Raw genomic sequence first — 288,358 nt, 5'->3', positions numbered from 1 at the left:
CAACCGCACACACATCCAAACACATGAACAACTGCGTCGTACATCAGCTCTTACTCAACCATGTTTCCTCTTAAAGTCGCCTCACCTCTAGAGCTCTCTCGGTACTCTCCTGAAGTAGCCAGTCCCCCTGAAGCCTCTCCAGAATAACCATATCTGCACCTTTACAGTACAGCTTCAACCGTCCTCCAGGGTCCCGCACTACACACACACCCACCCATACAGTTAAGCCCAAAGTATACTTTGATTTTTATGCGTACGCTAGGGTATGTGTACAGCGCGCATAATGTAAATTTCGTCATCAGCGCGGATCGTCATCCACCCGTACTCTACGCTCAGCTCGCATATGTGCCGTGAATTTTTTTGCCGCAAATGAGTTTGTCCACACACTCTCATGGAAATTCGTAACCTTTTTACGTTTTTGCAAATTCATACAACCTCATTGGTATGCTTTCGTATGATCCGCAATCACACCACTGATGGTTAGGTTTAGGAGTGGATCTTCATTCTCGAGTGAATCTTCATTCTCATATGGATCACATCGTACAAATTCAAACGAAATTGCCAACTCGTAAAATAGTTGTGTTCTCATGAAGTTTAGCTAACAGCAACAATATACCCTTGCATTAAGGAGCACTAGAGTGAGGGGGTTAAGAAAAACATACAACTCCAGCTTAAAGGGTCATGAAACCCCAAACCAAATTTTCTGAGATTTTTACAGAGGTATGTGTGTTGAACACCATTGAAGACAATGTTAGCATCAGTTAGATTTAATAGTAGGGTTAAGATGGTTAAATTTGAGTTTTTTTCCGCTTTTTTCGTCTTCCGGGTTTAAAATCTTCATCGTGTCCACGTCACAGGCTGTGACGTGGCAGTGCACTGTGAGTGCGTTGATGACTCATCGGTGTCTCATAATTATTAATGAGACTGAGTTTTCATATCCTATGAGAAGACACTGTCTCTTAATTATTCATGACACCGCGTGGATCTTTCCAATGACAGACATGTCAAACTGTGATATCGCGCAGTAGATGAGAGAGGCAATCACGGGACGCACGCAAGTTTTTGTTTTCGTGGTGCAAAAGTCCAATTGGGTTGAATATGTTTCCCCGCGATGCTGCCCGGGCTAGACTCTGGCTCCGGGCGGTTGGTTTTCCATCAACCACGGACACATCTAAACGTGTGTGCCGCAAAAAAAAATTCTCGAGAGAGCTTCGAGAATTGTGGACTTCGCCTTGTTGACAACCAATGCAGGTTGCGTCTTGCGAGTGATGCGGTACCAAGTCCCGAGGACTTTTCTATCCCATCAGAGGTGTGTGTGTGTGTGTGCCTAAAATGAGAAGTCATCCACCTCCACAGAGCCATCTTTATTATGGGGGTTCAGGGGGCGCGTAGATCTAGGCTATGCACGGAACGTTTTTTTTAAGCGGCAAATTAATAATTTTCAAATATATGTATTTATAGTGTCTATAAACAACTATATATTTTATAATGACATTATAATTATACATGTAGCCTACATGAATATGTTCTCAATAGAATTACTGTAGGCTAATATAGCAGGGCATTCAGTTACTTTTGAAAGGACAATAATAAAGTGTCGTATTTCATAAGACTTTAACTTTGCCAGCTATAAAAAAAAAATCTAGCATTTCCTCACGTTTTACCACTGCTTTTAGTGACAGTCGATATGCATGGGATACTGGCGATGACAGTGATGGCCTTACCACACCCCTTCTCACAGCCATCCACGCCCATTTAAGTTGCATTTTTCAAAAAGATTGTGAGCTAGACTTGAGCTGAAAGAGGGGGGTTTCATGACCCTTTAAACTAGTACAAAAACAAGTTTATCGCTAATACCCTCTGGAGAGAAATAGCTCAGACACTGGACACGAATGAATCTTTCTAGTGCGCATGTGTTCAGCGGACGCCATCAAATGGACAATGCTTTTGAAGCATCAAAGTGTCAGTTGCGTAGTTGTCTACGGAGGGACAGAAAGCTCTCAGATTTCATTAAAAACATCTTCATTTATGTTCCGAAGACGAACGATAGTCTTACGGGTTTGGAACGACATGAGGGAGGGTAAATGATGACAGAATTTGAATTTTTGGGTGAACTATCCCTTTAAGAGCAGTTGTTGAAACTCACCCAGCACTGACATGCGTCTCCTCTTGCTGGTGAAGTCCAGGATGGCCAGGAGCTGATAGTTTCGCGTGAGGCCCATCTCGCTGATGGTGAGAGTCTCACGTGTGCGCGACAGAAACACCCAGCCGAGCTCCCGCGCTGCACAGACCAGAGCTTCCTCATCTGGAGAGGCAGCCTGGTAATGAGGTAACCCTGTATATTTATAAAACACAATTTGCTTTTTACACGTCTTTCTATTTTATGATTGTTTCAGTGCAATATTCCATCTGGCATCTGTTCATTGGGGTTAAAGCATCAAAAAGGTGTAGGCACCTATTGTATTTGTTCACTTTATTCTTATTCTGACTGGTTTAAGGTAAAAAAGGAAGGTCTGAACTTCAGTATGAGCAGTTTTGAAGTTCGTAAATCCTCTCAAACCCTCTAGCGCCACGACAGCTTAAAAGTTACACTACTGCTCAAAAGTTTGGGGTCAGTAAGATTTGTTTTTTAAGAAATTAATACTTTTATTCAACAAGGACACATTAAGTTGATTAAAAGTGACAGTAAAGACGTTTTTAATGTTACAAAACATTTCTATTTTAAATACATGCTGTTCTTTTGAACTTTCTTTTCATCAAAAAATCCTGAAAAAAGGGCATTACGGTTTCCAGAAAAATATTAAATCGTTTTCAACATTGATAATAATCAGAAATGTTTCTTGAGCAGCAAATCAGCATATTAAGAGTGATTTCTAAAGGATCGTGCGACACTGAAGAGTAATGATGCTGTAAATTTAGCTTTCGCGTCACAGGAATAAATTACATTTTCAAATATATTCAGTTATTTTAAATTGTAATAATATTTCACAATATTACTGTTTTTACTGTATTTTTAAATGCCGTCTTGATTAGCATAAGGGATTTCATTTAAAAAATGGCACTGACCCCAAACGTTCAAACAGTAATCTATGTTTTTGCTGATAATCTTCATGGTCAATAACCAATTCTTTAGACCAAACAGGAAAAGGGGGGTTTTGAACATGTGATTCTGCTGCACTGGGAGTAATGTCCTGTTGATCAATGTTAACTTTGGGGCCCCCTGGTGGCCAATAGTCGTATATTCTAATAAAATCTATTGTATTGCTGCCCCTGTAATTATATCTTGCAACCATATTTTAATCCTTTCATCTTCATTACCTCTAGCAAATACAATGTTGTGATAAATTGTGATAATGGCAGAATAAATGGCATTTCTACCAACCATCCCTCCACTCGCTCATGACAGTGTGACAAAGGGCCAGAGCGGTGAAGAACTCTTGGCACTCAGGGCTGCTCCGTTCACGCAGCTTGTCCACCAAACGCTGGTCGGAAAACTTCATTCCACCACAGGAAAACCGGTTCCAGCTTAAGTCTAGTGGCTTGATATAGAAATAAAATAGCTTTAGAAATAAAAGTGTGATGTGTTCTTTTAGTCTGGGTCAGTAGATTTAAACATTTAAACCTCTTAAATCATACCTTGAATTCCCCTGCCATGTCACCTGAACAAACAGACAGATGTCCTTATTGACAATTTTAATATACAGAAGGCTGAAAAGAGTGTCAAAGAAATTGACGGACCGTAAATGTGTCCGGCGATGAAGCACTGACGAAAGAGCAGCCGGTTTTGCGTGAGAGTGCCGGTTTTGTCGCTGAGCAGGTGGCCCACCTGACCCAATTCCTCATTCAGGGTGGTTGTACGGGCCTGAGCGGGGCTGTCATTGTCCTCCCAGTACATCTCAACATCCCGGCTAATCAGATAACAGTGCACCATGTGGATCACATCAAATCTGGTGTGGGACAATGAATCAGTGAGCAAAATATTCAGAGATAAAAGGATCTAAATCTCAAAGGAAGGCATCATAAGAATATGGAGAGCCATTGTTACGTTATATAGAGAGACATGGGCATAGAAGGACTAAGCAAAATGATGTAGCCCCAGAAGGAGAGGAAGCCCAGGTAGGCAGGCGAGGAGTCACGCTGCAAGACAGACACAACGTCGTACTGAGGGGAAACCCTGTACTCAAATATCCCCGCGCCCACAGCGAGGAGGAGAGCCGTCATCAGCATGAAGAGCAGAATCTGAAACATGAGATATAGTGATTTAGGCAGGGAACAGATCCATTTATAATATCTAAATAATATTAGTTTGTCAACCTCAGGTGAGCAATACTAAACACATACCGTACATGAAATACAAATTTGCATTCTTGTTATCAACAGTTGAGACGTGTAACTCCTAAATTATGTTTTTATTTTATTTCTAGAAATAAACATTTAATAATATTTATACTGTATATATAAACAGTCCAGAATGGGTAACAACATTGCTAATCTAAATTAGAAAATGGAATTGAGATTATTTAATTGTCTTCCCACTTATATTTTTGGTAAATTTGGTTAAGTATTTCTTACTACAATTAATCTAATAACTGATTATGAACACATATGATATGATATTTAATTGTTCTATATAGTCAAGAAGGTCAAGCAAGCTACTACTGTTCATGCTAGGTCAATTTTATGTTAGATAATAGTAGATATAGTATCTCAACTAAGAGTTACGTATGAAGTTTCTTCCTCTCTCTTACCACCAACACCGTTTTGTTTAGTAATATTTCCACCCGTGTTTTCTTCAGTTTCAGACGGCCACAGTTTTGCAGAATTTTACTATCCGAGCCTGTTGAGGTCAAAGAAATCCATTTAATTTTTCATTTGTCTCAGGCCATTTCTACAGAATCCCTCAAGGGACAGTGATTGGAGCAAAAAATATATTTCATTGCTTTTGCTTTCCCCCAAAACCTTTGCATTTTTGCAAGTTTCTCAGGCCAATGGAAAATATTGGCGAGAGAATGCAAAAGCATTGACATTTTGACACATTTTCCCTCCCTTCCCATATTTTTTTCCATCAACATGTCCATTTAGGGGCTCCAAAATTTCCATCCAGCTGTCAGCATTCACCTTAATAGCACAGATTTGACTTACCTGTGTATATGGCCAGTCCATAGGCTGTGTCTGTGTTTCGCAGTACAGTTCCTCGGAGGAGCAGGTGGTCTGTGTCCAGAAGGTGGCGCTCCCCTTTCCAATGTAACTCACCTTTGAAAGAATGCAGGTTACCATTTGGTTCCTCACACCACACAATACCTAAGTTGAAAAGAGAGAGAGCGAAAGCTCCAAAGGTAAAAGAAATGAATAGAAAGCTTATCTTTTGGTCACTACGAATGAATGGCTCCAATGTTTGCCCAAAGAGTCCATACAAACCATCAAAAGACCCCAGGTTTTGCTTAGCTGAATCTCCATTCAGCTCAGCATGGGTTACATTCAGAGCCTGGCGAAACTTCAAGTTGGTTTCTCTGCAAACAGCCGAATAATACAGTGAAAACATGCTACATTAGCATTAGAGCTAATTTTCCACAACACCATAATAATCAAGTTCATAAAAAAAAAACAAGTTTATTGAACTGCTTTGAATATCACAGTGACCATTTATTTATCATTTTTGTGTGTGATGTCATTCTGAGTAGTTTAGCCCAAACAGCAGAATTAATACCATGAAAAAAATGCTAGTTAGCATTTGCGCTAATTTTCCACAACTTGTATATTATTACATGATATATTTGAGGGTTTATTTCACCATAATAATCAAGTTCATAAAAAAACAAGTTTATAGAACTGCTTTGAATATCACAGTGACCATTTGTTTATCTTGTTTGTGTGTGATATCATTCTGAGTAGTTTAGCAGTTAGCTTTAAGCTGGCGTGAGAAGTTATGGCATCTGTCCAGGGTGAGATGCGCTTCTTACCCATCAATGTCTGCCGTTTCTACATAGCAAAGGCTGTGTGGCTCAGTGCTGCACAAGAGCAGCAGATCTGCCTGAAATCAACAACAGGAGAAACTTTATGGGCGTCAAACATAGCTAAACATGTCTGTAGTTAACCTAAAGGTAGGAAATGACTTGATCTATCCACTACAAATCAATTTGAGACAAAAAAATGGTTTGGAATTTGACACTATTTAAGTGTCCAGATTCTTTTTTGGGCTGCTGTAGCTGGGTTAGGAACACAAATGCACACACTCACAGGTATGACCTTGTCCTTATGAATCCGGAGAATGTCACCAACACGTACATCTTTCCACTTAACAGTTTCGAAGCTGGAAATGAGATATTCAAGAGTGGAAGACTTTTGAATTGAAAGATTCTCTGTAAATCTAAACTCAGATGATGATGTGTTTGTTTTGCTTCTGAGGAGCTTTGGTCTCAACTATCTCCAGGCCAGTATTATACTTACCCCTCAGGAGTGAGAATGTCACAGGGGCGCTGGTTAATTTGCGCATCACTGCGTCGGCGGCCCTGAGAGGCGTAGGAGCAGAGGGAACATTATGCATAGATGTGGAAGTAATGGGGAAATGGCTGAATACTGAGATACTACTGGCCTTCAAACTTCTATATTAGTGAAAGTAGTTTAAAAGTATCGGTTGAGAGAATGTCAAGAATGATAGACTCACCACGTCGGTAGCCAGATCTTTAAATCCACGCACAAGCAAAACAAACAGCAAAGGAACCATTGTGCTGTACCAAGGGATGGTTGCAATTATAGGAACACACTGTAAATGAAACCAAAGATGTACAAAACAGCTTCAATTTTCACTTAAATTAGGAAACTTGTTGAAAAGTATGTATTTATATGTAATTATATACAATGTATTGTTATTAGATGTTTACATGTATACATATATATGGCCGGTAACTTAAACATTTAGAAGCCGTGAGTGAAAAAGTTAATTTCAAACCCTGTGTGTGTATATGTATATATATATATATATATATATATAATACTGTATACATAGCCTATATATACACAGGATCACATGGCTTACAAAAATGAAGTTCATCCATCATGCCAGTTCAAATAGAGACTCAAATAGGGTCAAGAATAAAGGATATTATAGCCAAGTTGTCAAGTACTCCAGGATTTATGAATTGAAACTCAAATATTTACTCTGATCTTTTTATGCTTTCTCATTTATCCAATTTATTTTAAGAAAGGGTGACTGCCATTTTCAGCCATGACTATGTAATTTTGTCTTTTTCAAACAGCAGGTGTTTTACTATTTGCCAAAGAGCATGTGTCATTCATCATTTCATCATGAACTCGAGCGGCCACCTTGAACTATAGTATTCTATAGTATTCATTTGGGAAAAAATGTGCTAGTCAAATATTCCTCATGGGCTTGGTATTTAAACTTAAATTAGCTGCATGAATCTTTGTATCACAGAAAAACTCCACAAACCTGCAAAACCACAATAAGTAGGAAGAAAAGATTCGCCGCTCGTTGGAACTGTTCATACAGGTTAAGGGGCAAAAAGGTCAGAGGGGTGTATTTGTAGCTCCGCACCACATTGTCCTGGCAACAAAACCCATTAGGAACATGTCAAGTAATGAATAAAACTTAGCACTTGCTTTCAAACCAGCTGAAAACATCAACATATGAAGCAGAAGGCAGCCCAAAGGTATAAAATGTTGTTTAACGCTTCCATAACTACTTCTCCCTAGCCAATATGAATCAAAAAGGTTTCTCACATACAGCGTAACGCCCCCAGCGGAAACAGAGGAAAGATTTTCGGCGACAGGACTGATGAAAATGACGGCCGTTGGGCCGCACCTCCCAACTGACTCCTGAGGGGTTAAAGTAAAGAAAAGATGATTGAACATCACATCATCCAAAACATTCAATGTTAGAAAGGAATCACCTTAATTGGACATTTTTTTTTACACTAAAATGTGGGTAATATAAAATGCATGCATTTAATACATAATTTCCTGAAGTGGTTTACTGATTGTGATTTCTGTTATAATTATTGCAGTATGCAATGTGTGAATTATAGACACTGTAGACTCAAATTTTCTTGTTTTATTCGCTTTTTACATTTCATAACAGTAACATTCATAAAGACAAATGCAAAGATATTTTAAGGGGAAAACACATGGGAATCATTTTAAAAAAAAACATGCTTCTCACCTCCATCAGAGGTATTAAATATCATTTAATTATACTTCCAAGCTGAAAAAAATAAAGTCTTCCCACAACATATTCTGAGGTTTGTAGAAACGCTCAGATGTTGGTCTTTTTTTTTTTTAACTCTTGACATTTGGCAAGATAAACCTAAAATAAAATTTTGAATGTGGAGGATATTTATACCATTATATTTTATAGAATAACTCATCCTAGTTTTCTGTTCATTTTGGACAAGTTGAATAACAGCATATGAAAGCTCATGAATGTACTGAACTGAATAATTACATTAGCTGTTTGAAAGATAAATAAAATGTCAGTAATAACCAACCTCTTTCGGTCTTGCTACCAGTCATGATGGAGTAATACACAGAGATTGAGACTGTTGTGGAAAAGAAGGATGAAAACCATATTAACAGAGGTCAGTATGACAGTGGCCAGTCTCGCAGGCACTTGCATAAAATCTGTTATTCATTAGACTGTTTCCATGCTTACCTGGGACAAATAGACAGTAAGAGTCATCAAACAACTAGCATGTTATATATAATATAAATAAATGTTATAATATATAATTTAGTAGTATTTCATTTTATTTAATAATATATATATATATATATATATATATATATATATGTTATAATATAAATGTTTAAAAGTTATCATATACTTATAATATACTAATAAATTAAATAAATAAAGGAATACATGTATGTGTATTGTTAATGTTACAATATGTAGGCCTAATTAAAAATAAAATATACTAACAAATATTAGTAAAATATATATTTGTTTATAAATATAAATTAAAATAATATGTCAAATGTATTATATAATCAAATGGCATACTACATAATTTAAACAAATGTGTACAATATATATATATATATATATATATATATATATACTGTATATACAGTACTATTTCATACCTGGTACATAAAATAATACTGGATTATATGATAAATGCACACATGATGAAATATGAACAGATTCAGAAGCATGTGAACACTGAGGAATATAACATTTAGCATCACCTGTCCCATTCCTGTCTTTGGGAACGGGAGTAGCCTACATTCCATCCAGAAATAGAGACACAGTAACACTCATATGATCTGATTAGTCAAACTAAGTGCTAAACTGTGAACACTGGGGAGTTTCACCCACAAAACACCTCACCTGCTTACTGTTTTTTGTTCCTTGATCACAGATCCCAAAGGGCTCACTTTCCGCGCTCTTCTCCCCAGCGTCTCATCCAGGTCGCCTAAATCACAGATCCAGGTGTTCCTCGCCCCAACAAACCCCTGAGTCTCATGCATATGTTAGCGCATTTGTTGAATCATGTCTTTTTCGCTCTTCTGTTTATCTCCAGTGTTGTATTTGGAAATAAACTCCTCTCAAATCTCCTTCTCTCCTGCTCTATCTCCTCCCTCTCCATATCTCCTCCCTCTCAAATGCACGACTGGGGAATTTGTGCAAATGTGCTCCACCAGGTAAAGGAGGGGGCTGGAACTCGATATGCACTATCCAGCAGCACAGGTGGGAAAAGAAGCGGAGAGAATAAAAGACGGGAATAATGTAGGCCTAACATGAAAAGTTGGGAAAGGAATAGAAAAAGCAATAAAACTTAAGTTCGTATTTCGTAAAACAAATTGTAAAACTACCGCCGAAACTTTTTACGCTCCCAATAGATCCCTTGGGATTTTATTGCCGCTGCCGCAAGTTGTAAATATTGCGTTTTGGGGGAGACAAAACCCCGACGCGGTAGCCTACTCATCAAATACATTTATACGTAGACGCTAAAGTTATCATTTTAGTCTTTCTTGGAGTGAACAGGCCTTGTCAATAACGATAATGATATAGTATTAAAAATAGTTCTAAATGCAACAAGAGTCCACTAACTATACTGCATTAAAGAACGATATCGTTGGAATCACTTGAACGATAAAAACATTGACGGCCAATCAGAATCCACCTGACTTTAGCTCGAGTATTTAAAGCAGCAGACAACATAACTGTGCGTGTGCAGCGAGTAGACTACAGAACAATAACGCTATGGTGTGGACGCTATAGTTATCATTATCATTATTGGTGTGAACAGGATTTTATACGAGTGACTTAGCACCGGTTTGAGGTAGGCTGATAATGAAATGCAGCGCTGCAATGGTCGACAGCAAATATCTGACTTGATGACAGGTCTAATGACATATGACATAAAAACAGCAGACATTTATGACATTTATGCTTTTTTCATCAAAACATTGTACCATGGTTGAGTCATTTGTTGTCAAAACAGCATAAAGGTTGTGATTTCATTGAATCAGAGGGATGTACTATAATTCATGGAAAAAGCATGAGGATATGTGTTCAGAATAGCATATTTCACTTTATATTGCCATGCAGTGTGTATACTGTGCACAGTATGTAAATGTTCTGCATGAATGGACTACATTTGCCTAAATATGTATAGAACAAACACTGTAAGGAATACTATATTCCACAATGCAACATGCACGACTTGACCTTTTGCATTGGTCAAGCTGTAGGTAAGTTTGCACACTGCCATAAAATAATTGTTTTTAAATGGTCAGTAGCCAACCACTCACATTTGGTAGATTTCGAATAAATGTGTTAATCTGTCTGGTCAGAGTTCTCCTAAATATATATTTTGAAGTGGCTTTGCTGTTGTTTGGTAAGTCTGATATTGACACAGTATTTAATATGATATATAATATAACAATAACATTGTAGAAAAAAAAGGCTTTCGTGCCATTTAACCACCATTCATTTCTCTTTGTGTACCTGTGGAGATTCTTTCTTTAAATGGCCAGCTAAAGGCCCATTCATACAAAGAATGATTACTATAAAGATAATGATAACTACCGGTATATTAGCATCCATAGCCAATGATATCGTTCTGCTTATTCTAAGCACTAGCTTTGGTTTTGTCGTCTGCCACTTAAAATACTCAAGCTCTTAAACAATAATGGTTTCCGATTGGCTGTCAATGTTTTTATCATTCATAATCTGGAAAAAAAAAAATCTGAAAATTATTCCAACAATATCGTTTCTTTGTGCCATTATCGATATAATCGTGGTGTAGACTCTGGTATTCTTTTATATTCAGAATGATTTATTGAACTATATCGTTTTTGTTAAAGTTATCGTCTTCGTTGTGAATGGGCCATAACTCTCCTGTCCTGTGGGGGCGCTGCAGATGGAAGCCCAACTTTTGTGATTAACTTTCTAAAACTTTCCCTTCAGCGAGAGGATTAACAATGCTGAAAGATATCTCTACAAAAAACACAACTGCAACTCAATTCGTTGATCTGTGGATGGTAAGTAGACTAGAAACATTAGAATAATACCTAAAAAAGGCTTTGTGGGAGGAAAACTGACTATTGATGTTTTCACAAATGCTCCTGCCAAAGTAACCAGTAGAGGTAGAGAAATGTGTTCATCAAAAGGATGACCACAGTGACGATTTTGAGGAAACAAATAGATGAGAGAGTATGACAGAAAGAACAACACTAAATTAATGATGATTGCTATGATGCTAAAAATGTTCCCATGGGATGCAAAAATGGTCCAGTATGTACGATAACCTAGAACAGACAGAAAAAGAAAAAGAAAAAACAGAAACAAATTTCCACACAGGGATGATACTCTTGAATCAGTTTTTGCATAGGTGCTGCATGTCACCTAATGTAAATACTGTGGCCATCAATCATGCTCAGCCTCAGCAAAGTAGGCTATGCAATCAAATAGGTTTGTGAATCAAGTTACCTCAACAGTGGAAATCACCTGGGACATGGGCAAATATATATATGCTGTTGTGTAGAGGCATGTAAACCATCTCTCATATATACAGTCATGTGAAAAAGAAAGTACACCCTTTTGAATTCTATGGTTTTACGTGGACATAATAAAAAATTATCTGGTCTTTAGCAGGTCTTAAAATTAGGTAAATACAACCTCAGATGAACAGCAACACATAATATTGTATTACATTGTGTAATTATTTATTTAACAAAGATGAAGCCAAAATGGAGAAGTCTTGTGTGGCAAACTAAGTACACCCTATGATTTAATTGTGTTTAGAGCCACTTCAGCAATACGTTTAAGTAATCATTTTGTATATGACTTAATTAGTCTCTCACATAGTGGAGGAATTTTCCACTCTTCTTTACAATGTTGCTTCGGTTCATTGAGGTTTGTGGGCATTTGTTTATGCACAGTTCTTTAAAGGTCCCACCACAGCCTTTCGGTCGGGTTGAGGTCTGGACATTGACTGGGCAAGTGCAACACATTGATTCTTCTCTTTTTCAGACATTCTGTTGTAGATTTGCTGGTGTGCTTGTGATCATTGTCCTGTTGCATGACCCAATATCAGCCAAGCTTTAGCTGTCAGACAGATGGCCTCACAGAGGAGTTCATGGTCGACTCAATGACTGCAAGGTGCCTGCCCGGGGTCCTGTGGCTGCAAAAAAAAAAAGCCCAACTCATCAACCCTCCACCAGCGTGCTTGGCCGTTGGTATGAGGTGTTTGTGATGATATGCTGTGATTGGGTTTGGCCAAATGTGGCTCTGTGCATTATAGCCAAACATCTACACTTTGGTCTCATGTCTCATCTGTCCAAAGGACATTGTTCCAGAAGTGGTTTGTTCAGATGCAACTTTGCAAACCTAAGGCCCTGTTCACACCTGGTATTAAGATGTGTTTTGGTCAATCGGATCACAAGTAGACGAGGGAGACACATACCCGTTTATGCGCTTTAATCTGTCTCTTTTGTCCACTTTCTACCACATCTGTCCTTATTTCTTTTAGTGGAGGGTCTATGGGCGGGTAAATGTATGGGCTTTCATAAGATCTTTCGATCTACTGGACGAAATGGATGGTCTATGCTTGCGCAATTTACATATAATCACGCCCCGAGATGATGGAAAAACACACGGAAAGCTGACGCTTTCTTTTCTTTTCGAATGCATTTGATCACATGAGCGTCTAACACCATGAAAGCAATCCACTCTGAAAGTGATCGAAGTGGACAAGCTCAAAACATTTGTTTACATCTGTATTTAGTGTCGTCCACTTGTGATACGATTAACCATAATGCATCTTAATACCAAGAGAAGAAGCTTTCTCCTGGCAACCCTTCCAAACAAGCCATACTTTTTCATAATTGTCTTTTTATAATTGTACTGCCTTGAACTTTAACATTTAACGTAGAGTCTGAGGTGTAGTTCTTGGGTGTTTTGCGATTACTCTGAGAATTGCACTGTCTGACCTTGGGGTGAATTTGCTGGGACAGTCCACTCCTGGGAAGATTGGCAACTGTCTTGAATGTTTACTTGTGAATAATCTTCCTTACTGCAGATAGAATGATGGACTTTAAATTGTTTGGAAATGGCCAAATAACCCTTCCCAGATTGATGATGGCAACAATTGCTTCTCTAAGATCATTGCTGATGTCTTTCCTTCTTGTCATTGTGTTAACAAAATTTCTGCTTTTATTGAGGTGATCAAATTTGCTGATGATCAGTTAATCAAAGACATTTGATTAGCAGTAGCTGACTGCTACTTACCCTCTTCATTTCTAAGGTAGCAGTAAGTGTACTTGGTTTGTCACCCATGGCTTTTCCCTTTTGACATAGTTTTTGTTACATAAACTATGACATGGTGTAATATGTCATGTGTTGTTGTTCATCTGAGGTTGTATTTCAAGGGATACTCCACCCAAAAATGAACATTCTGTCATCATTTACTCACCCTCAAGTTGTTGCAAACCTGTATGAGTTTCTTTCTTCTGCTGAACAAAAAGAAAGATATTTTGAAGAACGATTGGAACTTTGGCACCATTGACTTCCATAGTATTTTTTTTCTACTATGGAAGTCAATGGTGTCTAACAACTGTTTGGTTCCAATCGTTCTTCAAAATATCTTCCTTTGTGTTCAGCAGAAGAAAGAAACTCATACAGGTTTGCAACAACTTGAGGGTGAGTAAATGATGACAGAATTTTCATTTTTGGGTGGAGTATCCCTTTAACTAATTTTAAGACCTGCCAAGTACCAGATCTTTTTTTATTTGATTATATCCCAATACGTCACCACAGAATTCAAAAGGGTGTACTTTTTTTTCACATGACTAGAGGGGGGAAAAACAAAAGGACCAAAAATGTGTCAGATGGTTTTATGTTCAAACCTAAGAACACTTACTGACAATTATCAGGGTCAATGACATATAAAACTGTCCACGTCCAAACCACATGTGCTAAGTTCTTAGATATGTACTCTTTGTATTGTATTGATGTTGGCTTTATATCGTTTTTATACCAAGAAAAGTTTCAAATTAATTAAATAAAATGGTGTAATCTTCAAGTTAAAAGCAGATTTTTAGATATTTACACTACACATTGAATTAACTACTTAAGTTTCTCTTTTCGAGTTTTTTGTTTTTAATGAATAATAACTAAAAATAACTAAATAACCCAAAATAAATAAATAAACAAATCCATTTTAATACAGAAATCAAAAACATGCTTTTTATAGAAGAGTATATATTTTGCATTCTGTGTATAAATTGCAGTTTTTAATGTACTTTTTAAATAAATTAATCGTAATAATAGTATAGTATAAGTATTAGTTGATATCATGTCATTGGATCTCTACAACTCACGAAATGAAATCATCTTTATGTCCACAAACCTTACAATTAGACACATTTTCTTAAGACAGACATTTTTGCATTCAACTTATCCTGACCGAGTTGTCACACTTCGCTGATTCTTAACTTCTTTTACATCTCAAACAGATCTCAGTTTGACTGTAATAGCAGATATTTTCACAGTGCGGTTGGGGTTGGTGGGTGTAAAGTGGATTAAGTGACCTAGTTGCTCTATACCTGAGCGCTGAAGCCATTGTAGAAACTGTACCAGGCGTGAACTAGAGCAATAGCAGTGGTTTTGTAGAGGAAATGGCGCAGAAGGATGCAGGCATGGTAGTAGGACCAGTGTGCACCAGCAGCAGCCTGTGGAGGAAGCTGAGATCTGCATTGTGGAAATATGAATTTAGAAATTTGAGAATTTTAGATTAGTCTTTACTTACCCATGTTTCTCGGTTTGATCTCCATTCAGCTCAGTATAAGCCTTACGGAACTTGGTGTCTCTGCAATCGGAAGAATAATAACGTTGTTGAGAGATTTAGACAATTATCATCATAGACATTTAGACAATAATCTCTCCACAGACTGATATATTTTAAAACGTTGTTTTTTTCTCTGTAATGACTAATATGATCCTTTCAAGGAAATATAAAAAAGCTTAGTTTTTAAAACTGCAAAATATCTTCTTGGTATTTTTTTGTCTCTGTAAAATATCTAAACATCCATGAAATAAGATCAATTTAGCTAACACTTTATTTCCAACAGTCTACTTTAGACATTCTACTGACTATGACTTTGCAAGTATGTCAACTTGTTCTACTAACCCAAAACGTAACCAAACAGTCGACTAGTACACATGTAGTTGCAAAGTTAATTATCGTTAGTAAATTGTCTAAAGTGGACCATCGAAATAAAGTGCAACTCAAATTTATTTTATTTATATTAACTACTTGCATTAAAAGTTTACTTTTGGGTACATGACACTTTACGTGTGTATGTATTTTATTTAAAAAATGCCACTAGCATTTAAAAAAAAATGTTTTACCAAAAAAAAAAAGTTGAAATTTTCCTTCTCAATTAAATGTATCTTTTACGGCTGTTTAGATATTTTACTGAAAAAATACCTGTTTTCTGCAGTGTTATTTTAAGATTACTTAAACTCTGTGTGAAGGATCAGTCAGTTGAAGTCAATCAGTGCTGGTGTTTGGCCAGAGGGAGATGCTCTTACCCATCAATGTTTCTACATATAGCAAAGAGTGTGTGGTTCAGAGAGTACAATATTGCATCTTTTATAATATGTGAAAACAGTGTTGGCTGAGATTGTGACGAAATGCCTTTTAATTCAACTCTCTGTATCAGCAGCCAGATCTCTGCACCCACACGCAAACAGAATCCATGGGTGGCACAATTGTGATAAACCAAGGCATATAAAGGAACACAGTGAATGAAGATGCACAAACCAGCATATTTTACACCCCTAAGCAACCGTACTCTAACCACTAGGCAATACCAAGATGATTCATAAGGACAAACTTGGTTTTAATTTGCCATTATGGTGGCATGCCGTGCCACGGAGGTTGTGTGGATAGAAAGTACTGACTTAAAATTTCCATTGATTTTCGTATCAATGGCTAGTGAAGCCAAAACATATTTAAATGTAATCAATTGTTTTAATAATTGTATATTTGTTGCCAGCTTTTGGGGTGTTCCTTTAAACAAGGTATTTATTTATTTTTCTCTTGTATGTGTATGCATTGACAAGCAACCTAACAGTCAAATTGACTAAATTAAACGAGTTCATTTTACTCAAATATTACTAAAAGTTCATTGTAGCCTACTTAAAAGAAAAAAGTTATGTAATAACAGTATACTAACAGTATAAATGACAGTTTTTTTTTTTACAGGTAAAATAACTGGAAGCGAATGACACCGACACACCGACAAAGTTACAAACGACGACCGCACCCGCTCTTTCGTGGAGGGTGGACGTCGTACGAGAATTTAAACAGCCATTACGAAAACAACATAGGAAACATACCCTCATATTTCTCATTTAGACATGTTTAAGCATTAGCTGTGTAAAACTTTCTATCACAGTGAGGGAAACCCACAAACCTGCATGACCACAACAAGAAGGAAGAAGGTAGCAATTTGCCGCTCAGTGGAACAGTTAACAAGTTATGGGGAACAAACAAAGGTCAGGTCAGGGGGTGTAGCCTATATTTGTAACTCTGCACCTCGTTGCTCTGGCAACAGCCCATTTGGAACGTGTTAAGAAATTAATATTATTCGTTAAATATTATTCAGCGCTTCCATGACTACTTTCTCAAGTCATGATTTTTTTATTATAAAAAATAAAATAAAATAAAAGAAATAAAAAAAACGGTTACTAACCGCACAAATAACGGCTCTGGTGGAAACATGGGAAAGATTTGCAGCAACGACTCGTGAAAACGGCCGTTGACTTTTACCTCCCAACTGATATCAAAAAGGTTTAAAGAGATGGTTTAACCACATGCAAGTTTCATTTTTCATATATATGATTCATGTTTTGGCCGGTAGTTGATAATGAAGAATCTCATATGCTGTTTGTGAACGGAAATTTTATCGCTGAATGATTTAGATGTTAAATATTTATAATTAGATGTGTTAAATTTTTTAAATTTTCTAAATGTATTATTGAATTACACTCACTTAAAGGATTATTAGGAACACCATACTAATACTGTGTTTGACCCCCTTTCGCCTTCAGAACTGCCTTAATTCTACGTGGCATTGATTCAACAAGGTGCTGAAAGCATTCTTTAGAAATGTTGGCCCATATTGATAGGATAGCATCTTGCAGTTGATGGAGATTTGTGGGATGCACATCCAGGGCACGAAGCCCCAGTTCCACCACATCCCAAAGATGCTCTATTGGGTTGAGATCTGGTGACTGTGGGGGCCATTTTAGTACAGTGAACTCATTGTCATGTTCAAGAAACCAATTTGAAATGATTCGACCTTTGTGACATGGTGCATTATCCTGCTGGAAGTAGCCATCAGAGGATGGGTACATGGGGGCCATACATGGTCAGAAACAATGCTCAGGTAGGCTGTGGCATTTAAACGATGCCCAATTGGCACTAAGGGGCCTAAAGTGTGCCAAGAAAACATCCCCCACACCATTACACCACCACCACCAGCCTGCACAGTGGTAACAAGGCATGATGGATCCATGTTCTCATTCTGTTTACGCCAAATTCTGACTCTACCATCTGAATGTCTCAACAGAAATCGAGACTCATCAGACCAGGCAACATTTTTCCAGTCTTCAACTGTCCAATTTTGGTGAGCTCTTGCAAATTGTAGCCTCTTTTTCCTATTTGTAGTGGAGATGAGTGGTACCCGGTGGGGTCTTCTGCTGTTGTAGCCCATCCACCTCAAGGTTGTGCGTGTTGTGGCTTCACAAACGCTTTGCTGCATACCTCGGTTGTAACGAGTGGTTATTTCAGTCAAAGCTGCTCTTCTATCAGCTTGAATCAGTCGGCCCATTCTCCTCTGACCTCTAGCATCAACAAGGCATTTTCGCCCACAGGACTGCCCCATACTGGATGTTTTTCCCTTTTCACACCATTCTTTGTAAACCCTAGAAATGGTTGTGCATGAAAATCCCAGTAATTGAGCAGATTGTGAAATACTCAGACCGGCCCGTCTGGCACCAACAACCATGCCACGCTCAAAATTGTTTAAATCACATTTCTTTCCCATTCTGACATTCAGTTTGGAGTTCAGGAGATTGTCTTGACCAGGACTACACCCCTAAATGCATTGAAGCAACTGCCATGTGATTGGTTGATTAGATAATTGCATTAATGAGAAATTGAACAGGTGTTCCTAATAATCCTTTAGGTGAGTGTAGGTAGGCTATTCAATTGTCTTTGTGCAACTGCCTGCTTCATCCATATATTCTAACAAAATTTGTATCCGTCTTTATGACTCTATTTGTCCAAACTATCAGATGCCACAAAATGCCACATTAAATAGCTACTTGTTATATAGCTACATTGACAAATCTAGAGTTCAATTGTGATTAATAATAGCCCACTGAAGTGCCTTGAAATGCCCAGAATTATTCAATGCATGCCCCTTTTTAAAAATAGCCAATAGCATTTCGTTTATATCACAGCTCGGCCAGAGCTGTTGAGCTCGGTAAAGCCGCAGTTTCCTCCTAATCTTCTCCATATCACTTTAAAATATAGCATCCTGTGCAGAATTCAAAGGATCCGATACATTTTCTGGTCTGCGCTTATCGTAGACTTATCGTATTATCGTGTCTCTGGACTGTGCGTGTGGTGGCGGTTCGCGTGACACTAACGCAAAACCAGACTTCATTCGCTCCAATGGGATAATTACACTGTCTGAATTGTTCCCTATCCCCTATATAGCGCATTATGTGGCATTCACCATGTAGAAAATAGTAAATGTTTGAACAAATGACCGATTTTAGCCGCAGCTTCAGCGTCTATTTATATTGTAGGGGATGGGACGCATTTACCATTTACTTTCTAGAAAGCATTTGAATGAACAGAAAATCTGAAGAGAAGCTGAAATGCAGAGGATGTCATCAAAATAATTTATCCATATTAGAGGAAATGAGAGACTGGAAGTTTTGAACGCTTATATCTTCTAAATGTGAATTTTGTCATTGTTTTGCAGCATGCTAGCTTAAAGATAACATTAAACTATCATTTTCATACTAAAAGCCAAAAAACGTAAATTTTGATTTCATGGGGAATTTAGACTACTTTTTTAATTGACTTGCTCGCCTATATTGAAAATGAAAATCCCAAATTATTTATTTTATGTCTCATGTCAGGTTGTTGTGGCACTACATATATAGGACACACTGGACACGAACATTTGAATTATCATGTCACTTTCTGGTCTTTAGTACAGACCTTATGTAGCTCCGCCCCTTTTCAGCACTTTGTCTTCTGTCTTCCAGTTTGTATTTCCACAGCATGAATGTAAGATCTTACGGATTTATGAATGAACCGCTCATTTTAAAATCCCCCCCGGTGTTATGACATTTGTTATGACATCCGCTTCAAACATTACAACTGTAACAGATTTAATTCTGAGTTAAAGTTTAAGCTGAAGCTCGGTTCCTCAATGCACATGATAACTTTCGGTAACTCTACAATAAGTAAATCCACTTCGTCCACTAATTAATCTTTGACAGCGACACCATAGAAGCATCTAAAGATGGTTGCGTGCCTGTTTCTCTGGCGCATAAGGTCTATGGTACAATTTAGAAATGAGACACAATAACTTTTAATGTCTGATCAGTTGAATTAAGTGTTTAAGTTTGACAGAAGAAAATGAGGAAGACGGGACAAATTTAAATATTCAAGTGTCATTTCCCAAATAAAAAGGTCATTTTGAATTAAAATTTTGGTCGATGGTAAATAGTTGATATTGTTTTACGATTTGTCACTTTGCAAATGAAAGGTCAAGTTGAGTGTATATTCCATCCTTTAGACTTCAGTTCTGACTCAGCTTGCTTTTCTATCCAAACAGATTTTTTGCTTATAGTGGATCGTTAAAAATCCCCCAAATCCCCCCCAAAATTTCAGACTGTAACTCCATTTTATTAACCATATTAAAGAGCTGGGAATCCACAGCCAAGCCCTGCACCAGACCATCAAAGAGACAGCAACTACTGCAGAACACTGCAGTCAGGCTTTGGTAAATACCCAAGTTGGACTCCAAGATGATGGGGACACACACCCGGGCCTGATCAGCCTGGGCCTGCCTTTGCAAAGGGTGTATTGTGTTTAAAAGGCCGAAACACATTAAACATTAAAAAGAGAGATACAGAAAGCTATTGTTGTTAGTTAGATTACTCTTTTGTGTCGTAGATATTACATCTCAAGTCAGATGTCTGAAAAAAAGAGTAAATAAATCCATCATATTCTTTTTTTTTTTAACGGTATAGGCTATGCTGTATGTATATTCAAAATATTGTCCTCAGGTATTTGTATTTCCTATACAGTCTGATAGCTTGTATTTTCATAAAGAAGACTGAAAAAATAAGCAGAGATCAGTGTTTTATTATGCCTTAATCTTGTTGTCATTGTTGTCATCTAACATTTTCACTTCTGCTTTTTGTTTCATGGAAACAGATATAACTTTACACATTAGTGATATGCCACAACAATCTAACCTAAGCCAGGAAGTTTACAAGCACTAAAAGTGTCTGAGAACAGCATTAGGTGTGAAGAAGACTGGTGCGTTAGCATTTATACGGTGCAACGGAAGACATATTTCTCAGATAACTGCAGTGAGGACATTTGTGCTATCTAATGTTTAAGTATTTTCTGATAAATACTCGAAACTTGCATGGTTAACGGAAATAATAGCGCTCGGTTTCAGGCCGACTCAATACTCTTCACCTAGCGCTCCATCTAGTGGCCGCCAGAGACACTGCAGCTAAATTAGAATCCATTCACCTGCTGCAAGACCATATAAAGGGCCCAAATGAAGATGATCATCTTCCTCATTTCATATTATGACCCATCTCATCTCAAATCAAAAGATTTCCCTCACAGTGGCCCCTGTATGCGTGCTATCAAAGCTCGGTGGGCAGCTCTGCAGGCGTGTAGGAGGTTTGACAGCACGTACGTGTGTGTGCGTGAGATAACACGTCTCAAGTCCTATCAAGCTCATCTATTTTTACATGTGGCCCCTCTCAGATGCAGAGTGGTTTGCGAGATGAGAAGAGAGCCAGACCTGCAGAGCCGTTGTGACCAGTTGACCAGGTTGCTATTGGCAATGCTCCATTACAGTTTAACTGTTGGCCCATGCCTGTCAAACCGCAGCAAGCGCTCATATCTCGCTCTCAAAGCCTCACCGCATGCGGTTCCACAGGTGCTGATGGAGGCCTACTAAAGGGTCTGTCGAACCCCATTATCAAGCGGTGAATATGATCTCAATATCAATCAGAACAAAGTGAATTTATTTGTATTGTAAATACATGACATTATACAGTATGGCCTTGAAATCATGAGAGAAGAAAATGGTATTGTAGGCCTATAGTTGTGTGTTATATTTATATATGGGTACAGTAGTTTAAAGCTCATTTATGTATTAATTCTCAACATTAATGGTTAGGAACAATGAAATATCTTCAAAATATCTTATTTTGAGAATTACGTACTCTATTAGCCTAAAGTCTGGATATATTTGACTGAATTTGTTTTTTGTGATGTTCTTAAGGCTTATTCTTGAAATTAAACAGGCTATATCAATTTCTTTATAGAACTGCAATGCAAGTGCAGAGGTGAAATCTATAGAAAGGCTGGCAACTTCAAAAAAGTTATATATAGGCCTATATGCAACTTTTATTTGACCTTTTAAGCATTTTGTTTGATAGATGCTCAGAGAAGAGTTTAAAGCATCTCAATCAATCCTAGAGGTCAAAGGTTAGAAGGAATCGTTCAAAAGTTTGGGGTTGGTACAAAAGGGTTTTTGAAATAAGTCTTGCCATGGCTGCATTTATTTGGTCCAAAATACGGTAAAAACAGTAATACTGTGAAATATTATTGCAATTTAAAATAACTGTTATTTTTATATTTAAAATATTTTTAATTATTCCTGTGATGGCAAAGCTGAATTTTCTGCATCATTAATCCAGTCTTCAGTGTCACATGATCCTTCAGAAATCATTCTAATATGCTTGTTTGAAACTCAAGGAAACATGTCTTATTATTATCAATGTTAAAAACAGTTGTGCTTCATATTGAGAAACCGTGATGAATTTCTTTAAGGATTCTTTGATGAATAAAAGTTCAAAAGAACTGCATTTTTTGAAAACAGAATATTTTGTAACATTATAAATGTCTTTACTGTGACTTGAAAAATGTTACTGACCCCAAACTTTTAAATGTAGGCTATTATAGGCCTATATGCCAGGCTTTATACAAATCTGGATCAGGCTCAGCTCTTTTCCAAATTTCAGACATTACTTTGCATGGAATCCATCACACTTATGAAAAGAGTTTTATCATAATGGATGCCTTTGTTGCGAAATGCCTCAGATTTTACTTAATTGAAGTCTCAGCATAACCATTTTCTGGGCCTTTCTGGCCATTTGCCTATTGAAGTTTGGACTGTTTACGCTAAAAGCGCACAGAAAACGTCAAGACATCAGCACTCCAAAAGGCCTAAAATGTAATGTAAAATATCAGCAAGATGATTTGTTTTCTGGGAAGTGAGTAGGTGGCTGTGAATGAGGTTTGTGGGGTATACCCCAGTCTACAGCTCTGCAGTCGCTGCTTTGGTTTCTGTTCCGACGAACGAGTCGAAAACGGGAGAGGGGCTAGTTAAAATGAGGTCGTTGCGAGGAGAAAACACTGACGACTCAGAGGCAGGAAGTGGTTTGAATTCATATGAGAAAGAAACACATGGGGTGATTGAAGTTACTGTACAGACAAGCAAGGCAGCTGAACTGTATGCAAAAGGTGAGAGAGGACTGACAGGACAAAGTTCGTCTCGCGTCGGCGACGGCAAGCGTCCATCCTCATTCACACGCGCGCTTGCAACAGGCCTACCTGAAAATGTGCTATTTTATGTAGCCTACATTTTCCATAAAGCTATCGATTACCTGGTTAAACTGGAACGCGTGCGCGCATGTGAATATGCGCGCACCTCATGAGGGGGCTGCGTGCGGTAAACAAAACAGTACATCTGAACTACAGGTTATGTCCCACGTTAAAGCATTTGAGTTCTGTGGAGCTTTGAGGTGGCGTTATGAGTCACCAGGTATAAGAAGAAGAAAAAAAAAAAGAAAAAAAAATCACAGATAGAAATCCAATAGCTATTCGATGAGTCACCGGTAAACAACACAGGTATGTCACTCCACCAACGCCATTCGCGACCACTGCGACCCCAAGCCCCAGATATGATCCAACACCTGTTGAACACTCCAGCAACATCTTGCGCTGTAGTCAATTGTGTTATCTTGAAGACTCAAATGTCAAGTATGGCTCATTCCTCAAACCAGAGTCTTGTAACCACAAGTGATGCATAACTCAACATAAGTTAAGTAAAGGCAAAATATCCATAAATATTGCATTCAACAGATGATTTTTTTCTCCCCTTGCATAATGCATTTAATATTTAAGAATTTTTTTGCAGCTATAACTGTGGTTGGCAGTGGAGCTGCGGCAATTCAAACTCCAGTAAGTTGCTGTAACCCTGCGGCACAAGCTTCAAACCTGCATTGTTTCACACCGACAGATTTAGTCATAATCTAGAACACAAAAACATTTTCTGCGGAAATTTGGAAGGACAGTCCCAGATGACAACCGTAAACTCAGCAAAAACCTCTATTTTTTTTCATGCAAGTCATTCTCAGTAATCTGTTCTTTTTAACCACAAGAAACATTTTTACATGATCTTACTATCAGGAGTTTCGGTCTTTAGTGAGCTTCAGCTTCTTATAATCGGTCGACTGACATTATAACTCTTTCTGAAGAATTTGGTTTGCTATGATGAATACTTGCGCATCGAGCTGAATAAATAACACGTAACAATGCACATATGCCTATATGCTATTTGAATTGTGAAGTTAGGCCTCAAAATTAATATTGGTCTTCATCCAGACTGACAGGCTACAGCAATAGAGTAATTAATGTGCCATCTTTGGAGCATCTCTTATAGAGCATCCAAGACATTAAAAATACATTTAAATAAAATGTAAAGTAAAATGCATGACTTTAAAAATGAATTTAAAAAAAAATCTGTTATGAGTAGATAATGGTGCATGAGATATGTAATTCAATAAACAAATTTTGGTTTATTTGGTTTAGTTCTAAACGGAGAGAACTAAACTTAATGAATAAAAACTGGGAGAAATGCAAAACGTAAACAGAGAAATGTAAATTGTAAACAAAACATTAAGATGATGAGTGCGCCAGCATAAATTTCTTTTATTAATTCTTTAAAAAGTAGAACAAACAAAAGAGTGAGTCATAACTCAAACCACTGGTTTGAGATACTTGTTTGCAAGTCTCCGCCTCCTGAGGAAGGAAGATGTGGTCCTCACCTACTACTTTCATACAATATGCATGTCTGTGCATATTACATGTGCCACCTTGTCTGTTGGTTGCTGAGTCTTCGTATGTTTCCAGCCAAAGAGTTTTACTTTTAAGCTGATGTCCTTTAATTCATTTACACTTGCTAGCATCATTCCTGTGGCAGCAGCGTAAGGTAAGGTAAAGCGACTTTCTTTCGCCAGTTCTTTTCAGTTAAGATTTTGGAGACTCGTGTTTACACTTAGTATTGCAGACTTAAAAATCCTGAATTCTTTAAATAAATGAAATGTCAATCATGAAATGTCAATCATGTAGTAATTTAATTCTAGATTCTTGCAAGAAGTGAGGCAGTTTTCATATTCACCAAGTACAAAATGAACAGCCGCCATTTGATGTTGTTAATTCTGCAGATATGCAGTGGTTTCAAATAACCTACAAACAATCTTGCTTTTAGCAAAAGGAAAAATTATGATCTTTATCTATGGCCAACCTCACCAAAATGGATCTTATCAAGGTTGCATGCATCAGATCCAATCAATCATCCTTGTTAATTTCTCACAAACTATATCATTATTTTTCTACATTTAAAATCATTAATTGCCCAGTATGTTTCCTTGGTAGGCTAACACACTTCTCATGTCTATATTTACCCTTTTTTCTCACAGGAAACTGCAGTATGTACACTAATAAGTGATCATGAATTTAAGTTGCATTGTATAATGAAGCCGTATTCTTACACAGAAGTGGACAGATTGTGAGCTTTTGCATCGTTCTTATTCAAAAACGAATCTAAACAAACAAAAGAATTATACGTTTTGCCAAAGTATTGGTTTGAAACCACTGATCATCGAACTCTTTGTCTTTCCAGAACAATGAGTAGGCCTACCATAAGAAGTCCAGAGCATCCGGCAGACGCTTGTCTTCCCTCCTCCACGGGCGAGAGCTCGACAAGCGAAGATGAACCTGGAAGTTTAAGCAGGCTTCTGCCACTCACCGGCTCATCCGTACTGGCACGACGACTGTTCCACCTCCAGTCATATCGCAACCCACTTGTACCGAGTAGACGACGTAAGCGCGAGATGACCCCTGCTGAGAAAAAAGATGCATCGTATTGGGTCAAGCGGCAGAAGAATAACGAGGCTGCCAAGCGTTCCCGTGAGAAGCGACGACTCAACGACTTCGTGCTGGAGGGACAGCTTCTGGCGCTGAGCGAGGAGAACGCCCAACTCAGGGCCGAGGTGCTGAGTCTGCAGTATCACATGGGAATTGGGCGAGGTCTAGACGTCAATCATCCCATGATTCCATTCCACTATCCTGTTGCGTCCCATCTCAAGCCGTCCCTGTGGGGTTTGGCTAGCGGGACTGCTGCTCTTTCAGCAGACGGTCCAGAACTCTACCACTCTTGGCCACGGCATAACTCATCTCAATTCATCTCGCCCTTGAGGGTGCCTCCTAAAAGTGCCCAGCCACCATCACAGGTTAGCTACTTAGACAACAATGCTGACCCAGTTGAGTCGGACCCAGCATCTCACCCACAGGTCTCTTCCAGCAACGACCCACCAACCCACCCACAACTGTTTCCAGCTAAGAGAACACCTGCACCCTCAACGCCCCCTCCTCAGTTGCTGCCTGGGTTGAGCCACTCCGCCACCCAGCACAACAACCAGGTGTTACCTTGGGGCTCGTCCTCTTTGCCTCCATCTCCCCTTCATCCCAACTGGCCGTTGTCCTTTCCTCTGTCGCTACGAGACCCAGACGGATCTCGCAATGGAGGAAGGTCCCTCTGGAACTTCAACAGCAGGTACAGCATGCTGTCCGCTGAGATATCAGGACAGCTCAGGAGAATATTTTGCCCGGAGAACTCTTAATCAGCAATAGCGCTTTCTGAACAGTATTTTTATTGTGAAAATAAACTGCTTAAAGGGACCGTTCACCCAAAAATTAATATTCTGCCAACATTTACTCATCCTCATGTCATTCCAAACCTGTATAGCTCTCTTTCATCTGTAGGACAGAAATATTTTGAAAATGGTCTCAGTGTTCAAATGTTGTTGTTTTTTTTTGGACCCCATTGACTTTCATTGTATAGAAAAAGTCCTTCAAATATTTTCTTTTGTGTCCCTCAGAAGAAAGAAAGGCATACAGGTTGAGAATGACATGGGTGAACTATCCCTTTAAGGCATTAGCTGTGCTTAATGTAGTGATGCGCAAGCCAACTCCTTACGGCCTGGCAAACGATAGATAAAACATAAACTTGAAATGTTTATTCTGCTAATATGTGGATTGCAATTAAAAGTAATTAATCCTCTTACCCTCATCTCGCTTATTTGCTTATTGCATATAAATCTGATTCATGTTTGGGAATCTACACACAGCCACATCATTGATTGTTTGATAGAAATTATTATTAGTGTTCACCTTCACTCTTAAAATGTTTTGGTGTGAAGTTCGGGGGACCACTTTTGGTTCCCCAAAGTACCACTCAGTTATCAGTTCTTAAAAGAACCATGTTTTTCTTAGTGTTCAGAACATTTTAATAATCTAAAGTATCTTTGTTCAATATAAAGAACCCTTCGTGGGATGGAACGGTTCCTCGATGCAAATAAAGAACCTTTATTTTTAAGAGTGTTGCTTGCGTGAAATACTGGTTCCAGCTGATTACGACATTGAAAGCAACCTTTCACTGAAGCCGTTATGCATTAGTGATGTTTCACGTAAGGGAAAAACAAAAGAATGAGAAAAAAATTACGTGGCTGCCGAAACAAACAGTAACAGCAAAACTAAAAATGGTTTCATTTGCTGCTGGTCACTGAACTCCAACTGCTTTATATTAATTTGTACATGGAATGTGTAATGAGAACAGTTATGCTAGTCGTCGTGTAGTTAGGTTTCTTGAATTTATTCTCTAATAATAAATATGGGGTATAAATTAAATTATTAAAGTGATCATGATTAAATATGATACATGGTCACAATAAAGATGGTTTCAGACTGGGGTAAATTTGTCTGATATCTGATTGAACTTATAGGCTAGTAAAACCGCATGTTCACACTTCTGGTGTGTGGATGTACATGTACTCAAGTGTGTGAAGTAGAATAAAGACTAATTTAAAGGTGTAAATAGACCAGTTCAACTCAACAGTACAATAGACTATTTTATTTAAAGTACTTTTGGTGTATCTTATCTTATTTTCCTTGCCTGTGGTGTGAAAGTATTTTTTTAGAATGGAACTGACTTCAACATTTTTAATATATTGAACACTTGTTAGACTGTAAAAACTGTAAATTATTGAGGTACCATTTGGGGTTACTCAGATCAACACATTGGCCGAAAGCAAGCATAATTTTTAATGTGCCTCTATATCCTACGGTGTAATCAAGGAACTTCAATAGGATATAATTGCCTAAAACACATAAATTCACCCAAAAATGCAAATTTTGTCATCATTTACTCACTCTCACATTGTTCCAAACCTGTATGAGTTTCTTTCTGTTGAACACAAAAGATATTTTGAAGAATGTTGGTAGGCTCAAAACAGTTCACAGCACCCATTGACCATATATTTATTTATTTTTTCCCTATGGAAGTCAATGGCTACTTTCAACTGTTTGGTTACTGACATTCTTCAAAATATCTTCTTATGTGTTCGGCATTAGACAGAAACTCATACATGTTTGGAAGAACTTGAGGGTGAGTAAGTAGGCTAATGACAAAATTACATTTTCTGGGTGAACTATCCCTTTAAATTAACGTATGGGTTTCAGCAATTGTTATTTCTTGCGAACAGGCCTTTTTGAAATGATGCCTATAGATGTGTCTGTGACGATATGAGGAAATTGTGCTTTAGGCCTACTTAAAAATCAGAACCAGTAACCGAGGAATCGTGTCGCGTATGTAAGTTAACAGAGAACAGTCAAACATGTTAGCATTAAAATAACTAGCATTAAAAAGCATCGCAACTGTCTTATTAACACTGAGGTGCAATTAATATAGGCCTAAGTTACAAAGAAAACAGAAAACTTCACGTAATTTCACTATACCATTCATCAGGATCACGTTAGATAAACGCAGTTAACAAAATAAAACAACAAAAATTCTCACACAAACACAGTAAACACGACCGTCGATGTGTAGCCTAACTGTCTGTGCGTAGCGTCGGTAAAAAAAAAAGAATAATGTTCCTAAAGCCTACACTCACTCATAAATAATTTATTTATAATAAGTGTAGGCCTATATAATATTTCATAAAGATTAAGCTTCATAGAAAATTGTATTTTTCTAGCTGCGTTAGGCCTATTTACAACTGCACGTTCTAATTAGATAATTAGATACGTACCTTCTATAACAAGTCACATGAATGATATGTGAACAGCTATTAAGATAACCAGTAGGGGGCGCGCTGTCCTTGACAATAGGCCTACACATGAATTGCACACTAGCCACCAGTCTTCTGTGGTGGTCATCTGACAACAGCTATTGTGTTATGTTCTTCTAATTATTAGAAAAAGAAGTTGTTGTTGTGTGTGGTAACATCACAAACATAGAGCAAAACAGACTTTTCAAAACAACATAGTTATTTATCTAAAAGGAGGAATTAGCAATATTGCGACAAAGTAATCCTCCAGTATTCTCATCCAACATTAACAACAATATTAAATTAATATGCATTATTTTTTCAATGATTCTTAAATTCCTTGAAAAACAATGCATATTATTTTACTATTATTGTTAATGTTGGAGGAGAATATGGTGGTTGCAGCCTTGGGAATGAGAATAAGTGCCTTATTTTGAAGGTGGACGAGTATTTTAGGCCTTTCCAAAACAGTACAGACTTCTGCAATTCCTTAATCTTCAATTTAGAGCCTTCATATCTTTAGTTAATGACTGAAGAGGAAGTTGAACAGCAAGGACCTGGTCAAGAGTGAGAGAAGACAAGTATCTGGCCATCAGAAAAGCTAACTGGAAGAATAATTAAGAGTGGTTTTCCATAGCTGACCCTTTTTCTTTTCATAAATACAGACACCCACCCACTGGTGCACGTATGTGAGGGACATGTGGGCCATGGTGTAAACCCATCAGCTTTGTGTTAAAAGAGTAGACACAGACAGGGGCTTGTGGGCTGATCTCATAAAGCAGCGAACAGGCAGCCTCTAACTTTTAATCACACTTCACACCAAAGAGAAGCCACGAGTCAGAGAGGAGAGCGTTTAATCAACACTGCACAGCAGGTGAGACACTCAGGTCACACACAGACGAGACAAGGGTTTGATGTGCGGAGAGTCGACTGGTTCCAGTAATGAGGAGCATCCTCAGTGATGTCAACGCTGGGTGAGCCTTCGGGAACTGTCAGAAGCTGTGTGAAGGTAAGAAACGGGGGCTTTTGTCTGTCCATCAGTGGTCAACTTTGAACATACTTATGACAGTGTAATGTAATGACCAAAAAAAAAAAAAGTCAACGTCCTTTGACTTACAACAGAATCTGAGGTGTCACCATCAAGCAAAACAAAAAAACATGGCGTTGGCCTTACTTCTACAAACATCTCGCTATCTTAAAAGCTTTTTTGCATTAAAATAATGCAATTAAAAGGAGAACTACAAGATAAGACGCATTAGATACGCAGACTTTAGTAGTTTGAGATGAAAATGCTTCATGTCGCTTGAAAGCCGTAGATGATGAGCAAAACTATACGTAACAAACTCATTTCAGATGAACCTTTGGTTTACTTCCAAGCATCAGATTTCCCAATCTCAGAATGAAAAGAGTATATTATATAAATCAGTACACAAATTAAGCTGTCCAACATTTGGTTAATGTGGTGAATTTAACCTTTTGAATGTCTTAGTATTGTAGAATTTTTAACCCTTTAAATAGTGTTGAATATTCATATTATAATATCTCATGTTACATTAAATAATTAATGCAACCATATTTGGCCGCAATGTCATACAAAAGTGTATGGATTTGAGTTTTTTATTTGTAAATGTAAATTTCTTTGTAGACCTTCCAAATATTGAGTTTCAGTCTTTAAAAGCTTCAAAAGTGAGTGATGGATCTTGTGAGGCTGGTAAATGTGGGTCATTTTGAAAGAGTGTGTGGTGTGGCATCTTGATCATTTTATCTAAACGATTTCAAGGGAAGATTAGAAAAGACAATTGCAATAATGGTATCTCTGATGTAACTGCAGCTTGAATGATGTACCTTTCTCTATCGGTGGAAACAATGCGAAAGATATTTGATTGCAATTCCAATTAAAATTATAATGGGGTGCAAAAGTCCCCAGTGCACTTTTTATGACAAAATTTGAATACAAAATATTTCATTGCAAATTATATTACCAGCGTAACGATGCATGAGCTCCAGTATTATGTTTAAAACGTTATGATCATGTTCTCCAGCATGATTTGAGATCATCTTGAGCTTCAATGGAAACTTCTGACCATCCGTACAAAGGAGTTTCTCGTGATCAATCCCACAAATGTACTTATATGAATAGAAATAATGTAGCATCATACATATTTATTATTCATTTTATGTCAAAATGACATTTTGAAATCCAAAAACTTTTACAGGTTTAAATTTGATTTTGAACCCCAGATTTTCAACACAGAATTGACTGATACGAAATAAAATTGATAACACTTTAATAAATTAGCAGCACTGAACATCTGCAATGCAACAATACACTTTCAAGGGGGGAAAAAAATATTTAAAATCTTTTTACAGCCAGACGTTATTGTTTATGAAGACTTCCGTGCCGCTCATTTAAAAACAACTGAGGGGGGGGGGTGAACATAAAGCATAAGAAACCATAGTCCAGGAAACAAAGATGTACAGAGAAGCAGGTGGTGAGGGTAAAAAGCAACAGATAGGTTGCCAAAAAGGAGAAGTTTAAGAGTTTGTTGCTGAAAAGCACCATCTAAACTTAGCGCCAGGTGCAGAAATGTGGCCTGAGGCCCCTGGGGGCCTCAAGGCCACTAAGTCATCGAAAGCTGTATTTTATGCCTATTAAACAAATACTACTGGCTACAAAAATGACATTGAACAGTTATTTCACTGAAAAAAACAAAAAATTCACCAAATTAAATTAGGGGATAGAAAAACAGGGTGATGATTTAATTGTGAACGCTGCACGTTTCAAAGTAAAAACTTGACGCTGTTGCTCGTTGCAGTTCATAATTAAGGAATACCGATTCATTACGCAAAGCAATTGCTTATGATCTACTGTTAATGAATTATGACAATGTTTACATTATGGTGTTTACATCATACCAGCAGACTCGTTGCATAAACGCCACCTACTGTCAGAGAATGACATTGCGTTTTCATTTTGTCGGTGAATCGAAAAAAGAGGCTAATGTGCATTCTATAAATCTATACACTTAGGATAATAAGATAATCACATTTTTAAAGAATAAGATAAACATATTTTTTAAATGAATATAAATATAACAGCCTAATTTATGGTTTGACTCTTCCCTTTACTTGGTTTAAAGGCTGACATGTGAGGTTTATCATTTTATAAAACCTTTTGTTTTTGTCAAACCTTGCATTATATAAACTTGACTTGTACAGCTTGTATTGCTTTACCCGCCCATATGGTATTCATTTTATTGTTATACTTTATTTTAAGATGACGTGGTTAAATTGCACTTGCGCAAATAAGTACTGAGTATTATTAATAAACTACATGTACATACGAGAGTTACGGTTAGGGTTAGGGTTTGGTTTGGGGTTAGTTACGTGTAATAATGCATAATTTACTGTTATTACTATAGAATCACTATGTCCTTGAAATAAAGTGTTACCAATTTTATTTGTGCAGGTCTTAAAGGGGTCTTAAATTTGTGTGTGATGTAATGACAAAAAAAGCACACTTCCTTTGACTTACTACAGAATCTGAGGTGTCACACCATCAAGCAAAACAAAAAGCATGGTGTTGGCCTTACTTCAACAAACATCTCGCACAAGCTTTTTCACATTAAAATAATGCAATTAAAAGGAGAACTACAAGATAAGACCCATCAGATATCCAGACTTTCGTAGTTTGAACTGAAAATGCTTCTATTCGTTTGAAAGCTGTAGCTGATGTGCAAAACTATACGTAACTAAAACTCATTTTTAGACGTAACTTTTGGTTTGCTCTGTAGATAACCTGGATAACATAGCCATAAATTCATACTATTTTGGGGTAAGTCAATGTCACCATTGAATGGTCTGTGATGGGAGAGAGAGAGAGAGAGAGAGAGAGAGAGAGAGAGAGAGAGAGAGAGAGAGAGAGAGAGAGAGAGAGAGAGAGAGAGAGAGAGAGAGAGAGAGAGAGAGAGAGAGAGAGAGAGAGAGAGAGAGAAATAGAGAGAGAGAGAAATAGAGAGTGAGAAAAGATTCTTATGTTTTTATGTTTATGCATGCTACACTGCAAGGCATATTTCAAGAGCTTTTCTAGTTTTTCTGACTAACTTCTATTCATTGTATACTCAACACAGGAAGGGGGAAAGCATGTGAACAATCTCTTTTGACTTTCTCTTTGTGAATGCATGTGTGTGTATGTCTGTGGCACAGCGACAAAGCAGGCAGAGTGTATATTTAGCTCCACAGCGTTTGTCACCATCACCGCACCTAAACTGTTAGCATATCCTATGAGCGCATGTCCGCATTAGCAGGCTGGCAGACATCTCACAATCAGCTAGCAAATCCTATCACAAATTTACATTTCCCCAGAGGATGGTTTTCAAAATCTGTTCGACATTTTGCAACAAAGAGATTTTGCCGAAACTGTTTGCGAGGACCCAAGTTAGCAACTTATGTAAAATGCATGACAGTTTCACGTTCCAGTAACTAATCAGGGTGGTATTACTGGCTATAAACAGATGTCTTGGATGTACAGCTATAGTGATGAAACCAAAAATGAAATATCGGAAACTCAAGGTGAGATTTCTGCAACTATGTCTTTACAAGGGAGCAGCAAAGCTGTCAATGTGGAAAGGCTCATGTAAGCGACACAAATTGCACCGCTAAAAACCCACCACCAGCCCTTCAACACATTGACACCTAAACATCCTTTATTTTGACACACCACTTAGTAACGTTGACTGATAAAGAGAATTAGGTTAGTCTTGGAGTAGAACCGCATGTCACATGTCACTGTGGTTAGCATACCACTGTTGCCCACACGATTATTAAAAGAAGGCCTGTTTGCAAACTAATCCTGGTTAGGGTGTTAGATGCAAGAATTTTATTGTTGGAAAAAGTCATTTGGTTGCGGTCTAAAATTGAGTTTACATATCCAGGGTCTAAATCTACAAGATTATGTAGCATTCTAATGCATAATATGATATGTATAAACAATGTTTAGCATTCAAAATCTAACTGACAATGATGACAATTATTAAAAATAATATTTGCATACTGAAAAGTAATGGGCAATCTTTCTGTCTATAGAGCGCCGACATATTTTTGTAGGCTAACCTCAGAAGTTAGGTTCCCTAAAAACAAAAAACAAAACAAAAACAATAGGATTTTTCCATTGGCTTTTGGATTACTGAATAAGCGACCCAATTCCAATTTTTTCTTCCCATGTGGCACAGATCGGATATGACCCGCAAATGTGTAAGTCGGTAAAAAGCACATGGTTTCCAATATTCTAAGATTGGTTTCAGGCTTCATTCATACGTGGAAATAAATCTGATATGAATTGGATATGTGCATTTGCATCTGCCATGTAAGCATACAGATCAAATATTCCCCTGCCAATGCGAGTCATAAGTCATTGAAAAAGCGACGTGGCGAATGACGTCAACTCAGGTGGACACCAACCGTGATCACATGACTCTTTTCAATGGCGCAATGTAGAACGAAGCCTCAACCTAATGTTTTGCTGACCTTCAAAGATGGTGCGGAAAAGCAAAAGCTTGTATTATCATTTCGTCTCGTCTCCCCATTGCAAATCGCATCAAGTTTTTCCGAGTCAGTATCTACTTTGGGGTGTTTCGCCAAGTAGTGTAAACGCAGATATCGGATATGGGTCACAGATGTAAGCTGGTCATCAAAAAAGAAAATTGGACACAATTTTCAGAACAAATCAGAATTGGGCATCAAGATCTGCAGTGTAAATTCGGCCTTCAAGTCTTTATTTATTAAACTTTTCCCTGAAAGTTAGAGTTATAATAGGTTATAGATTATAAACACAACGAGGCTGTGAAAGCGAACTAGTGAGGAGATGAGTTTACCTGTTCGGCTGATGACATTTAATGTCCCCGAAAACCTCTATAGACGCCTTGTACACAAGGGGGTATTAATGCTGTAAGCGCCATCTTCTGGTCAGACTCGGGAATTCATTCGCCATGACCGTCACAGTGCATTAGGGGTATTCTCTAGCTGTTGAGCGAACATCGGTTGTACAATCATTATTGCAGTGCATTAAGGGATTGAATAAGTGCATTCGATGAAGTCCACTATGGTTTTGGACACCATTACAAATGGCTGTCCCCTCAAATAGTGCCCTAATATGTGACCCCCTGTCGCCGATTCGTCATGTAATGTGCGCACAACAGCAACTAAATGGAACCCCAGACAGTCATGTAGTAACCTATGAGAAGAACAGCGATCCGACGACTTTGAAAATCGTGCAATGTGTTTCTGGCATTAATTGTTGTACACTGCCAAAAACATAACATGCATGAATGTAATGACAATGACAAAGTGGTTCTGGTTCTTCATCAAATCTTAAAACCAAACTTATAAAAGCATTATTCCTTTTTTTTTTCCTATTCCTTCTGGAAATGCAAATCTTGTCTATCGTTTTCAAATCTGATGAGCTGATTAGAGTGAAGCTGAATCACTATGCACAACTTGCAGCACAAGCACACACGCCAATACTGGTCAGCGTAGCACCTCATTGCAGGCTCGGTCTCACAGCTGTGGTTTGAGCGAGCGTCCACAAACCATCCCCTTCACTGTGTTCAACAAACACACAATGTTTCATTAGCTCGTGGCTTGGCCTAACAGTCTGTTTGTTTTACTCTGTGGTAAACGTACACGCACCTCGCTGTCACGCTCTGAGCCCAGATTCCAAGCTCATAAAAAGGCAGAGCAGATGAAAGAAAGGGATGAACAGGATGTGGTTAGCCTACATGAAAACTCACACACTCTTTTAACTTGGAGAAAGGTTCTGAGGAGAGAAAAAAGAAACCACAATGAGCGTGGGGTTAGTTGTACAAAACGCAAGGTGCGCTAGACTGCACATACTCTCATGCTACTGTTGAGATTTTAATGATATGCATTCTGTGGATCCAAAATTATTTAAAGGGTAACTAAACCCTAAAACAACTTTTTTTAGTTAATGATCTGTAAGACTGGGGCTTTATTAATGCTGTTCATTGATTCAAGTAATTTTTTTGACATTTGGGTATAAAGTGTTTTAATTCTACAATATATGGTGTAAAAACCTCTTGAGTGCTGCCTTCTTCAGGTTGAACGGTGGCTACTGCAGTTTAATTTTCCTATTGGAAGTTGTGGTGCCCTGTGATGTAAGCAGGCACCAGCTCACCATGCCCTTGCCTACAGAGAGACACAGATACCCAAAGGGTATCTAAACCCCTGGTCAGAGCCTGACTCCACTCACTGGCAATATTTGAAAAATGCTGGGAAAGTGGGCAGCAGAGATAGAGTGGACGAAGCGAGGGCGGGGCTGAGCGGGGGGTCGTGCACCTGAGACCCGCAGTGACGGATTATTTGACAGCTGCTGTTAGACTCGCTAAAATTCTATATATATATATATAAAAAGATATTCAGCAAAACGCGCCGGCGCGTTTGTCGACACCAGACCAGAGGGTTAACATTAGCCTAATAGGAAGGAACATAAATTGTGATTAAAAATAGCTATATGCTCACTCACATCATGACGCCGCTGCGGTGGTGGAGTCCATGCGTTTGGCACTGCGTCGCTTTTCAGCGCGAGCTGTGTGGAGAAGCCCGTTCCCACCTCTATTGCGTTGGAGAAGCAATCGCGCGTAAAATGCAGTCTTTACAGGCCAAGTGCATGCAAACACTGGCGCCTAATTTCCAAGTCTAGTGGAAAGCTATGCAGTCCAGCAGTGCTGTTGCAACCAGCAACACTACACCTACGTACCATCCTGACCACTGTACTAAATACAGATAAATCTACGCTAACTTGAAGCTATCCTAACTGATGCAATACGATGCTACTAACAACTAACTATGCTTCTAACAATACTACACTAACAACTATGCTAATTAACTACCTAGGCTACACGAAATAATCTAAATAACTAAATGCTATGCTAAATAGATGCTAAAATATCGATAATCCTGATCGTTTTCAATACTCGCAATTCCAACTCCCGACTCGCTACAGTGGTTTTGACGAAACAAGATGGTTTTTATACTGCCAAGTACGGTGGCCCAGTAGTGCACAACACAACGAAATTTAAAAAGCAAACATAAGTTCACAACACAACGAAATGAAGCCACAACACAACGGAAATAAGCCACAACACAACGGAAAATGTACAACACAACGAAATAAAGCCGCAACACAACGGAAATTAGCCACAACACAACGAAAAATGTACAACACAACGGAAATAAGCCACAACACAACGGAAAATGTACAACACAACGAAATAAAGCCGCAACACAACGGAAATGCTCCTCACCAGAGGGCTCTCGGAGCGCGATAAAGTTAGTTTTCTTTGCCATTGTTATAGAGTTAGCAGTCTTAATATATCAATACCGTGATTAGTTTTAACAGTAACCATTGTAAATCGACATAAAATATACTTCAAAATCACCTACACAAGCGTCTCAGAGAATGCTTTGACGCGCTACCACGGCGCATGATCCCTAAGGGAACGTCTGGCAATTCCACCAAGTGGTTAAAACGTATAATTTATTATAATAAAATTTGATGAATAAAAATATAAAACATTTGGTGAATTGCAGAATTACAGGAAGGCATTGGCACAATTTCACCAGTAATAAGTCAGTCAGGTCACTAGGAACCTAACACAAGCTTTGGGACATTACAGTAGGCCTAATGTTTCTATAAAAAACAAATTGTGTACTGTGCATGCAGGGAGCTATTGACAAAATTTCACCTGTTTTAAGGTTAATAGGAACTACAACCTTTGAAACCTGATAAAAAAAAAAAAAACTTTTACAGAAATTTCCTAAAAAAATATTTGTTTACTGTAGGCTATATACATAAGGGAGGTATTGGACAAACAGTCAGCTGTAGTAAGTCAGTCTACTACCAATACAATCAAGCTTTGGATTTTGAACATGTATGTTTTTGAATGTTAAAAGTAATTTTAATTCATACAAATTATACGTTTAAACAACTTGAAGGAATTGGCAGATGTTCCCTTATGGGTTACGCTGTGGTAGCGCGTCAAAGCATTAGATTGTAAATATGCAGCTATAATGCACGTAGGTGATTTTGAATTAATAAATGTAGTTACAATGTTTAGCTATACTGTTCAAACTAATCGTGGTGTTGATATTTTTTAGACTGCTGAATGAGTGCTGACTCTATAGAACAGTGGCAAGGAAAACTAACTTTATCGCGCTCCGAGAACCCAGTGGTTGGGAGCATTTCCGTTGTGTTGCGGCTTTATTTCGTTGTGTTGTACATTTTCCGTTGTGTTGTAGCTTATTTCCGTTGTGTTGTACATTTTCCGTTGTGTTGTGGCTTAATTTCGTTGTGTTGTGAACTTATGTTTGCTTTTTAAATTTCGTTGTGTTGTGCACTACTGGGCCACCGTAGGCCAAGGGCGTGGTAGCTCCTACCAAGGGCGCGGTGAGCTGGAACCTGCTTACGTCAAACATCCAATAGGAAAATTCAACTGCAGTAGCCACCGTTCAACCTGAAGAGGGCAGCACTCAGACGTTTTTACTTTTTACACCATATATTGTAGAATTAAAACACTTTATACCCAAATGTCAAAAAAGTTACTCGAATCAATGAACAGCACTAATAAAGCCCCATTCCTACAGATCATTAACTAAAAAAAAGTTGGTTTAGTTACCCTTTAACGAGTTTGTTTGGCCATAAAATCTTTAAGATATTAGGTTAAACTTATTTGGCTTGCTGTCCACTGGAGAGGGGCTCGATGAAGCAGCTTCAACTCGAGCTCTGAAAAAACTGAAATAAAATGCAAAAAAAATAAATAAATACCTGCAAAGGCAACATTTCTCATTTTCATGTAGTTTAACTTGATGTAGGCTACTAAAATAACTAAAAATGAAATAAAAATTAATAAAAGCTATAGAGACAAAGCTACATATAAATCTAATAAAAAGGAAAATAAATGAATGGAAAAACTAAAAAAAACGAACTATTAATAAAAACTACAATAGCATCTCAATTATACTTAAATGTTTTAATTTAAACTACTCAAAAAAACATTTTAGGTCTTAAGTTGTTAAATTATCAGTTCACTAATTAAAGTTCACATTTCGGGGTTTCTGTTTTGAAAAATAATAATAAACAAAAATAAATGATAGAAAAACTAATACAATCATCCAAGATTGTGATTTAATACATCCACAAAGCATGAAAAATGTATTTTGTTTGCACATGACACATGCTTTGATATTGAGTTATCTATTGCAATGACATTTAGACATTTAAAAATGTGACTACAAGTGGGATTTAGAAAACTAATAGGAGACCCATATGATTAAGTGAAAGGAAATATGTATCTGACCTTTTGTCTGGAAAAGAAGGTATGGCCTGTATAAGTAGCCAAAGAGACAATACAATGTGTCAATGACATCAGAGGGGAAGTAGGTCTGTACAGTTGTGAGCATAGCGTTTAGTCTCACTAGATCTCTCCGTTTCTCACAATAATTCATTCTTCCACTGGTTACCCACAAAATGATGGTCCATCAGACTGTGCGGGGGTTCTTTGAACCCCAAGTGTGAAGATTCCCAGCATGTCTGAATCACACCAGTGGTCGCACTCATGTCCTTCATGCTGCACGCAACCCCCCCCCCCCCCCCCCCCCCCCCCCCAACACTTCTTAGTCACTTCATTATCAGGCTATTGTTATTAGCATTGCTCAAGCATTTTTGAACTATCAATGGTATTTGATATTGCTAATAGGTAGAGCTGAAACTTAGAGCTGAAACAAAGTCCTTGACATAGACTTTGATTTTTCTAGCGGTATTAGTAATAATCTGCAACAATTGTTAATACTTACATTTTAAGTTAGCAAGATGTGCAGCTGTTTAACTGACTAGCACAACTGCAACAACAACAAAAGCAACAACAACACAGTCACCACAAGGGGAATTTTTTGTCTTATTACCTCATCTACAGCCCCAATGACAGGAACATTATAGAGTTTTAGGTTCAGCTGTGTGGCACCTGTAACCAAACTGGTCTCTAGCAGGTAAAGGTCAAGAATTTCAACAGAAATTGCTTTGCGATGACACTCATATCCTCTTGCAGATCTGACTGTAATCTGACACACAAATGAACCAACAAGACCACCTGCAAAGGAAATAACTCTGCTCTTTCATTATAGGTAAAGCTCCTGTTGACAGCATGACTGAGAAGTGGGACTAACATCTGACTAACTCCAGACACCACACAGAGAGAGAGAGCAGGTGCATCTTGCGTGAAACCAATCAGAAAAGTCATACCCTGTGAAAATGGAGTCCGCATTCTCACGGATGAGATGGGAAACTGATGGAGAGGCCGAAGAGATCTCCTTGAGAGGTCTGGGATTGCGTCGCAAACGGGAGTTCATACCCGAGGACAGGAAAGACGCGACTTACTGGGAGAAACGCCGCAAGAACAACGAAGCGGCGAAGCGCTCGCGAGAGAAACGAAGGGTCAATGACTATGTATTGGAGACTCGTTTGGTTTCATTGAGCGAGGAAAATGCTCGTCTACGATCTGAGCTGCTGGCTCTAAAGCTTCGGTACGGTTTGCTCAACTCTGGAGCCACCTACTCCTCGTCTCAAAGAGCTCTATCTCATCTTCACTCTTTGGCCCCGCAACCTCTGGTTTCTTACCCAGACAAAGATCTCTACTGGGGAAGAAGGCAAGACAGAGAGGCTTCCAATCTATCTGGGAACCAACAAGCACCCATCTGTCTGGGTACCCACCCCGGGTCGGCATTCCTTCCCACGCAGCCTATGGCCATGCGAAGAAATCACCCATACTTCCTAGACTTCCCCACCCTCCATTCCCCTTCAGCCACACCTTTACTCTTTCCACCACACCTCGCCTCAGCAACAGCACCTTGGGCAGGACGGCCCCTGCTCCAACCAGGGAGTCAGAGGATCTTGTCGGATGACGAGGGTGAGCAGCAAGTGCCGGCGGATTCCAGCACTGCCCTTCCCCATAAACTAAGACTGAAGTCTCAAAACTCACAGCGCAAAGACAATAGAGCTAAATCTGCATCTCCTATTCCAGCATACATGTCAGATTGAAACCAAACTCTAGGCTAAAATGGCTCAGTAGTTATGAATCATCCTACACATTTGTGTTAAACAACCTTGGCTATATTCCAGTAAGTTTGTTGTTAACCATTTGATAAAAAAAACTTCTTTGATCAAAAGGTCACACATACTGATATAGTTTCCGAAATATATTTTGAAGAGTCAATATTTCCATCATTGAGGTGGAAAGTGGCAAACTTGAATTGGGATAATGACCTTTTTTTTCTTCTTTTTTTTGGTGCTTGAAATGTTCACCCTTTTTTTTACTTTTTAGTACAGACAGGAAAGTAGAGAAGAGAAGGAGAATATGACCAAGATTTGACCTAGGTCAGACTTAAACAGGAGTCCTTTTGAGCCTACAGCTCTGATGTCATTTTCAACATTTTCGCATTTGGCAGATTTTTTAAGTTACTTACATTGCATTAAAAATATGCATTTTATCATTTCATGCACTCCCTGGGAATCGCACTAATGAACTTTGCATTGCTTGCTAGTGCATTCTACTGTTTGAGCTACAGAAACTTTGTAATGTTTATTTTTGAGGCCCTTAAAGCAGCACTTAACACTGCATGGGGGAAAACCAGAAAAACAAATTGGTCATCTGTGACCAAAACAATTGTTAGCTTGCTACTCAAATTTAAAGCTGTCAACACACAATATGTAGCCTGTATTTTTGTTAAACATATATATTTTTTAACGTGTTCTTTTTGAAGTTTAAAGGAGACCTATTATGCCACTTTTTACAAGATGAAATATAAGTCTCAGTTGTCCCCATGCAAAATGTGTCTGTAAAGTTTCAGCTCAAAATACCCCACATATTATTTATTATATCATAAATTTTACCATATTGCAAAAACTTGCAGTTTTCGTTTATGTATCTTTAAAGTCCCCATGAATTCAAAATTGACCATACTTTGTTTGCCTAAATTGATCGTTTTGTGGTGAACAATTCATCCATGCAAGTCAATCCACACAAAAAAATCTTTTTGGCTTCGTAATCTTTAATCAAAATCTGAAATTTCACCTACCCTCTGCGTTGGAGGACCTTCCCTGATGACGTAGGTTTCACGGTTTGGGTGTCTGCTTAACATCCGTAACCACGCCCCTCCAACTGACAGTAGACAGGCTGAATGAAAACACCTACTTTTCTAGATCCAATCAGGTGCTAGTTGGGAAAAAAGCCACGCCCACTATTTTGCCTCATTTAGTATTCCGTTTCTCTCGGAAATACGTCACAACACTGGAGAAAAGTCGTTTGCAACTTCCGGTTCACGGGGACTTTAAATACAAATGAGCTGCTGCTCCCTGCCCCCCTATCCAGAAGAGGGCGGAGCCTTTTCAGCTCGTGCATCCAATACTCTGCCAAAAAGTAACGAAACATCTGTTTGGTTTTGATTGTCATCTCTTTCGCGCTCATGTTCATGTGACATTGCAGTTCTTCGTCATCATGAAAGTTATTATTTGGATGCGTTTTAAAGCCATATCCGTTTAAACTTCTGATATATGGTTTTCTGACCGCACACATCCACAGAAAGCTGGCTGTCAGACGGCGCGTCGTGTGAGTATTAAATTAAGTTCTCTTTTATGTCTTATTGCGCTTAAACTGTCAAATACACACAAGGATAAATTAAAAACACACAAAGTTCACATGAATAGTGGTTATGTCTGAGTTGCCTACTTAAACAGCTGGGAAAGAAATCGCATGTGTATATTACATCTTTGTATTAAAGTGACAGCAGCGTAATATACAGTACCTACTGCTGTATATGCTGTTAATATGAATCAAACAACAAAAGAAAAACAGAAAATCCTTCACTGCTCTTGAATGAAAAACTTTAGTAGCTTTAATAAGAATACATTTCTTACTTGAATGCTACTGTTAAATGCTCTGAGGAGAATAAACATGGCGGACTGTGTACAGCTCACTCAAGGGGAGGAGCTAAGCTAATAGGGCAGATAATATTTCAGTTGTGGCCTATACTAATGTGACGTCACATTGGAGCACATTCCTGAACGGCTCATTTTGAGACACTGTTTCTGCTTTAAGGGGAAATAACAAATGGAGTGGATGGATTTTCCCCTCCCCCCCACAATAGGGTGGTTTTGTACACACACTGCAGACATATTATGTTCAAAAACAATATCAAAGTGAATTTTGCATAATAGGGTCCCATTCAAACTGCATATTAATCAGTGTTATACATGAACATAAAGTGCCTTTTCACCTTCTGTAGACTAGCCTTAATTAATTTAATTTAATGTAATTTTTATTGCATAAAACATTATCTATAGTTTTTGAAAGACTTGGAACTACAGCCCTGATCTTTGATAATGCTGTAACTCTTTTGTTCAATTTATAGAATATAATTTCAGACTAATGCATGATCAATGTCATCTTTTAGAGACAAATGTCTCAATTATGGACTGACTGACCAACTTCCACATCTCAGACATTTTGTTTCTGTGAACTTTGGGCAAAATGGCTTCTTATTCCATACTTTTAAAATTGGTTTCTTCCTGCCTCCACATACCTCCAGTTTGTACAGTTTGACAAAAGTGTGCCTATGTTAACTGCATTAGCAATGTTAGCAACAACAGTGGATGACAAACCATTAGCTGTGATGCTAATTAACAAGGAGGATATCTAAAACTTCTCGAAAGCTCATTTTCATTTAGAAATACAGTTTCTGAATGTAAAACACTTTTGCTTGCCTATCATTTTAGGTTCCCAACTCAATAATGAAATATTGAATGTATAAACAAAGATGTACAGTAAAAATAATGATTTGCCTTTAACATCAGGTCATTGATATTTTTTCACAATCTTAACGGATTACTACAGGCAAAATTTACAAGTAGTGATAAAAAAAAACACCTTGAAGTTATTTACATTTGCATTCCTGCATTTAGCATACAGTTTATATCCACAATTTACATTCAAGGTACACTGTTTGCCAGTATAATAATTTTTCATTGAACCCCTGCTGTTGTAGCCTATGCTAAAGTGAGGTATAGTTAAAATATTTTTAACACATTTTTACAAAGATTAATTTATATATTATACATTTTGTCATGTTGCATTAAGCTGTACGATCTTCAGTTTTTTCCCCTTTTTTACAATAAAGTTCAAATGAAAATCTCAGCTTGTTGACCATTTATTTAATATAAGCATCATAGCAGAGTTCACTCATTGCACTGAACAGAGAATAATTGATCATAATACAGAGTGAGAATGACTCTCTTTTTTTCCTCATGCTCTTACGACTGCGAGTTGTGCTGCTTGCTTCTGGTGACAGGCTGAAGGACTCCACATGGGCTGCTGCGGTTTATGAGTGTGAAAGGGGGGCTGAAAACTAAGTTTCAGTGGCATGTAAGGGTGGGAAAGGTGGAGAGGGGGTTTCTCAGCACTAATGAGTCACCTTTAATGATCAATCGTGATGTCTACAGAATATACACCGCAAACACACTGCACAAGGCGAGGAGAGCGAGCAACAGTCCACGACTTACCACTAAAGCAAACTAGTGATTCAGTGACTTGCATAACAAGCCTGGCACAAAGTAATCTGACATAACTATGACCTTTTTTTAATAAACCAACGTAGTTTTTATAAACTGGATTAGCATAGGCCTACATTTGGCTCTGTCTTCACAGTTAAATGTTTTTCATTTGTTCTTTTTTTCCGCTGTAACCACCTGAGAGATGAAGGGCGAGAAGTACAATGAAGAAATAGGAAGTTAAAAGTATATTGTCTTTTACATCTGTAAACCACATCATCCTCTAGTGAAAATTAACTCAAGTGTTGCAAGAGTACAAGATCTAGTTGTTTTTGTGTATTTATCATTGTTGAAAATCTATTTTAGACAGATCTTTGACCCAATAGTAGCATACCTCCTACAAATGGTGCTAGCATAAGCTACAAGCTAGACTCGCTAATCTTAACAAACTACATGGGACAGCTTTATAGTTTTGAATTTTGACCAGATCTACTCTATCATCTCTTTTCTGTCATTCACCAAAGACATAAAAAAAAACACATTGTCATTGTCATATTTTAAATTTGAGTCACATAAGCACACTCTTTGTGCAATGACATCATAGGTCACATCAAATGTATTGCATATGAATATTCCAGACACAACTACTAGACATTTTGTAGGCATAATAATGATTCGGTGATTCCATAACAAATCCATCAATAGCACAATACAAATGTGCAGGACACTCGATGAATATAAAAAACTGAACCACAATGGAAGAAGACCCGAATTATCTGTTTTTTGTACAGAGTGCTAATCTCTATAATGGGTAAATGCATATTAATATTGCATTGACAGTACTTGATCTTTGGTGTGAAAGTGAAACATGACACTTCTCTTTTTTTCAATTTATTCATAGACTGTCAAGTACAAAATTCCTGGCCACACACAACTAAATCTACGACATCATCAAGACATCAATCACTCTCATTTTGTATTAGGTTTACATTTCTTTACTTTAGATATAAAATAAGAGGGTTGTCGTGTGAGAATCCCAACCAGTGTGATATTAATACATTTTTTTAAAGGTCAAATGGTCATACCTTTTACTTATGTTTTGAATGTTTTTTTTATATTATTATTTGCTTTCATGTCTGTGCTTTTTTAAATCCTGCAGTAAACAACTTTGTTTTGTGTAGTTTTGTTTTAGATAGCAGATGGTACAGTAGGAAAGTGTCATGACAAGAAAATAACTGACATTTTCTTGTGCACACATGAGATGACTATGCCAGATGCTTATTTATGCACTGTAAAAAAAATTCCAGTGCTCACTTGTCTTTTCATTTCATTCAAAGTTTGTAGGACCGAATGGAAGTATGCTGACAAGCGGCTGTCCTTGTTGAAACTTTCTAGGCAAAATAGTCACTTTTTAGAGAATCAGGGCTGATGGTTTGTAAGCTGGTTCTTACTGATATAAACCTGAAGACAAATAATGTTAAACTGACATTATTTGGCCCAATTGCATGGCTATTCCCCTCTGATTGGGTTTTATTGTCCTGTTTTTAAAAATAAAAGCATCAAACATTAGTTTAGCCTATGTTGGTTTTATCAAAAGTGCCGTGAAATGTTTATTTTGAACCTCCTCTTCGCATCTGAAAAAATATAAATAAGTTGAGTCCTTTGTAAAAAAAAAAAAGAAAAAAAAAGAAGAAAGATTGATTTATAGCCTTGCTTATGAAATAGTAGACATGAAGAATCAGAAAAAGAAGAAATTACAACACACGGACTTAGATACATGCTTTTATAAACAGCATATTTCTTATTAGTACAATATAAGAACAATATTCTTAACATATTTAAGAATAAAAACATTTAGAACATAAAAATGTTGTGGATCCCCATTTATTTTACATTAAAACAAAACTGTAAAATGACTTTTTTTACAAAAAATATTTAAAAAAGCTTAGTTTAATAAGTTTTACAGTAGTTGATGACAAATTATGGCGGTTTTGCAATGTACAATGCTGCTTAAAATAAGACAGAGCGTATTTGATCTGCTCAAACAGATCTGATGATCGAATTCTTCTAAGCTTAGATTGACCAATAGAAGGCAATAAGGTTGAGCCTGATACCCTGTGTTCTTTAAACGGACATAATTTAACATTAGGGGGCAGCAGAACAGCTTTGTAAAGTGCCTTCCTGTTTCATTTTAAGCGGCAGCACTTGAGCAGGGAAAATGTTGTGTCCAACGCCTCAAAAATACCATTTATAAACAGACAATATAAGCATAAGAACTCCATGATGGATCAAAGGATCAGTGACTTATACAGAAAAAGCTATCTTTGATTGTATTGTTTCCCACTTTGTACTCATGCAAAATAACATGAAACAATTCATGAGATTGACATTCCCTTTTACACACTTTACATAGAAGAGGCATATAGACAACGTATATCGTCACCACCAGTAATAAAATGCTCAGATTTCTTTTAAAGAGTTTTTCACACATCATCTTTGATTCATTTAAGAACATGTTATATTGAATAAAAGTATTTCACATTAATTTGACAATGAAAACAGGGCACCAAAATGTACACACAAAACATCAATATATACAATAAGATACAAAATGTCTTCAACCCAGTGTAGATACTGAGGCTATTGGTGTTTAGCTGATAAATATGTAATGCTTTATAAATACAATGTGCTTTTTATTTTGTAACTACAGTACCTTTGTATGTGTGTGTGCGCGTGTTTAACTTTATGCGGCATGACTCAGAAGTAGGTGGCAGTGTAATATAGAAGCAGTCGTTATCAGGCCTCATTATCCAGAGCAAATAAAATCAACTAAGTAAGATTTAATTAAACCGTTTTAATTCTTTAAACAGTCTTCTAGCAACCCTGTGGTTAACAGGTTAAGATTTGAAGCTATTTCAACAACAAATCCTTGTTTCATTGGCAGTGTGAAATATATGCTCATGCCTACAGACCATTGGACACTTAAATTGAATTGCTTAGGCAAAATGCAATAATGTACCTTTTTTTTGTAACTTTGGAGGGACTTGGCAATTTCTTGGCAAGCAGAAAGCACCCATTTAATAATCATAACTATTACTAAATTAAAAATATTACTAAATCCCACAATAACCTCCGAAATATTAAGAGCACACAAACTCTCTTTTCATTCTGTAGGAAATACATTTTTTTTAATAGTCATTACACATTACTACAAGCTTGGCCTTCTCACATGAAAAAAGTTCAAAATGAGTCCTAATGCCAGCCAACCCCACACAGATGCAATTCATCATAAATGTCTTAATAATTGTGTAAAATGTCCCAAGACCCCAAAAGTAATGTTAGATTATAAATAACTCCTGATGGAAAGTACCTCTCAGTAATTACATTACTCCCATTAAAACCCTCTGTGTCTTCAAATCTGGACTTATAGCTATACGCAGGACTGGTATTAGAAATATATTCCAGTTTGAAATAACAATAATGTGCGCTTTACCCCTTCAAACTGTGTCCAATTTATATCATCTTCATGTTAAACTTTCGTGCTCCTCCTTGACCCCCACTGGCAGCAGGACCATCTACCTTTCTGAATGAATACTCTACTGAGAAATTGTTCTTGTGTTGACCTCGTCCTCGGCTCCACACAAACAAGAGAATGAAACAGAAAAGCACAACACCCAAAAACATAATACAACCCATTGCTGTGGACACCAGGATGGTCTTGAGATCCAATGTGAACTTCAGGAAGACACGTGTGTCATTTAAGTTAGTGTCATTGAGATCACCCACGTAGTAGGTGCGATTCGCTGCCAGAGAACCATCCAGTGGCAATCCACTGACTGTCAGGGTGGCAAAGTAGGTATCGTTGCCACCAGCATTGCTTGCTATGCAGATGTAAGTGCCGCTGTCTGTTACCTGGGCGTAACGGATCTCCAACGTACCTTCAGGCAGGACAATGATTCTCCCAGTACTCTTGGTGGTGATACGTCGGCGCTGAGGTGAAATCCAAAAGATGACTGGAGTTGGGTCTCCATCTGCTCTACATACAAACGATACTACCTGGCCTTCACGTGCCGTCATCTGTTGCAGCTTGCGGTTACGAATTTTGGGCCGCTGACAAGTGAAATGGTCAAAGAGTGCAGAGTCCGAAAAGATACTAAGTGCTTTTCCTCGCACTTCCAAGGGTGTAGCGCAAACGGGCGACTTTCCATTGAAGTTGAGGGTCTTACGGCGCTGCAGGATCCACAGTAGGCGGCAGTCACAGGACAAAGGGTTCCCATCTACACGTAACGTCTCCAGTGTATTGACTGAGTGGAAGGATCCCTCCTCCAAGGTCACCAACCCATTGTTCGACAAGTTGAGCAACCGTATCTGTTGCAGGCCTCCAAGACCATAGGGCTGCACTGATATCAAGTTGGTACCAACTAGGTGCAGTTCTTTCAAGCGGACAAGGTCCCTCAAGGCCCAGGACTCGAGAACCGAGATGGGGTTGTAAGACAGATTGAGGCTAGCCAAGTGAATTAGGTTGCGAAGAGCACCCGTAGGCACGGTGGAAATGTTGGTATTGGTAATCGAGAGCCAAGACAGGTTGAGACCTTGGAAGCTGTGCGGAGAGATGTACTCAAGGAAGGGCCAATGGTCAATCTCAAGAGCCCGCAGTCCACCCAGTTTGCGAAAGTTCTGCTCTTCCAGGGAAGAGATACTGAGGTAGCGTAATCGAAGAGTCACCAAGCCTCGAAGGTAGGAAAGAGATTGTCCAGTTATAGAAGTCAGATTGCACCTCTCGATGGTTAGCTCCCGGAGTCCCACCAATCCCAGGAAAGCCTTGTTTGAAATGTACACCAGGTCATTATCACCAACTTCTAAATTGCGGAGGTTCCTCAAATCCTGGAAGGTGAAGTCTAACAGAATGACCAGTTTATTCCCACTTAGGTCCAGAGTGGTGAGGTTGGTGAGACGTGAAAAGGCACCCATGGGCACGAGTTTAAGCTGGTTGGCTCGCAGACGCAACACTCTAAGATTAAGCAAGCTGGAGAAGGCATTAGGCTCCAATACGCTGATGAGATTCTCACTCAAGTCTAGCTCCTCAAGTCTCGAGAGAGTCGCCAATTCATTGTATTCCACCCAGCGTAAACTGTTGCAGCTCAGATCCAGGAGCTGTGTGTCAGCCGGGATGCCCCCAGGAATAGATCCCAGGCGCTTGTTCTGGCACATCACAGCTCTCTGATGAGAGATGCAGTCACAGCGCTGTGGGCAGCTCTGACCATGTGTTATGGATGCAGCGGTCAGGAGCACAAGCAGCCCCGGTAAGCTCAGGCATGGACAACCCGCCATGCCCCTTCCCTACCTTACAGGGGCTGAATCACTGCACCTCACACCTAGAGACAAAAACACAAAAAAACAGGTATTGATGAATCATGATTTTTGCAACTCTCAACTATAACCACTTCTGAGGTAGCGTAAAAAAAAAAGTCTACCCATTACTCACCAACATTTATGTACGAGCATATATAACTATTTCTAAAGTTGTTTTAAAAAACATAGGCCATAAAAAAGTTTGCAACACATTTTCAGACAATTTCTTGCAGTCTTTACAAGCAGTAAAACTGCTATTTTAATTAATTGAAACTCCAAACAAAACACAAATAAGGCTCAGCACTACTTTGTGTATTTCTGCTTTTCTATAACCACCACTGTCAGGAAGTGAATTTGCATTTTCATTGTGTTCATCATCTAACATTGTGTTTGCATATTTCTGAACAGACAAGTTGATGATGATATTGCACCAAATTTCATGGCCAACTTTGTCTTGGTGAGAACAGGCCTTTAAACTGTAAGATTAAGCCACTGAAACGTCAAGTGGTTGAGTTTAAATGCAATATGAAACAGAAACTTGATAGACATTTTCAGTGAAAATCGTTATGGTAAAAATAAAAGGAGAACAAGTATGTCATGAGCACTTTACACATGAACATTAAATCTCAGATGGCTTAACCCCCTCTTTAAGATCATGACTTATTTTTTCATCTTTATAAGCCACAAAATAAATGTACTGAATGGCTTCAAAGTCACTATGATTATGCCGATTTCTGTTTGTTAGCATTTCAATAAAAATACATAAAAGATAAATATTTTAATGTCAACTTGATAATCTCAATCGAAGACATCCCAGTCAGTGCATTTTTAATCAAATCTTGAACATTTAGACCCACACTGGTGCTAAAGCTTAACATAATGAGACTCACCTTGGGTTCAGAAGTGTATTAGTCCAATCTCTCAGTACCAGGATATTATTGAACATTTAACCGTGGTATTTCAAGATGTTCCCCTGCACAACTCTTCTTCTCCCTCCCCCATCATCTCTGGTAACCCAAACACATGAACAGCCCCTGGTTCAAACCCATATCAGTTGACACTAAAAAGCTGTCCAATCAGCATAGACAACTGCTTCAAACAATCAGCAGTAACGTGAGTGAGGTGAATAGAAAACTACACCTGACTATGACTCAGGTTTCATGGGTCAGTATATCAGAAAATCATGAATACTAATATTATAGGCAACGATTAACACCCTGCCACTTTTCTTTCCACCCCCAACGTCTCTCTCCCCCTCAGAGATGTCAACAAACCATATTTCAACAGCTTATTAAATTTAATTGTCTTCAGGAAAGTGCTCCCATATGAATTCATATGTCATGCTGACGTGAATTAACTCCAGATTGCTGGAAGAAAGGTACTCCAACTATATCATTGCATAGTTTTAAAACATATATTTAAAAATATATTGCCCCCTGAAAGGATCTTTTAACCCTTCATGTTATGTTCGGGTCATTTTGATTTTCTTTTTCCCGAAAATACTAGTTAATGTTATCGCATTGGACTCAAACTTAGTGACTTTGTTTGCAAAGAGTCAACTACTGCTCAAATGTTTTTTGACAATTTGCGTACTTTTTAAGGGGGGGGGGGGGGGTCTTGTCACCTTGTTACCGGTAAAAAATGACTGGTTTTATATTTCTATTTGCATCTGATTCATCGTAGCCCTCATTTATCTGAGTGTAGGCATCTACATTTTTGAGTTAAAAAAACATTATTTTTTAATAATTTTGGAAATATTAAATAAAATATGAAGAAAATTGGCACTGTTGATCACACTAGTCTACTTTAATTTTTCATCAGGAAGTTTGTTTTGAAAAACTTTTATTTTGTACAAAATGGCACAGTCACACTTGTGGTGTTCCCGGTCAAAAATGACCAGCCTAAAAAAATAGCTAATAAATCACTTGTTATTCTATTTTATCACCCAATATTTCATTCAATCTTTTTGTCAACTTGTTCTCTTTCAATTAGGACTGGTTTTGTATTTCTTTTGACTGGGAACATCAAAAGTGTTATAGGGTTTTGAACACCACACAAGGGTTAAACCAAAATAAATCTTTTACACCAAAATGTACATTCGGTCAACATTTACTCACTCTCATGTCATTCCAAACCTGTATGACTTTATTTTCTTCTGGAGAACACAAAAGATGATATTTTTGAAGAAAGTTTCTTGTCCATACAATCAACATTAATAGAGCCCAAAACCAACATTGGACCCCATTGACTTTCATTGTATGGACAAAAAAAAAAACAGAAGTCAGTCGTACAGGTTTAGAATGACATGAGGGGGAGTAAAAATGAATCTGTAATGATTTTGAAATACATTTTAGTTCCAATTTCAGCTTCATCTGCAATGGAATTTAAATGGATCTGGCCTCGACCTGATATTGTCAGGAGTAAATGAGAGACATTGCTACCTCTTTGCTCTGTTGTTCACCTCAGCAAGGTAGCATGTCACCTGAGAATTACATAACAGCTGTTAGTCGATACGTGAAGGGCAAATCAAGCAATTAGTGTTTTTCCCCATAACAGCTGTTGAGAGGCTAGTTAATACATAAAATATCGATACAAGAGAACATCAATTTCTAACTAAAAATAAAACTATTAAAAAAAATGTGTTAATTGAAATAAAGCTGAAATAAAATATAAATATTAGACAAGAAACTATTCAAATGAAAACTGATCAAATAAAACAAAAGCTAATTAAAAATATTAAAAATACTATAATAGTAAATAAATAATGCTAAAATAACACTAGTTTGATATTTTGTTATCAAATGCAATGATAAATTAAGTCTCTTTATGCAACCATAAGAATCCTTAAATTAACGCATTGTGTGGAACCATACTATTTAGAGCAAGACGAAGTGAAAAGGAAATGAAAAACTTCTGAATTTTTGAAGGAGTCCTTGTTTTTTAGTGGGAAAAGCATGTAACTAGGTGGTGCTTGATGTTCCTGTTGAATTCAGGATATAAACAAGACCAGGTTTAATGATGAGAAAGAAAAAATAGCAGCATAAGCGCAGGCTGAAATCGCACAAACATCAGAGACAAAAGTCTATCTGGGATGGGGGAAAAAACTATTAAACAGATGATACGGACCGGGAGCAATTAAGGCAACCTAGTACCTTAATTAGAGAGAAAGCACATAAAAAGGAATAATGAACGCACACACTGGAAGGGGGAAAAAAACTCTGGGGAGGTGCGAGAACTCATGGAGGGGCCGTAAGCTGAGGGGAAGTGTGTGGAGGCGTCAACTTTCCCATATATCACCACTGGGTCTGCACTAGTTTAGTGCTGCTGATGGCACTCTTCAACTCACATCGATTTCAAATGCTGCCCACACATCTCTTTACATAACCGTACATATCCTCCTCATTCTGTCTCTCGCTGATCCGCAAGCCCATCTATCATCTGCAGCTCGGGGGAAACCTTACAGTGGCCAGTGAGGAGACAGTCAGTCGAGATGAAGCGGAGCGAGGATGAGGAAGGGGCAAATGACAGATGCTCAGGGTGAATGTGGACTCCCTGGAGGGGCCGTCTCAAGGGGAAGACGTACTTCAAAGAGGCAACTGTACCCTTGGCCAAACAAAAGCTGACAACGGCATCAGTGTGTTAGCTGGAGAAAAGAAGCCAACTGAGACCAGGGATGTTAGTGGATTCAGCAGCCGTTTGGGAGTTCAAGGAGATGACAAACTAGGAAAAGCGTGTGAAAAGCAAACAATTACGGCTTTAATCATTTTGAGCACAAAATGACTCGTCATTCCAAACCTGAACAACTTTGGTTCTTCTGTGGAACACAGAAGATGATATTTTGAAAAATGTTTTTTTTTTGTTCATTCAATGAAAGTCAATGGGGACCAAATGTTGTTGTTATTTTGGACCCCGTTGACTTATATTGTGTCGACAAAAACATTATTCAAATGATCTTTTATGTTCCACAGAAGAAATAGCCATACAGGTTTGGAAAGACAAGAGTATTAGTTAATTATAAAGATACAGATCAGAAAGTAATCGAAAATTTAACAGCAGTTGAAAATGAAAGACTTTATGGGTCACGTTTCAACACGGCCCTGGAAACCGATCCCGACACTGAAAAAAAGTCAGTACCACCCAAAAATCCCAACTCAGTTGAGGCTGATGTTTGGAAAGCATGTTTAAACCAAATTTACGCTCTAAAACTACAAATAGTTTAGTTGTAAATAAAACCGAAATCACGATATGACTGGCTGTTGTTAAAATAAATAAATATATGCACTGCATGTTTCAGTTTGAACAAGATTATGAACATGAATAAAATCATATCACCTTTAACAAAGGAAGGTTAAAAGCATTCATGAAACTTCACCTGATCTGGTTCATGAACAGACATGCTAATCAGCTAAAAGCTAATGAGCGATGACAAGCTATTGTAGAAGCAGCGCAGAACAATCACACACACAACTCTAGAGGGGATAGAATATCAATTGTGTTTCAGGGAAGAAAGACAATGGTTCACCGCAAACTGGGAACATGACTTGTTTAACATGCATATTTAATCCAGGTGAGAATAGAAAGGCCACAATGCTACCATTGATTGGCATTGCTCAGTTTCCTGATGGGATGAATTATTTAGATTATCATGGTCTATGAACATGACCTACCAGAACAAAGACTCTGACTACGGCTCCTTGATGGATCTCCTCCAACAAGAATAGTGAGGTAAAGACTTGAACATGCGCTCTTTTATTGGCTCACAATCCTGTGAATAAATTGATGTATGCTCTACCTGACAGCTGCTTGGCAAGGCGCTTAATGCTGGTTTTATCTTGGCTCATTGAAGTCGGGTTAGATGACCTGATCCTTGGCTCCAGCTAAGATGTAGGAGCTAGATAATTAGGTCAAACAATTGGATGAAATGTGGGAATCAAGACAGCAGAGCGTAAACGGACAATCATTGCTGGCATCATCTTCATAGTGTTGTTTTCAGTGAGCAAAACATTCTGAAAGTGTTAGCGTAAATATGTGACGAAGGCCAAAAGGTCTAGACCTTGAGAGAATATACAGTTCTCGATTAAGAAAAGAGCCATTTGGTTTCAGTACCAGATGAACAAACGCTATTTACAGCCACTTTCCTTCGACATATGGAGGGCACAGTTTCTCTACAGGATGTTGATAATGACATTGAAAACAATGGCTGTTGACCAAAACGTCACATGTATGTGAAAAATGGAGAGAAACCAATGACGCAAGTCTTGCCATCCTCACAGTTTTGTCTGACTCACAGCCTTCAGGCCACATCTGACTCATTTACACCATTATAATGGAAAGTCTTCAATATACACCAGTATTAAAGCGCAACTTTGAGATGCACTCTAATGATTTTGTCATTAAAGTTCCATTTGCCTTTCCTGAACAATGATCACATGAGCCTTTATCACAAACTGAAAGCCTATTTATTTTGGCACTCATATTAAAATGTTAGGCCATTCACACTACGCATAAGCATGTTAGCATTTTTTAAGTATAATATTTAGTTCTGGTCCTTGACTATGATTAGCCGTGCGATGAGCAAATATTGTTGATATTCACTCCAACAGCACTGGGATTAGCAGGTGGGAATTTAGCAATTCTTTCTGCAAATTACGTTGCTAATATAGATGGTGGCGACAAGTGATATGTCTTTATGAACAAGTCAATGACTTATTTACCATTGATTTGTTCAAAAACAAATTCATTTAAAAATTAAACAAGATTGTTTATTATTAGTAAGTCACTGAATCATTCACTGAAATCATTTGTTAAAAAAAGAAAAACACCACAGAACGTTCCCATATGCCATATGGTTCACATTTGGTTATTTTTCGGGAACCAAATAAGAACTAACCTTCCCGGAACATTGCAGTGAGTTTTTTTTTTTTTGCTTTCTAATAACTTATAGATAAAGATTAGTTGTTGTTTTTATAACCATAAAATATTCTTTCCAGAACGTTGCAGGAAGGTTTTTTCGAATAACCCACGGAGAACCAATTTAGAATGTTCACTGCTGGTTATTTTTAGCTTATATTTTTGCAAACCTAAAAAAGAACGTTCTATTTCCGTGAAGAAAACTTTCCTGGCCAACCAAAAAGGAATCTTAAAAATGCATTTTTTGGAACATTCCCGGAAACAAAACTAACATTCTCAGAATGTTCTGGGAACGAAACATTGTTAGCTGGATGTTTTTATGAGTGAGTCAGTGAATCATTTTCTGTAACCAATCATTTAAAACACTGATTCATTTAGGCAAGTAATCAAGTCTTTAATACTGAGTAATTGAATCATTCAGTGTGTCATTGAAAAACACACTAGCATTCATTTGATTCAGAAATGAATCATCACTACTGGTTGATTTTTCTGTGGTTCTTTCTGAGCTATTTCCATTTTAAATTCAAATAGTAACTGGAAATATTTTATCTAAAATGTAAGTTACTCATTATTAACATCTTGTTTTTTTGTTTTTCAACATTCACAAGTCACTGGAGTGTGTTCAGTGAAGTAGCTCAGATTACAATGATGGTGAATGTCATACACCATTATGGCATGACTCATCAGATTTAACTCAGCACAACACGTCCAAGAGAGCCCAAATCCTGAAACATCTCCAAATTTATTCTCTCAAGCAAAAAAATGAATTCGTGCCTATGGTATCATCTTCAAAATGTCAAAACGCACACCTCACAATATTTTCCACCATATATAAATGACCTTCCGCCTCTGTATATCACAAGTTCGGTTCTCCTTGTAGTTACGCAGCGGCTAATGAGTTCCACTGGGTAGTCCAGATCCTAGCAGCACTGCAGTCAGCATGCATGTGGACAGCGAGTAAAGTAGGTCAGCCATGTATGACACCCCTGGCATTTGGGCACAGCCAACAGTACCGGTAAATTAACATCCTCTCTGTAAGCCCCTCCAAATTGAGACACGGCACTGACATGAGTGCTGGCGGTCACTGGATGTGTTAGGGATGCTCAAAGCTGAGGAAATAAATTAAGAGGATTACAGCAGTGGTATAAAGATTGTGATTACACACGAGTGTGGTGTCATAAACTTAAAGGATTAGTTCACCTCAAAATGAAAATGTCCTGATAATTTACTCGCCCCAATGCCATCCAACAGGCTTGTGCACAATTCAGAATTGAATTGAGAATGACTCCTGAATTCCAATTCAGTTCTTGAATGTGAATTGATGTCAAAAACAGGATCTAGAATTACAATTCGAATTTGAATTAAAGGAAGCAGAATTGCAATTCAATAAAAATTCAAAGTGTTTAACAATGAAGCTTTACAGTATACACTCACCGGCCACTTTATTAGGTACCCCATGCTAGTAACGGGTTGGACCCCCTTTTGCCTTCAGAACTGCCTCAATTCTTCGTGGCATAGATTCAACAAGGTGCTGGAAGCATTCCTCAGGGAGTTTGGTCCATATTGACATGATGGCATCACACAGTTGCCGCAGATTTGTCGGCTGCACATCCATGATGCGAATCTCCCGTTCCACCACATCCCAAAGATGCTCTATTGGGTTGAGATCTGGTGACTGTGGAGGCCATTTTAGTACAGTGAACTCATTGTCATGTTCAAGAAACCAATTTGAAATGATTAGAGCTTTGTGACATGGTGGAAGTAGACATCAGAGGATGGGTACATGGTGGCCATAAAGGGATGGACATGGTCAGAAACAATGCTCAGGTAGGCCGTGGCATTTAAACGATGCCCAATTGGCACTAAGGGGCCTAAAGTGTGCCAGGAAAACCTCCCCCACACCATTACACCACCACCACCAGCCTGCACAGTGGTAACAAGGCATGATGGTTCCATGTTCTCATTCTGTTTACGCCAAATTCTGACTCTAACATCTGAATGTCTCAACAGAAATCGAGACTCATCAGACCAGGCAACATTTTTCCAGTCTTCAACTGTTCAATTTTGGTGAGCTCTTGCAAATTGTAGCCTCTTTTTCCTATTTGTAGTGGAGATGAGTGGTACCCGGTGGAGTCTTCTGCTGTTGTAGCCCATCCGCCTCAAGGTTGTGCGTGTTGTGGCTTCACAAATGCTTTGCTGCATACCTCGGTTGTAACGAGTGGTTATTTCAGTCACTGTTGCCCTTCTATCAGCTCGAACCAGTCTGGCCATTCTCCTCTGACCTCTGGCATCAACAAGGCATTTCCGCCCACAGAACTGCCGCTCACTGGATGTTTTTTCTTTTTCGGACCATTCTCTGTAAACCCTAGAGATGGTTGTGCGTGAAAATCCCAGTAGATTAGCAGTTTCTGAAATACTCAGACCAGCCCTTCTGGCACCAACAATCATGCCACGTTCAAAGTCACTCAAATCACCTTTCTTCCCCATACTGATGCTCGGTTTGAACTGCAGGAGATTGTCTTGACCATGTCTACATGCCTAAATGCACTGAGTTGCCGCCATGTGATTGGCTGCTTAGAAATTAAGTGTTAACGAGCAGTTGGACAGGTGTACCTAATAAAGTGGCCGGTGAGTGTATGTCAGATATGATAGCATTACATATTCTATAAATGATATTAGTTTGAACTACTTGTACAGATTACATTAACAGGAAATGTTTTCCCCCAGCAATGAATGTTAAAAGCTATAGTCACAGAAAAAATAATTAAGTTTGATTTATTGTAGGCTCCATTTCCCAGAATTACTTTAGTAAATCTTTAGGAAAAAAAAAAAACAATTTGAGGTGGACATTTGTTTATATACACACACACATATATATATATATATATATTAGAACAAAATATATGCAGGGTTGAGGAGTGACTAGTTACATGTAATGGAATTATGTTATTTAATTACAAAATTAATGTAATTGTATTTAGTTGTATTACTTTAATCAAATTAAAAGGAAATTGCTTTACATTGATAAAGTAATCCAAACCACATTTATAATGGGTAACTTATAACAGTAAGCAATTACATTTCCAAAGTAACCTTCCTAACACTGATAGTATGTGAGATTCAACACATTCTTTCTGTTGTGAGACTGTGTGGAATTTCTTGGAATTGCCATGAATTTAATTCCACTTCCTGTCATTCCTAGCCTGGTTAAAACCAGACCATTCTCAGTTGTAACTGAGCTATGGTTTGGCAAAGCGTCATAGACAAATAATTTCCAGAGGGGCGTCACCAACGGCCGTCGCGGATAGACCTAAAACCAATCAGAGCGATGAAGGAGATGACGTATGCAGAGCGGCGGAGAAACATCTCCGAGTGTTGTTCTTTGCTCGGTTTTTAACAAAAAGGAAACGTTCAAATCGCTTAAAACAGACGCGATAGCTGATTCGAACGAGTGATGTTCGACGGCGGCATCCATCTTTGTAATGTAGGCTACAAAATCTGCTTCAAAATCCCAGCGCTGTCGTCATCGTGTAAAGCCCGCCCCAACGTTTCTGATTGGTGCCGCGATTTCGGCGGATTGGAAATGGGCTTGAATGAGCTCTTTGCCAGACAAACTTTCAGAGCAAATCTAAATTTGCCGGAAGTTGTCTGGGTTTTCCCAGGCTATGTCCTTCCAATTCAAATTCAACTTCCTGTGGGGTGGAGTCAATTTAATTCAAATTCAAATTCATGAATTGAGTGGAGGCCAATTCTGAAATTCTGAATTTTGCACAAGCCTGCCATCCAAGATGTTCATGTCTTTCTTTCTTCAGTGGAAAATAAATTTAATTTTTTGAGGAAAACATTTCAGGATTTTTCTCCACACAATGGACTTCAACGGTAACCAAATTGTTGGTGCGACGCACCAGGCATTAGCCGCATTACGTAATCACGTTGGAAAGGTCACGCTGGACGTAGGCTGAAGTACCGCCCCATTGTTTACAAGCGTGGAGAAGGAGGATCGTTCAAATTTTATTGTATGTTGAATGACATATTTATGTCTTTGTGTCAGTTTATTGTTTAAAATGGTCTTTTCATGTACGTATCCTGGATGTTTAAAACAATGGGGCGGTACTTCCGCCTACGTCCAGCGTGACCTTTCCAACGTGATTATGTAATGCCTAGCGCGTGGCAGACCAGCACAAGATGAACAATTGTGGTTAAAAAGTATATAAATGTTTATTTTTTTCAGAAAATGACCGATCGTTTCGCTAGATAAGACCCTATTCCTCAGCTGGGATCGTGCAGAGCCGTTTGAAGCACTTCATAGCCCTTTGAAACTGCATTGATTTGGACTTCAACAATTTGGTTACCGTTGAAGTCCATTGTGTGGAGAAAAATCCTGAAATGTTTTCCTCAAAAAACTTGATTTCTTTTCCCCTGAAGAAAGAAAGACATGAACATCTTGGATGGAATTGGGGTGAGTAAATTATCAGGAAATTTTCATTTTGAGGTGAACTAATCCTTTAAAGTATTTATTACCATGACTCGATGTTATAAATTTGACCGCTGGCATGAAACACCATCAACTTGTGAGTATGTAATAAAATCATATAAAACTAAGCGGAATATGGACACATATTCCAAAGTAACTAGTTAAGTGTGCCATAATAAACCCTACAGTAATGAAGCATTACTGGTTGAATCAGTGTTTTTGAACGAAATCACTTAAATGATTCAATGACAAATACATTTTTTAACAGTCACTTGTCGCCACCTACTGGTGTAACAATGAACAACCTTTATTTGAGGCATCAAGTTACTTTCAAAAGGTGATTTACACTATTTTGATTGCTACCGTAGACATCAGTGTTTATATCCAAACTATAAACTTTTATATAGATTAAAATATTACAAAATAAATTTAATATATAAACAAAAGAGATATCCTTACCAGACTACCCAGAGATTAATTATCATATGTGCAGTCTTCTTGAAAGTCTTAAAAGTCTAGATTTTTTAAAAGTCAAGGGAAAAATGTCAAGAACAAATGAAAGCGTTAAAAGTAAAAACCATACTCATGCAAGAAAGGACACATCTAATTAAGATGCTTTCCACCATGAACCTCTCGAGATACTTATCCTAACTGCCAATTCATTGGCACAATTGACTCTTGGGGCCAATTACACGTAAACACAGGGCAATAAAATTACAACGCAATCCATTAGGGGGCGAATATAACACTGAAGTTGCATAAGCTTTTAATTAGAAAGACGCGAGAGCTGAAGAAGCATGAAGCCTGGTATTGCATGAGAAATGTCTTTGGGCAGTGTCAGAAAAGGCCATGGCCTAGCTAGGTCACAATGAGGAGGTTGGACGCTGTCCTGTGGTCGTCTCTTTGGCTTGAATGGATTAGAAGACACCCTTCACTGGCTGGCATTCTAACCCTGTCAAAACGAATCACTTCAGACTTCCTGGCCAAGGTTAGCTTAGCCTTCCATGAGAGTGGATTTGGATTTATAGCATGTGATTTTGGAAACAAAATTTACACAATCCGATAGAGAAATAGTTTTACTTCCCCTGATTCTTTTAAAGAATAACTTTAGTCCTGTTTAATAACCTTTTTAGAAGGCCAGGACACATCAGGACTGATTAGCATTAATGCTACAAATGCAAATAGCTACAAATAGATTCACATTTACACTTGTTGGATCGTCTGAAATGCATCTTACTTGCACAGGATCTTAGTGCAGCACTGAGCTAATGGGCTAATAGATAAGCTAGATGTTCATTCAGTCAAAGCGTGACATTTGGTTGAGATTTGCCATACTTTACTGCAAGTTGCAGCAGCTGCAAGGACAATCAGACCCTCCGGCTGTTGGCAAACCCTGTGCATGACTTTTAATTCGCCTTTAATCAATGTTCTCGCAGCTTACAAATCAGCAAGAGCAATTAGACACTATTAGCTGGAGTTATCAAGCACCAGTGAAAACCGCTTCTTATTCTCCTGCTGCGTGAAAGCTGATGTTCAGTCTTTATCTCAGTAATTTACCCCGTTCCTCACAATTATCAGAAGCCTTTGGCAAAACCCCACAAATTTACCTCTGACATAGTGGCTCCATTTAAAAAACTAGAAAGCTGCCTTGCTGTCTACATAGGCAGCATCCTAGGCATTATGGAACTTCATATGTGACCAATTCAGAGCCCACTACATAGGCAGCAACTCACAAAATAGCACTTCTCACAGGAGAATGCGACTCAGTTAGCATGTTGCTAAGCTAACAGCATGCTACTCTAATAAGAACATTCTTTACAGAATGTACATTCTTTTCCCCAGTGAGGGATTAATAAAGTTAATCAAATCAAATCAGAATGAAATGCAACTTATTACCAACATTTCCTCGTCCACCATCTAACTTATTTTTTACTGAAATTAAGTGCAAGCCATTAGCTTAAAACAAGTTATCTTAAAAAACAGAGTAATTAAGTTGCCTACCTTCATGTCGAAAGTATGGCTGTGATCCCTTAAAATACTGCCTCTTTAGGCAGCTCACTAGGCTTTAGAATAGACATGTATGGGAGATGGAAACCTAAAAAGGCTAGAAATCCATAAACTGGCAGTGAGAATATAATGGCATCTATAAAATTGCAGTTTAAGTGTCACTGTCCCACTAACAGGACATTTGGCGCTCTTTTTATTTCCTTTTTTTCCTAGCACATATTTTAGTAATCATCATAAATTAGGTATCATGCGAAAGCTTAACTCAAAATTCATCTGTTTTGAAATCAGACATTGCGTTACCATGGAAACTGTGCTTTTAATCTGATTTCAAAGCGGGCTCCTACCGCTGAAAAAATCGGGATTTTTTTTCTAATCTTGACAGCGCATATCGTCTGAAAGGTCTGAGACTCAAGGTTTCATATTTGGCAACTATTTTGTGCTAAAAGTGATGTGACAAAAATGTATTAATTTGTAACAGGAATGCTGTTACTGCTGATACTGTTGATTTACAGTAAACTTAAACTTCTATACTTTTTTACAATTTCAGTTTTTGAAGTGCTTTCAGTTCTGCTGAGTGCCTTTTTAAAAAAGAGACCAACCTTAGGTCTGTATTCCAAAGCCTTCATGAATCACAACCATTTAAGTTTGGATAGTGCATTTTCACATCTTCGCTCAAAAAGGGAGGGGGGGGGGGGGGGGGGGGGACAGTTAAGGGGTTAAGGCTAAGCACTGAGGTTTCGCTGTTGAAATGAATGTCAAAGAAAAAAACTGCTTTTAAAGTGTCTCAAAATCAATGGTTGCTCTAATCTCTGTCTGAGTAGAGTTCAACTGCCTTGAGAAGTTGGAACTCGACTGAATGGCAAAGATGAAGCCTGGCAAATTCACACTGATCAAATCAAACACTCACACTCTTGGCTCACTTTAGTGAATTAAAAAGATAGGTTGTAACTTCTTAGCTTTTGATAGAACATTTACAATGCATACTAGAACATGACTCCATACATTTATCACTGCATTCAGTCGACCAGTATAAATTTGAGAACACAGTGACAACCATTTGACACCAGCAGCTGTTGCAGGATAATGAGCCTGAGGTTAAGTTTGGAGTCAAACTTTGTTTCTAGAAAATACAGGTCTATATAAGCTATATATGCTTCAGCTTGAGTTACAGACAAAACATGTGACACACATTATGACACACAAGCGGAAAAAGCCCTCATTGAAAAGGGATTTAGCCAGGCTTTTGATTGGTGCCGATAGAAGTCAGTTTTCGCCTCAAAGTAAAAAAACTGGAGATATTGCAACTAGACACATTTTGAGATATGTAGTCCCAATATTTAGAAAAAGTTGCAATTGTGAGATATAAAGTTGCAATTACAGAAGTCACAATTTTGAGAATGTCACACTGTGAGATATAAAAGTCCCAGTTATGAGGAAAAAGCTGTAATTAAGATATAGTCGCAATTGTCAGAAATAGTCACATAGTGAGATGTAGTGGTAATCTCGAGAAAAAAAGTAATAATTTTTCAATATAATTTTTTTTTCTATTATGAGAAAAAAGTTACAATTGTGAAAAATAATGTCAATAACATTATATTTTTCTTTTAAACAGGCTTCATTAGAGAAAAGTGTGCAGAGCCTTCAACAAATAGGCATCAAGAAATAAGTGCTTGATTTTAATAATCAAGAGAGAGGAGGTCATTCAAACCTTGAATGAGTTTCCTCAAACTTGCTGGAAAATAAGCTTCTCGTATCTCATTGTAAGACTGATTACCAGCAATGAAGAAAACGCAAAAACACCAGCAGCATCTAAAAGTAATGCTGTTTAACACCCACTCTGTATCAAACTAGAATTATGAACAACCTTAAATGAAATGAAAGCCATGGACTATATTTTTGTCAGAACGGCAGCATAACACAATGTCCAACCTAGACAGAAATATGACAGGCACGTGCCGGTGTAAAATAGAAGGATTAACCGTTATTACACGGCCGATGTTCTGGGACAGTGGCCCCCGTATTTTTGTTCTGGATGAGAGCCTGGCCTACTTCAGCGTCTTCCTTAATCCTGTGGCACACTGCCTGCTTTTGCGGTTTCCAATAACCAGCTCTAATCTCTGCACTGGCTAGACAACAGTGGCCTAGCGGTGACAGCTGGCAGACTTACACTGTCTCTAGGAAAGAGACCACACGACAGCAGGCTAACCAGAAGCAGAGGATGTCCCGTGTAAAACTTGCTGCAAGGCGAACGTTTTCGCGCTTTGTGGGATTAATCCACTGATCTATATAAATGACTGGATTACTCATTGCGTTCTAAACTGCCAGCAGGCCGTGAAGCCACCGGAAGTGTTCGAGTGGCCATCGTACTATTCCCTACCGACAAAGGACCTCATTGACTTACAGCCAAAACATTGACCTTAAGTCACCCGATCTTCAGCATATCAGTCACACATGAAAAGTTTTTAGGATATATGTATGGACATTTCGGGCAGGATAAGCGATATATAGAAATCGTTAAGATGGGCGTGTCTACGGCACACTGACGACACCGGTAACTGAACTAACACAAAATAGATTTCTGCATGAACGTAATTATGCAGGACATATTAAGCATGAACATATATCTGGGATTATTTACAAAAATATACATTTGAATATTACAATACTTACAATCCCCCATTACTAAATTGCACTACATTATATTAAACATCTTTTTTAAAGATTTAAAGGTTTTCATGTCTTTAAATCCATACGCGTTATAAGTTGTGAAATGTGTATATTATTTCCTGATGTCTTTCTGTTGACCAACACCCACTTCAGACTCTTGGAGATCTAAGAAACCATTCAAAAGACACAGGTCAGCTCAAATTCTATGGCTTTTTAGTTTGCGGACAACAACGTTGTCAAAACGATCCCCGTTGCAAAAATGACTAAAAACGCTTTATTCTGCTGCCAGGCCAGTAGGTGGCGATGTTACTTTGTAAATAAAAACTATGCACCCATAGACTGAATGGTAACGCTTCCTTTTACAGTACAGTACTTACAGTGTACTTACAGTGTACTTACCTAGAAAGTACTGGCTAATATAAGGTAAGTACATGGAACAGGGGTAGGTTTAAGGGTAGGTTCAGGGTAAGTACTAGTTATTACCCAGTAATTGTAGTTACTAAAATAAGTACATTGTATTTACATGGGTAACTGTACTGTAAAAGCAAGCGTTACCGACTGAACATGTACGTCACCGTTTTCGCAAATTCACATTTTTGTGGTTTACACTGAGGCAATAACGGAATAGGTTTCAAAATTTTTTTTCAAAATTTTGCATTTCAAGCCACCAAAAACGACATTGTCGTGTAAACGAACGGCCAAAACGCATACAGTTTTCCGGTTTTAGTTGAAAACGGTGTCGTGTAAACGGCCCCTTAGTTCAACAAACACCATTTACCTTACCTTATTTTATCACAATACTAGTAATGAATATTTTTGGGAAACTACTCTCAGGGCAATTATTAATGACAGAACCAGGTTTGGGGAAAGATGGGAAGATAGAGGGGATTGGGGGAGCATTTGACTCAATAGGAACTTGCTGGGTGCTCCCTTTTTACTCCCCCAAGAGCTCAAGCTTCCCTTTTTCACTGTCACCATATAAATCCAGTGGGTGGGAGCACCGTCAATGCCCCGGCGTTCGTGGGGAATTAACGCTGAGCCACTGCAAATGACTGACAATCCTAAGGCCTCTTTGAGAACAGGCTTAAGAGGGGAGAGAGGAAGGAGGATGAAATGAGATATGAAGAACGAAGAAAGTACTGAGAAAATCCAGCGCTCTGTACTTTTTTCAGCAACCTCTGCAAATTCAGAGGAACTGCAGATCTTTTTTCACTATTTCTAAGTATGACACTTATTGTAAGGACATTATCTAATCTAAATTTGTCAAATGCTGAATAATTTAAATAATTAAATAATTATGGCTGTTACACATCAAATCGCATACAAAAGTAGTTGTGAAGAGTGTACAAGATACAATAAACACTGCTTGAATACAATGCAAATCATTTTTTTGTTCCACACAGATTTTATTTTCAATTATATTACTAGTTATTCATTTCCGATTCAAGTTTTTAGAGCTAATTAAGTTTATAACTTCACATTAGCTCCATATTTGAGTACACTCATCTCTGAGACTTTCTGCAAAGGAGCTAATCCTTCAGTAGCTAGGCCTAGAATAAAATACAAGTAAATAATATATAATATTGGATAACAGAATAAAAAAAGAAAGAGAAACTCAATACCTGTGTATTTCGTTCCCATTGTATATATCATGGGAATATATAAGTCCTGCTTAATTTCTCATCTCAGTAACCTGTTGCAAAAAAAAAAAAAAAAGATGTAAATGATACAATTATTATAAAATTATTATAAATCATTATTAAAATATAAATATTATAATTGCATCATAACATTTTACCATGGTCAACAAGGTTTAACTTAAGCAGGAATTTGGGCAAAAATAAAAAAATATTTAGCTATATAAGTGTACTTATTATATTTTCAGTATTACAGTAATGAGACATTCTATTGATAATTCGGGGTGAAAATGTGCTTTAATAGTAATAAAAATAATAACATTGCAAATTATATTAATATTCCAGAAAAAGCTGATTATAATAATAAATAATGTCCTGTTTTCTCTTTGAATTTATTAGATTAACACAATGGATTTCCTTGATCAAACAGATCTCCCAATTAAAAATAAATGTATTTAACATACATTTTTCATTCTTCTCTTTCAGTAAAAGCAGTCAGCAAACTGCACAGCTGACCTTACCTGAGAAATGATGTGACAAAAAAAGATGGATTACCCAATTACAATATTGTTTCCTTTCATGCGTGACAGTTTTGAGCTTTGACAGTGGCGCAATTTTACATTACCCCTGATCGAAGACAGACAGTGAAGAACCTGATTGTGTCCTTGACAAATGTCCTTTCAGACAAACTCCAAAATGACAGTGTGAAACCAGTCACATCAAAAACACTAGTCAAAGATCGACACAACAATAAAGCCAAGCTAGTGTGAGAGGAAAACATCTAAACATTCAAATAAACACAATAAATTAACACTGAGGATAAATTAGCAATATTTTGTAAAATAAGGTTGAATTGGGAATAAATTAGCAATATTTTTTTAATACAGGTAAAATTGAGAATAGTTCTATTTTAAGAAGAGTCAAAATAATGAAAATAAGGAGTAATATTTTGATAAAAGTAGTAATAAATTATGAAAATAAAGTAGTAAAGTGAAAAATATGAGAATAAAAGAGCAATATTTTGAAAAAAGCAGTATTTTGTAATAGTAATATTTTGTGATTAGTAATATTTTGTGAACAAAATTCTAAATTATGAAAATAAAATAGCAATATTTGGAGAATAAAGTGAAAATTATGAGAATGAAGGAGTAATATTTGGAGAATAGAAATATATTTGAAGAAAAATCAAAATTATGAAAATAAAGTAGTAATATTTTGAGAATAAAGTGAAAATTATGAGAAAAGGAGTAATATTTTGAGAATAGAAATATTTTGTAAACAAAAGTCAAAATGATAAAATATTAATGTTTTGAGAATAAAGAGAACAATTATGAAAATACAGTAATATTTTGAGAATAAAGTAAAAATGATTGACAGCACTATTGAGAATAGTCACAATTATGCAAGTTATTTTAAAAAAAGATCTAAATTATGAGAACAAAGATGAAGAATTACGAGATTAATTTAGTCAAATCAAACGAATGAACCGTCTACCACATTTCAATGTTACATAAAGAAAATCGAAACATTAAAAGAAAGAAACAGACGGAGACCTGAACAAAGTGAGAATTTTTAGTTGCAAGAATTTGCTGCCACATGTGGCTTTATGATTTTTCCATTATAGCTGAATAATTCATCAATGCCTGGCAACAAGCTTGAGATGTTCAAGCTTGCCTGTACTTTCTATTTTAAGTCACATGAGAAATTCATGGCAGGTCCTCTGAAGTCTCATCAGCACTGTCTATTCAGACTTTGGCCTTGGCTAGATGGATGCATTGACATGGGGGTCATTATATTGACCCTCGAGCACCCGGACGACACGCAGACGCAGGAAGTTAAGGGTACGGAGGGTGTCGCACCGAAAAGATAAGCTCCGCCCACCTTGGATGCTGTTGCTCGGGTCAGACAAGCTTTACAGAGCATCCAATAGGAATGAACCGGAGCGCTGCAGGCATCCCGTCCATCACCGACAAACAAAATCATTACCTTCAGTCGTTCTTTCTACATCATTCATCCATTTGACAACTAGTAAAACGATATCTTGCAAACTCTCTACAGAGCGGATCCATTTCCACAAGAGAATGTTTTTTGGACGCCGCCCCAGTGCCGCTTGCTGAACGCCAGCATGAAGACACCTCGATACGCTGTGTAAACAAACTCTCTTGCTGATTCCACTTTACTGTGTAGAATTGGAGCGTCATTACAAAATCTATCTGATGAAATGATCCAGGTCTTTCTGACAGCTACCGCAGGGGACGGGAAGCAAAAGAGTGTGGGGTTTAAACCGATCTCTCTCTCACCATCTGTCGCCATACTGTCAAGGACGATCCAATGAAGGAACGTGAACAATTAAACCATCCTTGGGGAACCGGCTGTTTTGCTCACGATCGACATCAAAGCCTCTTCAAGTCCCAAAGTTTCTGGAACAACTATGGCACAGTTTCGTCTACAGAAGAAATCGAAAAGATCAACCAGGGCTTGTTTGCACAGAGGAGACAGGCAGTAAATCTTCAAAAAAACAGAAAAACTGGGACGAAAAAATATGAAACACTACTAAATAATTGATGAAACTGTGCAAACTGTTCATGCTTCTAAAGTACACTGTCTAAAGTGATCAGTTGAATTGACTTAAAGGGTTAGTTCACCCAAAAAATGAAAATTCTGTCAGCATTTACTCACCCTAATGTTGTTCCAACCCCGTAAGACCTTCGTTCATCTTCGGAACACGAATTAAGATATTTTTGATGAAATCTGAGAGCTGGATCACTCCTCCATACTAGTCCATAGGCTTCTTCAGGGATTGAACTTGCCGGCCTCGAAAAGTTATTAAAGACATCGTTAAAATAGTCCAAGTGACTACAGTGGCTCAAATTTTAAGTATATCAAGCGACAAGAATACTTTTTGTGCGCAAAAAACAAACAAAAATAACGACTTTATTTCAACTATTCATTTCCTTCTCTTTGGGCCTCGAGTCAGTTAACGTAGTGTGATTCCGTAGAGCTACGTCACACGTAGGCTCACTATTGGCCGACGCTGGTCATGTGCGTGATGCGTGTGACGTACAACAACAGAAGCTTACGCTATTACACTAGTGAACTGACTCGAGGCCCAAGGAGATGGACATGAGTAGTTGAAATAAAGTCGTTATTTTTGTTTGTTTTTGCACACAAAAAGTATTCTCGTCGCTTGATAAACTTAAGATTGAGCCACTGTAGTCACTTGGACTATTTTAACGATGTCTTTAATAACTTTTCGAGGCCGGCAAGTTCAATCCCTGAAGAAGCCTATGGACTAGAATGGAGGAGTGATCCAGCTCTCAGATTTCATCAAAAATATCTTAATTCGTGTTCCGAAGATGAACGAAGGTCTTACGGGGTTGGAACAACATGGGGTGAGTAAATACTGACAGAATTTTCATTTTTGGGTGAACTAACCCTTTAAAGTGAGAAAACAGGTTGCCTTAAAATGAAGTAGTAAACTTCATGCGTAATTGAAAAATTTAAGTTATGTGAACTTGACAAAAAATGTTTTGCTTAATTTTAAGGCAACAGGTCTCCTCGCTTTATTTAAGTCAAGTCAACTGATCACTTTTTACAGTGTAGAATTGTCCAACAGCTAAACCAGCAGAAAAGTTTCAGAGAGGCAGCTTTTTGATAAAATAAAATTGTAATAAAAAACTAACCCTCCCACCACGCAACCGTTACGAGAGAAAAAAAAGGTGTAACGTTGTTGAGAATAAAATCTCAATATTTTGAGAAAAAAACATCAATGTTTGGAGAACAAAGTAATAAATGACAATATTTTGTGAATAAAGTTGAAATTGAGATAATACTTTTTAATATTTTGAGAATAATCAAAATAGAATAAAGTGGAAATGACGAGTCATATTTGGAGAATAGTAATATTTTGGAAATAAAGTGAATGTTATGAGAATAAAAGAGTAATATTTTGAGAATAAAGTGAAAATTATGGGATTGACAGCAATATTTTGAGAAAACAAAGTCAAAATTAGGAAAAACTAGCCATACATTAACAATATTCAAAATTATGTACCGTAAATAAAGTAGTTATTTTGAGAAAGATCAAAATGGAGAATAAAGACGTAGCATTACAATAGTTAGTAACCACTTAATTCCCGATTAAATGTCTAATTTAACCTCACAATGCTACGACTTCATTCTTGAAACTGTCATAAACGTCTTGCCGTTTCATTTGCTTTCAACTCAGAAACCATGTAAGAGTAAAAAAATAAATAAACCTTCTACCAAACTTCCAATGTTACACAAAAAGAAAAAGAAAAAAGAAAACGAAGGCACTACAAATTCACTCCCTGTCATTATCGCACTCATTCCTCCAGCGAATGGATATGAATTATGTTGAAGGCAGCGACAGCAGGCTAAATGGCTTTCTCTGCTTCCGTCTCAGCCAGTAAAAGTGGCTGATGAAATGAGTCACGACTTTAATGCAGAACAGAGGGGAGATAGAAGTCTTTAAATTGATACTATGAGTCTCATGCGTGAAAATGAGCGGAATACAGTTATTAGACTCTACACATCATTACCCTTCATGACACCGAGCTCCGGGTTGTCTGGCAGAAACTTTGAGGCGCCGCGTTCAAAACGTGGCCTTAATATGTCATCGCTCGGGATTTATCAGATACGGCCAATTGTAGAGCGAAATGAATAATTGATTAAACGTCAACATCGAAGCGGTCAGGAAACATCTATTAATGCCATCTAGCGTGAGATATCAGCCTCTTGTGTAACCTGTGGGTGGACTTCCAAACCAGAGGGGCTATTTTGGGGAATAACATTTTAAAAATTAATCAACCTCCATCTGCCAGCAACCGATGAGTGGAAATTAAGAGGACGGCTTATCGAATACCGTCCCATCAAATCAATCTCATCTTGATAGAAGAGGACAAACAGCTTTAGGGCTTGTTTGACGCGTAGGTTGTTAATTCAATTACATAATTAAAGAGCTGGCTGAAATAAAAGGCCCAATGCAGGGCGACACCGAAGACATGCAACCCGAGCCTCACCCCGAACATTAGAAAGTAGCCAAGGACGGTGAAAAGGTAATTCTAGTTCAATCAAGACTGAGTAGAAGAAAAGCGCTACACGCCGTCCTCCGAACCCTGTGGAAGAAAGTCGGATGTCAAGGGGTTGGAAGAATCAGTCATGTTAAAAGCGAAGATATCGGGCAAAGCACTATGTGAGTCACATTTCCCCACATTGCGATTAAGCGGCATAGGCTGACCTGCCTCAAGCAATAACAGCAACAAAAAAGGGACAATTACAGTTAGTGCTGCCAGTACAAAGTGACCCAGGGACTATATTCTTGTGTACCATGTAAATACCATAACACATGAATTTAGCACTATAGTACGTTCTTCTGTGGAACACAAAAGGAGATATTTAAAGAACTGAACTGGCTGCACTTTTCAATGCAGTTACAAATAGTACGGTACATTAGAATAATGCTCTATATTCAAAGCCTTCAGAAGCCATATAACTCATTTTTTGTTAATCTTGACATCCTCCCTCGCTTTCCTCCGCGCATCTTGCACAAATCAGACAATGTTACTGTCATTTAGTCCACACTAAAAAAACGCTGGATTTTTTCAACTCATGTTTGGGTCAAATATGGACAAACACAACCAGTGGTTTAAATTAACGGTTATTTTAAACCAACCGTTGGGTTTGTCCATATTTGACCCAAACATGGGTTGAAAGTTGACAACCCAGCATTTTTTTTTAGTGTGGACTAAATGACAGTTAGCCTGGTTAAAACCAGACCATTCTCAGTTGTAACTGAGTTATGGTCTGGCAAAGCGTCACAGACAAATCATTTCCAGAGGGGCGTCACCAACGGACGTCGCGGATAGACCTAAAACCAATCAGAGCGATGAAGGAGATGACGTATGCAGAGCGGCGGAGAAACATCTCCGAGTGTTGTTCTTTGCTCGGTTTTTAACAAAAGGGAAACGTTCAAATCGGTTAAAACAGACGCGATAGCTGATTCGAACGAGTGATGTTCGACGGCGGCATCCATCTTTGTAATGTAGGCTACAAAATCTGCTTCAAAATCCCAGCGCTGTCGTCATCGTGTAAAGCCCGCCCCAACGTTTCTGATTGGTGCCGCGATTTTCGACGGATTGGAAATGGGCTTGAATGAGCTCTTTGCCAGACTAACTTTCAGAGCAAATCTAAATTTGCCGGAAGTTGTCTGGGTTTTCCCAGGCTAAATGACAGTCGTAACATTGTCTGATTTGTGAACAAATCGTTCTGAGTCAGATTTTTTTTTTAACAACTTCAGTTAAGCTGTTCACAAAGCCGGTCTAAATGATTAATTTACGAATCAGACTGATTTGGTTCTCGAATTATGAAAGTGTGTAAACCTTTTGAAAAAATTCTAATCAGTTTAAAAATTACAAAATTGAGAATAAGGTGTAATATAAAAGTTTTTATATTAAAAATAAAAGGTTTACTGTTTTGAGCATAAAGTTGCAATGTTTTGTGAATAAAGTCAGCATTTAATAAAGTAGCAATATTTTTGAAAAAAAGATCAAATTAAGAAAGTAGTAATAAAGTTAAAATTGTGGGCTTGATATCAATATTTTGAGGAAAAATATTAAGACATTGAGAATAAATAAAAAATTATGAAAATAAAAACAAAACAAATTAAATAAAATAAAATATTATATTAAACAAATCATTAAAATATATACTCAACAATTCTGTTGTACACGGCAAGAAAAATCCTTTAATTTTTAATATTTTGCCTTATTTTCCAATAAAAAATATCTTTGCAATATAGCGGTTAACAGCTCACTGGAGAGGTGAATGATCAATTAATAGCAACTTAAAATGGGTCTGTTCTTCACACAAAGCTATCATATAATTCAGAAAACTTGGAATGCAGTGCATGGACTACTTTTATGGTGCTTTGTGTCCTTCTTGATTTTTAAAAGCATTAATCCCATTCACTGCAACTGCATTGAAAAGAGCAACCACAACATTCTTCAAAACATTTTCTTTTGTGCTCCTCAGAAAGTCATACGTATTTGGAACAACATGAGGATGAGTAACTGAGTGGAAAATGGTGACCTAATCTTTTAATCAGGACACTGAGTTTAAAAAGCCTCACATGCAGTGATCTTTGAACAGAAATTTATATGCAAACCATAACATACTCATGTGCGCTGCATGTAAAATCTCGTTTTGTTGTACTCCATCGGGAGCCTCAGATATGCAAAATAAAGCCTTGTTCCAAAGCAATGAATAAAACATCAACGATTGACTCAAAACTGCTTTGTCCCCTTTTCATGATTTTTTAAAGTGTCCAATTACTGTACTTTGGCTTGAAGGAGGCCCAGTCCTGCGATGATACAGAGGGATCTCGAGCTCATTAAATGTGATACCAAAGAAACTCAGCAGCAGTTTACACGGGCTCAATAGAGAACACAAGGACTGGAAAAATAACATGAATCCGGACTTAAGTAAAGGAGTATGTGCAGTATTAAAGTCCCCATGAAATCAAAATGGACCCCTCTTACTTTATTACGGAATAATGCAGTATTTATTTTTAAAGATTTATCCGTGCACATCATTTTTTTTAAACTCGTGTGCCCCCGTAATTTTTAATCCAAATAACTTTTTGCAGTAACATCTCTTCTCTTAAGACGTGTTTACTGGTGTGAGGGCGCCCTACATTTTTTCTTGTTCGAGAAGCCGTTTCACTCGGATATACGTCACAACAGAGAAGAAAAAACGATTGTAACTTGGACAGGAAGGTGATTATTCCTTCCCAGCTGCAAGCCTGATCTTTATTGTCGGAACTGATCCGAACAGCCGCGATGTCTTTTCCTCCTCCTCCTCCTCCACTGCCCACACACAGAGTAATCCTCTCTGCTCATCATGCTTTCATCAGCAGCTCTGCATATCTGTTGTCATAAAGGCAACAATAAAACCTTATGCTGCTGATCCAGTAAAGACCGAGTTTGTCACTTACAGTAAGAGGGGGCTGAATAACCCAGGTTCAATAATGCCCTCAACACCAGCGATGCCAAAATGAAATTACCTCACACATTTTATTGCCATCAAAGTTTGTGTTCAATATGGTTTTGATGTTTAAGCTTTGAGCAGGGACACTATAATGGAAATATGATGCCTGAATAGTGATATTCCAACAGACGAGTTCTCAAGATGAGAATAAAATCACTTGGTACTTTCAAGTCATGTGGTAAAGATGGCATTTACTAGCTGCATGCACACGAACAGCACCGCAATGTCGTAATTACGAGTGGGATTTTATTTAAGCCAAGAGCTTCCCAGTTGGGGACATGCAGTGAGAAAAAAAATGGAGGATGCTATGGATGCAAAGTTGATGGTAAGTTTGTTGAAATGTATGAAATTATTACTTTTCCCCCCCCAATATGTGATAGTATAGTACAATTACAATAGAATATATAACGATTCAGTTTACAGAACCTTCCTAAAATGAATAAAGCACCTGATGCGCAATCTTTATTTGTCATTTAAAAAGTCTTGCTGGATTTGAACGCAGGGTCAATAAGGTCAAAGTACCACGAGAGCGATTTGAAAGTATACATCATATGCATGATATATCGGCCACCCTTATAGGTATCAGCCGATATATGTAAAATTTTTATGTTATTATTATCGGCCCGATAAGAAAATTTGGCCGATATATTAAAGCTGATAAATAATGGATTATTTAGTGTCAGCTGAGACACTTCAGATGTACTCTGTTCACCATGATGGTTTTGAATTGCTTGAAATATGATTGAAATCACTTCAAAAGAGGAAAATACAGTTAAGTCTGTAATATGGGCTACATAAAATGATAATTAGAACATTATAATTGTGTGCTTAGGATGTGGCTTTTAAATGGTGAGACTTTTGTATTTGTAATCAGGCTCTCAAAAATTATATAAAAATTTGGATTAAGATTGATCGGCCTATATATCGGTTATCGGCTTTCGAATATAAAGAATTATCGGTTATCGGTATCGGCCAAAATGTTCATATCGGTGAATCCCTAATACAGAGCTTTATTTGCGGTAATTAGGACATGGCGTGAACGCAGCAATAATCATGACGTCCTAACTCGTACATGTGAACTTCCCAGGAGTACTTGAACACACCAACTGTTAATGATGCAAGCTCATGTTACATTTGTAGTACAAAAGAATTAAAGTTAATAATGGAAAAACTCACACAAAAATGAAAATTGACATTATTTACTTGCGCTCTAGTTGTTCCAAATTCGTATACTGGAAAATTTTCGCGCAAAAATTCATGCATCTTTCTATACGAGTGTTTATACTAACCACGAGACCCAAAATTGTTCACTTGACTCATGAACTACATTTTGAGTCTTTTGAAGTCATACGACAGGTTTATACGAGGAACATATGCAAATTTATGAGACTATTCACTGATATTGGTGGGATTTTTGGTTGCGACACATGAGAACCAGTAAGGTTTGCCGTCAATGATGACAAATCTTGCACGATGCCTTGGTGTGCTATTCTTTAATCTAACAACATTTGAAGTTTTTAGTAAATAACAAATTAAATTTCCGTCTGTTCCTCACATAAAGCTATCACAGAATGCGTTTTTGCATTTCACCATGCAACAATCAATGATGGACATCTTTGAGCATTGCGCTCACGTGTCGTGCTCAAGTTAATTTAGTTCAACTTTTAAAAAAAGCATCAAGACTTCTTTTTTCTTTTTCTTTTCATTTCACTGCCCTGCGTCTCACGCATCTTTGAATCAACCCTTGAGGTGTTTTTTGTCGTCTTGGACAGATGTGGCCACTATAACCTTAATGCTCAAGTTAAACTTAGATCAACCTTTAAAAAATAAAGGAATCCAGCAGTATTGGTTTTTTCTTCTCATTTCGCTGCACTGTGACTCACGTTTTTAAATGCAAAAACACGTTCTGTGTGAATCAGCTCTTGTGGTGTTTTCTGTCTTTTTTGGACATAAGTGATCACTATAAATGGAAAAGTACTACATACCAACTCTTTAAGATGTCTTCTGTTAAACCGTTCCACAGAAGAATGCAACATGAGTTTGAGTAAATTTCATTTTTGGATGAACTACCCCTTTAAAACCACCTTGAAGAGGACGTCCAAAGAAGACAGAGCAGGTGTATTTAAATGATGAGGCTTGTTATTTGCATGCACGAACACCACAGAGGTAATTAAGCTGGACGCAGGCTGAATTGTTTCATTAGACATAAATGGTTATGAAGCGCCTGAAGCATAGCAACTGATTTAAATGAAAAATACGGCATCCGCCGGGTCCTTGTCAACCCAATCGCAAAGATGACAAGTTACAGGTCTGACTTCCCCAACCAGCCCCCTATATTTAACCCCTAATAACAGGTGGGACACTGCCAATTTGCCACACTAAACGGCCCCTTTCATGGAGAAGATGAAAGTGCTCACCCAGAACTTGACAGGTTGTAGGTCCACATCAGCCAGCCCTGTCAGCTCGGCGTACGCGTCTATCCTTGGTTTCGGCTGTCCCTCTCAGCTTCGGCGTGTGTGCTGTGCACAGCTGCACGGGTTGAGTCGCACAATTAAGCTTGCAGATGCTCCTGACTGCAGCATCAGATTCCAAGATCCCAACCGGATCGTCCCTCTTCTCTCCACTGGATCGTTCTTTTGTCTTCTACTGTTGCCAGCCGGTAGTCATGAGGTTCTCCGTACACATTGCTCCAGTGACAGGAGGGATGATGTGTGGCTTTCTGCACAAGTGTGTGAGGGAAAAGAGAGAGTGTGTGTGAGTGTATAAGGCAGGATGAGTCGTACTCTGTGAAACGGTGGTATGTGAGAGAGCCTGCCTCTTTCTACTCTCCACTACGGCTGTGTGGCTTCAAAACTCACACTGCCAGCAAACTGATGACTAAGGGACCGTCTCGAAAGTGCAGACTAACTGAAAACAATCAAGAGCAATTCAATAGAAACAGATCCACTTGGCGTCCACTGGGTGATACCTTAAGGACTCAGTGGCTCTTGCAAAAAGTTCACAGTGAATTGAATCTTCTGTACTGGCTTGTTGTGTTTGTAATATTTTCATACTCACCCTTGACTTCACAACTCAGTCCCTCACCGAAAGCTCCCCATGTCCACGAGGGCTTGAATACTCAAGCAAAGACAAGCAGCTGGAATCATATAATTTTAGCAGACATGTGACCCTCTTAATGCGCAATCCTTTCATCCTTTTATCTATCTCATGTTTTGAGTTTTTTTCATCTGTTTACCTCCGGAGACCCCTCAGAGCAGGAGGTTAGTGAATGCTGAGAGAGAAACGAACAAAAAAATAGAGAGAGAGAGAGATGGTATTTTTTCATTGTTAAGGAGTAGCTTATGGAAAAATAAATCATGCTTTGGTAACTATTTTTTTTCTTCAAATTTTCAAAATTACGAAATACAACAATATCATTTTGAGATAAGTCAAAATTATGAAAGTCAAAATTGAGAATTTATACGTCATAAGTCATAATTATGCCAGTCATAACTACAATTAAACAATAATTGTTATGTCATAAATGACCTCTTGATCGGTCATAACTGACTTCTCATAATTCATGATCAATTATGTCAAGTCAAAATCGAGACAGTCATAATTATGACAAGTTCTTTAGTTATAGTTATGACTGTCGTAATTATTACTTTTTCAATTTCAACTTGTCATATTTATTCGATAAAAAGCCATGCTTAAAAGATAGTAAATTATGAGATACGTCGAAATTGAGATACTCCATATAATTATGAGATTAGCAAAGTTTTTAATAGTTATGACTATTACCATAATTGTGACTTAATCAAATTATGATGTTGTATCATATTTTTTATGTTTATCTCAATTTTGACTCATAATTATGACTTTTATCTCTTAAAGACAACTTTTTAATCTCATAATTTTGGCTTTTTTATATTATTATAAGGATATACCAAGGCATTTTTTATATGGTGGAAATGGGCGCTCACAGTAGCTAGCTACAAGTAGCTACACAGCTAAAGATATTTTCGCCACTGGGCTAAAACTCGCACCACCGCAGCTGCTCAAAATATTTTTATTGGTGAAGGAGCTAGGCATGCACTGGACTATAACTGTGAGAGGCCCTTCATCCCTGTTCTCTTCCTAGCTGTCCTAAATAGAATAAGAGAATAAATAAGAGATAACAATTAGAGCATTCAAAATAATAGCATGCTGAAAATACACCAAAAGCAGGAGTACGTTTTTTTAACGACAGATATGTGCATCCATGCAAATGTAAAAACTAACAACTTTTAAATGTAAATAATCCAACTTAAAATACATTTTTGGATAGATTATTTTAAAGTTGTACACAACTATTTAAAGGTTTTAGGGATGCCTGATATATCGGCCACGGCCACCATATCGGTATCGGCCGATATACACTCACCTAAAGGATCATTAGAAACACCTGTTCAATTTCTCATTAATGCAATTATCTAATCAACCAATCACATGGCAGTTGCTTCAATGCATTTAGGGGTGTGGTCCTGGTCAAGACAATCTCCTGAACTCCAAACTGAATCTCAGAATGGGAAAAAAGGTGATTTAAGCAATTTTGAGCGTGGCATGCTTGTTGGTGCCAGACGGGCCGGTCTGAGTATTTCACAATCTGCATTTGTGAAGCCACAACACGCACAACCTTGAGGCGGATGGGCTACAACAGCAGAAGACCCCACCGGGTACCACTCATCTCCACTACAAATAGGAAAAAGAGGCTACAATTTGCAAGAGCTCACCAAAATTGGACAGTTGAAGACTGGAAAAATGTTGCCTGGTCTGATGAGTCTCGATTTCTGTTGAGTCATTCAGATGGTAGAGTCAGAATTTGGCGTAAACAGAATGAGAACATGGATCCATCATGCCTTGTTACCACTGTGCAGGCTGGTGGTGGTGGTGTAATGGTGTTGGGGATGTTTTCTTGGCACACTTTAGGCCCCTTAGTGCCAATTGGGTATTGTTTAAATGCCACGGCCTACCTGAGCATTGTTTCTGACCATGTCCATCCCTTTATGGCCACCATGTACCCATCCTCTGATGGCTACTTCCAGCAGGATAATGCACCATGTCACAAAGCTCGAATCATTTCAAATTGGTTTCTTGAACATGACAATGAGTTCACTGTACTAAAATGGCCCCCACAGTCACCAGATCTCAACCCAATAGAGCATCTTTGGGATGTGGTGGAACGGGAGCTTCGTGCCCTGGATGTGCATCCCACAAATCTCCATCAACTGCAAGATGCTATCCTATCAATATGGGCCAACATTTCTAAAGAATGCTTTCAGCACCTTGTTGAATCAATGCCACGTAGAATTAAGGCAGTTCTGAAGGCGAAAGGGGGTCAAACACAGTATTAGTAAGGTGTTCCTAATAATCCTTTAGGTGAGTGTATGTTCTTTTTTAATGTTATCATTATCGGCCTGATAAGAAAATTTGGCCGATAAATAATGGATTATTTCCATCAGATGAGACACTAGACGCGCACTGTTTGCCATGATGGTTTTGAATTGCTTGAAATATGATTGAAATCACTTCAAAAAGGAAAATCCGCTCAAGTGCAACAGTTAAGTCTGTCATGTAGGCTACATACAATTATAATGAGAACACTTATAATGAGACTTGTTTTTGTAATCAGGCTCTCAAAAATTATTTGGATTTAGATTTATCTGTCAATATATCAGTTTTTGGCTTTCAAATCCAAAGAATTATAGGTATCGGCCAAAAATTTCATATTGGTGCCTCCCTAAAAAGTTTTGTCAGTACTTCGTTTTTTAAATAAATTAATACTTTTATTAAGCAAGGATGCATTAAACTGATTAAGTGTTATAATGTTACAAAAGAGCTCTATTTCAACTATATGCTGTTTTTATTGGAATTTTTATCAAATAAATGAAGACCTGGTTAGCATAAGTGACTTCTTTCAAAAACATTTTCCAAAACACCTTACTGACCCTTGACTACATAACTAAATCATAATCAGAGTCTATCCAGAATGCTGAATTGAGACACCTTGGAATGTTGAATCCAAAGAATTTGCCACCTTCTCTAAAAAACACCAAGATAACAATCCAAACATTGCAATACTGTCTCTGCTCCTAATGGCCTCAGCCAGCCTTAGATGTGGGTGTTTGAAACGCACTTCAACACCCTCACACAACTCTGCTTGAGCTTTAAACCTTTAAGATGGCTTTGTTTGAGTGGCAGCTGTGAAAAATGGTTAGAGAGCGGTGAAGAGACAGGGGAATTCTGGGGGAGCAGAAGAAAAACATCCTTTGTCTTCTTTTTCAAGCAAAAAAAAAGACTGACTGACCTTTCCGAGATCTTGAAGTGCCTGAGTGTGTCACACTTTATTTGAAGCAACAAACCCTGGTGGAAGCGGTCAAAAGGCCACCTGAAGGTGTTTGAGCTTCGTCCGGTGAGACCATCTGCATTACTGAGAACAGTCAGAACAGCCCGCAAGCAATATAAACTTATGATAGGGACACTGATGAGGCGAAGGCAAGGGTCTTCCCATGGCACTTGAAGGAGGTCACCTTGACGCGTGTGTTTTCCCTCCGGGTGCTAAACCCTGTTAAAATGCTTTCAAGGTGACCACAGAACATTGCGAAGCTGAGTAACATTAGCACGTTTTTCCAGCCTGTCAGGATGCTAATCGTCTGCAATGCTAGATGGCTTGTTGCATATGGTGGCCATTGTGTTGGGTAATCTGAGTCACTAGGGAGCTAACTGTGTTAATTAACCTTAATTATAAAGAGAAAATGTTGATCCAGTCAGAAGTCATCCAGTAAGTATCTGTTTAAAAAAAAAAAAAAACCTTTAGCTACAAAAAAATTTGTAAAAGAGTTAGCTTGTTAGCATAGCTTGTTACTGTATGAGGCTATGGGCTACCATTTTGCAGGTTTAATTTCGTTAAGTTGGTAAAATCACTGCCTATTTCTAGTAAGCTAAACTGATTCAACTAGTTGGAGGCTAACTAGCCAGTTTTCTAGTACCACAGGAAGTTATGCAAAAAATATATATTTTGTTACCAGAAGAGCAATGTGAAATGGCATGCCATTGAAAAATGTGTAGCAAAACTACTTGGCAAAACAGTTTCCAGTAAAGTTGGAAGGCTAACTAACCTGTTTGCTACTACCACAAGTAATTGTGAAACAATACATATTGCAATTACTAAGTTAGGCCTATATTGTGCTTAATTAAATTTACAGTAGAACTGCAAATAAATATTTAGGACTCGGTAAACATAGAGGCTAACTAGCCAGTTCCTGTGGTACTACTACTAAAGGAAGTTGTCTAGCATTTCATGTTTTAACATGCCATATTTAGGCAGAGATGCGTTACACAATAATACAAAGTGACATGCTGCCGTGAAATCACCATGAAGCAGAGAGGCAGAAGTGACTCAAATTTTCGATGTCACTCAGACATTTGAATGCCTCAAGTTGACCACGCTGAACTTAGGGCATTCTTCTCTAGAAGTAAATGACATTGCCAGAGTAGGACCTAATTTGCAACCTTTGTTTGTGTGTGTGTGTGTGTGTGTGTGTGTGTGTGTGTGTGTGTGTGTGTGTGTGTGTGTGTGTGTGTGTGTGTGTGTGTGTGTGTGTGTGTGTGTGTGTGTGTGTGTGTGTGTGTGTGTGTGTGTGTGTGTGAGAGAGAGAGAGGAGTTTGCATGAGACAGACCAGTCCAAGCCGCAGCCGCCTCCAGAGGCAGTCGTGATTGAAGTCATGCAGAGCATAGCTGAAGTCTCACCGGGTCCAAATGGGTCCCTACAGAGAGAGAGGGGGGGCAGAGAAAGCCAGAAAGGCAGAGGGCAATCCAATGAGAAAGAACAACCAATGCCATTTCCAGAATTCATGCCAACCAAACAATGAAATATGCATTAAATTCTTTTTTTTTTTTTTGTAATTTCAAAACACTGGTTATTAATATAAGTTTTCTACCACAAAATTGTTTTAGAATTTAAAAAACACTCAATTTAATTCTGACTGACACCCAGACTGATAAGCATTCACTGTTTTTGCCCAAAAATATTTGCATTTACCTCATTTAATATTTACAGAGGGCTCTTGCATGAGGGGTTCAATGATGTCCACAAAGCCACGTGTATGTCTTTCATATCCAATATGCAAGGCTGCGGCGTTCTTGTTTACCCTTAACAAAGCACACATCATCCACCCTTCTGAGAGCACAAGGATTTGGAAACCATCCATTTATGCAACTACACATATTTATATTTAAAAAATTCCCTTGAATATTCGGATTGGAGGAATTATAGATGCTGATTTATCATTCTAAAGGAGGTCAAGGACCAGGAAACTTGAGCTCATGAATTTCATGAGTGGGGAAATGAAGCCATGGTCATCCTTTTTTTTTTCTCCTCAAAATCCAATAAGCAACAAGTCATTGCAATTCTGGACTCAGCTGCTTTCTTATACAGCAGAAGACATTGAGATGGTCTGTCGGGTTCATGCAAGAGCATGTCCTCATGTGGTAACATAACTCGAAAAAAGACATCATACACAATCCTGACACACTTTACTAATGCTGTGAAGTGGAAATAAGCTGACGGTGCAGATAAAAGCAGTGTTGGGAATCAGTCACGCACACCTGCGCTGATACCGCTGATGCAGCCAAACAACAGAAGACGAGAAAGCGCTCAGAGAGCAACGGTAGCAAAATGTGTATGCGATGATCTGTTTAAAATGAAGGAAGCACAGTACAGCGACGCTTCCTTAGAGGTTAATGCAGGCTCTGAGTCGCTACTTTCAAACAATGAATGCTATTTTCAGCTGGCACACAGAACTCCAGCCCCAGTGTTAACGAATATAAATAGACAACCAGCTTCTTCTGAAGTATGACATCACCTTTTGTTCCTCTGGACAGATCTAAGACAACACAGCCATTTATATTCATTAGCCAAGTATCTGGTCCTGTACATACAAACTGCATGCTATAAGCTAAAAAATGCATGCTATGGGCTACAAGAGGACTATCCAGGGACATGGTACATTTATAGGGAAGAGTAGTACTTGGGAACTTGGGAATTTTGAAAGCCTACAAAATATGAATTATTAGATATTTGCCAATGCTACAGTTTTGGAGCCAGAAACAGGAACTACAGCTGCCTTTATCCAAATGCATAGCAAGGCTGAATGAAAACCTTAAAGGTTAAGTGTATTTTCAACATCTAAATATGTTCTCATAATTGTATCCCAGTTTGATGCACAGAAACAACTATTAAGTCATTCATAGCAAGTAGGTTAGTTCTTACAAAAAGTGTAAGAAAAGTACCATACTGACCTGCTCGAAGCCACAGTATTGGCTCAACCAATGGCGTGAATTTGGGAGCATGACTGTCCATTAATGCGACCAATTGCTGATGAGTATGGGGATACCTGCATAGAAATACTAGGAATTTTTACAATTTGGTGAAGCTAGCACTGATCATTAAGTTAGGAACAACACAAACAAAATTCTGTCCATATTTCAAAATACACTTTAGGGAAATAAACACATGTTTACATTTATTGTAGCCTTAATAGGTTGTCTTCATCTGAAAAGGACCTGGCTGACGTTGCCCTATGATTATTTGGTACCACAGCTAACATTCAGCATGATGCTGGGACTTCACGTTCTTTGGTTTCTTTTAACAGCACATCATTAAAGCCTTACACATCCTGGGGTTTCCAGAGTACACGACATGCCATCTCTCGGCAGTCAAGATGAATTAATATCCTCTTGTTCACGCTCAAAAACAACCAAGCCATTCCACTGCAGAGACAGGACTTCTGGTTAATTCGGAGACTCACTTTGATGCCTTTTTGCAACACATTTTATTCATATGGATGAATACATTAACCTAAATAAATGCTGATTTATAGACTAAGTGAGTACATTGTGGATATATGTCATCTGGACTGTCATATTTATTTAAAGTTGCTACATGCACACCTGAGATAGGAAATGTAATGACGTTCACCTGCAAAGATCGTGATCTAAATGGTATTCATCAGGTGATGCAAAGCATGTTCTCAAAAATAACAGCTTTTTTGGTTCTTCAGGAGCTGGAAACCAAAACCACAACAACAAGCACCACCATCAATTATGACTAGCACTAAGAGTCAGAAAATTATACTTGAGATGGTCAAATAAGCAGTTAAATATACAGTACACGCCCTGCGAACTAGGTATGACTCTAGTTGTCTGCCTTCTCAATAATTAGTTAACTTGTTTACGTAGATTTCCTCTTATATATTTTCCTTTAGTTTTGATATTTCTAGTAGCAGTGCGCTAATTAGTGTGCTGTGTGTTAGCCGTTAGCTGAGCAATACTTTTTTGATCCCATACGGAGGGGAGGCATGGATTGACCTAGAACAGCTAGCCATTATATATAACATCCTTGACTGATCAAAGACATAGCGTGATATCATCAAATATTTGTGGTAATAAAAACAGCTATTTTTAATTTGCACTATGCGACAGTAAGTTTTTATGATAAGCCATTAGCTTGCTAATGGAAGGTCAACTGAAAACACAAATGTTTGAGCATTAGCAGCTTCAGTAATATAACAGATATTTTTTTTAATGGTGGTGTTTCAGTTTGTTGAGCTTTAGCAGTTAAGCACAGCTCCTGAGTCATTCCCTTTTAAAAGCACAGCCGCTATGTTAAATGAGTAGGCAAGCACTGTTTTTTGAGCTAATCAAAAGAGCTATCAACCAATTAGCACTATGCTAGGTTTGTATGGTAAGCCATTAGCTTAGCTGGGGGGGGGGGGGGGGGGGGGGGGGGGGGGGGGGGGGGGTTACACATTAGCAGCTTCGGTAACACAACTGATAATTGTTTAATTAGCATGCTGCACTTTAAACATTAGCACAATAAACCCTGAAAAAATGAAAATGAATCAGTTACTACAACTTGTTACAAAACACTTTTGAACATGTCTCAAGAAACCTGCTATGCCAAGTCTAGCTGGTTTTGAATGCAAGAATGCATAAATTTAAATGCCTAGTCCCTAGTCCCTAACAATACGTCCGATGTATTATCAAGTGAATCCAAAACTAGTCTAGTTGTACAACTCTTCCTTCCTTCCTTAAGTAAAAATAAGCAGTTTTGCAGATTCCTACTCCCAACACACTGAATGAATGGCTTGCTATCAGCAAGTGAATCGTAGGACTGCATACTAGCTGAAAGAGAAATGCGAACGGTCACCGTGCATTGTGTGTGTGTGTGTGTGGGGGGGGGACTCCCTGCTGTCGGCTGCGTCTGTCTTTGTTTGTATCTTTGGGTTGGCCTGTGTTCGCCTCTGGGAATGTAATGAGCAATTCAGAACACAGCCAAGCATTCTGCCCCGTGATACATGCCAGAGTAACGCTGGGAGAGTAGCCAGAAAAAACGAAGCCATCGGTATTACAGCATCCAGACTACGGCAACAAGGTGCCATCGGCCAAAAGCGCCATGTGTTCCGCAAGGGGCCGTCTGTCTGCTTCACGACTGGCTCATATTCTGTAATCAAGCTTTCAAGATGCTCTCGGTCCAACGACGTGACAACACAAAATCCAGCTGTCTCATAAAAGAGTCCCTTGGGTGTGAGGAAATTGCAGTCTGCATTGCAGTGTGTACCTTAACTGTGGTTCTTTTGTGCTGTTGTCTTCAGAGAGCATCTAACAAGGAAACTAATCTCTTAATCATGTTCCCAGTGGCACCGTGAGTGGTGTCGCATCGGTTCAAACCAAGACACACTGTGTAATATTTACAGAGGAGCTTGATGCTATCAGGGCAGGGAGGAATTGCCTGGCAAAAGTAAACATTATGAAAGAGGCCCAATTTCTTACCGTTTTTTCCCCTCAGTATCACAACGGAATGAGTCGGCGCTGATGTCAATGGTTTTGTTGAACCTTTTAAAATTTGAGTTGCAAGCAAAAGCACTTTCGGACAAGGCCTAGGGATTGTAAACGGGGTCAAACCGTGCCACTGCATTTACACAGAACTTGATTACGCAGTCGGAGTGAACAGCAAAAGCTCGGGTAGACGGGAGTCTATACCTGTTGTGGTCATGGACCCCAATTTCTAGGCTGTCACAAATAAATAAATGCCGCTCTGGTGAAAAGCAGATAAGGCGGATGCATAGCTGCCAACTCTCACGCATTGGCCGTGAGACACCCGCATTTGATTGGTTTCACACGCTCACACGCCACACTCCCGATTTCTCACGCTGAAGTGTCAACCCGGGCGGTCAAATGCCTGGAAGATGAGTTTATCTATATATCTACCTGTTGAGCCACTCGTGATCGACTAGTTATACCGCAAATTCCTTAAAAATCTCCCGTTATCTAGAGCGAGCGTGCATGCGAGACAGAGATTGTGCTCCAAACCGCGTAGAGCGAGCGAGAGACCTTGCGCGAGCGAGACCGCCCCCCCGCCCCCCCGTCAACAAATCTCACTCGTCTCTACCACCCATCCCCCCCCCCGTCAACAAATCTCACGCCGAGCAAAACTCAAAAGTTGGCAGGTATGCGGATGTGGTACGCTGAACAACAACACTGGGAAATGAGATGAAAACCAGTGGTACAAAAGGAAACCCTAACTTACTTCTTAACAAGAGGACCATCTCAGCTGCCTAATAAACTGCAAAAGATGGTAAATGGTAAATGGACTGCATTTATATAGCGCTTTCACAGACCCAATGGCCACCAAAGCGCTTTACATATTGCCTCGCATTCACCCATTCACTCACTCATTCATTCATACACCGACGGTGGTGTCAGTCATGCAAGGCGCCATCCAGCCATCCGTCGGGAGCAGCTGGGGTTAGGTGTCTTGCTCAGGGACACTTCGACACTTGGTCAGGTGGAACCGGGGATTGAACCACCAACCTTCCAGTTTGTAGACAATCTACATGAACCACTGAGCCACTGCCGAATAAAAGATAGTATGGAAAAAGCAGCAAAGCAGGTTTAAAAAGTACACAAATAACACCAGGGTGGGCCAACCGCATCTGAGATTCTCAAGTGCGCAACCAGCAGACACTCTGCAATCCCATAAAGCCACAGGAGCTAAGGAGATGAAAAAAGGGAGGAAAACTGTGAAACACCGCTGTGCAAGACCCAATCCTCCTTCCTCAAGGCAAGATCAAAAACGTTGCAATATCTTGTTCTAGCTAATCAAAAGTGTTTATTTGCATCCCTAATTATATATTATACAACACATACTCTGCCATCTTGTGTATGAATTTTAGAAGGGTAGAGTCTCAAATTAAACACTTCAAGTGTTCATTTTAGACTAGTTCATTTTAGACTAAGTGTGCCCCAATTAACATACTTGTGTTTTATTTTATGGCATTTTGAAGTAAAAAATATTGTGAGTTGTGTGCTCACAGTGAACATTCCAAAAATGCACTTTAAATACCCAGATGATGCACTCAATTAACCATAAAAACGAAGTGTGGAATATTTATATGGAATGTGCAACTTTAATTACATAGCGGAGAGGGAGGGGCTAACAGACCCCGACAAATCTGGATGACAAAATAACCTTTTAAAATTCAAACACTAGACAGTTGAGTACATAGTGCATCATATATAGTGTGTAATTTCAGACACCACTGTTATTATTGCTAGCTAGCAGGCTAAGCTAACAAGGCATCAAACATGTGCATCTATCAAATTCAGCACATACTACGAAAGGACTACGAAAGTCCACGTGTGACAATCAGGCTAAGCGGCATAGCCCAGAGAGTTATTGGATCTTAAAAACAAATCCATCAAAAAAAAAAAAATGGCAGTGTGAAATTCACCATTCTTGAGTCAATAAGCAACACATTTATTTGGCTGTTGGAGCCCAGCAGGAGTGTAATGAGATGGGAGGTTTTTGAAAAAGGACCTGAGCAATTTCCTTCGCCTCCGTCCCTCATGATCCAGCAACATCAACAGGCCATCTCCCAATGTTTACTTACTGAATGATGATGATACACAATTGCAGTGAGCGCTGAAAGCAATCAGAGGGAACAATTGCCGTGGAGGAGTGTAATATCAGCTTATATAAAGAATGATACACCACAGCCTGTCCAAGAATAGCAATGGATTTATTGTTCTCCATATACTCATATAGCACAGGCTTGAGGCACAAGCCTCCTGAAAGCTCAGACACAAAAAAACGAGCTGTTTAATACCATATACCCAGGAATTTTTTTTAAATCTAATATAAGTATACAGTATATAAATGCATTGTATTGGACTGGATTATTTAAGTTGCACATACTGGAGATTCATTCATGCTCATTGTGCAAAAGGGCTGTATAAAAGCTTTAAAAAAACGAGAAAATCCGAGTCACTCAGAGTCGAAACGTTCCGATTTCATTAACATAAACAAGACAGTGTTAGAGTACACATTTCTCGATGAAAGCTATTCTGCATCTGCCATACAGCTGTTCATTTTTATGCAGATGGAAAGGGCAGCGGTGAGTCTAATGTGGCTATTTACGTGGACTGAAGAGAGGCCACACAATAGCCTCCTACGCTGTATGCAGATTCAGACAGAGAAGAGCCTGCCGTGGGTGGCTTAATGGCATGAGCATGTTCAGAACGATTGAAATGCATGGTTAGGCATGTATGATTCTATAACACGTTTTCTACAAGAGTTTTGTTCAGACTGACACTACATCTCTTGCAGACCAACGTTCAAGTAAACGCTATATATAACAAAAATTAAATATAAAGTTACAAAAATAAGCAAGGCTATTTTTTAAAGCCTCCAGCCTACAATTATTTTATTTCATTTCTTTTTTTTACCTCAGGCTCATGTACTGCTTCCGCCGTCCTGCTGGGAGGATCCAGCCCACGGCACTTACATAAGGCGGTCGCTGGAGTCAGGACACGGTATGATTCATGGACACAATGTGACTGGCGGAACCACGAACCGACTGCCGAGACAAAGGGTTATTATGTTTATTTTAAGGAACAGTTCATCCAAAAATGAGAATGTTATTATTTACTCACTCTCACGTTGTTCCAAACTGACTTGTATCCATGAAATACAAAAGGAGAATTTTTGCAGAATGTCAAGGCTGCTCTTTTCCAGGCTTTTAAGCTTCAAAAAAGGATGCAAAAGTAAACTTCTGGGTGAACTATTCTTTAAAAGAACAGTTCAAAATCATTTTTTATCACCATATTGTTGTTCCAAACATTCATTACTTTCTTTATTCTACGGAACACATTTTGATGTTTCAGCTGTTTTTGTCCATTCAATGAAAGTCAATTGATTGCATGGAACAAATAAAATATTGTCAAAATATCTTCTTTTGTATTCTCCAGAATATTCATTTTAATGCAGGTTTGTAAAATTACAGAACTTTTTTTTTTTTTTTTTTAGGTAAACTATCCCTTTAAATCTTCCACACAGGTTAAAAAAAAAGAAAAAAAAAAGTTGCCACCCAGCGCAAACATTTTTGATAATTTTCACAAAACATTCAATGGCCTCCAGAATATTTCGTTATATGAATATCGCAACATACAATATATTAAAAGAAATAACAAAGCCTCTGCTTTTAAACAGACAAACAAAACATTTATTCTAGCTGAGAAAATCACGTTTTTATCAAAGATTAAATCCGGAAAAAATAGATGGAGATTGAGTACATCAACACCCCCAAAGCTTCACTGTCCTACCTCGTCCTGGGCCGACATTCCATTCGGTAACGTTAGGCAGTTCAGATTTATATGCTGTTTAATGTTGATGATCGCGTTATTTAACATGTGGGCAGAGAATAGGCTTGTTTGAGATGCGCCTTGCCTCGCCTGAAATGTAGTCGAGAGTAGGCGGCTGCAGTGAGAGGAGGAGTGAAAAAAGCTCAGGCAAGCCGGACAGATCGCTCTTCTCGCAGTGGATCTGACACCTGTGAGATCAAAGGCGGATATCGCGGGATTCACACTCGTGCACGGTGTTGCTAATAAACTGGATGTATTTTAAGTTTTGTTGCTTGAATATGAAAATAAATATAATGAACAAGACACTCAAAGTACTTATTCAATTCCATTTTAAATAGGCCTATATGTTTATGAATCATTTTTTTTCTTTACAGATATGTGTTTTTATTTTTAATTTAAAAAAAAATTACATCAAATAGATCGCACTGTCTGAGAGTTTGGGGATATCCACACATAATCTATACACATAAAACATGATATCAGAGTTTTAAAATCAAACATTTTAAAAGAGAACAATACATCACGGTTGTTTAAACCAATGAGCATTAAGCTGTGGGAGAACCAAGGGGGTAATCCATCGACCGGAAGTTGAAGCCGGCCGGGTGCCGCCATGTTGTAGCAGAACTTCACTTGCGTTAGCATTTCCATTGACTCCCATTCATTTTTGCGTCACTTTGACAGCGAATAACTTTACATCTGAGGCGTTTAAAGACTCCATTTGTCCATTATTTATTTCTAAAGAAACACGACAATGTATAAAAGGCTCCATTACCTTCTATGTTACACTATGGCCCCGTAAAAACAGATTTAGTAAAAATAGGCTAACGATTGCGTCATAACCACTCGACTCTCTGTCGCGCTGTACAGAAATGACCGTACAGACAGGAGGAGAAGCTCGCAGGCAATCGGGGGGACGTCCCGTCAAGGGAGAAGCCCATAGATAATGAGTCCATAAAAGCAACGGAATTCTTACTCCTGCTCACTCACACCAAAGAACTCTTTGCTCAAGTTCCCCGTCTCTGCAAGATTAACGTTGGCAGTTTGCACGCACAGCTACTAGAAGATTAACGTCTGTCAGACAGGTTGCTCACGTCATCAAGCTTAGTTTGAGTCGGTCTGAGTCTGCGCGTCAGGAACGGAAGTTCTCAAAAATCGCTAAAAGTGGGCTTCAACTGTCTCAACTGAGTTCCAATAAGATCGCTCTGTCCATTTCTTTTACTGTCTATGGGGAGAACTCCCACTCACATTAAACTTCCGGGTTCTGAACTGGTTGCAGTTCCACTCTAGGTCCATATGAGGGCGCTCACAGGCGGAGTGCAGAATGAAAGGAGGTCTATGGAGCAATACCCCTAAAAATCCACTTTTCTCAGGATATAATTTTTTGTCTAGTAATTTGAATGTTGTATTCGAAAGAAGATGCAACAAAAGTACACATTACTGGGTGTTAGATTTTTTAGAGTCACTTATTTGCTTTAAAAAGTCTTTTAAAATGTCAATGACGTCATACACATCGTACGACCAGAAACCTGCTTTACGGCAATCCTTCATTCACTGGTGCTTTCCCTATGGTGCTTTCGCGCATAGACAGACTAGAGAAGCCGCGAAATTTAAAAATACTACTGTTATTGTGTCACGAAATGTAGTTTTAATAGTTTTTCAGTCGACAATGTAGTTGTTTAAAGCTTAAATCTGTGGTTTATTTATAAAGATAGCGCCTATTTAAAAGTTTGATCTGACGTTTTCGGAGTTGTGAGGACCAGTCTTTCACCGGGTCTCAGCGCTCTGCACCCCGCCTGGAACAGCCTTTCCTCGGCTAGTGCTTGTGACGTTCGCCGCCGACTCTGATGTCTCTCTCTAGTAGTGGTTAAACATGAGATATAATTCGTCTTGTGTATATCTTGATCTCTTGGTATCTGAATGGTTTACTTTATTTATTGTCTTGTATAACTTCTTATACCTTTTAGGCTACTTATACTGTTATAATGTCTCTTACTGATCAATAAAACTGAAATTTAACAAAAATAGACAGGGTTGTGTCATTTTATTTTATATAGCCTATATTTTTATATAGCCTTTTCATTACTATTTCATTTGCTGTATACTGTTTGTTTATTTTATTGACTAAACTATTTACTATTACTCACTGTATCTTATATTTACTATTTGCACTGCATTGTAGTTGTACCATATCGTATGCCACGATGCCATCAAGCGGTGTCTCTGGTCGTAATCAGTCCTTCACTGACCAATCAGCGTCCATTAGCAAAATGCTAGCGTGTTATGGGCAACAACAACTCAACCTGTAAGAAATCGAAAGGACAAAAGCACTCGTTCATTCAACTTTCGACCTATAACCCATGTTGAACTTGCAGAACCTACATTCAAATCTGAGATTTCTCAATGACAATCGGGTAAAAGAGACAAATTTAGCCGTCTAGCCCCATTGACTCCCATTCATTTTGCACTCGGACGATCGCCCCCAGTGGAACTCTGGTGGAACTACAACCAAAATTCGGTACAATAGGACTTAATAGGGAGTGGCCAGGCTTTCCGTAGACGGGCTTTGATGTGGGTAAACAATGCTTCTATCACTTGTTTCTGCTTCTTCGCCTCTGTTTTGATCCAGAGATGCAGTACTCTTTCAGAAGATGCATAATAGCGCCCCCTACTGTATAACAGTGAAAACATGGATTGCCGGAAAATTCTGTCAATGGCTGGGAAAGAGATGGCTATCAAGCATTCCATGTTAATAATGCTTTTTATTTAAACAAAAAAGCTAGAATATCTCATCTATAATGCAAATCAGATCATTTCAGTCTTATTAAAACGTTCACCCTGTTAACAGTCCAGTGGTTTTAGATATAACTGTAATTAGTTTCCAAAACAAATTCCAACTTTCCATCCACAAGGGATACATACACTGACTCCTAATTAAGAAATACGCAGGAATTCACAGTGATTCTGTCAAAAAGGGTTGGCCTGCTGCAAGTCATTTAGGGAGCCAACGGTGCCTTTATTAATTTGTCAAAACACTGTCAGCATGAAAGGAATTGGGTAGAGAACACTACGGTCCCTTGACGGGAACAGCGAGAACCTTTTTCAGTTGAACACTATCAGAGGTTCTGGTAGTAAAAAATTAAGGGTTTATTTGGGAATTCCTACTCTAGATTGAAATGGTTGATTGTATTTTTTTCTTTGACAGGTGCGTTACGAAAGGGATGCCAAATTACTTCTTCAAATTGAACTTTTCAACTTGGTTATGCAACTGCCTTTGCATGTGCAAGCAATTTTATGCTCTAATAAAGTGAGATAATATTACCGTCAGTCAGTGCAGACACTGCTGCATGGCTTGAAAACCAGAAAATGTGGCCTAAAGTGAACCAAGCAGACTAAAGACTATTGCATTGCAGCTTTTCCAAGATAAAACGGCCTGATTAACTTAATGGAATATTTGACCAAAATTTGCAATAATTTGTCCGAAACGGTCCACAAAATCTTTCAAATGTTTTGGAAAATGCGCTTCAGAGATGTTCCATATATAAAAAAATTGTAAAAAGCACCTGTATATGTTTTGACAGATAGTTCAAAAGATTTACATTCTAGAAGACAACTAAGCTTTTAGGCCTGTTCATTTTAAAACCCTGAAGGTTTTGTGTGAAAGAGATTGGACATATTAAGCACTGTTTTACTTCATTAGAAATGCCTTGTGCTGAATGGACACTGATTTGAGGTGACAGCTTTGTGCTGTTTTGATTAATAAATCTTGAAGATTGACAGATCTGATTAGGACAAGCACACGGAGCAGAGGGACAAGACAGAAATTAATTATTGATTATTTTGAAGAATTCGAACGCTACAGGGAGAAAAAGGCCGAGAAATACTCTCGGAAAAAAATACTATTATTTTGGGGGGTGGACATGTTCTTTTTCCAGTATAATACAGCAAAATAAATAAAGAGAGAGAATGTATTATAGTGATTTTAAAACACATTAGGCAGCTTAAAATGCCCTTAAACATTGCAAAATCATTATAATGTACAGCTCTATGGTTTACAAAACGATTGCAAAAGCAAAACTGAAAGACACAGATGTTCAATTAAATACATTAATTATTGGAATAAATAATTCTTCCACTAAGTAATAGTTCATTAGCCTTATTATAGCAACATATTAGACTGCCTAGTCACGAAATATAGGCCAAACACTCACAAAGCAGCTGTTTAGTCCATCAATAAATATCTTTGTGGTGTAGTATCTTTGTTCAACAGAAAGATCCTCTCATGTTGTGCGGTAGCAGCGAGAGGCTCTTTAATTAATTCTTCAGTCTGAATACTAAAAACTCTGGCACGGCATCTTCTGTCCCTGAGCTCAAACCAATCGATTGAACAATTTGCCATAGAATTGCAGAGTACTCTCTGTGGTGCTCATATGAGGTAATTACCTCTGGGATGTGAAGGGAAAAACGCCTGTGAGAGTGATGCTGGAAAAACGAAGTGCCACGGTATCATCAAACAGCAGGGGTTAGACGGCGCTGCATAGATTAAAGAAGAATGATGTGACAGCCGCGGCGTCTGCAGCTAAATCTTCTGCTGCGATATGTTAAACAATGCAGCAGTTTGAAAGCCCATTGTGAATGTGCTCAATTTAACTGGAGAAACGCTTGTCTGGATGTAAAGTAACAGCTGTAATGTTCGAGGGATAGTTAAGGTATTTGATCTGATAAAATACCAAGAAAACTATATACAGTACAAACTCATGCAACTACAACTTAGCATAGAGACTTTGGATGGCACACAAGAAGACAGAGGAACCTCAAGACCCCACTTTTGACTCTTTAAAACATCCTTGTACCCTAAGACGCTGATGAACAGCAACACTGAATGTGTCAATCTTTTTTTCATATTATGGCAAATAACCAATAAATGGGTATTTAAAATGTACAGGTCCTTCTCAAAAAATTAGCATATTGTGATAAAGTTCATTATTTTCCATAATGTAATGATAAAAATTAAACTTTCATATATTTTAGATTCATTGCACACCAACTGAAATATTTCAGGTCTTTTATTGTTTTAATACTGATGATTTTGGCATACAGCTCATGAAAACCCAAAATTCCTGTCTCAAAAAATTAGCATATCATGAAAAGGGTCTCTAAACGAGCTATTAACCTAATCATCTGAATCAACTAATTAACTCTAAATACCTGCAAAAGATTCCTGAGGCTTTTAAAAACTCCCAGCCTGTTTCATTACTCAAAACCGCAATCATGGGTGAGACTGCCGACCTGACTGCTGTCCAGAAGGCCATCATTGACACCCTCAAGCAAGAGGGTAAGACAGAAAGAAATTTCTGAACAAATAGGCTGTTCCCAGAGTGCTGTATCAAGGCACCTCAGTGGGAAGTCTGTGGGAAGGAAAAAGTGTGGCAAAAAACGCTGCACAACGAGAAGAGTTGACCGGACCCTGAGGAAGATTGTGGAGAAGGACCGATTCCAGAGCTTGGGGGACCTGCGGAAGCAGTGGACTGAGTCTGGAGTAGAAACATCCAGAGCCACCGTGCACAGGCGTGTGCAGGAAATGGGCTACAGGTGCCGCATTCCCCAGGTCAAGCCACTTTTGAACCAGAAACAGCGGCAGAAGCGCCTGACCTGCCTGAATCTAAAATATATGAAAGTTTAATTTTTATCATTACATTATGGAAAATAATGAACTTTATCACAATATGCTAATTTTTTTAGAAGGACCTGTATAGTACAAAAGGAAAAAATAAATAAAACAAAAAACAATACTTTACAATGCTACTAAAGGATGAAACATCAAATTATATATGATCTTTAATATTTCAAATGTTTTAATTACACACACACACACACACACACACACTCAAGTCAGGATAGCCCTATGTTAAATTCCCATAGAGGCAGGCAGATTTTTATTTTTAAAGGCCAGTTATTTCATGGATCCAGGATACTATGCATCCTGATAAAGTTCCCTTGGCCTTTGGAAATAAAATAGCCCCACATCATCACATACCCTTCACCTAGAGATTGGCATGGGGTACTTTCCATAAGACCATCTCTCAATGCAAATCAAACCAGCTATTAGGCTAACTGAAATAAACCATGCCAATCTCTAGGTATGGTGAAGGGTGTGTGATGATGTGGGGCTATTTTAGTTCCAAAGGCCAAGGGAACTTTATCAGGATGCATAGTATCCTGGATCCATGAAATAACTGGCCTTTAAAAATAAAAATCTGCCTGGGAATTTAACATAGGGCTGTCCTGACTTATGCACCCTGTATTTTAAGAAAGAACATTTATTTATTTACGATGCATTATTCACTCACAAAGAAAACTGGTGTCCTTAAAGGTGGGATTTTTCCTCATTTTTTTAATTAAGGCATTAAGATCAATTTCCAAAAGATGATTTTGTATTCCTCTTTTTAGTCAACTTTAGCATGGGTGTGTTCACTTATGCTAAGCACTGTATAATTAATTCAATTAAAATGCACTGATAGCCCTATATCAAATAAATGGAATCGCATTACAAGCAAAGGGAGTGTAAGATAATCTAGCTGTTTAATAGCATTCAGGTCGGACAATGTGCTCTTGCCGACACTCGTTGTCATTCAAGAAAGGTGACAATGAGCCGGTGTCAGAATCTGCCGAGGGAAGTGGTTTTGTGTGCCAAATTGCAGCAGGACGTCTATGTACCTCAACACCTCGCCTGAGGTTACCCCGAGGACAAGAATGGAAACCGAAGGCATGAAAGGGACACAATATCACCATAAAATTGCATCCACAGACAATAAGTCAGCATCTAAGCATAGCTTAAGGAAGTGAATCGAGAATAAGGCATCGCACCCCACAGAAGACCGTATCGCGGCGGCTTCGAACTCACACACAGCAACATCTACATTAAAGGAAAAAAGGAGAAAAGGGGGATAAGAAGAGCTCCTGGTGCACAAGCGCTATTTCAGGCACACTAAAAACACGATTCTCCCAAGACTCATCCGTCTCCTCTTCAAAAAAACGCCCGACAGCTAAGAAATCCCAGCAGGCCATAGATCTGATGTATACTTTGAAGGCTTTTCCCCGTTCTTACCCCCTCAGAATCTCTGTTCTTCTCAAAGCCTCCAAGAACAATCACATTACGTTTTTCCTTCACCGCCTGTTTACAGCTGTCAGAAAACAACGAGAAAAACTCCTAGCTAGGTCAACAAACAAGAACCGGTTTGATGGTTGGCCCGATTCGCTCTGTTCTTTCGCATGGATATGTGCGCACTTCCGCACCACTTCATTACTGAATTAAATGTGCTCATTTGAGAACTTGGGGAGGGTGTGCGTTTCCTCTGCCATATGCAGCTTGAAAATGATCTTCTTGGTGTGCAAAGGGCCGTGAAGAGTCCTTGGCAACAATCCACCCCCTCTTCTCGAGGAGCAAGAAAGGCGCTCACCTTCGGCTAAAAGCGCACCAGTGTAGGTGGTAGTGCCTTCAGGAGCCAGCGCTCGCGTTCACATCAGCCTCAAGGGGTTGTAAGTTTGCTTTCCCAACTTCACCAATGACGAAATGTTAATAAATGGTAGGTGGAGTCTGGAGTAATCAATGGGTGCTTCCCAACACTCAAACTGATGCTTCCTCGTTTCCTCACTCCTCCGTCCTCCAGCCAGTGACCCGGAAACTGATCAAGGAAAGCCATCTTGAAGGACATCTCAATACTCTAACTGCACCACGAGGAACGAGGAGTAAGGAAGCTTCCAGAGGAGCCATGAGTGAGGATCCACAGGTGTATCCTATGTGGAAGTCTTTCTTGTCGAAAAACCTGATGCCAATATGAAATCATTTTAATTTATGCTTTACCTTCACAATCTACTGAATCCATACATCTCATATTTCAACAGGGCATCGTGCTTTAGTATTAGTTATTAAATAACCAGAATTTTACAACATAAGGGCAGATCCCTTGAGCGCAGCTGATGACGCTTTGAAGTGACACTCGAGTGATCAAGAATATTCCAATATACAAATTTCCTTTGATTCCCTCGTCCTCATTTTCTTCCCTCGCATCCGAAGTGGAGTGGTGCTGAGACGAGACGTGAGAAGGCAAAGAAAGAAAATGAGGACGAACAAATAAGAAATGAGCAGCACCCTTTAAAATACTTCTTTTTTTTAACCTATCAGGTCAATACACAAAATTGCTTTCTTCTGGGAAACCAGGTGTCTTTCAGAACTGAAAAATGTTGAGCAAAATGAAAAAAAAAGCTTTCATATTGCACATATTGCAATCATGTTGCACATTCAATTCAACAAATGGTGTCCAGTTATCTTTGAAATATATTTTTGCAAAAAAACATTTTTGTGCAGTTTAATGCCAAAACATTCAGACAGCCCGTATTCTGGCTGTGCATATCATTTTAAATGAGATACTATATTATAATATCTCACATTATATATATATATATTTTTTTTTTAACCTTTAACAAGAAAAGCTCAGAGATTAAAAATCTTTCACAGGAGTGTCCTGGCCAAAATGTGCAGCAAATATATTTATATATAACTGCTATATATATACACACACTGCATATTCTATATACACAGAATATATATATATATATATATATGTGTGTGCATACATCAATTTATATTTTAATTTTTGGCATGGAACATGAGCATATAAAAATTGCATTTTATATATACACGCATACATTGTGTATGCATGTGCGTGTAAATATTTTACATTTATTTTTGGTAAGGAATATTTTTGCCTGTGTAAATAATTTAAAAGTAATTTTTATATTGGGTATATACACAAAGACCACAAATGCATACACTAAAAAAAAAAAAAAAAAAAAAAAGTGTACACAGAATTCAAAGTAAGTGCTTTCAGTATTCATAAACTACAAAGTTCTATCATACCATTGCATATTTTATTTTAACTTTCACAAAATAACGTGTTGGTGTATCTATCAAGTTAAGTGAGCATCTGCCACCCACTGGCCAACTGTGTAGGACACTTAACCAAATTAGACGTAGTACTACAAACACTTTTATTTGACAGTTTAACACTGAAAAGACACAAATTTACAAAATGAACTAAACAAGCAGCAAAATGGGAAGCCATTAAATGAGCATGTAAAAAAGAAAAAAAAAAGACAAAGCCAGAGAACAAACAAATGAACACATTCAGCAACTGTTGAAATATTCTTGATTTGCATACTAGTATTAGTACATACTGCCATCACTAGGCCTCAGGAGGAACTACCTGAAACAAGAAACACAGGTGACTTGGATAAAGATGTCAGAATAATTAAAAACAGCAAAAAGGTGGTGATAAGTGAGGAGAACTGTACCGTCTCCAAGTCTTTGATTACCACGACACCCTTCTCTATTTCCAAGTCACTCTCAGTGTCATTGTGTGACCGGTATTCCTCACTGTCCGTCTCAACTCCACTGGGCTGCAGGAGAAGATTAGTAGCCCGAAATTTGGCAGTGACAGAAAGAAAAAAGAAAAGCGCAAACCTCATAATCTGGATCAACTACATGGTCTTCCTCGGCCAGTTCCTGAGTGAGCGCCTCCACCCAGGACTGCTGATCTAAGTCCTCTTCCTCATCCAGGTCATCCTGCTTTCTCTTGCTGCCTTTGCCACAAGGCTTGGCAGGGGAGCAACTCACCTCTAAAGCAGAAACACCAGCTGCACTTCAAGTCTCATATCTGAAAGTGGCATTTCATCTGAAGTAGAGGGATGAGCTTACCCGGGGACACAGCACAGCCAATGCTGGTGCAGACCGGATAACCCAGAGCTCTCTGGATGCGGCGGGGCAGGATGGTCAACAGCAGCCGTGTGACCCTGTGGAGACGCTTCCGGACCGTTCGGCACGGTCTTTCTTTAGGGGATCCGCCTTTTTCCTCACCAGCTGGAGAGATGGCCTTCACTGGTGTGGAGAAGCCAAACAGCCACCAGAAGCCACGGAGAGCCCGCATCTTAAGAAGAAGCGGTATACAGGATCAAAGCAAGTTACAGAATTTAAAAACTGAGCAAGTGTTCAAAACCACACTTGGAAAAGTGAAAGAATTGTTTACTACAACTAATTTATATAACACATGTAAAAAAAAAGTTTTTTTTTTATTATATAAAATTACAAAATGAGAAAAATAAAATCAACATACATACATCTAAAATGGTTGTTTGCGTTATAGGCTTAAACTAGGAAGCTGACTACAACAGGACAGGTAGGCCTACTCGGTGCTAGGATGCAGCTAGTTATAACTCAGCCACAGTAAAGTATATACAATTATCCTATTAAATGAAAATAAAATAAGTAAATGCAGCTTAAACTGGTTTGCTGGTCAGTGTTGGTTTATGGTGGTCTTGGTTAGCCTGGTGCTCAATGGTTTAGATAGTGTCCCAGCCTAGACACATGAAATGTCCACTAATACTAGTATATCAGCTAGTTTAAAAATTTTTCCCCCCTTTCAGCAAACAATGAATAAGAAAATAGAGTGCCAACATGTTTGAGATCGTTTTTTTACAATCTGACATTTGAAATGACTAAACAGACCACCAACCAGAGCAGACAGATACTCAGTAACTTACCAGGGTGCCGCAATTTTGTAAACACTTATTTACCACAGTTAGTTCACTTGCACTTCAGACTTACAGTCAAACTGACTGGCCAAGACTGTGAAATCCGACAGAGGACGGCTGAAACGACTCCACCTCTCTTCGACACAGCTTTCTTCTGTTGGGAACAAAAGTTTTACTTTTTACAAATGCTCATTTGTCTCGAACGGCTCCTCGTGTGAACAAAACAAACTCCTGTTTTGTCTCAGTGAGGGAAATGTAATCGAACAAACTTGCCTCTTGGCCCTCAGTGTTCTCTGACTCAACGGTGTAGTTGCACTGGTTAGTCATCTCGATGCTCTCTGAATTAATCCACCGACTGTGTAAAAGCGATTCCCCGCCAATTTACAAGCAACCATGCACGTGCTAATTAAACCACGTGCGTTTATCCAGCCCACTGCGGTTTGTGCGGGTGTCCGCAATCCGCATGCGTGGAGACATTGGCTGAGTGCGAATTAGAAAACTAGCGTAGCCTACTGCATGCTGCTGTTTAGAAAGTATGGAAAAAAGCACATTACTATCTCATGTAATATGTTTGTTTAGTAAAAGTTATATGCTATTGGCACTTTTTTTTGCATCTGAATGTTACTTGAAAACAATTAATTAAGTAACAAAAAATAATAATATAATATAGACTTTTAAATTATTATTAAAAATAAAAAATATAAGGTAAATTTCTCGTTTCGTTCAACTTAATTAATTCCAGTGTAACATATTTTAAATGAATTGCCTCAAAGATTGTGGATCAAGGATAGACAACAAAATATTCCTAAAAATATATCCTTACACAAATTTTAACCTAAAATCCTGTTGTTTTGTGCTCATGTATACCATTGTATTATTTGAAGTAGCCTACCTTGGAGTAGGCCTACAAATACAACAATACACAATGGGAAAAGGCATTATAAATGTATTTGTATTAGTTGTTTTGCCAAACTAATGTTTGATTTTACTTTAGATTTATATTGTTCTGTGTCTTTGTAATTTTATTGCTAATTCCCTGTTGTCGGTTCATTTCCTCATGAGGCGGCCTATAAGTGTCTAAGGGTATATTTATATTGATTTCTTTTAAGTTGTTTAAATTGGTCACTAAAACACGTAACTTCACAATAATATATTTTATATTTTCTAAACTTAATCTGATGTAAAGTTGTTGTTAAGAAGACTTTGCTGCAGTTTAAAAATGCTGCCTTCAGAGGGCGCATTCCAACACTGTAAAAATTATATGATCAATAAGTTATGACATGTTTTTACATTGCTTTGACTCATCAAAATAATTTCAGCAATTTTCTACTTTTAAAGTCAGTTTAATGTAATTTAAGTTGAAATTAATTAAACAAACAAGTTGATTGTACCTAAAAAATTTGAGGCAGCAACTTTTTTTACAGTGAAGGAAGGCATTAAGGCACATCCGAATCCAATGTTAGCTTCACTTCCTGAGATACCTTCATCTGATCGATTTTTGAAGGCAGCATAGATGTATCCTTTTTAAGTTGCGGTTGCCGGTTTCTAGAGAGAAATTACTTCTGTAGTATTTGTTTAGTTCTTACCAAAGCTTGTACTATTTTGCTGTAGGTCATTAAACTGTTAGGCGGCCTCAGAAGTCTGTTTGAAATCAGTTTCGTTATCTTCATGGGCAAACGCCTGCCGAGTCATAAGGTAGCGAGGCAAGCTGCCAATGTTTTCAGATGCAGCCAGAGAAACATAAGAGATGTTGTGAAAACCTGGACAGAAGTCAGTTCCAGTTCCACCACACTAGACTCTCTATGTGTTCTTTTCATAATTTTGAAGATTTTATGCAGATATTATTTAGGTATGGCTTACATGAACACTTGACTATTGAATTAATTTCATGTTAATTGCACTTAAATTATAAATAAAACAAATAAAAAGTTATTTGTTAATTGTTACTGTAATTTTGAGTGAAGTTTCTTTTGTTTTCATGATTTTCGGACGAAGAGTGTCTGTGAGTTTCTTTGCAACTACAAATGGAAAACATAAATAAAGGTGAGTTTTAATTGAATGCATTCAGAGAGTGTTTATTTGGTTCAGAAACAGTATAAATGATGTCTAACTGAGACCTTATAAGACGTTGAAAATACGTCCACACCACATATGAACTAGTTTTGAACCTTGTACAGAGGTCCCTTGGACGTTAATATTGGAAGTTCAGAAGACGTCATAAAAAGAGTAAAAGACGTAATATAAACTTTCATTCCGGCTCCTCATGGGACATCTTTTCAACGTGTGACTGGCAAAGACGTCGAAATGACGTCTTTTTGACGTACCTTTGGTCAGTGGGATAGAAGTGCTAATGCACCAATTACAACAAAGAATCAGAAGTTTACACAACAGCACTGGACACACAGTTAAATGGGAAGCTAACATGACAGTAGATTATGGACTATGGAAGAAGTGGGTATGCAAATATTGATAATTAGAAGTCGTAATACTTAAACAGCCCTGGGCAAAAAGTAAGTATACAGCGTACATGCGTATGGCCCCGACTACACCACTGCACATAAATATGATAATTATTTGTAGTAGCCTACCATGCTAATTATTGCAATGAAACTATATTAGCATTATATTAGCCTATAATTTATCTATTATAAATTATATTCTCTATAGGCTTTATTAGATAAATAAATAAAATATATAGGCCTAATTTCTCTTTTCCAAGAGTTTTCATAATCTTGATGCCATTTTGTCTTTATTTGTGTTTACCAAGCTACTAAATACTATTAACAACAATAGAAGTAACTATGGTAACAAACTACATGTTCGTGAGGGATTCGTTCATGTCATTCCTGTCAACGTCAGTCACGGAGGAGACCCGTCAAAGGCGGGAGAGATCCACATTTGGGCATGTTTCCGCACACGGCTCCCTCGTCACATTTAGCCTACGCACGTCTAAAACAAACAGAGTGGGGCAGATTTGAAGGGTCTGGATGACTATAAATCTCTGAGGTCGCTCTTTCAGTCACACCTTTCCACAAACAGGTAATAAACCATATGTTTTAGTTTTAAGACACAGCACAGCATGGCAGCAACGCACAAGAACATGACGGTGACGCGCACCATCAGTGCTGGAAACTGCACGAGTGCCGACAGCGCGTCAGAAAGCGCGGGATTCCCTTTCGCGCGCAGGCACAGCTCCGCGGGAAAACTCGCGCTCAAATGGGCCACCGCGAGAAGTTGCTCGTTCGGAAGTTCGCTGGGGTTAGAAAACCGCGAAAGTAAAGACAGTATACGCAGTGTCCTCGTGACCCCGGACAGCATCCCACAATTCACCATTCCAAAACTAGCCCTGGAGGATGGCTATAGATCCAGAGCGAATGAGAAAGAACGACAGGTCGAAGAAGAGGTAGACTGGGGGAGCTATGAAGACATTCGTGGATCCTATCATGCCAAGCTTTCTCTTTCTTCATCAGTGTCATCTTCATCATCATCATCCTCTGGGTTCAGCGTATCTCCTGTAAGAAAAGCTGTCTCGGATCTCAAACATTGCTCAGACCCTGCTAGCCAAGCGGCTCTCTCCTTACCTCACCTTCTCAAGGTCACCACCCCATACGGCTTCGTAACTTTGAGCAAAAGCCCACAAATGGCCAACGAAGAGGCGCTCTTCTCCCAGGGCCATAGACGTTGGGGTCACGATGAAGAGGTCAACACGTCTAGGCACCCTAAGCTGGAAACGAAAAGAAGCATCGCTGTCAGGACATCCCCCATTCAGATACATGCCAGCACCCCTCCACATCAGTCTCCTGTCTCTCATCGCTTCTTTAGAAGCCACAGCGTTACAGGAATCGAGATCCAGAGGAAACTGGCTCAGAACAGTGAGCTAGTAAAACAAGCACCGGTCAGCAAGAGTAAGCGAAGCCTTTGGGGAATTCTTCGCAAACAAGAAAGAAAGTCTTTCGACTTCAATTTAAACCACAAATGAACAAACCCAGAGCAGTGTTGCTCAATAACATGACAATCGAGCGCCTTCTATTGTAAATGAACAAGTTTTGTTGTTGTGTGGGAATTTATTTATTTTATGCATGAATTCCTCATGTTCAGATGTTCAGATAGATGTTGTCCATGACCTTATGATGAAAATAAAAGTTTTTGAAAATACAAATGGTTTCAAAAGCATCTGTCTTCTGACATATAGCCTCAAAAAGCCTGCACAAGTAAATTACATTACTTTTTACATCCAGCTGGAAAAAGAGCACAGACAAAGTCAGTTCTGAGAAACAAAAAAATTAGCATAATTTGATATTTTGTGTGTAATGCAATATAAATTTATATAAGTGTGATTTGAGAGTCCAAATACTTTTTTCAGCCTTTACACTGACTTTTAAAAAATGAATCTGTATAACTTATTAAAAAAGGTAAAAAAAAATTGCTTAACTTATTTTGATGAGTTAAAGCAATGCAAAAAAAACATGTTGTCATAACTTACTGATCAGATTTTTTTTTACAGTGTAGAACATAATAAAACATGTTTAATGGAACTATCAAAAAGGAATAATAATTAGTTATATGGAAATGGTATTCAAAATCCACTTGGCATCTTTGAATATGGCATAGATTCCATTTAGGTTCAAGTGGGTTCATGAGACATGAGTTTCCGGACTACATGACGAGGCTACTGACGCAAATCTGTGGCGAACTCTGCATAAGGAAGCCCCAGGACTCACAGCATGTGAAGAGTCTCTTTACTAGGAACAGCATTTGAGCTTAATGATGATCCACTTCAGGGGCTCTTCAGTGCTTGCGTCCTTATTGTCCCCTCCTAACCCTCGCTCTCTTTCCTTCTTTTTTATTTTGATGAGAGCTTCTTCCCTGCACTCATGTCTTAAATTAGAACTGCAATTCATCTTTTGATCTGCACTTTATGGATGGACATGATGGACGCAAAAAATACTCGGTTTGCGCATCTAAACATGCAAATCCTACATCTGGATTCTATTAGACTCTTTATGACAGAAAGAGTAGAGTAGACTGATCTGCGACAGTTATTGTGTACAAATAATATGTTAAATCAATATTTGTTTTTAAAAATTGTATACATAAAATACATTGAACTTAAGTTTACATTGCACTATTGCAACAAGTGTCTCATAACAGCCACCGAGCGAACGCACAGAGTAACGTTAACATAACTTTCAACACACTCAAACATATTTTAGCATGATTGTTTTGACCCAGTAAAACAGCGCTGCGTTACCCCACAATTTTAATTCATCAGAAAAATTGACATGATTTAGCACTTGCGTCTGTTTTATTAGAATGAAATAAAATAATGTGAATTTAAGGGATCAAACGTAACTAACAAAGTTCAAGTTCAGGGAAGGAGGCGGAGTGGCGGGAGTTAAACGTACATTAATCATAAAATATGCATAAACAACAAACCAAAAGAAGCGTCAGAGGCCGACTGTGGCATAAGCATAATGAAAACAGAACGGTAAAATGTCCCAGGCTCTCGCTCCCGCCCTGCTCTAATACATAAGCTCACAGATGAACATGATTTCTGTCTGAGTCCCGTCGGATTGCTTTCCATCGACTGTGGAGGTGAAGACGACAACTTCCAAGATTCCACGCTCATTCGTCATCAAACGTTTGTTATTGTTTTGAATAAGCGACATCTAGCAGCGAAACTTACATACTGTGCCTTTAAATTCTGTCTGACAATGCTTTTAATGTTTGATACATATATTATTTTTTGCTGAACGATCCAGCGCCACCTAAAGGTCTGTTTAATACATTGTTTTTTATTTTGAAATTTAAACATATCACACCTGAACATAAAAACTTTTAGGGCATCTTATTCTTAAGCATTCAATAAACCGACGTTTAGTTTAACTGAAATGCTTGCAGTTGTTTTAGAAAAAAATATGTATCCATTTTATAGCCTACTTTTAAAGGGATACTCCACTTTTTTTGGAAATAGGCTCATTTTACAACTCCCCCAGAGTTAAACTGTTGAGTTTTACCGTTTTTGAATCCATTCAGCCGATCTCCGGTTCTGGCGGTACCACTTTTAGCATAGCTTAGCATACATCATTGAAGTGGACAAGACCATTAGCATTTCTAAAAAAAAAATGACCAAAGTGTTTCGATATTTTTCCTATTTAAAACTTGACTCTTCTGTAGTTACATCGTGCACTAAGACCGACGGAAAATGTAAAGTTGCGATTTTCTAGGCTGATATGGCTAGAAACTATACTCTCATTCCTGCGTAATAATCAAGAAACTTTACTGCCGTACCATGAGTGCAGCAGGCGTAATGATATGACGCAGCGCCTGAAAATAGGCTACCGTCCGTCAACACAACGGAACTATTTTCAGGCGCTTCGTCATATCATTACACCTGCTGCTCGGAGATCGGCTGAATGGATTCAAAAACGGTAAAACTCAACAGTTTAACTCTGGGGGAGTTGTAAAATGAGCCTATTTCCAAAAAAAGTGGAGTATCCCTTTAAGAGCATTAAAAAACCCACAAAAAAAACCCTATAAGCAATATGTATGTGATTTTGCAAAAAAAAAAAAAAATGTTTTCAGAATGCATGGCTAATTTTGAATGGCTGTGAATGGAGAAAGATAATTTATACAGATGGTGTAGTTACAACACCTACCAGCAGGGGTATAAAATATTCAATTGCATATGACCCAACCACACTCTTATCATTATTCAGAATTCAGAAGTGATTTTTTTTACCAATAGACACTTAACTTGACAACTTTTTATCTGGTTCTACCTTCTGGGTTGGGTTTTGGTTCGGGTTCTACCTTCTGGGTTGGGTTTTGGTTCCTACTAAGTTTTTATTAGACTTAGACTTTTTGCTCCTGCTTTTGCCACTCAATAAAGCTGCTTTGGGATATTGTGCATTGTTAAAAGTGCTGTGTAAATGGTGCAATCCAATTGAACTGAATCATCTGAAGTTCAGTTTAACTGAACTGAATCCAGTCTTTATCAGGCCCATTCCAAAATCAGGCACACAAGGGCTGCGTCCAAAATCGCATACTCTCCTGACTTTGCGACTGTTTAAAAAGTACATTCTATATAAGTGTGTGTATGAATGTAATCTAGACGTCCTAAATTCGCCCTTGATGTCATTATCATGTGACCTATAGTTGTTGCGTCACTTCCCTGCCATTTACAAATCCTCTCCTGTGGCCTTATCGGATAGTAAAGTGTAGCCTATGCACACTTAAGAATCTCACTGAAAGTAGTTGGTCATCCGGGTACTTTTTGCCTACTCTTTAATGAGTACTGTGAATTCGGACATACTTCTTTTGTCACACTGTTTTTCACCTACTAGTAAGGAAGTATGCAATTTCTGATTTGTGATCTCAAGTCATGTTTGAGGTTGCTTATTGTTTATAAAGGGACAACAGCATCCTCTAGTGACTGAAAGATGACAGTGTATGATGATCACTCTATCACTGGTATCTTGCAGTGTTTGTCTCCAAGCAACTTTGCAAGGAGTTTATAACTAGTGTGCTTTAAGTTGCTTAGTTACATGTTCTGTTGAAAACACAAATAAAATATCGAAATAAAAAAAAATCCTCCGATTTATAGAAATGCTCAGTAAGATTAAAAACGTTTAGATTCAACTTTAATTCACTTTAGATTAGATTCATGTTTGACACAAACTAAGCACAGTGCATGAGCACAATGCAAATAAACATGTCATCCCATCCCATGACAGTAAAAGGTACTAATCTAGAACTTACAAAAACTGGTTCCTTATTTTAAAATGTCCTATTTGAAAGTACAGAGAACAGATGTGCACAAAATGCACTCAGCTTTTCCGCTGCCAACCTCAGATGCTAGATATGCTGCTGTGGCAATGTGAGTTGAGATAACTGTGTGTGTGCTAATGCACTAGAAGAAAACTACAGGAACTGACATTTGTAGGAGGGTGAAGCACATTCACGGACGCTCTCACTGTCACACGCTAAACTACAATGGATCAAGCAACAGACTACACTCTCCTGGGAGCGTCAGGAGGGGCATCGCCACCTGCACTGCCCATCAAACAGCGCAGGTAAGAAATACTAGTGTTATGACTTGACATGCTATTGTGATACAGGAAACACCATACCACGAAAGTTACTTGTTGCTCAGTATAATGAAATGCAAATGAAGCAGGTCTAGCCCAGTAATTTGTTCTGTTGTTTCTGTATCTCTGTGAACTTGCATGTGTGCATGTTTAGGAGCAAGTCATCTTCAAGCTCCATCCAGGATCTAGATCTGAAGGTGGGAGATCTACTCTTGTCTGGACCACAGACACCTGTGTCTCCATTTGCTGAAGTGTTCACCCCTACTTACTGCAATGCAGCCCACTGTCCAATACACCATCGCTATGGTGAGAACTTATAATGTCTGGCATTGTCTGGAAGAACCTGGTGTGTTTGTAAAGTGTAATACAAAAAGGTTAGATTTGCAGCAATGATAAGGATCTTAGTAAAATGAGAACTTGATTCTGTATCGTTTCACATGCATAGCCTTCCTCATTTCTGGTTATGTTTTTTGTTGTTTTTACACTTTTTTCTTTTACATAAGTACTTTGAGGGAAGTAACACCTGAAACCAATACAGTAAGCCACTAGACAAACAACTAAACCACGCAGAGTCTGTGTCTCACGGCATTGTGGAAACAGAGAGTTTCCACAAAATTTCATTTCATTGTTCCATAACACATGACATCCACCGCATCTGAGAATGCATGTGTTTGCTCTACTGCTAGAAGTAATTTTGACCTTATTGTGTTGCTCAGAAAATCACCAGGCAAGATTCTTCTCAGATCAAACTCCTCCTCCAGTACCCAAAAAGAGTCTGAAGAGAACCCTATCCCTCCCAGCGGAGGCTCTGGACCCATCTTACCATGATCATACAGGAACCTACAACTATGAAAATCCATTATACATGATAGCACCATTCCATGGCACACTTACACTACAAGAGGAAGAGGTACAAGAGGAGCTACATCAAGCCCCGTCCTTGCACAGAGTGAACTTTGATACACCAGATGAGCAACTTCAAAGACTCTTCAGAAGCTTCCAGAGCCATGAGCAAGTTTCCATGGGTATTCAAGAGTGTTATCTTCAGTTTCTCAGGAACTCATTGCAAAACATTGAATCGAGCATCTTCCTAAATGAACAGGAAATGGAGATGGCAAAGACTTCTCAGCCTAATGACTTTATATTGTGTGAGGAGCAGTGGACGGAGAGGGATGCTTTCTACTTGGTGCGTTGTTCGAAGATTCCCGGGAGACTGTTTTCAGCAAAGGTAAGGACATCATCACTGCAATTACAAACGGTGACCAATCTAAATTAGATGTACAAGGACTCTAGTTAGGTACTGTAGCAATCCGCAATTGTGTATTTTGTGCACAGGGGTTTTAAATCCAAAGATCTAAGTAGGCCATTAACGATTCCCAGGCCGAGCCCCATGAACCACAAGCAGAATGCGCACCCTTATAAGGCAACCCTAGCTTGCAGTACAAAACCCTCAAACCACACTTCCTTCATCATGCCAGGTGTTGAGAAACAGCACCAACAGTTTGACATGTGCTATGTAGATTTAGGGGCAAGTATTTAGCCACAATGCAACAGTTTTTGGGTAAAGGAGTAGAGAATCCTACATGTTGCATGTTACTGAATAAAAGAAAATGAGTATTTTGAATACAACTCCTAAATGTTTCGGCAGGTTCACAGAGAAGATTTGGTATCAGATTGTGCTATATCCATGCCGCATCCTAACATTGAGCAAGGAGTGCTCCATTTCCCACAATGCACCGCTACGGATAAAACTTCCACCTTGCAGCATGCTGAGACAACTTCAGAGCCTTCACATGGGGACACCACTGAGGTGTGCCAACAGCAAACAGTAGCGGATCTTCTAGAGAAAGGTTTTAGTGTGACTGTGGTAAGAGACTTTCCATTGGGAACACTGGAGGACTTTGTTAAGGAAGGACACTTTTTGCACTCCAGCCTTCCTGAGGTTTATGAGAGGAGGCTTTGTCTTCTTGCGCTCCAGTTGGTACTAGGACTACAGCAGCTGGGGCATTTTAAAGTAATTAACAGGGAACTGAAACCACAGAGTGCGACTTTAGTGTGGCCTCATATCACTAGCAAGGGGGCTGACACTTGGGAATACCCTAGTAAAATGAAGAAGGTAATGGACAGGAATATAGACACTTCCAAAGGTACACCCGGGATCACGGTGACCGAAGAGCTAATACACAAAACTGAGATTTGTCAAACTTTATGGGAGAAGTGGGGCACCCCTCGTTTGGTCCTGAAAAGCCATTTTGATGACAAAGTTTTTCAAGAAGCAACATCCCAAGAGTTCCAGTTGGGGACTTTGCTGAGGTACTGCCTACATCTCACTGATGGTTGCTCATCCACGTCGAAGGTGCCACAAGACACTCCATACACTCCAGGATTGCTGTGGCTGGTCACCCAGCTTACATCTGAGAAACCTGGGCTACTATTGGCCGATGTGGTGGGTGTCCTCCAGGCCTTACTTTGGGGTCCACGACAGGGACTTTTTCAGCAGAACCAACTGGAGAGCTCTGTGTTTTCTAATTGGCTGCTACTTAAGCGGTCTCTTTTAGTCCTCAAGCTTGCTGAGAAGGGACTCTTTCAGGACCAATATGGCTTGGACTGGGAAGACTATCTCTGCCTGCAATATCTATCCCTTACTGACCCCAAGACAATGCATAACATTACTGAACACATGGGCCTTCATGACTTTTTTAAACCTGCTGAACATTAAAATGCAAATGTTAATGACAACAATTGTCAGATAGGGAGACTTAGATATAACTGTTGACTTATGTAGCTATATAACCTAAATTAAGTTTTTAAATTAGATAATTTGAGCATATTTGTTATTCATGTACTGCTGTATACTTAAAACCTTGAAGAAAAAAACTAATATTTGTACAGAGGCCCACACATGACATGAGAACAAATGCTTAATTCAGGGGCAAGATAACATTTTTTCTGCATGTTTTAGTTAAATTGAAGCCACATTTGATTTAATTCCTTTTTCCATAACAATTTTTACCTCCCCCATGTAATGTGCATGCACTTTGTACATATGTATTACTATTATTTTTTTCACCTACTGCTTCTGGCTACAAAATTACCATGTGAAACACTTGTTATATATTAAACTGTTATCATATTTCACAGGGAGCAGATTATAGCCAATGTACAGTAAAGGCCTCTCCAATATATATATAATGTATTATTACAAAACCAGCTTTTTGTTGGTTGACCTTGTGGAGTTTACTTATTAACAATACCTGGAAAAATTAGCATTACAAAACTTCAGGGGTGAGAAGGACAATAAAGCGTTCTGAAAACCCAGTGAGACACGGTCTAATAATTTACATTATGCATGTGGACATGAAAAGAGGTAGCAAAACCAAGTCGGTGTTGTAGGGTGAGCATTTTTTATTCTGCACACAGTAGGAAACATGCAGACAAATCCTATTGAAGTCATAACGAACTCAAATTCATGCACACATTAAGAAAGCACTTGAAGCCACCAGTAAAGAAATCAATATCAGCAATAAAAACCATGATTCTACATACATTGTTGCTTGAGATCTTAACCATAAATATTATGTTCTAAAAATGATCAGTGTGGGAATGGGTGAAAGGGAATCAGCAAATAATCCAATTACATTGAAAGTTAAGCCCAGTGATAATGGCTTAAAAACTAATGGTCAGTTCAGAAATGTGTTTACACTAGTGCAAATACGACTGAAAATACAGCACAACCCTTATAATAACTACAATGTAGTGATTAACAGGAAAAAAAAAAAAAGGTCAATTTGACAGTCATACTGTTTCTTTTAATGGTGAGATACAGCATGTTGGGTGAGATACAGCATAGTTATTAGAAGCAAAATGTGATTGATAAGCTTTATTCGTCACTATCGGTGTCTCTTTCGATGCTGTAAGCCATGAAGAAAGCGTCGGGGCGGGTTGGGACGAGGGGATGACCCGGTCTCACAATCTCAAAGCCCATGAAACTGAATGTCCGCAGCAGCGATGCTGGAGATGGTAGCAGAAAGGGTTAAAAATAGGCCCAACTAACTCAAAAGGCATGAAGGGAGATAAGCCATAATCCTTACCTCTGTCATCTCGGTTCTTATGGAAGCAGATGAAAACATGATCAACCTGTAACTTCTCCTCTGCAAACTCCAGCAAGAGTGAAAAACTGTTGCAAAATAACAGAACAAGTTTGAGCCAAAATTAACTTTTTCAGTAGGGACAAGGGAGAAAAGAAACCACAAGATAACGTTAATTTGACTTGCCTATCTTTGCTCCCTTCCGGGAGGACACCAGTGGGGATTTCGATGTAAAGGTTTGCCCCTTTTAGTGCCCCCCTCCAAACTAAGTGCTTGCTCACAGAGCAGCGGCGCTCAAAAAGCAAAAACCGTACACGGCTGTTCAACGTGGGGGCTTCCTCAAGAACCAGTAACTGAGCATCCTACAAAGAGGACACAAATACAGTTATATGCATGCACTCATGGGCAATTACTGCTGTACAGTCATTTAACAAATTGTAGCAATGGAAGACATTCAAATCATTAACATGACAAGTCAGGTGAGATGGAATGTCCAACCTCATTTTTCATAAGTTATGAGATTAATACGTAGATAAGATATGACCCTTGCACAGAGAGATAACAGCATACATCATGCAAACACTATCTTAAAGCAGAATACATTCTAAAGACTCAAGGCCCATTCACACAAAGAATAATAACTATAAAGATAACTATTAGCATTCACACCAGCAGACGATATCGTTCGGTTTATTATAAACACTAGCTAGGGCTGTGCCAGTAAACTTGACAACCACACCACCGGTGGCTGAGTAGCACCGGCGGTGGTGCACCAAAACACTTTTTTTGTATGTGAATGCCATTTAACATGAATGACACGAATGAAGCACAAAGCGGTGTTTACTAAAGAAATGTTACATCGCAGCCATGGAAATATTTGGGTTCATGACGAATGGGAGTTGTGCGTGAGCCCATAGATTTCAACTTTGTATTCTGGTTTACGATCTGGTCACCCCGATTATCAGGGAATTTAACAATGGTCCATTAGTTATTCCACTGGACATGGAATCTCATTTCTTTTCCCAAATCTTCACTCACGTCTCACCCATTTTAGAAGGGGATTATAAACGTTTCTTCCTTGGTTCGCTTTTAATTAGGTCTATTACATTCACATTCTTTACTGTGGTAAAGTAGAAAAACACTGTAGGACAGATAGCCTACATTTTTACTTGCACGTCAAGTTCTTTAACACGGTTTGTGCTTATTAGATATGGGTAAGATCATCAAGTTTATTTGTAGACCGCGTTTCACACATGAGGGTGATTTTAGTTTAATCAAACATAGCCTAAATAACTTGTGGAAGATAAAATTTGCTCTTCAGACCTTTTACAAGTAGAAAACATGACAATATCAGAAAAGAGAATGACCGTCTCTTTCCTGTTCATGTCTCACATCCCATATGACGCGGCTTTGTGTGGAAATATAAAACAAATAATATAATAAAGTTAAATGTTTAAAAAAAGCATTTAAGTAACCATTATTTACTGATATTTCAATGCTTTACAGGTAAACTGTCTGTTTCTTTGAAAGAATTGCTCAAATAAACATGCATGTCTGTTACGAAATAGATGTTTGAACCTCGTTTATCATTATTTTTATTTCAAAACAACCCCTGTCTTTCATGTGACCCAAACCTCTGCACTCACAGAATAGAATAGCTTAGCTGAAAGACTGTGATCCCGCTGATCCTTCCCTCGCCCACCTGGGATCTTCAGGGGTGGGTGAGGGACATCAGGAACACCACAGAGGCCCCGGACACGGGTTACTGCAGCGATGGGAACTGTAACCAGGAAACACAACAACATACTTGTTAACAGAGAGCATGACATCAGCATATAATGGGAAAAAATTAATGAACAATAGACTAGCAAGTTCCAATAGCTCAACTGGTAGAGCATGACGGCAATCCCAAAGGTTCCATAACCTGGGTAGGTTACAACATTGGCTTGGCTTTTGGCTTGCTTAGGGACATTTAATATTCAACAATATTATTGATCTGCCTTAAGGTGGACAATGATGCAATTTTCTTCTAGAAACAAATTGTTGTATTATTTTCATGTTATCACTGAAGCTGCTTTGATACAATCTGTATTGTAAAAAGCGCTATATAAATAAAGGTGACTTGGATAAAATGTTTAAATATTTTTTTGTACATATAATTTAGAGAGACAGTAGCTGTCTGACAAGGTGAGGAAGCAACATGATGCCTTTAATCCATTTAAATGTCACAAAATAAAACCTGGTTAACAACTTTCTACAAAGACATGATTTTTTTCCCCCAACACAAAGAGCATTATAACAGAATACACAAGGTTTTATTTTTTTCTAATTAGGGTAGCTTGAATGAAAATATTAGTTTTATTCACACTTTCCAACTATACATTTTACTATTAGCATCCACACCAGCAGACAATATCGTTCAAATTACGTGCTGCAGTTTTGTGAATGCAAATCTTTAATAACCAGATCAAAACTGAATGGATGCATCTGGGAAACCTCATATCAATTCAGTACCACATGTGAGGGCAGTTTTGGTCTTCTGTGTGTCCCACTGAAAACAGCCTAATAAACCCTGAAGCCAGATTACCTTACAACCTTATTCTCCACTCACATGGGACATAGCGAGCCCGTTACAGATGCTGGGTAATGTGGGAGGGGATGAGTGGTGGTTACACAACAGCCTGTAGCAGGTGAATGAACACCAACATTTAGACTGAGTAAAAGGAGTTAATTTAAGACCTGTGATTTGTGAGGTTGCTGCATTTAAGTCATAAATAGACAATATTATGGTCCAACCAAAAAGGATTCAGGAGGTAGTAACGGTTACAAAAACCCTATATATGCACCCGTGCAAGTTAAGACATGCCCAAGTTACATCTAAAAATCACAAAGCAGAAAATAATTTTCAGATGGAATAAGCCACATTTTCCTTGATACTTGCTCATTTTACATAAGATTCATAAAACACTAAATAGATTTTTCATACTAAACTTAGGGATTCACTGAGCGGTTTTAAATCAGGTAGACTTTTAATACTAGTACATTAAAGGAAAACTTGAAATAGTATTAAGTTTTCTGAATTACTTAATCTTTTAAAAACATCATGGTTCTCCATTCAATTCAGCAACGACGCATGATGAACAAACAAGGGGAGATGGGCGAGGCGACGTTTAAAAGATTAGCACATTACAATCCGCTTCAAAACGGGTTAGACATATTGTGGGAAGTTTCTCGTTTAAATGAGAAATAAAATTCTTACTCAATATATTATACATAAAACATCCGCTTATCAGTGACACAAAAGCAAGTATCCTGACTGTTTTCGCTTTGCCAGCTAACGTTAGCATTGCAACGTTAGCCACCTCGCGAACACCTAACGTAACTTACACGTCAATCACTTGTTGAGCTGTGCGACACCTGAATAAATGCGATAAACTGTCTATAAAATTAAGTCATAAATAAAATGTTATGAGGTTAGATAACGAGGTTTAAAAGACCTATGACTGGCTCGAAATCCAAACTGAGACAGCATCTAACATTAACGTTACAGCTAAAGGTATTTAAAAAGACGTTGGAAATAACGACAGTTTGAAATGGTGATTTGGACGTTTCTCGAATGTTCTACGAACGCGAAAACCTGTTACCTGGCAACAGGCCCGTCAATCATTCTAGCCAATGACTGACAACACAATCCCACCTGAATTGCGAGGCTCTCACGTGATATTTAACAATAATTCTTTATTTTTAATGAACTTCACTGAAAAGAGTTTAGACAGATGGATAGACGTAGGTCTCATTCTGCTAGCAAAAAAAAACAAAAACAATAAAGGCGTACAAACATTACAGTGCATTTCGTCATATAATTTAAAGCACGCTAGGCTGTACTGCTAAAACAAGGCCTCAAACAAGCGAGCTGCATTAAAGTCCCACATTACCTTTCATTCTCGGGTTTATTACGGGTCATTTCGATCAATGGCATCTTGGATATATTACTCTCTTTTTCTCTGACAAAACAGTGGCTATTCAGGATCGTCTGGAGGTTGGATTTAACCATCCGGCCAACGTCAAGGCCCGACTCTTCTCTGTCCGTGCTCCGACTGAATGTAATGGTTGTGTAGGCCCGCAGTATTTATACTCGGAACACGATTGGGCGTGGCTTATACCTTACGTCATGCGTTCTAACAAACAAATAAGCCCCGACTGGAAATAATCAAATTAAAATAGAATGTAGTCAAATTCGCGCTGATAGGCTTATTAATGTCTGATTTATGAACTCACATTTCAGCAGTATGTAAAACTAGAACAGGATAGAATACAGGCTAATTTACAGATTTTCTAACGGAGTTACATAATCTGTCAATAATTAAGCACAATTCTCATTGTTGTTACGCACTCAACATTAGTAGCAGTGCAAGATGTACTATAACTAAGATTCCTTATAATTAATATATTACTGAATTAATTATTAACTAAAAATATGTATAATGTTTATGTAAAAATCTCAACAAAATTGTTTCTTGAGGTCGTTTGTGTTGTATGTATGTGAGCATAAATAATACCAACATTCAATTCAAGATTGCAAATAGGCCTTGCAAAATCACATGCTTGTATTTTATAATGAAGTCTCAGCTGTGCCTGTCCATCAGGGCTCGGAAGAACTTGAGACACCTCAGTTTGTTCATGCACTCATGCTTTGCCTGGTAAGAACCACGCGTTTAATACGAACTATCACTAATGCTGTTGTTTTGATTGTTTGTTCTCAGACTTATTTGCACTCAGTCATCATAGTTTTGTAGGCATACTTTCTGCAGCTGCTACTGATCCTCCTGATGTTTTGCTAGACTTACTTTTTAAGGAATTTGTGTCAATAGCAGAAGTTAAGATGTAAGTGTAAGATATGTAAAACTTCATGGACGTTTTGTGACAAACTTTCTAATCTTTTAGAAGTCCACAGAAACATCCAGAAAGGATCATCAGAGCAAGTATGTATCCCCTAACCCGCCGTGGGGTCTCTGTTGGGATTTAAAAAAATATATGCACGATTTGATTTTGAATGTCTTATTCACTGTATTAAGAGTATCACACTTCATTTCTGAGTTACTCAACCATCTCCATTCGACAGTGAAATATCGGCGCATATTTCCTGTGGAATCCTTGAGTAAGGTGCAAAATCCATGGAAAGGCATCACTCTGAACCGCTGTATATTAGTGGTCATGGTCATCGTGGTGGTCAACTCTGCGGTTGATATAGTACAAGGTGAATTCTTGAATGTGAGTCATATGCGGTTGTTTATGTGTGCATGTAAATACAGACAATTATTATCGCAAAATAAACCGTCAGCGTCTGAGGTGTCTTGTATCATCCTGAAGAGGTTTGTTTTTGATATAATTAACGATTTACTGTACATTATTCTGCTAATTTCACGGCTATATTACTATCGTTCAAAGGTTTGGGGTCAGTTAATACTTTCATATAGCAAAATGTTGAAAATACAGCTTTGCCATCAGGAATAAATAAATTAAAATAGAAAGGTTCACAATATTACTGTATTATTGGTCAAATACAGATTTGAGAAGTATAAGATTTCTATCAAAAACATTAAAATCTTAGTGTCCCCAAACTGTCACAACTGACCAATCAGTGTTTGTGTTTTAATGTGTAACAGAGACAATAGAGCCATACTTTGAAGTGACAGAAGATGAACCTGGATCAGAGCTTCAGGCCGGTGATCTGACAGCAGAGGTAAGGCTCATGTTTTTAACTGTTTTCACTTAGACCATAGTTTCTAAATGTTGCCTATTTTTGCCGTAGCCTGATTCATGGTGGGACACCTTTGCGTTTTGGAACTGGAGATCTGAGGATGAACTCGAAGAGTTTAGAAAGAAAAGGGCAGCAAGAACAAGACAGGATGGAGAGAAGGTCGGACCACGGAAGATCCGTAACAAGGAAATGGCTAAAGGAATACTCAAGGAAAGGGAATAGTCTGTAATATCCCCAAAATGGTGATTTGGATGAAATATATATATAGAAAATAAATATATAACCTTCATCTGAAATGTGATTTATATAAACCTAAAACGACCTGTAACATTTTGAGAGCATTTTCCAATTTATATAAGAAGTCATAGTGAATACATTTACATTCATTATACATATAACTGACACGGAGAAAAGCTTTATGAATATTTACTTTCATAAGCTCAGCACTGATGCAAATCTTTTAGCAGGGCATCTAATTATTTCATACAGCTAGAAGTGGTTGTTTATATAATTGAATATGTACATTTTCCCTCTAATGACCAAATTTACACTTCAAATGACAGCTTATGTTGCATGTTTACACATGTACCAGGTCATTTTGGAAAACAGAGAGCTTTATTGTGTATTTACAGGCAAAAATAAATGCAGATGTATGAGATTTTATTCATATATTGCAAATACATGAACGCATTTCAAAGAGCAAGTAAGGCCGTCAGCGACATTCACACTTGGTCGCCACCACGTTGGTTTTGAAGGAGATGTTGGTGCCCTCGCTCTCCAGCTCGATCACACACAGGTCGTCATAGTCCACCGGTACGCAGCAGAGAGAGCGATTGACAGGATGGCCGCTCTGGATATGGCTGTTAAGAAGGACGGCGTGGTTGTTGGCGTTATTCAGTGGGAAACCACACACTCCTTCGCAGTTGTTGATGTTGGCCTGGGAGGGCTCAAGAAAGAACTTCCTCAAGGACACGGTTAAGCTTTGAAGCCGACACTGACTGGGCGTTGATGGGCTGTCCTCGTCCGCTCTGGCTGCCCTCTGGGCTCTTTCCGCCTCCCAGGTACTAAGAACCGTCTGCAGGGCCTTCAGCAGCAGAACAGACCGGTACTGGGCTTCTTTGTGGTCCTTAGTCACTATAAATAAATCATAGTTTGAATGAATCATAATATTTTAGATGCAATTCAATGGTAACATATAGGGCTGGGTGATATTTTTTAATATTCATTAGCTATTAGTTTCCGTTAATACACTAGTTTCAAGATGTATAATTGTCTCGAAATTCTAGAGAATGAGATTTAAGTCAGAGATGTTTTCATAGCATTTCTGATTTAAAGTTGGCAAGACTTATTCATTATGAATCAGTTCAATCTGTTTACCGGTAGTAAAAAAATATATATATTTTTTAAAAATTTATTTTGACTTATTTCTCATTAAATCAAATCTAATTGTTGATTTGGCAATTGTTGATGGCTGTTTAGTTGAAGTCACGGTTTGTCAGAAAAAAATATTTGTGCTACCCATTATAGCACAAATATTGTCAAAATAATATAATTGATTTTTTAGCTGTATCACCCAGCCCTAGTAACACTACTGGTCAAAAGTTTGGAATAACTGATTTTTTTTTTTTTTGTCTCTTAAAGAGTGCATTCTAAATTTTGACCATTAGTGTTTATGAAAAAAATGTAATGCTCACCTGCTTCATCGTCCTCTCCATCTGGAGAAACGGCACTTAGTTCACTCAGTTTCTGGAGTCTGTCAATCACCTTTTGCCCCGCTTCCTGCTGTCTGACCAGAGCCATGGCTTCATCCAGTCTCATTCTGAGCACAGACAGCAGAGGGGAATCTAGGGTCACCTCCACTCGGTGAGTTTGTAGGCCTTGCTGCCTCTGGGGGAAGACAAATACAGTCGGCATGGAGGAGTTCACCAGTCCTGATAGGAGGGACTCTGTGGACGACACTCCAAGGCTGAGAGGTGGAAGGGAATGCAGTGTATCCAAAAAGAATGCATTTGCATCATCCTGAGGTGTCGGCCCCTCTTTCTGCTGAAGGACATCACTCAAGAACTTCTGCAGCTCGCAAAGGAAAAGAAAAGTTCTGGATGGGGGTCTCGCATCCAGTGGAATTCTGGGGAAAAGAATGAAACATTGGCAATGTTCTGAATGGAATATTAGCTTACTGAATACTGTGCCGCATATATAGTTGGTTATCTAATTGTATAATGCAGGATTAAACTAAGCAGTAAAAAAAAACTTTAGCTAGTGAATCGTTTACCCGTGATATTTTAAATGAGGTGTCCTTTGCTTATCACGGTCCGAGAGGAAAAGTAAGATCGGCCTCATTGTAGTACTGCTGCCATCCACCTTTCTCATCAACACTTCCTGAAGCTCAGACACACTGGGTTTCGAGCCTAAAATGTAACGGAAAGAGTTCAAATGGGCTGTGTGAAAGGATTCATTTGAGTAGTCTGTTTTTGTTATGAAAAATGGTCTCACCGCTTTCATCCTTCCATGCCTCAACTGTTACACTCAGCTTAAGGTGAACGTGGGCATGACTGTGTCCTCCCGTAAGAATCAGGAAACGTGTGGCCTCAGAAATGCAAACCATCTGAAAGTCAAATAACCAGAGAAAACACATCATGGCAATTTAAAATAAGCTTGGAGCCACGAGTGGTTAGCACACCCTAATTTGACATTGAGCTTTGATGCTCATGCCAGCAATATGTTCAAAATCTGGCTCGCAACATTTCCAAGACCTCCTCCCCCTTTTCATCTACCATCATAGTCAATAAAGTGTCAGAAATATAAAAATCATTATCATGAGGTTGACCTGTGTATTTGGTTGGATGGAATGACTGTTGAACGTCACTCTCAAACCGTCTCCTTTAATGGGATCGACGTTAAACAGGAGCATCACAGAAGCCGGGTTGGTCGGTTGGGCATGTCTTGGGAATGTGAGGGTTAAAGTAATCTCCCCCTCCTGCTCAGCATCCCAAACATCTATTAAAACATTAACCACAACTCATCTAATGGTGTCAACTGGACAAACATCCAACTAAAACAAGGGTTTACCTGGAAATCAAATTTATGGATCAAAGAAAAATGTATTTACCTTTAGTTGCATGAACACCCTTGAGGCCATTTCGGTTTTGTTGCACATTCTGAACTAGATATGAAACCTGGAAACCTGGTGCTCCGGGCGAACATATTCCAAAGTGCTGGAAATTAATCCTGCCCTGTTCACTCTCTCCGTTCAGGGCTGACAGGAAGTTATCAGTGGCATGACTGTGAGCTTGTTGTTCACTTGGCACATCTTCGGTGGCTTGTGTTGACTGGGCAGGTGGGCCAATTGGCTGTTCACTGGCACATGCCATATCTCTGACTTCTCGCTCATCTCCATTCAATTCTGTTGGTCAATTAGACAACCATTCATGGGCAGAAAGTGTCACCTAAAGTTATCCTTGCCCGTTTGGAGAGTCAAGTAACCCAATCCCACTCCTGCAGGGCCACCTTCCAGCAGCTAATCAAAGTCTTTAGGCTTGTTAGAACCGGCGCTGCACAGACTGATCGGTTTATGACATCAAAGTACCGAGAGAGCGATTGAAAAGCATACGGAGCCGTCTGCTCTCTAATCGCTCTTTCAACGATCAGTCTGTTCAGTCGAACAAGCCTTTTATGATCACTAGAAACTTCCAGGCAAGTGTTTCAGATCTAAACTATTCAGGAATGTGGCCCTCTGGGAGCAGGACTGGACACCCTTGCCTCAAATTTGTCAAATGATTCCTACACCCCTGCAACCACTTCAGGGAAGTCCAAAAAATATAATCAAGACGACATCAACTACTATCATAACCACATCGAAGGTACAAGATATTACTTAAGCAAGTTCATTGCTCTGTTAGAAAATTCTAAACAATTCTATTAATGCACCCTGAAACACAGGTACGGGACAAATGGAAGGGACTGACCTGATAGCGGAATGACTTTCGGGCTGTTGTCCTGCTCTTTGTGTCCCACTGTGGCACCATATGACCCAGTCGCCACAGTCAGCAACATCATCAGCCAAAATCTTGCCTGGAAAAGCATCTTCTCTCATTCATTCACAGAGAAATCCAATACTTGTTTTGGGGTGGGTCAGCCGCAGAGATGTGTTTTATACACACCTCCTCCTGCTCTCCTGAAACCAGCCAGCCAGCCAAGAAATCGCGTCCTTGGAGTAACACTGGGTATTCAAAGCATGCGAGTCAACGTGTGAATTTCAGGGGATAGTGAATGGACATCACATGCCTTTGAGCTTTGATAAGATGGAGGAGGAACTCATCCAGACAATGGAATACTGTGTAGACCCCAGCTGTAGTAGCGGATAACAGTTTGATCCAAATTGCAACAAAGTTCTATTCTTAAATTTGTACCCCCTTTCCTTATTTCATTCCCAAGGGACACAGTTAAGACTTCCCAGAGTGACTTCTTAGGGCACATTTTTGTTACCCCCCATTTTAAGTTGTCTTGTATTGCGCACCTCAGATCTGGAGGAACTTTATTTTGTTCTTGACTTGATTAAATGTCTAGGGCATATCTGGGCCGGTAACCAAAAGGGTATAGGTTTAAATCCTGCAAGGAGTGGATCCATAAACTTAAACAAGGAACCAGGACACAGTTATGTCTACATGGTTAACTTCGTACTGCAAAACTCTCGAGAGATTCACATTGGCTTAAAAGTTGCACAACTTTCTGCAAAACGTGGGTTACCATCTAGACATGATGGTTTAGTTCTCTTATTGCTAACATGGTCCCTCTGAATTAACATTCGTAGTGTATGTGCTTTTGAACCTAGGCTTGTACCATTTCCCAATGCTCCTATTTTTCCATATCTGTTTTCTGACATTAAAGGCAAAAGGCTCTTAAATCAAAAAGTGCTAAAGATTGATTTGGGTAAATTACAGAGTCAAAGGAACAGCTACAATAGTCCTCTTGTTACTCCTAGCTCAGATCTCTGGAAGACGCACAGCTGCACATGTTTTCCAGACTTTCAAGGTCCCTCTAGCGCTGGTGTGATAGATGTTTGACCAGTCCCAAGAGATAAGGCAGGTATCTTTTAGCCGAAAGAATGGCTGAGAACAGGAACAAATCACAGAGGACGAATTGCTAGATAGTTTACCATATCTGGAATTCTTGAAGTACAAGGGGTATTTCTTAAATGCTTACAACCATACTCTGGTTTTTGTATTATGTGTGATGCGTTTTTACAGAACTCAAACACTTTTGTATTTTAAAAGCTGTAATTTGATTATATAATGATACATCAATTTGCAAGTGATCTCTTATTACATTCACAGGCTGTATAAATATTTCTCAAGTCTATTTTAGGTCTGTTTTGCAAGAACACAAAAGAACACAAGGTTAATTTATTTTTCTTTTTTATTTGATATTGCACGGGATTTCAGCAATTTTCATTGTATTTCAACACCATTGCATTCTATTCAAATTATATTCAACAAGTATCATCTTTACCTATCAGCAGGCCCACATGGAATATGCAGCCACAGAAAGGACATTAATAAATGATCACGTGTAGTGACCTTCACAAAGGTCATTTGCATTGCCTCTGATTATTTTTAAATTGGGTTGTAATTGTTTTATTGCTAAATTACCGTTGCCAGCTGGACATTAATCTTTGTACATTATGCAAGTAAGGCAATGAAAAAAAAAATGGATCAAACTGAGCTTTTATTAGAAACACTATTAACAAAAAGCTGAGATTTAAAACCTTCTCAACTAAATTCTTTTTGATTAAAAGCACCAACACAAATCTGACACCGCAAAAGTTTGCTGTTGTTACACAATTATCCTGTGATATTTCTGCTGAACAATGAAAAAACATAAGAATGTGATTAATTGAAAATAGGAATGCATATCTTTCAAATTCATTCTAATAACTTAAAAAGGGCAAATTACGACCTTTGAGATGACGTATTAAAAATGACTGTTCAGTGGAACTTTCTATAACAGGTAATGTGCAGTAAAGCAAATTCATTTTCATTTATATCTGTCAGCTAGCCAATATTTTCAACATTCCCTTTTAATATGCAAAACTATTAAAGCCAGAACTGATGTTCCTGAGACACTAGACCAACCTATATGAATTTACATATTTAGACATCTAAATTTACATAGTCAAAACATATTTGTAAATCTATTTATAACATGCGAAAGGACTTGAGTTGCCTTTTGCAACGCACAACCTTAAACACGTACCTGAGAAAAAGCAACATCCAAGAATTACGATCTGTTATCCTTTTAAATAGCTTAACATCGATTTCAAGAAGAGCTTAATTTCCACCCTAACAGGAGACAGCATCTGGACAAAAGAGTTCAAATGAGACGTCACAAAGCAAAGCTTGCAATGACGTTTATTAAATGTTTACCCCTCACAATGTAAGATGCATGAATTTCATAGCTGCATTTTCCTTGTTTAAAGTGTAGGAGAGCACCATCATACTGTTCTGAAGAGTATCCAAATGCTCAGGATTATGAAATCATAATAAAACCATCATTGATAAACAGTCGCAAAGATATTCAAAACACAAAATGGCCAATAAAACAGGTAACATTAACATTGACTATTAATTACAACAAAAAAATACCCTCAGTGCTGGTAACAATTAATTCATTTAATGGTCAATATCCTATTTCAATAAAATGTCCTCATGTTAATTGGACAGAGAGACCATTTAAACATTTTTTTTAAATATTATTATACACCATAGTCTATTAAACAGCATTCTGACTAAAGCTTAGGTGAGGTTGATTTTTCCTTGAGCACATACTTGAGCAACAAAACACACGATAAAAAGAAATAAGGACGCAAAAGAATGAGGAAGTCAACTCCTGCTTTGTCTTCAAGTTGACAATGTTGCACGCCAATGACTATTTTGACAACGCTGAAATAGCTAGTGATAGACCGATATATCGGGCAGGCGGAAATCGCAAAAATTTCGTCCACACAATGTAAGTCAATGGGGTCCAAATTTTGGACCCCATTGACTTTCACAGTATGGTCAAAATGGTTTTCTGCATTTTTCAAAATATCTTTTTTGTGTGTGTTCTGCAGAAGAAATTAAGTCCTAGAGGTTTGGAACAACATGAATGACAACAGAATGTTCATTTTTGTGTGAACCATCCATTTAATTCTCCAAATATTGAATATATGCCATTAAATCTGCTACTGGCCAGTCTATTCTCTAGATATGCTATTAATTATTCCAAAAGTCATTGGAAAACCCATATCGGTCGACCACTAGTACTAGCCCACTGACAAAAACACTAGCGATCTCTACAACCGGTCACATCAGAACAACTTCACATCACCACGATACGTAATAGGCTCAAACTCTAGGTTACACAATGCAATGCACTCTAGGACAGGCTTTGATAGTGGATTGTAGGTTTTGGTATGGGCATAATTGGTCTATTTGACATCCATGTGAACAGCAGCGCCAAGTTTGTGTAAGATGAAGCTGTTTGTGTTACATTGCGAAGAAATCGACGATTTTAAGAAACAGCACCAAGCCGCACGGGCCAAGACGGTAGGCAAATAGGCTTAGCACACTTTATCCTTACGAGAAACTAAAATCTTAAGGAACTAAATGCCAGTTGGCACCAGTTTGCCAAATGTATTATTCAAAGCATTCACTACCTGTCACACAGGTCGATGTTGGAGCACCATTGAAGTAAATACATTTAAATAAAAAAAAAAAATCATCCTATAAAGTTCTGCAATGTACTTTCATGCTTCTTTAAGGTAAATTAAGACGAAAAGGTGTTTCTTCTATATAAAAACGGCACTGATCCAAACAAGCGAGTCTTTCTTCGTGCTGGGCGCCAAATCTTATGATTACATTATAAATATAGGAAAAATAAATGCCGCAAGGCTTGAAAACATCCCTGTGTTAAAAGCACCACCAAAATCTTTATTCATTTCTTTTTTTTTGTTGATGATCTTAATATAAATAAGCAGTCTAAAGTTGTACAGATTGTAGCACCATGTCTTTTTAGACTGCGAGTCAAGTACATACACACTTTGCACATGTTGTGCTCTGCTCTGAAACAAAATAAGAGCAATCACACACCAAAAAAAATAACAAAAAAGACAGAAAATTAAAATGATAAATAACCCAAATTATATACACAATTATACAGTCTGAGAGAGACTACCATTCACAGTACAAGAAAAAAAAAAAATACACAAAGAGAAACAAAAGGATGAGTTGAAGTTCCCCAGTAGTTTTGTTGTCGTTTTGTGATCTTGTATTTTCCCAGTGTGTGTACATCTTTTAATCAGTGTGTGCGTGTTTGTTTGTATGCATGCACGAGCGTGTGCTGGTTTTCCAGATTGCGGAGAGAGCACCACGACAACATCGGATTTTGTAATCCGAAAGAAAACACCTACGAAATCTGTCAAGAAAACGGTTCAGCACCAGATTCACCTGAATAAGCCTGTACCGTGTAAGACGCCGCGCCCAGACTGAACAAAATATGTGCATTGTATTAAAGGTTCAGCAGTAACTGTTAGGAACGTGGAAGCTTGTGTATTACAACAGGGCCCTAAACCAAACGGTTAACGTAGTGATTCAATAAGATCCTTACAGGCATTCGCTCATTCTGTGGCTCTAACGCCTTCTCTCCCTGCAGATTGTGTTTTAATCCTGTTTTCCTGGGAAGGTGCAATTGTTTACTTTTTTTTAATGTTATGATTTATTTTATATGCGTGTAAAATGAACGTCCCCCCCCCCCCCCTTTGATTAATAAAAGCTTGCAAATTTTAGAATTAAAAAATGACATGCAGCCATAATACGTCATTAATAGCTCCACAGGTAAATTATTATCCAGTGTAAAAAATTTTTATTATCAGTGTATCTCATGAAGCCTATCAAGAAGGTCATATTATACCCCAAAAAACAAACAAAAAATACTAATAATAAGAATTTGAAATTGAAGTCTATTTTTAGACATTTTTTGTAGGGACTATTTTCATGACAATCCACCTCAACTCCCAAAACTGTGATGCAAACAAATGTTAGTTGCCATGCAAAATATATTTAGCTTTATATTCTATTATTATTTAAATATTTATTTCAACTTTTAATATTACTCTAATATAATGTGAATTGCTAAGAATTTATTAAGAAATAAACGAGATAAAAAAAATCTTTGTGGTACTCTAATACTGCAATATATAATTACATTTTCTTCTTTTTGGGGTAAAATATAACTTGGAGATTCACTCTTTTACAGTCGGAGCTCGTGGTTTCCTATTATTTTTACCTTATGTGGCAAACGAAGAGATTAAAATACCCAATACAAGGTGGAAGTTATACTACAGAACAGATTATTGGTCAAACAAGTGACTAAAATAGTGACTATAGCAAAAGCTCAGGCTTTAAAGGTGAAATCCCAGCATGGGAATTGTCTCTGGCTCCGGAGGCTTCATGGAGTCCACCCGAATGGGATTTTATCATTCATAAAAGCCACATTTCTTTTCATTGATAACAGCAGCAAGGTTATAGAGATTCACAAGTAATCTTTCTGTGTAGGGCCCATTGCCATTGATTCAGGGGGCGTTGGTGTGTGTGTGTGTGTGTGTGTGTGTGTGTGTGTGTGTGTGTGTGTGTGTGTGTGTGTGTGTGTGTGTGTGAAGCTGCACCTGTGATAAGTTCTGATACCCATGCCAGTTTTTTACAGTGGCGGCTTTAGAAAATGTTCGAGCACCGGTGAGCGAGTCGAGCCCATTGGTCCACACCTGTCCATTGCATAGGTTATGTTGGGTTGAGGTAGATTTCTTCAGTTACCTGTAACCAGTCGGGGGTAAAATCCAGGAATTACACATGGTGTGGACAGATATATCATGAACATCAGGGCTCAACAATTTACATGTCTGGCAAACTTATGCATTTGGATTGCGATTTTTTTTAAACATCAATTTAAAAAAAAAAAATTATTGTGTAGGAGTGACTTGCTTGTAAACATTTACAATGGACTGAAAATTATGTATGTGTGTGTGTGTGTATATATATATATATATATATATATGCAATTATAATAATAAATATTATATATAACAAAAATAATTGTGTTATTTTATAAACTTTTTGCTGGATGATTGATTCGATTTCTTTTATATATACAAACAAAAGATTTGTATTAATTAAATGATTCATATTTTATATTATAAAATATATATGATATAAAATAATGAAATAAGTGTATTTATATTAATTATGATTGAACTATTTATATTTAATTCCATTTATACTGTGATATAATTTATATATATATATATATATATATATATATATATACACATACATACATACAATTACAGCACAATTAAATAATTAAATATAAATGGTTCAATTAAAATAAAAAATACATTTTATATTATATATATTTTATATACCTTTTGTATTTGTATGTTTTGCATAAGCCATTATAATCATTTAGCAAAAATGTTTATAAAATTGTCACAGACTTTATATCTATTACATTCCCAGCTATTATTTAATTGAATAGTAAAATATGTAAATCAGTCATTTTAAACTTCCTTTTAGGAGAAGGGAAAAACATTTAATGAAAAAATAATAATAAATATTTTTCAAACACTTACAAAAATAGGGTTACTAATATGTTTTGTTCATTGCTACTACGTAAAATAAAATAATATGTGTGGGGCTAGTATAGTAGAAATCACTCCGAATAACTCATTGTTGAGCCCTGAACATATAATGATATTTTTAATAGACATAACAAAATGGGCAATTCTGACATTAATATTCTAACTGCTGGTTTCTGAAACCAAAAAAACTCACAGGAAATGCAGCTGCCAAAAAAAGCAAAAGAAAAAAGAAAAAAAAAAGCAGCAAAGCGTGTTGCCCATTTCCATGCTAACACCACATACCTTGTTCAGACTCATAATAATATAGCTGGCAGAATGCAGTAGCTTCCCTGTATCCGTCTAGTTAGAGTGTCTTTCAATTTCAACCCCCCCTCCCCCACCCCGGACGTGTCCTATCTGGGGCGATTGCCGGGGATCTGCGAGGCTGTGTAGGAAGCCTGCAGACCCAGAGTCCTCCAGGAGACCCCGGTCCCGCCTGAACCAGTGCTGCCGGGGGGGTGCGGAGGCGGCAGATGCGGGGGATAGTGCACAGTGAAGGGCCGGGAGGAAGCAGAGGAGGTGACTGAAGCGGATGAGGTGGCCAGAGATGGGGAGGAGGTGGAGGCGGGGAGGGACGACTGCGGCCTTGAGGAACGCGGGGAGGAAGGTTGGGGAGGGACGGCGGAGGACGAGTTCAGGAGGGGAGGGGGCGGAGGAAGGGCGAGGGTGGGCGTGTGCAGGACTGTCTGTGTGCGGCTGTGCTGCGAGGGGCCAGAGGCCAAGAACGAGGCCCCTGGTTTGGGGTTCGTGTCCAGATGCCTCTGCTGGGAACTGAGGGCCCCGGGGCCCGGCAGATTGGCCCCAGACTGCTGTGAGGAGACTGAAGGCACCATATGGTGAAAAATCCCTGCAGACATACATCACAGAGAGGGGAGCAAAAGACAGAGAGAGACAGAAAATGGGGGCTCAGCCAGATTGTGCACAGCAGCAAGCCAGTCCGACAAACAAGCACATAAAGCAACGAGGCACTGCGCTGATGTACCGTCATCACCTCAAACCAATTAAATCATAAACAGTTTCCAATTAATGAAATCTATATTTGTAAGGGTAAATAAATCTCCATTCACAACTCCTGTCTCACTGATCATGTGACTAATTTCATTTTCATGAACTGCGAGGTGCTGGTACAGAGTGAAATGCCTCAACACCCAAAATCAAGAACTACAATTAAGACAAACACCCAGAGAAAATGTGAAGGAGTCGAGGAGTTTCTCGCCAATCTCATAAATTACAAAAAGCTTGACAGCTCCGAATATTTTCACAGGCCTCTAAATCACCAGTTTACACCGTAAAGGCCGGTGAAAATAATTTAAAAGGATTTGGCTTTATAAGCTTTGTGGGATACACCCAATAAAACCTGTCAAGAACATGTTTCACAGGAAAATCAAAAGAAAAAACTAAGATATCAGTTTTATTATACACTATTGTTAAAATGTTTGGGGTCTATAAGATTTTTTTATGTCTTTGAAAGTCGTCGCCTTAGAAGTTAAAGTTGAAATGTGAAATATCATTACAACTTTTAGAACCTTTTCTATTTGAATATATTTTAGAATGTAATTTATTCCTGTGATAAAAGCTGAATTTTCAGCATCATTACTCCAGTCTTCAGTGTCACATGACCCTTCACAAATCATTCCAATATCCTGATTTGCAGCTCAAGAAACATATGTCATTATTATCAATGTTAAAAAACAGCTGTGCTGATTAATGTTTTTGAGGAAACTGTGATACTTATGTTCAGGATTCTTTGATGAATAGAAAGGTCAAAAGAACATTTATTTATTTGAAATATAAATATTTTCAGTTATAATCGTCTTTACGATCCCCTTAAACAAATAAACCTCTCACTAGTGTAAAGTTTAAAAAACTCAGTATAAAGCAAAATTAGTATTACTATGATGTAAATAAATATAAATCAATTTCACAATGCAGTCTAAAACAAATTAATAAAATGTTTTTGAAAAAAGATTGGATAATATTCATTACTGTTAAAGATTCATGACCATCATTAAGGATAATGATAAATTTAAACTTATTTCCTCTCCTGCATTACGGTAATGAGGAGGAAACGTGTCGGGGAACGGGGAAATGTGTCATTGTCAGGGGGAAAAGGTTTTCGTTTTTTCTTTTGACTGGGGTGAAACATATCCAGGACATCATTTTATTACAACCCGTTCTCATTTCCTCTAGGTGTGTAGCTTTAGCCTTTGCACAGCAAGCAGTGTGGGAGAGCCAGGCAAGGTGGCAGCACTGGGCTTTAACTTACCTTTTCTCAACACCCAAAGGACTGTTCTGACCATAAACTCAATTTCACCCAAAAACCGAAAGAGAGACAGATGTCTTCAACTCACCTCCTGCAGCGCCCCCTGCCAGCCCGGCGCTGGAGAAACTGCCAAGCGCCGAATGTCCGTTGACCAACCGGGGGGCTCCGCTGGTGGCTGGTCCGGGCGTCTGAGCTCCAAATAAGGACTGCAGAACTGAAGCCCCACCCAGGGGAAAGTACTGTCCCACTGAGGATGCAGAGGAAACGGTAGCGGTCCCGCCCACTTTCCCACTCAGGATACCTCCACTGGCCGCGGCAGATATAAAGAGGTTCTGGCTGCCCAATCCACTTACGGATTTCAGGTCCCACTCCCGCACTTTCTGTTTCTGCAGCGGACGCTCCGACGTGTTGACGACCGAGCGACCGCCACCATCCTGACTGAGGAAGAGGTTTGAGTTCCCGTAAGGCTCGCGCTCACGTTCCCCTCTCCTCTGTGGTTTCTGGTCTGAGTCAGAGTCCGTGCTCCCTCGGGATGTCCCCATGCCGAACGGCGAACCACCTTGGCGGAGGTCCGAAGGAGTTGGCTTGGTGTCAGAGATTGGGGAGAAGGTGGATTTCCACTTGCTGGCTCCGGAGGAAGAGGATACCTCGCTGCTCACGCTGCTGGCACCTGATTTACGTCCCTGCGAGCCTGTAAAAAGCCACGTTCCATTACAAATAGCCAGTCGAGTCAGAACTTGAAATTTCCGTAAGCCAAAACACATGCCACTTACCCCTTTCCACATCTCTCATAGGTCCATCTCGGTCTAAGGAAATTGTGGCAATTTTCCGTTCAATTCTAAAAGAGAAAACAATCAAGGTACTAAATGAAACAACCATATATTCCACAAAGTTTAAAGACCAATGAACTGGATTTGAAAGGAATACTATATTACCGGCTTGAACTAGAAGTGTCTGGAGCGTAATTGGTGCCCTCTTCGTCCGAACTAGGGGTGGAGGAATAGCGACCTGTGCTGAGCTCCAGGGGACGCTCTCTTTTAAGCACGGGAGGCTGATCTAGATCTGCCCCGCATGGGCTTCGGCCTGATTGCTCCGGGGAAGAGATGGCGGAGATCTCCAAAGGCTGGTTTATGTTGTTCACCTGGTAAAAAAGAATACTTCGAGTCTGATTCGAGGCCAATCGTATGTTTGAGCAATACTAACAGCCGCCATTGTTTTTGTCCACTCACCATAGAATTGATATTAAGCGGCGATCCAGAGGAATGGCTTGGGCAGCCCAGACCCGGAAACGCCCTTCTTTTGGGGGAGCCGCTCATGGGCATGACCCCGGAGGAGCTGCGCTTCCGCCGGCCACGCTTCCGCCCCTCGTGGCTATGAGAACTTGGAGAGTGATGATTATGGTGGTGGTGATGGTGCTTATTGTGATGATGGTGACCCTGCTTTACCGACCCATGGTGCAGCCTCGAGCCTCCAGTGGAGGATGAAGACGAGGAGGAAGAAGAGGACGAGGAGAAAAAGATACGGCGACGAGCCTCGCTGTCCAAGGGCTCTGTGTCAGATTCGTGGCCCTGGCGGTCATGGCTGTCCTCGGGGGGAAGCCTCGGTGGGCCATCGGCATACTGCAGCACACCTCCGGTGCCCAGTGGAGGACTGAGGCCAGAGCCGCGGGGCTGAAGCCCCATGAGAGGTGTGCTGTGAGGGGGAGGGGATGCGGTGTCACAGTCTTGGTCCTCGGTCAACATGGCAGAGTGACAGCCATTAACCAATCCTGAGCTGGAGGAGTACCCTAAGAGGAAACAGATTTGGATTCAGATGATAACTAATGTAAATCACCTACATGGATGGATGATGTTAGATTAGACCTTATTTTTGAACATCTGGTTTATGAGGTCCAAAATAGCTGACCTTTGACCATTTTGCCAATTTAGCTGATCACGAGAGAAAAGAAAGCACAGGAAATGATGGGGAAAATGGGATCAGGAAAGGTCACAAGTCAGACTCGAACACACATTGCATGCTTGCGTGTCGTGTCGAATCATTCACAATAAGAACAATATCATGAATTTATAAAAGAGATAGGGTGAATTTCCATGTCATGCTGACTTTCAATTTAAAACATACCAACAAGTTTTTAGTGCAATGCGTTGAAGCATGTGTGATAACCAATAGGCCTTGGCAACAAAAAACAAAGCAGCTGTACCTGAGGTAGGCGTGAGAGGTGCCTTGCCATTGCTCTGTCCAGCTGGATTTAAAACTGGACTAGGAGTGCTCCTCTGGCAAAAGAAAACAGCTTAAATTAATGCTGAAATGTGGGCAAGAAACATCCACAAGATCGTGTATCATCACTTCCGCCCACATAGATTCGTACCAGTCTTTCTGCACGGTTCGGCAGCACCACACTGGCTAGCGGGATGCTGACAGGAAGTTTACTGGGATGCACAGTGCTGAGGGGGATGCTTATTGGTAGACTGGTTATAGTGTCGCCGGGAGCAGCCGGGCTCTTTTCCTTATCGGCCTGCAATTGGGAAAGAGACGCTCAACATTTGCTGCATTTTCAAAAAAGGGGTTTGCATAAAAACAAATACACATTAGTTACCCTATCTGTGCTCTTGGGTGTGGTGGTCGTTTGAATATCAGATGAATTGGGTGAAGAGCAAGCCTGTTTTAATCCCAGAGTTGGAGATGAAACAGCAACAATGTCGCCCCTGAAAACACCCGTGAGTGATCAGTGACTAATCGACAAGCACTTAGTCAACTAACCGTGTTATTTTTACTCACCGGTGGATGTTGCCAAGGGCTCTAAATTGATTGGCAGCTGAATCTTGATTGAGGTGCCTACGGAGGGCGATCTTGGCTGGAGAAAAGCGGGTGTAGTCGGGCAGGGGTTGCCCTAGCTGCCTGGTTCTCGAGTCTGGGGTGGGCGGCACAATTTCATGGTCAGGGGAAATGGGCAGGTAGCGGGTGAGGAGCTCATTTTTGCCCATTCCACTTCCACCGCCTCTCTCATAACCTGGCGAGGACGTGCCATTGATGGATAGCTCGGGACTGAGGCCGTTGAGTCCTGCAGAGGCTTGTGGGGTAAGTCTGGGGGTGTCGGAATCCAGTGTGGGCCGGGTCTCTGGGCCAGGGAGGGCCTTTCGGTAGGGGGACACCTCACACGGGCTGTAGGATGACTTGAGCTGCAGGAGCTCTTGCTGCCTCTGGCTCTTCTCTAGTTCAACAATGCTGATCTGCAAAGAAACACCAGGGGGAGCGATTGATAAAAACACAGACAGAGCCAACCTGTAATGCTCATGGTAAAAATATCCCTTTAGAAGCTAGTTCAGTCTTCTGTAAACAAGCTTTTGTCAGAACATTTAAAAATGTTCAGTAATTGACCCAAATAACATTACAGATTACAGATTTTGATTGTTTAAAAAAAATGATTTTTATTGATTTCTGTTGTGTCTTTCACATTCAATTCGGAGTCACTTTCTAATGTGCTTTGTGGAAAATCTTAAGTCTGATTTAAGTCTCTTGAATCCAGAGATGGAAAATGTGATTGTGGCATGTTGCAGGCCTGATTCAAACCTATGCCACCTTCATGTGCATAAAGGATCGATCAACATGCCATAGCTTGGACACATGTATCGGCAGGGCTTACCTGCCTTTATTAAACAGAAATAGTGGAGAAACAGGAAGTTATCAGAGGCCAAAATGGGATTTTTGGCATGGTTCAGGCCAAAATCAAACTTGTGCCACCTGCACAAGTATCAGCGTGCCACATCAATTGTGAAACTAAAATATGCAACGTCCTGTTTGCTCTGAGCTGACTGAATAAAGCGTGCATGCGAGTTACCTGGAGCTCCAGACAGTGGCGCTGTTTCTCTGAGATTTGTCTTCGTAATGCAGCTTTCTCTTTCAACAGAGTCTCCAAACACAGAGACCCCCAGTCTAGCTTGAGCTCCTCACACCGAGCCTTCAGCTGACAAACACACACAAACATATGCGCAATGGGAGTTTAGTTCCAAATCTGCCATTTCTGAATCATAAGCATCCTTCTGCTCGGTTGAGGCATGGAATGATGGTTTATATCGGATCACTCACCAGCACCAGGCTCTGATCGCGGAGCTCTGCCATATCCCTCTCCAGCTGTTTGGTCTGTTCCCTCAGCTGCATGTTGTGGGCTGTGATCTCCTTCTGAGCTTGCACCAGGTCCTCCACGGTCACCGCCTTCACGCCCAGCTGTGACACAGACGGCACGGTTTAAATTCAGCTCTGATGCCTACATATTATTGACTTGGAAGTGCTGTCAATGTAGGCAGATCACTAGGTTGAGAAAAGTCTTACCTCCTCCAGTTTAGACTGGAAAAGGTCTCGGATCCTCTCCTTATGGGTATTACAAGCATTGAGCAGCTGTTGGGCTTGACCGGATAGTTCTGTGTGCCTCAGCTGGGAGGAGAGAAAAGAAACAATAACGTTATGACAAAAAACATTTAAAGTCCATTTATTTGCTGAGCTCACAAATTCACAAGACTATCTATTTTTTTTTTAAATAAATGTACAAAAAATATAATTAATTTAAATTTCCTAAATATAACGTAAATATTTAACTTGTTTTATTACTACTACTGCTACTACTAATAATTATATATATAAAAATAAGATAGAAAAATAGAAATAAATAGAAAAAATATTGTGATAGCCCTAAAATTTATAAAACTATTGTGTATAATAGTGTCTACTACTATTATATACATGCACATTTTAAATTAAAATGTGTCAAATAAATATATTTCATAATATTAATAACATTAATAATGAATAATGTATTTCGTTTTATTAATTTTATTTCTTAGTATTATCCTAATTTAAATGAATCATTATTAATACACATATATATGAATGAACATTTTAAATATATATATTTTAAATATAATGTATATCATTTTAAAACAATTTATTAATAAAATACAAATTATATATATATGTTTTATTATAATTATATAATTCATTATTATAATATATTATTAATACAGAATATATATTCTAAGAGACAGATTTACCTTTTCCTGCTCAAGAGCTTGCTGCAGGTTGGTGCGGTACTGTGGTGTCTTCATGTAGGCCATAAACTGCAGGTACTGGACTTTCGCGTTATCTAGAGCATGAGCGAGACGGTTTACGTTAACTGGGCGGCTGACTACGTAACTAGAGCAGAAATGCATGTCTGTGGAACTGAAATAGATCTCCTCGTGTTAAATATGGAAGGAGAAGTGAGGCTGAGTGAAATTACCAAGAAGAGCCTGCAGGCCTGGTGGAGTGGGGCCCGTGAGAAGCTGACTTGATGTATAATGCTGCACTTTGGGAGGTAGCTGATAGAACGGACTCTGAGGTGACCTGTACGCATCTGTGGATTGACCGAGAGGACAAAAGACATGTCAAAGGTCATAAACTGTTCAATTACCTTGAAAAGCCTGATTTTAGATAAGTGTCTCACCCTGAGGGGGGGCAGATGAGAGGGTCTTGGCATGAAGCAGGTCGAGGGCGCTCTGGCTCTTCTTGCTCTTGCGCTCGGCTGCGGTGGCAGTGGCAGCCTTCTTAGGCCGCCCGCGCTTCCTGTTGCCGAGCTTGCGGCCCCTGGACAGCAGTTTGGCCCGGCGGGGTTTGGGCGAAGGCTTCACGGGCACATGCGAGTTCGAACGGACCTCCTCACCACCCGAATCATGCTGCGTCTGAGGCACACGGCAAAGACAATTTAATCAATAAAAATAAAGAATATAATTGATTTTAAATAAACGTATAGACAAATACATATGAAATAAATGAATGAAGGTCTACCTTGTGCTCCTTGGGCTTGGTCGGGGTGGTGGTGTTGCTCTTATTCTCCTTACTGTCCTTCTGCTGCCGCCTCCTGGTTGCCTCCTGCTCCTCCTGGAACCAAAAACACACCGCATGTGTTGTGGGAAGAGATTTAGCAGGATATTTTGAAAACCAAAAAACATGACAATCAAACACGACAATCTTACCCTGAGTTTAGGATTTTTGAGACTAGAAAAATAGTTTTCAAGCTGCAAAAAGAAAAAGTCTTTGGTTAGATTGAAATATACATACATGTGAAATGTAATAGTCAAAGAAGTTTTTGGCTGCTCTGTGTGCTTAATGCCATTTGTCTGGCAATAAAGGCTAAAGCAAGTAAGACACCCATTGTACACCAAGAGGAACAACAAAACCCATGTGACGTGAATAAAAGGGAACTTACTATGGTGCGGTCTATTGTATGCAGATAGTACGACACTGGCTTCCCCGTCCACGACACCGACCCCCTCAGAGGGGACAGTTCAACTACTCTCATTATTGTGCCAATATCTTAACAAAAACACAAAAAAAGACCATTACTCATCAAATGTATTGTTTCGCGAGCAGTCTAATAGGAATCTTTGTGTTCAGGAATTTCATGCAAGGGCAAAAGACTTCCCCACACAAATTCGCAGTGTTGACTACCATAATTATCAATGATGGTGGTGAATTCGCTGAGTTTTCAGGCTTGATTTATCCGTTCGGCTCAATGTTCAAACACCAGCGCAGCACAAGCTTACTAGAGCAGATCCTGACATACAGAAGAAGCCCTGCGCAACGATACAGACAGAAGGCTTTTCAATCTACAAATCACCATCATTTACCATGGATTTACTGTGGTAACACTACTTGGACCATGGTTTTGTGGCAGCTCAACAACTCAAGGCCTTGTTTGCTAGCAGAAATCGGGAATTTTGCGTGAGGGCGAAAGATTTCCCCACACAGATTTCGCATTGGGTTGAATTTTTTTACATGAATTTGTCGCGTTGACCAATAGAAAGCTTCTGAAATTGACTTCTGTTGAGCTGTGCTTCGCTGCACTATTGACAATTTTGAGCGAAATATCGCAAATGTGACCACACCTTAACACTTATAAAAATGTATCAGAGAATAACCACCAAAGACTTTAAATATTTTTAAAGTCAAGAACACTACCATGATAGTAATATCATGTTTTTTTCTCTCTCTCTCTCTCTCTCTCTCTTTTTATTTTTCACCATGGTACCATCTTTTTGTAGTGGAATCCTGTTGTACAAACTTTTATACTCACCACTTAAGTTTCGGCTGTTTATTCTGAAGTTAAGAGGTGCAAAAGGTTTCGAGGATACAATTTTTCCACCTGCAAGAAACGAGACTGAAATTCAGCCAGGTAACGCAGGAGAAAATCTAAGCACATATTCAACTCCTTGACATCTGTAAGTCAATGCGAACTAAAAAACAAGTCCGACTGGGGTCAAAGGTCAAGCATGACATGTTGACACAGGTGCCTTTGAGTTACTCTGACACAGAACCCTTTCTTTTTCAAACGTAAGCAGCTGTGCAGTTTACTTCAAGTTAGGACTGCACCAAATGTGATGATTTCAATACCAATTTGAATAGCAATAAAAACATTTAACATGATTTAAACAGAACTATTAATTAGATTTAGAATTAGATTTGATTAGCTGTGCAGCCCTACTCATTATTTAGTCTTTTCTTAACAAGACCACAACGACGACACCACGAACCTTCCTTCATGTTGGCGAATCGTTCCTTCAGCTGGTGGTCCACCTCAGGACCAAAGGCAAAGTTATTCACAAAAATAACACTGCAAAAGAGCACATCACACTACATCCTTACACAAGACGTTATGTACAACATGCAAACTGTTCTGAATTATGAAGAATTAATGATGAAAATGTAACATGTCAAAAAAACTAACATTACTTGGAAAGATGCTCTGGTTATAATCAGGTTATAGACTTATTATAAACATTTAACTAGCCTGTATGTGATCATACCTTGTGCTGGCTATTCGTTCCTTCCATTCTTCTGACAGGAAATCTCCCCTTTCCAACTGCCACACAAGACCAGACGACATAAAGTATGCACGGATTTCACTTTAGTCACAATACTGAAGTTTTGACAAGTAATAGCATTTGTTTTAATAAACAAACACACTAGGGATCATTTTGGCGCATCACTAGAACACACACTCACCGTGTACTCGCCATGTTTTTTGCCATACCACTTCATCCACCTCTTAAACTCTTTGTCCATTGACTGTAAAAACATTCAGATATAAAGATTAGCGCAAAATCCATTTCGAGGCAAACTCAAGATGTCAGGTATAAGGAACGTTTCATTTCGGCTTCCTGTTGGTACCTCTGCATAGGTTGCTGGAGTGTCTGCTTTCTCCACGCCGAAGTAGTGTTTACAGTTGGTTGCTGCAGCGACCTGCAGGACTACCTGACCAACCCCTGTAATTCAAGCAAAAACACTGCATGTCATTGTCATGTATAATGGACCGACTGGACATTATTGGACTTTCAATCTAAAACTGCTACTCAAGGCCCGTTTATACCAATTTAGTAGTGAATTCGCTGTTGTGAGCTGTCGTGACATTAACAAGCTGTTTTATCGACTTCTTTCCGCAGTAATAATGTTATGATAACATGATAATGATTCCGGTACGTTGTACTTTATCTTTCAACATACCTTCTGATGTTCATTCATGTTTATTTGGTGCTGTAACTAGTAGTAAAGCGGAAGAGATCCGCCACGACACATTAAAGAACACCAAAGCGGTATTTATTGTTTGAATTTCGTAATAAATTGACAAGAATTTGAAAGCTGAGACTTTGTTTCATATCAAAAGTAACAAAGCATAAAACTTGCGATTTATTGGATGGGAGTTCTATTCATTCACCAAATGAAAACAGCACAGAGCAAAAGATCGACTCTTGGGATTTAAGAATCAATGTGGGTTCATAAAAATATGAATTGATTAAAATTGAGAAATCTATATTTTTAACCCAGCCCTGTTTACCGTTGCGTTTTTTAATTTGCGGTTGAGTTTTCCGATGTGTGTTTATAGCTTACAATGCGCTTTTGCCTTTTTATTGGACATTCAATCTTAAAGGGATACTCCACTTTTTTTGGAAATAGGCTCATTTTACAACTCCCCCAGAGCTAAACTGTTGAGTTTTACCGTTTTTGAATCCATTCAGCCGATCTCCGGTTCTGGCGGTACCACTTTTAGCATAGCTTAGCATACATCATTGAAGTGGACAAGACCATTAGCATTTCTAAAAAAAAAAATGACTAAAGAGTTGATATTTTTCCTATTTAAAACTTGACTCTTGTTACATCGTGCACTAAGACCGACGGAGTGCAGCAGGCGTAATGATATGACGCAGCGCCTGAAAATAGGCTACCTTCCGTCAACACAACGGAACTATTTTCAGGCGCTGCGTCATATCATTACGCCTGCTGCACTCATGGTACGGCAGTAAAGTTTCTTGATTATTACGCAGGAATGAGAGTATAGTTCCTAGCCAATCAGCCGAGAAAATCGCAACTTTACATTTTCTGTCGGTCTTAGTGCACGATGTAACTACAGAAAAGTCAAGTTTTAAATAGGAAAAATATCGAAACTCTTTGGTCATTTTTTTTTTGAAAAATGCTAATGGTCTTGTCCACTTCAATGATGTATGCTAAGCTATGCTAAAAGTGGTACCGCCAGAACCGGAGATCGGCTGAATGGATTCAAAAACGGTAAAACTCAACAGTTTAACTCTGGGGGAGTTGTAAAATGAGCCTATTTCCAAAAAAAGTGGAGAATCCCTTTAAGCTGCTACTAAAGGCCTATTTATACTATTTATTGAAGTGAATTTTGAAGTTGCGTTTTCAGATTTGCAATGTTCACTTGTACTTTAGGGTCCCCATCGAATAGGCCCTCAATAACAGACATTACTGACCACTGCCCAAATCCACAAAGGTGTCTTCTTCCATCATCTCCATCTCGTCAATGATCTGGGCCACCAGGTCGAAGGAGGTCTCTCCGTACACCTCGGGAGAGAATGGCTCGTAGTTGTTGAGTTTCTCCGGGTCGGTGACTGAGTGGTTGTAGACCTGCTGCAGGATGTGACGCAGCAGGCCGTTGGAAGGCCGCTTGTTCAGTTTCATGGGTTGGGTGGTCCCTTTCCACTGCAACACACAAACACAGTTTAACACTTTGTTTGAGGCAAAAATCATCTGTTGTCAGCAAGACAGACTTGACGTACCAGTTGGTGAATGCTGTCAATGGCTCTGTTGTACTTATCACACAGTCTCTGCATACTCTCAAAGCTGCAAGAAAAAACAAACAATTGTTATATGAAATGACAAACTTCACAGAATATCTACTTTCGCAAAACTAGTATTGCATTACAATATTTTCATTAGCTCGTTCAAATGGCACTTTTAATCAAAATAAATAATAAAATTCTTATTATTAGCATTACAACTACATCAATAATAAGAATCATAATAATAATCAATTTTAAAGCTTTGTTTTTTCATGACACCTAATGGACCATACGTATGAGCAGGGCTTGACATTAACACCCACCAACCTGCCAAATGAGGGTGTATTTCAGCAGTGGCGTGTAACGCAGTCACTCCTACTAGCCACTTTGCCAGGTTGAATTTTATGAATATTGTTGGTGTTACAAGGCTTGAATTTGACATAATTTTACTCATTCCCGCAGATTTTGTGCTTGCATCTAATGTGCGTGCGAACAAAGCTGCCTCTCAGTACTTTTTCACGGCTTATTGCACTCAAACAGTCAAATACACACAAAATGTTAAAATGCCAATCTTGGTGAGTATTCACGTAAACACCGTGAGTTTTATTTTAAGTGAACGTAAACAGGTGACAAAGAAAACACATGTGCAACAGCATCATGGATCAGTGCGTCAGGTCTTAAAGTGACACCAGCCTAATATACCTGCTGCCAAATTATGAGATAATATTAAAGATATATATATATATATGGCAGTTTTTCCCCATGGTATCAATGTCAAAATGGTGGCCAGTGAAAATGCTGAGTGGCTAGTAACTTTGGAAAACCACTAGCCACAGTGGCTGGTGAGCAAAAAAGTTAGTCAAGCCCTGCTTATGAGACCAGTTTGTGACAATTTCCTCACCTCTTGGTGTCGTAGTCGATAAGTACGTAGTTCTCCATGGCCAGCTTGAGATCTGGGATCTCTTCACACACCCAGCTGGACAAAGAGAAGAGACATATTAGGTTTTACTATATTGATTATTACGGTTTTATTGACAATACACCTCTTACACACAGAGCAGTCAAATACAAGTGCAAAATCAAACCATAATACCCATCACAGACTTACCGTATGGTCTCGATGATTTCATGTGCAGCATCATGATGTTTATCCTGGGGCAAAAGGAAAGAAATGCTGAGTTATAAACAAGGTTCAAATTACTGTTTACTTACTCGCTAGACTACTTATTTGGAACATGATGTGTAGTTATCCATCTACAAGAAACAAGTTTCTACAACTACAACAGAAACGTGACCTTTCCAGTTTAGGCAGGGTCACGGATCACAACTGTAGCACATTCCTGCACACACAGCAGCCAGTGTGCCTTCAAGCAGGTAAACAAGTTCATTGGGCGTACATGCCCGGATAAGTACATTATGTCACCAAGCTGGCATCACTGATCACGTATGTTGCAGTCTATGAATGCAAAGCAAGATCTATATCTCAGAACAAAACTTGTGTGCAAAAGAAAATTAAGGGTGCTCTGATTGATCGGTCGCCGATCATAATCGGCCGATAATTGCTTTGGGATGTGTGATCGGCGGTCTCTATAAAGGCCGATCCAGAAAACCCGATCAGATGACGCAAAACTCGCGAGACAATTTTTTTACGCCCTGGTAAAAATGGCTTCACCGGTCTGGCAATTCTACAACAGGGCTCTCAAGTGTCAAGCATTGAGCGTGACAGTCACTCATTTCGGTCTTTTGTCACGCTCTCCCGCCACACATTGTATTTCTCACGCTGAAAAACTATTTGTAATATATTTAATATGCCGCAGTGGCCAAAACTCTGGCCGCGCCGCTCTCACTGTGGAACCGGCATGAATCAAGCGTGTTTCCTCTGGTGTTGTTCGTCGAGCTACACAATAGCCAATCAGAAAATAGCACTATTGTATCTGGGTAAGATTTAACGCAACAACCAATGACAAAAATGTATCGGTAATCGGCCCCAAAAATCCTGATCGGAGCACCCCTAAAGAAAATGGGCCTTATTCACAAAAAAAAAAATCAGAAACCATGCTGTCATATGTTACAGTGTTAAGTATTATTTATATACAGTATTTACTAATATTTTGAATTTAAGCTTATTTATTATCATTTAATTGTAGTTCTTTTATGTGCTTTAATTTATGCTTTAATTTATGTGCTTTCATTTATTTTTGTTTCAGTTTTAGTGCTTAAACGTATTATTTTCAGTTAGTTGCATATCTTGGTTTATTACGCACACTTTAACACATTTAACCGGGTTATGTTTAAAAAGTGAAGAGTGTCCAAAACGGATGGGTTGGGAATTATAATTCCTCATTCAGAATGAATCATTTCATAGCCAAGTTTATGAAACTGATGCCAAGTAGCATTTATATGGATTCATTCATTTTATGTGCTTTTGTCCTTTTTATTATTATTATTATTATTATTATATTTACATTTTCCTTTTTCAGTTTTAGTACGATTTCAGTTAGTTGCAATGATTTTTCCATCTCATATTTATATTCTAATTTAGCTTTATTTCAATTACCAAAAGTGGTATGTTAAACATAAACAAGGCCCGGAAGCCATCACACATGACTGTGCCGTACTTAAATACGTGTAATGCTGGCCTTTTAAGAGCTCCGAGGTCATAATGAATCAGTTTTGATGCCAATTAACCCAGGATTGTGTCTAAAATGTGGATGTGACCCAGCCGACTCGCTCAGTCCTGCCGCTGGAGCTCTGCTGCTTCCTGACCCAGTGACCCACTTTCCGTCAACAGAGTCCTGAGAAACCCTCTGCCTGCCGGAGTGTGCCGCTGCTGGGCTCCGTTGCCTCACTAGGCTCCTCCTCATCCAGCAGGGAGACGTTTTCCCGCTTGGATGCAAGTATGGCGGGTCTCGTGCTTTTCCGCCCACCCCTGCAGCTCCAAGGCGATGTGACGGCACTGGGAAATAATGCAGCCACAGTCTGAGGCGAACAAGGGCACTTATTTAAAGCGGGATACGGCTGACTCGCGTTATTTCAATACTGCGTTAAATGCAAACGCTTGGACAGATGGCAGAGTGTGTACGTGCACAAGCAGACACTTCAGCTCATCGTGCTGCACGGGGAGGGGGGGGGACGGCGTGTGTACGGGGTGTTCCGGCGCACAGCAACACCAGAGCCGCAGCTAAAAATATCCAGAGGAAAGGAGGGGAGGATGACAGAGAGCAAGAAATAAAAGCTAACAGCCCTCTGTTACAAGCAGGCTTGACTCACGAGCACAAAATCGGACTCTTCGCTCACCTCACGCACACTTGATGTGACTCACGCCAGGAAATCACGCCTCGTGAACACTTTTCGTTTCGCCGTGATTACCTCACAGCACAACTGTTCTTTTTGGCTGGGACGGCAAATCACCACACCTCGGTGCGGACGCGCACACTGACGTGTTTAACCGGATTGTAACGTTCAAACTATGAGGAGTGTCCAATTATTATTTTCTCATACTCTTAACAAATAATTTTGTCTCCAAGTTCAAGGAACTTGATATGGAAGCAAGCAAATATAGCTGATTTAAGTTTTCAGATATGGGATGTAAATGTGGCCGTGAATGTAGGTTTCAGGAGCGCAGGGAAGAAAGAAAACAGTGACGCTCAGTGTTCGATAAAACACCTCCTTCCTCTCACCCCAGGTGAGTGGGATGCTTTTGTTCGGAGCACAATGTGAAGCCGTGAGGCAAAATAGCACGCTAGTGGACGAAGGAGAGGAGAAAAAAAAAAAAAAAAATCACTCAGCTGAGTCTCTGAAAAACAAGATTTGAATGGGTATTTCGGCCTTTGTAAAACACTGTCACCTCAAATAAAATCCTGAAATATTTCTTGAAAACATGTCACAAGAAAACTCTCATATCCCCTCTTTTTCCATGTCTTAAAGGGTTCATTCTCCCAAGATGTGTGCATTTTGTCATTAGGGTTAGACCCCATTTACGCCTGAATTTAGCGTCGTCCACTTGTGATCCAATCGACTAAAATGCATCTTAATACAAGGCCTAAACAGGGCCTTTTATACAATATCCCCCCTTCTCCACCCGGGGCAAATTTTCCTCACCGTGACATCCCTAAGGGGCAGCACTTTTCTTGGAGCTTTACCACATGCCTCTGCATTCAATTTCACTGTGAAAGCAGCGTGAACATTCTGCCAAACATCTCCTTTTGTGTTCCTCACAAGAAATAAAGCAATATGTGTTTGGAACGACACAGGGTGGAATAAATTGCGACGACAAACATTTTTGGGTGAATTTTTTCTTTAGGGGTAGTCTAAATCAACAGTGCATGTGGATTACCACCACCCAGACTCCCTAATTAACAGAATACACACCTCCCTAAACAACAATTTGCAAGGCATATCTGCAGCTTGCCAATCGCGGGTGCTCTGCAATTCTGTTTACCCAACAGCAGGGCAGAAATATGCCTCTCAGTGGGTGGGGCATCCATCCCATATCAGCCAAAGACGGAAGTCATCTGAGGCCTAGTGAGACAGTAAAACTGCTGAGGTCACAACTAACACACTACTAGAAAGGGCACGCTGAATGACAGAGACTGGAGTTTTAGTGACGAAAATAACCTGCACTTCCCACATTCTCAGTTTGAGTAAAATGAGCATGAATCATAGTATTAACTAACGGGAGGGACAAATGAGACAGCTGTTTCTGTGGAAACCACAGCCTTCTGATCTGCCCCCCCCCCCATTTCCGTCTAAGACCGAAATTGCGTTGACAACCTTGATGGCGTGAGAAAAGTCTTTCCGAACACGTTCTTGTAATAAATAGGCTATTAAAACAAATATGCTTGTCTCTGCCCTAAATATTAGGCTACTTTATTCTATAACAGGGTAAATAGCAGCGCATGTGTGTGTTTTATGGGGGGTTAATCATGGCGTGGAATCTGAGTGTTATGATTACTGTACATGTGCAATGACTGTAATGCTTTCAGAAACAACCGAAAGAAGAATGGTGGCTGACTCAGAATGGATGATGTGAACAAGACTTTTTTGATGTCATTAAGGGAACAATAGTCATAGAAACTAGAAAACTACATTTTCAAAAGAAAAATAACTTGCCATCACTATGCTAGGGTGTTCTGGGTGGTTACCAGGGCGTTGCTATGCAGATGCTAAGGCGTTCAAAGCATATTAAGAGTCACCACCACCATTTCTCTATGATATGCAACTCTGTATATAGGCATTGAAGCAGGGGTGCAAATATTTAGTGTTTTATGTTAGCTTTATCTTCTACCAGGTGAAACGCCCTGTGTTAGGATATCTAATCCTCTGAGCAATAATAATAGTTAGAAAGCAAGCTTCAATAATAATGTAAATATGCTGGAACATCTACCTTAAAACGCCAATATTCAAGTACAGCAAGTTTTACAACCCACTAGCAACCACTAAAAAGTCAGTTATTGCCAAACTTCCTAAATAATCTTGCACACTAGCTTGTTTTTCAAGAAATGTCAGTCAAATGGGTTTCGTTATGACACTTTGCCCCTTTCAAGGTGTATACAGATGGTAACCAAAATGAAGTGCAAGGGCTGCCAAATGAGCACCCGCATTTTAAGCCGCCAGTGACAAATCTGACACTTCCAGAGCAGTATTCAATACTTCAAAGGATCCCATATGTTATATAAAGACCATACTAGAATCATACAACCGCCAAATATTGTGAAGCAAACATCTAAACTGTAAGATACGTTACAGGACACGCATCAGAGCAATTTGTCAATAAAAGACACTAGGAGATGCTGCCCTCTCGCCTGAGTGCACTACTCGCCTTTTGTTTAACACCCTTCGTTCGATATTTAGCCGGTACGAAGCATATCACACCCTAACATATCCACTTCAGATATCTACACACTTCTGAGACATATTTGTACTGTTTACGTAATCTGGAGTTTTACGACTATTGGTGTTGGGTAAAAAGCGATAAAGTTAGCTAGCCCTGCTATCAGACTGTTAGCATGACGGCTAGCGTGAACTCCAGTCTCTATAAACATTCGTTGAATACAGAGTCATGCAAACCGTCGTTTTAGGCTTAAAATGTGCATTACTGTAAGTTAAAACAATTTGTTCGTGAATAACGAAACGATTAAGTGTTATACACACACTCTCTGGTATGGCAGGTTTTGGTTAGGACTCCGTCTCAAACTCTAATGAGCTGCATACTTAGTGAGCGTATAGTATTTTTAGTTCACTGCTTTCCTTCCTTCAAAGACTGACAACAGCACAAACCAATAGTATCCGAGTGCGGGATGTCATGCCGCATTCAATTGGTTTGACCTATTAAATTAATACGCCCCCTTCAAGGAGTCATTTTGATTTTAATAAACTAACTTATTTGTTTAGTATTTGTTTAACAATGACTTGAGTCAATGATTCGATGTGAAGTGAGTTTGTTTAAGGGTGTTATGAATAGGTCAACTAACTGGCATAATAAAAATAACCATTAGAAAGAGTCCCTGACATAATATTTGAAAAATAAAAAGTAGCAAATTTAAACGATTCGAATAACAACATATTAACGTTTAAATCGTATTTAATCTGCCATTTAAGTATACACATGCTGTCTAGGTAGACAGCTCACTAGAATTTAAGACGCAACCACTGACTGTATGAGATGGCCAACTGGGTCAGCAGGCTACACACAGTCAGTGTGTGTTTCCAACGATTCAAATATGATTTTATTCGCGGTTATAATATATTTTGTCTTTTTAAAACACAACAGGCTGTGTCATTTCAGGTCTAACTAGTGTTTAGTGATCCTCTGAGCACCTTTATGAATATATACACAAATGCTTACGGGTATCCAACACTTTAGGATGCATTGACACTCTCGTGTCCCAGTTGTAAGCGGTTGTTAAAACACTAGTACTGAAACAAGCACGCAAAAAAAGCCAAAACAACCATGAGAAAATGTACACACTGTGGGTTACTCGTTTTGATGCACGCTGTTCTCTACCTAAATGACCCACTTCGCCTGATCGCAAGGGAATCCCGGTGTTGGTTTCGGTTTATATTAAAACAAAAAGACGGATAGTACTTACATATATAGGCAAGGGCCATGGGTAGCCTGCAGCTTCGGCTCCGACCGGCGACTTCAGTTTTAACTCCAGCTTTTCTCCCATTCTCCCCAGTACAGCTAATGGACGAGACACGAGCTAGAGTAAGAGCATTTTCCGTGAAAAAAAAAAAGCCGGTTTAACGCGATATGATCTCACGTTGGATATCGCAGGTTGGGGGTGATTTCACAAAGTTGTGCCGCAAGATTTGGTCGATTTGGATCCGATCTGCCCCGGTGATTTAGAGAAAATGATCGATTAAGCCGAGCGGCTGCTCAGTCTCGGCAGTACCGCCGCCATCTTGACCGGCTCACGAATGAAAAAAATGCGCCCGAGTGTGTATGTGTGGAAGTCCGATTCATTTCCGCGAATCGGTTCTTTCGAACAGTTCTTTTCAAGGAATAATTTCAAACGAGTATTTTGAGTCATCAAATAGTCATTGGTGTCCCATATGCATTTAGCCTACATATCATGAGTGAAATGTTTTAATTAAACGTTTCCTCGATTGCTCAAACCGTTTCCTGAACGGCCAATCCGTTAGCGAATCGCTCACATCGGTTTTAGGAATCGGCTCAACTGATTCATTGAAAAGATCCGACTGACATGAACAATTCGCGCGTGCGAGTGTAACCCACAGATCGTACCAACAAACCCGAAAAGAAAGGGAGAGTGAAATCGGTATGTATAAAACTAGAGGGGCGAGGCGTCTGTTCTCTGACACACAAACGGCGGGGATTTCTCCTCGACAACTCTCTCACATTGGCTGGGTAACGATGACACGGATCAACAATTAACCGGGCAGTTTGAATCAGGATACCGGTGCCAATAACCGTTGACTGGGCGGGACGTACCATTCCCCCCCCCCCCAGTGCATGGACCGAATGCAAAGAATTCATGTTTACCATCAGGATACATTTTGTGGGCCACTGCTTTTAAATGCAGTTTGAAGGTGATGTGAAACTAATATTTAGCTATCTTTTTAGTAATACTTTTTATTATTTTTTTGTTAAGATTTGAGAAAAGAGACAAAGTTATTATAAAGTAGCCTAATTCAACATTACACCCCCCCCCCCCCCCCTAAAATGTATCTATTTTATACCAATTTATTTTTCCAACTCTACTGTCAGATCAAAATTTGCCACAGACACATTTAGAGTGACTAAATCGAACCAGAACGCATAAATCTACATTACCAACCATATCAAAATATTGATAAAAGCTATACTACTAAAATAACACTGACTACTTCTGGAAACACTTTCAAATAAGTCTGATTTTTTTGGGAACTGAACTGATTTAACGATTTGTTCAAATCATTCAGACTTCCCTAAATGTACTTTTAGGTTTTAAAGTGAAAAGTTTCTGCTAACTAATGTGACTTGTTGCGCGATATCAGATTCTTGGTTGTGGACGATTAAAATGTCTCCACGATCTGCTTTTAACAGTGTATTCTCAGTTGCAGTATCTTTCAAGTCTTATTGGGTACTGCCAAATACACAAAAATGTTACACAAACAGAGTTGGTTGTGTCTAAAGTGAAAGCAAACATTTGAGAGATTAGATGCGTGCCGGTCTTAAAGTGACAGTAGCCTAATAGTAATAGGGATAGGCCTAGTTCACCCCAAAATGAAAATTCTGTCCTTATTTATTCAACATGCACTAATGCTACATTTTTCTAAATGTCATAATCATTTGTTTACAAACAAGTATCCATTACTTCACTAGACTCTCCCCTGTGAAGGCCTCATCGACACGACAGCCATCGACACTGATCCTCAACAAACCCGTCTCCATACCGGCGTGATGTCTCCGATTCTCAACCAGATGGAACTGGATAATATTCTGAATGTCCAATCCAATCTGACCTATAATGCTGGCTCAATCATAAACTGTTGGTTCGTGGCCAGAGGAGAACTGTGGGCTGTAATGCCCAGTCACTTGCGAAATAGTAAAACCAGCGTGAAAAACAATTATAAAATGATAAAAGTGATAAAATCATGAATCATGATATATTTTTGCCATATCGACCACCCCTAACCTGTTGTTATTATTAGCCTACTATTATTAAATATACATTTCTGATTTAGATTGTGGATTTCTCAACATGAATCACGGCATATTAAAGTCTTTTAAAGATATACGGCTACTGAATTACTGCACAAAGCAAAAACATGTGTAATCCACCATAATACTCTAAAAGTTGTTGTTCAACCAGTGACAAACAGCTTGTATATGTATAGCAAACCCATCCCAAACATGGACTCGAAGCTATATTAAAAGTGCATTCCCACAATCTTGAGGGAAATGTAAATGTGGACAATTAGAGTGCAATTTGTGGGCCTAAGCAAACAGGAAGGAAAGTCTTAAATCTTGAGGGCGTCTTCCAACTGTCAGGGGGTTCGGTGTGTTGTAACGGGATAACGAGGACAGGCAGGGAGAGACCCAAATAAGCCAGGAACGAGAGGCTGGCGCTGTGCCAAACTGAACTCGCTGACTCTCATCGAGCTCTCCTAAAATTGAGGCCAACATAGCACCATGAAGGCAGCTGAGGATTTCACACGACATTTCCCTTATAGTATACATCCAAACGTGCCCTCTCAGAGTTTAGTAGGCCAGTGTTTATAAAGAACCAGGGGGTTGAGTGCCAATAAGGCACAAAAAGCCACTAGACGTGCAGTACACGTTATGATATTTCCAAACAGATATAGAATCATTATGCTGATAAACTGACCTACTGGCTGTAAATAAAGGCACTACAACAACTTGATAAAAAAACAAAACCTGTGCTGCCATCTAGTGGCTTTTGACCGAACGGTCTATGCATTTGTTAACAACAAAACGAGCAAATTGAGGCTAATTTTAAAGGGACAGTTCACCCCAAAACGACAATTGTCATCATTCACTCGCTCTCATGTTGTTCCAAATCTCTGAGTTTCTTTCTTCTGTTGAACACAAGATGATATTTAGAAAAATGATGGTAACCACAAAGTAAATGGTAGCCATTGACTTCCATAGTATTTCTTTCCTACTAAGTCAATGGCTGCCGTAAACTGTTTGATTACCAACATTCTTTCAAATATTTTCTTTTGTGTTCAACAGAAGAATCTCATACAGGTTTGGAACAACTTGAGGGTGAGTAAATGATGACAGAATTTAAAATTTTGGATGAACTATCCCTTTAATGGATGTAGCCGTAGGAAATATCGAATACGAGTTGAACATCACAACAAAGTCGTAAATACAAGTTTACGAGTTGGAGGCGTGTCAGTGGGTGCGCGATGACGTCACTTCACCCCCGGAACACGCCCCCGCAGCCGAGTGGCAAAACTTCCTGCAACATGACTGGCAAAACAAACGATTATCATATTAAATTAAAGGCAATTGGACTCGACAGTAATCCTTACAATTTACCAAAGAACCAGTGGTCCATGGACATTAACATGTGGCCAGGAATCAGGTATCCATATGTGCCTGATTTCGACGCCTGGGAAACACAAAGCAGCCTATGAACGTTTTATCTGCTAGACAACACTATAAATACAGTTTTACTATAAATGTAGGTAGATCAAAATCTAGATGATCACTTAGATCACTGTTATATTGCCATATCGCCCAGTCCTAAAACTTAAAGCATGATGGAATTATAGACATAAAATTATAACTTTAAGCTTTTTGGAAACGACGTGTAGCCTACTGGACACTTGGTAGTGCTTCAAGATGGGATCAAATTGACGAGGACATCATATCCTAGTTGTTTCTATATATTTTGTAGAAACTTTTAAAGTTATCTGGAGAACTGTCATGCAGTCTAGCATAAGGAAAACTGGATTTATCTAACATGATCCAAACATCCCCCACAAGACTTATCATAATGGATTTTTCTTTTAATTAACGTTGACAAAAACTTTACATTTACGCAGAATATAAGATGGTAAATATTGAATTGATTTGTCAATACAAATTATGACCTTGGGTATAATTTTACCCATGTTCCTGGAGGGCCACCACAGCCCTGCTCCAACACCCATAGTTTTCAAATAATTCTAAGGGACTTGATTAGCTGGATCATGTGCGTTTAAAGTTAAAAGCTAAATGGTGCAGGGTGGTGGTTTTGCACCCCAGTTCTATAGGTATTTAGCAGTGACGTTGTCAGGCTGTTTTTTTACAACATAGGCTAAATAATTGATGATATATATATATAAAAAAATATATAATAGTATTGTAATAACAATATAATACATCGGGAACTCCCGATGAAGGTCGTGAGACCGAAACGTTGCCAATAAAACATTTTTATATTACTTGCAAGTACTGATAGTGTGCGGGAGTTCCTTATTTGTAGAACTAGAGTTTAAAAACCCAGCTGTATTTTTGGGTAGTTAATTAAGAGAAGGTACATCTCCATCTTCCTCCAAAGAACGTGACTTGAACGACGTAAACTACTTCCCAACTCGTAAATACAAACTTCCCAAGAGAACTTGAACACACCCTAAGAAACATCATTTGGACACACAAAATAACACTTCAGAATAAAAAGCAAGTTTTCCAAGAATTTTATTGAAATACCAAGATAAATTTCAGTCCCGGTCCCTTGTTATTTCAAAAAGCGCGCTTTGGGTTTTAGCGTTGACATCGCAAGCCTTCGTCCCAAAAGCTCCTCCCACTCCCTTTATTTTTCATTTCTCTTTTGCTAAAACAGCAACATATTTCATCTGATGCAAACCTATACAACAGGTCATTTGGCACATTTCCCCCCCGGTTGTCTCGACATTGTTTGAAGAGTCGTAGCAGTTTCCAATCCAAACAAACGGCATTCGTATTTGTCGTTGAATTGTTTGCAGCATTTTCAGACTGTTTCTTCGGGTAACGTAAAAGACCGTGATTACAAAAATAATTCTCACGACTAAATATTTGTGGTTTACCTGGTAAATTTGTGATTGAGAATTGTTGATTTAAATTTCTCAATTGCTTTTAAACAATCGATTCAGAAGAGTCAAATTTGGCTTTATTTCAATTCTTCAATTGCGCTCCTAAAAATCGCAACAACTAATGCTGGCCAGGTAAATTCGGGGCAATTTGAGAAGTATTTGGCTTCAAATGCTCTTGAACATTAAACAGCAGTGTAAAACTGCTCTAAACACTGGCCTTTACCCTTTTTTTATGTCTTCAACAGTCAGAAAGCATGCATACACAGACAGATAGACAAGGCAAGTGTCTCCTTGCAACAAAACCCAGGTAAGAGTAACAGCAAGAAGCTGAGCAAAGTGCTGAATTTTAATATTTAAACATAAAAAGAGTTCAGATATCAGAAGTACAACTGATGCTTCAACAGGACCTGACAGGTGATCAACTTGTGGTCGAGCTTCCACGAGGCGGATGCCACAGTAATGTGAGGAGCACGTCAGAGGCTTGTAATGGATCCTCCACGATGAGATGCCTTAATGGAATTTAACAGTCATCTCGTAATGAAAATACTGTCTGAAATGGTCAAACGCCCCACAAATACTCAGTATTCAAGCAAGCATTGAATTGCTAAAGGGTTCAGACAGTGAGCGAAGGTTGCGTTTCTGCCGTTTTGTCTTCACCAACCAGCCCATTGGAAACACCATAGGGCTACATTAAAGGGATACATCCACCATTTTCTGGAAGAATACCAAGTAAGTTTGGCCACAGACGTGATGTTACCGTCACACTCGTAACTAGCAATATTGGATCACTCTAGATACCTGAGGGACGACGCACGGCTCACGTGAGGCACAATTTCGCAAGATTTGCCTGCACCTTTTACAACCACACCGGATTCATGATTCAATATGATGAGGGTTGTGATAAAGCAATATTTTTCATTCAAAAGCATGTGATATTGCAAAAAAGTGCCGACACTGGATCGCTACCCTCACTCCTGGAATGGCAAGTTCATCCGTATGGAGCTTTACCATGGCCGTCGCTTAATACTGATTCTGTCAAAGCCTCTAAACAGACGGTGATCTTCCTCGGATAGGCATCGGATTCATGTCCATTGCACGTGGTCTAGCGCATTGCAGCTAGATAGTGCCGTTTCAGACACTACAACACTCAAAACAAAAAAGAAAATGGGGAAAGTGTACTGCGATAGGGATCTCTTGAAATCCAAGGCAGCTTTTGCATAAAATACTGACTGATTAAGGAGATAAAGACCAAAGGGACGGGACAAGATGTTTAGCACTCAATCTGAGGAGTGTGAAATCATAATCGGACTGATGTATGCCTATGGAAGACCAAAAAAAAAGGAAAAAATAAATATAAAATAAAATATAGTTTATCATTAGGACCTTCCATTTTAGTACATACAGAAAAATAATATCCACTTAAAAAAAATTCTCTTCCTTTTTAGAAACCTTAAACTATTAGAATCTGGGAATGGCTGTTGGTTATCCTCGTTCGCAACGCCAGGAAAAGAGCTTCAAAGAAAGTTTTTCCTTTCACACATTCGAGAATGGAAGGGAGCTGGCAACCAATCCCATAATGCATTAGGCTACACAGGTAAGCATGGCTGAGTATGCCCATGTCCCACATCCCATAAATGAAATTCATGGGTCTGCATTGTCCTAACTAGAGCACTTGGCCAACTACAGAGGGGGGAAAAGAAATCAGTTTCGTGGCATTTTACATTAGAGCAACTTGTTTTTAGAGAAAACCAAGAAAAGAAAAAAAAGAAGAAAAAAATCCAGAGTTTGTTTCTTTTTCTCAAGGGAGAAAGAAAAAACAATGAGACAAAATATTGTTATTAGTGCCAGTTTTGAAGTTGCTGTTGATCATATTCTGCTATCAGTTTTTTAATATGTGCCAGTTTGTTGTGTAGATATTCACAGCGGTTCTTCTCTTGGCTATAGTTTGGATTAGTCTGTGAGAAAAGAAGAGAACGTGATCAGTATTTTAAACGCAAAGTATTATTTTTTTTTACAAAAAAGGTGGAAGAGACTGTCGGTTTACCTTTTTGATTTTACGATACTCTTCAAGTATCTGGTTGTGGATTGTCTGTGAAAAGGAGAAACAGATATTTTCAATGATGTTCCTGCTTTAATACAGTAGTTTCAAATGTGTAATAAGACCAGACAAACAAATGAGTTAGAAGAGAATCTCTATGATCAGCTTCTTTTACTAAATCAAGTTAGCGCCCAATCCTGTTAGCGCTTACAGCACAAAGTATGATTGACCAAAGTAGTAGCGGTCAAAAATCCCCACCTCCTGTTCAAGACACTCTACATACATTTCCTCCCTTGTTTCTGCCGTTTTTGTTGTTTTGTCAAACCATGTTGCTTAATTTTCCTAGCCAGATCTGGGAACACAGTTTTACAGCTATAATGCAAATGGCAGCTGGCACCTGACCTGCAAGTCAAACTGGCCGCAAGCCAGCGGGATAACTTCATTATTGAGCCCTATAAAGGATTATGACTACGTGCAGGAGAAATAAATGATGCCTCACGACACTCTGCTCTGGTTATTTAACATGATTGCCTCTAATCAGTCAGATGATTGTGTTGTATATTTCATTACTCTCCCAGACTAGATTGGGAGAGGCAAGGAGAAGAAAAACAGGAACAGTTTCCAATTTATCAAGATGTGAAGATTACAGTAGGACCCTGGATGAGTCAACTACCCTCTTTAATTTTTCATTTTCCAGAGGAAGACATGACTACTGGGATCAGACTGGGGGGCGACAGCATATTAATAAAAAATGAGTTGTAATCATATGCGTGGATGGATGCACTGCATGTTTGGTATGGGATTTTCAATAAAGATACCTTGTACTTGTCTGTGCCCTGCTGGAGTTGTTTGAGCTCGGAGTCGAGTATAGTGAACTGTCGGGTGATGCCCTCTATCCGTGAGTGGAGGCCCCGGTACTCGCTGTACTCGGAGTTGAAGTCAATCTTGTAAGTCTGACGTTGCTCTTGCGAGCTTATCACTGTGTATTTTCTGTAATAGGAAACCATGCGGAAAAAACATCAGTTTTATAAACTTCATAAAAGTTTAATGTTGTTTTCAACTTTTTTTTTTAGAACAAACCTGACGCAAAAGCTAAGTGAAAAGACTGTTCCAACTTGAAAATGTACAAAGAGGTGCTTACAATAAATAGTCTGTTGACTCTGATGAAGATGCAGGAATGCTGGAGCTGTTGCACGTTCCGTTTAGACCTGAAAAGAAAAAAAGAAAAGTGATTTCAAGGACAGTTTTATCCTGCAGACTAAGGGACAAGGACAATACGCCATGACGTCAGTCCACACTTATGCTGGGAGAGGAAAAAAAACTGCTAAAAACAATCTGAAGAGGGATGTGCAAAACTATACATTTTCAAAACAGACTAGTTGGAGGGATGTTCGCACTCATCAACCTCACTGGTTGACTAGGTCAGTTGTTGAACTAGTAAGTGGACTGTCTTTTGACTTTTCAACTTACTGACTAATCAGAATTGATGGACAGTCTGAATGACTATTCAACAACTAGCTTGTCGGCTATCTGAACTACTATTTATATAATTAACCTCACTAACATACTTGTCGGTAGGGATGTTACATTCTGTGCCGACGCTTCGGAGCATGTGTCGAGAAATCCCGGGAGATTTCAGTGAAGCGCGTATCGAGGCTTGTATCGCTTTAGACCAATGACGTCATTGATTGCGTCCGAAGCCTCGCTTCGGCCTGACTGGTTCAGGAAGCGGTTCGAATCTTGCCGTGATATTTCGAGAATGTATATAAACCCAGCCACTTTCCAGTTTTAGAATAATAATATCGGCCGTCCTTCCTATTATGACCAAAGTATTGATTTAGACATTTGATAGTCCCATATTTCAAGCTGTAAGACTGGGAAACTGGTTGAAGCTGGAAATTAACATTTGGCCTTGTAAGAACTGGTTGGAGACACTGTCTTGACCACATGGTCTATTGAAACAAAGGAACTTGCTGAAATAGCATTCGACCTCCCCCTCACGCAGTCTCACCTGATTTACATTTCACCCAGTAACAGCTAAAACTCACATAAGAATATATATATGGTTTAATGTGAATGATTATCATTGAGTATTGTGTTTAGTACCATTTTAAAGGTCTCAGGGTGGCTGGTACATATGTCTCATTTCCAAATAAGTAAAACAAAAGGAAATAAGGGTTTTAAGAGTTTAGGAATAACTGGCACACAAAGGAATGTGGTCTCTAGGCACTCCCAAAGGTGTAAATTCATGAATGCTAATTTCCACTGTCTTAGCGGATGGTAAAACTTCCTACCCCCAGTAGTGGTGGGGGAATACAGTAAATTTCCACTAAACTCTAGTTTTACATATGAAATGAGGTCTGGCTATTTAATGGAAGGCAGCAAGGGATCGTGGCTTTTTCTGTATCTCAGATAGCCCGTGGATGCTGAGTCGCCGAGACTCAGCATTCATGTATTTCATGCCGGGTAAAAGATTTTCCTCTTTGTTCTAGAACATTTGATGATTTGCATTGATTATCTTTCAATTGATTATGGAATTGTTATAATACATTTACCTGACATAATAAATTGTTATATTTGATTATTCTAACAGACTTTGACTTTATTTTCATAGGAGTTAAAAGGAATAGTCAAACATTAACGTATACTTAATGATGCACAGATATCATTGAAAAAACACTTTCATTTTATGGAGTCAGATGAAACGAGTTAATACATAAGACAAAATATATTATATTTAATTAAAAAATCCCTTTGCCATTGGAAAAGACGGAACGCGTGTTGAGACCTTCACCTCTAATCGAGGACCGCAGTTGGCTCGAATTAGACGGACTTACAAAGCCAATACGTTTATTACACAGTTATGTTATACAATCATTATATACCACCAGAAACTACACATTATATTTATATAAATAGATTAGTCTATATGGATTTATTTTTCCACCATTATTTCTAAGCCTTAACTGGTGCAAAATACAGTGTAGGCAGGTCATCTGTAATGTATCTGCTTGTTTTCCACTCTTTGACCACCAGGTGGTATTGTGAGGAAATGAAGCCTCGAGAAATGAACCCTTTTGTGAACCACTCGGCTGAAAAGCTTCAATGGGGCTTCAACTCGCCACCCCTACTTGTCGGTTGTTAGATTACTTATCAAATATTCGATAGATTGTTTGAATGACTTTCACTAATAGACCTTGCTAACAGGCCACGCTAGATGTTGGGACTATTAATCAACTAGTTGGTGAGGCGTCTGAATAACCATTTAGCTAATTGCCTTCACTAATCCAACTAGTCTGTTGTTAGACCATTAATCAAATAACTGATGGGTTATCTGAGCGACTATTCAACAAATCGACCCCACTAACAAACTAGGTCGGTTGTTGGACTACTAATCAAATAGTTGGTGTGTTGCCTGAATAATTATTCAGCGAATGACCTCACTAACCCACAGTGTCAGATTTTGGACTAGTAATCGCCTACTTGAATAGATGTTCAGACAGCCCACACCACCAATTAATCGGCCTCACTAACGACTAGGTTGGTCGTTAGACTAATTGACTAATTAGGGAGTTGTCTGAACGATTCCGCTAATTACTTCACTAACCGAATGCGTTAGTTGCTGGGACTACTTTTTGTTCAATTGATGGGCCTCCTCTACGACTATTTAACTAAACTTGGTTGTTTATTAATCAACTTTTTTGCCAAAAATACTCTTCAAAATACTCAAGATCCAAAATCTAGTCTATAATCTAATTGAGATTATAGACTAAATTCAAATGGGACAAAAGTTCACCTGCAGCATTCTGAGGTGCTTTGACATCATAACCCTTGACATTATAAATTATTCAGAGAAAGTAATCCGCACCTGTCCTCCTATCGCTTGTTGTGACATCACAGGTTTTCCTCTGATCCAAGCCATGGTCTTCAACTCTCCTCTCCTTCTTCATGTCCCGCTCTCGGTCTTTTTCCTTAGACTTGTCTTTGTCCTTGTGTTTTTTTGACTTCTTCTTAGGCTTGCCATGCAGTGAGAGTTGAGCGGTCCGGGTCTGAGATCCGTCCAGGCTGCTGTGGGTTGGGGACATGGGTCCCAGAACTTCCTCTTGCGTTGTGGAGCGAGGGGCGAATGACGGGGGCTGACTCAGTCTTTCCGCCACTGCCGCCTCCAGACTTTCACAGTCTCTGCCGTTGGAGTCGTTGCTGACATCCGAAAGGGGGTCAAAGGGTCGGGGGATCTCCAGCGGAGGGATTTGAGAGCTCGACGACGTCTCTGCCGCTTGAGAACTAGAAGAGTCCTTACCATTGGATGAGCTCAGTTTGCCGTTGATGAGCCCTGTAGACTTGCTAGCTAGATGCGATATTCTGGGTTTCTTATTGGCCAGGGGATCGATGAACTCTGCTGCAGGTCGTTTCTGTTGGCCACGAACAATGATGGTTCGTTAAACTGGGATGTTATTAAATAGTGATTAAATGTTTAGCAGTTGTTTACTAGTAGTGCATCATTTTGATGAATGATTTGATGTAAGATAAATGTGGGAGCAGGAAAGGATTAACCCTTACATATTTCCTCATAACACAAACAGATCCATCATAAAAGTACTATTCCAGCTTTGACGGGTCTAAAACGAGGCAAAAGGCTGACCTGAGAGGGTGAGCTGCTGGCTGGCTCTTTGTGCGGGCTGACCGGGCTCTCCACAGACACAGGGGTACTGCTCTGAGGCTTACACAGTTTTCTGTGGAGAATGTAAGACAAGGAATCATCAGTTTAAAAAGAACCAAGGAACAGCCTCAGTGAGATCAAAAGAACCTGACTAATCCAGAAAAGTGCTGCAGACTGTGCTGTAAAATGTTTACCTTTAATTGGTTTGCATGTATAACTCCAGAAAAATAAACTAAAACTGAGATATTAATTATTGAAGCATAGCACATCAAAATATCTCTGATAAAGACCCATCTGAACTTGTCTTGCAATTGATAAGCAATTTATTGAGAAGCAGATGGTTATGTGAATATCGTGTCCACAACATTGACAATTCCAACTAGTCCTCATGAAGACAGAATACGATGAAGCTGTTTAAATGTCACTTTGGCAAACGCATTACTGCACTAAATACATTTAAATGGCATAGCAGGAAAACAAATGTACTGACCAAAAGAGTCTTGGAAAAAAAAAGATTGACCAACTTGTGCGACATATATCATCAGTTAAAACAACATGTACATCGAAATATGGCCAGTGTAAATACATTGTGTCAATATATCGCAATACAAAAAGCAACAATATGTACCGTGGATAGTGACTATATATTGTGTATAGTTCACCCAAAATAAAAATTAATGTGTGAGAAAAAAAATTCAAGTTTAATAGAATTTTGGTTTTCATACTACATTAAACTACTATAATGTTGAATATAAATGTAGCTATAATATTGCAATGGGGGAATATTTGTGGGTCCTGATAATGCCAAATGTCTTATGCTCCCAGTAAAAAGTGGCCTACATTATTTTAAATATATCGAGTCGGTGAACGAGTGCAAGAATATTCTTCTGAAATAATTCTGTATTTATTTTCAGCTTCAGAATCATGAATATTTTTATTCTGGTGTCACTATTGTCCTTGTGCATTGGGTTTCCAGGCCCCAGTCCAAGCCTATTTATTTACACCCACAATGTTATATCAAATTTAGCATTTTAAATCAACAGTACATTTTTTTCATGTGTCTTGGAGTATCGCAATAATATCGTATCGTGATATTTATCTAATCGTGACATGAGTGCATCGTTACACCCCTAGTAAATACAAACAACTTTGTCAAGTGGCATAACTTTAGTGTCGTTGGTCAGAGTTCTGCGAAACACCACCACAGAGAATGGGCACTCCAATCACGTCAGATGATTTAATTTTCCATATAAATGTGTATTTTAACATCAAACATGGTAACTTAAATGCAAAAAAACAAACAAAAAAACAATCAGCCAAAGTTCATAATGCTGCTTGAGGTCAAGTGCACTGAGGGAGTTTGTGTGCATGTCAACAGGGGGCAGTACGACACGGGACAATGTGTCCCGATAGCAGGCCCCGCCTCCATCAAGGGTACATGGACAGGGGTCTATGCCTGTGAGTAGGTGGGCATGAGTCGCTATGGTCTCGATCAAACTGCGTATGCCCATGCACGGCCTGGCCTTGGACCTGTGCCACCAACACACGGATCAGCATGTGCTGGAATAAGGTTGCATCACTAACCTCCCGACTGCACACAGTCACGGCTCTTACATGACAGCACGTCGTTCAAGACCAGATGGGAAAGTGGGCGGGTGCAAGAGGGGGGTGTGTGGATGTAAAAAGGCCCGTCAGCTGAGAAGCTTCACCACCAGTCTCAAAGTGCAAGCGAGTGTAGTGTGTTCCACACGGGTGTTGGGTTTGTTTCTGGCAAATATTTTCATTTTGTTTTGAACAGATATCACAACACCATGTTCTCCCCGGTCTAGCATGTAGCATGGCCTCTCTAAATTTAGCTTCCAGGGGTCTTACACCAAAATAATCGGGCTGATTTTGGGCCAAATTCTCCCCTTCTGACAATCCTAGGTAAAGTCACGATAATCTTGATGGTTCTATAGATTATTTTCGATGATTTCCCTGTGGTGTGATGTGTGTTAAGAGTGATTCATTTTGCTCGGAAGTCTGAGCCGCACTGATCTCATATCGTAAATCTCCAACATGTTGAATGTTTAGGATCAGAAATCCTGTTGTGTGGGGGGAACCCCGAGGACTTACGCACAGGCACTCTGTAGATTGTCACTTGGAACGAAACTATACCCAATCAGAAACAGAGTTCTTGCCCATCGTCCGCCATCGTTGTATATTAAGTCACGTTTGACCACGAGAGATTTTGCGAGATTGCCCAAATTTTGGATTCGGATATTGCGTGTTGTGCTGTCTTGGTCACATCGCAGCACTCCACACACTATAGGTATAAGTCTATGATTTTTTTTATTTTCAAGTTTGTGGTCTCTCACATTTTGAAAAACCAATAAAAATCTGCGGGCCAGCCTTGAGTGAATAAAGCTGTACGATTACTGAAAAAACAAACAAATTCAAGCAATATTGCAGTTGAAATGCGTTGTGATAAAGAAAGGAGTATATTGTCGTGCTTATGCAAAACACAGGCACATGGCAAAGAATAAATACTCAAAATAATTTTTGCACACCAGGAGTGAGAAATAAAATAAAACAAATCAAGCATTTCATTGCATGTGGCAAAAGAGTCCTTAAACTTTACTGCAAAATGTATATGTATATGTATATGTATATGTATATGTATATATATATATATATATATATATATATATATATATATATATATATATATATATATATATATATATATATATATATATATGTATAACCAAGAAAGTAAAGCAAGAAAAATTGCTTTAAGAAAAAATTCCAAGGAAAAAATGACAGATAATTGAGGGTGGATATGAAAGTCACTGAAGCTTACCGTACAAGAATTCTCTTCAGAATCTGTTGGTCCATCTCAGTGTAACCAGGCCAGTCCTTCTGAACTTCCTTGAACAAACAATCCTTCAATGTGAAGGTGTTGTCCTTACTATTCAGGTTAGCCACCTACACCCAGCCAGGAAAAAAATAAAACACAGCAAAATGAAACAAGAGGCTTAAGTCTTTGGCTCTCTAAAAATAAGCGCTGTATTTCAACACCAGTGTAGAAAAACAAACAACACTACAACAGCGTGCTGACAGCCTCTGTATATTACATGCTTTGGCTTTATGCAGGCCTGAGTTTGTCCGTCTAGGTTTTGACAAATGTGTCTAGGTTGAGCCGTTATGTCCAAGTAGAGTTCAAAAACACGATTTAGAATGGGTCAAACAAACTAAATTAGTCAAACCAAAACCATAACTTTGAAAGAGGTTCTATACTTGCATATTACTTGTACTATTTATTACAGCATGCAGTATGGATATTGCATTTTAGAATATATGTAACAAAGCTATCAATTAGTATTTCTAGTGCTGGTTACGAACCTGTTGCAGGAGGCTGTCCAGTGTCTCCTTGTCCTGAGGAGACAGGCCTTCTTTCGTGAGCCGCACCAGCAGTTCGGGTTTGCGGTAGGGCTTGAGGGCCAGTAAATGCACTAGTCGCTCCCTCAGCGGCCGGGGCGGGCTCTTTTTCTGACTGCTGGAAACGATAATCGGCCTTGAGATCCGCCGCGACGGAGCCACATCTGACACACCCGTTATCGGCTTCCGGATTTGTACACGCTTACCTGAACAGTAAAGGGAAAAAAGTTGGTCAAAATGGACGTTAAACAAACAGAGGGTAGTCTCTTGAATGAGCAAGTATTCAAGTATATCAAAGTAGTAAAGAAATCATTAAAATAGTTCATGTGACTACAGTGGTTTAAATGTAAATGTTATACGTCGCTTCATAACATTAAAGTTAAACCACTGTAGTCACATGACTGTTTTAACTAGAGATGCACCGATTACAATTTTCTAGGCCGATCCCGATTTCCTATTTTTCCTGAAGTTTGACCTGCCGATTCCGATTTCATTTTTTTTAAACCACTACAGCACACACAAATATTTATTTTCCATCTTCTCTTTAATAGAACATAGAATATCCAACAAAAAAAATTTGATATATTTAGCAAACTAAACTTCTGTATGAAAACAGGTAATGGCAATAAAATAATATATAAATATAGCCTTGCAGTATAAAGATATATCACACACACACGCCTATTGCAATCACTTGTATATCAATGGCAAGTTATATTTCTCAAACAGTTCTTCTCTCATCTGACACATGTCCAGCCAGGCTAAACGGGACAAGTGGAGCATGTGCAGGGAAACGATTGGGAAATAATAAAAACAAGTTTAAATGGGTACATTTTCTATAAATATCTTGGAGTCTTCATTTTCTTTTCTGACATAGCCTAGCCTACTTCAGTTCTTGTTAAAACACACCAGACATAAATCCAGAAGGAGATGGGAGCAGGATTTGGGGGTAAGAATAGATTGGGACCTGTGGGGTCAATTATGTAAAGATAGGGTCACCTCAACCTTGAATTCTAGGTATAGATTAATTCAGTTTAATTTTTTACACCAGCTCTACTACACTCCATCTAGATTACATACATTTAACAACAGTATTTCAACCCTCTGCTTCAGATGTGGTACAGAAGGAGGGACATTTTTGCATTCCACCTGGTTGTGTCCTAAAGTTAAGGTGTTTTGGGTGCAAGTATGTGATAGCATATCACATATTCATGGAATTGATTTTCCAATGGATCCAGAGGTGTGTTTATTAGGCAATTTTACCAACTCTAACCTCCAAAACAGACAAGCTATTAAGCTTACTGAAATGTTGTTAATAATAGCTAAAAAATTGCTTTGAAATGGAAAGCAGTCACTGATGTGCCAATTGGATTGTGGTTGTCGGAGATTTGCAGCTGTGTTCCCTTAGAGAAGATCACATATTCAATGTGAAGCAGGGGTGACTTATTTCATAAAATCTGGAAACCCTTTTTGAATTATATAAATATAGTACCACATGACTTGATTGGATAAAGTTAATTTTCTAACTGTCTTACATTGTATCTCCCTTTTTAGTTTATTTTTTATTTTATTTTCCTTTTCTTTTATTGTTGTTGTTGTTGTTGTTGTTGTCGCTCTGTAGTTGTTGCCTTTGTGTTATGTCTGATGTTGGTTATTGTATTTGAAAAAAGCGAAATAAAAGTACAAAAAAAACAAAAAAAAACCCCCAAAAAACCCCCACCAGACATGCAAATTCTGTGCATTTTGGGCACTTTTTGGATGAAATCATATTTTGTCCATCAAAAGTGTGCTTTCACTTAAATTGAGCGCCGCAAAAATAGACTCGGCGCCGAAACCTGCGCTTCACTGTTGCTCACGCGACGCTCCTGCTCCCAGTGTGAATGCACTCATTGATTAACATACACGCCGAGAAAAAAAAAGAAAAAGCGTGTGATGCTGATGTTGCGCGATGTTAATCATGCGGCGCCCGAGTGCATTTGACGGCATAAAACCAGATTCCATGATAAAGCAGATCATGGCCGATCATGTGAAAATCGGCCGATTCCGTTGACCAGCCGATCAATCGGTCCATCTCTAGTTTTAACAATGCAACTTTCAAGGCCCAGAAAAGTAGTAAAGACAAAGACATTGCGGTCTATGGAGGGAACAGAAAGCTCTCGGATTTCATCAAGAAGATCTTTATTAGTGTTCCGAAGATGAATTAAGGTACTTACGGGTTGAGAACGACATAATTGTAATAATTTCACAGTTAATCTCCAAATTAATGTAGAAAAAAACAAAGACAGTATATTTCAAATACTTGTTTAATGGCATCTTTTTTTATGAATGAGGGTCAGTCTCACTAATACTAATACAGCTATTGATAAACTTCAAACAATCCTCACATGAACCCATAATAAATGTCATATTTACCTGTGCCCTTCCTGTCTAACATTTACAGAACAATATACAGAAATTGAATAAAGTTATCAAACAGCCTGCACAGCATAAATTAGATTAAATATAGACTAATCATTATTAAAGATACAAAAGTTCTTTAGTCAAGAGCAGTTAGTGATTTTCTCTGATCCCTTTGTTCTTTGATTAACATTAATGACAGAGAGAATTAGTGGCTGGTGTCCCTTTAAAACCAGCCGCTGCTGCACGATATCTCGCACGCTCCTCATTCACTCAACTCTTCAAGTTCATTTTAGACTATTTAACTCAAGACTGCTCTTATGTTATGAGGATACTCAACAAAAACGGACATTTTGGCATAATTGTGAGTGTTACTGTTCGTTCAAGCCAAGTTCAGGTTCAAAGTATTTGCACGAATAAGACTGGGATCATATAATGTAAAGCTAACCAAACGATACATTTTTTTTTACGGATGCTGCGTTAATTACGTTAAATGTTTTAGCGCGTTAAACGTGTCAGCCACTTCTGCTGGAATTTGCACGTTCCCATTTTTCTGGTCTAGTTTTATTCCTGTTTTTCCTGCTGTACAAAATGCCTGCGTCACCTCCGCATCACGGCAATTCTGGTCCAGCCGGAAGCAATTACCAAATTGGTTCCACGTGTTTATCACACTAACGTACATATTTTGCTACCGCAAATAAAAATGATTAATTGTGAAGGCTATTTTCAAATAGTATAACATTTTCTTCAAAACTGCCTGTGGGATTAAAATGTAATGCTTTTTAATGCTATTTTTTGCAAAATCCATTTAATGCTTTTTAATGCCCGGTGGAAACCCTGTTTAAGGACCCGCAGGGACCCTGTAATTATTTATTCCAATTTGAGGGGGCACATTTTTGTTTACTTTAGCTTTCACTAAAGATGAAGTCAAATGTGCCAGTAGTGTTTGATAGTTTTGTGCAAGTTACAGAGTACTCCATATAATATTTTTAGAGAGCACCGGAACCAACAGCTTCATAAATTATGTAGCACGCTGCAGTTTCAGACATGTGGAGACGAACTGGCTCTGATCTCATCCCCCCCCTCTTCCACCCGTCTGTGTGCACCATGTGTAAACAGATGGGATTTTGACCAAAACGAGGTTCTTCCGCTCAAGCCTTTCAGGAACAGTCGCATACATTCAAATGTGGCGGCCCAAGATGCGTCAAACCTACCCACGTATCTCCCGCCAGGCTTGATGACGATGGCTCCACGGCTGCGGGTCTCCTCCTCGGCCTGAGCCATGCTTTGCCTGGCTTTCTGGTAGGAGTCGTCTGTGGCGCATACCGTGATTTTGTCCTGGATCCCTCCCAGGCAGTCCAGCTGTATGCTCCCTTCACTGGACAGAAAACAAGCCTGTCAGACACTCCAAATGGCACCGACTACGCCACCTTCTCCCCAGTTATGCATTTCAAATGTGTTGCAATGGCTCATTTACAGCCCAGGTGGTTCTCTAAAGGGCAACACATGTAGAGAGGTTCCTTACGAACAGCTCATCCACCCTGAATCCCTGTCAAATGCCTTTGATCTGCTTGCCCTAAGCTTGGCAACATCAGATCACAGTTAAGGCACAGTGTTTTCCCACTATGCCAGTGCAAAACAGCAAGTTGGCAGGTTTTCGAAAGTAGTCGGAAGGAAGCCCTGTAAAAATAAGCTGCTAAGTCACTGAATATGCATAATAACACTGTTCTCAGCAGACAATTAGAAGTCTGACAGTAATGGTCTTGAAACGTTTTGATGAAGCAAGTGAATGTTGCGAAAGCGATGCTTTTATGGCTGGTGCTACAGATAAATTTAGAGAACTTCATGAGGGTTTATAGTGCACTGACAATGTTAGTAGGGCTGACTAGATTAGGGCTAGTTCCTCATTTTTCTGATTTTTTTTAGGGTTAATCTTTAATGAAATTCTATTTAAATTCATTATATAAAAATTTATATTTAAATTTCATGTAAAATATTTAATATGCATAAAAATAATTGTAAATGTAGATTTTGAATAAAATCAATTATTATTTTATTCAGAAAGAATGCATTAAATTGATCAAAAAAATGTGTCTATACATCTTAAATGATCTATTTATCTTTATATTGGTCACGCTTCCACAAAAATATAAGCAGCACAGCTATTTTTAACATTCATTAGAAATGTTAGTAAGGATGCTGAAAATTCATCTTTGTACCATAGGAATAAATTACATTTAATATATTACAATAAAAAAAATATATATTTTAAAGTTAATGATTTCACACTGTTTTTACTATATTTTTGACCAAAATGCAGCCTTGGTCGTGCTTTGGCCTACTTTCAAAAATAAAAATCTTACTGACCCCAAAATGTGGGACAGTAGTGTATATTTATACAATTTCTAATTTAATAAATGTAAAAAAAAAAAAAATTTAACTCAGTCAACCTAACCAACCATACTAAACTGGCACACGTCATGTGATCTAGTGGCTAAAGATAAGGTGAGACCATCCGCTTGTTAAACCTGACATCATGCGTCACTGCTTCCGGGTCCAAACGCTCTACCAGACGCCCCAAAACAACAAACGAAGCCAATATACACTCACAATGTGATGTAATACTACCGAAAAATAGTAATCCTAACCTTTAACTTCATAACGAAATCCAAGATGGCCAGACAGTGATTCATCTTTTATAAATCGTGTCTGTGCTGTGAGCACGGGCCACACCGTACGTTTTTAAATGCTTAGCTTAAATGTGTATTATGAATAAATAGTGCTCAAACAGCTTTTGAGATAGTATTCTCAAGTGAAACGAGTAGAGGCTTGGACCTGGAATGAGCATTCCTTACATCATGATTTAACAAGCGGATAAGATCAAACCCCAAAAGGGTGATCCAGAATTCAAGGTCTTTGTCAGCATTATATAACGATCTTCAATGCTGGGAGGCCTGTCCATGTAGTAAAAAAAAAAAAAAAAAGAAGAAGATTATTTTCATTAAACAAAAGCTATAGCTAAAATGACAAATTAGCCAAGTATGAGGTGTGAGGTTTTTTTTAATTATTATTATATTGTACCTTTATTTAACCAGGGAAGAAAACCACATTAAGATAGATATCTCATTTACAAGTGAGCCCTGGCCAAGATAGCAGGACACAGTAAACATAATAAAAACAAACAAAGTAAGATTAAATGCATAAAACAAGTCACAACACATATACACTAACACACTCACACACCAAATAAAACAAAATTAAAAGTTAAGAACAGGTGCAGACAGTTTGGAACGTTTGATTGAGATATAACTTAAACTCATTGATTGAAATAAATACAGTAAGTTTCAACGATCTTTGAATCTCATTCCAAGCAGTCTATAAATAAAAGCAGTTTTTCCAAACTGTGTCTTCATTAAGGGAACATTTAAAAGAATATATCTACTTGAACGCAGATTATACCCTTGACTATTGACAGTTAATAGACTAATCATATACAGAGGAAGCTGACCAACTATGGCCTTGTACACAAGTATAAGCCAATGCTTGTACCTTCTTAAGTGAAGTGAAGGCCAACCAACCATTTCATACAGTGCACAATGAGTATAATCATTTGTACGAGTTATAAATCTTAGAGCAGAGTGATAAACAGAGTCTAATGATTGTAAAAGAGCCTTAGTGGTATATCTGTAAAAAACACAAACGGCTTAAGATGGTTAAAAGTTGGACTAACTGTATGAGAAATCCATTCACACAAATGTCTTCGAATTGGCCTTTTGTTGTGGATTTGTTGTAGAAAGAGAAACTCATGCAACATGTAACGCCTGAACTTCAGCTGACCCTTTGATCTTATTGTGAACATGGGAGGACATTAACAGCAGCAACAGTATGCATTCCCAGTTTCCTCCTCATTTGGTTGGACAATTGGCCAAATTCAATTTATTCTCTCTGTTCTGGTGTTCATCCAGTGCTGAACAGTAGCGAGAACATAGAACGGAACAGATGGTGCTCGTAATGATACCATGGATGCAAGTTTTTTGACGTTGTCTGATGAAATCAAATCAACTGTTTTCATGGTTTTCGGTTTCCTTTCAAAAGACAAACGTACTTGTACATCAGAAATCGTTACACTACCTTGAGATGGCGTGAATCTGTCTGAATAAAAGATGGTTTATTTTCTTTCTTACCTTGTAATATACTGCTGAATGCAGTCGAAGCTGCCCTGGGGGTTGTCCTTCCCCACGTTGGACAGGTAGAACGTAAACGTTCGCAGCTCATTTGGATTCTCTGACTGCGGTATTGAGATTTTCTGTTGACACAGAGGAGAAGAGCAGCCAACATAAGCATTGAGACAGACGAGAGAGAAAACCCTGTTTAAAGCAGCTGGCCAGTACAAAATGGATTACACAGACTTACTTCTATAAAAAGGTTCAAGTTCTATTTTCAAAAATAAATGAATAAAATAGAAATATGAATGAATGAATTAGGGCTGCAACTACTATAAATCGACAACGCTGTGTTTGGGAAACCATGAGCCAGTCACGTCGCTTTACAGTAGCGAACAACCCATTTCTACGGACAAAAGAATTGGAAAACAGTGGAAATGGTATTTTTTCATCCGATTAATAGAAAAATAAATCGATTTTCTAAATAATCGCTAGTTGCAGCCCTAGAATGAATAAATTTGATAAAAATACTAATAAATATATAAATAATTCAAAACAAATTCTAGCAAGAGAAGAGAAAGAACAGAATCCTGTGGGTCATTGACTCTTTATCTGAATTCAATGCATGATGAAACGGTCATACATTGAAGTGAAAGTAATGGGTGATGCATAATGTTTTGTCAAATTAGTTTTTCTACATGACCAAACTGCAAATGTACTTTGCAAGAGTTGCACTTAACCTCTATTAAAACAACTGAGGTTTGTGGCCCTAAGGGGCCCTTCTGTAATCTCCTTAATGTGCAACCATACCGACCAACCTCCGGCTCCGGCAGCCGTCACATAGGTGTTTCAGCAGCACACCTGAGAAGGCAGCAAACAAACGTGTCGTGAGCCAAATTACACCCATCAACTGAGCAGCAGCTGTCAAGCACAGATGCAGCCGGGCTGGAAAGCATGGCCAATCATTTCACAGCAATTTCCTGAGATTCGTCTTGTGTGAGTGGCAACTCTACCTGCCTTGTTCCGACTCATGTTGTTTTATTTTTTAATTTCTTATTTAACAAGAGAACTGTGATCTCATCCACAGAGATACACGAGCACATTGTGCAAGCAGCAGGAATTCACTCAAAACAGCAAAAGTATACCTTTAATATGGGGGGAGGGATTAAATATAATACAAATTAATAGATAAAATGTTTGTATAAAATGTATATTTAAATAGTTATTATTATTATTATTATTATTGATACAAAATCAGTTTTATAAATTAAATTTAAATAGTTTTTTAAATAAGTAAATTATTTAACAATTACACAATTTAAATAATAATAAAATATTTTTATACAACTAAAATATTTATAAAAAGTATATTGTTATGAGTATTAGTTTATACATTCATTCGTTTTATCAATAAAATAAATAAATGGTTATATAATTAAAATAAGTTAAACACTTAATAAAAGATTAATCCGTTAATCATTTCTTCTATTATTTTTTTTATCCATTATATTAAAAACTGTTATTGCACATCCAGCCGAATGCTGTCCTCCAAACAATGTACAATATAAAGGCTATAAAACAAATAGTGAATGTATCATGTAGGCTACGCTATACATTAAGTGTTAAAATAGAACTTTCTAGAACTTTTTCCCGCAGAGGCCCAGTTAACAGTAACCCGACAACATACGCTGAGCACTGGCTGTTTACCCAGGGTTCCTCACACGTGTGTGGCCTGCAGGTGGCCGACTATAAATAACAGCCAGTGTCCGAGGCTCACACTACCAGCCCGAGGGCTCCCTCGGCTCAACGCTTTCCTTCGCTGGCTCACACGCCATTTTTCACACACCCACATGAGATATTCAACAAGCAAAGACGGCGGGTCCATAAGCTCTGCCACTTACAATCACTCAGTGGTGTCGCAATAAAAGCTGTTGATTTATATTAGCAGTTACGGCTTTTATTTTGTTGTGTTTATTATATGGCTTGGCTGAGACGTTGCCGTTTAATACTCTTTAAGAAATACAAATTGCAATTCATAGTTTCTTCATTCAGAAAACATGACGCAGCTGCTAACCTCCCTATCTAGACGAGCTGTGCTTTCACTGACAGAGAAAAACCCACAGAAGAGAGGAAACGCTCTCAAAGGAAGAGCTTGCGTCACAGGCCCAAAACATGATGTACTTCAAAGAACAAAATCCAATTTGATTAACAGTCAGTGCAATTAACTTATAGAAAAGTTATTTTAAAAAATATTTTAAAATCTAATATATTCCTGTGATGCAAAGCTGAATTTTCAGCATCATTACTCCAGTCTTCAGTGTCACATGATCCCTCAGAAATCAGTATAACATCCTGATTTGTTGCTTAACACAGAAACATTTCTTATGATCAATGTTGAAAACAATTGTGCTGCTTAATATTTGTGAAAAGTGATTAAAAAAAAAATCAGTATTCTTTGATTCATAGAAAAGTTCAAAAGAACAGCAAAACAATCTTTTGTAAAATTATAAATATCTTTACTGTCACTTTGGATCAATTTAATGCTTGCTGGATAAAAGTATTCATTTCTTTACTTAACCATCCATTCTCTGGACTTATGGTCACTTTACTATTGCAAAATGCTGTAAAAACCACTGAGCCTTTTGGAAAAAAATCTCCCAAAAGGTTATGAATAAACTCATCACAAGCAGCGAAAGAGTGACGTTACTGGAGTTTCCCCTGGGCTCAACTCTGGTCCAAACCAGGAACAAAGCTTCTTCTTATGGTCATATGGCGGCACCTCTGCTCCTCTGACTCCTGGACATGAACTTTGCCTTGCTCATTCAGAGACCAGGCTGTCCACATAAAGCTCATGGATGCACCTGCCCTTTGGAAAATTCAACCCAACCAATTTGGTTACCAATGCAGGGCTGATGGGCCTGCCAGAAAAACACATTTTGTCTCAAGGAACATGTGCGACCGGCCGCCTCTCCATCCTTTCTGGTTCGCTGCATCCAAATAGCATTTCAAGGTTTCTCATGCTGTCTGCCTCCTCATAATATGCCACTGAAAGCTCTGATACAGCTTTAATTCAACAAGCAAACAGGCAGTCTTATCTCACATGTGACGCAGTGAACCGTGGCGGAGTGTGAACGTGCGGTTCCAGATGAGTCAGTAAATACACCAAGTGAAATCCTACTGATGATTTATAGACAAACCACTATACATCCCATGCTTCAGAAGAGCAAGCATCTTTGACAACTGACTCTCTCAACTCTTTTGACAGATACTTTGCCAAAGCAATGGTGCAAAACACAACGTTAAAGAACTTATTAAACTAAAAGTATATTAATAATGGTCAATAACTATTAGCGATATCACACGACACTTATTTGTGTCATTTTTATGGTGCATTTCCTGTAATGTGTAGCGATGGAACAAAATCCTTGGCAATAAGCCAATAATTTTTATTCACAAAACTCATTCACAAACTTCATTGAATATTTTAATAATAATAATAATAAAATACATTACCGATAATCATCGGTCGCCAATTTTCTGGTATTTAACAGTTTGTGTATATTGTTATTTTAAGTGCTTTATTTAAATTAAATAGTACCGTAGTTTTTTTTAATAGACATTTATCAGTTATTGACCAAAACATGAAAATTATACTTGGCTTATTGGTATTGGCCAGAATTATATAAAAAAAAGAAACATCACAAGCAGCCTGTAGATTCTACTCAACTTCTCCTTGTGTTTCCAACTAAAGAAATTAGGGCTGTCAACTTTAGTCGTTTAGTCGACTAATCGGTCGATGCCGTCTTGGTCGACTGACATTCTTATTGGTCGACCAGTTGCATTTTTTTTTTTACCAATAGAAAGAAATTTTCAATGATTTACTCCTTGATATTTATTCCTTTATAAGCAGTTAAATATTACTGTATTCTAAATATAATTAGCCTATGGTTTATCCCCAACTTTAAATGCTTTAATTTAGGCTATTTTGTAACAGCGCCACAGTTTAGCGCACACACATAGAACACTCGGTTCGCACCTGTGGCTGGCTGCGCTGCTGCTTCGTGCTCAGTAAGGGATATAGGTAGTTTAGCTGTATTCATTCAGTTAGAACGCTACTTGTTTCGGTTTTTATGTTTTTATACACTATATGTTTGTATCTCGATGCGGCGTGGACGCACTTGGAAAAAAAAAAAAAGAGCGCGTCGCACCGCGACCGTTGCTTCCATCATTAGCGCACACCGCGCGCCTACATTTGAAATCGAACTTGAGCGCGCAAAAGACGTGAGCAGGCCCTTTAACGGCTTTATCATGCTGACTCAATAGATTGTGTTTTCTTGATATGTTTTTGTTTTTATTTGTACACTTGACGCATTTTAAAATAGCCTAAATAATGTAACAAAACGAAAATAAACCTATATGCGGTCCTACAATAAAGCCTATTATTATTAGGATTGTTTTTTAGGCTCTTTGGGTTTTTGTGTGTGTTTGTTTTAAAACGCCTAGATAGGCTGGACAAAAGTTAACCTATAGCTTTGAAAGTAAAGAAGAATATACAGCCTGTATAAACGAGAGCTTTTGTTAGGATTTTTCATTGTGGCAGATAGCAGTTATATTTTTTGTAGCGTGTGGTGTGGTCAGGTGCGCGATTGTGACTGTCACTATAGACCTAGGACAGAGCTCCTCACTTTTTGCAGTTAAAAAAAAATCACTTAATTTTCAAAGAATTGTATTATTATTATAGTTTTATGTATTTTTGATGTTTTTTCGTTGTTGTTTTATAAATGCTCTATGACAATTGTTAAAAAATGTTCAATCAAAACATCGCGTCTTTTTTTTTTTTAGTCGACTAATCGTTGCGCAGGACAAGACTTTGGTCGACTAAGGATTTCTTTGGTTGACTACAGCCCTAAAAGAAATAAAGTAATATCGGTTTCGAAAGACATGAGGTTGAGTCAATGACAGATTTGTCAGTTTATTGGCTAAAAGTCTGGGAAACATACGCCTTAAACACCTTCTGTCCAAATGACAAAACGTGCAACAATTGCAGTCATGTTTCTGCATGTTTCCATAAGAAAATTTCAGTTTAAAGTCACCGTGATCCAGACGTTGCGGCCAACTTTACTACAGTATTGACATTTGAGTCAAACTGAATATTAAATAAAAAAAGAGGGTGTGGCTTGTTTTTCCCTGCTGGGAATTGATTGGATCTAGAAAAGAGGGCGTTCCATTCAGCTCATTGTCAAAGCTCGCAGCAGACTGACAGTTGGAGAGGATGTTCAACCCAAGCCGTCAATCTGCCGAGAAGAAAGGCCATTCTAGAGGGGAAGTACATTTTCAAGTACATCAACTTGATCAGCACAGATGAAGAGTTCATCACAAGACTAGTAACGTGCACTAACAAAGTAAATAGGGGTCAATTTTGATTTCATGCCTTCTGAAATCAGTGCGAGGCAGACAAACCACATTATTCAACATATGCAGATAACAGCAACATGAACATTTATTGGGCCATTCACTGTCAGGTCTGGGTTGAGCTAGAGCGCATGAAAAACCAAAACTAGGTGTACAAAAATCACGTAGTGGGTTTTGATAACAGAAGAGGAGGATTCATTTGTCGTCAACCACTTCCTGTACAGTATATGTCTGAGAAAATGGGTCCCGACCACTGTCAGTTTTGAAGAGTTGGAGATCCACACCAATGGCTGTCTATGACTTAGCATGGATTCACCGCTGATGTTGCAACAGTGAGCAGAGGATACTGTGGTTACTGCGATGTGATGACTTCCAGCTACACAGTTATCAAAGTCTCACTGCTTTCGTATTACCTACATAACCAGGACACTTGACGTTAACTGGGGAGAGTCCCAGGTTCACACAAGGTCTGTGGCTCCATGATGGAACATGACAATCAATGTTTCAAGTGGTTTATGGCCCCCCCAAAAAAGGTCGAAAATTGTGCATACTCACCCCTTGGTTTCCTGTGAATCCTATTAGTGGTTTAGCAGTCAGGCCCTGCAAAACAAACAAGATAAATTATTCATAGAAGAAATCAAAGTGAAATATATAATTATAAAGTGTGTGTATATAAATAATTCTATTTTGGATTACATTATTTATATACCAAATAAATACATTTATTGTTTTATGCTGACGGCGCATGGTTTTGAAATTATAAAATGAGGAATCATAACAAGATATGTTTTATGCATTTTAAGCTGACAAGCACTGGCATTTTCATTACTCAAAGCAGAGTTTAAATTTACAAGATGCTCTCAGATACTTAAAGGAGGAATCAAACACCAATAAACATGCAGACTGTTTGATCAACACTAGAAAAGCTCCACAAAGTGCTCCATAATACACTCCCGAAACCACGTCTGGTATTTCAGATTTCAAATACAGGATGTGCAAGTGCAATAAGAGGACGCTTTACAAGTAATTCCTCGCTTGAGCCATGAGGTTTGTTTCCCAATATAAAGAGCTTTAGCCCGGGCAAGAGCAGGGTTTCAGCAGGCACTCAAAAGACTGGAGCATGTACCAAGAAAAAAAACAATGTCATCAGATCAAACCCATGGCACTCAGTAAAGGCTAGTTGTTTATGACATTTATATAGAGCGTTCTGGAGTAATTACGTACCGGAGCGAACTACATCGGCTACATGGCCTTGAGTAGCGCAGGCAACTTGAATATGAAGGGTTCAGCTCCGGCCATCATTGTCTAAAGCAATCATGCCACCTACGACCCACTTCATACTAAATAACGCATCTTTTATAGACAAGTATTCATCAACAAAGCAATTTCAGTGTAAACACTAGATTCATCTGAGGCTGACAGAACAATCTAAACCCGAGCCACTTATAACGTTAATGTTGGAGCTGGAAAAGGCCAATTGTTATGGTCCATTCAATCAGCCAATCAAACGGCTGAATCTCAAACAAGGTGCTTTGGTGCTAATTAGCGAGGTAGATGAGCTGGAAACGTCTGGCTGGGTGATTCAGAACGAATTCCGTAAAAAGCGCGACATAGGAGTCTGAGACCATCTCGTCTGGTTGGTCGCACCAGTCACTGAGGGCTCGTTTCTTGGAAGGAAGCGTTTCTGAAACCACTGAGTGTAAACAAAACATGTCGCACTTCCTTCCTCAGATAATGCCGTTGAGGAGAAAAAAGGGAAACTAAAGAAAAATGAGAAGATTATACCAGTAAAGAGAACTAGAGGTGTTTTGGAGTGATAGTAAAGATGTTAGCCTTGTTATAATAACAAAAATCAGGCAGCCAATCAGATTCCAGCAGTTTTTCACATTTATTTAGTTTGTTAATCTATCACCACTACTGATAAAAACTAAATCTTGATTTATCACTACTACTGAGAAAACTAAACATGCTAGGGCTAAACGATTAATCATAATGCAGGTCAATGGAATGAAAAGGGGCCGAAAAAAAAAAGTTAACTTGAGCGGCGCGTTTTTAGAACACCGCGTCAGACAGCAAACGACATGACACAAATGTAATGGTTAAAGGCATCCGTCTAGCACATCTTTACTTTGAACAACAATGGAAAAGTAGCGCAGTGAAACAGAAAATTTAGTTGTGTGTGAACGGCCCTTAACCTTGCAGTTGTAAAAAGAAAATGAAAGCTCAACGGCTTAACGTTTGAAATGAAGACATAATTAGTACGTTAGTATAATTATTTTAACTTATTTTATAGCCATATTGATATATAAAAAAAATTTTGGCCAAATTGTGCAGTCCTACAAACAAGTACAGCAAACCTGGAGCTCAAAGAAGATTGCAATTTAAAATAAATAAAGTCAGCTTCAATTTTCCCCTCAAATTGTGCAGCTCAAGTTCTTAGCATGTCCTATACGTCAGCCAATGCGACTTGCAATAATAGTTTTTGTAATGTCAAAGCACAATGTCTAGTAAGTATCAGGCCTTCACACCAGCTAAACGTAAAATCGGTGTTTGTACAGTTCAGCTTTTCACCTTTTTATCCCTGCGAGAATAATCCAGAGTCAACCTGACGACTTGGGTAGCTGAAGTCACAAAGCAGGTAATGCAAACTCATCCAAATCTGGCTTTCTAAAAACATAGAAATATTGACAACGTACAGACTTAAAACTGGTCACGATCTCAAACAATCCGAGCTCAAATCGTGAGACTGCAGTAGCATGTTATCATGGCTCATTTCATCGAGTTTGGCAAATTGTACAAATGCATTGAAGCGCTGTGCTTGGTCCATGGGGTTCTGGCTCACATCAGGAAATGAATAAATCATCCTTTTGATTCCATCTGTGACTGAGATGCACGTGTAATGAAGACATTACAATGCAGGCACAGGCTGTGTATGGCAAAATCCAATGCAATAGTAATTACCGGCATCTGTACATTCATAGAAGTTAGGACACAGGAAAAATTAGCTTAATGTATATATGGACAATGTCGAGTCGTATGCATGTAATCCATCAATTCAGATTCAAATGAACTGCAACAGAGGATAATTAGGCCTGGTTGTGAAGGCTGAAAGGGTTTATTACTTTAGGGCTCAACAATAAGGATGATTTGACGGCCTGAGCCCAGAGTGAAAGTATTTCAGGTCAGTTGATGGTAGGCCAAAAATTTAATATGGAGTCTACCCTGAATATGGTTCATTATTAACAGATCAGTAATTGATGATTTCCAGCAAGTGTTTATGAAGTGTAGAACTGCCATAGAGATATATTGTAGCAGTAAAATTGAGTTTGTACAAATTATTCACAATTTAAATCTTTTTTTTATAATAATTTTCAGAAAATCTGTCATATATCATTTTCTGATAATTATAAACAATTTTTGCAATTAATTATTTTATAATTGTAATAAAATATGGGGTCAGGGAAAAGGCTGAATGTGAAAGTATGAACTACAGAAAAAAATCCTTATTGTCCAGGCCTGTTAGTTCCTTGATCATTTGAAATGCATTTAAGAGATAAACATGACGATCAGATCTCAAAAGCGTTATAAATACAGGCATCAACCCGAGTCGGTCTCTCTCCACAGCCCTAAAAAGAGTGCAACCCTCAGCCTGTTCATTTGAATGGGCTGCTGACATGTCACTATTCACTGGGACACGAGCCCAGAACGTTCCACAGAGCTAACCTTGGGACAGAGGATGGCTTCGGACCAACACTCGCAGTCGGAACCCCAGCGGATCACACAACACAGATCTAGGCGGAGCACCGGCACCAATTTTGGACAACGCTAGAAAGATATGCACACATATGAGCCATGTTCGAGGTCAAAATATCCATAAGTGATTTGTTGACCAGTATAATATAATAGCAGTGTGGTAAGCAGCATATTGATAAATTAGATTTCTACATTTTTACCTCAGATATATTTATTTTATCTAGATTTATAATACCAGTCCCCATAACAAATAATAATAATCATCAGTTTCAAGCATCCCAAAGCTGTGGAAGTGATTCAGGAAGGACTCCAGGACTCATAACAGCAAAATTAATGAAAAACTTGTTTTTAATGAGCATGAGTTTGATCTATTTTCAGGTTTGAAATATTACCTTTAATCCACAAATGTGATTAATAAATGTGATAATCCAGTGAAATGGTTTAACAGCATTAAAAAAAAAAAGGTCAAAATGAACCTCAACACAAAGTGCAGAGGTCTCATGACAGCCTGACATTTCAGAGTCATATTTGGCACTAATTCCGGTTTACCAGGCCCTAGTTTCAGCATTGAAAAATGTAGAATCAGCATTCCTTAAATATCCATAACACAGTGGCTGACCTCCACGTGAATCCAGTCCATCTACTGCAGGCAGGTTGAGCAACAAGGTTTGCGATCAATGCTGTGAAGAATGTCTCAAGTAGCACAAATGGACAAAACTAAACTGCCTTGGTCTGAATTCATGTTATTAGAATGTAATGTTGGCCACATGTCATAATAAACACATGATACTACTACTACTAGCAAAAACAATCTTTATTAGGATGAGCAAACTTAAATTAACATTAATACAACTCAAAACATTGAACCAAAAATATGAATAAACAGCCGTATTTAACAATGATGCGATGAAGAAAGTACAGTGACACAAAGAGACTTTAGTGAACTCTACTGAGTAATGAATCAGCAAATCTATGTTTGGACTACCCAATTAAAATGAGTTATCCGAGCAGTGATTCACTAAAACTGATTGAACGAAATGATTCAGATTTCCCAAAGCCATCTGTCAGAAATTCTCATTACTGGAAAGGCTACATTAATAAAGATTTTTAAAAGAAAAAAGTTACACTACTGAAAAAAATTAGTTAGCTAATAAGCTACTAGCAATACTGCTTAAAAGTCAGATAATTTGATAAACATGTTTCTTGGTGTTCCACAAAATAAATAAAGTCATACAACATGAGGGTGAGTAAATTTCATTTTTGGGGTGAACTATTATTCCTTTTAAACTACCTGTGAAGCACCAGGCTTGGAACCAGTTAGATAAGACTATCACTTGAGACAACAAATCGATAGCAGTGACCTGTGGAACTGCAAGAAAAGTGCAAACTAAGAGGAAAGTAAAGACTCTGCTGTTTGTGCTTCCCCTCCAGTGTCACTCAAGCCATTACGTTGGTCGATAACACCGGACATCATTATGTCCCTTTAATGACTGTTTCTGCAGGCTCCTGACCGAAGACATCTCTACAGGCTACTCTCCAGAGGACAGCCAGGGACTCAGAGGAACGTAATGTAGAAATTCACACGGCCAACCCCTGATCCAAGAACAACCTCTGAATTACTTCAACTATTGGCACCTTAAGACTGTGCCAAGGCTCCAACTTCCTTTTGATGGCAAATCGAGTCCAATTTGATTCTCTCTTCACCATCATGTCAATTTGATAGCAAAGGGACTAATCTAAACACCTTGTAAATAAAATCATTGTTTAGACTATGCACCGGAATTTCAGCAACTGAAAATATTCAGCCGAATATTGTGGCCAAAATAGTTTTGGTGGGACAAAATTGGCCAAAATACTGTCTGATGTCAATGGTTTCGGCCCTTGATAACTACTTCATCTGAAAAAGAAACTTAACATTTCTCTGCTGTTGAGTTTGTGCGCATTTCATGGAGTTGAACTGAAATGCTAGTGTTCGGCTTGTTACCGAAGAACTTAGCTAAGACTGGTCGATCACCTTTAAACCCGACACCCTAAACAGATTTAAATTACCAATAGTTTTTAGTTTTTGGTAAAATAAATAAATAATTGGTGCATCACTAGTTTATACATTTACATACTAAAGAATTGACTTGCTCGGCTATATCTACATTAATCCGGATACATTTGAAACCGGCGTTTACATTCCAAAACACTCCGCCCACACTAGCATTTTCAGGCGTTTTCCACAAGTTTCTCATCTACACTGAAACGTTGAAAAAAGCTAAATTCACCTTACTGCACATGCGTAAACCCTCACAAAAGCTTACTGAGATGACACAGATGGAAAAATAAATAATAAAGTTATCACACAATTATTCTGGAAGGATCTTTTATTTAGCAAAATATCTCCGCATTCACTGAGATTCGCGTCCAGGTCGCACTCGGTCACCATATGTTCGAAAACAACTGCTCATGTACTGGACAGCAAATGAGAGTAAATTGTCTGTCATCTTTGCAGGACTGTGATATGAAAAGTGTGTAAAGTAACATTTTAGCAACTGTGAGAAAGTGAATAGCACATAACCGTATAAACTAGGGGTGGGCGATATGAGCAAAAATTCATATCACAATATTTTTCACTGACCAGACGATAGATATTATATTGCGACATGAGAGAAAAAAAAAATTGGAATTACGTTTTAGTACACCCAAGTTAAATTACAGGCAAAAAATGTATTTTAACCCTATATAATTAGAAAAAAGTGAGGGATTTCATTGGACATTGTCCTGAAAAATCTTTTTTGGGTGCATTCATACACGTTCATACGTAGTATAAACATGAATATCTATTGGTACGATACGAGTCACATGACTAAATATGCGTCATCATTTTTCAAATACCTTCGTTTTGACAGTGCACATTACAACGTGAAAATAGCGTTTTCAAATGTATCCACTTTGGAGAGCATTTTCAAAAAGCTTTTCTACTCCAGACAAATTGTATTGTAATATTTCAAAAAGGACATTAACACAAGCCAGAGATCGGACACCCTGAAAACAGACGCAAAGAGAACGTAGACGCACCAGCGGAGCAAATATTGAACCAATAACAGCAAGCTCAAAAATGTTCAAAATATAAGACAAATATAAATATTGAATTAGGGGTGGGGGGTTTATACAAATGCATCTCTGACGGGAACTGACTGTCTTCAAAAAGTTTCGAAGGCCTTTTCTTTTCCTCTTATCTCAGTATAAAGTAGTGTTTATAAGCGCAGCGCTGCTTTGTGTACAGCGGTACTCAAAGAAATCGCTCCAAAATAAATTTGCTTAAAGAAAAAAAAATTAATCAGCAAATGGTATCGGCCAATTTGCTTGTAAAATCGGAATTGGCCATGAAAAACCACGATCGCCGCATCACTAATGACGACATAACTTAGTGACTTAGTAAAACTTAAGCTCCATGTCCCTCATGTCATCCAAACCCATATGACTTCCTTACATTGTGAACTCTCATTTTAAAGAGACTCTGAAAACTATTGTTGCTTTCTGTGTGACAACTCTTTGTTGGATAAGACAAAATATTTGGACTCAGTTACAACAAACAGGAAAAGCAACAGTGTGATGAAATTAACCAAGATGCCACAACATTTCCCTATATTGACATTCAAACAACAGGCCAGGGCGGCCCAGTAAAATGGCTGACCCATTTATTTGCAGAGCCAAGTCATTCTGATTATCCCTGTTTTTCTCTCCATCAAGCATCAAAAACCCAGCTCTCATCCTTATACAGTATTCATAAGATGTGACAGACACAATCTGCTTTTTTCCACAGGTAACTAAGATGTAGACGACACGTGACGCAATCATGCCATCACTGGCAGGTGCGAAAAATGGTTCCTTGCGATCAGAATTTGCCTGAATTAAAGGCGTCCTATTATGCTTCACACTAACTAAAGTTGAAAAAGTGGAAATGTTGCTGTAAAAAAAAAAAAGAAAAAAAGACTTGCAAGGTGACAAAGCTCAAAGTCCACTATGAAGGGAGGTATTTCATTAAACAGAATCCACTTTCCAAGACCTACAACAAATGGCTCGTTTGGACTAGTCTACAACGCGATTTTTCCGGATCTTATCGGGTCATAAGCAGTGATGGGAATAACGGCGTTATAAATAACGCCGTTACTAACGGCATTACTTTTTCCAGTAACGAGTAATCTAATTGATTACTCTTCTCATCTTAATAACGCCGTTCCCGTTACTGCCAAAAAATGCGGCGCGTTACTATAACTGATGAAGCTGGGGATTTTTTTTTTTCATCAGACCAACTAGATCTCTGAGCGAGAGGCAAATACTTTTTTTACTGTTCTTCCTTGGTTAGTGGGCAGAGCACGAGACAAGCGCATAAATGCTGACGACTGAGGTAGAGTAAAATGTCATTGTAAGCCAATCAGAGGTAGAGTTGGGCGGGTGTTCGAAAGCACGCATAGTAGTGATGGGCATTCGGCTCTTTTGACTCAGCTCACTGAAAAGAGCCGGCTCTTTTGGCTCACAAACGGCTCTTTAAATGACTTTGACTATAATATTTAATTTTTTTTTACATAATTATTTAATTTCTATAGGCTAAATTTGTAAAAATAGAGTCGGCTCTTCAGATATGCGAGCCAGCTCCCGACGTTCACCTAAAAGAGCCGGCTCTTAGAGTCGCCTCATTCGCGAACGACCCATCAAAAGCTCATTCGCGAACGAGTCGATCCATCATCACTAACGGCTAACGCTCATGAATTGCGAACGACCCATCATAACGCATAGTCGGACAGGACAGGACACACAATGAACAACACAAACAAGCCAGTCAGTCAACGAGAGACAGGTATGGCGACGAGCTTAACAAGCTTAATTTAATTTTGCCCAGTTGTGGCCTGTTGAGGGGCAATAAATATCAAAAGTTCCAAAACATCTATTGTGTTATTTGCATTGATCCACTATATAAACATAATATCTACATGGCATTTGATTGGAGGCTAGTCTCACTTTGTCCCACAGCAACATTTTTTTTTTTTTGATGTGTGTACAATGTTTCATGTTTCTGTTAATAATGTATTGTATTAAGTGTCCATTTCATTATAATATTCAGATTTATCATAAATAATTGAACATGCACATGTATTGTAAGTTCCGTTAAAGAGGGGTAGAGGTGGGGTCACATTTGAGCATTTAAAATTTAATTTTACTTGAAAGTAACGCAATAGTTACTTTCTTAAGTAACTAGTTACTTTTAAAATTTGTAACTGAGTAACTAATTTAGTTACTTTTTGGAAGTAGTAACTAGTAACTGTAACTAATTACTTTTTAAAAGTAACTTGCCCAACACTGGTCATAAGGTTACTCATCCCATGGCCTGGTTGGGCTGTGCTAGAGAAGACAGTGTTGTTGTCGTCATGTCAGAGAGACACTTTTTTCCACCCCGTTTCCAAAACTCATTTGTTTGACTTTCCTAAGCCTGACGAGAGAGGTAAAAAATTATTTATCACAGCACAAACATTATAGTACACCCCAAAACCAAATAATAGGATATTAATAGGGCATAATAGGACCCTTTTAAAGGGATACTCCACTTTTTTGGAAATAGGCTCATTTTACAACTCCCCCAGAGTTAAACTGTTGAGTTTTACCGTTTTTGAATCCATTCAGCCGATCTCCGGTTCTGGCGGTACCACTTTTAGCATAGCTTAGCATACATCATTGGAGTGGACAAGACCATTAGCATTTCTAAAAAAAAAATGACCAAAGAGTTTCGATATTTTTCCTATTTAAAACTTGACTCTTCTGTAGTTACATCGTGCACTAAGACCGACGGAAAATGTAAAGTTGCGATTTTCTAGGCTGATATGGCTAGAAACTATACTCTCATTCCTGCGTAATAATCAAGAAACTTTACTGCCGTACCATGAGTGCAGCAGGCGTAATGATATGACGCAGCGCCTGAAAATAGTTCCGTTGTGTTGACGGAAGGTAGCCTATTTTCAGGCGCTGCGTCATATTACGCCTGCTGCTCTCATGGTACGGCAGTGAAGTTTCTTGATGTTTTCTGTGTTGACACAAATCTTGAGGGATGTCCTTGCTGCCGGGATAATCACACAACGCGTGCACATCCGATAATGACACGTCCAATTCGCGAACTAATGACTCCTTTGAACCGATTCATTTTAATGAATGGTTAAAACAACTGATATTTCCAGTCCTTCCGTTACTGATCGGATCAGTCAGAGTAAATGGAGTAAAAAAATAGGGAGAGTAAAACGAAATATTTTTTGGAAATAATTATATATTAGTATTGCATATATTTTATTAAATATACAATTAATACATTTCTTTTGTACAGAACTAGTTTCATAGGCACCACCACAAAAATATTATTTTAATGTGTGTAAATTGTGTAATGTGTGTAAATAAAAGTAAAAATGGAAAATAATAGACCAGAAATATAATGACAAAAATGTTTAAATATAGCCTATATATAAATGAATGTATATGTGACACAAAAAGGCTGTTTATTATTTTGGCCAGTAAAAAATATGCTTGGCTGGTGGATTTTCTCATCTACCACGACTACCAGTACCCGTGGCAGGTGAGCCAAAAAGTTAATTTCGGACCCTGGAGCCTAGACATGAACGAGACCTCAAATCATGTAACTTAATGAGGACACATGAGCTATTACTTTTCTAAAGGCTGGGACACACCAAGCCGAAGGTCGGCCGTCAGGCAATGCCGGGCTGTTTTTGAGCATTGGTTGGCTTCGTTTTTTCGGCCATTGTTTTTTTTTGGGACGATTCAGCATGCTGAATCTGCGTTAGGCCGTCGGTGAGAGAACTCTGACCGGGTGTCCAGCATAGCGAACGAGTCAGTGCACGACAATAAAAGTGATGAAAGCGAGAATTCGAATGCAGACCATTTTCATAATATAATAAGCCAACTGGAATGGAGTAATTAGCATGATTGATATAATAAAAAAAAAGACCAAAACAGACTATTGACACCAGCCGATATAGACAGATATTTATAAGACAAAGCCACAGAATGCACGTTCTAGTTGACAAATCACCTTCAGTCCCTTTAGTGCGTTCAAGCGGAGCTTTTTGACCGAAACGCAGCTGATGAGAGGCGACAACAGTCAGCTTTCATCGTCACTAGTTCTTTGACGCCGGCTTGGTGTGTCCTGGGCTTAAAGGTGCTCTAAGCAATGTCACGCGTTTTTTAGGCCAAAACATTTTTTGTCACATACAGCAAACATCTCCTGACTTACCGCTGGCTGCCTGTCCCCTGAACACACTGTAAAGAAACGCGATCTCTGTAGACAGCCCAGGCGGAGGAGAGAGGGTCTAGCTAGCCTCCGTTTTGTTTGACAATAGTTTGAATGTCAAGAAGTGACGTCACGCAGGATCGCTTAGAGAACCTTTAAGAGGTAAAAATTATGATTTTCACTAAAAATGCACACACATTAAATATTCATATAATTGTCTGAATAATTAAAAAAAAATCTATATATTAATTCCCATAAACAATTGTTTAAATTAACTATAAATTAATCGTGAACCATAACCTCTGATTTCAAAGCAGTGGTGCTACTAAGCTATCAGGGTACTTAACCTACACAAAATAGGTGTAATTTTAAAGGGGTCATCAGCTGCAGAATTCACTTTCATATGGTGTTTGCATATAAATCTGTCTTTGCAGTGTGAGGACAACCACCATACAATAAAAAAATCCATTCACTTTTTTTAATCCTCAAAGTCTAAACAAATCTCAATCAAGCCGTTTGGATTTTCTGAGCAATATGATGTCATATTGCTCATGCTCTGCCCACGACCACTGACGGACTGTCCCGTATTAGCATATATCCGCCGCAGACATTTGTATACCGCCCACCAAGGCAGGTTGCCTAGGCAGCACTTTATGTGTCTTGTGTGACACACCCCCCATGGAAGAGAGGGGTGAGGTGAGCAGTTGCTCATTATCATTTAAAGAGACACGCACCGAAACGAGTCGCTGTGAACAAAGCGGTTTTTGAGGTAAAAAGGGTGTTGTTTTACACAACCATTGAGGAATGTTAATCAATGTATGTAACAAACTTTACATGAACACCCTAAAGAATCACACCAACTTGTGGAAAATGGGCATCCAATGACCTCTTTAAAGCTTAGCCATACAGTGATTATAGGGAATATGACCATCACGTATAACAAGTGCTTTTAAATTTGCTGACATATTAGAATTGCTCTATTTTCATAGCGTGAAAAAAATAACTGCTTTACATGAAAATGTGATCTGTAAAATCACAGTACATAACAGATAGCCTTGTGTCATATCATTGAAAAGGCTTAGCAGAATACAAGCATATTTGTTTTAGTTAAAGTCCAAACTATACCAGTTATGTTTATGAAAAAGTGCCACGGTCAGTCTTGATTTACCACACGCCATAGAATAGGAGCGCACAGCAGAAACAGAGCTGGAAGATCATCACTCATCAACCAGGATCTTATTACTTGTTTATTCTATGTAGTTTTATTGTGCCCTTTACACAAGTAGTTCTTATGTACAGTAAAATAACTTGGTTTTTTTTGGAACCTTAGTTAATTATGGTTCAAAATGAACGGCTAGCCCACCTAATGCATTGCATGGCTTGAAGACATTAGGTGTGTTCGACTTAAAGCAGCGCTGTGCAGACTGACCGGTGTATTGCTCGCGGTACTTTGATGTTATACACTGGTCGGTCTGTGTGTCTGTATGTGCGTCACACGTGTATATGTATATATATATATATATATATATATATATATATATATATATATATATATATATGGCTGGGTATTGACACAAATTTCACAATTCGATTCGATTTACAACCTTGCAATTCGATTCATCAATATTGATTATTTTGGATATCAGGTACAATACATAGCAAATTTTCTTGAGGAAAACGAATCTCTTAACTAATGCTGAAACTATGGGAGTCAGTTGTAGCCTACTAGGCTTCATTAGCCTACTATAATATTGAAGGTAAAAATTTACTGATTTGTATACAAACACTTAAATTACACATTTATTTTTATAATAAAGTTATATGAAATAAACATTTAAATCGTGGCAGTCATAAAAACTAGCCAGATTTATTCAAACATGCATTAAATATTGAAGAACATTAAAAATGATAATGAATATGTGATATGGTGCATTTATTCAGCAAAATGCTCCTCTCTAGAGTTAATTTTTCTAGCTGACTATCGAGTCCATGGTCACTGGATATGGTTTTTCTGAGGTAAATGTGGCGTTACATGAGATTGTTTACAAGTGGTTTTACTGACGTCTTTCCACGGTTAAAACACTGAGCGATTCCATGATGTGACATGATACGGATTTCGATAAGTTGTACTTATCTTTTGACACACTTTCAGATGGTATTATTAAGGCGGAAGAGAAGATCATGTGCTGCTGCTTCTCTTAATCTGCGCCAGAGCGATCTCACGCCACAGCGCCAAAAACGGTATTTATGTTTTTGAATTTCGTAAGAAAATGGACGTAATTTCAAATCTGAGACTTCGTTTCATATCAATAGTAACAAAGCAAAGATTATTGCGATTTATTGGATGGGATGCACGCTACAATGTTCCATTTATTCATCAACTGAAAACAGGATGACTAGCCTAATCGATTCTTGGGATTTAAGTATCGATATCGGTTCGTAAAAATGAGAATCCATTAAAATAGAGAAATCAATATTTTTTACCCAGCCCTAATAGGCGACAGCCCTATTCAAGTTATTGTTCTGTTACAGCATACAAATTATATATAAAATTTGTATGCTGTAAACAACAGAACAATAACTTGAATTATTATTTAAGGCTACACATTTAGAGGTTCACATTAACTTAATTTTTTTTATATATTATTCATAACAGTCCATTTGGAAAAGGTTATGCTGTCAATTAGCAGACAGGATTTGTAGGGTTTGTGAAATCCAGTTTGTACTTATATACAACGTCAAAGTATGAGCACGTTACACAACACCTGTCACGTGAGTAGCCAACATGTTTCAAAACACGAGACGAAGGATATAACAGATGAATTTATTAAACTACTTTTAAGAACTTTGCAACATTTCAAATCAACAAGCTCTTCAGAAGACAGTGGAGTCCAACACATTTAAATGTGTGACCGCTATAAAAAAATTAATATTAGAAAAAATAAAATAACCATCTAGACAAAAATGCCCCAAGCAATAAAAGCTAAAGTACATATGCAAATATACCAAACGAAGACTATCCTACTCTAAACTTACAAGTAGCATTTATGCACTCAGCTTGAAAGCTAAAAATACTCGAGCAAAGCTTCAGCCTCCCTCACAGTGTCACATGTAGCCAGTCGACTTGAGTTTCACATATCACATCTAAAGAATACGCCATATTAATCACTGCATAAGAGAGCAACACTTAAACCAGACTTAGATAAGCTGACATTCACTATTTTATCCAATTGTTACAGACGGCTTGGGTGTAGGCCGAAAGTTGTAATTTTATTCCTGTAATCCAATTTACTGACATCATCAGAAGTGTGACTCAACTTCCACTCTAATTTGAATACGGAGAGTCTTGGCCTTTGTTGAATTTTTGGATCGAGTTGCATTTGCTTTATTATACCAAACATGAACCGCGCGACACGAGGGTCTCCTCAGATCTGAAACAGCGCAGACAAATCAATGCATTTTATTAACAAATATCATCCACCTGACCAACCTGTTGTATCTGCAACTGTTCACGATCCTTTCATCCAAAAGGTGAGAACCCAAACCAAGTCATTCAACTCAAAACATTTGCTTTTCAGATCAGTGGACACTCAACTGGGCTTTTCGAAGATGTGGCAACCATGATTACACTCATTCATGATAGATTCCAATGGCATTAACAAATCACAAATCTCAAAGACACAGATTCACTGCTTTGCAATGTGGAAAACAGCGTCTAACTAAAACTGCACGCTACAATGTTCCATTTATTCATCAACTGAAAACAGGATGACTAGCCTAATCGATTCTTGGGATTTAAGTATCGATATCGGTTCGTAAAAATGAGAATCCATTAAAATAGAGAAATCAATATTTTTTACCCAGCCCTAATAGGCGACAGCCCTATTCAAGTTATTGTTCTGTTACAGCATACAAATTATATATAAAATTTGTATGCTGTAAACAACAGAACAATAACTTGAATTATTATTTAAGGCTACACATTTAGAGGTTCACATTAACTTAATTTTTTTTATATATTATTCATAACAGTCCATTTCAAATCAATGCATTTTATTAACAAATATCATCCACCTGACCAACCTGTTGTATCTGCAACTGTTCACGATCCTTTCATCCAAAAGGTGAGAACCCAAACCAAGTCATTCAACTCAAAACATTTGCTTTTCAGATCAGTGGACACTCAACTGGGCTTTTCGAAGATGTGGCAACCATGATTACACTCATTCATGATAGATTCCAATGGCATTAACAAATCACAAATCTCAAAGACACAGATTCACTGCTTTGCAATGTGGAAAACAGCGTCTAACTAAAACTGGTGAGTTCAAATTACACTTAAAACTGCTGAATACAAATTAATAGCAGGGCTGGTTTAAAATAGAAACAATTGCTTCGGGCTCATAGGCTGAAAGCAGCATCTTTCATATCTTATCCAAACTTCTACAGCTTACATTAAGCACTAGTTTCTGGTTTAAACTAGGACTTTTATTTTCAACAAACAAATGTTATCAAGGCAACATCATACGTTCAGTTAAACCCTGGATGCCTTGCACTACTTTATCTTTTTGTTGTTGTTGAGTAGATAAGCTTGTTGTAAAAATGGCCAACACACATTAAAAACAAGATCAATTAAATTAAAAATGAATAGGAATTAACGGGTTTAATCCCACTGTGACAAATGTCTATTTTATTAGAAAATTGACTAATGAACTAAAATATGAAGACTGATTTTTATACATATAAATAAATCAGACTGAACCAGTACATTTCGTATTAAGTTACATTTAAGATTTCATTATTGAAAAATAAAAAAAGGGCCAAATAAAAACAAAAAAAAAGTTTAAATCAGTGGTTCTCAACCTTTTGGATTCCTTTTTCATGATCTTTAACTTATCAATTAAGTCATCTTGTGGTCCCTTGCTGGGCCCCTGGTTGAGAGCCAACATAACTAGAAAAAAAATGTCTATTCATTTTTGGAATTTCCATGGCTTTCCCAGACCTGGAAATAGCAATTCTACAATTCTCAGACATTTCCAGGTTTTTCAGTTGCTTTAAACCAAACTAGGCTGTCTGACACCAGACCAACACACATATAACAAGTTATATATTTTTTTAATTACCTGCTGTGGGTTTAATTAATGGTTTCGTTAGTGTAGGAAGTGCTTAATAAGAAAGGCAACGACAGCAAATGACAGTTCGCTACAGCAAAGTTCCTGGTCGCTTTAAGGGGAATTTGTTCAGCTGAGAGGGTGATTTGCTGTCAGGCAGAGAAATAACTGTCGCCTGCTGCTCACTGTTAGCCTGTTAGCAATGTTTATCCAGCCTCGCGTTGCGGTCGACGCGCGTCTTACCTTGTTGCTCTGGTAGTCTTCAAATGCTCGCAGCGCGCTGTCAGTCAGCTTGACGTGATAGACGGAGATGTTGCTGCCATTGCTCACTCTTCCACAGGACAGTCCGTAGCACTGCTCCTCCTTTAACGCCGCCATCTTGCTCGCATTTCCCACCACGCTCACGCGCCTCTGCCGTGAACGCAACAAGCAGCTCGAGTGAGGGAAGGGTATGGATTATTCATGAGGCGTGAATTACGTACAGGCGGGAGGGGGCGTGGCTTCGGGGTAATCATAAGAGGGATGGCCAGTGATGGGAAGTCTGGCTCATTTCCGCGATTCGGTTCTTTCGAGCAAACGATTCGAAAACGGTTCTGCTGTTTTTTTTACGTCATCACTGATATATCACTAGCTCTAAAAACGCAACACATTTGTATCTGTTTATCTTTTCGTCGCGTTTGTTTTGTTGTTTCCATGTCTGTCTGTATTGCCTTGTGCTTTGATATTTTGTACGGTTTAATAAAAAAAAAAAAAACAAGCTCTAAAAACCACAGGAACTGCTGTTAATAACAATTGCGTTTTATTATTAAGGGCGTTCATAGTGTCTCGATACAGATTTTTCCTGGGATTAAGACTTTTTTAGATCTTGTTTAGATCCTAAATATAATTTGCATAATAGGCTACACAAAACTGAAATGAATTTACATTTCTGAGTTGAAAAGTCGCTGTTATGCACGGTAATTAAACAGACAAGACATAAACATAATTTAAGCATAGTTGGCGTTGTAACATCATTTTTACTTTTTAGCTATTATAGTACTTTGAGTGAGTGGATTTGAGTAAGAATTATTGACTCGAGATCCACTTAGACCGATTCAGTCCAATTAATGAACGAATCATTGCGAAACGTTTCACTGAAAAGATCCGACTCGAACGAAAAATTCTTTCATGCACTGGACATCGCTAGAAATGACAGATGAATGGCGTCATTAGAAAGAGCTTTGAAGCACTATTTTGTCCTTATTTTCCGAATATGTATCAACAATAAGACAAACGTATATGTTTAGCAATTTTAATTTGACCATGTTTGGCAGTGTTTTTGTATACTGGAAAACTCTTGGTTGGGGGTGGGGGAAGGTTTTGGATTGAACGCTTCTCACTCAGAATTGCGTCAGAAAAACGTCAATGTCTGGAAAAAAACCCCCATGAATAGGGAATGCCCCACATGACTACAACGAAAGGGATGAGGATGTTATGCACTTTAAATACATTCTCCATTTCATCGGAACGCACGTGTGAAATAGAATGTTCATTAACGTTCACATCGAATCCATACGTCATACATGTGTATTATAGTAGTTAGTTAATAATACAGCGCGTGCTAATAACCATTGTATTGTTATTATATTATTGTTCACTTTTGTTACCTTTCAACCAAAAATATTTTCAGCAGATGCAAATCTAGAATTCATAGAAACATTTTCAAGAAATCACTTTATTTTCAACCATATGAACAGAGAGTGCAAAAGTATTTTAGGATTTACAAAACAACTTTAAGGGGAATGCTGGAAGTTACCAATACTACAAAAAAATTGGAATGGGAACTGAGACAATCAGCGTAAGGATCAATGAAAAAAATTATGACAACACATAAATATCCTAAATAAATAATTCAAATTAAATGCACAGAATTCTTGTAGAAGCTTAAAAATATAAACCGAAAAGGTCCGTATGACCTTCTTTGCAGTGTTTGGTCACAAAAATATGGAAACATTATTGAGAATCAGACAGTTGATTTTACTTCTTTAACAGGGATATTTTGGAGCCTATAAATGGGAAGAAAGTGTGAAAACGTACCACATCAGTGCAAGGACTATTAAAATAGTGTTGTCTTTCTTTTGCATCAGAAGCTAAAGATACCTGTAGATACTGCAAAAGAAAAGGCATACAATCATATTCTTGAATGTTCAAGACTGTTCACAGGCAAGTTTCAGTTCACCAAAATAAGATTACGGAACTTCACAAAAAAATGTTTGTAGTCTGGAGTTCTAAAGCAAAACACAACTGTGTCCAACAACCTGAAGAGCATCATTCTGTACAGCAATACATTTATTTATTATAACTAGGATCCTTTCTGTACATAAATAGGAATAATATAATATCTCTCATTTCTATTTCTTCCCAGCTGATCTTTCATGCATTGAAAGTAAAAAGTGAACCATTTAAAACCTCTAAAGCACGATGGAGGGCAACAGAAATTACAACCAGTTCACTTTCAATTATATTTTATAAAAGGTCAGTAAGGTGTTTTGAGGGCTTGGCATGCTCAAAGTCTTGAGCACCACGTCATCCATCATGTCACAGTAAATTTCGGTTAATTTCTAGCTGCGATGACAACCGACAAAGCTACACCTCCAATCGCGACGGCGGTAGCCCCAAAAAGCCACTTCCAGCTGAGACTCTGTAAAAAGATAAATACTTGATTAAAAGAAATATTTATTACAAAATAAAAATGGTCATTATTTACTCACCATGTGGTTTTAAACCTGTTTATTTTACTCTCCCTTCTCAAGTCATTTGAAAGCGTTGTGTGATGAACAAATCAAAATTGAATATTTTATTCGCTGATCATTTTCTGCTCCAGTGAGGTTTGAGTCATTGAGGTAAACTGGAGAATCAGATTAATTCGATTCGTCAATAAAATATTCAGGCCGATTTGTGAACCGGATTAGCAAGATAACTGAAAATAAACACCTCAAATGAATTATTTGTACGGAGCCCCTAATAGGACAAGGTGAAAGGAAAAAATTTAGTTGGGATTAGATTAGATTAAATGTATATTTTATACATTTTTCATTCTCTCACAAATCTTTTGCATTCCCCCCGCTAAACTGTAATAGAAATAATAAGATTGGAGGGAAAACGATTTCAAAGCTTTTGCGAGAGAACTTAATTTCTCTGGGGAACGCAACACTTTTTCAAGAGAACGCAAAGTTTCTCTAAATAACGCCATACTTTTGCTATTGAACGCAACGTTTCTCTGGGGAAAGCAACACTTTTGCAAGAGAATGCAAAGTTCTTGGGGAAATGCAATACTTTTGCGAGGACACAAAAGTGTTGTGAGCAAACGCAAAAGCATTTAAACATAATTTTCCCTCCCATCTCATTTATTTCAATTAGGAGCTGGCAAATTAATTCATAAATCTGACTAATCTGTTTATACTCACTCACAATCTCAATGATCCATTCAAGTTTATAAAATTTCCCTTCCATGCTCAATGTTAAGAATAGCCACGTACAAGTTTGGAACAACATGAGGGTGATAAAATAATGGCCGATTTTTTTTATATATATAAACTATCCCTTTAAGGCATGAACGTGCACTTTGTCATTTGTAAACTCCACTTCCTGTTGAGAGTAAACATATGCGACATCATAACAAAATCAACAAACAGTGCATAGTGTTAAATAGTTTAAATAGGGGCAGTTCATGCTCTCACCCATGAGGACTTGGCACGGTGCTTCTGCACACTGGCGTTTGACGGGTTGCCCAGCATCTTTTTATACATGGCCTGTTCGGCTCCTTTCTCCTCAGAGTGTTTCTTCACAAGCTTCGACAGCTCAGCGTGGATGGTCTGCCGAGGAAAGGACAGAGAGAATGAATAGTGTGTGTGTGGGGGTATCGCCAGGCTGATGGAACTTGCTCACTGCAGCACACCAACACATTTGGGCGGTACGCAAATGATTAAACATGACAATGCTGTTGGAGATTGAGTAAAAGCCTACACAAAAGACAAGAGATAAACCAATTCAAGATTAAAACCGCATTCATATGCTTCCAAAAATCAGCTGCAATGCCACAGAAGACAAAAGCAGAAGTGAAAACATCTTGTACTGAAGAAACGTCCCTTTATATGGATGGGTCACACACATTTGCATTATCAGTTTGCTCTTATATGACCTTTTAATTGGCCATGGCTGAGTGAAGAGGTTTAGATCTACTCCAATGACTGTGCAGGCAATATATGCGAATGCAATTTTGAAAAACAGAATAGGTTCTTAAATTTGTTATATTCAGTTTATAGACTATTAGTTTACCAAATAATTAGGAGTCATCACTCCAAATGTAAGGTGATTCGTTTACAAATGGATTCTCTTCAAGTGAATCTGAATCGACTGGTTTAAAAAAAAAAAAAAAATTGTTTTAAAGAATGATTCATTTGCAAACGAAATCGTTCAATTCCCTGATGCACACTTAAAAATTGGCATTATGCTAAAGAAACACTGCTAAATCAAAGCAGTAACCTACAAACATCAAAACGACAGTTCAAAACATGACGTTAAACAATTATTGCTAATTAGCAAGGACTGTGAATGGCACCTAAAATGTAGACTTTCAGGAGCCGCCCAAGTCAAATAAACCACGACAGCCTACCAATTAGTTTAATTAGTGCTAAAGTTGAATTACTGGCTAATGACTAAAACAAGTAGGGTAAAGGCAAACTGACGAGATGGGATCAGAGTGGATTAAGGAATTCTGTTTTGTAAAGGCCAGTCACATGAGAAGAGAGGGGTGTAAATGTGCAGACGTAGGTGGCTTGGCAGTGGCAGGCTGGTCATACAGCAGAAAGCCGTGGCAGTCAGGAGCTGTCAGATGGTGGGACACAGGGAACCTCATCCGTCCGCCTGTGTAAGCAGAGCAGGCCAACACTGCTTTAGATATGGCAAGTGTGCAGAGGGACCCGGTTATTTATAGACACGGAAAGAAATGCGATCCTAGGAGTTTTTGAACACTCTGTACTGTGTGCAGACAGGCTATATTTGGGGTCTGTGGTTCCATCTGCAGGTTATAATGAGAAATGCACGTTTCTGGACCTGTTAAACAAGTACCGGTTGTTCTCAACAGATTCCAATTTTCAATAAAACACTATTTACCAGAATATATTCAATGAAAAATTAAATGAAATAAACAAAAATCGTAAAATAAAATAGTAGTTCTCAACAGATACCAATTTTAATAGCACAATTTATGATATGTATAAAATACAGAAAAAAAAGTTAGATAAAATAAAACAGAAAAAAAAGAAAAGAAAAAAGATGTAATATAAAAATACAATAAAATAAGATATAAAATATAATATTTCTCAAAAGATACAAATTTCCAATAAAAACTATTTCTTTCAATGAATAAGATAAGATTTAAAAAAAAAAAAAAAAAAAAAATTAAACAAACAAATAACATTAAATAAAATATAAAATAAAACTATTATCAACTGCGATAGATTTAGTGAAATCGGTTCTGTTAAATTGTCCCTTGTGTTACCTTGTTACTTGGCTCCAACTTCAAGGCCCTTTTCAGTGTTTTAATGGCTTCAGCAAACTTGCCCTGCAGAGCCAGTACCTGCACACACAAACACATGTCACATGTCAGCACTTTTTAATCTCAACACATCTCAAGCTGTTCTTTTTTTCCCCTCTGCCGTGGCCAGAAACCTGAATGGAACCAAACGACCGAACAACTCGCTTTCGCTGTGTCCAAAACCAGGAGTGCATTACTATTTAATGAGAGTGAGTGAAAATGATACGCATCTGAACCCAGGAAACCAACCTTGCCTTTGCGGAACAGGGCTTTGACATTGTCTGGCTGGTGCGCCAGGACGGAGACGCAGGAGCGCAGTGCGGCTTCATAGTGGTCTAGCTTGAGTTGAGCAGCGGCCATATTGTTGAGACATCTCACCTTCATGTCCAAAAGTTCTTCCTCTTCTTGTTGAGTGATATCCACTAAAAGATACCAAATGATTGCAGACGTAACCATGAAATGATGTATTTAGAAATAAACTAAATGAATCATGAATGAAGCAGTATCACCTCTGAAACTGGCTTCAGTTATCTGTAGTGCGATTCCATATGAGTTGACGGCAAAGGCGTAGTCGGCGCGCTGGTAGTGGACGTTTCCTCGCTCTCGCTTTCTGTTGGCCAAACTGATTCTCTCCGAGGGCGGCATGAGCTCCAGGTCTGGGGCGTCATCTGCCGACAACAGCTGCACCTCCAGGATGAGATCAGCATCAGGAGGCACGGCAGGAGTAGAGCTGACGGAACAGAGGAACGCAGAGGATGTTCAACGTGAAGAATATTGCCACGATGTCACATACAGTAGCAATCAAAATTATTCAACCCCCTTGACCTGCAAGACATTTTGCTGCTAAAAACAAACTTTTATGAAAATAAGGCATCAGTAAACTATTATAGAAAGTTTATTAATACACATTTGAGTGATTCTGAGAACGTTAAGTTGATGAGAAATAAAAAAATAAAAAAATCGAATTGGCTCTAAATTATTCAACCCGAATCGAATTGGTTCAAAATTATTCAACCCCCAAAAGTCTAGTTTTGTGCAGAATCTTTTATTCTTTATAACCTCCAATAAACTCTTCTAAGTGCTTAGAAGCTTCTGTCACCTCTACTGCAATCGTGGCCCATTCCTCGCTTGGAAAAGCTTCCAGTTCACTGATAATCTTTGGTTTTCATGTTACAACTGCTTTCCTCAAATATTTTCAATCAGATTTAAATCTGAAGACAGCACAGGCCAAGCTAAAGTAGATTTGGATGCATACTTCGGGATGGCTGTCCTGCAGGGAAGTCCATTGCTCATCAAGCTTCAGTCTCTGCACTGAAGGCATCACCATCTTTTCCAAACTGGCTTGATACTTCAAAGAATTCAAGATGTCCTTCATACAGTCAAGATTTCCACTTCCTGCAACACCAAACCGCCCCCATAACAAGACTTAACCGCTTTCATGTTTGACCATGAGTTCTTCTGCTCATAAGTTCCAGTTTGGTCACATCTCTCCATAAAACATTCTTCCAGAACTCCACAGGTCTATCCAAATGCATTTTAGGATATTCAAGTCGGCCTTTTATGTTCTTCTAGGTCAAGAGTGGCATTCAGCAAGATGTCCCAACATGAAGGTCATGCTTGTCTAGTGTTCTTCTTCTACTCTGCATTGAACTGTTTTTTTCATCAGCTCTTCTTGCAAGTCTTTGGCAGTAAATTGAGGGTTTTTCTCATTTGCTCTGATCAAACATTTTATTCCCCTTAACACAAATGAAGATATTTTTGATTAAATCTGAGAGGTGGATCACTGCTAAATAGGCTTCCTAAGGGAGTGAAACTTGACGGCCCAGAAAGTCATTAAAGAAAATGTTTAAATATTCCATGTGCCTACAGTGGCTCAACTATAAGTTTATCAAGCGACGAGTTTATCATGCGTTCAGGAAATCTCTTGAACTCTCGTCTCAGGCCCACAAGGAAGTAAAGGAATAGTCGAATAAAGTCGTTATTTATGGGGTTTTTTCGCACAAAAAGTATTCTCGTCGCTTGATAAACTTATAGTTGAGCCACTGTAGGCACATGGACTATTTAAACATTTTCTTTAATGACTTTCTGGGCCGTCAAGTTTCACTCCCTTAGGAAGCCTATTTAGCAGTGATCCACCTCTCAGATTTAATCAGAAAATATCTTCATTTGTGTTCCGAAGATGAACGAAGGTCTTACGGGGTTGGTACAGCATGAGGGTGAGTAATTAATGACTTAATTTTCATTTTTGGGTGAACTAACCCTTTAAAGGGGTCATATAATGCCATTTTTGTACAAGCTAATATGATTCTTTAGGGTCTAAATTAAAAGTTTGTAATATACTTTAATTAAAAATTCTCATTAGTATTGTAAGAAAACACTTATTTTACCTGGTCAAAAACAGCTCTGTTTTCAGCACGCCGTTTCAGTGCATATGACTTTAAATGATAATGAGCTTTGCTCACCCCGCCTCTCTGTTCTGCGCATACACCGTTTGTAACACAATAACACAATAACCATAACGCGTTGTTCATTACAAACGTGGGATTATGAATTATATTGAGAACGTTGTACATAGAAAACATGCTGTAAAGTACCCTGAGTGTAAACCGACGCATTCATTGTGAAGCGTGCAGCTAGCGATTTGCAAAGATTAATAAATATTAATATAAAGATTAATAAAACGTTACACTCACTTTAGTTCTTCTGAAGGTTCAGCAGGAACACGAATAGGTTCCGATCCTTTATTCAGGTGCAGCTTCTCAGCAAAACCAGCTTTACACTGATCCTCGTTTATAAAGCAGTCCACTGAGAAATTATGCGGCAAACATGAGAGCATTGACGTTGCTCGTGGGGAATATTCCCTTCGAAAACAAACTCAGCCACTGCGTCTTCAGCGGTTCGGATTTAGGAACATTAAAATGACTGCTGTGTTCGTTATTACACCCAAGAACAGAACACCACAATCGCTTAGGCGCCATTCTGCTCATAGACAGTGCTCCAGCATATCAACAATGACCGCGCCGGTCCGCGCGGACTATGATTGACAGGACGAGCGAGGGCGGGTCTGTGTTAAATCACTGCTGTCAATCAACAATCACGGGAGGGGCGTCCGTTTTATTGACGTCACAAAAACGAACGGCTCAATTTGAGGCAGGGGAAAACATATAAGGAGATTAAAACAAAAACACTGGATGGATTTGTATCATTATATGATGGTTGTGTACAGGCACTGCCAACACACATTTCAGTACAATCAACTTGTAAAAGTGCATGTACCATTATATGACCCCTTTAATGATATTGTGATTTTTCTTTAACACCCTCAAAGGTTTTCTGGTACAACAAATTGTAAACTTATGTTATGAATAAGTCTGCCAGCTGTGTCTCTAGGAACGTTTAGTGTTTTGGAAATCTTGTAGTCATAGACTTTGTAATGAAATAAAACAATTTGTTCTATAGCTTTTGTGAGAGCTCTTCTGACTTGGCCATATTTGCTACTCAACTTTAGCACATCCACGGGCTAAATGCATGTACAACAGCACAAGCTAATTCAGTTTTGTTATAGTTTCCAAAGGCTTAATTGAGTTTTTACACAATTTTGTACCATACCATACAAATAAGTGACTTAAAAACAGCAGCGTTGAATAGGGGTTGAATAATTATGACCAATGTTCCCTCTAAGCCGCGCACTTCTGAAGCGGCGGCCGCGCAGAAAAGAATAAAATGCCACACAGAGGACTGACGCGAAATGTGTGGGGAAATCCATTTGATTGTAGTTTAAGTGAGAAATAATTGCAGTGCTCTGGTCAACCGCTATAGAGTGAAAACAGGTGAATGCAGTTTACAGGTTTCATAGAAAGAGAACGATGTGAGCGCGTGTGATTGGCAGTGAGTCGTGTGTGCGGACCAAATAGCTCAATACGAGAGGCAACGAGAAACGCATAGACATGTAAAATAAAATCACATCATAATGTTTTAAAGAAGAGTGGTTTGATTAAAGTGGTGGAAATAACGGTTGATGGACACAGAACGGTAACAATTACACACCCACCCGCGTGCAAATTCAAAATACATCATTAGTTTAAATAGATGTTTTTGTGTGTGGGGGAGTTTCAGGGATGGTTCGATTATAAAAGAGTTCACATTCACTTTTCTTGAAAATATTTAGCCATTAGATCTATTTAAATGCTTCAGTTTGTTTTCATATTATAATAATATAATATGTAAACAAATTGAAGCATTTTAAACTGATATATTATATCACTTCAAATACTTCAATTCGGGTTTTTTTATTTATATTATATTAGGCCTATATTTTATTATATTATGAGCCTAAATAAAGAATCTCACAAGGGTATTGTTTAGGTTATAATTAGGCCTATATTTTATTATATTATAAGCCTAAATAAAGAATCTCACAAGGGTATTGTTTAGGTTATAATTAGGCCTATATTTTATTATATTATAAGCCTAAATAAAGAATCTCACAAGGGTATTGTTTAGGTTATAATTAGGCCTATATTTTATTATATTATAAGCCTAAATAAAGAATCTCACAAGGGTATTGTTTAGGGCTCCTTGCCATTAAAAAGTTTGAAACCCCCTGCTAAAGAAAATATTGGAAATTCATAAGCAATGAATAAACAATCATTTAACTTTGATGGTTTAATGCTTCCTGTACACAATTTTGAGATTGTATTGAATTTAAAGATTGACTGTACAAAAACACTTTATGGTTTTCCCAAACCATCTCGGTGTAACAGCTTACTTTTCTTTCATACTATATTTTATTATTGTAAAGAATTGAACTGTCCTGCAGAAGATTTTGTAAATAATTTTTCATAGGATTTCTTGGTAAAGACTGTACAGTTAACAGCACTGTAAAAAAAAAAAATATCAGGTAACCTAAAATGTGCTTCATTTCGTGATTTCTTAATTAACTGCTTGTTTTTCGAAAATATGATTTAATACCAATGAGTTACATCAAGGGTCAAATAAAACAGAAATGGCACACTCAAGTTAAAAGTTACAACTGAATGTTGAAACCATTGTGTTTCTACGTATGCTGTACAGGTCAGGTATAAAGAATATTTTTGCTCAGGTGGCGAAAAATGTCCGCCCAATAGAAAAAAGTTTTGCTCAGCAAGAAAAAAAAATAGAGGGAACATTGATTATGACATAGCTGTATTAGAAAAAAATCCTACAACTCAAAAGCATTACGTTATATATTGACATTATCACTTTTAATTTGCCATTCAATTATTATAGATGCAAAAAAAAAAAAAGTAAACTCTGTATCTTTAGAAAAGCTTACATTTGTAAATTGTTAGGTCTCCAGGGGGTGAATAATTTTGATCACAACTGTATACATAAACTGTTACCGTTTCTGAAAAGTCTCTTATGCTCACGAAGGCTGCATTTAAAAGTATTTCTTTTATTATACAAATATTAAACAATCATTTTAAACATTACAATTTTATATCACATAAAAAATAAAAAATAAATATATATATATATAGAATCTAACCTGCCAAGGGCACCATACGTGTATTTAGCACCCGCTTCAATCAAAGCCTTTTCGCCCATTTCCATCAGCTGTACAGTGAGATCCAGACCCTAATTAAACAGGAACAACAACATATGTTTTTAATCATTTTAATCATCATAACTGAGGGCCCTATACATATAAGAAAATGTATAATATTATAATACAGGTCATATTTAAAAAATATACACTACCGTTCAAAAGTTTGGGGTCGGTACGATTTTAAATACTTTTAAAAGAATTCTCTTCTGCTAACCATGGCTGCGCTTATTTGATTAAAAATACAACAAAAATCAGTTATAGTATTAAATATTATTCCAGTGTAAATCAGCTGTTTTCTTTGTGAATATATAGTAAAGTGTAATTTATTCCTGTGATCAAAGCTGAATTTTCAGCATCACCAGTGTCAGTGTCTTCAGTGTCAAATGATCCTTCACAAATCAGTATAATATGAGGATTTGATGCTCAAGAAACATTTATTATTATTATCAATGTTGAAACAGTTGTTGGTCTGTCAGTTGTACAGTTTTTTTTTATTAGGATTCTTTGATGAATAGGAAGTTCAAAAGAACAGCATTTGTTTGAAATAGAATCTTTTGTAACATTATAAATGTCTTTACTGTCCTTGATAAATAAAAGTATTGATTTCTTTCCTCCAAAAAATAAAAATAAAATTCTCACTGACCCCAAACTTTTGAACGGTAGTGTATACTAAACAATTTTCTAAAAATTAAATATATAATATAATATAATACAATAATACCTGGAGGACATCCCCATCACCAAGAGTAAAAGATAAGTTTGGCAGCTCTTCTACCACAGTTCCATCAGTAAGACTGGTTTTAAGATGAATCGTGACATTTTGGCCTCTCTGGGGTCTGCTGTCTGGACCAGCTCCGGGTTCCAGAACTTTCTTTCTAAGCTGCCCATTTCCTGTGCGTTTAGAAAGAAAATGTTATAAAAATCACCATCAAACTTCACTCCACCATCTTATCATGAATATGCTGTGAAAAATGTGCTTAACTACACCATCGGTCTGGATATTTGCCCATTATAGTGTTCATCTCCATTAACTGATGAATTATTGCTGCCAAAATAAACGTACCTAAAACATCCAGCCACTCTTCCGGTTCTGCAGAAGGGGTTTGATCGGCAAACGCGTCTGCTTTTGTAGCGTCTTTAGTCGGATTGTTTTTCTTCTTTCCTGCACCTGCGTCTTCTAAAGGCGGGAGGTCGTCATCCCCTTCCTCTTCCACATCTTCCAACATTTCAAAGTCTTCACCACTATCGAGCAGCGAGGCACGTCCAGATTTCTTACCCGACGGCGCCACCTCCTGGTTATCAGCCGAGCCTTTCACAACCTCACCGTCGGCCATCTGGACTCACGTTCTACAGGAGAAAAATAGCAAGTTTCCTTAATGTAAATGTTTAGCAGAATATCCGAGCTGCTCTTTTCATTATAATGAAAGTGAATGGTGACCAAAACAATCAAGCTCCAAAAAAAGACAAAAAAACAGCATCGTTTCAATTTACTTTTGAATGTCCAAGAGCAGATTTGAAGTTTGGACATTCAACTAAACATCTCCTTATGTGTTTCACAGTTAAACATGTTTCCTCCCACCTATTGTTTAGCATACACAGTACACACGTTTTTTTTTTTAACGAAAATCTTCAGAGAAAAGGTCAACCCGTGACCTTACACATACAGTGAAAACCTAAAAGAATCAGCACACATTCACCGCCGACAATCTCTGTAAATAATAAACCAACTGCGGTTGAGCTTTAACCACCAATTTCACAAGCATTTCTACTTGTGCATAATATTATATAAGCTTTATTATTGTTTTTTAACATAAAAAATGTTGTGTTTATAAGTGTTTATCATACTCCCATTGGCATTCAGCAAGATATTGTCGAAGAAACTGCATACCTAGGTTGAATTTTTGGGAACAAATATTGTTTATATCACTTCCAATTCTATCAAAGTAACTCCAGAAACAAAAAGACTAATTAATTATTTGTCCTTTCAAATGAATAAATGATCATATAGAATACAAATCACTTTCAAAACATTTACAAATAAAATGTAAAAATTATAACAGGCTAATTGAACCCTTATAAAAAAATACTGTGGAATGATTAGAGTATTTACATTTCATTCATTGTATTAATGGAATACTCCAAATACTCGCCACATGAAAAAACAAACAAAAAAACATGGTATTACCATTGTACTTTTTGGAAAAGAAACCCTACTTATCATTGGATACTAATAATATAATCCAATAAACATTTGGTGAAATGAAATGATATATTAATGTGCAACTGAGAAGTGTGAATAGGCTAATTACACCCTTATAAAAAATACTGTGGTGGAACTATTGTACTAACAAATAATTACCTCATTGACAATCCATGGTATTTATATGATACTCCAAGTACTCGTCATAATACTATGGTACACGAGCAAAAAAACAACAACACGGTAATACCATAGTCATTTTTGAAGAAATCGTAATTGTTGTAGCATGAGCTAAAACTTTATTATTAAAAATATATCAATCTAAACACAATTTATAATTTAATGTGCATCTTATAAGTGTGAATGTCCTGTTGTAATTAGAATGAAATTTATTCCTGCAATTTAAGACAGCAATAAACGTTTATTTAATAAGCTCTTAGCGGTTTTGTGTTTAATTATGAATGGGAGAGCATGCATTCATAAAATATAAATTTTAAAGCAGCAATTATTTGCAGAAATTACAGCTTTTCCAGAACATTCCAGCAACTTTGATAAAGGGCTCGCGCTCTGCAAGCGCCACAACTCAAGTGTTACGTACAATGAGAAGACACAACTTTCGTTTAAAGGTTTATGTGCAGTAATATGTTTTGAAAGTGTGGTGAACATGAAAAGAGATGAGCATACTTACTTGCTTGGAGCTGCGCAGCAACTACTTTGACAACAAACAAGATCAATCTGTGCAACTTCCGGGTAAAGGTTAACGGTCAATTCCGACAAGTACAAAATAAAAGTCATATAGTCAAGGTCGCTGCAATGACTGCAGGGGACTTTTATATTAAATAATAAATAACTCTCTCTATATAATATATATAAATATAATATAATTTTTATAACAATAACTTTAATCATTACAATTATTTATATGTATATATATATATATATATATATATACTGTATATGCCTATATATAATTTTAATGCTTAAAATGATTGTTTCATTTTAATATAAATTAAACATTTTTATAATATATATATACAATTATATAAATATATATATTATTTAATATTTTTGGGGGTGTTTGTTATTTCATTCCAATAACAAAACTGAAACACATAAAAATATCAAATTACATTTATTATTGATGCAATCATTTCTTTTTGATAAGCAAATTTTCTGGGGGGGTTTTTCTCAGTCTAAAGAAACTTTACAATATAAAGAAACATACAAAGGACATATTTACCTACACAAGACACCTAAGGCCCTAGGACAAAGATCTGAGCTATACCCTACTATAAAATACAAAGCAAACCCAAAGGGACAGACTGCTTCATATTGAATACTGCCATGTCGCAAGAAAGGACAATGTAAAATTACAGGAGAAATTTCTGTCATTCCCTCCCATGACCCTTCCTGCTTCAAAATACACATTTTCTTCTCAAACGTATTTCTAATGTTACAATATTATACATCACAACAGAAGTGCAGAGATGGCCAACAATTGAGCAACTTATATAATTCATCCTTCAGAACCCTTACAATTTGATGTAAACCGACTCAATATTCTGTTCAGTATCAAAAGCCATTTCCGTCACACAAACTAAAAGTTTGAGGAATTTAAGCTTTGATTGTTATTTACGAAGAAATAAATGCATAAGCCTGTTGCAGACTTGATTTACAATAGGGGTGAGCATCGACCTGCAGTTTTTTACAGCAAAAGCATCTCTTTAAAATACAAAAACACAAACAGATTCTTTATAACTTATTTTCAGCTGTACTCATTGGTTGTGACTGACATATCAAAACATGTCAATGATATCAAAATGCATTTTACAGTATTTACAGTAAAGCAAAGGTCAGGGGTGAGGGTCAAGAAAGGTTGTGGGCTGCGTACCAGACAAACCGAAGACAAGCATGGACATCCCTTCAAAATTGACCAGGAGGCTGAGCCTGGTTCTCTCAGATGGCCAATATACCAAAAGATCCGTAATACAGTCACTGGACAAAAGGCATTTTAAACTGGGCTGGCAAGGTCGAGTGATTTTGAATGTCCCAAAATATGGATTCATATATCTTGTGATGAATCACAATTAAATAATTGCAGGCATGAAATGGCTGGTTTCATTCAATGAGTTCAATGGGAATAAGTGTCAATTATATACAAAGGAGAATCTCACCAAACCTGTCCAAGTCATATTTCACCCCAAATTCAGAATAAATATAGTAATATATATTTATATTAATATAGTAATTTACATTTTAACCAAAACTATTAGTTACTTCTTTATTAAACAATGTTAAAAATAGTTTAATCTATTTTTAACAGTATTTATTTATAATTTGTATGATTTTATTTTCATAATAGGCACATTCCATTCCAAGTATATACTATAAAGCAATAAAAGCCTTTTTATTATGCAAAAAAATGTACAGAACATGGTAGTATTTGTTGTACTCCCTATATTAATGCTGAATTATAAATAAAAAAAACATTGGATTTTTCAGTGAGTCCTGAAAAAAAAACTGAAAATGGGGAAAATGTTGTCCAAATGTCATAATACAAAAAAAAAAAAAACTGACCTAAAAGAGTCACTTAAATGAAGTGTTTTTTTTTACTCATTATTGAGGGGTAAAATGTGACCCAGACATCTTTTCATGTGATTTTCCCTCTTTTGTCATGATCAAATTCCTCATCCACAAGTATGTTGACCGCAAACTCTACATTTGAAGAACCTCATTTGAAGAAAGAGATGGGACCACACATGAGCTTCACAGACAAGAAGTGTATTGAAAATATCAATAAGGTCCATGACCCCCAAAAAAGAAAAGTTATATTTACAGACATGGGACTATAGAGCACAAGGATACTCGTGCTTGTAAGAGCAGCCTGAGTCCAACTACTTTTACAAACACGTCGTGGGTAATATTTCTAAAAAGACTTGCAAAACAACGTGGCAAACACGTAGTGGCAAAATTACAATGAAGTATCGGTGGAAAATCATCAAGAATGGATGGTAAAAATGTATTTGTTATTGGCTGTTTGTGACCAAGCCAAGGATGGAGCAAATACGCAATGGCAGTGAATATGAAACGGTCACCCTTTTACACTTTGAAATGTACTCCAATCTTTAAATACAGTGCCGACGGGTGCATTAAACCAGTGATTGTAGCCACTTTGTTGACATAGACACACAATTGAGCTTGTCCATCTCGGTAGTGATGACATCAGTTGGATGAAGAACACAGGAAGAGGTATATGCAAAGACACAAAATTCAAACAAAAGAGACAAACAAATACCTAAAATCATGTAAACAGAAGTGTCATTGTGCATTTGAATGTGTGCTTATTCTGTCATTGATGTTGTTGAGATACAAATGTGCCCTTTACAGGAAAATCCATAAAATTATGAGTACATCATCATCATAGCAATTATGAAAATTATAACAATAATATTATCAATAATATACAAATATAGTAATATGAGACCATTCCTGCCCCTAGCGTCACCAGTTTAGCTTTTTCCATTTTAAAATGTACACAGCAATCAAACAACCACTAGTTTCAGTGTTTCATTGCCGAAAGAAATGATCAAACTGGTCTGAAATAAAGCCACCAGCTTCAATGCTGATGAGCAGCTAGTTATGAAGTGTCTTCCTGGCACAGTCCCACACACACACACGCACATGTACAAACACACACACGGTGGTTCAATCGAGGGCCCGATCCAGATACGAAGCCCGGCAGGCAGGTTGAGTCCGTCAGAAGGCTCTTCCTGTGACCCGAGGCCTGCGTCCTTTCGGCTTTGTACTGGGCGTCCTCCGCTCCGTGGCCACACCGACCGGCTGAAGGGCGCCAACCCAGAGTGTTTGAGGGAGTTGTGGGGAGTTGAAGATCGAGCAAATAAAAAAATAAAAAAACACAACAACATGCCGAACGCAGCAGAGACGAGGAGAACAGGAAGTGGGATGGGGTGCGGGGTTAAAAAAATAAAATTAAAATTAAAAAACAAAATTAAAAAAAGAAGAATCACACACTCATCGTCATGTTGGGTGAATACTGCAACGAGAAGAGAGGAAGGGGAAGGTGGAGGGACAAAATGAGTCAATGAAGTTAAGATCATTACCGAAAACCAGAAATATCGCCCTATTATGTTTTATCATGGTTTGATATTTAGACATTACAACATTATAATGCACATGTGAAACAGGTAGTGGTGCAACGGATCACAAAGCTCACGGTTTGGATCATATTATGGTATTTGAGTCACGGATCAGATCATTTTTTCGGATAACTTTGCTTTCAATTTATTATTTAAAACACACTTTAAAGCTACACTGTGTAATTTTTACCCCCATCTAGCGGTGAAAAGGTATATGACCATCCAGTGAATATTAGTTTCTGTTCCTCTCAATTCCGATTTCGTTTTAACTCCTACGGTGGCCAATGTAGTCCAAGATTAACATGGCTTCCAGTTCGACCTCGTCCATGAGTGTTCCTTCAAGTGATGAGGTTATTTTAGAAAACTATTATAATTTGCAGTAATTTAATTTGTCAGGTAACATATAGGTTATGACTTCTATGTAAAATGAATAATAGTTTTATGTTTTCGTTATTTTTTTACCATTTCATTGCTAACATCAGTTATCAGGTTCCCAGACGAATGCAAGCTAATCTTAGTAAAGTAACTTTTATCAGTGCTATCGTTATTCTGTATGTTGTACGACATCACTAGCGTAAGGCAAAGTTTTTATTGTAGGCTATATTATACTTTCAAAAAGGCTTTCAGGTTTTTATATATCAGTCTCAAGCGATCCCCCTCTTGACATTCGACACGGTGCCATCGAGTGTTAAAACGCGAAAGGCGAAGCTTGAATTAACGGGTATGTCCCTCTTTGGCTAATGTACTTTCAAGATGGAGGGGCAACATGGCGACCGACATTAGAACCCCTTACCCGTATGTATTTTCAATGGCATATTATACACTCACGAGAATACTGTATTACTTGAACGAAGTAAATATACATTAATGAGCACATATATTTTTGAAAGAACTAAGTGTTTTTAGCTAGGAATAAACTAAAAAAGTTACACAGTGTAGCTTTAAGTATTTCGATACTACATAAAAAACTACTAGCCTAACTAATAAAGTTTAAACATTATTAATGACAAACAGTCAGCAATAAAATAAGAACAAATATACTAATTACAAGCATAGATAAATACAATATAACAAAGTTATAAATAAAGTAAGGTCTAACAGTAGTATTCAGGTACAGAAATGTAATTCGTGTTTACTGTATAAATTAAATACAGATTCATCTTTGTTAAAGCTTTTATTGTTTGATTAGATAGCATGAGGTATTTATAGGCTGCTGTCACTTTAAGACCGAATGCACTGATCCAATATACTGATACACATCCAATTTCTTTCTCAACTTAGCCATAACCGACTGTGTTTACGAGAATACTTGCAGAGATGGGTATTTGAACAGTTTTGTTCAAGTGAAAGGAGACAGGAAAGAGGGATCAATTCAGTGTTCTCTTTCACCTCTTTTTGAGCTTGAATGGTTTAAAATGGCCAGAATGTGTTCATTGGCCAAACAAAACATGTGCAAATGATACATTTTCACTCTGTGATGCTTGAACTTTGCAATTAGTCTGCGAATCACATGTGTGTTTGGTCCGTATGGATAACGGGTCAACTACGATCCGTTGCACCCCTAGAAACAGGAAAGCAGGGGAGGAGAGATATAGAGCGGGCCGGTGTGACATGAACTTACACTTTCACTTTGGAATGGGTTTAAGAAGTTGCCTGCCATCTCCCCGTCGTCCCGCGGAGTCCCTGGGGGATTGTTCATACCTGCCATGTTGTTCGGAGAGTTCTAGAAATCCAGACGAATGATGATTAGTGACATACACAAAATGGAGGAAACGGCATCCAACAGGAAACGGCCGAAAACGATAAGCCTGATAAAAAACTGATAATAACTGATAAAAGGCCAATATTAAAATTAATACAAAATGCTAATTTAAATGCTATAAGTGATTTAAGCATCACAACATTATATACAGTAGGAAAAGTGGATATTAATTTTGAGATTTAACAGCGTTATTAAATAAGGTAAATTAAAGCTAAATCTAAACATAACCATAGCAAAAACGACAATAAAAAATACTAATATCCAATGTCAGCCGATACCGATCTATTTAAAAAAAAATCTAATATCAGCCGATAACCAATATTGTCCCGATATTTGCGCATTCTTAAATATTTTTTTTTTAATTCACATCAGTATAGTTATTGTTAACTAAAACTAATTAAAATAAAACAAAATATAATTAAACAAAAAACTAAAACTTAAGAAAACGAATATGAAACTTGAAACTATAGAAATCTTGCCTTGTCAACTAACTGAAATAAAAGTATTAAAATGACGAAAAATGATATAAAAAATAAAGCTAAATAGAAATATTTTTAACAACTAAATTACTAAAACTTAAACTAAAATGAAAACTGAAAATATAAAAAAGGAAAGTTATTTTAAAATATTAATAAATACTATATAAAAATATAAATAGTAGATAAATAATACAAATATCTCACCTTTGGCAACCCGTCCATATCACCCGAGCCTGTAATCAAAAGCAGGTAAGAGTGAGACCATTAGAAATGTTTGCTATTTTGTACATATTAGATGATGTATGACGAAGTCTCACCTAAAGACCCGTTCATATGGTGCGGCTCCATCGCTCCCATTCCACCCATTGGACCGTCGGGCCCCGGCCCCATTGGGAACTGCAGAAACACAGATACTATTAGCCTCCAGTAAATCAACAATGATACTAAAACTACAAAACCCTTTTTCATACTGCATTAAAACATCCTCTTACGTTCGGTCTGTTGCCACCAGGGCCGATTGGATTCATCATCGTGTAAATGTTTTCACTGGAATTCGTCGAGTCTACGAGAAAACAGATGATATTTCTTAGCGTTTCACTGGGAAATTCTCCTCAGCAAGCTGATGCATTTACACACCGTTTCCCAAACTGAAAGCTTTCTGTTTTAAGATAGTTTCCAGTCACTACTGTTATGAACTTTCAATGAAAAAAAAAAAAGACTGATATGAAATTCCAGATAAAATCCTATGGATTAGATGAAAGCAAACTGACCTCCTGGGCTTGGCATGATGGGAGTTCCTGGAGGCCCGCCACCTCCTGGAGGCCCCTGAGAGACAAGCACAGAAAGCGATTACTCACAAAGAACATTTCGGACAAACAGAGAGACAAAATCTTGTGCGTGCGACTCACCACATAGTTTCCTGGTGATGAAGATGAGTATGCTATCTGTGGGAAGAAGAGATAGTTATGAAGCCGTTTCTCAGAGTTATTGCGATATTGACATTTTTGGAAGTGGCACTTACTGAGTTTGCGTTAGGATTAGGCCACGGCCCTCGACCTCCCGGACCCCTGAAAACACAAGAGGAAATGTTAAGGTGCGTATAAGCGCAGCAAAGACAGTGTAAGTGTGTTATACTGTGGCGTCGACTCACATGTTCATGCCAGGCATTCCAGGACCGCCGAGAGAGTTCGGAGGAGGCCTCATTCCACCGCCGTAGTTCTACAAATGGAGGGATGGCAAAGGTTAACCTACATATGAAACATGTTATGGCACTGTAACTAGAATGTGCTTTTCTTTCCCTGAACTCCCTTAAATGCTAAATCCAGTACCTCATCTTCAATAAATTCAGCAATTTTCTAAATTCATAATAGTATTATAATGACTACAGACAGGGTACCCACATTCTATATAAAAATTATAATATATATATATATATATATATATAAGACAAATGATACATTTACTATATCAATTTCCATTTCTGTGGCTTCTTATACTTATTTATTGCTTTTTATTAGATTTATTCATTTTATGCACTTTTAATATGACTTTTTTTTTATATTTATATAGTAATATATAATAAGACATATTTGCTATTAAAATGGCTATGCATTTAAATTCTATATAATAATCTATCTAATAAATAAATAAATAAAAAACATATTAACTTTAACAATTTGCAATGGCCTCATTTATTTATTTATTTATAGAATATACATTTCTATAACATATAATCTAACATTTCTATTTCCATGGATTTAAATTAGAAACTTAGATTTTTATTTTCCCCTGATATTTTCTATGACTATGTTCTCAGGGTTCCCAATCTAAGCATGACTGTTTTATTGAAAGGAACATCAGCCAACCTGTGGGCCCATGCCTCCCATTCCTCTGGGTGGGTTCATCCTCATTGGGCCGCCCATGTTTGGATGTCCTGATGGGGAAGAGGAACCACAACACTTTTACAAATGCCATAGCAAAACATTTTTCAAACACAGCTGGTTGTAAAATCTATGGTGCAGTGTGGTACCTTGCGGTCTGGTGGGGTCCAAACTGTTTGGCAGGAGCGGCTGTGACCCGGGGACTCCAACGGGAGGCTGAAACCAAGAAAGAGAGTATGAAACAAGAGCCAAGCAGAGAAAAGGGGGGTCGTGGGTGGGGTCAGTACCTGATTTGGCATGCGGAGTGATGGGCGGGGTCCACCTGGGTACCGTGGAGACATGAAAGGCTATGGGGAGAGAGCATAGGATCAGTCAATCAAAAGACAGGGTGGAATACACCACAGTTAACCTGTGATTAGGACATAAACACTACTTTAGGGCTTTCCACACTTTAAATGGTTAACTTAGCCTGGGTTATTATAAACCCTGGCTAAATAGAACCCTGGGTTATGATTCACATTTCAAACTTTTCATAAATTACCCAGGGTTAACAATTAATCCTGGATGTTCATATGCTGATAGATCACACTTTACATGCCTAACCCCTGGGTTAACAGTCAGTGTCATTGATTGGACGAAAATAACCCGGGGTAAAGCGCAGGGTGAAAAGCCCTTTTGTTTGAAATACAGTATGCCGCTGTGAATTCGTCAGAACATATTCCTAAACTGTACTTGATAGAAATCATATTCTCTATAACTCTGATGATTATACTGGACTGTCCAAAAGCAATTTATAGTATCTTATGGATTTATAATTGATTAAAATCTTATGGTTTTATTATTTAAAATAAAAGAAAATGTGGTAACACTTTATTTTACAGCGTCCTCCTCGTTACATGTAGTTCCTATAGTTATAATTTATAAATTATACATAATTACAGGCAACTAACCCTAAACCAAACCCTAATCCTAACTCTATAGTAAGTACATGTAGTTAATTATTATTACTCTGCACTTTAATGTAGAATTACACTGTAACACAGACACCTTAAAATAAAGTGTAACTGAAAATGTAGTATTTGAGATGCACAGTACAATGGTTACCAGCAGGGGGCGCAATCACACTACCTAAAAGACATCAGTTTGAGCCTAAAGGGAAGACCTCATAAACATTGGTTCTCTACACTGACAAGGGGAGGCTGCTGCTATCACATTGTTTAACAGAGGAAACCTATGGTATTTTAAACAAGACTTTACAGCAAGAACAAAGCCAGAAAGAGCTTCACAGAAGAGCAGAAAGAGAGAATGACCCTCCCCTTGCATGCAAAGATAAGCTAAACATCATATCCTAATCAGGCATGGCAGAGACAAGTTACAGCAACAAGTAATTTGTCTCTCCGCACTAAAAGCAAAAATGCCGCCTGATGCCACAATCTCGGCCAATAAGAACATATTTGCACATACATGCTTCATATACAGCTATACATTCAACCAATGAGATTTTACTGTGGGTGAAGTCATCCAGCATAATGTCACAGAAACAAAGCAGCCGGTAAAACGATCTATCGATCAAAGCTTTATTACATCACAGAGTAATAAGTCATTTCACAGGCTTTGATCCAACAACCATTAGGATTGACCCTTCTTGTTCAAACTTGGTTCCCGCTCCGTCTACACATGTTCGCTCCAAGTTGGAGCAAGTTTGTGTACTCAGAAGGGTGTGTTGGTGTTTGCGTATTTGTGTTTGAGTGCCTGTGTTTCTGCTTGCATGTGTAAACGCAAGAGCATGTTTGTGTGTGCGTGCGTGCATGCTGCATTATTAATAGGATATTGATGGACTATGAAGGACTGAGTGCAGGGTGTAGGGAGGGACCAGTCTGCAGAGTCCCAGCTAGATGAACTTCCACTCCTGATGGGTTGGGCCACAACCTGCATTATTTATCTGGCAACATCGTCACTGTCAGTGAGGAATATGTGCGTGTGCGCGCGCACGTGTGTTTTCAGAGAGAACAGAGAATGAGGTAATGGACTGATTTGTGCTCTATCTAGGGATGGGTCAAGATGGCAACCAGTCATCCAAAAAGTCTAATAGTATACCGTCAAACCAAAATTTTCTCACATTATCACAGTTTCTTTGAGTTCTTGTCATATTTTATTGCCATTTTCTAAAATATAGCAGAGTTATCAAATCAGTTGATATTTCACTGGTTTTGGCCATCCTTCTGTTAGACTGTATCACAGATGAATTAGGCTGAATAGCTGTCAGCTGTTAAATTTAAGTACACAATTAGATAATACCAATTTAGGTCAACCAATTACCAAGCAATGCTTAATTTTGTTCAGTCTGTGGTGTAAAAAGGTCGCATTAGCAATTAAAGAAAAAACACTTCAGCAAAACATGGTCAGGTCAAAGTGTCTGAATAAATTTTGGTCCCAAATGTTTATAAATTTTACTGGTAGTCCACTGTATGAAGAATTTTTGGGTATAATGTGTCACAGTTTACTTTATTTTGCTATCCTCACTTACATAAATGAACTATAGTGTACTGCACCCAGTAAAAAAAATATCAAAAAGTATATTTGGTGTCTGAATAATTTTTGGTTTGACTGTATATACTAAAAAAAAAACTACAAATCATGTAGCTCAAATAGAAGATCTAGTAACACCAAGGACATGGGTTCAATTCCCAGGGAATGAGTAAGCCGATAAACTGTATAACTTAAATGCAATACAATTCACTTTGGATACAATAATCTGCCAAATGTGTAAAATAAAAGTAAAGAGTTTACAGTCGAGTCAGATTAGTAAGGTTGGGTACCGAACTCACCGAATGACGTCGGTACTACAGAGTACCAATTAACATTAAGTCAATCAGTGCCAAATTTCGATACCTGAGAATGCATCTGGGTGCGAGAGTAAGACTATTTCAATACGAATCCTGCATGTTCTGCGTGTCTCTGTGTGAATGAATGGCATGACGCTCACGCTGTTTTCAGCCTCTGCCGTCAATTTAGATAATTCTCAATGTTATTATAACACTAACACTAATAATAATAATAAATTATCAAATCTTTATTTAAGGAGTAATAAAAAAATGTCCTCCATGTTTTAATTTTAACAGTATAAAGCTCAGTTGTGCAGCATGATTAAAAGATAAATGAAATTAATGTTTTTTTGATTAACACAAAATACACAACAGAATTTGTGGAAAACAAAACATTTCATAGAAATGACATTCATTTTTTTTATTAAAATAGTTTTTTTTTTTTTTATTAAGTAGCTGTAGCCTACTATTTACAGGTAAATATTACAGTATACAAACATCACAGACAAATGGCAGACAGCGACCAAGGCAGCTCTGACACAATGTCAATAACACTTCTATAAATTACTTAAAGTTTCTTTACAGTTATTGAGGTAAACGTGCCTAAAGTACCGAAAAAAGGTACCGTTGGGTACCCGCACCTAATTTCATGTAGCGGTACTGGTACTGGTACGGATAAAAAGTGAACGGTACCCAAACCCTACAGATTAGTCGACTAGTCATTTAGGAACCCCATCAACAAGTTGACTTTTTTTTTTTTTTTAAGTCTGAAGTTTTGCACACTACTAGATCTAGCTAGTGAGGAAATGCAAGGAAGAAAAGAAGAATGGAGGGGTGAGGATGGAAAAGGTGAATTGAAACTTGTGCCAAAGGCACTCCTGAAATTTTAAACTATACCCAACATGTATCTATTCCTCAGGTTATCTGTGAGGAAGTACAAGAAAACAGGGGGAAGTGTGTCTTACCTGACCATGCGGCCCCATCATGGGGTTGTTGGGGTTGTGTGGAGGGGGCTGTGCATGAGGTGATGGTTGTGACCCAGGTGGGCCCTGAGAAAGAGAGGAAAAAAAACAAAACAGTTAGAGATATTACACTCGACATACCATTAAATATGTCTTTGCTATGGTAGGTTGACCAACAAAGTCTTGCTGGTTAAGATGCAAGTTGATTCCGATGGTCTCTAATAACGATGCAGCCCCTAGATTAGTAATAAATCCACCATTTATCCGCCAGCAAAGGGCATCTCCAACAGGGCTGGGCAGCTGCTGAACCCCATAACAGCTACACCACAAGGCCTCCAATGGAGTCCATTATTGGTAACTGAGAGAGGCATATGGCCTTTACCGAGACGCCTGTTCCTGCACCACATCCCTGTAGAGAGTGACTGAGGAATAACTTGGGCAGGATTGTGTGCGTGTCTTGGGTGAGGAGTGGGGGGGTGGGTATGTTAAATGAAGCAATTAATAAAATCATTTTCTACCCAGCTAAGGAGATAACGGCTTGGCACCAAACTACAAAACCATTAAGAGCAGCCCCTCCCGCCGAGAAAGGGAACGGCACATAGTATTCCTAGCGGGACAGTGGCATAGAGGACCGCAGCAACCACAGAGTCCAAGTGTTTCAGAGAAGCAATGTTGTTTCCCAACCAAAAGGGGGCAGTGTGTAGCCACTTGCCGAGTGACTGCCGGGACACAAAGTACCAAGCAAAACAAAGCATGGAACAGCAACACAATGCATATTTCATTGTTGTTTCTGTGTACATTACAAAAAAATAATTTGACCACTTTTTTGGCAAACGGCACAGGATTGAGCAATTTGTGTGGTTGAGGGTGTGCTGTTTCAGAGGGATGGTTTTCAATGGTCTTGGAAGTAATTATTCTGATAAGTGCAGCGGTCACAGAATCTGTCAATAACCGAGATGATAAATGCAATGTGACGTACCATACAGGATGCAGATGTCATCAAAAAGATCTAGTTGTCGAATATTTCAAGAAACCTCACAAACCTGTGTGCACCAGAGAGGTACTTTGACTTTAAAGTCACCCCAAATGAAGCAAACAATTATTTATTTAGATTTTTGTGCAAAAGGTGCAACTGTCAGGAAATTTAGAGACAATAAATATAATATAGTATAGTATACCAAACAGAATATAGATGTCAAGAAATCTCACAAAACTGTGTGCACTTTGAGTTGAGAGTTCCTTGTTTGCATCATTTACTTTTGCGGTCAATCAACCATCCATAAGGAACATCTTGGGAAGGTAGACAACGTAACTCAAAATAGAAAGTATACTGAGATTTGCTTGAGTATGGGGACATCAACAGGACTACAACACTGTATAATGATGGGCTTATTTCAATGTCCCAAGACTCCTGCACCTCGCAGCAAGTCAGAACAAGATCCTCCAGTCCTTTTAACCTTGATGGAACTCTCCCTCTCTAGAGTCTGCCAGTCTTTCACTTTTCTCAGTGTCCTGTTGGTTTTCAAGAGGTTTTTTGTGGGAGAAGGGCAGATGCAATTCTCCCACCACCTTCCCTCAAAACAAACTCATCCATTTCAGATGTTTCCAGCTAAAGTTGAAACTATTTCTTTTTTTCCACTCCTTGACTTTGCTCGCTCCCTCCCTGCCTCCCTCTTGCTAGACTGTCCTCCCAAGAAGAGCTGGTGCAGTGGAGTTTCGACATGAAGATTATTGAAGAGGCCGACCCCGTGCAATGGGGGGAATAAAAAAAAGGGGAAAAAAATAATACAAAATTTCCAAGATCCGGGCCAGACGCCAGCACGCGAGCTTTGGGTTTCTCTCCCTAGACTCTCTTCCTTCGCGCTCAGTCTCTCTGCAGGAGGTTGCTGGGAGTCTGGGCATGCGAGGTACAGATTAGGAGAGTCTGGAGAGGGTGTACAGGAGGGTTTAGCCCTCTTCACCTTCGTCCCCATCTCGCAGGACCATGCTGATCACACGGCAGCTACTGTGGTCGCATGTGTTAATTATCGCTGCTACATCTGGAGCTGCGCTAGAGACACAAACAGAGGCTCAAGCGTGCACGTTTTGGCTGCATAGCTCCACTACCAAAATGCTTTTTAAACTTAACTGAAACAGCGTACTACTTACTTGAGTACCAGTATTTCTTACAGAATTGTTTTTGTCCCCCTATTATTGTTGGACATGACTGAATGGTACGAAGTTCCACAAGTTAGTCAAATGTTTATTCAATAACTGCGGTTGACATTCAGTGAGTTATTCATTAGAATGCTTCAAACTGATAACTCAGGAGTTCATGATACTTTTTGATTGAATCACTAAAATAAATTATTCATGTCGGCGCCAATAGCCCCATGGTTAACGCGCCAACATATAGCGCAACTGCGCCTCCGGCGACCCAAGTTCGATTCCCAGCTCGAGGCCCTTTGCCGATCCACTTCCCCTCTCTCTCCACCCCACGCTTTCCTGTCAAAATCTCTACTGTCCTATCCAATAAAGGCACAAAAAGACCAAAAACCTAACTTGCAAAAGGAGGCGACAGAGCACAAATGTCCGATTTTTGAAACAGCAAAGTTTTGATTATGACTGCAGAATCAGCATGGATCACAACCTGTTCCAATCACAATTCTATTAAAAATAGCTAGAAAAAGAGCAGCTCCAATTATTAGCACAACTGTGTCCAGCAGCCGTGGCCGACAAGAGTGGGAGGAAGCAGTAGTTAGCTCTTGAGAGGTGTGAAAGAGTGATATACTGGCCACTAGGATATATGCCAAGATGGATATATGCTGGTCGCGTGGAATCGGGGAGCTTACAAGGAACGCACGTGGGCCTGGAGGAGCCTGTCTTTTTGCAATTGTTGCCTCATTGCCATCTCCCTCTTCCTTCTTTCATTTTCTGTCTTCACTCTCTCCATGCCTCTCTTTTGCCATGCCCTGGGCTGCTACCAAGAGGGAATTACTGCAGTGGAGCACAAAGTCCTCCCTCTTCTTCCCTTTCTTAGTTCTCTCTCTCTTTCTCTCTCGCTCTTATGCACACAGGCGCTATTTATAGAATGCAATGTCACTCACGCAACAGTCAGATCGCTCCCTGCTCTGAACACGGCTCATACAACATTAACACTCTCCTCCTCAATTCAAAGACCATGTCCATGTTCTATCTTCCAATCCATGTGATGCTCTACCTGAACGTCATCTCAGCATCTGCTGCTTTTAGGATGCTCTATCAGCTATTCTCCCAGACAATCTGCAACATTCTGAATGTATTATTGTCTCTGCCAGTCCACCTTGATGTTCTATCTATTCTATAGGATGCTCTATCAGATGATGTATCTGCCACTCTATCTTATCTTGACATTCTATCTACTCTATTGGATGCTCTATCTAACCTACTGTTCTACTAGATCAATTTGCTGTACTGGTCTTCTAGTTCCCTTGGATCCCTGATCTGCAGCTCTATCTGATCTTCTATTTACTCTATTAGATGTTTTATCTAACCTATCTGATGTTTGACAAGATGTTAGACACTGTATCAGATTTTCTATCAAATGAATCTTGTGTTATATACACACATTCTATGGGAGAACTACATGATGTTCTACTAGATGTTCCAATTTGCTGCATCTACTCTTCTATATCATTGACTCATTTGGATCTTCTATCTGCTGCTCTATCTGATCTCCTATGTACTCTATCGCAGTGATTCCCAACCCCCGGACCGGTGCCGGTCCGTGGACCCGTTAGTACCGGGCCTTGAAATATTCCCAGAATAATTTTTTTTTATATATATAATAATAATTGTCTTTTTTAAATGGTTTTTAACATGTCATGTTATTTAATCCAAAACATAAACAATAAATAGATTAAAATAAATAAATAGATTAAAATGTGTTTCTTTGAGTGCCTTGCGATTGCTTAGCAACGCGTCGTATCTGAACGGACTGCAAAAAAAGCGCGGTGCACCTGAAGTGACAGAAGTATGTGGAGAGATGAGCAGGCCTCAGAAAACTTCAATGGCTAATTTCATTGCGGACAGTTCCGATAAAAGGAAAGGCGATGACCAACTTGAAAATAGCGAGAGAGAGAGAGAGAGAGAGAGAGAGAGAGAGAGAGAGAGAGAGAGAGAGAGAGAGAGAGAGAGAGAAAAAAAGTCAAGCTTCAATCGTAAATACGATACCTCATACATTAGGTATGGATTTACGACAAAAGGCGATTCCGTGGCGCCAAATCTGTTGTGTGTTATTTGTGGTGGAAAAACTCTGCAATGGAGCAATGAAGCCGTCGAAACTTCAGCGGCACTTAACCACCAAACACCCAACTCTCAAAGACAAAACGGAGGAGTTTTTCGAAAGAAAGAAACGTGAGTTGGACGCTCAGCGGCAAGTTTTGATATCCTCAACATCGGTAAACGTAAGCTGGTTTTCGTTCATATTTGTGAAGCAGACCTTTTTAAATTTCGTTTTATTGTATCCTGGAATTTGTGTGCATTGTTTTGGATGCATATATGTTTTTTATGGATGCCCAGGAAGAACAGCTTGTCTTGTGCACAGCTACAAATATAGTAATATCATGCTCACATTAAAATAGTTTTGCTCTCATTGGTCTGGTCTGGTATTTTTGTTAAAGGTTAAAGCTTACTCTCTAATTTTATACTTTTAAAAATTATTGGCTGAAATCACTGTGTGTTTGCTATTGTATTCTGAAACTGTCTGACTGTTGAAACTGGCTCTTATTTTCATACAATTAGCCTTTGTTTTCACCTGTTGGTGAGTGAAAACACTAAGTTGCTGTTGAAGTGATTGTCTTTAGTGGTTCTGGAGAGATTTGACAGGTGAAATGGACTGGTATTCTCATACAATTTGCCATTACTGCCACCTGCTAGTGAGTGCTGTGTGAGTTGCTTTTGAAGTAGACCTAATTGTATGGGAGAAAAGGGAAACATTTTGTGAACCGGTCTGAAAGTTTAAAAAGATTGGTATATTCATACAAGTAGCCTTTGTTGCCACCTAGTTCATTATATGCAAATAAATGATAGGCTGTTACTGTTTACACCGTGATATGTTCCGAATCCAAACGATGCATCTAATTAAGGCATTAAAATTGACAACTGGTCCCTGGAATTTTTTTTATGAATATGCTGGTCCTGGCACAAAAAAGGTTGGGAACCCCTGCTCTATCGGATACGTTATCTGATGTTCGACAAGATGTTAAATCCACTGTCTCAGAATTTCTATCCAATGAATCTTATGTTATGTATACTCAATGGGACCCTCCATCTTATCTTCTATCTGATGTTATCTTGTATTAACTTATCTTGCATTATCTTTTCTTCCATTGATTCTTTTGGATCCTCTGTCTATCAGCTGCTCTATCAGGTGATCTATCTGACCTTCTATCTACTCTATCGAATGCTTTATCTGAAATTCGACAAGATGTTAAATCCACTGTATCCGATTTTTATCTAATGAATATTATATATGCTCCATGGGATGCTCTATATGACCTCCTAGCTACTCTTTGTGATGCTCTGAGCTTTCTGATGTTTTACTATATGTTAAATCCACTGATTCAGATCCCAATCTGATGTATTTTATGTTGTATCCATAGATGGTCTGATCGTAGGAAATAGGAAATCTGAAATAATAAAGATTAATAATATATAGAACTATAAGCCAATAGAATACAGAGATAATTTTTTTGTTTTTTTTCACACACAAAAAAAGAAATTCATTAGTATAATATCTTATTACACAAGTTGGACCCAGAGATATAATGAAAATAATTCTTGACTAAGAAAATTTGTCTAAGGTAGTGTGTGTGTTTGTTTAGAAAGGTGTCTAGCTTGTCTGACTATAAATAGCTCAATAAAGATCACTATGGCAGAGGAACTCCCACAGGCACCTTGACTTTGGGAACTATGCCCCTAAGCATTCCCCCAAATCCCAGCCCTGAATTTAAAATACACAGATATGTTGTTAGATAAGTGTTGCCAAAGAGCTACAACCAAGCACGCATGTTTTTACCCATTTTGGCCTTAGGGATTAAACTGTCGAGGCATTCACACTGATCTCAGATCAGGGGCCGCAACTCTGTTTGTGTCAGTGTGAGTTGCTACTGTACTGAACAACTAATTTAGACGCAAAATGAAAATGAATGGAAATACAGAGAGGGAGAGATAGCGGGAAAGAAACATCTGGACAGGGATTAGAACAACTAAAGGGGGCTAGAAAAAGGAGGGGTGGGGTGAGGGACAGAAAAATGGTAAAAGCTTAACGCACAGGGTTAAAGGAGGAGGTTGAACCAAACGGGAAGGTGGGGGAAGGAGAGAGCAGCTCTTACTTGAAAGAAGCCGGGAGGCATGGGTCCACCTGGCATGCCATCGTTGGGCGGCATGTTGCCCATCACAGGACTGGGAGCTGCTGCCGCACTCTGAAACAGAGAAACGTGCAAAGCCTCGTCAAAAAATAGATTCTAAAATAAATTCTAAACAAAATTGCACCTTTCAGCCACTCAAACTATTCTTTTAAAGTTTGTAAATAATTCCTCTTCTTCCAATAACAATTCTATTATTCCAAATCGACAAGATTCGGGTTTAAAAACAACAACATACACCTAGAATCTCTTGTCAAATATGTGGGCTGTTCTTTAGGTTGAAGCCTGGGCCCCCCAACACCCCAGACAAAGCAAAACTCAGCAGTGTCTTTCCCATGATGGTAAAGAAGGGGCAGACAGGGATTACACACGACCCCAGCGCCCCCTCCTCCACCCTGTAATCAGATCCCTCACTCTCGTCTGGGTGGAGGAGGGTAAATCGCCTCACTGCTGCTGACCTTAATAGTCCAGACACTCGCCGCTGACCCTGAGAGGGCAAAGGGCACCGTTTCATACACCGACATACACAGTCATAGGTACACGATTATCTGCCTTTAGCTCTTACACATTTGTAATAGCATATCACCCACTAAAGCCACATACAAGTATATTTAAGATCACATATAGTCACACACACCAACAGGACAGACTTGACAAATTTGACTAAAATTCCTCTGGGGCTTCATCCCACCAGCACCTTAGGTTGAGAAGAACTGGCAGATTATTTTAAATGCTTTTCATGACCGTCGGTTCTGGTAACAATTCTCAAATGTCTCAAAATAAAAAATATTTAGAGAATAAAAGGCTCGTTCACACCAAGAACGATGCGCTGCAGTTGTGTTGTATGCTGCTTTAAATGCTCAAGCTCTTTAAAGTCTGATTGCTGTCAATGTTTTTAAAATTCTCAAATTCAATGATATAATTCTCTGTCGTTACTGTTACAGTAGTTGTGTGGACTTCCATATTCTCACAGAATTTGAACGAATATTAAAACTTTGATGTTATAGTATCATCCTAGCTGTTGACGATTCAAAATCTCGCACAAAACTATCGTATAGCTTCAGAATACTTTTATGATACTTTTATGAAGCCTTTTAGAGCTTGAAAGCCTTTCATTATAATGACAAATAATAGCATGAACATAGTTCTAAATTTTTCTAATTTCTGTTCTGTGGAATAAAGTCTGGAATAAAATAAGGTTGAGTAATTGTCAGAATTTTCATTTTTAGATGAACTTTCCCTTTAAGACATCGACAAATCAAAAGCGCCAGCCACAACTTCCACAAAAACCCAACAGATTTACATATAATTTATATACAAGCACGCACTTTCTCAAAAACAAGGGAAGAAAAATGGTCCGGAGGCTGGTGCTGGGCAGATAACAGGTGAGGTACGGCCAGGCGCCGTGTTTGCTTGCAGTGGAGGGACTGGCGAGTGTGTTTGGTTAAGGAGAGGGAGGGGCTGAGTGACAGATCGGGCTGGAGAGATTTTGTTTACACAGTGGCTGGTGTAGGTTTAACCAGCACAATGGCTCCGACTCTATTGCCACACCATATGAATAAGTGAAAATGCAAAACGAGAGTGGATAAATACTTTCATTAACACACAGAGATGAACTAAAGGAAAATCACTGGCCAGAATGACCAGTGGCCCATCAGCGGTAACAGGAGTCGTTGGTAGCTCACAGCGCAACTCCACTGCACTCAGGTAGAGCGGCAGAGGGCCCAATCGGCTTGTTGCCATGACAACTCAGACCTTGGCTCTCCCGCTCTCTGGTGCCCATTAAAACCCTCAGGCCGTCAATCACTCGCCCGGCCAGGGAGCGAAAGAGAGGGAGCGCGAGAGAAACCGAGAGAAGAGAATGAAGATAGAGTTTAAAGGAGCCTGTGGCTTTTGATTGGCCTGGCTGCTACTGCTATCTCTCTCCCTCTCGACCACATAAACAGACACATTCCAGTTCCTGTTAACACTTCTCATGCCGTGCTTTGCATGTTTGCCCAGCCCTCATCCCTTAAAGCAAGAACATTATACATGAACTGATTTTCCAAACGTTTTACCCCTTCAGGTGCGGTCATATTTAGCATTGTTGGTGAATTTTCACTGGCAAAATGATTTATACAGGAATCCATGGAAGTGGGAATTTCACATGAGGGCGAAAGATTTTCCCACGCAACTTTAGCAACGGGTTCCAATTAGCCTTAAAAGTTTGCCGTGCTGACAAACTGAAAACTGCTTGGTTTGAAAGTGATAATGCAGATTTTTTGCCCAATAACTGATGCTGAAATTTAGCTAATATAATTGCACCTGACATGATTTCAATTTAAAAAAAAAAAAAAAAAAACCTATATCAGCCAATAATTTTAACAAAACTGTGACTTTTGTCATCAGATCATTGAAATTCAAAGTTTCATAAAATTATATAAAATATATATAAATGTGTGTGTGTTGTTTAAATGAATTTTTAATGATCATTTTCCACTGCCAACAACATGACATGCTTATGTGCATATTTTGTGTCATGCTATTGTGCAAATTTCACTATTTTGGGAACAGTATTACAGCAGAAATAAAGCTCATCATAGATCAGCAATAAATGTACCTAATTAATTATTAATAAACCATGAATAATTTTGGTGACCTATACGTTCACCTAGCATCCACACATACATACACAAGTCCAAACCCTCTGAAGTAATTAGCCACTGCTGTTTTAATTATCAGTATCAATCGTAGGCCTCGGCTGGGCAGCAGACAGCGGAGGAAAGGCTTAATCTGGGCATCGATCTGGAGCAGGGATCCAGGATGAGGAATGGATCCTACCTTATCTGTGCTCAGACGAGCAGGGTAACCCAGATCAACGACCGACAAACACATGCACACATACTCTAGTAACAAGAAGTCACTGGCCATTCAGCATATGCTGAATGAGCAATACAGTGGCTCAGAAATGGACATGTAAGCATGGAAGTCGTCTTGATGTATTAACACCAAGTCAAGTCAAGTCACCTTCATTTATATAGCGCTTTTAACAATACGGACTGTTTCAAAGCAGCTTTACAGTGATAATAGGAAATTAAAGTAACAGAGATTGTTTTGGCTTTACAGAATTATTTATCGCTTCCGAGTAGCCATGTGAACCGGAACTATTTTGATAACGTTTTAACCACTGGCTAGTTATGAGATTATTATTGCTCACACTTGGGCTTAGAGATTTTTCTGAACTCCCAAAAAGTATTAAACTTAGCTGTGCTACAATGATTGTTGATAATTCAAATCCTTATATTATATTAATGTAAATACATAAATAAATTCACATTTATATACAATTTTTTTTTTTTTTTTTTTAAAGGACGTTTAGCATTTCTGTTTTGTAGGGATGGGCTTTTTTCCCCAAAAATATTGTATTTAAATATTTGGACTCAAAACAAATATTGATGACTAAATCGAGATTAACGATAAAGTCGTAAATTTTTATTCATTAAGTTTTTCTCACCATATCTGAACAAGCTTATGATTATAGGCAATGTACTGTACACAACAAGCGTACACTATATCTTGAGGTTTTCCTTCAGTTGAAAACATTAAGCAATGTGGGTAAACAAAAATATACATAAAAGCATTTAAGCTCAAGCAGAGTGAACGAAAAAACGCTAATAAAGCGGACTGCGGCAATTATCATACAGAACGTACATTTACACTCGAGTCAGAATATGGTTATCGAGTTTATACTGTTTCAAATGTTCATGTTGAGAAAAACAAGAATATCCACATGCTTGGGTGAAAGTTGGCTCCTCTGTCTGATAACAGTGAAGCCCAATTTATACATCTGCGTCGAACTCACGCCGTAGCTACGTCGTAGGCTGTGTGTTGCACGTGTAGTTAATTTGTTAATTAATTTGATCAAAAATAATTAAATTTTTTAAGATCATTTTGATCAAAGTAATTCCAGGGATCGTACACATTTTTATCAATAAATTCCCATGACTTTTGAGGCAATATTCATGAACTAATCTTCCATGAATATCTATGTATACATAAAATTAAAATAAAAACTACAATAGAAAAAAAAATACATGTTCCAATTTATCATAGCATATCTTAACTAAAAGTAATGACTATTAATGCCATTTGTTAGCTTGGTATTTGTTTTAATAATAAGTCCAAGCTGCGACTGTGTGCTGATGTTACTCCACGCAGAGAACAATGTCAGGTGACTGAATGCTAATTGTTAAGTATTGTTAGTGTTTAACCAATGTTATCAATTAAACCAAGGCCCCCTTAGGTGACTTCATTTTTGTAGACTTTTTTGTATTATTATTATTATTTAAAGGGCCAGTAGGTGATCTGGAAAATGCTAATGTTAGCCTGCTAGCATACAATCCCACCCTCCCTGTAAATCGCTGTCCAAAGCCACACCTCCTCCAAATCACATGAAGGCACACACACACAGCACACACACACACCTGCTCTCAGCAAAGCGTCACAAGAGACGGTGTTAAACTACCTCATGTCTCAAAGCACATAACATTACAATAAAAATGAACATAGCTCATTGAGCTCGTTGTTTTGGAGGAACTGTAAATGGTGGCTGCTGTTTGTTTGCGGTGCTCTGTGACTGACATCTGTCTGTATTCTGCACAGCATTAAACGCACTGATGATGTATGTTAGATGCTAGTTAAATGATGTTAGATGCTAGACCGGTTTTAAAATTTCATTTCCAGGTTTTTCACGACCGTACGAACACTGCAACTTGTTCACATGCTCCACAGCGGCATTTAGTTATAACTGTGCGTTTTAGTTTGCGTTCTTAGGATTTATCATGGAGTCACCTTATTTTTGGCCAGCAAAGCAACGTGTAGCAAAATTATTACAGATTAAATATTCGACTATTTGTGCAGTACACACCCCTATTGTTTTGCAATGCTATTGATTTTATTTGTCAAAAATATCCTTAATGTAATATCCCTAGTCCAAATATGAGATTTTTTTTTAAAACATGCCCCAAATAAACATCCAAGATACCAGCACTTACTGCATTTCCACACACTCACTGCTTCCTCTGCTCTTTCTCCCAACATCCCACAATTCCAATGAAGTGTCAGTGAATGTCACAATGTCAGTGAAGTTGACTCCATAAAGATTAGCCAGTGAGGACCAAAGCCATAATCAGCCATGCTGGCTGACAGATGTGCCTTTTAATCAATGGGGCGCTGGGACAGCAATCTACACTGCGTAACATAGGGAAGCCACTATGACAAGGGGTCTCTCTCTCCATTGCTCCCTCTCTTTCCCTCCCATGGCGTCAACAGCTGTTGTATCAATCAGGTGAATTAATTACCAGTAAACAAATCTGCTGAGGAAACCCCTCATGTACACCCACACCCCGCAAATACATACACACACATACTGTATTCCCAGAACCCCCTAGCTTTCTCAATCTCAGTGGCCCACAATTATGCTTGCTCAAGGGCCTAATCATAAGCCATGTACGGAGACAAGTGTGTTAATGTGTGTGGACAGGTGGAGGGAAAGTTTTCCACCCAGAACACCTTTTGAAATGCTGAAGCAGCAGTATAACTCTGAAACATGAAAAAAAAGACAGACAAATAGAAACAACAACGCTATGTGTAGCCACACTCCACCTGGTATTTACATTAGTTGGTATACTGTCACACAAATGTTCCTACTGTACTGAATAACACTGAGCAAAATGCTAATGTGGCTTTGAAATTTTACTTAAAAGTTTGAAAATTGTACTAAAGGTATTTGCTTGGAATCTTGCGTTTACCATTCTTGTGCCGCTACAGAGAATGATGGGAAATGTATTTTTGCAGCACAAGCATTAGTATAAAAAACGAAATCCTATATTGTACATTAACAGTACTTAAACTTTGTAGAAAATTAAATTGTACAATTAGCATTCACAAACAAACCTTAATGATGAGTAATACTGACTACCTTTAAAAAAATATATATATATTGATCTACCCAAAAATGCTTATCAAGCTTGAAACAATCACATCCAATCCAATCAACAGTTCACACCAACATCTGGTATTTTGACCAAAAAAAAATATGTATAACTGTATATTGCAACAAAAAAAAACGTCTTCATCTTCAACATGTCGGTTATTTTTTATGTCAACTTGAAGCCAATGTAGAGTGCTAAACATCCAGAGGAGTGTTTCCCCTAGGATATTTTTTAGGGGGCTGGTAGATCTCCCGAAACTAGTGTCGCAGTGTAACATTTTTTGTAATCAAAAATCATGTCTAATTAATTTAAATCATGCAACTTTTATTATAAACAATTATTAAACTTATACAATATATTTTTTTAAATTCTATGAAATGTTTTTTTTTCCACACAAATTCTGTGTTGTTTTTTCTGGTATTCAAATGAAGACATAAAACATTAATTACATTTCTTTTAATCATATGAAATTAAACAAACTTTGTCAAACAACGTGCTGCAAAATGAGCTTTACTGTTAAAATTAAAACATGGAAGAAAAATTGTGATTATTCCTTAAAAAATTTAGTTTTGATTATAATTTATTTGTATTAGTATTATTATAACATTGATACGCATCTAAAGTATACTGAACAACAGTAATATATATATATATATATATATATATATTATAATATATTTGACAGGTTGCCGTGAAGACCTTTGAGTTTCTGTGTTTATGACATGACGATAGTTTTTCTCAAATGAAGCGGTTAAATGCTCACGAAGTGACTTTTACAGCGGATCTAGAGTCTGAAGAGGAAGTTCATGCATTCGTGTCCTCATATAGGCAAAAAAACAGCTCGACCGTCACACGTGCTTCAGCGTGTGTGGTAAATGAAACGTCGTCTGACCCATTCATTCACACAGAACATGTAGGATTCGTATTTAAATAATATTTTTGCGGTTTAATATTCACACACTAGTCTATCGCGATTTGATTTCAAGTGTACTGAACTGCTATATCGCGAAAATCATAGCCGCTAAAGTTACTACATGGAGCTCTTGCGTCCATTTTATATGTATATATATATATATATATATATATTTTTTTTTTTAAATTCTTTCAGGGGGGGCAGGGGGTAGTTTTGAGGGGGCGAGCCGCCCCCCAAAACAATGGTAGGGGAAACACTGCAGAGATAAGAAAGGGAGGAGAATGACTCGTTCTAAGTGCAGACACATTTGTAAACATCTAAGTGAGAGACTGGTAAAGGTAAGAGGGGGCGTAGGGTTGGATATGATGTAGAAATGTTTTAATGTCAGTGTCGCCATCCTATAGCTAATGTGAAACACGTCAGGCAGTCATATTACAATCCATACATTGCAAGAGTGGTTGGCGGGAAGGGCGTTCCCATTGGGACTATTGATGCCTGCAGAAAAGGGGAGTTTCCCATCTCTCCCTCTCTTTCTTTCTCTCTCTGCTTTTATTTATTAAGTACGCCCTCCAAGCAGGCAGAAATCATTCCTCTTTGGAAAAGAGTCTCTGGAGTTCCTGCTACGGGGTTAAGGAGCTTAGCGTACTATAGTTAACATTCACAGAGTCTGAACGCTGGGAAAGTGTAGGAAACCTAGAAGGCTGTAGGTATCACAGAAGAGCTGGAAGCACAAGGAAAAAGAGAGGGCCTTGTTCCTGCCAGACAGGGGCTTGGAGAAGGGAAAACACAAACGGCATTCCTTAGACAATGAAGGGTCTGTAGCGCTGGACCTTTATGCCTGAGGCGCCAAAAAAAAAAAAAACACAATGAAGGAGAAAAACTATGGGCAGGTTGAATTCCTAGATGAAAAATGATAAGAAGAAACTGAGAAGAATTAAGTTGTGGTGGCAGAAATAACCTAGTTAACAAGAACAACCACCAAAAAAAAACAGACATAACGCATCAAGAGTTAAAACAAGTTTCCCTGTTCTTCAAACTTCAGCCTGGTTAAAGTGGCTTTGGGTTCCCTCAGATGTCCAAATCCACAATCCCTTTATGCAGATTGTGAGTGAAACCACTGAAACTGAGTCAGCCAACTCGTAACTGGCTGTGGCAAACAGTGGTCAGCCCACCCAGTGGTCAAATCCATCTTCCATCTACAACAACTCAAGTTCTCTTCTCCACAGAAAGTTATAAAACTGTCAATAGATGCGGTAGCATTAGTTGCAAAAGCATACAAAAAAAAATCCTCTAAATTAATCAAAACCACCTGAAGTCTCACTATCACATTTGCTGAAGAAAGGCATCCAGGAGCTCAGAGCACATAGCGTTTCTCCAAAGAGCAGTGTATAACCGCATGCATGTCATGCTAACCTGTGCTAGCATTCCCATCAATAAATAAACAGCCTGACAGAAATATCTCTCCCCAGTTTAATGCCCCAGCACATGCTAGGCTAGTCTCCATCTTTTTCCTTGGAGAACAAAACAATTTTATGATAAAAGGTCTTGGAGCTCAGGAAAACAAAACAAAATCCCTCAATTTGAGTGGATCTGTTGAATGAAAGGTACTTTTAGCACATAGTCGAATGCATTACTTTCGAGAAGATTCTCATGGTACGGGATACACAGATAACATGCATTCAATTATTTCATTATCTTGTCTAACATTATACACTAATGTGCATCTAAAGCTTGATCATCCCTATATATGTAGATAATTTCCACCTGGAAAGCACTTTTGTATCCACTCTACAGGGTCACGGCCGGCATCCAGGCTCCAGCTGACCACAATGCATTGCAAATCACACCATGTTTATCGAAAGGGTACACGAAAGCCATGACACTGCACCGAGTCAACGGTTCCACTTGATTGTGATCGTTTCTGTCAGAGGAACTACAATACTAGTCTAAGATCAGCCAAATTAACAATCCATTCAGTTGGAGCTCAGCTTAATTGCATTAGCCATGTAAGAAGATGGAAAACAACTTTGCTTGTGTTGTAAAGTGATTAGAGTGACACTTTAAAGCAAATATTTGGTGTCAAAGTTATGGATGCTCCGATCAGGATTTTTGCAGCCAATAGCGACTACCAATTTCTTGTCATCATGATCGGCCGATACCGATCATTTAAGATTTATAGAAGTGATAGGCTATGCAAGTTGACTGGAGTGTTAACCCCTTACACCCTGAAGGCATTTTTAAAGATTTAATGTGATTTCAAGTGGCATACTTAAAAGTAATGGCTTATAACCCTACAGAAAATTATAATAATAAAATTAGGCTAACATCAAGTACATGGTCTCAATTCATAGAAAACCTTTAAAGTTTTTAAGAAAATTTATTTTGATCATGTTTGGAGGTTCTTATGTTACAATACTGCTCAGAAAACCCCCAGAAAAAGTGATGGAATATCAGATTTATTTTGTTATTATTCATGCTTGGCATGATGATTATTATAAAGTATGACATGTCATAAATTCACATTCACAGTTCACAATCATGTCAACTGCATCTGGGCAAATGTTTGTGTTGATATCTCAAAGCAATCAAAATTTATGGCATTTGAAACCACGGTAGCTTTTTTATCAAAAGTCCAAAAACCTCTCCAAATAAGTAAGTGTTTTACTGAACATAAGAACTACTTACATGTTCCTGCCACAAAGGAAAAAATTATTTATAATTACATTGAATAAGTAACAAGTGATAACTAAGATCCTGGTTGATGAGTGATGATCTTCAAGCGCTGTTCAGCAGTGCACTCTTATTCTATGGCTCATAGTAAATCAAGACCTGTCAATCTGAGAGATTGATCCAGTCCAAGAACGCTCCAGCTGTAAAACAGTGTCCAATTAGTCTCTACTACTCTATTTGTCTCTATCCGCCATACCTAAGATCCTGTTTCCATTGGTTGAACTTTTAAAAGACGTTGGAAAACACTGTCATGATCGTGACACAATCGGATCCCGGAAGTCCTAGAGCTTTAGCCAAGCAGCATGTCATGTCAGTCCGTGAGGATCTGCTCAAGATCTACGCATCATGTTATGTTGTGTGTGGGCTCGTTTGAATGTTATTATCGGCCGAGACCGATCTGCAGCCGATCGATCGGAGCATCCCTAGTCAAAGTGTTTGGCACTGGAAGGTGAAAAAGTATGTGGGTTTGATCCTGATCTCAAACATTAAAGGGGCACCTGGACCCTGGGGACACCATAAGGACACGTGTCCAGCAAACTTCCAGCACACAGTGGCTGTCTCTCGCTCTAATCTCGTTCTTGATAGTGTTCTGTCTCTCTCACATTCTCCGTGTTTATGCTAATTCTACATGTGAACACGAGCAAACCACAAAGCCCCAGGGGGTAAAAATGGGGTTGTCTGATTCCACACCCTCCCTTTTCTCTTCTCTCTCTTTCTGTCTCTCTCGCCAACCCCCCCACAATAGAGTCTGGGTGTCAGGCAGCTCACAGAAGCCGTTGTCATGGTGACAGGTCCTGTCTGTGTTCCGTCCCCCAGGCATCTCAGATCCAGAGAACGCTGTATTTTTGAGAGGTAGAATGAGAGTCAAAGAGTGATGGAGAGAGGAGAAACCAATATACATAGATATTGGCAAAATGAGTCTACACATTTAGAAAATTTTGTAAGGAAAGATGGAGGACGTAAAGGAAAGGGACAAGACCAGGACACAAGGATAAGGGGAGAAAAGAACCATTGCCTTTTCTTTGACCCGCCATTGCTCATCTGATGAGACACAGAGAGGTCAGGGATGGCATGGACTGGCCTATCAACAGAACGCCTTCCCAGAGCCAGCAAATAGAGTAGGCATCTCACACCCTATTCCTGGCACCCTACGCCCTCCACCTGACCTTTCAGACACCCTCCACCGGTCCACTCCAACCCATCTGACCCAGCATCCTGCCCTATTTCAATGAGAGACTACACGCAGATCCCCTCTGCATTCGCTCCGTATCATGTAACACGCCTAAAACATGGTGCACCTGGTGCTGGCTAAAATAAGGTCTCCTGTAGGGACCTTGTCAAGAAGGCCATGGGCCTCTCTAAAAAGATGTCAACAATGTAGAAAACATCAAGTGAAAGCAAGTAATGCCAATTCAAGATGTAAGACAAAGCAAATACTTGATATTGCACTATGTACTGGCGTTTTTTGAAAATTGGCTTCAAAATGCTTTGGTCGAAACTTGGAGACTTTTTTCTCCACGCTACACGTTGTTGAAAAGTGAGATGTTACCACTGGTCGAGCCATCTGGATTCTTGTCCACTGCTCCAGATGACCACAAAGCCTCCACATTCAAAGCACTAAAGAGTTGGCACTGCTCTGCAAGTGACATTTAGGAATGCTAACAGTAGTAAACCTGTCATTTAAAAATAAAAAATGGCACACAAACGATTCATGCATAAGAAGCCTCTTATGCTAAAGAAAAGCTAAGCATCTGGAGGACTTCCCTTCATTTACTCAAGACGTTGTCAACTGCAGCTAAATGCATCCAGAGGTGCAGTTGCATAAAGTCTTGTTTCTTACTTATTACAGCTCTTGACTTCCCCCTTTAGGGCCATCCAGCATGTTAATTGCAAGGCAAACAATCCGAGAGCCCACATTAACCTCCAGAAGTCTCCCATGAGTGGAGGTTAGTTAAGCCCTTTTCAAAAACCTTAACGCCACTGGACAAGTACCAGTTTGAAGCTAATCCCACTGGAGGAGGGACCCCTTCCCTCTAAATTTGCACAGCAGGGGAGAGCTGATGAAAGTACCAGCGATACGAGCCACATCAAAGGAGGTGCGGAGTGAGACAAGTGCTACCACTTTGTTTGACCACTATTCTGTTAGTGATGGTTAGCAAGCTGGATAGATTTGTCAGAGGAACAATATGGCTTCACTCATTACATTGAAATGGCCCTTGTATTCAATTCCCATGGTGTGCTTTGAATGTTTGCATGGGGTAACGCTATATAACCAGTGTTTTATGGCAGTTGAAACTTTTGAGACAAATTTGTATGGTAATATTTTAAATTGGTGTCAAGATTCGTTATTAAAAGGTCAGATTAGGCCTTCGTTAGTCACATTAGAGTGTAGCTAGTAAGGATGTGCAAAAGTAAAAAAAAATTTTTTTAAATGACCAGTTGAAGGGTTGCCGCAACAAATTGCATTAGGACATGTTCTTGTGTTCGAAAACAGCTGGACAGATTACAAAAAAATGGAAAAGCAAGGTCAAGATGCAAGGTCAAGATTTTAAAAAGTTAAAGATTTCACACTGTATCTTGAAACCAAACACTCAAAAACTGTGCAAAGCATGACACTGTTGGTTTTTCACCCTTTAAAAGCTTTTAGGAACAGGTCTAGGTTGAGACAAACATTTGACCAAGATACAATGATTCTTCTTGTTGGTACTCTGGGAATGCATAGCCACAGAGGCAATATGCCTGGACAGATGGAAACAAATTAGTAACAAAACAGTATTAGCATCCCTTGCTTGCTCACCAACAGTCTACTGTCAACCCCCACCCCTACCATCCGCATCTGGCATAGATCTGGTTTTGGTCTGACACAGGCTCCTAGACCAACTATGTTCATTTCCACACTGTTCGGACCCCTTGTTCCTTCCACCCACCCCCACCCCCTCCCCGTCCCCCTCCAACCGGCCACATAAGCTTGCAGGAAAGTGCAGAAAAAAATCCTTCTGTAGGTCGGCCAGATTAAACTGCCACTGTAATCCGCTTGGCTTTCACCTCCTTGTCCTCAAACGAGAGATGAAGAGAGAGAGAGAGAGCAGGGAAGAAAAGGATTGCAAGGTAAAAAAAAAATAAACACAAGGGCAAAGAGAGCATTAGGAAAACAAAGACCACAACTAAAGCAAAAAATTAAGTAAATGAAGAAAGCAAACATAAAAAGCTAATGGGAATATGTACAGAAGGGAATAAGGAAAAACAAGCAAATAAGAAACCTAGGAAAGGAAGGTATACTCAATCACTACAGCCTTCAAGAGGTACATCACCTCAACTGACCAAAACTATCAACCAAGGGGCTATAAACAACTCAAACACACAGTAAAGATATCATGGGTGAGGAGGACCGGCGTGGGTGTTTGGAAGTGTGTTTATGTGTGACTTGAGAAATAAAGTGTGGAGAAACCACACTCACAGTCAGGTACTTGCACACACAATTTTTTTGGAGAATCCTGCAGGAAGTGGGAGGACATCCAGTGAGAGAGGGCGGTGATATACGACAGGAGCACTTCAAACAGCGAGAGCGGAGATGGACAACTCCTAAGACCAATAAAACCCAGCAGGGGAGGAGGGTGCGAGGGAGCAGGGCAAAGGGAAGAGGAAGTAACTTTATCTTTCAGACAAAACAGGAGGGGGAAGAACAAGGGTAGTAGATTGAAGGACCACTTCCTAAAGATGTTAACAGCTTTTCTATTTCCAAAGAAAACACATCGGACACCATTGTAGCTCAGTGCTGAAAACCAGCAGCTTTAGAGGTGTAGGCTTGACCTAAAGAGAGTAATTTGGGGGTCCTAGGATCAATACTCCAACTGACCATTTCCAGATAATGAAACACTTAAGCACACAGTCATTTAAAAAAAAATGCTGTCCATCATTGTGGAAGTTAAGGGAATCCATGAAGTGCTTTCCTTTTCAGGTTGTCCGCTAGCATTCTTTCAGGAAAAATTACTAAATTATATTCTCTTCTGTCAAGCTAATCTTTTCTACCCATTATATGCAAACTCAGACAGTTTCTGCTTCCCTAGTACTGAAGTTTAGTCAAACGAGGGGTTTCAAACCTTATGATGCCAAGGCCCCACAAATATCATGATCTCCTTTGTGAAGGACCCTCTCTATATTTTCAAGTATAAAGACTCATTTGAACTATGTGACATTATAAAGCTAACAAGACGTTTTCCACCGATCCCCTTATAAGAACCCCAGACCAAAGTTTGAAAATCTCTGGTTTAGAGAACTCTAAATGGACGTCCTCAGGCAAGTCCACAGGTAGACCCCAAGTAGTGCTCAAGCACCTGCCCTTTTGGTCTCTGACTACATAAGTGCAAGACATTTTTTTGATTTATATTCAAACTGTTTCAATTCTCAATTAAGTGCCCTCCATTAAGCTCAACAACAACAAGCTCAACAATGAGATTTTGTCTTTAATATCATATGATATGGTTAAGCAATATCACACAAACAAAAGTGCCGGTTTCCCAAATATCAGCACAATTGCATATGTGAAATCCTTTTTTTTATACAGCAGTTCAACAAACAAAAAGTTGATATTCATTTAAATTTTAACACAGTAATGCCAATTTTGATTGTTTTTGCTCGATTTCATCATTGATAATAGGCAGAACAGTTGGACCCTGCAGTGGTGTTTGAACTTCGTGAATTAATGATTTTTTGACTTGCTTAAGACTTCCCGCCACCAACTGGCGGTTTTAGTTTCATATATATATAGAAAATTATCATCAACATTTTTCCAACATTTCATAAATATTCTAAATTTTACATTTCAAATTCTAATCTCATAACTTTATTCATGCAATTGTAATTGTAGTGTAAAATGCATCTAAAATAATAATAGTATAACAATTAGGGATGTCATGAGAACCGATACTTCGGTATCAACATTTGAAAAATCCTGACGGTACTTGTTTTTCAACAGTACCGTAAGTACCGATGGTACCGAACATGTATGCGCTACAGCATGTAGGTTGAACCCAAACATATTATCATAGCAAATCAGTAATTTTAAAACTTTCTGTGAGATGTAATTTCACAAACCGTGTGAGTGATTCAGCTGTACCGCGTCTTCATCTCTCTCTCTCTCTCTTTCTCTCCCTCTCAAAATGCACATAGACTTCATAGACTTTAGTGTACATCGTTTTAATTGATAAATTCAAGCAAACTAAAAGTACTCGTGCGCTCTCTGAGAGACGGTCTTCAGTCAGTGTGCACTCAACCGAAGTGTACACCTCTCGCGAGTGTCAGATTTCGTGGCTTATTAAACAAACATTCAAATATGCACACACAGTTATGTCAAAATGCCCGTCTTAGCGAATATTCGCGTCGGTTATGTGAATGTGAACAGCATGTGTAACAGCACATGGTCTCCATCCATTAGGTCTTAGTGACAGCAGCCTAAAAACCTGCTACTGTCTACTATTGGCTGTCTGTATTATTAATGATAATCAAACAACAAAAGAAAAGCTTTAATAAGCATTAATCTATATTTACTTTTGGTGGTATCGGTACAGACTACTACATTTTTGGTATCGTGACATCCCTAAAAACGACAGTAATAATAAATGGTCATTTCTGTCAGGAATGCAAAACATTGATTTTGCTTGTTTACCAATTCCAACATAATGCCAACAAAGGACATATTTATTTAAAAATATTATAAAGAATGTAACTAACTAAATTTCATAGTATTTATGATGGGCTTTTTTTCTTCTTTTTTTCTTCTCGCTTGAGTGCCTGCCCACCAAAATGTCTCTGCACAGCCCTGGATGTCCTAATGTCTTGCATTGTCGTTCTGAGATCCCAGCTAATAGAAAATAGATCATCGATACGAATTATTAACTGGAAATCCAGTAGAGTAGCATGCATCTATCAAGAATGATGAATGTGAATGCCTCATAATCTCGGACACTTCGCGTCCGTGCTCCTTTCAGCTAGGTGTGTTAACCTTTTCCTTCTGATGAAGCCCATTACAGAGAATAATCGCATGCCAAATGAAGACAAATGATGTGACCGCACTGTGCATGGAGTAGGAAATCCCTGATCACTGAGGCCCCCCATTCAACAGCATTGATTAGCTTCCCAACCAAAGTAGCCAGCCAGAGGAACTAAACGCTCCGAATCAATGCTACTTAGCAGATTATTGACCAATCGCTGCCTCCCTCTCTGACATTAAAGCAAAATTCTAATTCAAAGGAAGCGATGGACAACCAGCAACATGGTTTTCAAACATATAGCTATAACATGCTGGAAAACTGTATTGTGTTAATACAGATATCATTTTTATTCAAAATATTGATTGCAGCGTACAAACAAGCTAACGAATTGAAGGCGCTAATACCACAGCTCGACAAAAACATCTAGGTACAGCGTCTGTGTGTTGGGGGTGGGCAAGGGGAGGGTGATTTAACACCCTCCAACGGTCCCAAAGCACTGTAGTATTTTGCATACACTGCACAATGTTACCATGGTGACAAGACCCGATTCTAGGCCCTGACCCACGAGGCACATCCAGCCAGTATGTGTACCCTTGTGCTGATCGAATCCGTGTCAATTAGAATTTACATTGACTAGTGTCTATGGGAAAATTCCACAACTAGCTCTCTTTAGAAATTGTTATTTTTGTCATATTTATTCATTTGAATTTGTTTTAGCAATTTGTGTGTTTCCATGTACATCAAAATAGAATCAGAATCAAAAATCGGCTTATTATAAAAACACGATAATGAAAGAAAAACATTTTAGACAGAAAATCTGTTTTTTCTCAGGCTTTGACATCTGAATGTAAACAGATACATCAAGAAGACATGTACAAATTATATGCAGGGCTTAAAAAAAACATTTTTGTATTTTTATCTGTTTGTCAGCTTAAGCATAAATGGTTTAAGACTGTACATTTAAATGCACGCAATGTTCAGAACGGACTCTTGAACGAAACGTTTCCAGTTTTTTCCAAGACTAGATAAATGTTTGTTTCGTTGTATACATATCTGAAATTGTATACATTTCTGCCTGCGGTATGTAATGTTGAAACTGGCAAAGTATGCAACTGCCAGTGCGTATTTGTGCAGGAACCTGCGATAGAGGGGGGGGGGGGGGTTCAGCTGAACCTCATTAATTCAGAAATGGAAATCATTTCTGCATGGAGCACCGGAGAAACGAGAGATGGAACGAGAGAAAGCAATAGAGAAGGAAAAGTAAAAAAAAAAAAAAGAGAGAGCGGAGGGACATCGGGGAAAGTCGATATTTTTCTCTTTTTCTCTTATCAAGAGTGTCAGCCCTCACAGTTTTCCAAAATATCTGATATTAGAGCTTATTTTGTTTGCTGCATGTTTAATTTAATATTAGGGGTGGGTGGTGTGTCAAAAATCTCTCAAGGTGTGACATTGTATTTCAGTTATATACCGTCCTTCCATCCAGCCCTAATAAATATTAGAATTGTTATCCATGCATATTAATTCAACAAAATATTCGTGGGGTAATAACAACAGATTAGACACATATAATCTAGTGCTTTTGCAATATCACATGGGTCATTATGATATATCAGATCTGTCATGCACACCACAGCATGTTTTTAAAACTGTGAACCGCAACAGATGTCAAAACTATTAATTTGTATCGCAACCAAGCCAAGAAATAATTATAAACGGGAGTCGTTTCAGTCAACCATAATAATGCCACAGCCAAATAATTACATTTGTGAAGTAAAAGCCACAACAGGAAACATAGTATTAATATCAGAATTACATTAATGTTTTGACGCCGAGCCTAGCACACATATCGTTGGTGAAAAATCAGATTTGGCAGTCACACGCTCAAATTAATTAGTGCAATTAAACACAATTTGCAGCAGTGTCAAACCCTTTATTTTGGGTGGGCATTTACAACGCATTGGGACGTTTATTACCAACAAACATTAACTTTGCAGCATGCACTAATAACCTTAGGTGATAAATCAGCGAACAAATTAAAGAGACAAGGAGCTGAAAATGTGCCACACAACAGGAAAAAGAATATATGCATAGGCAGAAGCTAAATATCATCCAAACTAGTTTAAGAATGAAATATGTAAACACTAAAGCTGTACAGGTGAAAAATGTTCAATATGTGGAATGAATGTATTGTATGCATTCTAAAATATGTTAATCGGAGCTGAGAGTACTAGATTCTTATTGATAGTTGATTACCAGATAAATTAAAATATACAATAAATGAATATCCAAGCAGCATAAGATGTGTACAACTTGTTGAATGACGGGCAAGGAAATTCTTGGAAAATTTGTCGATCTTTCTCTGGATAAAATAAAGGTGTGAGAAGTACAATAATAATAAATGAATTAAAAATATATACTTTTAAAATGATAAATGTAAAATTATAAATGACTATTATTTAAAAAAAATCTTAACTTCGAGATAAAATTTTTTTTTTTTTAATTAACATGCTAATAAATAAACAGCAGGAGAGATATAAATAAGTGAAAAGCCATCTTCCCCAGCGGTTGATCTGTCCTGAGCCTTTTAGTGACTTTCCCACCCTCCCCTCTCTCGGCTCTTGTAATATGGGGCAGCCTCTAATCTGACCGTGCATCCCTTGGATTACAAACCCACCGACAACACCACTATCACAGCCTTCGCAGCCCCCCAAAATCAGGTCAACAGCCCCTCCCCCGGCCTCTTCATCACCCTCCTCTTCCTCTTCCATTATGAAAAACATGACAAACTGTCTGTGCATCCCATGTCAGACATAGTCCAAATTTGTTATTTATTCACGCCAATGTTATCTGTCTCTTTACAAGTGTTAATATAGCATTGACTGATCATATAATTTGCATTCAGTCTCTCTTATTGGGTGGCAATGTTTTCAAAAAAAAAACAGCGAATACAATTCAGATTGGATTTTCCTCAACTGGATATTAACACTACTACAGACTGTGGGAAAACCAATGCAGCATGTTTGGTAAACAACTCAAGGTCAGATTTTAGGGGCAAGGTGTGATTTAACATTTCAGACAGCAGCAGTTCAAGATTTCTGATTGGCAGCCGAAGAGCCGGTGACCTTTGTTTGACCCGTAGCCTTTATAAACTGCAGCAGTTATTAAACCCTCGATCTTGCGCGGAGAGTCTGACAAAGCAGGTAGCAGAGAAATGAGACCAAAAAAAGAAAAGAGCGAGAAGATGAGAGACACACGAGACAAAATATCAAACACAAAGCAGCATAAACGGTTTCATAAAAGCCACCTATACTCAAAAAACTAAGATCTATGCAAGGTTTTCTGTCTAGAACAATATGCTAATAAGCATAATGCATGAGGTTAAACTAACAATCCAGCAATCAAACCTGAATGAAAGTAAAGATAAAGAAGCCATACTGAGTGTTTAACAAAAAGCACAGAGGAGAGCGTAATATCTCAACAATGCAGCTGGGGCTCAAATATCCAAACACACACACACACTGGCGAAAACAGAAAGCTTGAAAGCACACCTGATCAGCTCAGAGACAGATGCATCTTTAGCTCAGAGCCATCACCGCTGGTCTCTCATAGGGGTAAAGGTTTATTTTTTTAGATTCTGAGTTTAGATCAATCATAAAATAAACAGAACTGATTGATTACAATAGTCATACACCATGGTATTAACATTGTACTCACAAAAACTTCAATGAAAACCATGGTACGTCAAAAATGTGCCCAAATCTCCATAGTAGTCCCATTGCAATTTTTGTTAGTTTAAATTCTGTTAGCGAAACAAGAAAACAAGCAAGCATACAAAAAAAGAAAAAGGTACCATGGTACATTAGTATCAGATAGTAATACCGTGACACTTGGATATAGGTCTCCAAAGTATCATGGTAATGCCATGATATTGTTTGGAGCAAGCAAGTAAGCAAGCAAGGACCTTGTGAATAGTTGAGACAGTGAAAGCATGTGGCAATTTAAGACATGTATAGAACCATCCCAGTTAAGCCCCGTCATTCTGTCGCTGGGGCAGCGGGGTACAGCTCTGCCAAGGTACGACTGAAGGCAGGTGCGGGCACAGCCTCAGAGGTAATCAGCCGGTCAGTGGGGAGCCATTTTGACTTCTAGTGAAAACCTCAAGAAGCACAGGGTATAAAAATAATAATTACTCTGCATTACGCTCACTGTCTGAGAATAGACCCATGGCAGCAGTTACAGCAACACAAGACAGAGACGATACGAGCCGCAGTATCTTTCACCACACTGCCGTAGTATGTGTGCAGAGGTGAAAAGTGGAAAAATAAACACTCCACCCAAATCAAATAACGTAATCTCCAGTTATAAATGCTGTCTGCGAGAGTAAATCCAATCTACAGGAACCTAAAGAAGGTGCTTGTTTTGAGGGATTCATGCTGGTTTTGTGGGCTTTTTCCTCACAATCTCTGGAAGCCTGTTGAAACTTGATCCCAAGAACACCCCTGCTTTACAAATGGACGGTTTTTCTTTATTGCGCCAAGCCGGCACTTGAGAGCAAAGTGGAGAAGGATGGCCCGCTATGCCAACTGTGCCAGATGTGGTAAATGCCAGATGTGGGACCTGCTAACTTAACCTCGCAGCCATCAGCACTGCCCATCACTAGTGCAACAAAAAGGGATGAAATGAAATAGAGAGACTTGGAATAACTGTGGTATCCCTTGATTCACACCCCCTTGCAAGGTTATGAGAAAAACGCACCACTGCGGTCTCTGTATTGACACTCACAGAAGAACCAGATGGTTTATTCGGACAAAACCCACAGCAGTGCAAACAGGAATCTGAAGCATTGTGCAGAAAGCAAGCAAACACCTCCCAGTTCTGAAGAACAGATCAGGACGGAAGGAAGAGTCGGTCAATGGAGAATTACTTCATTTTATTGTTTGCGACTCCTTACTTCAATGTGATAACCTTTAACGTGAAGGCCACTAAGAAAGAATTGGCCAAGAATGTTTTCATAAATCAAAAACAAAATATGGAGGTGAGAAGACGACACACCTGAAGTCAATAATGTGGGAGTTCCAATCATATACACACGCAAAATTTGCTGACCTGATTGAAGCTTTGAAGTCACTGTCTTAATGAGTGAGTCATGGAGTCATTCATTCAGTAACGAAGCAAGTGGCTGTATTTATAAAAGGTTAATTGAATCATTGACTCCACGATTCGAATCATGAGCCGCAGATTCATTCACGAATCACCACTGTTTGTTGCAGTTCTGGTGTGACTTTCTTTAGAACTTATTTCGCTGCCAAATAGATCAAACAATACTGACAATACTGTTCAATATGTATATCACTTAATACTACCCTTTTGTTAGTTGAACTGTTGTAACAATGTCACATTTAAAGTCGTTAGGGTTAGGTACAGAAACCGGGCACCGATATGGAACCGGTACCCAAGTAACCGGACCGAATCAAAACGCAGATTTCGGTGCCACTTAAATGCCTCAGCTGTCGGTTGAAATATTTGCCCTCTGAAACGGACGCAAGAAGCATCATAACCGCATGTGATCGCTAGTTAACCCTTTGACGCATACGTTCGTTCACACCAGTGTAGAATGTTCAGATCGCGGGATCATCAACTTCTAAATTTAAATTTGCGTTCACGCGTTGGCTCGTATTCAAGAATGTTGTGCAAGTTTACTGCAACAATGGAGCCGCGAACTTCACATACTTATCCTGAGCGCTCATTGTCACAGTTGTAAACATGACGGCGCTCTTCTTGCATGAGGGGTTTTGCGTCACAGCATTTAAGGTGATGCGTTCTAAAATAACCTTCACCTTGTGCAGGACATGCAATAAGTCAGGAGAGGTGTCGTATTTTGCCAAAGAACGCAAAAAATGTGAAAAGATTGCTGAAATTTAAAGCTGGTTTGTAGCATACCAAGAATAGGCTACAGACTACTTTGCTGTTATTAGTACTGTAGTGTTATTTAGTGTTAAATTGCTGTATTTGGGTTAGGTGGCTTAGTTTTATTGTGAATTTGTTATGTAAATTTGTTGTTTTGTATTTAGACTACTTATATTTATGCATTTACTTTAAAGAACGGCTTTTTTGTTGAAAAAAATTCAATAAAAAATTCTTAACATTTTAAATATTACAATTTTAAATGTCATTCACCATCGTTTTGAGGCTTTTTTTTTTTTAAGTATCAGTTCAGGCACCCGGTACCGTTCTAAAAGTATCGATTTGCCACCAGTATCGAGAAAGAAAAAAAAAACGATACCCAACCCTAAAAGTCCTGTAGATAATTTGGAAAAATTGCATTCTTACTCGTATAATATATTATTATATATATTACAATATATTAATATAAAACGAACTCACATCGATCTTCACAGTGTCTCTATAGGCTATGCTAGTAAGTGCTAAAACCCCACTTTTACAAAGATACATTGTCAAGAACAGCAGTAATGTAGCGCAATTTCCTAAGGCAGCACACTCTGCATGCAACCTGTATCATATGCACACTGCTTGTGTGGATGCAGTCAAAAGTTGAGTTAATATGATTGGATGTCATGTATTTGACTTTTTCCGGCATTTTGCCTGTTTTAATGTTACATGGTCGGTTTTAACGTTATTTTAAGGTACGGTAGAATTAAATGAACGGCAAAACTCAGCACTCCGTCACCTCAGGGGTATGCATACCCCAGTTTGGGAACCAATGCCATAGCGAATAAGCGGTTCAATGAATAACACCATGCGACTGGCACTAGTGGGCAAAATGCGACAATCGCACACGAAGATGGCGAAAAGGTGGATTGACAATCTTCAGACAGTAATTTATGCCGGTAGTGATCATTTTTATTGATTGTCAGCCAAAACCTGAAACTATGTGATTTATCAATAGTGCTTTCCACTGAATTGATAACCATTTTTAAAAAAACGTAACAGTGGCGTAACATTAACCAAAAAGCCAAATTGCACAACAGTGGTGAAGCAGCAACAAAATCTGCGACCTGTGGAGAGTCTCCAGTGTTATTCATTTAATGCCGGAAATTTATTCAATTTTCTGTGGGAAGAGAATATCTCAGAACCTAATTCTGGGTTGGCCGGCCATCTTCAAAGTAACAGCAGAGTTTAGATGAAAACAGCACTAGGGAGGTAGACTTGAAATTGTGGGAATTCAGACGGAGTTCAGGTCACACCTCCTCCAGACAGATGACATTTAAATTCCACTTATTTTCTTGGCAAACGCCACCTTACCAGAGCAACTTACAAGAAAATGCATGTACTGTACTGCGATGACTGCTTCAACACACAGAAGAAAAAAAAACACAAAACCGTATCAACAAGCCAAGGGACAATAAGAATGCAGTGCTAATGAGACAAGTAACCGTGTTATTAGAGGGATAACGTACAGGTCACTTCAGGATGATACAAAACACTTACGCTCAGACATCAGTCAATTTCTAGCAAGATGTGGTAGAAGTTCAAAATAAATAAATAACTCTCGGACACACCTGCCCTCTACATCCAGATGCTCTGAAACGTGAAAAGGGTCAAATCAACTCTTGACGTCTCTTATGGCTAGACAAAACAAACAGCCTGGAGCCCCATTTCACACTCACGTTTCAACACAACATGCTCCGGAAAGTCAAAAGCTTGATTTTGAGGATAGAAAAGGGGTGTCAAAAGAGTAAAAAACATTTGAACATATTTGGTGAAACAGCATAACCATGGAAAACATGACCAAGCAAGTCTTGTTAAGAAGCTAGTTGAGAAGCTTGGAGGGGACACTAGCATGCTAGCATCTCATGCTGGGGACTTGCATCCAAAATACAACATGCTTTTCTCCTGGTGTTTTTTAGCTGGGAAATCTACAGAGAGGAAGATGAAGGTGAACAACAGCAAATCATTTGAGTGAAAACCTTTGTGAGTCACTGATCGGTGCTTTAAGGTTTATTCCTGTTTGTCATCTTCCAAAACGCTGGTAAATCTCAATTGAGAGAAAGAAAATGAGAGACAAACATTGAGAGATTTCAAATGATAAATGGCAGAAACTGAGCATACGAAAAAAGACAGGTGAAAGCTGGGGCAGATGATGCAGTGAGAACAGCTCAGATTGAGAAGAGAAAAGCAGCACGTAGCTCACATTCAAAATCACAGTCACGCATTAGTCATCAGGACCACCTGGAAGCTCATGAAACAAGAAAGACGAAAGACAATGACCAATGCTTATTCACTATCCACTTTTGAAACGCTCGGATATTATAAACCACCTGTTCCTCCACTCGTCTTTTCAATGACGCAAAATGCTGCCAAAAGATGCAGCATTGAAAAACATGTTCGTCTGTCGCCCTTCCATCCTTTCCAAGTTTGCCACCTCGTAAGTGTGTCATTGAGGTACGCTCATGTCTGCCGTGAAGGCATATGTGACGCCTGAAATTGGTGTTAGTTATGTTCCAATTTAAATGGTGTAAAAGAGGGTCAAGAAAAGGGCCTCCATAATGTACTGACAATGTTTCTGTCAGTATGTGATGGGATGGGGAAAAGCCATCTTCCAGAGTGTGACACTTGATGTAGCAAGTGGGTGACATTAGGGATGTCCAAAACTATGTATTTTCAAAATGGACTAGTCAGCGGGTCGCCTGAACTACTAATTAGTCCTTAACGGACGACTGCCGCATATAAACTTAATTCAAAAACATAAAATCCAGGCCTGGTCCTCTCTTGTCTCGCACTGTCGTCACTCCTCCTTTTATCCTTCCGGGGTTCCTCTGTAAGACTCGAGACCGGTGTGGTCTCGCACTAACCCTCGCTCTGTTCTCATGGCACTCGACCCCGCCCTGCTTGCAACATCTATTTAAGGAGGCCTTTTGTGTTTTTTTTGTGAGTTTTGTGTTCACCTGACCAATTGCTAAGGGGAATTTACATAAGACATGCTCTTGCTAGGGATGCATAATATATTAGTACCATTATTTATTAGTATCTGTCTATTTTGGAAATATATATTGACTGTTTTTGGATAGTTCATTTGTCATTAAATTGTACAGTAGGACAATTTTTAATTTGCCAAAGATTACATTTATCAGTGCTATTAAATTATCATCATTTAAAATAATAACTTTAAGTGAGCATAAAATGAAGACAAAAGATTTAAGTTTTTTTTTTTTAAATGTAATAACTTGCACAATTAAAAAAAATATCTAATGCCAGCAATTACGCATTCAATATCAACCGATACAGATACATTTATGTTAAAAACCACTCAAATAAAAGGTAAGGCTTGTTTTGTGAAATACTTGCGGTAGAGTTCCTAAAGAACTCCAAATAAACAATCAATGTGTAAATGTTGCTTGTGAACATAACTAGACTTTTCACAGAACCAAGGTTACCATCCAGATGAAACGGATAAAAAGGCACTCTCTCATCTGTCACAGTACATGCACTAACTATTAGGCCACAGCTTGGACTGTAAAAAGATCCTGAAAATAAGCGATACAATCTTTTAAATCACTCATCAGAACAATATTGTTTTGAAGTCATCAGTTTACAAGCAACTCCACATGCAAAATTACATGACAAATATGCAAATCTTTCTGCTTGTGTAACTAAATACAGAGGTTTAGACAAAGGCTCTGACAGGAGACAGGCTTCTGTGGGAGTTTTAGGAAATGTGCACCAAGCAGGTACATAACAAACCTTGCATACCACTATACCCTGCTTTCTCTTTTACTTAGTTTCTATTAAGTAAAAGACCATCATATTTGACTAAATTATGATTTCAGATCTATAACTGGGAGTAGCAATCAATAGCTTGTCTATAAGTACACTGAAGTACTTCCAGATGATCCTGCCTGTTTAAAAAGGGGGAGGGGGTTGGATGGTAAAAATGTGGTATTGAGAGTTTCTTGGTGGCACTAGGGTTAGGGCCTGGTTTTGGGGAACTGGCTTTCCGCTTCTGGGAGCTCAGCCAGAGTCACAATCCTATAGCAATCCTCGGATTAGTTATGAACCAGATTCCACAGATCTCAAGATTTGCATGTTATATCCCATTATCTTTCCTCCCAACTGGAGGACTTACTCGCACAACCTCCATCACTGGCCACAGAGAGGGTAGACAAAAAGAAGGAAGACTCTCAGCCTCCCCAAATTCCACCACCAGAAAGTTTACAAACAAAAAAAAGGTTTCATTTTATGACTGCAAAAACCTAGTCACTACTGAAACCCTGACTTGGAGAAGTTAATATAACTGCAGCGCTGACAGTGAGGAGGATTTGACTCATGGGAACCTGCTTGTTTTTCTGCCCCTGATCCACTGACACGCTAGGGAATGGGCACTGTTATCAGCCTTGCCTGAGATAGCAGGTTTGATGGGGCGGCCGGTCCATAGGGATCCCAGAGCTGGAGTTAATCAGACGGAGACAGGTCTGGAGCAACCCATGGGACTGACGCCGCCGCATCCTCCTCGTCCTCGATCTCCACCACTCCCATCATCACCAACACTCGTCACGACCTCAACCGTAAGACTCTTCACACAACATTAGCCAGGTGTCTACAAAAGTCTCAAAAATAGATAGAAAATAGCCCCAGGTCTTCTAAGAAGCGGCCAGCCAGTGGCTCGAGAGTTGACGGCCAAGGGAAATCGCTCAGGAAGATCAACGGTGCTGAGTAACCCTTGAGAAAAGAACTTGATGTGTTCACTTCATCCTAGCCCAATTAATAAAAACTCCAAACCTAAAATTGCCTAAAATCTGCTGGATGCAACATTCTGAAGCCAAATGGAGATTAATAGCCTGATGAAAAGATTTGGGTTAACATTCGAAACGGGACAACACAGGCCGGATACGCTCTGACCTCCTGAACTTTGCCGAGGGTTAAAGGTCAGGGGAAACCGGTCATTAATCCTCAGACTAGAACTCGGGGGGCGGGACATCTGAGCTTCGAGTCTCGAGTCCCCGAGGTCCAGTAGCAAAGCTTGGAGACTGAGCCAGAGTTTACTTAGAAAAGGCCACCGAGCATTTCAAACAGTCAATCTGAGCAGACAGCCTGTTTCACAATAGCCACATCAAGTTCGAGCACGGGTGGTCAGTCGTGCGGAGGAGGGGGTCATCAGAACACTCATTTCGACAATCCCAGGTGTCCATTGGGTGTTAGAAATGATTAGGCGTATAGATTAATTGAACACACGTCAGACTTAATTAAGCATGGCGTTTAATTAACCATGTAATTAATCTTATAGAGGCCGTACACACACGTACATATTCCAATTGGTTGAAACTTCAGCAGACAGATGACACGGACTTGTAACTGTTCTCTGCTAGTAAGTCCAGCAAATTAAATGTCTGAAGCAAGAATAGACGCATAATCCCTTTTGTGACTCAAGGCCCGAGATTTGGCCCAGGTGAAACTCTGGTGCTAGCAGTTAGCAGTAAATCATACTTACTTTCATATAATCTTTGACATATTATCCTCCTCTGGAGTGTATTCACAAGGTTTTAAAACTGCTAATGTGGCGGGTAAAAGATATTTGCACAATTTATATTTGATGCTACATTTCTGCCAAAGAAAACATGCAGAGTGGGAAAGAGGTCCCTGTATACCCGGCAAGATACAGGCGCTAACACTTCAAGGGTTGAGCAAGGGTCAGTGTTTGTGGTCACATTAACATAGTCATTTGCAGTTGGAAAGCTGCATCAACAAATAACTACCCATTTTGGTGGAGCTTAGGGGTTGTCCACACATGCTACTCCAGTTCTCCATTACTAACTTAAAGGTCTTCTACAGATCAAGGGGTCAAAAGGGTCAGTCTGCAGACATTCAAGAGTGACCCATGAAAGCCCAGCCAACTCCAAATCCCACAGCTTTAAAGGGAAAGTTTACTACCCGAAAATAAAAACTATATCCCTCGCCTTCTTGTTGTTCCAAACCTGTATGACTTACTTTCTTCTGCAGAACACAAAAGAAGAAATTTTTACATTGTAGTCCAAACTAAATTGGACTCCACTGACTTCCACTGTATTGACTGAAAAGATATACAGGTTTGGAATGACAAGAGGGTGAGTAAATGAGGACTGAATCTTTATTTTGGGGTGAACCATTCCTTTAAGCATCTGGGTTACTGTGCCAGAACTTAATTAGAACCCGGAGGAACCGGACAAAGGTGTATCCTAGTACACCGACAATGAAGCTACCACACGTATACCGTATGCTAATATTTGTAGATATTACAACATTTTCTGTGATCAAATATTTCCAAAAAAAAGTCATAATTTAAGTCATCCTTTAAAAAGTCATAACCTGTGTGGCCATATTTTTAGCACATATGTTGTAAGAGCAAATAGACATAGAATCAGAAATAACAAATGTAATAACGATCCAAAGCTTAAGATGAACAGCACTGCTAACTGTAAACAGGCGGTAAACTTCAGGTTTATCTCAACCCCAAGGTGGATAAAAAAGGAACTCACATAGTCGTGGAAAGCCTTGGCCTCGCTGGAATGTTCACATGTCTCCCGTCGATCTGGAGCTGCGCAGTACAGATCCCAGAATACACTGCAAAATAAGGCAGAATAAACAAAGCTGAGTATCAAATACATGGGTGAACTCCACAGAACGAAACAGCTGCCGAACTAAACACCAACAGGCTGTGGTACACTTTACAACATCAAGGCCATGTGCAAATGGTACTGAATGGCATGGTTTGTTTTAGGCCCCGTTGTACTAATTTTCCCAATTATCCTAATCTTTACCAAAAAGTAAAAGCTACCAAAAGTTTTTGCCAAAATGCTTGAGCTCAACTGGGATGCATCTGACCTACTCACAAATATAAACACCACATTGCAGTTGTCATTTACAAACCTTAAGGGTTTATTTTAACATACAAAGCAATTTAATTCAGTTCCTTTTTGCCATTATTTTTTTTTATTGCACTGCAGGGCCAGACTGGGACACAATTTCAGGCTGGGAAATCGAACACTAATTCAGGCCATCCCATACACCCACAACAAATTTTGAAACCCCAGACAACCCTATTTTCTGTATGGCCATCACATAAAAAAGGTCTAAATGCTTATGCCGGGGCCGTGCAAAATAAAGGTTCCCTCCTGAACTGCACCTACACTTCCCTTTTCCTTTTTTCCATTTTCTCTGATACCTCTCCTTCTCTCCCTTGTGTGTACTTTTTTTTGTGCTATTTTTCTTGTACCTGTCACTTCTTCACCAGTCCAGTAGGTCTACTGTTATGAGAAGAACCTTGTTGCAAAAAAACACCTCATTGTAATTTGTTTGAACAGGATCTAACTTTATCAAAGTATTACATTGGGACAGTGTTGGTTGATGGTTGATAATCTTAGAAAGGACTAAAAAAAAAACTATTTCATACAAATATAATAAAACAAAATTTTTTAATTGCCTAAAATGTCAAAATTAGTACAAGAACTACATTATGACAATATGTTTTCAGAAAAATCGTAATACTGAACATGTTATTTCATTATTACGATGACTTATATATAATAATGACTAGAAATGCATCGATTTAAATTTTCTTGGCAGATTTTTCTGTAAGTGTGACCTGGCGATACAGATTTTCTTTCAAAAAACTATAATCGACAGCATATACAAACAAAAATCGACTTTTCTTCAAATGCAAAATGTTATTTTCATTTTTTTTTTAAACAAGTAAAAAGACAGTAATAAAATGAGAACAAATTTCAAACAGCAGCACAAATAAATGGAATAGAATAAAGAGAGATATGAAATAAAAATGGCTTTACGTTTTTCAGATGGGTATACAGTATATTCAGGTAAGAAATACAAGTGAGTGAGAGGAGGCGGGAGTGTGTCACTTCGCCATTGGAGAGAAGAGAGCGAGAACGAGCATCTGACGTTATTGCCAACAAAACGGTCACCGGTCTGGGCCGATCATGAGGAAAATCGGCTGATTCCGGGCCCTGGCCGGTCGATCAGTGCATCTCTAATAATGACGTCCTTTTGCTTTCAGTATTTTGAGTGACAATAGTAATGGGGTGCTACTGCTAACATTTGCTAGCAGTTTAATACTTCGCTAAGTTGACCAAGACAAAACCGCAGCCTATTTACAGACGAAACTAAGCTGGACTTGAAGCCCTGAAAAGGTCAGTAATTTTGCCGTTTCTTCACGGAGACCTTCTCTGCTCCACCTGACTGATCGTCTCCATTTAAGTTCCTTGCATCGATTACTCTGTTCAAAACAGTTTTGATTGGCAGAGGCACGGAGCAGACGTTAAGCGAATCCTTGCCAGTCAAGACTAACAGATTCATGATTTATTATTGAATGCCAAATTGGGGTTGGTCAACCGGCAGGATTTAGGGAGTGACACGGTGTCGATTTCTGTTTTAGAAACGTGTGAAATGGTTTCAAATCAGGCACCGGCTCCAGTACACGGTATGTGTAAAAAGGCACATCCGAGGAATAACAGAAAACTGATTTTCTTCAGTATCACACTCAGTAGAACTTGACAGCTTCTATCAAAGCTGGGTCACTGCAATCATAACCCCCTGGATAGCTTCCCACTTTATGAGGTGCGACCTGCAAGTGGCTAATCAATTAGGCTTGATATTTGTTAATTAAGGAAATACAGTCCTTAAGGGCTGCTAGGGGGAGCAGGTTGCACTCCAAATTGTCCCTTAATTACTTCATTGAAAATAAGTACCTGTTAAACAGGTCGGCATTAAACCGCTCTCACTCTTTAGATATTGATTTAATGGACGCTTCATAAAAGCTGCTGAAGCAGGGCTTAAGAAAACGAACGCAAGTTGTTCCATCTTCCGAGGCAGCACTTTTTACCGCTGTGCATTATTTCTGCTGATGTAACAAAATTAGACTTCTGTTCTGAATGTGGGGGAAAAGCTTACGTTTGATGTGACAGATTGCAAAAAGGACAAAATAGGCCGCTCACGGCACAGCGACAGGTCAATGGGGCTAATCAGTTTCCACCCATTTCATATATCTTGCCGTGGAGTGGAAACCATTTGACGGATTTGTGTTCGTGACCATAACGCAAAGGATAGCTTATGACAGCTTTCATAAATCACTCACTGTTTATGGGTGGAATAAGAGAGCAAGGTTAAACAACGTTCAGCTCATAAGACTACAAAAGTAGAGGAACTGCAGTAAAAATTGTTTAGATTCATATGTAGATTGAGCTTAGGCTTATTAAAAGGTCATGTGACTTTGTCTTCCATGCATCAGACTGCACTGGTCACCCTTTTCAATGAAATTACAATGAATGGGGACTAAATAAAGGTATGAATGAAGGTTGTTCATATGATAGATTTGTGAAGACGAAATGCCAAATAAATCATTAAGAACATTTTTGAGAATTAGATGAAGTGATTCAATGAAAAGATTAAAGTCAAAAGAACAATTCATTCAAGAAATCAGAGTTCTCTCGTGACCTCATGTGATGCATCAAATACAGCTAAGGCAGATGTCAGGATTTTCGTTGAGTAAATTTCAGTCCGATCCTCACACAAAGCCTTTATACAGCTTTAAAAAAAATCTATATAGCATTCTGTGGACCACGTTTATGTTGCTTTTTGTCATTTTTGAGCTTGATAGCCCCATCTCTCTTTCACAGTGGGATATTCTTCAAAAATTACAGTCATACTACTCCTTTTTGAAAAATTGAGAAAAAAGATGAGACAAAAAGACAAAAAAAAAAAAGGACATGATGCCATACAAGATCCATAGATAAGGGAGTAAATGAGTGCTCAGTAGGAGGCACTATACATTAACACCTCACATCCTATAGAAGCCATAAACCAGGAAACAAATAAAACAGGAAAAAGCAAGAAAGGCACTTTGACAGGGGAACGTCATGCCTGTTCTGTGCCCTTCAGTCAGTTCACAATAAAGCCGGGCGGCATTATCATATCTATCAGCCGCCGTTAAAGAGATTGCAGCTTTGTCGGAAAGCTGCTGGAGGGAGACAGCAGGACCATCTCAAATCCAATCAGGGTGCAGGGGAAATGAAATAAGACGCCAGTTACACTTTGTTACTGAAAAGCGTTTTCTAAAAAAAGTATGTTCGATTACCTTGATTTCAGCAAGACGACTTGCTTAATGCTTGTGTGCTTTGCATCAACACACAGGAAATGTTGGAAAGTTTTTAAATAGCTGGTATGACGACACGCACGAATCACGACAGTGGATTTTAAGACATGAGGAAGTGTGACAGATCTAAATGTTAGTGTGCTATTACAGGTGTGAAATTATCCATAATGTTGTTGTGTGAAAAATAATACTATTCCTGAAACAAAAAAATACAAAATGTCATTTATATATAAAAAAATAAATAAAACAAATTTTCAAAATGATATCACCATTATACTATACTAACTATAAAAAGGGGGGATGGGATGGGGAAATGACCCAAAACGAAGGATTCAAACTTGCCCGCATATAAGTGCCACAATGCAACAGGTCTGTACACGTAGATTTCCCGCCATACCTTCTCTCCAACATTTTGTTCCTTTAGATAATATAAAACAAAATACACATCAAAATCTCTCTATCTCTCTCTCTCAAAGGATTCCATGTACTTTCAATACTTTGGTGTGACGTATTTAAGTAAAACTGGATATTCAGCAAGAAGTGATTAGATGGCGTGCGAGTTTACATATCAAACTACAGAGAGACCGAATGAGAGTTTTCTAAAACAATGCCTAAATAGCTATTTAACTTATTAGCTATTTGACTTACTTCTTGGAATAACATACACCGATTAATTATTCACTATTTAATTTAATAATTATTCACCAGAAACATGAATCCATTCAGGGTCAGTTTTGATTTGGTCTTGACTTTAAACACATGCTGCTATCCATCAGATGTAGTACATAGAAATGTTCATAGCATCAATGTAATATTGTACAACATGACCTGACCTAAGTGTTTATCAGTATAACATGTAAATCAGCTGCCTTTTCATTTGCATTAAGTTTTAAGATTGCATCATGTCAGAGAAGAAAATAGTTAAAAAATAAAAATAGGACATATTGTGTTCTACATGCTTTAATGTCAACTTTAGGGCATACACAACCACAACACCCTTTCTTTCTGTTTTTTCCAGTGTTGCACAGTTGAGTTTAAATTAAAGTGTATTGAAGGTAAACACTTCTCTGTGGCTTTTCAGTCATCTCTGCCATTCACAAAGAAGGATGTCAGCCATAGGCCATCTGAAAGTAAATCCATGTAACATTTCTATGGCTCGACTTTCTCCTTTCTTACCAGAAATCGATTAAACAAATGTATGCACAAGATTAATCACAAACGGTCAACCTTTTTTTGCAATCCACACCTGCACCCCAACTAAAACCACCACCCCCAACCCCTTGCTCGCCTTACAACAGATGTGGATGACTGCCTCTCTCACCAAACTTTGCCTCCATCCCCTTCAGCCCCACCCCAGAGCCTGGTGCTTTCAAACCCCCTTACAACAGGAAACTGTCTTAGACAGAAGGGAAGAAAACGCAAAAGGGGGTAGTGGAGAAGGAGATTTGGCTGTTTAACACAAAGAAGACTGGAATGCAAGGAGTTAATCCGTTTGAGGGTTCTTCCGCAAACAAAGGACAGGCCTCCAGACAAAGGTTGGTGGGGGTAAGCACAGGGGGGAGGGGTTGGCTTTCCCTTACCATCTGGCCCTTTTGTTTGGGGGAGGGGGGTTGGTGAAGAGGGCGGTACTCCATGGCCCCTCCGACTCCCTAAAACCCCGACACGACCCCCCTCCCCTACGTGCTATAGCTCCAGACAGACGCCCCCTCCAATGGTGTCAACAGCATACAGGGACCCTCCAAAACCTACTAGACTCCCAATAATCTCACAGAGGGGAGCCAGTAATCCAAGATGGAGAATAAGTTGAGTGTGATAAATGAACACACTGCTCTGTGTGAACCTGATCTCCACACACTGATCTTATTTTTGAGAAAGCTTAGAACATAATGTGAATTCCAGACCAACATAAGAGTCTCCAATGGACCCAAGTTACGATGGATGCCCTATTTAATTTGATTCCAATAAAATAAGGCTGTTATGGATAGATGTACATACTGTTCAATAGGTTCTACCGTTGCGTACCTTGGGCTCGATAGTTCGTCAGACAAAACATTGAAAATTAGTCTTTCCGAAAAATTACCAGAGGACATAAAAACTATAGGAAACAATGGTTCCCTGTTGAAAATACCATCTCAGATCAACATGAATTTCCAAGCTAATCCTAACTGTTATATGGCAGCTTCTTGCTAACTAGCTAGTCCACTAGCTTAGGCATGTTTTTCACTAGCAAAAAAAAATTGCTTGGTTGACCAAGAGAGGTTTGCAGGCTAAGAAGCCTTGTAGGCACAATGCTGGTCTCTTCAACAGGGAATGGACTGTACATTTAGCCCTCACAGCCTCATTTTAATTTGTGTAATACATTCAAATTAAATTTGGCCTCTACCCAGGCTAAGGTTCACAGAGTGGCAGCCAACAAAGAGGAATACAAGAACATGTCTTTAAATCAGCCAACAGTCATCCTCTGTTGAGATCTTCAAATCCATCCACAGCAATCACTCACAGATAACCCTCTACGCACACCTAGGCAATAGAATCGCCATTGGCTAGTAAATTATTTTGGTCACTCTTCAGACTGATATACCATTTTATATACATATTTTTAAATATCTGAACGTACACTCTTAACATCAGTCAATCAAGCATTATTTTATGATATCATGATAATCAAGCACTATTTAATGATTTAATGATTGATGAATATGCAACCATGTATGAATGCATATTTGTCATTTTAACTAAACTTAGGACTGGTGGTGGTACTTAAGATATTGTTGGTTATTCAGTGTTTCTGTAAAAAAAAAAAAGATAATAGTAATAGATAATAGTAATTATTATTAAAAGATAATAATCCTACAACTAATTCTAATAATAATAATAACGATATACAACGCACTAAGGATTGATGAGCTACTAGGTTCATGAATGTTAATCACGTTGTCAGCGTTCGCTCAAACTGATTTGCTGAAATCAAAACAGGGACGTTAATAGATGAGCGTCAACCAATGAGATTGCCGTTTGCGCATTAGTTCTGCCCACTACCAGAGAATCCGGCATATCTTCTGCTTGTTTTTAAAAACTGAATAATTCCAAATGAACTCTGTTATTTTGACAGGAAAGAATATCGTTTACATGTAGCGCGTCAATTCTGTGTGGCATGCAAGACTCTCACTCTCTCTTTGCGTGTGTGTGAGAAACACAGCGCTCTTAGCAAAATGACGGCGAGTCGCCTTCACAGAGTTTACGGCACGTCAAATACAGGTACGCAGCGCAGGCCTAAAACAGGCCTAATGCTGTATGGCAACATACAAATATATATGTAATAAGGAGACTCCTACGTCCAAGAATAATGGACTGTCGTTCATTAAGGCTCCTCTACTGCTGCTAATGGCTAGCATGGGCATACCGTCAGAGAATGTTAGAGGTTTTGAGTTACAAGATCAATACATACCACCACCATGAGTGCAGGAATCCAGGAGGCTCTCCTAATGTGATATTCTTCTCCCATCGGATCTAAAAAGGTAGAAACAGATAGAGAGAGACAGAGAAAAAGAGGTCAAGTATGAATAGAGCAGGTTCAGAAACCATGAACTACAGTTAAAAAGCTCCATTATAATAGCAAAACAAATTAAACATCTAGTTCTTTTGGTTCAGCAGACCAATGGCAAGCTGGTTCCAGTCTAGGGATGTACAAAAATCGTACAAAACCATTTATTCGCTGTGTTAACTGAACGACTAGCTGAATAGGCAGTCCTAAATAAGTCCTATAATCAGGTCACACTGGTTTATAGCGATATATGGATACCTCATAATATTAAAACGTTTTCTAGCTTAAATAGATGCTCAAAAACAATGCGATCATGATGCAATGGCCAAAATGCCTGTCCGAATGTGTATGGTTGTAGCATTGGTGCTTTAAAAGGTTTTACTACGCAACTTAAAAATATAAATATTACAGACGAAACTGAAACATTCAACCCTACTGTATCCAATATATATGTCCCCATAACACAGACACCATTTAAAGATAACATCTACTCAGCCTACCACAGTAACGGATACTACCTTTCCAAACAGACGTATTGATTTTAGAACATGCCCTGTCCATAACTATGCACCCAAAAAGCTGATGTGCATTATTCTGCGTTTCCCTGATGTAAGGGACTGATTAACAATGTTTTAAAGTGTGTATGTGTGTTTGTGCTGATCCGTGCAGAGTTGTGTAGCCCCTTGAGGTCCAAGGTGTAAGTAGAGGGAGTTTCAGCAGTAATTGTGAGGTGGCAAAGGGAACAAGCAGGTGACTGCTCCCTCATTAAGCTTCAATGCACAGGTGCGTCCTCCTGCTGTGTACCTGCCCGGGCCGAAAGACCTCCCCTGTGGTGTACGAGTGTGCCTGCACTAAGGTCTCGAGATCTGACGAGCGTTCGCCTAATTGAATAGCAACGGCGGTAATGACGACTTTCGACAGCACGCATGTTGACGCCCTACCGCCGTTACAAAAACACTGAAGCGTTGGTAAACACAGCCATCTGTTTACTTGTTGACTCTTTAATATTTATTTACAGAGTACAGTCTAATTTAGCATGCATAAGTTGTAGAATTAGCCTTTCTAAAACTATGCTATTGATGGCATCAATATCTGAGGCAACAAATAAACAGCCTTAGGCAACTAATGTAATTAAGCCATGACCGTCAATACATTTAATAATTATCAATACTTTTTTGCAGTCCATTCCTTTTTTTAAAGGAAAAAATAAAACTATGTATTTCTAAGTAGAGGTTGACCGATCTTACCAATAACAATAAAAAGGTTGGACCCGATAACCAATTCATCAACCGGTATTTTTCAAAATGGATACTGAACAAAAAAAATATATAACATGAAATAGTACTGAACTTTATTACAAAAATCACAAAACAGTACTGAACCATGAAAATGTACTGTACTTTTTAAATATAAATATATATATATATTATACCTTGATCATTCATGTTAGTTCATAGTGCATTACATAATGTTTAAAATGTAAAAATGTATTAATAAATGTTGAAATTAACAATGAACGATACTTTTATTGACCTTAGTTAATGTTATAAATTGACTCTTAATGTAAAGGGTTACAATTTCATATAAATACAAACAATTATACTTCTCTTTGAATATCTAAACAAAAGCCATAGCATTAAAATAAGTAACATATTGTATCATGTATACTCTCCCGCTTTATTTGCTTCTATTTTAGAACACTTGATTATCTAATCAAAATAACTATGTATTACAGTGAAGATTAAAAAAACTGAAATCGGAAGCTTTTTTGATTTGTTTATATGCTTCTGGCGGTTGCATCACTTTTCTTTCTCATGTCACTAGCTTTAAATATGCAACTTCGCGGCAAAACAAATGCATAAAAGCGACCAGCTGGATATAAACGAATGAAAATAGATCGTAATCGTGGGTCGGGCTTGCGCATGTTTTTATCACATTGTTTTAACCGCTTGAGGTACTGCTAATGTTAGCATCCCCTCAGCCTCGACGGCAAACATACTGCTGTTCTTTCTCTACGAATGCAGCATCTAGTCAACAAATTAATTACTTTATAATGATACGAAAAAACACGTACAGTAGTGCTGTATACATACCGTTTCATTGTCTGTTTTAAATCTGAATCTGAAGTGTCCCGCTCTGTGCAGCGCGCAGTCGCGCACGTCAAAACAAACTCCACAGGGTGTCAGTGATAGTTTTTATTTCACCTCTAGGGGCCGCTCTCATGCTGTGTAAAGACAGCGGACGCTTCTCAGCCAATTCAGCAATGGACGCAACCCGGGGGAAAACTATCGGTTCTAGAGCTGCACGATTCTGGATAAATTAAGAATCACGATTATTTTGTTTCAAACAGAGATCACGATTCTCCCACGATTCTGAATCTGAACGCACAACTAAATAAAATAGCATGTCATAAAATCCTGCAGTCTATTGTTAAAATGTTGAATTAATTTGAATGAATAATTTTTTTTAAATCGGTTTGAATGAATGATTCAATGACTCGCTCAAAGATTTCATGTTTTGAATTGTTGTCATTTAGGAATGAAATCACCTGGGTGTTTGAATCGAGATCGTGATCTTTTAACGATAATCGTCTAGCTCTAATCGGTATGGATTTTTGCCGATAACCGATTTTTCCAGCAAACGGTTATCGGCAAAACCGATCAATCGGTCGACTTCTTTAGGGTTTGACAATTCATTAGGATAATGCACAAAGTGGAATATATTAAAAATATCATGCTCACCTTACTTTTCATTTCAACAAAAGTACAAGAATTGCAGCTAAAAACAATAAATAACAAAACTTTCTTAGATTTTTGTCTTAAATGTTTTTGATAACTTTTCATTATTAAATCTATGATAAAAAAGAGGGAAATTACTTAATTTTTATTTAACATCTCATCTGAATGAAAATAGAATATTATGGAATGAAATAATATTCTGAAAATGCATTAAAAGCCATTATTAAAGAATCTTACTCGTATCGAGTTGTCCAGGAATTGAAATGTGTAAAATCATGATATCGCACTGTGGTATGTTTTTAAATATCTGTGTATATCATGCCATGCTGGGCTAAAATTCAGAGACAACACCTCACCAGTCTGACCAAAGTCCCAGGAGGTTCTTACATGCACAAGGCCAGAATTTGGCACAGCGCTTCATCTTTGTCAAACTTTGTCTGAGCGAAACATTTAAAAACACTGGGAGCTTTTGGAAGAGCACTTAATGATACCCACACAAACAAACGCAGCAGGTACCAGAGGGCCGCGGCGAATGCAATAAGATAGATGATAACATTTGAAAAGTTCACAACCTGTAAAGGTCCTGAAGCACTAAAGAAGAGTGTTAATGTCTTATAATGTCAAACAATTAACATTTACAAACCTTTATTACTGCAAAAACATATCTTGTCAAAAACAGCTTCGATATTCATTCAAATTACCAATTGAAAAGCTGAACAGACATCACCTGCCTCCAACAACTATAAATGCCTTCCAATATAAAGCACAATAAAACACAGTGTGACCGCGGGTCAGCAAAATCTTCAAAAATGCTAATAAATTAAGTTCCACACAAACTGCCTTCTTGATTCAATTAAAGGATAGGCTATCAAAGCCCATATAAATTATTCAAGAAATGAGTCAAACCAATAAAAGTCTTTGATTGGCCTTAAAAGAGAGCATTACAGCAGATCGAGAGTGTATTACAAACCAATTGCACCTGTTCCCACAGAGGCCAACATTAAATCAGACTTTTAACATGCAGTCGTGTTTAAGAGCGGTTCTGAACAGAAGTGGTGGCATCACCTCCACTCCAGACATGTAGTGTACTCAAGCTCCATATAATGTTCATATAGTGAGAGAGAACGGCATTGACATCATCTACAGCAGAAGCTCCACTGCTCCATAAAAACCATACCGACAATCCACTTTACTATGCCAGCAGTAGCCGCACGAATGTTAATGCTCTGATCGCGCCCCCTCAGTGGCGCTCAAACTGATGTTCAGAAACACAATCGCTGGTGACATGTTACGTAATATCATAGCAACGACACTTCCCTTTATTGATCAAGACCTTTCAATGTTTTAGCAGACAAATGGAGGTCGCTCTGGAGAAAAAAATCCTGCTAAATAAGAAGTTTAATACGGCCGTTGTGTTTTATTAAGAAGCTATGATGTTTATCCAGATAAAATAACTAGAAATATCTCTATATACACTCTAAAAAATGCTGGGTTGTTTCAACCCAAATTTGGGTAAAATATGGACAAATTGTGTTTGAATTTTTTTATTACATTTTTAACCCAATGTTTGGGTTTGTCCATATTTGACCCAAAATTGGGTTAGAACAACCAACCATTTTTAGAGTGTATTACCAAAAAGAACAGTTCTAAAGCTAACAGTTCACAGTTGCTGAAACAAAGCAATTGGAAATGATTGATTAATTGATCATTTCATCAATAAGACCGTATTCATTTCTGGCCTCAAATCCACCTTGAATTTTATTCATATTTCTAGACTACACGATAACAAGCTGATTGTGCGATACCACTTACCTCTGACAGGAAGGTCTGTGCCGATTTCTGTGCGCCAACATGCAGCAAGTACTCATAGACATATAAAGCTAACCTGCAAGACAAAAGAGGAAATAGGCATTGTAAATCTCAGGAGACTTGAGGGTTTTCCTTAAATCGTCAATTTTGGGTTGGTCCCAAACCAAGTTAGAAAAATGCTGTTCCACTGGCTTTCCCATTCTAGATGGACAAGCAAACACATTACAGCAATTCACTTCGGTGCATGTTGAAACCTCACAGGTGCTCAGTCGCAAAACATTCTTGGAAATGCAGACTGGTGAAAATGGTTTGAAATCTGAGATTTGAGGTGAAGACACTTAAGTGTGACCAAGTCAACGACAACACAAGTGAAAATTCAAAATTCTTTATACCAATTGATACCACAGCAACAACAACAACAACAAAATGTATCACAGCATTGCTATTAAAAAGTTTGGGGTCAGTAAGATTTTTTTTTTTTAAAGAAATTAATACTTTTATGGAGCAAGGACTCTTAAAGCAAGGCATTAAAGTGATCAAAAGTGACAGTAAAGACATAAATAAATGTTACAAAGAATGTTATTCAAAGAATCCTGAAGAAAATGTATCAGTTTCCACAAAAATTTTATAATAATATAATAATGATAACCGTTTCTTGAGCAGCAAATCAGCATATTAGAATGATTTCTGAAGGATCATGTGACACTGAAGACTGGAGTAATGATGCAAAAAATTCAGCTTTGATCACAGGAATAAATGAATAAATTAAAATATATTAAATGTAAATTCACAATATTACTGTTTTGCTGTATTTTATAAAATAAATGGTAAGCATAGAGACTTCCTTCAAGAACAGTAAAAAATTCGACCCAAAACTTTTGAACAGTGTTACAAGTATGATGTAAGATCAGATGTAAGTTTAATTGGCATATTATTTATTTAATAAGATGTTAAATATGAACAAAAATAATACAAATGTAGTCTTCAATTATATTTCACAATAAAACAAATTGCTTCAAGTATTCCAAGAAATTATTAAAGTAAACACCAATAAAGAACATGAATTCATTCAGAGCATGAGCTCCTTAAATTAAAAGTAGCCTTCATTAAACAAATAATAAGGGTTTTCAATTAAGATTAAATGCAGTACATTTAAAAAAATATTACTTTTTTAAAAATACTTTTTCTCAGCATCAGAGCAATTCAACTGTTTTTGAGAGCCACTTATGCAATGTATATTAAACTAATCTAAATGTAATGAAATGTTGAATTATCTTCATTTGGGCTTTTTTTTTTTTGGCAAATGTTAATATATGTGATTAATTCAATGAATTGCATGTAACTAATGTGATTTGAAATTGTAAAAATTGACAGGCCTAATAAAAATGCATTATCTGTCCACAAAATACGCTCCCCATTACTATTTAAAGAGCATCTCCTGAAGAACAGCTTCAAGGATCAAATACCAAGGACTCATTTTCCCCTCAAACGTCTGAATTATTTCTTGGTGTTTCATCAGACGTACTCATTTTAGGAGCTACCCTCAAGTATATATACAGCTGTCAACAAAGTTGTACTTTTGTGCAATGCGAGGAAAAGATTTCAGAGTTTTCCTTCTAATTTAATTACAGTCATTTTTAACATTTAGAAAAATGGAAATTCATTTCACGGAACTCATGTCACACTTCATTTTCAAAAAAAAAAACCAGCACATCTGCGCAGGTTTTTCCAGCAGTGTGAAGGAGGAACACAATGATGTGACGAGTTCACGAACGCCCACGTCCATCAACTGACTGACACACTGACCTCAGAAGAGCATTAATGTCATTCCCAAAAAGATAGACTTCCACAACTTGATTCGTTCATCTAGATTTTTTCTTCCATCTTCATTAGTTTTGAGATTTTTAACAACAGTGCCTACTGTAACATTTAGACAAACATGTTAGACTTCCATCCACATGGAGATGCCATTTTTGTCCTGTGAAAACAGCTTTTTGAAGACACTCTCCCAAGTGGATACATCTGAAAATGCCATTTTTGTAAGTGTAAAAACAGGTATTTGAAAACGATGGTGATTGTCTAGTCGTGACGCATATTGTACCGATAGATATCTATGGTTATTATACCGGTATATCATGTCTGTGCCTGCTACACTGTAAAAAGTGATATGTTGACTTCATTTTGAAAAAAGTGAGGAAACCCGTTGCCTTAAAATTATTAAAGGTACAATACGTAAGAATTTTGTATCAAAATATCCAAAAACCACTTGCACAGTGTTATACATTTCTTTTATGTGCTTACATTATCCTAAATGTTTCCAACGATTTGTAAATTCAGAGAAATTCACAATTTTATATAGTGCCCGTCCCTTGTAACTTGTCGCCTGTCAATGACGCGTTATCCCTGGTTTCCACTCGTACTGCCATAGTAACCATGGCGACAGACGTGGAAAACTGCGTAACGTCTAGCAGCACGATCACGCTGTTGTTGTTTCGTTCAAACATTATGGACCATGGCAAGCAGACTTTGGGACAAAAGGAGGAATAAAACAAGGATCAATATCGGCGTGGCGTTTTCGAGATGCCGAGAGCTCCACGTCCGCGACAAACTTCTACTTGACAGAGCTTCACGAGTCACGACTTGACAGAGACGCCGCTCTTGCATGTACTTTATTAGACAGGTGAGCGAATGTACATAAAACGAATCAATGTTATATAGCTCAACATGATGAAATGTTAAAATATGATGAGTATGTTATTCTAATGTCTAGCTTACTGCTAGTCTCATACAGCACATAGTGCTAGTTATTCAACACATTGAATAACATTAAAACTTTCAACACACTCAAATGCAGTTTATTGTGATAGTGTAGACCAAGTGAAACAGCGCTGCGTTACCTCACAATTTTAATTCGTCAAATAAACTGCCCTGTACAGCACTTGCGGGTAGTTCGGTAGAATGAAATGTCCTTATTCCTTTATATCTGCGGGACTCACGTGACGCTGGTATATGTCTCTCATTAGCAATCGCGCGAGCCCTGCTTCATACCACAGTCATGTTAAAAACATCAATGTATTCACTCATCCATAAACATTATTAGATCCATCGGCATGACGACAAGTTCCATGATTCCGCTTATTCACTGAACTTGACAATTCCATATAACTTCATTTTTTCAATTCGCCTTTGGCTAAGCCCCGCCCCCCTTAGTTACTGTTGCTACGTCCGACAAACAAACTTCATCTGGGCTCTGGTATCAACATGGCTTATGCTGTGACAGCTCTTCCTGCTGAAATTTTATCAAACTTTTATAAAGCAGCAAATAAAGTGTCCGATAGAAGTAGGCAAAAGGGGCTGCAATATACGTTCGAAGGCTATATTCACGACATACAGGTGAAACGCAAGGAACAACAAGGCATCCAAATAGAGGCAAAAGCATACCGGTCACAGTCAAAAAATGAACCACCGCATATCCTACTAATCGAGACGGAGGCTGGGACTAACAATATCAAGGAGCAACACTGTTCATTAGGCTTGGGCGGTAATACGGTAATATCGTATACCGCGGGATCTAAAAATAGCAACGGTATCAGTTTCAATATCGTCATACCGTCATAAAAAAAATCCAATGCACTTATATAGAAGACAAGGATTAAATATTAAATATAATTTATTTAATGGCTAAAAATGCTTATGTGTGGTTGTCATCACGTGACAGTGTGGAGGAGAAAGAGTGGGGGAGAGAGGGGGAAAGATGGCAAGTTGCGCACCGAGTGACCTGGTCTCGAAGAAGAACACGACTTCTGCAGTTTGGCAGGGATGGGCATTTCAAGCAAAAATAATATTTGAAGATCGCCTGGTATTATTTGATTATTATTCGAAAATCGCACCCCTCCACCATATGCACACACACATGCATGTAGGCTACACAGCTATACAGCGGAGCGGTGTGACACTTAAATAGGCTATAAGTAAAAAAAAAAACGTATTTCTTTTCATATTTATGTTTAATAATATAATGTTGTTATTTTTTTATTTCATCTATGTTGATTATATGAAAAGGAAACTGCATGAGATGAATAAGATAGGATGATAAGATGCCCAATATCGGAAAACATTTGGAATGGGTCAGACATGATTTTTGACCACTTATTACATTTTGTTTTCAATTCAATTCAATTCAAATTTATTTGTATAGCGCTTTTCACAATACATATTGTTTCAAAGCAGCTTTACAGAAAGTGCATTTCAGAAATGTACATAGAAGAATATAGTTAGTTAATCATCATGTATTAATTTAGGGCATAACATTTCGCCGGTGTCGAGTCGTCTCATCGCAGGTGTTGGGGCATCTGAAGTCTCCGTGAGAGGCTTTCGTTTTGTAGAAAGCCTTTCTTTAAAGTGAATTTCGTTTTGTATAAATTGTATCTTAATTTTAATCAATGTTTCATCAACGAATTGCCTGGAGTAATAAATAAAAGCATATATATTAGACAATATAAGCCGAACACGGAGGCACCGGCGCGTGAACTGGAGCGCGTCTCCTAAAAAAACGAAACTCAGCGTAGGCTATAAGATAGATGCCTTAAATATCTGAGAAGTGTATATATATATAGTAAGCTTGAAATGTCTACTTTTAAACAAAACAATTAAAAACTAAAAGAAATGGGCTGCTCTCTGTGTAGGCTAATTCATATGAAGTGTGCATTTCTCTCTATGCGTGTTCACTACTGCGAAGATGCGAGTCTTCATCGTAAACTTTATCTGTGCAGCCACTGACATAGAAAGTTTTTCATTAATAAACAATTCAAATGTTTCATGCATTATAATTACTTTTGCCGGTTCTTTGTGGCAAGCTTTATGCGTGCTTTGAGATGCAGAATAGGCAATATATTACGAAAACGCTCATTATGGTTTAGCATTCTCTCCTATATATATTTAAGTAATTTAATCAATATAAATATGTGATTAGACTAATGGCTTAAATCAACTACTACTAGTCAACTAGAAAAAAAAACCTTTAGTCGTGCACGGGCAGCCCTACTTCACATGTTTTCTAACCAGCATGTCACTGCGGGCGTTCTGAGCGCGCGACGCTGAGTGGACTGAGCACGCGGCGCGGGATCTTCAGAAATGCGCTCTCTGCTCTGGAGGAAATATTACCACTCTGCTCGCATGCTCTGGTGTGAGACAATGTGCATCTTCTCCTGTTGTCTGAGAGTTGATTGACAGCTTTTAGATGCATTATTGGCATCGCCACCCTCTGGTTGAACGTGTCACCACCGCATCAGAACGGAAAACATGGGGATTTTTTTTAGACAATAATCCCACAACCTATTCCATATTCTATAATAAAATCAAATATTCGAAAATTGTGACTCATCCCTGCTCAAACCAACAGTTTGGTGATGCCTTCTGAGCCTTATGTCATAATTTTGAATTATCACGCGGTAATACCGTATACCGCGGTAAAATAGGGAGGAGGTTTGACGGTATCAAAATTTGGATACCGCCCAAGCCTACTGTTCATGCAAAGCTGGGTAGGTCTCTATTCACTTCTATAATCGTTATTACAAAGCAAACGGACTACGCGAGTATAACGTATTTATTAGCAGCGTGTGCTAGACGACACTTGTCAGGATTTGACTTCGGTTTGGGAAGGGAAAAAAACGGACACCCCCCTCCAACCTCTCTGGGAAACGCGTATCTGTGTTACAAATGCCCCAGGCACAACGTTTAACCATATTTTTGATAAAACTACGACGGTAATAGCCTGCCGAGACCAAAAATATGAGACGCCTGTGTTAAAGTCAATGGAGCGCTGTGAAAAAGTGTCGGACCACTGTGGAAGCTCGTTCTTGGCTGCGCTGTGATTGGTCAATCTACATTCTAGGGTGTGGCTTAGCCAAAGGCGAATTACGCATGAAGTTTATTTATTTAACAATTTTAAGGCAACAGGTTCCCTCACTTTTTTTAAATTGTCAACTGATCACTTTTTTCAGTGTATGTGCTATTGACTTTCACAGTATTGCTCAAGATAAATGTTTTTTTTGTGTACAATTACATTCCTGCAAAGATGTCAGAACATTTACCAGCAATTGCTGTCCTGCGGCAAAACATGAGGGCAATTGAGTTTTAGACCAGACATGGAACAGTGACTGAGTGAACACAACAGTAAGTGGTGAGATATTTGGCTAAAATGATCAAGCCAGAAGAACAGCTTAATAACTTTATTATAACTGGTCTCTCGGTTTTATTTCAGTGAACTTTTATGACATTTTAAGCAGCCCAGTAAGCTGATTTTAGCGTTTTCCGACGTTTCGGTGTGGATGAGAAACTTGAAAATACTATTATGGACAGAGTGTTTTGAAACACAAACGGCATTTTTGAATGTATCCGGATTAAAGGGATAGTTCACCCAAAAATGAAAATGTTTCTATTACTTACATTCAAGTTGTTCCAAACCTGTATGAGTTTCTCTCTTCTGTTGAACACAAAAGTTTGTTTTTTTAAAGAATGTTGATAACCAGAAAGTTGACAGTAGGCGCCGTTGACTTCCATAGTAAGAAAAAATACTAAAAATATACACTAAGGAAGTCAATGGGTGTCTGGTTACCAACATTCTCCAAAATATCTTCTTTTGGAACATGAGGGTGAGTAAATGTTGACTTTCCCTTTAATGTAGACGTATCCTTAGAATACAACACTGGTTAAAAGTAAAACTAGTCAACTAGTCGTCATTCAGGCATCCCACTGGACCTTTAGTCAGTCGTGTACCGGACAGCACAAGTCTGCTTGAACCCAGCTGGCGTTGAGATGGATCAAACAGAGATTCCCAAAAGTGGCTGGATGAAATTTTCATTGTAAGCTCTAGATAATCTGAGGATCTTCTGCAGGTTGAAGATGAGTTCCTGCTCTTGGCCTGAGGCATTATTGTGAAGGACTTCATCTACAGTGGGCTTCAGGGAGCGCTTTTTGTCATACTGTCAGAGGAACATATCGTTATTTCGACTAATAGCGAGACCGCAGGTGGAGGATCAACAGGCTGAGATGCTCAGTGTGCGTTCGACTAATCCTCATGCAATACAACAGCTCGGGGTGCAATAGGAAGGCGGACCTATTGACTTAATATTTAGATTAATGACTCCATAAGACCGGTCGAAAGCTATCGTTTTCACACGCCTGCTTCTGAGAGGCGCGCAGCAGGGATAATTTAGACCTTGACAGCGGCGTACGGACGTATGCATGGATGCCGATACGGCGATGATGGACAGGAATATCTGACGAGGTTCTGCTTTTGCTCTGCCATTCAGGCGTGGCGGCTCGCTGTGTGTCCGGTCTCATCATGATGAGCTCTCCTGACTTAACCTGAGAACACATCTTGACATCTCGCCCGAGGCTCCCAGTCAAGACTCCGTTTATACATAGAAGAGGCAGAGCCAAGTTTAGCTAGCTTAAGCGCAGACAGTTAACAAATGAACTTTGCTGTCTCCATTTCAATAATTCAGCAGCAGGGTCTGGCGTGAAGGCGAAGAGCATGTGAGGAGAGCTAGAAAGTTGGCTGAAGTTTTTTTAAGTGAAGTTAAGGGATATCATGTCTCTAGTTTTGTTTCAGAACCCAAATTTGACAAAAGCAAACCAGTACCTGGTGTAGTTTTTTGAGAATAAAAAAACTACTGTACGATATAAAAATATCTGTACGATATCTGGCGCAATCTGCTTTATTAGGCTTTTTTTTTTCCCGTTCGCGCTGCTAAGCATGCTTTTATTAATGCTTTTGTTTTTTATATTTTTGTTTACACATAGGCCTACTGTTTAATGTTTTCAACTAAAAGAAAACTTTAACATATATTGTAAGCTTGTTGTGTATATTGCCTAATTGTAAGCTTGTTCAGAAATGGTGACAAAAACGTGACATTTTTTTTAAAAAATAACGTCTTTTTCGTTAAACGTCATTTAAATAAACGAATATTCGAATATTCGATTTTTATGAGCCCGAATATTCGAATGCAATATTTTTGAAAAATGCCCATCCCTAGTCCAAACACCATTATCACCATTTCTTTTAGCCCATCGTCCGCCATGTTTTTTTACTCTAAAGTCAAGTTTGACTACGAGAGATTTTGCGAGATTTCCCAGCTTTAAGTTTGTGACATCTGGCAACTACAAACATGAACAATTGTAGTAGAGGCTTGTACAGCAGTCTGTAATATTTTGTCTCCTTTTTTCGTCAAAAATAAAGAGAGATTTCGGTTATTTTAGTCTTTCAGTCTAGTCTTTTTTCGTCAATGACATAGCATGTTAAAGGTACAATATGTAAGAATTTTGTAATAAAATATCCAAAAATCACTTGCACAGTGTGATATATTTCCTGCAGTTGTGTACTTACAATAACCCAAAACTCTCCAAAGATTTTTTATTTCAGAGAAATTCCAATTGTAAATAAGTGGCCGTCCCGGAAAAAAATCTCGCCTGTCAATGACGCAATATCCGCGCTATCCTCGGTTTCCGTTCATACTGCCATAGCCATGACGTAACCATGGCGACAGACGTGGACAACTGCGTAGTGCGTAACGTTTAGCCGCACACAGTTCTTGTTTCTTTCAAACATAGACCATGGCAAGCAGACTTTGGAACAAACAAGGAGAACTAAAATGAGGATCAATATCAGCGTGGCGTTTTTGAGATGCCGAGAGCTCCACGTCCGCGACTAACTTGGACTTGACAGAGCTTCACGAGTCACGACTTGACAGCTTTATTAGACAGGTGAGCAAATGTACATAAAACAAATCAATGTTATATAACGTTAGCTCAACATGATGAAATGTTAGAATATGGTCAGTATGTTATTCTAATGTTGATCTAGCTTAACGTTACTCCTAGTTTCGTATAGCAAACGAACTAACACGTAGTTTAACATTATAACTTTCAACACACATTTAAATGCCGTTTAGTGTGATAGTGTAACGTTAGACCAAGTGAAGCAGCGCTGCGTTACCTCACAAGTTTAATTCGTCTAATAAACTGACCTGTGTGAGTAATTCAGCACTTGCGAGTAGTTCGGTAGAATTAAATGTCCTTATTCCTTTATATCCGCGGGACTCACGTGTGATATCTGTCTCTTTAGCAATCGCGACCTGCTTCATACTACTGTAATGTTAAAAAACATGAATGTTTGCACTCATCCATAAACATTATTAGATCCATCAGCTTGACAGCAAGTCCCATCATTCAGCTCATCACTGCGTCATAAATCTACGCCTTTGTTATTGTTGGAAACTGCGCCCTCCTGTGGCGAAAAAAAAACTACATATTGTGCCTTTCATATCATCACAGTTTTCGTTTAATGACCTTGGTGTCGTCTCGTCATCTACTTGTATGGAAAAAAGGTTGTTGACAACCATTTTTCGTCAGTTTTACGTTAACGAAATTAACACTAACTAAACAATGATTTTAAATTCTACAAGTTACTTTAGGCATCACAACATTATGATGTACATTGTGAAAATTATAAAGTCATTTTGAGATTAGCATTGGTATTAGGGCTGGGCGATATGACGATATTCTCGAATATCGACGATGTCTCGCAAGTATCGCGATGTCGATTTAACAGTCTGTTGCCAGACGATAATCGTCAATATCAAAAAATGACATAGGCTTATATTTCACATAGCCCTATAGTTAAACATATTTATTCACATCACCATGCAATAAGATGAATGAAATATTTTTTTATAGGCTAGTTAGTAGGATTAAGAATAGAAAATCGATTCTTGATAGCATTCTTAAAGCGCAAGACGAAAGAGAACACGTCTGCATGCGCGCTGTTTTCTGAGCTGCGCACTCACGCAAACAGCGCAAAGAGCCTCTCACATAGTGCACGGACAAATACACAGAATTATATCTCACAATTATACTTCTAGTTAATTTATAGCATCAAATAAACATGAATAAACATCAGAAGAATTATTGTTTCAACCGTGGAAAGACTTCAGTAGGTAGGCTACACACCTCTTTTCAAGTTCAAATATCCCCGTAAACACAGCCGGTTTTGTCTTAACGGTTGAGAAAGTAAACCAGTAGTGTCCATTGAATCAGTCCACTGACAGCCTATACTCGCTGCCACCATTAATGTTGATCAAAGAACAAAAGAAAAAGAAAATCACTCACTGAACTTTTGTAACTTTAATTAGCTTAATATTTTATTTGCCTGTTGTTCGGCGCTGACTGCTCCAACTGCAACATGAGTCTGTGCGACCTTGAGATGCGTTCCCTGTCAAACATCATTTGTCCTTACTTTCGTAATTTTGTTAAACATTTTTCTTCATATAATCAAGTAGCCTAGGCCTATTTTATTTTGGTTTGCAGGCTGATAAAAGTTCATCAGAAAAACAAATGGTAGAAGCTAACTTTACCCGTTTCTGAATATTAATTTAAATGTTGCACATAATAAATAGGCCTAATCAAAAAGCACAAACGTGACCATTGTAATTAAAATTAAAATAAAAATGTCGTTATATTGCAAACGGATGAAGAAATTGCGTTTGAATAGGCTATCTCATGCACGCGTTCGGAGCAATGTTGGCAGCTCCGTAGGCTATATTGGGAGCGTTATAGTTTTTAATGACTTCTGTTTCTAAATAAATAAAGCAGTCATTTTTATTTCTTAAACGGCTTAAGGTGAACTGGGAACTAAAACCAAAAAGGAGGAAAAAAACAAAACGTGTTTGCTACTTCAGAACGACAATTCGTTTTTAATTCCTAATTTTAGACAAATAACAAATATATTATAGTTTGAAAATACAAGTTTAAAAACAGCGCTACACATAGGAAATTAAACTTATTATTAAATCAGGCGATACCGCCAAAAAAAAGGAGAAAATCGGACCTTATGAAAAACAAATAGACAAGACACCTAGCTATAACATCAACATGCATTCACCATTCTTACAATCACCAAATTGTGTTCTGTTCTGTTCAGTTGTAGGCCTATTTAACATTTCTCCTTTGCGAAACGAAATTCGTTTCAAACACAGATGCAATAAGAACAGTGAGGAAATTATTAGCAACACTAACATAACAAGCAAAGCTAATGTTTTATGCTCGTTTAAGCTCAAACTAACCAAAGTAAAACCTTTAACGTTTCAATCATTAAATTAAACCAACTAAATCGCAGGCTATCATTAGATAAAGTGCAGCCAAACTCAATATGACTTGTGTTAACGTGTATTCCATATGTGTTGTCTCCAGCGGGGCGCATAGGGGGCGGGGCTTGGGTAGACGATATATAATCGGATATCGCGATATTTTTTAAGGCGATTATCGATAAAATATTTTTTACATATCGCCCAGCCCTAATTGGTATTAAATTATTGTTTTTAAAGATAAACTTTAAGTGAAAGTTAGCCTAGATGATGGCAAAAGGTAATGTAATGTTAAATGAACATGTACAACTAAATATACAATCTGCAGATACCAATACATAACACTGTTTTGATTCTGACTATACTAAGTGCAGGTCACAAGACAACATGCTAGCTTAGATGCAACTTATAAGCAAACTGAAAACTCGATTTTAACACATAAATGGTTAGCAAACCAATTACAAGTGGCCTGATTGTTCCATTGACATCATGAAAAGTGCTGTCAATATTGTTGGTGTGGCCTGGTTCCACATCCTTGTACTTTGTGACACAACTTGTCTGATCCTTCATTAAACCAAAGATTGACAGAAAAATTCATTAAAGCAATAGCGCTAAATAAAAAATGTTGATAAACTTTCATGAGCCAATCCATCTCGATTATTCTGATGAAAGCGGACTGAGCGCTCTTTTAGAAAAGATTTCCCAAACACGCACGCACAAAACAGACATTTCCGCGTTACAACTGAGAGCGATCATTAAATATGCGCCGAAATAATTACAGAGAACATCTCTCTTCAAAGTAAACTTGAAAAGCCATACATCCAGCTATCCAAGAAGGAAAATTAATTGATTCTCATCTATGTCTGAGAGCAACGTTTATCCAAAACAGAGCAAATCAGACGCTCTTCATAAGAACAACGTCCTGTTTCTGTGAGCATGCCTGATTCCCTTTATATGTAGCTGAAAACACCTCTATAAAGGGGGCTTAACCATCTGGATGAAATCAAAACCATGCATTCAGACCTACTCGCTGCCTCTTAGACACACCAATAAACTCAGGGAACCCAGAGAAGTGCTCAAGATGTTGGGGGAAAATAAGAGATGGAGACCCAGACCAGAATCTGTTTTCATTAATTTCCACTCCAAAAAACACAATGCGCAATTTCTTGTGGCATTCCGGCTAATTTGTGAAATCTGATCGAATCTTCCGAACCTGTGGACCTGAGCCGTGCACACTAAACTTTGACGAACCAGAGCATAGATATCGGTTTAAAACTAATTAAAGTCAAGAATGACGCAATAAACTTGACATTACTGATTCGTAGAGCCCTCATAGTGCACTTTTTCATGCGGTTTCTCCATGCAAACTTGCCATGGACGCCAGTGGATGATGTTTAAACTTCATTAGTCCACCCTAAAAACCTAAGCTGACTATGAAACCAGTTCCTTGAGGTTAATAGCACCTTTGCTTGACTAGTGCCGACGAAACAAAGCCTGTGTGGTCACAACACCACATTTTTTAATACAACACGATAAAAAGTAACCTGCAGTGTTAATGCAGCGCCCGTGGCACCAACACTTGAGGACCGTCCACATCCTTGCACTAAACATGAATGATGGACCCATACAACTTCACATTAATTATTATAAGAGACGAAATTAAAACGTCAGGATAAGTAAAAGTTTCTTGGAAAGATAACACATTGTAAGGGACAACGCAAACTTTTGGGAAGCTTTTCACGCAAAAACTACAACATAACATTGAAATGAGTATTCTTAAAGTGAAAAGCAACATCTGAATGGCGAAATGACTCAAGCCAGGTTTGAAAAACCTCACCAGTTACACTTTCCTTCAGAATTTCCATACAAAGATGGTATTGTTGTTAGCAACTTCTCTCGCCTTGACAAAAGGATGCTGATCTCCTATACATCATATTCACAGTGTGTTCATGCAGTTTAACCTTATAATATTCCCTTAAGTGTGTTATGTGTCCACAACAGCTGAAAGTCATCTCAGACTCCTCACATACTATGGCAGTCTCCAAGTCTGACACAGTAGCCTATGACCACCATATGACAGATTTATGAATATTATAGGTCACTTTTACAAGACTTTATTACATTTAAGGTTTGTAAGATTGTTTCTATGGCAACAGATTGTACACAGCAGTGGAAAGATCACATGGTGATGTAGTGCCATAAAATATTACACTATGCAGTGTGGAAAAGTCACCAAAACTTGAAGCAACACGAGTTTTCATAAACAGCCGGTGCTTTAACGTTACCCCTTCAACAAAACACTAAATATTAAAACATAATCAGGGGATATGCACGCATCGGTGTTACTTGTAGCAAAGCAAATGTTAGAATTGCTCAAATATCTTATCAGTCAGCTTTAAAACGCAAAGGAAAACGTGATGAGATAAAAAAAAAATAACATTGAGTTCAAACCAAACACGATCGCGTACTAAACATCTCCAAAACTTTGTCTGAAATTCACGAGATAAAGAATCGGATGTATTTATCCATCAATTTAACTCATAAACAACAGATGCACGGCAACTAATGTTGATGCAAAAGATGCACAAGCCACATAATGAGAGATGGAAGCATGCAACATCACTCAGATTGGATGCATTGGACAGTTCAAGCGTTCACGTGCGCACCCAAACTTAAATAAAATCGAAATGCATGGACACCTAAAACCATTAAAGTGCCACAACCAGCTATAAAGTTAGAGAGATCCAGGGAATATCACTCCAGAGAACAAATTCACACTAAATACACCTTCAAACAATAGTACGCACAGTTTTAGAAAGTTCCGAGTCCGCAATAAGCAAAGCGAGACTCTTTAAAGCGCGCGCAATTCACTTACTTTTCTCTCGCTTGACTATCAGAAGGGACGACAGCTCCTTTACCTTTGGCGTACATGCTGGATTCTGTTTTAAGACTTTTACCCCACTCAACACCTGTCAAAGAAAGCAGCCAGGAAAACGTTCTATCTCCATAGCTACCCCCTTTAGTGTTTTCCCTCTCCCCCACCTCCTCCTCCTCCTCCTCTTCTCTCCCTTTTTTTTTTTTTTTTTTACATCTCCAACATTGGCCACAAATCAGGCACAGTTTCTATTGGGGGGACTTGAAACAGGTCGCTGGTGATTTTTTTTCTCTCTCGCGCGCTGTTCCAGGAATGTGTTCTGCCTCCCGCTGCGCCAGGAGAGGTGGGGGCCTCTTAAAGGGGAACGCACACTCTTCTCGTGTTTACTTGGCACAGAGGCTGAAATGGAAAAGACGCTAACATTGCCTCGGGCCTTCGTGTAAGACTTTGAGGTTTTGAAAGTAAGAATTTACGCTTGTGTTCCAAGATTGGGAATTGTTTTGTCCATTATTTTAACTTAAGGTTTATTTGACAATTTGAGATAAAATGCTGTTTGAAATATTAAAGATGACTAACATTCCTCGCTATCTGATATCCATTGTGTGGTTGATTTTGGATTGTGTTTGTAGGTGTGATCTGAAACGACGACACATAATATTTAAAGTCACCATGAAATAGGCTACAAACTGATCACTCTGAAGTATTTATTATAAATTATTTATCTGTGTACATTATTTTACTATGGATACATGGATACTTCCCCCTCCCGGTACCTGCAGAGACGTTTTTGCTTTTTAGCGGTGTGTTGGGGTTCCGGTACACCAGCCATGTCAACGAAACGAATGAATGAGCTTATCAATGCATATCTAAATTCGCGCCTATAGTATCTTTGTAGTACTTCAAAAAAAGAAGAAAAAAAGATGCTGCAGCCAATGAGCAGCCGGCGGGGGCTGGCTGCAGGATGACTCAACCTCCACGGACAGTTTAAGCATAATTTTCAGGACAATTAGGGCCGGATTCGGGATTTGGGACAACAGCTTAGATTTCGGGACTGTCCCGAATTTTCCGGGACGTCTGGTCACCCTATCCTAGGTGTATATGACTTTCTTCTTTCAGCCGAACACAATCAGAGTTAAATAATATCCTCGCTCTTCCAAGCTTTATAATGGCATTGAATAGTGCCTGAGTTTTTGAAGCCCCCAAAAGTGCATCCATCCATCATTAAAGTAATCCATTCTCCAGTGGGTTAATAAATGCCTTCTGAAAAATATCTATATTATAATCACTGGCTTCTGGCAACGACTGCATGCACGTTCATGAGAGAGTCGAGTTCCGGCAGAAGAGTGACCTCTGACCCGACGTAGCTTCTCTTCTCTTATATTGAATTCGTCCAAAATTTTCTTTAAAACTTTTTGTTTTAGACTTTTGATTCGTGACCGGCATTTTGTTCTGCGTTTGTCATTTATCACCTAAACTTACGCTACGTCTACGTCATATGAATATGAAATGTACATCACATCACATGCACTGTATACCCTAGCGTACACATTAAAACTGTGTATGTTTTGGGCTTTAGGTGGGAAATATATGGGTTTGAGGAGCAAGACTGTATCATCCTTAGAATTAGCTCTGGGACTCATAATAAAGCTTAATGGCTACAAACATATGGAAAGAGTCAAAATGCAGGTGTGTTTGAATGCTCGCACATCCTGCAAATTGTACATTTTAGGAGCATACATAGGATATTGTGGCCAACTCAACTGGTGAATCATTTTCAATAAAAAGCAAATAAGAATGAAATGCATCATCTGAAAGTTATGCCTCTCTGTTTTATCATCTTCATAAAGTCTCATTTGCTGAAGGAGCATGCTTAATGACATCAGCGGGTGAACCAAGGCATAAAGTATGATTATATTCTGTCGCTATCATTTGGTGTCCGTCCGTGATAGCTGAGGTTTCTCCATTTTGGAAATTTAACTGTAAATATTCAAATTATGACACTAAATGAGAACGGACACATCCAAAGACTTGATTTCCATGAGGCTATGGAACATCTCACGGCAGAGACTACTTTAGTGTCTCGTCATGACAGCTGGATCTCTATCAGACGTGCTTTAGAAACATTCAGCTTTCCCTGAGCACCTCAAATCTCCATAGAGTTGTTTTGTGTGTGTTTTTAAACCCATTGTTGATTTGTGCACCTAAATTTGGCCTCAATTCTTACACGTCAAAAAAAAAAAAATCCAGTTTAAACAGATCGTTTACGTCTCTGTACAGTCTTCAGAAGGATCCCAGCATTGGAAACAAGTGAATGGTATATTTTAATGGCGTCCCGGATCATCTCGGAGGATTATATGTTTGTTCGGAGCATTTTGTTTTGTAAACGAGGCACAGTGTAATAGAGAGTTTTGCAAAGAAATTTTGTTGAAAGATGAAGCAGCAATGCAGCAAGCCTTAAAGGAGCCGCGCCTTCAAAACGGATCATTTCACACAGAGGGTCAGAATGAAGGTTGAAAATAATCGTTTTTCCGCATATAAGTGAACCTCAAGGAACATATTAAAATATATATATATATATATAAATATATATATATATATATATGTATATATAGTGGTGGCCATGAATTAAGAATTTGTTTCCACAACTTATTAAATCATTCTTATTTGTTCCATCATTTTAGTTCAATTGACCGTTCGCAAAGACCCGCCCCCTTTAGTTACTACAAGCCACGGCGCTCTTACGCCACACCATTCTCACACCGCGAAAAATACATCGCGGAGCAGAGAGGACACTGACAACACGCTGACAGACAGGACAGACCAGGTTACTTTTTATATGAAACAAAGTCTCAACTTTCAAATTTGGTCATTTTTAAAGATATTTAAAAATCTTTCAAATCTTTGCTGTGATTGGTCTACTTTGCTCTGATTGATCAAATGGCCCAGTCTGTTGTGATTGGTCTACTTTGCTCTGATTGGTCAGATGGCCCAGTCTGTTGTGATTGGTCTACTTTGCTCTGATTGGTCAGATGGCCCAGTCTATTGTGATTGGTCTACTCTGCTCTGATTGGTCAGATGGCCCAGTCTGTTGTGATTGGTCTACTCTGCTCTGATTGGTCAGATGGCCCAGTCTATTGTGATTGGTCTACTCTGCTCTGATTGGTCAGATGGCCCAGTCTATTGTGATTGGTCTACTCTGCTCTGATTGATCAGATGGCCCAGTCTGTTGTGATTGGTCTACTTTGCTCTGATTGGTCAGATGGCCCAGTCTATTGTGATTGGTCTACTCTGCTCTGATTGGTCAGATGGCCCAGTCTATTGTGATTGGTCTACTCTGCTCTGATTGGTCAGATGGCCCAGTCTATTGTGATTGGTTTACTCTGCTCTGATTGGTCAGATGGCCCAGTCTGTTGTGATTGGTCTACTCTGCTCTGATTGGTCAGATGGCCCAGTCTATTGTGATTGGTCTACTCTGCTCTGATTGGTCAGATGGCCCAGTCTATTGTGATTGGTCTACTCTGCTCTGATTGGTCAGATGGTCCAGTCTATTGTGATTGGTCTACTCTGCTCTGATTGATCAGATGGCTCAGTCTGTTGTGATTGGTCTACTTTGCTCTGATTGGTCAGATGGCCCAGTCTGTTGTGATTGGTCTACTCTGTTCTGATTGGTCAGATGGCCCCGTCTGACCATTACCATATCTGAATTTCAGCTCCAGAGGCTTTCTCAGCGGTTGTTTACACAGTGATATGAACAGTAATGATGGAGTCGTTTTTTCCCGTATCAATCCAGCGCTAATCCTCATCCTTTGGAAGTGCGTGCAAAGTAAATTCGCAGGGCTGAAAGCAGTGTCTTCTCGACATGTCCACAACACGAACCAAACTCTTCCAGTCTCAGCTACAACTACTTCGTTTGAGGGTCAAAGTAGACGTTGATTGCGGGCAGCCAGTAAAGAGCATAGGCTGGCAATATGCAAATTTGTTACATTGTTACGTAGGTTTGTAACAGGAAGTAAGACTGGAATTGCTGACGATTAATTTCTGCAGTTCAGAATCGATTATTTCTTTTAAGAGACAATAACTTTATTTGTCGTGCACTTTGATCTTTAAAACTTTGCAGCTGCATTGCATGAAAGGTAATATTCGAAAAAGCATAATGGGGCACTTTAATATACAGTAGCATCCCTTGGGAGCAAATCAAAACACGGATTTGTCAAAACATTTGATTTTTGATCACACTTTTGAGTGTAATTTAACTAAGAAATCTGATAATATTCTACCACTTTTTCTGGTAGATCAAAACCAAAATAGTCAAAACTATAGCTGATCTTAGACCAGAACAGAAGACCCAGGAGAATGTCAAGACTGGCATAGCCCTAGAGTCTGTGTGAGGCCCCTGGAGAGGAAAGACAACCCAAAACACCCACAGAACTGACCACTCCTGTGACTCAACCTTGACTCACGCAAACCCTCTGATCTTTCACACTTCTTCACTCGGGCCCTTAGAAGTCTGACAGACCATATTTATTGCTGTGGAATAAGACGCTTAAAAAGGGATCTTTAAGAGAGACCATCCGACTAAACACAGGGATTCAGCCAATAGCCCGGGGTGACAGAGTTACTGTTGTTTGTTACTGTGGCAAGGCAAGAAACGACTTTACTTTATGTAGCGCACAGATTTCACAAAGCAATTTTACAGTTATTTTATCATTTTTAAATAATTGTAAATAAATAACTTACAAATTATTTTGTAAAATAAAGTTTTATACTACGTTTTACATATGTCATTTTATAATATAATTTTTAATACACTATCTTTTAAAAGTTTAAGTTCAGTAGGATTTTTTTTAAAAGAAATTAATACTTATATTCAGCACTGAAAATTGAAAAAGACAGATGCTGAAAATTCAGCTTTACCATCACAGGAATAAATTACATTTCAAAACATAGGCCAATATAAATAGAACAGTTGTTTTGAATTGTAATAATATTTCACAATTTTCACATTTTTGATCAAATAAATGCAGCCTCTGTGAGCATAAGAGACTTTTTCAAAAACATCACAAAATCTTACCAACCCCAAGCTTTTGATGTATACATTACATTAGTGTCAAATTGAAATGCTAATTGTATGTGCTTGATTGTCATGAAATTGTGCACAAAAAATTCTTATACTGAAAATTGAAATATTCTACACATCTTGGTAAACAAGAATTTGTATGCATTATTATTGCTAAGGATCTTATAGATTCAGTGCAGGTTACTTTTCTCAGCCAGATTTAGTAGTGGAAGCCACAGTCTTGTTGTTTGCCGGTTGTGTTCTTGCGGTTCTGATGGAGTGCCTCCGTCACCATGCTAACAAGCCGCATCTGCACGGGCCTTTCCCTTTAAGAGGCGAGCTCGAACGCAGCAGACTCACATGTGTGTGTGCGTGTGTGAGTGTGAGCTGATGTACGGTCCCATCACAGCAAACTGGGTGTGTGGGTGAGCATGTGTGTGAAAGAAATAAAAAATTAAAAGAGAAATGGATGGGTTTCACTTGTCTCCTGAAAAGTGAGTGAGTGAGTGAGTGAGTGAGTGAATCTCACAAAAAAACACAAACTGTGGTCACATTTCTCCCAGAAATCAAAAGAAAAAACATGAGGGCGTTATTTTTGTATGAGAATTAAGCACATTTCCTGCCCCAATTCCTCATTACCATAATGTGTTCAGGTTTACTTCTTTTCTTTTCTTTTTCTTTTTTTTGTTATTCACAATTTTCTCGTTACATTCACATTACTGTAATTTATTATACTGTATATTAAATTAAAATAAAAAAATTGCATTACCGTAGTGAAACTAAGGTTTCTTTGACATTTATAGCGGGAAATGTGTTTAATTGTCAATTTGTCACCATACAAAAAATTAATAAAGCACTGTTAGTCAATTTTGAAAAATGTATTTCTATTTAATTAAATTACTAAATTAAATTATTAATTATTAATTAATTAAATTATATGCATAATATTTAAATAGATAAGCGTACATAATCAACATTTCCTCAGAAAATCCAACAAAGATAATTTAAGACATTTTATATATTTTTAATAATACCCTAACTAATAATTTCCTCTAAATAATTAATCACACTAATTTAACATGTTAAATTGACGGGCCTAATATTTAATTTATCTATTTGCATTACGGTAATGAGAATTTGGGAGTGGAAATGTTAATCAAATTAATTGCAAGATATGCAGATCAATTAATTGGATTAGTGCATTTAATTAATATTTGCTCAGAAAAGCCAATAAAGATAATTTAAGACATACATTTTTATATATAATAGCTAGCTTTTAAATGCATGTTAAATTAACATAACAGTAATGAGAATAACATATTTTTGCATTTCTGTGTTACAGTAGAGAATTTGGGTGGGGAAATGTCAATCAAATAAATAACAAGATATGCATATTTATTCATTTCGATTTTGAGGTGAAATATGACCTGGACATGTTTGTGACAGATTTCGTGAGTTTCAACCCAAGCAGTGGCAAAAAACACTGTTGGACACAGTGGAGAAGAACTGAATGAAAGCTAACTGACATGTTATTGACTCAAGGCCAAGTATTATGACATCACAAAACACAACAGAGTGATGTACATCATCTCCGGTATGAGACCTCCCAGTATTCACTGTTCACTGGTGCAAAAAAATCTGAATGGTTCCCATTATTTCTCTCTCCTTTCTTCTCCAGCTCCCTCTTTCTGTCTCGCACAAAACCACCCACGTGTGCGTGCTTGCCAATCCTGCTTGCCCACACAGACGTGTGTTAAGTCTGAACCCCCCTAACAATCCCATGATCCTGTGTGCTGCTTACAACCCTCTAGCGATGCTGCTGCCTGACCTCACTACCTCACTGTGCCTAGAGGGATGGGACATCAGGAATCAGACAGTCTGGTCTGATAGAGCTACAACCTAAAGTAGAACGGAATCAGACCTCTGTGGTGCATTTCATCTAAAGTGTGACCACATATACAAACAACTTTTATTTTGTCGGAATACACAGCTATTTTGAATGGCTGCCAAAGGAGAAAGATGCTCTTTAGAGCCAAATGGTGTAGTTATCTACTAATGCTAGCTAATTGCTAGCTAATTGGGCTACGCTAACCAGCCCTGCGTCCAATGCTGCGTCCCAATTCGCATACTATCCGTCCTAAATAGTATTCGAAAATAGAATTAGTACGTCCCAAATCGTAGTATGTTGAAATGAGTGTTCCACAGAGACCCGGATGGTCTACTATATCCGGTCAGAATCCGAAGTGCAGATCGATGCGCACTCTCGGCTGATATTGCCCACAACCCATCGCGCGTTGGACGAGGATTCGGTTAGAACTACAAACACAAGTGAAAAGTGTTCAAAAACTACAGACATGGAGGAAGCGCGAGTCCGACGGTTATGTAGAGAGGTTTAGATAAAGGGGTTTGAGTGATTAATTATCAGTATCTAAACTGACGAAAATGTATTTATTCAATGTTGTCCACATTATATTGCATCTGCAGCAGCACTGTGAACTTTTGCAAAGATATGTTTAGTCATTAACTTTTAAATGCATTATTATATTCAAAATCCAAACACGAGGAGAGTCTCGGCATGAAAGACCCACGACAGGCAGATGAACGTGCTACAACATTTCTCTCCGAAACCGTAAGAAATTAACTTAGATTGAATGGAGGATTTTAACTGTGACGAGATGATTGACAGGGCAGTTTACGGTGACAGGATGCACGCGACAGATCTGTCCGTTAATGATGACGAAGTAGTATGTCCCAAAGCTTGCCTACTCTTTTGCTACACACTCAAAAGTATGTACTTTTTCTTCACAAAAAGAGTACATACTTTTAGGGCGTAGTATAAGTAGTAGGCGAATTAGGACGCAGCACAAATGTGTATCCTATCCATTCTAAATAGTATGTGAGATAAGATTTAGGGGCTGTTTACACAACACCGTTTTCAACTAAAAACGTAAAACTTTTTATGCGTTTTGGCCGTTCATTTACACGACAACGGCGTTTTGGGGGCCTGAAAACGCAAACTTTTGAAAACGTGTTTCAAATTGCAAGTCTATGTATAGACCTTATGTAGCCACGCCCCTTTTCCGCGCTGAGTACATTGTCTTTTGACTTCCGGTCTGTATTTTCACAGCGATCTTGCGTAGTTATGAATGAACGGCTCATTAAAAAAATTCCCAAGGTCCATTTGTTAAGACATATGCTTTACAATGCTTATCATAAACATTACAATGCTCATGATAACTTTCGTTAACTCTACAATAAGTAAATCAACTTCACCAGCTAATTACTCCTGGACAGCGATGCCATAGAAATATACAGAGCGACCGCAAAAACAAGTTCAAAGACAATATTCTAAAGATGGCGGCGCCCTCGTTTCTCTGGTACATAAGGTCTATAAACCACAAAAATGTGATTCTCTGAAAATGATGACGTCATGCACATGCCTATTACGTGTTCAATCTATAGTGTTTCATCGCCATCTAATGGTTTGGCAGCAGAATACAGCGATTTTAGTCATTTCACAGATCCGTGTGAATGGGGATCGTTCTGACAATGGTGTCGTCTGTATGCGGAAAATTCAAAGGAAAAACACTTTAAGCATTGTTGTCGTGTAAACGTATACCCTAAGTGTGTCCCAAAGCATAGTATGATGAAAAGTGTATGCCAAAAGTCCCGAGATGGCCTACTATTTCTGGGAGCATTTCGAAGTGTGGATCCGTGCACACTCTACTAATATTGACCATAACCCATTGCGATTTGGAGGAGGATTCTGTTCAGAACTACAAACACAAATAAAAAGTGTTTAAAAACTACAAACATGGTGGGTGTGTGCGACCGAAAGTAAAGTTTTTCCTCTTTGTCTGATCGAAATCTGCAATTGCAGTTATTCACGGAATTATCAACTTTACGGGGGTTGTGCCTCGACACGGCACAGCGCGGATGAATCCAATGTTTTGAGGAGAATGTGCGGCTGTCAGTCGCCGAAGTCCGAATGACGTCTTTTGCATTTTACAACGGGTGAATCTCCAGTTGTCACTGGTGATTGTCGTTTGAACCTTTCTGGATCCGCCATCAATTGATAAGTTTAATTATATCAAGTGCTGTGAGAAAAGGCTATAAATCTCCACCTCCAGCATCCTCACACGCAATATAGCCTACTAGCCGAGACTCCTTCTTTATGTGTACAGATGTGACGTAATGACTCAATATAGACTACTAGCTGAGACTCTTCTTTATGTGTACAGATGTGACGTAATGACTCAATATAGCCGACTAGCCGAGACTCTTCTTTATGTGTACAGATGTGACGTAATGACTCAATATAGCCGACTAGCTGAGACTCTTCTTTATGTGTACAGATGTGACGTAATAACTCAATATAGCCTACTAGCCGAGACTCTTCTTTATGTGTACAGATGTGACGTAATGACTCAATATAGCCTACTAGCCGAGACTCTTCTTTATGTGTACAGATGTGACATAATGACTCAATAGCCTACTAGCCGAGACTCTTCTTTATATGTACAGATGTGACATAATGACTCAATAGCCTACTAGCCGAGACTCTTCTTTATATGTACAGATGTGACATAATGACTCAATAGCCTACTAGCCGAGACTCTTCTTTATGTGTACAGATGTGACGTAATGACTCAATATAGCCTACTAGCCGAGACTCTTCTTTATGTGTACAGATGTGACATAATGACTCAATAGCCTACTAGCCGAGACTCTTCTTTATGTGTACAGATGTGACGTAATGACTATAGCCTACTAGCCGAGACTCTTCTTTATGTGTACAGATGTGACATAATGACTCAATAGCCTACTAGCCGAGACTCTTCTTTATGTGTACAGATGTGACGTAATGACTATAGCCTACTAGCCGAGACTCTTCTTTATGTGTACAGATGTGACGTAATGACTATAGCCTACTAGCCGAGAGTCTTCTTTATGTGTACAGATGTGACGTAATGACTCAATATAGCTTATACTAGCCGAGACTCTTCTTTATGTGTACAGATGTGACGTAATGACTCAATATAGCTTATACTAGCCGAGACTCTTCTTTATGTGTACAGATGTGACGTAATGA

General features: G+C 38.5%; 11 protein-coding genes across 14 annotated transcripts in view; 2 read left to right on the top strand and 9 right to left on the bottom strand.

The window, feature by feature from the left end:
* atp8b3 (ATPase phospholipid transporting 8B3) overlaps positions 1–9,638 on the bottom strand; it is a 17,768-nt gene extending 8,130 nt beyond the window's left edge. The window contains exons 1-17 of one of the 2 annotated variants that reach the window (XM_056256382.1): positions 9,350–9,638; positions 8,505–8,555; positions 7,745–7,836; positions 7,451–7,564; positions 6,665–6,763; positions 6,448–6,509; positions 6,238–6,310; positions 5,961–6,031; positions 5,419–5,510; positions 5,143–5,301; positions 4,749–4,837; positions 4,046–4,239; positions 3,739–3,947; positions 3,637–3,659; positions 3,383–3,539; positions 2,147–2,335; positions 86–198 (exon numbers count right to left, since the gene is read on the bottom strand). In XM_056256382.1, coding sequence (XP_056112357.1) covers positions 86–198; positions 2,147–2,335; positions 3,383–3,539; positions 3,637–3,659; positions 3,739–3,947; positions 4,046–4,239; positions 4,749–4,837; positions 5,143–5,301; positions 5,419–5,510; positions 5,961–6,031; positions 6,238–6,310; positions 6,448–6,509; positions 6,665–6,763; positions 7,451–7,564; positions 7,745–7,836; positions 8,505–8,529 — 1,761 coding nt within the window. In that variant the 5' untranslated portion in view covers positions 8,530–8,555; positions 9,350–9,638. The remainder of the gene's footprint in view (positions 1–85; positions 199–2,146; positions 2,336–3,382; positions 3,540–3,636; positions 3,660–3,738; positions 3,948–4,045; positions 4,240–4,748; positions 4,838–5,142; positions 5,302–5,418; positions 5,511–5,960; positions 6,032–6,237; positions 6,311–6,447; positions 6,510–6,664; positions 6,764–7,450; positions 7,565–7,744; positions 7,837–8,504; positions 8,556–9,349) is intronic. The other variant, XM_056256381.1, reaches the window with a different exon arrangement.
* Positions 9,639–30,002: 20,364 nt separating this feature from the next.
* On the top strand, positions 30,003–41,606 carry LOC130089159 (nuclear factor interleukin-3-regulated protein-like). The gene is made up of 2 exons (XM_056256330.1): positions 30,003–30,275; positions 40,463–41,606. Exon 2 carries the CDS (start codon positions 40,590–40,592, stop codon positions 41,373–41,375), a length of 786 nt encoding a protein of 261 aa, XP_056112305.1. The 5' UTR covers positions 30,003–30,275; positions 40,463–40,589; the 3' UTR covers positions 41,376–41,606.
* A 5,042-nt stretch (positions 41,607–46,648) lies between these two features.
* lingo3a (leucine rich repeat and Ig domain containing 3a) lies at positions 46,649–78,220 on the bottom strand. Of its 2 annotated transcripts, XM_056256380.1 has the most exons (3): positions 78,051–78,220; positions 77,411–77,712; positions 46,649–50,254 (listed from the first exon to the last, which is right to left on the bottom strand). In XM_056256380.1, exon 3 carries the CDS (start codon positions 50,208–50,210, stop codon positions 48,393–48,395), a length of 1,818 nt encoding a protein of 605 aa, XP_056112355.1. In that variant the 5' UTR covers positions 50,211–50,254; positions 77,411–77,712; positions 78,051–78,220; the 3' UTR covers positions 46,649–48,392. The 2 variants fall into 2 exon arrangements, with proteins under 2 accessions (XP_056112355.1, XP_056112354.1); XM_056256379.1 differs by lacking the exon at positions 78,051–78,220 and having other exon boundaries at positions 77,411–77,772.
* A 21,699-nt stretch (positions 78,221–99,919) lies between these two features.
* On the bottom strand, positions 99,920–101,752 carry org (oogenesis-related gene). Its single transcript, XM_056256329.1, has 6 exons — positions 101,578–101,752; positions 101,378–101,458; positions 100,472–100,700; positions 100,238–100,392; positions 100,069–100,173; positions 99,920–99,980 (listed from the first exon to the last, which is right to left on the bottom strand). Exons 1-6 carry the CDS (start codon positions 101,629–101,631, stop codon positions 99,960–99,962), a joined length of 645 nt encoding a protein of 214 aa, XP_056112304.1. The 5' UTR covers positions 101,632–101,752; the 3' UTR covers positions 99,920–99,959.
* Positions 101,753–109,103: 7,351 nt separating this feature from the next.
* peak3 (PEAK family member 3) lies at positions 109,104–112,201 on the top strand. The gene is made up of 4 exons (XM_056256378.1): positions 109,104–109,379; positions 109,549–109,700; positions 110,111–110,622; positions 111,043–112,201. The coding sequence occupies exons 1-4, from the start codon at positions 109,300–109,302 to the stop codon at positions 112,111–112,113; spliced, it is 1,815 nt and encodes a 604-aa protein (XP_056112353.1). The 5' UTR covers positions 109,104–109,299; the 3' UTR covers positions 112,114–112,201.
* Positions 112,202–112,775: 574 nt separating this feature from the next.
* On the bottom strand, positions 112,776–117,599 carry oaz1a (ornithine decarboxylase antizyme 1a). Its single transcript, XM_056256377.1, is given in 6 exon segments — positions 112,776–113,405; positions 113,486–113,571; positions 113,669–113,844; positions 115,129–115,215; positions 115,217–115,262; positions 117,418–117,599. Coding segments are annotated over 6 exon segments (645 nt in total). The 5' UTR covers positions 117,537–117,599; the 3' UTR covers positions 112,776–113,274.
* A 2,327-nt stretch (positions 117,600–119,926) lies between these two features.
* amh (anti-Mullerian hormone) lies at positions 119,927–123,678 on the bottom strand. Its single transcript, XM_056256376.1, has 7 exons — positions 123,209–123,678; positions 122,353–122,646; positions 122,071–122,240; positions 121,737–121,848; positions 121,516–121,651; positions 120,938–121,368; positions 119,927–120,377 (listed from the first exon to the last, which is right to left on the bottom strand). Exons 1-7 carry the CDS (start codon positions 123,324–123,326, stop codon positions 119,956–119,958), a joined length of 1,683 nt encoding a protein of 560 aa, XP_056112351.1. The 5' UTR covers positions 123,327–123,678; the 3' UTR covers positions 119,927–119,955.
* Positions 123,679–128,874: 5,196 nt separating this feature from the next.
* On the bottom strand, positions 128,875–149,754 carry dot1l (DOT1-like histone H3K79 methyltransferase). Its single transcript, XM_056256375.1, has 29 exons — positions 149,409–149,754; positions 143,426–143,469; positions 143,219–143,293; positions 142,315–142,378; positions 142,009–142,237; positions 140,414–140,508; positions 140,249–140,311; positions 140,050–140,105; positions 139,777–139,856; positions 139,320–139,388; positions 138,453–138,559; positions 138,220–138,261; positions 138,032–138,124; positions 137,691–137,925; positions 137,487–137,600; positions 137,260–137,351; positions 136,544–136,645; positions 136,301–136,438; positions 136,053–136,178; positions 134,993–135,444; positions 134,811–134,919; positions 134,583–134,729; positions 134,415–134,487; positions 133,444–134,000; positions 133,150–133,355; positions 132,988–133,052; positions 132,303–132,905; positions 130,195–130,798; positions 128,875–129,088 (listed from the first exon to the last, which is right to left on the bottom strand). Exons 1-28 carry the CDS (start codon positions 149,487–149,489, stop codon positions 130,305–130,307), a joined length of 4,611 nt encoding a protein of 1,536 aa, XP_056112350.1. The 5' UTR covers positions 149,490–149,754; the 3' UTR covers positions 128,875–129,088; positions 130,195–130,304.
* Positions 149,755–153,959: 4,205 nt separating this feature from the next.
* Positions 153,960–193,034, bottom strand: ell (elongation factor RNA polymerase II). The gene is made up of 12 exons (XM_056256372.1): positions 192,824–193,034; positions 176,996–177,040; positions 171,050–171,171; positions 168,080–168,243; positions 164,433–164,674; positions 163,891–164,015; positions 161,031–161,121; positions 160,257–160,800; positions 157,530–157,596; positions 157,207–157,378; positions 156,395–156,439; positions 153,960–156,305 (listed from the first exon to the last, which is right to left on the bottom strand). Exons 1-12 carry the CDS (start codon positions 192,956–192,958, stop codon positions 156,189–156,191), a joined length of 1,869 nt encoding a protein of 622 aa, XP_056112347.1. The 5' UTR covers positions 192,959–193,034; the 3' UTR covers positions 153,960–156,188.
* Positions 193,035–194,274: 1,240 nt separating this feature from the next.
* On the bottom strand, positions 194,275–205,117 carry fkbp8 (FKBP prolyl isomerase 8). The gene is made up of 8 exons (XM_056256374.1): positions 204,809–205,117; positions 204,467–204,636; positions 203,686–203,774; positions 198,668–198,888; positions 198,408–198,580; positions 198,123–198,200; positions 196,300–196,434; positions 194,275–195,260 (listed from the first exon to the last, which is right to left on the bottom strand). The coding sequence occupies exons 1-8, from the start codon at positions 205,077–205,079 to the stop codon at positions 195,174–195,176; spliced, it is 1,224 nt and encodes a 407-aa protein (XP_056112349.1). The 5' UTR covers positions 205,080–205,117; the 3' UTR covers positions 194,275–195,173.
* Positions 205,118–208,708: 3,591 nt separating this feature from the next.
* ssbp4 (single stranded DNA binding protein 4) lies at positions 208,709–278,387 on the bottom strand. Of its 2 annotated transcripts, XM_056256368.1 has the most exons (18): positions 278,211–278,387; positions 264,195–264,267; positions 259,549–259,610; positions 252,472–252,556; positions 224,364–224,453; positions 218,014–218,097; positions 214,511–214,570; positions 214,373–214,439; positions 214,209–214,276; positions 213,494–213,561; positions 213,365–213,410; positions 213,252–213,287; positions 213,114–213,168; positions 212,835–212,905; positions 212,661–212,739; positions 212,548–212,576; positions 211,724–211,825; positions 208,709–209,999 (listed from the first exon to the last, which is right to left on the bottom strand). In XM_056256368.1, exons 1-18 carry the CDS (start codon positions 278,264–278,266, stop codon positions 209,970–209,972), a joined length of 1,161 nt encoding a protein of 386 aa, XP_056112343.1. In that variant the 5' UTR covers positions 278,267–278,387; the 3' UTR covers positions 208,709–209,969. The 2 variants fall into 2 exon arrangements, with proteins under 2 accessions (XP_056112343.1, XP_056112344.1); XM_056256369.1 differs by lacking the exons at positions 259,549–259,610; positions 264,195–264,267.
* Between the last annotated feature and the right edge of the window lie 9,971 nt (positions 278,388–288,358).

Source organism: Rhinichthys klamathensis, unplaced genomic scaffold, assembly GCF_029890125.1.
Source record: "Rhinichthys klamathensis goyatoka isolate OS25496 unplaced genomic scaffold, OSU_Roscu_1.1 h1tg000127l_1, whole genome shotgun sequence".
NCBI lineage: Eukaryota > Metazoa > Chordata > Actinopteri > Cypriniformes > Leuciscidae > Rhinichthys > Rhinichthys klamathensis.
The sequence above is the reverse complement of the archived record's forward strand: the minus strand, read 5'-3'. Positions and strand labels throughout refer to the sequence as shown.

Bases quoted from the DNA above. Each gene is read 5' to 3' on its own strand.
- fkbp8 (XM_056256374.1), bottom strand. From the start codon at position 205,079: ATGGCCGACGGTGAGGTTGTGAAAGGCTCGGCTGATAACCAGGAGGTG. The intron at 203,775-204,466 runs GTATTATTGTAT...CTGTTTAATTAG, and splicing joins GTGATGGGGATGTCCTCCAG to GGTCTGGATCTCACTGTACA. The intron at 198,581-198,667 runs GTGATACTGCTT...GGTATCTTTTAG, and splicing joins AACTGAAGCCAGTTTCAGAG to TGGATATCACTCAACAAGAA.
- org (XM_056256329.1), bottom strand. From the start codon at position 101,631: ATGACTAACCAGTGCAACTACACCGTTGAGTCAGAGAACACTGAGGGC. The intron at 101,459-101,577 runs GCAAGTTTGTTC...TGTTCCCAACAG, and splicing joins AGAACACTGAGGGCCAAGAG to AAGAAAGCTGTGTCGAAGAG. The intron at 100,701-101,377 runs GTAAGTCTGAAG...CTTCTTCTTAAG, and splicing joins CTTGGCCAGTCAGTTTGACT to ATGCGGGCTCTCCGTGGCTT.
- peak3 (XM_056256378.1), top strand. From the start codon at position 109,300: ATGGATCAAGCAACAGACTACACTCTCCTGGGAGCGTCAGGAGGGGCA. The intron at 109,701-110,110 runs GTGAGAACTTAT...TGTGTTGCTCAG, and splicing joins TCCAATACACCATCGCTATG to AAAATCACCAGGCAAGATTC. The intron at 110,623-111,042 runs GTAAGGACATCA...ATGTTTCGGCAG, and splicing joins GGAGACTGTTTTCAGCAAAG to GTTCACAGAGAAGATTTGGT.
- lingo3a (XM_056256380.1), bottom strand. From the start codon at position 50,210: ATGGCGGGTTGTCCATGCCTGAGCTTACCGGGGCTGCTTGTGCTCCTG.
- dot1l (XM_056256375.1), bottom strand. From the start codon at position 149,489: ATGGGAGAAAAGCTGGAGTTAAAACTGAAGTCGCCGGTCGGAGCCGAA. The intron at 138,262-138,452 runs GTAAGTTCCCTT...TTCTTTTTGCAG, and splicing joins ATACAATAGACCGCACCATA to CTTGAAAACTATTTTTCTAG. The intron at 133,356-133,443 runs GTGAGTGGACAA...CTTTTTTACCAG, and splicing joins CGCTTAATATCAATTCTATG to GTGAACAACATAAACCAGCC.
- ell (XM_056256372.1), bottom strand. From the start codon at position 192,958: ATGGCGGCGTTAAAGGAGGAGCAGTGCTACGGACTGTCCTGTGGAAGA. The intron at 171,172-176,995 runs GTGAGTATGCAC...CTGTGTCAACAG, and splicing joins GATTCACAGGAAACCAAGGG to AAAATCTCAATACCGCAGTC. The intron at 164,016-164,432 runs GTTCGTAACCAG...GGCTGGGTGTAG, and splicing joins TGGACAGCCTCCTGCAACAG to GTGGCTAACCTGAATAGTAA.
- amh (XM_056256376.1), bottom strand. From the start codon at position 123,326: ATGCTTTTCCAGGCAAGATTTTGGCTGATGATGTTGCTGACTGTGGCG. The intron at 121,652-121,736 runs GTGAGACCATTT...GTTACATTTTAG, and splicing joins GGCATGGAAGGATGAAAGCG to GCTCGAAACCCAGTGTGTCT. The intron at 121,369-121,515 runs GTAAACGATTCA...TCTTTTCCCCAG, and splicing joins CCTCATTTAAAATATCACGG to AATTCCACTGGATGCGAGAC.
- ssbp4 (XM_056256368.1), bottom strand. From the start codon at position 278,266: ATGTACGCCAAAGGTAAAGGAGCTGTCGTCCCTTCTGATAGTCAAGCG. The intron at 218,098-224,363 runs GTAAGAGCTGCT...TCTCTTTCTCAG, and splicing joins TGCCTCCCGGCTTCTTTCAA to GGCCCACCTGGGTCACAACC. The intron at 213,562-214,208 runs GTTGGCTGATGT...CTCCATTTGTAG, and splicing joins TGGGAGGCATGGGCCCACAG to AACTACGGCGGTGGAATGAG.
- LOC130089159 (XM_056256330.1), top strand. From the start codon at position 40,590: ATGGAGTCCGCATTCTCACGGATGAGATGGGAAACTGATGGAGAGGCC.